At 39.0% G+C, this 241,590-nt stretch overlaps 2 protein-coding genes across 3 annotated transcripts; one reads left to right on the top strand and one right to left on the bottom strand.

Annotated features, from left to right (window-relative positions):
- Positions 1-70,743: 70,743 nt before the first annotated feature.
- On the bottom strand, positions 70,744-153,907 carry HSPBAP1 (HSPB1 associated protein 1). Its single transcript, XM_070957089.1, has 8 exons — positions 153,798-153,907; positions 111,160-111,345; positions 100,115-100,305; positions 92,605-92,741; positions 87,634-87,805; positions 79,267-79,350; positions 74,638-74,748; positions 70,744-71,476 (listed from the first exon to the last, which is right to left on the bottom strand). Exons 1-8 carry the CDS (start codon positions 153,850-153,852, stop codon positions 70,919-70,921), a joined length of 1,494 nt encoding a protein of 497 aa, XP_070813190.1. The 5' UTR covers positions 153,853-153,907; the 3' UTR covers positions 70,744-70,918.
- A 732-nt stretch (positions 153,908-154,639) lies between these two features.
- Positions 154,640-240,103, top strand: SLC49A4 (solute carrier family 49 member 4). Of its 2 annotated transcripts, XM_070957088.1 has the most exons (10): positions 154,640-154,707; positions 154,822-155,030; positions 177,931-178,024; positions 189,733-190,001; positions 193,664-193,793; positions 209,905-210,013; positions 211,579-211,646; positions 221,045-221,172; positions 237,247-237,429; positions 239,936-240,103. In XM_070957088.1, exons 1-10 carry the CDS (start codon positions 154,640-154,642, stop codon positions 240,049-240,051), a joined length of 1,374 nt encoding a protein of 457 aa, XP_070813189.1. In that variant the 3' UTR covers positions 240,052-240,103. The 2 variants fall into 2 exon arrangements, with proteins under 2 accessions (XP_070813189.1, XP_070813188.1); XM_070957087.1 differs by having other exon boundaries at positions 154,640-155,030.
- Positions 240,104-241,590: the final 1,487 nt, after the last annotated feature.

Below are 241,590 nucleotides of genomic sequence, written 5' to 3'. Positions count from 1 at the left end.
TCTTTTCTTGAGATAATGAGAAGCCACTAATGATAAGTACACAATTCTAGTTGGACTAGCAATAGGACCTGCTATAAGATAATGTCCTATCAACTGCATTGTATTCCCCCCCCTCCCCTGGATACTACTACATTTTTCTCTAATTTACAAGAACCTTGCTGGAAAATTTCAAGTCACATCATGCAATTAAAGTTCTCTTTACCTCCCTTTTGATAGATAAGAAGGAAAGCCAGAGCATTTCTTGACCTCAAAGGGTCTCTTGGATCTTTTTAAGTTGTCTAGTACTGAAATATTTGACAGCTGTGATTTCCCCACCCCTCCAACCCAGATCTCCACTTGCAGGATAAATTTGCACTCTTTGTGTATCCTTATTATAGCAAGTCAAGGTACTGGTTTTAATTTCATCTGGTAGTTGGTTGTTTCCGGTTTCCAAAGATTTGGTGTTTATTCCCTCCGATTCATTCCCCTTTGCCATGTAGAATAGCAGCTTTCTCTCCATCTTAAGATGAATTTGGAAACTTTGCAGAACAAAGCATATCATGCATAGAATGCCTGGAGACCTCCAGAAGACCAACAGGGCTGAGTGTGACAGCAAGTCTCTCCTCCTCTTTTTATGGACTATGAGCACTATATTCAATACAGACACACACACAAATACCTGTGCACATCAGTGGTGGGTTGCCCCCAGTTTGGACCAGTTTGCAAGAACTGGTAGTAAAACCAGCAAGAGGCTCCGCCCACTGACCTGGATGTCATCAAAGGTAAACTGTGCATGCGCAGAAACTTCTGTGCATGTGCAGAAGAGCATGGCTGTGATGCAAACTGGTAGTAAAGGTAAGTAGAACCCACCCCTGGTGCACATACATGCTCACGTGCGCATGCGCACACACACACATACAGAGGCACACAGACCAACATAGAGGCTCATTATCTGTAGATCTATAAACTCCCCTTGGCTACTTTCATATAAAAATAATTTCTCTGGGGAAAAGAAAGGATTTGTCAGATATATGGATAGAGAAATAATTTATTTCCATATGGTATCTATTCAATGTAAGTTTTTCCATGCAGTTGCTCCATCTACATTTGAATCATTTTGTGATTTTTTTCAGAGTACATATTATTATCTTACTGTCCCAATGGCCCAAATAGACACACCAAAATATAATAATGTATAATGTGAAGTATATTTCTGAGCCAAGAGTTCCACTGCAAAAGCCTGAACAAATACAGAAACCGAAGGACAACTGCATTAGAGTCTAATTGTCCAGAAAGTGTGGATAATTTAATTCAGATAAAAATGCAAACTGCAGGAAATTATCAAACTGCCTTTGAGCACATTCGTATGATGATCTAATATTCTGTGTATGCCATCTCTAATCTCTCAACTTTTCCAAATTGTTCTTTCTTACTGTATGATGATTGTAGCCAGCACCAATCTTTCTAATGTGGTGCTGTTAAATGTACTATGTTGTCAGTTCTCTACACATTGGGTAGATCCTTATACTACCCAGATTATTTAAAGTCATGCTCTGGCTGGTTGATTATTCATGCAGAATGTAAGTTTGCATTCAAGATTTGTCTCGCTTGAGTGGTAGCATTTGCCCCAAATTTAGCTCATAATTTCTCTCTCGTCTATCGTTCTGTTTTCTTCTTGCACGGTCTCCTAGATAAAGCTGTCAACGGCTGTCATGTCCATCTTTTCCATCCTGGTTTCCCATTATGGCTCCCCTGAGTTCTGTCAGGCTATGTTCATGGTGCTTTAAGCAGAATAAACTGAGTAAATCTGTACAGCCACACTTCCTTGCGTAGACACCCTTTAAATCAAACAGACAGATTAAATTAGGCTCCCCTGATAGATTGATTCGATGAGCCAATTTGGACAAAGGTGGGGTGTTTAGACTATTATTCCAAAGAGATTAGGATATTTGTTTAGAATTAAGGTAATAGAAATTTTTCAAGATGCAATTCTTATTATCTTCTGCTTTTTATGATTTTTTTCTCTCTTCCCCCTCACTTGAAGAAGAGTTTCCCTTCAGCATATTGGAATTAAACTAAATGTTCATTACATGCATGATTACACTTTACATTTACGTTAATAATGGTGAATACCATCCAGGGAGAGAGGACTAGCCATTTCTCCTATGACAGTCTTGATTACCTTCAGGCAGGAGTTAATAATAGCATAATGGGAACTGACATCTTGACCGTGCTTGGGATTCCTTAGGGCACGAATGATGCCTGGTAGCAGATGGGATCAGGACACAGTGGCATTTCCCTGTCTGGGACCATCCGATTAAGGGGTTAAATGTGGTCAATTGCCCTGTGTCACTTATTTATGAAGACAATATTCCATCAGCACAGGATAAAGCAGCAATGAAGGTGTCACGGGCCATGCAAGGACTACGACAAGGCTCTGTTTTATCCCTTGCTTTTAGAGAACAACATCTCCCTTCCATTTTATTCCCAGCATTTGACACAGCATGGTGATCTGAACATGGATTTATTTTGTGTTCCATCCAAGATGTTCCTTTCCCTTCCCTTCCCCTCTTTATGAGAAAGAATGTGCCACTGACAATGTGCCAAGGAGTAATCGAATGGCATCTTTACCTTGTGTGCTGAGCATACTACTTCAGGTTTTCCTTCTTCGGTGCATTATTGATGTGACAGTTGGAAAACGTTTAAGAAAGCAAATGAACAGGTTCACCTTTTCTTCTTCCTGGGTTTGCAGTTTCAATCTTCTTGACAGCTCGAGCTGCAATTAGTAGTGATCTCGCTTAAAACGTTATTTGAACATGGGCAGTCATGTCTTATATATCCACAACTGCAGATGGAATAAGCCCTCTGGACAAACTAAATTAAATCCAAGGTCCCTGCTGATGATGAGGGTCTTAATTCATCCCTACTTAAAGTCTTCTTAGGTTCAATGTTTTTGCCACTCCAGGTACAAAGAAATAGTCTGGTCCCATAATGACTTGAGTAGAATTCTTTTATTTGACTATTACCAAACTGTCTTTTGACGGTTGTGTTTTGCATGTATGAAATGCATGACACTTCAGTATAGTGTAATGGTTAAGCTGTTGGATAATTCCACCCTGTCAAGGATACACACTGGATGACCCAAGTCAGTCAGCATCAACTTCACAAAACTTTTGATATACAAATAGATTGGTAGAGGATACAGTATACTGTATGTACAGCCTTAGACTCCTGCAGGAAAAACCAGAAATACTCCTATTTCTTTTTTAAGTAAAAAGGAAATTCCAAAAATGCCCATTTATAACAAAGAGATTGTTTGGGTATGATGGGATCTTGGGGCCAGGGGTGGCAATTTTAACCTAGGAGAGTCTCCTTCAACTTCAGCATCCAATTCTATAGACAGAGACCAACAAAAAAATTCACTATTTTTAGTTCAAATGAATGACACTCACTCTTCTCTACACAGTAAGCAAAAGTAGCATCACCTTCACAAGTGCAATTGTTCCTTTAGTTCACCCTTTATCAAGCATCTCACACTTTCTTCCAGAGCATAGTAAATATAATCCATGCATTTCTTTATTCTCAATTGATTCTCAATGGATTCTGAATGGGGGGGAAAAAAATAAGAAAACCAGAATGCATTAGTGTTTCTTACTTATTTGGTTGGAAAATACACTCTTGGTTTCCCCCACCCTCCATAACCCATTTGGCAGCCTCTCTGAAGCACAGCATCATCTTGCCACTTTGCATTTTTCCAGTAGCGCAAGGTGATTGTAACCACAGAGTACTAGGCAATATGGAAAGCAAAATCCATATTTCTTCTTACAAAAAGCACTCATTTGACAACACTGGTTGAGGACAGGATCAGCCCTTTCATCTACCATAAATAGAGGCTGCCCCCCTCTTCTTGTAATTGAAATACATGATGTCAGGAGATGGGGATGTCTTTGATCTGAGTGGGTTTGCACCCGGTCCTTTAATTGCTTGGTCAATCAGATTATCAAGGCTGGGGGTGGGAGATAGATTCAGCCCCTAAATCAGTTCAGGGTCCCTTGTTTAACCTCGACTGTAATTATACTATACTGAAAGGATAAAAAATAGTAACAAATTCATAATCTAACCCAAATGCAAAAAATAAAACAAAAACAAAAACCCCAAAACATATTACAGATAGTAAGAAAAACCCGCTTGGCTCAGATCTGTTTTCTATTCAATCAGATTATGTGTCCATTTGGATCCATTGTATCTTCTGACTGGCAGAGATCATTCTCATGAAGTGGTACTCGATCATTTTAAGTAGTGATATTGTCAACGTTCCGACTGATGAACCCAAACAAGCAGGCACTGTTGAGACGATCCAATCTCTTAATGCAAAGCTTTATTGAGTACATCATTTCGGTACAAACTAAAGCAAAACTAGCTCTGGGGAATTCCCAGGCAACTCAGTATAATTAAAGTATAGAATCCTCCCTCCCCACCATTTGTGTAGGTCACATTGTCCAATTAGGTGTCTTAGGCGTTGTTGTGGGAAGATCTGGGGAACACCAGCTGAAATGTCCTTGGTTCTCAAGAGATGGTTTCTTGTTATCGTCTGGAATGCACATTCCAATCTCTCCCTCCCTTCCCCCTGGTTTCTTGGCAAGCTGCGAAGCAGTGAAAAATGAAAGCAGTTTGAATACAGTTCGAAGCTTGGCAGATATCCTGGATTCAACCCAGTGGTGAAATCCATTTTTTTCTCAACCGGTTCTATGGGCGTGGCTTGGTGGGCATGGTGTGGCTTGGTGGGCGTGGCTTGGTGGGCATGGCATGGGAATCTCCATTCCCACCCCACTCTGGGGCCAGCCAGAGGTGGTATTTGCTGGTTCTCCGAACTACTCAAAATTTCCGCTACCGGTTCTCCAGACCCCTGTCAGAACCTGCTGGATTTCATCCCTGATTCAACCTCTTTGGGGTTGAACTAATTGAGCTAATCTTTCTTTGGACGTGAACTGGAAACAGCAGGTAGTCCTCAACATACAACCATTCATTTAGTGACCATTCAAAATTACAATGACACTGAAAAAAAGTGCCTTATGACCATTTTTCACACTTATATCCGCTGCAGGATCCCCATGGTCACATGATCAAAATATGGACACTTCGCAACTGGCCTGTATTTATAACAATTGCAGTGTCCTGGGGTCATGTGATCATCTTTTGCAACTTTTGACATTTGCAAAGTCAACCAGATTCACTTAACAGCTGTGTTACTAACTTAACAACTGCAGTGATTCACTTAAGAACTTTGGCAAGAAAGATCATAAAATGGGGCAAAAGTCATTTAAAAACTGTCTTGCTTAGCAATGGAAATTTTGAGCTCAGTTGTGATCGTAAGTCATGGTCACGAAGATTTCCTGTGTATGTCTGTGTGTATTTTCCATTCCCTTCCCCCTTTGAAGAAACCAAATTCAACTTTTCTAGGTGGCATTCAACATGCCAGCTTCTTATTTTTTCCAGTCCTGCTAAGGATAAAAATTTAGCCTATTGATTCAGTGGTGGGTTGCCCCCAGTTTGGACCGGTTCACAAGACCCTGTAGTAAAACCGGTGGGAGGCCCCGGCCACTGCTCCGGATGTCGTCATCGGTGATCTGCACATGCGTGGAAGCTTCTACGCATGCTCAGAAGCAAGGCGCGTGCACGATCCCATTGCGAACCGGTAGTAAAGGTAAGTAGAACCCACCCCTGTATTGATTGCATAGAAGGAATGATAGTTGTGAAAACGAATAGTGACCAAAAACACAGCAATAAATGTAGAACACAAACACCAGCACAGCATTGTGCCATAACTCATAGTGTTCAATAGTTTGACCTTTTTATTGTAACATAAAGGACATCCTGGTTATGACCATTATATACTGTACCAGTAATTATACAGTTTGTCTCCACCTTTTGCTTCTTCTGTTCTTTTTCAGCAGTCCTCCTATTCTGGGAGTGGGCAGTCTGGGGCTTTAGGGGTTTCTGGGCCCCACCCCAATACATTGGTATAATTTTCTGCCACTTTGAAGCAGGAAATATACAAAAAACTGCAGCATAGATCCTAACATTGGCTTAACAGAGGTTATATATTTAACTTCTCCCAGAATGGAGGACAATCCAAAAAATTTGAGCAAGTCCATATTTGTGATGAATCTCTTCCCATGTTGTACCACACCTCCCCTCCAGATTCACTTACCTTCCCTACTGGTTCGCAAATGGGAGTGTGCATGCGCACTCTCTCTTCGTTCACACGTGCCACCTCTGCGCATGTGCATGGCCTTCTGCACATGCCTAGTAGTCGTGCGTTACATCCGGCTGGGTGGACGGAGCCTCCCACAGTCGCTGCTACCGGTTCGCACGATCTGGACAGAACCGGCTGAATCCCACCACTGCTCCCCTCGCTGTGCTCTTGCTTCCCCTCTTCAAAATGTGTGCCTCCTGTTCTTACAAAATGCGCTTTTGAATGAAGGTACCATAAAGCTATGTTTGATTGCTTTCCATCGCTCTGCAAACTTTACTGCTAAGGCTGATTGTCAATTAGAGGTCAATCCAAAAATTGATTGTCAGTTAGAGGTCAATCCAAAAGTACCAGCATGCACTGAATTCCCCTGTTCACTGTCATTTTTGGTCTCCTTTGGCAGATGCATTTTGCCACCTGTGGCTAGAGAGGGATGTAAAGTAGGGCAAATAAATTTTGTCAGGAATTTTAAATGGCAATTTCCAGCCAGATGCAGGAAGAATTGTTACCCAGTTTTGTGTTTCTGATCAGCAACCAATGTAGATTAAGAATCAGACCAACCGCAAGACAGGAAACAACGAAAGCTGCTCGGTTATAATCATTAATTATGAAGATATCATCATTCATGTTTATAATCTATGAAATGTCCCAGTGTAATTGATTTTTTGAAGTCCAATGAATTTTAATGACTAGGCTACAAATGGTGCTTGTGCAAGATGTCATTTGAGAGCACAAGGGAGGGGAGCCACCTGCCCTCCCTTCGATCAGCCTCGGCTTGCCTCCTAGTTTGAGAAAAGGGGAATAGCTGCAGCCTACCACGTCTCTAGAGGTCAATCTTCAATTAGAAAATTGACAGCATGCTCCATTTGTTAAGAAGAACTGGTGTAAGGGCAGCCAATCTCTAGCTCCAGGTCAAAGGACACTGGCATATTTCATGGATGCTTGTAATTGTTGCAGCCTCACTGGTTTTATTGAGAAGAGCTGGATGCCACTGGAAGCACAGTTTTACACTTGCAAGAAGCCATGCATGGAGCATACAACCAGTGCAGATATTTCCTGGGCAAGAATGAAAATTTGACTGGGAACCTTTCTTGTAATTTCAAGATGGGAGCAGGATTATTGGCATAATTGCTAGGACGTTACGTCTGAAGTTGCCAACAAGGCATGGCCTCACCAAAAAGACTGCTTGTTTCACATCTGGCTTTTGAGCCAGTGGTCAGGAAGACAAGAAGTGTAACTCTTCTGTTGTCAGGCACAAAAACTGGGAACATTCATCAAGTTCAAAGCACAGAAAGAAGAATTTATTATTGCTACCTTAGTACAACATTCTAGCCAACAAATGGTCGAAGCTACTGTATTTTTCGGAGTATAAGACGCACCTTAATTTTTGGGGAGGAAAATAAGAAAAAAGCTGATTGGAGGGTGGATCGGCCTCCCAGAATACCCCCAATCAGCTGTTTCCAGAGGTGAATTTTAGCAACAGGTTTGTTGGTTGTGAGCTCTGTGCCTTGCTTTTTTTTCTGCCTCTGAAAGCCTCTGAAACAGAGCTTCAGAGCTTTTTTTCTGAAGCTCTGTTTGTAGGCTTTTTTTTTCTGAAGCTCTGTTTCGGAGGGTTTTTTTTCTGAAGGACTATCTGTACTCTGTTCAATCTCCTTTCTTTGGTATTGGTATATAGATTAACCTCTTCCGATCTGTTGGTTATTGTGTCATTCTCCAGATTTGTTAGCATAGTTTGGCTAGAACCTTTACTGATTCTTCCTTTGTTGCTTGCCATATTATTTTAGATAAAAGCCTTTCAGAGGCTTTTTTTCTGAAGCTTCATTTCTGTGGCTTCTTTTCTGAAGCTTCTTTCAGAGGCTTTTTTCAGCCTCTGAAAAGAAGGTAGCTTTCAAGGGAGAATAATCATTTCACATTTTTATTTATTTATTTATTTATTTATTTGTCAAGAACATATTAGGTAATAAGTATAAGCATGGATTGGATACATAAAATAGATACAAATAGAGGAAACATTAGGACAGGGACAGTAGGCACACTGGTGCTTGTGTATTGTTGAGGTTGAAGCTGAAGTAGTCATTGATAGGTAGGACATTGTAGAGGATAATTTTATGAGCTACGCTTAGGTCATACTGAAGTCATACTTCCATTTCTTCAAATGGAAGACTGTCTTCTATGAAGAAGGGAACAGCCACCCCAACCAGTCACAACTTGTTACTGACCATCCTCTCATTTGGAGAATCCCAAGTCAACTGTCCATACTTTCTCCCAGCAGAGCCCTCTCACCAGCCCCAGAGGCTCTGTTATAAAACCTATACATCTTACTCTCTCCATTTTAAACTGATTGATAGCCAGGCCTTTGAGCAAGATAATTATCTGAGTCCCCAATATGTTTTCCACTATAAGTCATGCATCTGCCTAAGAGCACTTGTATTTTAAGACAATGATGTTGTCATGTTTTCATTACTTGTGATTCACATGATAGCAATAGCAATAGCAATAGCACTTAGACTTATATACCGCTTCACAGTGCTTTCCAGTCCTCTCTAAGTGGTTTATGGAGTCAGCACATTACCCCCAACAATTTTGGGTCCACATTTTACCAACCTCGGAAGGATGGAAGGCTGAGTCAACCTTGAGCCTGGTGACATTTGATCTGCCAAATTGCAGGCAGCTGGCTGTCAGCAGAAGTACTGACTGCAATACTGCACTCTAACCACTGCGCCACCACGGCTCTACAGAACCCTATCCTGTCCTTCTGTCACTATTTTGCCTTATGCTGTCCCTCTAAAATGTTTTTTGAGCATTGCTTTTTAACTATTGCAAATCCTGAGGTCCATAAAATTATTTTTGTTCCATTCTTGAAGGAAACTTTCAGTTGGGAAGATATATTTGTTTAATAGGAGACAGGAGACATGAGCAGAGCAGAGGCATCTGCTCTGAAGGTATAGGTACTATAGGATCTCTCAAGACCCTGATGATACTTCCCTGATTGCCCTCTGTGAGCACCTCATTCCTGTTCCTTTGTTTAGGGAGAGAGGAAACTGTCATAGCTGCCTGGAGAATTCTGGGAGTTAAAGTCCACAGTCTTAAAGCTGCCAAGTTTGAAGACCTCTGGATTAAGGAATAGATAAACCTTACAGAATTAGGAGGTAAAATAAGCTTTAACTCAGACCAAGTGACATGGGGGAAAGTAAATGGACTAAAGAACACATGAAAAATAAATAGAATATTCTGATTTCCCTCACAAATGCAGATGAAACGATGATGTTATCCATTCAGTTGTGTCTGACTCTTGACAATTCTATGGGCCACATCTTCCAATCTTGAGTGTTTACAATGGATTTTTTAAAAAAGCAGCCATAAGTCTAAATCTAAAATATAACATTTGCATGATTTATAGTGGTCTTCTTCTCCCACCATAGAATCTATGTGGCCCATGCTATATTGTGAACCCAAAGGATGCCATGCTACAGGCAACAACTGCTGTAAAGAGTAACATGTTCCAAGTAGCAACAAAATCCCAGCCACTGTTCCAGAACATTGATCTCAACCTAGCACCTAGTGGCCAATGAAGTTGCATGCAAGATTGTAGAATATATCTAGCTGATCTGACAGCTTCACAAAGGGCAGGAGAAGAGAAGGATGATTTGCACTGGCAGCTGTGGAGATTGACCTCACAGTTGCACTTTAGCCCTTTTTCCTGACCCATTCAGCTTTTAGTCTTAGTCTCTTCCCTGCCCTATACCAGGAGTACTTTTGTTTTGCAACACAGTATGGAAGTACTTTTCATTTTATTAAAGCTCCACTAGCCTGATTCATCCCTTGTGTTTGTTTTCCTCACTGATGAATAGATGTGGCATTAGCAAGATGTTCTGTACATCTAAGTATAGAAAGAATAATCAAGGAACATTGAAAGATGTTGCATCTGTGTGAGAGAAATATTGATGAACGTTGGACCTTGTGGGGTGGAGTGCTAATTAAATAGAAGTTGTATCATCTGCTAGCTGTCAAGATCTAATTGAATTAGAATTGAGGAGGTGAAATTTAAAGGCAGATAATGCAAAGGCAACATGGCTCCACTTGAAACAAAGCTAGTTCCTTTTTTTCTTAACTTTCTTCTCAGAAATAAAAGAATGAATCTTCTCTGATTTAAGAAGGCAGTCTAAAAGCACTTTGAGCTGGCTAGGAAAGGCTCACCCACATTATTGTGCTTACTATATCATGGAGACATTTTACTTTCCATTTGCTGAGGACATGTCCTCACAACCAGAAATATATTCATATTCTCTCCCTCTCCCCACCTCTCTCTGAAAGAAGTCAAGTTATGACACTGTACAAAAAGGGCAGGGTCTGATTAGGTGACTGAGGCTACCATTTTGACTGTTTGACCTCCCCACCCACCCCCAGAGATGAACCTTCCATGTCATTGCTGAAGCAGGCTGAAATCAGCACAAGTGTTCTGGCATAAAAGTAGTGTTTGGGGGTTGGGGGGAGGAAAGTGGAAGAAATAATCATGATACATGGAAGAGGAAGCTTGACATGGTGGTATGTGCTCAGCTACAAGAGCTCTGATGGGTCTACTCAGAGACTGCACCCATTCTTCAAGATCCCAGGCTCAGCACCAGCTTTGCAGTCCTATTCAGACTGTGGGATAAACCAGAATCCCAGATACTGCAGACATGTACATTCCCCCCCCCCACTTTTAAATAGGTAAGTTGACTGGTCAATTGTAAATCCATTAAGCCCTGAAATTGATGGGCATAATGGAAAAGGTAATTGAAAGGAACCCGTTCTTGTGTTTCTGCAACCTGCGCCCCAAGGAATTTCCCACCTTGAAGCTGCTTTTCTCAAAGAAGCCCCATCTTCCTTGTTTCTCTTCTTATGGAATGTTTATTCCCCTGCAGGTGTGGCTTCAAAATTCAGTTATGGGTTTGTTTTTTTTACCTCTCCTACTCTTTTTGATCCTGAACCCAAATCTTGCTATGTTACCTCACTGTGGGTGTAGGTGCTGTGTTTTCTTGTGTTGGATATGTGAGTATATAATCTCAGGTATAAAAGTTGAAGCAAGCAGGCACCCATATTTAACAGCAAGATTATTGGGAGATTCTGGATGTAGTTTATTATTTTAGTAACAACAGCAAAGGCATTCTCTGATACTGTGTGGGAGAGATCATCACTCCAGTAGTATACCATGAAAAACAACATGGATAGAAAAGATAAAGTGATTAAGGATATAGTACTAGATGATGGACCCCTCAGGTTGGATGCCACTTCATATGCTATAAATCAAGAGTGTTAAACTCGCGGCCCATGGGCCGGATGCGTCACATGCTGGCCATGCCCACCCCATTTTAGTGAAGGGAGGAAGTCATGATACATCACGTGATGACAACGTGACACCACAAGTTTGACACCCCTACTATAAAGGAAGAGCTGAAGGTCTTTTGAAATACTAAAGATACTTGTGATATGGCTAAATTAAAATCTCTGAAGCATTCAGTCGATGATATTGCCATGCAGGAAAAAGACAATCCAAACCTGTAAATGCTATGTTCCAGTGAGGATGTGGGAACATAAGAAGCCTGAATATGGAAAAGCACAACACAGTAAAAGATGAATCAATGCAGATTGACATCTTAGGCATCCGGTCATTGAGATGGACTGGAACTGGATACTTTTAGTCAGAAGTTCACATTGTTTATTACTCAGAACACAAAAAACAAAGAAGGAATGGTGTTGCTTTCATAGTTAGGAAGGATAAAGCAAGAATGATATTTGCCTGCAATGCAATCAATGACCACATAGTGTTTATTAGATTTTTTGGGGATAACCTTTTAATATGACTATTAGCCAAGCCTTTCACAGATTTGGAAGAAGAGTAAGCTAATCAATTTTATGATCAAATTTGAAATTGACAGTACCTGTCAATCAGAACACTAGAACTCTACTTCCTCTCCTCATTGTTCAGTAAATGTGGGAAGTGTTAACTGCTTCTGAATGTTATCTGGATGTTTTGGATTTTTAAAATGCTTTAGCTTTTTTTGCCTAGGCAACAACATCTGCATATCCCCATCAAAGTCACCTTCCTTACTCTCTACACAAGGACAGCTGAAAGACGTCAATCTCTATACCAATACAAAATAAAGGAAACTTAACAGCATGTACAAAGTATCAGACAATTTCCAGACAAAATAATGCATAGTATCATATAACTCAGAAAATGAGATGCCAGATGTTCAAGCTATTTTTTGAAAAAGCTGAAAAACAAAACACATTATTATTGATATATACTGGAATAATTGAGAAAGACAAAGAAAACCCACAATATCTCAGCATCTTCTTCACTGATTACACAAAGGCCTTCAGTTGAGTTGATCATTGGTATACATTCAGAAAAATGGGAATCCCAGAACAACTTACTGTTCTGACATGAAACCTACCATATTTTTCAGAGTATAAAACGTACCTTCCCCCCACCAAAAGAGGGTGAAAATCTGGGTGCGTCTTATACTCTGAATGTAGCCCCGGCCAGCTTTTCAAACGGAAGTTTTAGAGGCTGAAAAAAGCATCAGAAACAAAGCTCCAAAAAAGAAACCCCCAAACAGAGCTTCAGAAAAAAAGTCCCCAAACAGAGCTTCAGAAAATAAGCCCCCAAACAGAGCTTCAGAGGCTTTTTTCTGAAGCTCTGTTTTGGAGGCTTTCAGAGACAGAAAAAAAAGCAAAAAAAAAAAAAAAAAAAAGCAAGGCAGAGAGCTCACAACCAAGGAACCTGTTGCTAAAATTCACCTCTGGAAACAGCTGATTGGGGGTATTCCGGGAGGCCGATCCACCTGCCAATCAGCTTTTTTCTTATTTTCCTCTCCAAAAACTAAGGTGCCTCTTATACTCCGGTGCTTCTTATACTCTGCAAAATACGGTATATTGAGGTGGAGAGCCACAATATGAACATAACATGGTGAAACAGTCTGACTCCAGGTTAGCAAATGTATGAGACAAGGCAGCATGCTGTTCCTTTATTTATTCAGCCAATATGTGGAATATACTGTATATTGAGGGAAGCATGACTGAAAGAAAATAGTTGTGGTTTTAAAGTTGGAGAAAGAAACATCAATAACCAGTGCTATATTGATGACCTTATTCTGATAGCTGAAAATGCAAATCATGTACAAGCCCTGGTAATGAAAGTCAAGGAGCTCGGTGAAAAAATGGGACTAAAATTCAATATTAAAAAGGCCAACAGGTAGAGCATCCAGCCTTAGAATTGAAAAATGAAGATATTGAAGTGATGGATTGCTTCTATTTTCCAGAATCAACTATCAACAGTAAAGAAACCTGATGTCAAGACATACACCATGAATTAGCAATTGATAGAGTAGAATGAAGACCTTGAAAAAGATATTCAGATGCCATCATATGTTTGTACCTACAAATCATGCAGAATCACACGTCCAGTTGGTTTCCTTACAACACTCTAGGGAAACAAGAACTTCCATTCAAAAGTAGGATAGAAAGAAAATTTATGCTTTTGAACTTTGGTGAAAGCATGGCAACGTAGCTCTGTGTATGAGACCAAAGATGGGAGGAGGATATTTGCTACACCAAACATGGCCAAATCATGCAAGCAAAATCACAAAATGTGTACATCTATCATTAATATCACTATTCTGAGTTTGAAAAGGGGCAGATGTGCTTCTATTAAGAAACATGGAAGGCAGGGTGGTCCAAGAAGACGTGGCTATGAGAGATGATTTATCTGGATTTCCTCCTTTAGGAAAGGGGAAATAATATCTAAATGTGAAAAAAAAGAGAAAAGACTACAGTTTTGATTAGAAACAAAATAACAACAAGAAGAACTAAGGCTTTGGATTCTATCAATTAACATTGATTTGGGATACTTGATATTTTGGTAGACATTTGAATGCCTGTCTAGTTGGTATGATCACATCAAAGAGTTCAAACAAATGTAAATATCACAAAATGCCAATGAGAACAAATCTGATTAAATGTTATTGTTCTGACTTTTTATTGTTTGCAGAAGTGCAATGCGTGTAATGTACAACGCTTCTTACATATGAGGCTGGAACAAGAAAGTGCCAATAAATTGATGTGTCATATGCTTAGGAAGGATGTGCCATAGCAAATCTATAAAGGTTTCACAGGCTGGCATTTTAGAGGTGCCAGCAGTATGTCCTTTTCCCCAAATCTCTCTTAACCTCTGTTGTGGAAAGAGATGGAGGAAGATCTTGAATTAGCAATTTGCATATGCACTGTATTCAGGTACAGCTGTTGTTTTAAGAAGACTTATGTTCAAGATAATACTAAAACTAAATTCTAAATAACAGAGAATGGCTAGTCTTGTCCAGTTATATGTTACCAAGGGTATGTAGTCATATTGATCAAATGCAAGAGGGTGTAATATAACTGGAAATGCTCCATTTGAAATGAACATGAAAGCAATGTGTGACCACTATCATGGTTTGCACAGCTTCTGTTCATTACAATGGGGTTACAACAAGGTTCTAGATGTATTGTACCAGTGTTAGTATCACCATGTCGATATTTGTGGCTAACCGTCCACATAATTTTCTTTTTGCAAAACAGATAGGACATAAATAGGCAGGACAGTTCTTAATGGCAACATGCCCAGCTGATGTGGTCCTAATTCTTTGTGTGTAGAAATACACATAGACAAAATGAAAGGCTTTCCCTTTGGCACATATTCATAAAGGTTTGTTTTGTTTTATAATTAACTGAATTGATAAATGAGCTTTACTTTCAATACATTTATTTCCAGTTTGACCTGATTTATTCTGTGCCTACCAAGTGCAGGTGAAAACTTTAATTAAGCATTGGTTGACTGTGATTTAGCACATGAAGTGAAACTGAAATAAGGATAAATTTGATTCGAAAGGCGATGCATCATTTTGAGCATAAAATATATTAAAAGTATTGGGCAACATATTTCCTACCCTATATATTACTTATACCAATGTGCCATCCTACTGTTTCTATAGATTTCTTAAATGTTTTTTAAATCATTTATTGACTGAAACTATTGAAATAATGTGTATAATATGTATATGGGATAAAGTATTGTTAACAATGCCTTTAAAGCTCTGTAAATCTGAAAACGACATGCAGAAGCTGGAACTGTGACAAACATAAAATATTCCTAGAATTAATATAGCAACTAATTAGGGCTATCAAGCAGAACTTGACTGTTTATGGTAACACACACAAAATGTTGACTATTTTGACCTGAGTATTTCAAGAAATAGCCCACAACTCATCTACAAGACAGTTCTGTATTTCTTTGATCCAGTCCAACCACTTTATTCATTGTCTTTGGCTTCTATTTCTCTCAATCTTGTAAAGCATAGTTGTTTTTCTCTAGTGACTCACACTCTTGCGTCAATATGTCCCAAGTATGGGAGTTCCTGTTTGCTGATCATAGCCTCAAAGGAACAGTAAGTTTTTATTTGGTTCAAGATCAATTTATTGGTTTTTGTTCCAGTCTGTGCATTCTTATTACTGTTAGTAATTCACTGTTACAGTAATACACTGTTAGTACAAACAGTGGATTTTTTTTTTAAAAAAATCATTTTTAATATAAGAATTCCATCTTCAATTAAATAGTGTGTCATCCGGGTGCAGATATCTTTGTAATAATCAAGATTTACAACAATATTCATTGCATTAACAGTGGAATTTTGTGTAAGATTTCAGTGAAACAGAAGGAGGAGAAAAGGAAGAAGAGAGTGGAATGGAACAACGAGATGGATCAGAATTATTCTTAGCTAGTCATGACCATGGCAAAATGACAAAACATTTATTGTGACTTTATGATACAGTGACTTAGAAGAAGGGGTTAAGAGAAGAAATTAAATTTACAGATGACTCAAAACTAAGAGCTGTGGTAAGAAGGGAAGAGTCATAAAGATTTGGATAGGCTTGGATGGTAATGACATGGAATTCAACAGAAAGAATTATAAAATCCTGCATCTAGGGAGAAAAAGAAAAAAAGACATAAGTATTGGGGGGGGACCTATCTTGGCAGGAATACATGTAAAAACAGTGTGGGTATTCTAATGGAGCACAAAGTGAGTATGAACCAGCAGTGTGGTGCAGTTGCCAAAAAAGTAAATGCTATTTTGGGATTTACTAGTATGGCCATTAAAAAAATAAATGTTTCACTCTGGTTTGTCTTGGTCAGGTCCTATTCAGAGGAGAGCTATCAAAAGTTACAGGAAACCAAGTCCTAGAAGGAATAGTTAAAAGACTGGGTATGTTTATCTACAATAGAAAAGACTCAAGAGAATAGGAATAGGAATAGGAATAGGAATAGGAATAGGAATAGGAATAGGAATAGGAATAGGAATAGGAATAGGAATAGGAATAGGAATAGAACAGCTTTATTGGCCTAGTGCGATTGGACACACAAGGAATTTGTCTGCGGTGCATAAGCTCAGTGTACATGTAAAACAATGAGTATAATCATAAAATACCAATAGGAGAAGGTAGTAGAAAAGATGAGAAAGGTAATATTAATGCAGCCATTCCACACAGATATAAGATAGTATTGTGGTAATTAGATGTTCAGTAGAGTGATGGCATGGTGGGTGGGGGAGGAAACTATCTTTGTGTCTTGTTGTTTTGGCATGCAATGCCTTATAGCAGCATTCTGAGGGGAGACGTTGAAACAGTTTATGTCCAGGATGTGAGGGGTCTGTAAGTATTTTCTCAGCCCTCTTTCTGACCTGTGCAGTACATAGATCCTCAATGGAAGGCAGGCTGGTTGCAATTGTTTTTTCTGCAGTGCTACTTATCCGTTGAAATCTGTACCTGTCCTATTAGTTTCTGTACTAAACAGAAGTACAGACAGTTATGTACAGTACAGTACTATACTGTACTGTATAACTGTACAGACAGTTATAGAAGTACAAATGACAGATTCAATAATGAGGGGCCCTTGGTGTTCTCTGAGCTTGCTTGTTTTCTTAAAGACTTTTCATTACCCAAACTAGGTAACATCATCAGTGCTAGTTTGGGTAATGAAACGTCTGCAAGAAAACAAGCAAGCTCCAAGAGCACCAAAATCCCCTGATGTCAACCCTGAGCTACAAATATTCTCCTTTATTAGACTCAATAATTCCTCTGTAGAAGTGTATCAACAGTTCCTGGGGCAATCTGAACTTTCTGAGTTGATGCAGGAAGATTCTTTGTTGTACTTTTTAAATGATGGTTCTAATGTTATGCGTCCATTTCAAGTCCCAAGGAGTTAATAGAACCCAGAAACTTGAAGGTATCTACTATTAATACTGTGTTGTCTAGTATTGTGGGAGGTGGTAGAATAGGAGGGTTTCTCCTAAAATCCACTTTCATCTCTATAGTTTTAAGTATGTTCAGCTCTAGATTGTTCTGGCTGCATCACAGGGCCAGTTGTTCAACTTCCCATCTGTATGTGGACTCATCACCATCTTGAATGAGACCGGTGACTGTCATATCATCTGCAAACTTTAGTACTTTAACTGAGGGATCCTTTGAGATGCAGTCATTGGTGTAGAGAGAAAAGAGTAATGGGGAGAGTATGCAGCCCTGAGGGGAGGGGCTGTGCTAAGTGAACAGGTATTCAATGTGATTTTACCTATTTTCACCTGCTGCTTTCTGTCAGAAAACCCATAATGCACCTACAAGTGTGGGCAGCACAGCTACCTGAATCAGTTTAAAGTGAAGAATTTCTGGGATGATGGTATTGAATGCTGAGCTGCAGCAAAAAGGACCTTTGCATAGGCCATATCATAAATATGGCAGCAGTATTCACATTTCTACAGGATTATTACACAGAGAACAATCCAGAAAGAATGGGTTGAAAGCTTAGAAAAGTAAATTCAGGTTGCTATTAGATAAAATGTCATAATGGGAAGCAGGAAAACCAGGAAATAGGTTACCTTTTCAAGTATTCTCTTTCACTAGAGGCCTTTAAATAGAATTTTGATAGTCATCTGCCTCAAATACTCTAGTGACTATTTGTTTTTTCTGCTTTTCTGTTTTTAAAAAGTCTCTTGCTTCTTCCCATACCTCCTCAAGTTCTCTTTCACATCATTTAATGTATTAAATCTCCTTCCCTCCTTCCTGAAGAAAGTTTCTTACACCTTCTTACCTTTTGATCAGATGCCTTCCAGGTCAAATCCTATTGACATAGAGCTCTCTTTAATTTTCTAAATTTAATCCATATATTGGAGATGAATGATTCATGGGCTGTTCCACAAGGTACAGCTGGAATTATCTTGCCTGACTGAATTTTAGTCCTTCATCTTCTGTTTCCTATTAAGCAGTCAAATTGATTCTAATGTTGTGCATCTGGTGATGTCCCTATGTAGAATGGCTGCTTGAAACAGGTGTTGGCAATAAACAAATCTCTTCACAAAAATGTATTAACCTATCTCCTGTATTATTGCATTTGCCCAGGCCAAATATTCTTCTAATCCAAGATGCCTTAATTTCTTCAATGTTTTTCTTCCCTCTATTCTTTCATTAGTACCACTATATCCTTTCTTGATATTGCATTTAAGACCTCTTGAAGTTTGCTGTAGAATCCCTTAGCATTTTCCACCACTCTGTAATAAAGTACATGTTGGGTATGTAATATTTAATAATTCTAATAGATGTAATTTATTCAGTTGTATTTGAGTGCTGCTTAAATACTGCTCTTTTTGTCACTTCATTCCCCCATAAGGTTGACTGAGCCTTCCATCCTTCCGAGGTAGGTAAAATGAGGACCCGGTTTGTGGGGGCAATAAGCTGACTTCGTATAAAATAGAACACCGCTGGGGGGGGGCAAAAAACCCTACTAAGCAGGTATATACAAAAGTATGAAGGCTATTGCTTAAAAGCATTGTAAGCCGCCCTGAGTCTTCGGAGAAGGTCGACATATAAATCGAACTAATTAATAAATAAATAAATAAATAAATAAATAAATAAATAAATAAATAAATAAATAAAGTCTAATACTCTAAATAATTTACCATGTAATCATGTTTAAAGTGGCCTATTCTCATTCATCTAAGTTCATTTACTCCTAAAACCTCCAGTTTAGTGTTCTTCATATTTGTATTGAAGTTTTCTTTGCTTCATGTTTCTCACATTCCATATTCTAATTCTATGACTCTTTGTGAAATGAAGAGTTTCTCTTTCAGTATGAGCACCATCAGTGTACAAACTAACTTTCAGGATGCCATCATATCCAAATCTAGATGTGAGTCATCTGGCATTGAAACTGATCTAACAACAACTTTTGTTGTTGTTAGTCGCGAAGTCATGTCTGACCCATCATGACCCCATGGACAATGTTCCTCCAGGCCTTCCTATCCTCTACCATCCCCCTGAGTCCATTTAAGCTCACGCCTACTGCTTCAATGACTTCAACCAGCCACCTCATTCTCTGCCGTCCCCTTCTTCTTTTGCCCTCAATCGTTCCCAGCATTAGGTTCTTCTCCAGTGAATCCTTCCTCCTCATATGGTGGTCAAAGTATTTGAGTTTTATCTTCAGGATCTGGCCTTCTAAAGTGCAATCAGAGTTGATCTCCTCTAGGACTGACTGGTTTGATCGCCTTGCAGTCTAAGGGACTTGCAGGAGTCTTCTCCAGCACCATAGTTCAAAGACCTCAATTCTTTGGCGCTTAGCCTCCCTTATGGTCCAACTTTCACAGCCATACATTGCAACTGGGAAAACCATAGCCTTGACTATATGCACTTTTGTTGGCAGGGTGATGTCTCTGCTTTTTAGTATGCTGTCTAGATTTGCCATAGCTTTCCTTCCTAGGAGTAAGCATCTTTTAATTTCTTGGCTGTAGTCCACATCTGTGGTGATCTTGGAGCCCAGGAAAATGTCACTATCTCCACGACGATAATATACAGCCTTGCTGAACTCCTTTCTTAATTTTGCACCAATCAGTGGTTCTGTGTGCAGTTCACACTGTTGCTTCTTGACCCACATATAGGTTTCTCAAGAGACAAATAAGATGGTCTGGTACTTCCATCTCTTTAAGAACTTGACACAATTTGTTGTTATTCACACAATCAAAAGCCTTAGCATAGTCAATGAAGCAGAAGTAGATGTTCTTCTGGAACTCCCTAGCTTTCTCCATGATCCAGTGTATGTTGGCAATTTGATCTCTTGTTTCTCTGCCTCTTCGAAATTCTGCTTGTACTTCTGGTAGTTCTCGGTCCACATACTGCTGGAGCCTAGCTTGTAGGATTTTGAGCATAACTTTGCTAGCATGTGAAATGAGTGCATTTGTGCATAATGGCCACCTCTCCTCTTCGTTGTTGGATGCAAGGGTAAGCCTCGGATCAAGTAGGAGAGCTGCTGCCCTCCGTGACCTGCAAGGCACCCCTCCTTTCTTCGTCACCCTTTCAGAGTGACTTTAGCCCAGGGCCGGATTTTCCTATAGGCTAACTAGGCTTCAGCCTAGGGCCTCAAGATCAAGAGGGGCCTACACAGTGGTGGGATTCTGGGGGTTCTAGGGGGTTTGGCCGAACCCTTTGTTAAATTGCTGGCTCGCCCGCCCCTCGCCTCCCACCCACGCGGCGCCAGCCTACCGTAGCCAGGGGTAGGCAATTGTGGCTCTTTTACAACCTGTGGACTTCAACTTCCAGAATTCCTGAGACAGCTTGGCTGTCTCAGGAATTCTGGGAGTTGAAGGCCACAGGTTGTAAAAGAGCCACAATTGCCCACCCCTTCCCTAGCCTGAGTTCCGCTGCCTGGGATCCACGTGGGCTGCCACGTGGTTCCCCACCGGCTCCAGACGCAAGAGAGCAGGATGGAGAAAGCAGCTTCCACGCCTTCACTCACCCTCCCTCTCTGCTCTGTTGGATCGCCGACCGTTCGCTTACCCCGCCCACTCCCCATCTATTGCTGCCTCCGATGGCTAGAGGAAAAAAAAACTTCAAATTCTTGCCGGGGTCTTCAAAGGGCCGCCCTAGAGCCAGTGGTGCAGCCGAACCCTTTGTTAAATTGCTGGCTTGCCCCGCCCCTCCGCACCACTATTTATTGCCAATAAATAGGGGTGGGTGAGGGGTGGGGGAGCCAGCAATTTAACAAAGGGTTCGGTGTTTTTTTTGTAATTTTATTGGCCCCCAGAGCTTCAGCATAGGCTAATTAGCCCTTGCTTAGATCGGCTCCCGACCCCCAGCTGATTTGCTCTCAGCTGTTTTGCTCACAGCTCTTCTGCTTCCTTGCAAAGAGTGCTGATTTTTTTCCCCCTAGCTATACTGAAAAACGAAAGAGAAAGTAAAGCAGGCTGTTGGCTTTGCATATTGGAAAATTAGGCAGGCAGATTTCTTTTCTTTTTCCTCACCAAAAAAGGTAGGTGCAAACAACGGGAAATTTAGGGAAAAAGAGATTTTAAAACACAAAAGAAAAAAAGTTCTATTTAACTAGGGAATTGTAATAATTGAGATACTATTAATTGTATATTGTGTTGAAAGCAGAAATGGTTAAGTTGTGGTTTGGAGGAATATATGGGGGAAATTATTTGGTTTATTATTATTGGTAAATATAATTAATTGATTTGTAAGAAATTGGATTGCATGGAAATAATTGGAATATTCATGTTCATATTGATTAATATACAAAAAAGGTAGTTATATAACTAATTGATTTATATTAAAATGTTGAATTTATATTAAACAACTAATATTATATAATTAACCAATGTGAGGATGGATATAAAAATAGATGACAATGGGAAGGGGTATAATATAGAATAGAAGGGAAAAATTGAATTTGATTAAGATTAGAGATGAGGATGAAGGGTAATATTGGTTTTTTACAAAAATAGGTGAGGAATAAATATGGCAAAAAGGAAATATAGAAATTGTAAATTTAATTGAAATGACTAAACACTGTTTAAATTTGTGAACCGGCCAAATACTCTGTTCAAAGAAAATACAATGTATGTTTGTATGTGTGTTTCTAATTATTGTTATTTATTCATATTTGTTCTCTTTTATTCTTTAAAGTTTAACAATTCATTTTATCTTAATATCTTTATATTTGTTTGGGGTTGGCTTTCTTCCCTTTCATCTTTTTTATTGTACAGCAATCTTTCTCCTCAAACCTACCACCTCTCTCTTTTCTTTTCTTTCCTTCTTACTTTCTCTTCCTCCCCCTCTTCTTCTCCTCCCTACTTCCTCTTCCTTTCTCCTTCTCCTCCTCTCTTCCTCCCTCTCTTACCCTCCCTCCTACTCTAATTTCCCTTCCCTTCCTTCATCCCTCTCTATTGCTGTATCCTTTTATGCATATGAACTACTCAGAGGGCTGAAAAAGTTATTTCTGACTGGTCCTCGCACTTTTGACCAGTCCTTGAACTTACGACTGTCCTCACATTTTACGTTTTTGCCCTATCTTGTCACCATGGTGAAGAGAAGCAGTTGTGAAATGAGTGACATGGTTGTTAAGAATGCTACAATGGGCATAAATGATGACCAGTCATAAGTGTGAAGACCGGTCAAAAGTGCGAGGACCTGTCAGAAATCACTTTTTTCAGCCCTCTGAGTAGTCCTTTTGTGCATATGGACTACTCAGAGGGCTGAAAAAGTTATTTTTGACTGGTCCTCGCACTTTTGACCAGTCCTCGAACTTACGACTGTCCTCACATTTTACGTTTTTGCCCTATCTTGTCACCATGGTGAAGAGAAGCAGTTGTGAAATGAGTGACATGGTTGTTAAGAAAGCTGCACGGGCATAAATGTGAGGATGGTCATAAGTGTGAGGACCGGTCAAAAGTGCGAGGCCCAGTCAGAAATGACTTTTTTCAGCCCTCTGAAAAAAGTCTATGCACATAGCCACGCCCACCCGGTCACATGACGAGCTACCCACGCCTACACAGTCACGTGACCAGCTAGCCACGCCCACCCAGTCACATGATTGCCAAGCCACACCCCCAACTAAGCCACGCCCACAGAACCTGTTGTTAAAAAAATTGAATCCCACCACTGGGCCTACATTCCCTACATTCAAATTGTTAGCAAAATTAAAATTACACTTTCACTATAGGTGAAAGGGCCTCATAAGTGGAATAGCCTAGGGCCTCTATTCATCTAAATCCGGCCCTGCTTTAGCCCCTTAAGGGCCCTCCAATGAGGAGGGTTCAGCCTAGGTTCATGGAGCCCTGCTCCCTACAACTGGCCCTCAGTGATACCAAACTGGAAGTCCAATGCTTCAAAATTCTTGAAGACAATACATGACATTTGTGAGGGACATGGGCTGTTCATATAAAAACTCAATTTTTATGACTCTGTAAAAAATCACTTAATTTGGGCTAGAGTCGGGGTGACTGGATGGAGCGGAGCATTTACTGACTGGATGCTCTTCCTGATGCCATGTAGAGTTTACAGCAGATTTTTTTTTTGTTGTGATCTAGGAGAGAAAAACATCTATAGCTGTTTTTTTAACATTCTGCTTGAGTGGACATAAGTAGGTATGTTCACTGAAAAACTACACATTTGTTTTATTGCAGAAGAATGTAATGTGATATTAATGGCCTGAATATATCCCAGGTATATTAATATATTACTTTAAACAAAAAATCGGAATGCCATGGTATGAAAGAAGGCTTTGCCTCTAGTGTCACATTTACAAGAATAAGCTTTATCTCTATAGAAATCTTGGCAACATGAAAGGTAAATTGAGCTTTTGCTAAATGGGTGTTCTATGACTGTCAACTTGTGAGTAAACCCATCACATGTTCAATCTTCCAAACAGATCCTGTTCCAAGAGGCACCATCTGAACTAAGATGTTCAACAGAGGAGATGACCTCTCCCGGCTTAATGGTAGGTCTACAGAAAGAAGAATTTGGTCATATCTTTTGAAATGCTGCTTATTTTTCCCAAAAAACCTAATATGTGTTTAAAATACAAATAAGGAAAAAATAGCAGACATGATACTTAATTGAGCAAATTGTCTATTCTGATCCCAGTTCTTTAAAAACAGATCTATAGAAAAACACACAAGGATTCAGCCTTCTAAGGGAAATTGAAAACTAAAACATATGACCCCAAATTAATAAGTTGCTATTCCATCACCTCAGAATCAATGGAACAGAATAATATCGGGCCTCTAATAACAGCTTAGTAAAATGAATGGCTTCAGCCTCGCCATGAATTACTTTAAAGCAGGGGATTGAAGAATGGCAATAAAAACAATCATTGATTTCCATCACTGGCCCCTTCAAGAAAGTACAGTATCAAAAGTAAAATATGATTCCATTCTGTTTATAATTGATGCCAGGCACAGCTGTACATCGCTGACAAGATGGGTCTGAAGAGAAAGCAAAAATAGAACATTTGTGATCCTGGAGTAGAGATGAGATAAGTGGAAAAGCTATTGAGCAAAAAAGAGAAAAACTCTCATTTGATGGCTATGATCTTCCAAGTCCCTAGTGTAGTCTCATTAATAACTCATTAACCCAGACTAGCTAGTTCAGCTCCATTAATCAAAATGATATGATTAATAGCTCTAAGGAACCTGGGTAGACTTCAAAAAAACAAACATCAGTGGTACTTCTCTTTGTTGCTAAGGATGAAATTCTTAAAACAGATGTTTAGCTACTCCTGGCTGCTTGCTCTAATGCAGGATGGTCCAGAAATAAGTCTCACTGGGTTTAACAGGACTTTCTGACCATAGAAAGTGGAGTTTGTACACTTTCACTGGGACAGTGCTTTAGGGAACTCTGCCTGAATCACAACTTCAAATGGTTGCATTTCAATGCAGAATTAGATGTGGTTCATTTATGGTGCTGCTTTGGGTAGAAGGCTAATAGGTCTAAACAAGACCAGTCCAACCCAACAGGTAGAGTGAGGCAATGGATGCAGAAGGAAGATCCATATGGGGGGGGGAGATGGGAAAGAAGTGGGGAATCACAGCAGCTTTCTTGATGTTCTCCCTGAACATCTTGATTGTTCCTCCCTCCTGTCCAGCACAACTATGTATTCCAGATGGCCTGTTTGGGTGTCTACAGTAATTCTGTGCAGAGTGTTGAATGAGAAAATCAGAGCGGGGAGGATGTAGGCTGTGATGTGAAAAAAACAGGTGACAATCACTATGGTATGACTGAAACTTTGCCTGTTATTTGCAGTATATGCACTGCATGCATCACAGACATAAAACACAGGTGGAACTTTAATTGCATTTTTAGTTGTTAGTTAGTTTTTAATTGTGAAGCATATAAAAACAGGTCAGGCTTTACATGCACTGTTGGTGTGCAATTCATATTGAAAACAGGTGGAGCTACGATGTGGCCACCATCTTGACTTTTTTGGCCATACTGTGCAGACACCATTGGAAAAAGAATGCATTTATTATTTATTTTTGTCTTAGGTAGTCAAATGTATTACACTAATTTCAGGGATTTTAAAAAAATCTCTCTCTCTCTCATCTATCTATCTATCTATCTATCTACCTATCTATCATCTATCATCTATCTATCTATATCATCTATCCATCCATCCATCCATCCATCCATCCATCCATCCATCCATCCATCTCTCTATCTCTATCTCTATCTCTATCTCTATCTCTATCTCTATCTCTATCTCTATCTCTATCTCTATCTCTATCTCTATCTCTATCATCTATCTCCCATCCGTCCATCCATCAATCTCTCTATCTATCTCTATCTCTATCTCTATCTCTATCTCTATCTCTATCTCTATCTCTATCTCTATCTCTATCTCCCATCCATCCATCCATCCATCCATCCATCCATCCATCCATCCATTATCTCTATCATCATCCAACCATCCATCCATAGATCTATATCATCTATCTATCCATCCATCCATCCATCCATTCATCCATCTATCTATCCATCTATTCATCTATCTCTATCATCATCCATCCATCCATCTATAGATCTATATCATCTATCTATCTATCTATCTATCTATCTATCTATCTATCTATCTATCTATCTATTTATCTATCTATCTATCACAAAAAAACAAAACAAAATACCAGAATATAAAATATAACAATAGAAAAGAACCACGAAAGACTAGAAACAATGAAGAACAGCAACTAATTTAATTTAATTTCACCAATTTAGATGCTGCCCTGACTCCAGCAGACTCTGGCTGGCTCACAATATAATAGCAATAAATACAAAATTAGTAATCAGAAACAAGATTAAAAAAGGACAAAACAATAACAACATCCAGAACACATTCCACAAAGCTGTGTTCCATCCATCCTAGGGTGGGAGCTCACAGATTTCAGGGGAATCTTTGACATTAAAACTAAACCAAAACAAACCAATAACACAAGGGGAAAAAAAACATATTTAAAGACCCTAACAGAACTTAAATTATTACAGAATCTTGTTGCATCATATTTGTTGTTTTTGATGTCTTACATTTAACTGGTTATGTTTTATAGTTTTTAAATGATTTTATATATCTTTTAATTGATTGGGTGTTGCCCAGTGTTGGTTGAAAAATGGACGGCTATATAAATGATTTAAAGAAATAAATCTTACATATGTTAAATATATCAACAATTTACAAAAGCTATCTTATAGTACTAGATACTGTAACTATCAAATGCAAAAGGGTTAAAATAAATGATCTAATAATATCAAAGAATTATTCATTGATTGGTAGAAAACAATTCCTTTTCCAAAATGAATAAACTACACATTTCCCCAAAACAATGGTGAACCTTTGTATTATTAACACTTTTCCATTTTTTTCAATATAACTTTTTGCGATCCTCTTCCTCAAAGACAGTCAGATTCAGGAATTTGGGGATAAAATTCAGTATCATGTTAACTGGTGGCTGGATACCATCAAAGGTGACACCAGCCAGAACATAGAACATAGAACAACTCAAAAAGCAGTGCAAGTTTGGAAGACGTGGACAGACCTGGCCCATAGAATCACCAAGAGTTGGACACAACTGAATGGATATCTTCTTCTTCTTCTTCTTCTTCTTTTTTTTAATTTGATTTATATGCCGCCCTTCTCCGGAGACTCAGGGCGACTTACAGGAAGGCTAGTGCTAACCAATAGCCTTCATCCTTTTGTATATTTATACAAAGTCAGCTTATTGCCCCCACAACTGGGTCCTCAATTTACCTACCTTAGAAAGGATGGAAGGCTGAGTCAACCTTGAGCCTGGTGAGATTCGAACTTGCAGTAATTGCAGGCAGCTGGTCTTAATAACAGGGTGCTTTAGACCACTGTACTACCAAGACTCCTCCTCCTCCTCCTCCTCCTCCTCCTCCTCCTCCTTCTTCACCACATCTTTAATGTTTAGGAACTTCCCCATGTATCTACTTCTGCACATGAAAGTACAACTCCAAAAGAATAACACAAATACACAAATTCATTGATCCTAGGGGTCAATTAAGTCTCCAGCCCTTTATATCTGTAGCAAAGAAAATCTGATGTCTATGCTTTCAAATACACTCTTGTGGAGTGCAATGAATTTGAAACACAATTTTTGGATGAATCAACGTTAGCCTAAAATATTATTTTGAGATTCATAAGGATTTGCAGCCCAACTGAATGTATTTATTTTCAGAATTATCTAGCTTTTCACAAAAATGCCATGCATTTTACCATGCATGGTAAAATGACCCTCATTTTTCATATTTGGTTTGAAGTTATACATCTTTGACGGTTTCTCCAGTGTTATATACCAACGGTACCTTATTTTATGCTCTCTTAAATTATAACACAATGTGAATTTCATCACATTTACCCACATTCTCTTCCATTTGTCTATTTATAATAATAATTAAAATTCATAGCCCATTTGTTATCATGCAGTCCTTAACTTGTTCTTCTCCAGTTTCAAACCTTAGTAAAAGCGTATCCATTTTTGCAATTACATGTTCATCATTTGTGCATAATTCATTATCAAATTCGATGCTATGTTGTTCAATTCCAATTGCCCATTTAACAATATTAAATCTTTCTTTTAATTCTGCTTATGAAAATCATTGAAAACTATATCCCTCTGTAATCAATTGTTCCCCTCACATCTTCTTGAGTTCTTATTCTTCCTGTATTAATAAATCTTGGGTAAAATGTTACCCATTTTTCTGTATCTCTTATTTCTTTTCTATAAAATGCTTCCTGTGCTGAGACCCTTAAAGGTATATTTGGGCAGAGTCTGAGTTTGTATTTATTCCATATTCTTATATGACATTTCTCTCAGTGATTTTTAAAATTTACATTAAATTCATTGCAGAGATATCCATTCTAAAATATCCAGAAACTTCGGTTCTTTTATTGATGTTTGATACCTCACAATAATATCCACACTAAAAATGTACTTGGGATTTTGGTAAAGATATGTGGTAGGTTTATTATGTCAGGGATAGTATTTTATGAAATTTGAGATAGATGAATGAATGACCTTGTTGGTAGCACAACATCTGCAGAATGGAATTCTGCCAGCTCCTGCTAGGAGATAGAGGTCTCATTCTGATGATTCCACTGTCTTTCTGCAACCATGTACATCTCTTAAAAATTACTCTAGCTCAGGGGTGTCAAACTCAAGGCCCGGGGCCCAGATCTGGCCTGTGGTGCCGCCCTAGAAAGAGCAAAGGACTGGCCTGCGGTGCCTCTGCCAGCCAAAATGGAGCCTGGGAGGGCCACATGCAGCCTTCCCAGCAGGGGTGAAATGCTCCCGGTTCGGACCGGCTCGGACGAGTAGGTAGCGGACAGTTACCTACTGTCGGTTGTAACAGTTGTAACAGTTACCTACTGACAGTTCGGAGAACCGGTAGCAAAAATCCCTTGCCCCGCTCCCCATGCCCAGCTGAGCTGCGCAATCATCAGAGCCTTTTTTTTCTTTTAAATGGCTCTTGACGATCCAAGCTCTGACGATCCCAGCTGAGTTGCCTGCTAATTAGGCAACTCAGCTTGGATCGCCAGAACCATGTAAAAGAAAAATTTTTTTTTCCTTTTAAATGGCTCTGACCATCCAAGCTCTGATAACCCCAGCTGAGTTGCCTGCTAATCGGTAGCAAAAATCCCTCCCCCTCTCTCCCTCAGTTTGCTTGCCTTAGCTGCTGGTCGCAACGCCTTGCTGTAATCCTTGCAATCCATTGAATCTGAATCTCCCTGCCTGCAATCAAGCAGGCAGGGAGTTGTGGACTTCAACTCCCAGAATTCCTCAGCCAGCAAAGCAAAGCTGTCTGAGGAATTCTGGGAGTTGAAGTCTACAAGTCTTAAAGTTGCCAAGGTTGGAGACCCCTGTTCTATTGGGTAAGTTTTTTCCCCTTTGGAAGCTTTAAAAAAATAGTTAATTGTGTTTTTTTTTAGTTGTTCTTTTTTTTTTAGCCATTTAAAGTTTAGAAAGTTTTAAATGTACCTGCTTTTATATAAAAATAAAAATAAATAAAAATAAAATAATATTTGTGCAGCTTTCTGAGATTTAGTGTGTTTCTGTAGTGTTTCACTCTAACTACACAAACACACAAAATCTCACAAAGCTGTATGTGGAATTTTGTGTGTGTAAAGTATGAAAGTTGGTTTTTTGGGCTTTTTGTGGCCGAGTGAGGTTCCTGCTTGTTGCAGGGGCCATTTTGGGTCTAGCACAGCTGCTTTTATATTGTGGGTGAGCCAGTTGTGTTGTGTTGTGTTTTGTAGGTTAAAAAAGGGCAAAGAAGTGACATTGACTTGGCCACACCCACCTGACCAACAAGCCATGCCTTCCCAGTCACCTTACCACCAAGCCCTGCCCACTAATTAAGCCATGCCCACAGAACTGGTAGCAAAAAAATTTAGATTTCACCCCTGATTCCCAGGCTCCGTTATCAGCTGTGATGACCTCCTGCCACCCTCTGCCTCCCTCGGGGAGGGAGCAAGCTCCATTTTCAATGGCAGAAGGCTGATAACAGAGCTCAGGAGCCTGTTTTTGCTGGCAGAGTGCTTGGGCTACCACAGATGCCCCCGACACGAGTGATGTTAAGCTAGCCACGCCCATCCTGGCCACGGCCCCCTCCCTCCCCAAGGTCAAACACAACCCTGATGTGGTCCTCAATGAAATAGAGTTTGACACCCCTGCTCTAGATGGTTGGAGAATCCCTGCAAAATGTTTTTTGGACAATTAAGCAAATGAAAGGGAAGGACAAAATAGTAAACGCCCTCTTCCTTTTTTACTAGTGGGATCTATCTGCCGGATACCTTCTTGAGAAAGAAGAAACATTCAATTGGTATGACTTGAAGTCAAAATGTGGGGTAATAATAATAGTAATAGTAATAACAAATGTTCTTCACATTAGTTTCCATTCTGATTCCTTTTACTTGGGCTCAGAAATTAAAAGTCAGAACAACTTTATCACTAGTTCAAGTAAGCATGCATATTTCTCTCTAACTTTCCTTCCTGTCTCTTTTATCCAAAAGAGAATCATTTAAGTTTGTTCAAACCACCCAGATCCCAACTATCTGTACTTCTATTTACAGCAGATGCAACTACTGTGTGGAGGGAAAGTCACTAATGAAGGCATGAACAGTATGTTTTCCCAGGAGACGGGACAAAATTCTAAACCATATGCTCTGCAACAAGAGAAGTCAGGTTCAGTGGACTGTTTGGTTCCTATTTCTTTGGCTGGCTCTCCCACTTTTTGTTGTTTTCAATCAGGACACAAATTCTGGTGAAGCAGTTTATGAGTTAACGTGCTGCAGATTTCCGCCACAGGCCAAAAGGCAAACATATCTTATTTGTCTTCATTTCCCCCTTCACTTTGGAAATTAATTGCTTTTTCTATAAATATTTTTTCATCTCTTCCATTGATGCTGATCCATTGATTTGATAGTTATCTGTTGGTCTCGAGATGTCTATTTCCTGGTGCATTAAGATAATTACTCTCTTTACTGAGATTAACATCAACAAAGGATGGATGACTCAGTCTACTTTTGACCTGGGTAAGACGTTCAATCTTGAGTCACGTCTATTGTATCTGATTTCCTCAACAGCCTGTAAATTTAAAATAGGGTTCAAACTCTGTCATTAGTATTTATTTTTCCTTAACATTTTTCAGTGCAATTTTTGCAATGTACAGTATTGATATATTGATAATGTGACTCTTTGCCCAAGCCTTTGACAAGGATAATTGTCATTCCTTAGCTTTTTTGTTCTTTGTTCCTATCCAAGTTTGTTTTCTCTGCCATCTCTGTTCCTTTCTTTTGTGATGCTTTTGTAGTTTTATGTTGTTACTTGTTTTCAAATGCTTTTAACAATTTGTAAACTATCGAGAGTCACTGAGAGTCAGGCAGCACATACATTCAATGAATTATTGTTATTATTATTATTATTATTATTATTATTATTATTATTATTTATAGTCTTGAACATAAATTTCCCCAATTTATGTATTTTGTGTATTTTTCCCCTAATTTTTATATTGAACCTTTTCTAATATGCACATTTTCTAATATTTTTTCATATTGAACACTATATTCAAAGAAATGTACAATGCGTATGCTCTGTTTTAATTGACACATTAATTTGCAGTACAATTTTATTTCATTTTGTGTATATTACTTTTTAGTAATTTTTTTTAAAGTCATGATTTAACTGAGAGATACTGAGGTTTAAGTTTTGTGATCATATGTTTCAAATTTCCTGTCTAGATTTAGGTTGAGGTCCTGCTCAATAAAGTATTTTGGCCTAAGTACAAATAGACATATAGGATTCTTGGCGATAGTTCTTCCACTGAGTTTGGACTGTAAGGACTTCTTCATTCTGCTGATGTATTTGTTGCTAGTTTAATTATTCTGGTCAGGCCCAATATAAAAGACTGGAGGCTTTCTTATGTCAAAGGTATTTATTTCTTGTCTTCCTCAGGAATACATTTGGACAGCCAGCGTTCTGACAGGAGCAAAGGCTTATATACAGAGGAGGCAGAGCAAAATGTAAGTAGGGACCAATGGCAAGGGACATAATGACATCACATAATATCATATATACAAATGCACATATTTACAGAGAACAAGTTAGGTATTTTCCACTGTAACAGTATTTACTACTAATCTTCTTGACTTCGGTGTGTTTGATGTTGTCTGCCCGAAGGATGCCCAGGTATCTGCAGTGATTGTCTTCATCCAGACTCTTGATGTTATTTCCATAGGGCATCTTGATTTCTTTAGTTTTCACTATTTTTGTCCTGTTGATGGTGAGGATGGCACATTTGTCCAATCCAAGCTCCTTTGGCTATATATATACAAACAGTGTTGAGCAGTGATTCTAGTTCAGGTGATGTTTTTCCATATAGCTTCAGATTGTTCCTGTGAAGGAGATGGGATAATCTGGCAGATGTTTTTGATGTTTGATAGCCATGGCCTGACTTGTTCAGTATTGTTGACAGAGGAATCAGTACAACAACAAATAGTAGTGGTGATAAGGAGTCTCCTTGAAATATTCCTTTTTTGATGTTAATCTCTCCCAGTTTATCATCATTGATCAGCAACTGTGTCTTCCATTATGCCATTAATCTTTGCACAAAGCTTCTGATGTCATTATTATGGTTGGTCATACTGTCAGCCAGAGGTTTAGTTTAGATTTGGCATTTCTGCCCACTTATCAAGTCCCTCCCAAAGACTTGAGATAGGCAGATGTACCCCACACAATAACCAAGCCAATCACACTATTAGAGAAATGTCATGCTGGAGCAGACAGGTTGGAATTTTTCTTCTTCCAGATTTGAAGGTTTCAAGTTCCATCAGCCCTGAATATCATGTCCAGTCACAAAGAACTGTGAGAGTAAACATAATGGCAATGATAGACAAGAGCATGCAAACAGCTTTCAAACTGGAAAAACAAATTAGACTAAAAGGACAAATAGCCTTAAGAGGATAAGGGAGCTTCCTCAATTAATTTTTCAACCTAATTGCATTTTTATAGGATGTCAACATATCTGGCTATAAAATTAGTATTAGAAATATGAGAAGGTAACAGTTCTATTAACCCAGATAATTCAACCAATCTAAATAGCTAAATAATCTAAATAAAAATAGCTATGTCTATTCACATCAAGCTAAAATCCAATGCAAAACTTTTGTACAGAAGATTCTGGAAGTCATGTCCCCAAAGCCAAGAAAGCTGTAGCTTGACCTAAGTGTAAAGGAACTTCCTATACCTTAGGGTCTCTTCGAAAAGTGTGCTATGTGTGCTAAGTCCAAGTTCAGCACATACAGTATAAGTCAATAAAAATCATTATATTCAGACCTGCAGCTATTGTGTATATCATCCAATCACTATAAACAACATTAATCCTTCCTAGTGCAAGAGGCTGGATGCAAAAGAGATTGTGGATTTATTTCTGCTTCAGAGCATAAAAAACATTCCATCATTCTGGAATATTTCTCATTCACAGTTCCATCTTTGGTTTCTCTCCCATATCTCAGTGTTTCAGCACACCATATCAAGTATCAGATTTATTGAGCAGTCTGTGATGCAAGCGGCCCATAAATAATCTCACACAAAATGAAGATGAACTTTAAACTGCCACACCCATAGCTGTGGAGAGAAGAAGACAGCACGTGCAAGAAATCTGTAAATATTTGTAACAGGGTGATATAATGGGGAAAAAATTAATTATATGAAAAGATGAAGATTTTTTGAGCATTCCATTATTCTGCTCACACTAAGAAAATATTTTTAAATCATCAAGACAATCATACACTTTATTTTAAAAAAATTATTTGAAAAGGAAATATAAAGAATCACAAAGGAAAAAAAAGAAAAAAATGATATTGATAGACAAGGCAAAGAAAAAAAGTCAGCGAAGCATTATTAAAAAAATACTAGCTTACAAATTATACTCTTCCCTCCCATTGAGTCCCAATTGTTAATTGCGGTCAATGTATTTATAAGTGTGAAGAATTATTTCCAATTTCTATTTAAGTCCTTTCATTTATTTATTTTTCCTTAGAAAAGAGAAAACATTTTAAAAGCATAAGGAAAAGTAGAAACCTCAGGAAAAGAAAAAGTTCTTTTAAAAATTCTACCAAGTTTTGAACCAACCTTCTATTTACAAGAAATATAGCCTTTGTGCTATTAAAGCATTCATGGAAAAGACAGCTTTAAAAAAACCTAAGAATCAAGGCAGTACAACTTTTTAAAGCTGATAACTGTGCCTACATATATATATTCTGTCGAAATTCGGGATTCTGTCGAAACGTCGCTTCTACCCTTTTAGGGATATATCCACAATTACACGGGAAGAAACCCGAAATATTAACTATACACACACACACACACATATATATCATATATATATATATATATATATATATGCATTCTGGTGCTTTTATCTCCCTCACCCCCCCTCCCATCCCTCTCTCCCTCCCACCCCCATATTTAAAACTAGAATACAGAATAACAGTTGGAAGAGACTTGGACAATTCCCTACTCAAGCATGAGATCCTATACCATTCCGGCCAAATGGCTGCAAACCCCTTCTTAAAAGCCTCCAGTGATGAAGCACCAGTGCTTCAAATTTTTTTACTACTGGTTCTGTGGGCGTGGCTTGGTGGGCATGATATGGCTTGGTGGGCGTAGTAGGAGAAGGATATTGCAAAATCTCTATTCCCACCCCACTCTGGGGCCAGCCAGAGGTGGTATTTGCTGGTTCTCCCAACTACTCAAAATTTTTGCTACCGGTTCTCCAGAACCTGTCAGAACCTGCTGAATAGCATCCCTGTGGAGCACCCACAACTTCCAGAGGTAAGTTGTTCCACTGATTAATTGTTCACACTGACAAGAATCTTTTCCTTCATTCTAGATAGGCTCTAGGTAGCTTCCATCCATTACTTCTTGTCTTGCTGCTTGTCTTACCCACAGGTGCTTTGGAGAATAGATTGACCCCCTCCTCCCTCAAATTTTGAAAGACTACTATTATGTCACCCCTAGACCTTCTCTTTTTTAGACTAGACATTCCTGTTCCCCTAACTCTTCATTGTATGGTTTAGCCTCCAGCCCCCTGATCATTTTTATTCCTATATATACCCATAAGAATAGGAGAATTGTTCATCAAGAGGACTTGGTAGTCTGTTCTCTAAACTGAATGCCTTGCAAAATTAAGATCTAAACTGGCTTAGATTCAAGCCAACAGGCATTTTAAATGTTAGCATTTCCTCTGTTTGACATTGTTAGGAAACAGCCAGATTCATTGGCTTTTTAAAATGCTAATGGGAGTGAACAGATAAAGGATTTAGCAAATCCCATGGACAGCAGCAACTTAAACAATAACAGCAGATATGCCTTTAAATGCCACGGGCATACTGTAGAATAGGGTCAGCTTTAAAGGGCATAGGAAGGAACTTCCTAGGCCAATCTTTATGCAAAGTGGTATACCATTCCATTCCAAGGGTTGAACAACCATTTCCTTTTGGTTTGTCTCTAAGTTGCAATTGCCTAGTTCAGAAGAGAACTTCCCACTTGCAAACTCTGACTTCAGAAACATGCATTCAGTCACAAGGATTTGAATGCCCTTTTAAAAAGACATTTGGCCTTTCATTGTGATAACTGCAACTTTTATATTTGTATTTATATTCTTAGCTAAATTACACTATAATTGAAGATGATGACCTAGAATCAAAAATTGAAATTGAGAGAGAGAGAGAGAGAGAGAGGGAGGGAGGGAGGGAGGGAGGGAGGGAGGAGTGAAAATACAGATATAGCCCCACAGAATACAGTAGCTGCATCCTTCATTCAGATATACCAGAACTGAGCACTGTGCAATGAAAAGTCCTTCCCTTTTCATTGTGAATAATGTCCTAATGATTTTCTTTTATCATCAAAAAGGGAGAGGGAAATTTGATGGAGTCCGGTCAATGCTCTATTGAATAGCCAATGGGATTCCAATACAATGTCATTTGGTCAGATTTGTACATTTAAATATTCCCGTTGGAAAGAATAAATTACCAGCTTAAATTAGCCAGCTTCTTTCTGGCTGCTTGTATAATTTCACTCCAAGTTCTCTGATGGCCTTAGTGCTCAGAAATGATATACAGTAAACTCTGCTGGGATTTGCAAATCTTGTGTTTGTTCGTTTCTATTAACATTTTAAAGCCAATGAATGTGGCTGTTTCATACCAATGTCAAATAGAGGAAACGCTAACGTTTTAAATGGGCATGGATAGACTCTTACAGTGTTACCGGTCCATAATATTTTGCAAGAACATTGCAAGGCAAGGATATGCAGTTCTGGATATTCTTCGACTGTGATTCCATTAATCACTATTATTGGTCATTTGAATTTGGACTGACAGGATGGGTTTAATGACACCTGGAGCACCAGTCATGGTCCATTCCTGTAGTAGAGGCATCCATCTACATTCATGTTATTTTATATCTAAAACTTGCTTACCCTGCTTCTGGGAATTCTATGAATATTGGAAAATGTTTTTTTGAGTGGTGATGGCTTTGCATTCTTTGAGACTGGTGATGACAACTTGTGAGTTTTGAAAGAACAGTAATGATGTTGTACCTAGAATGCATTTGGCACTCCTGGCCAGTACGCAAAGCTGATGACATCAGCATTGTGAGGTTCCAGATAAGGTTCTGATTGACTTATTTGATTCCTATTTTGGACCTGTTCTAGATAACTCTGATATGGATTTTCTTTTCATCCTATTATATTCTTACTTGAGTATGTTTAGGGAGAGCTATTTGCATGATTGAAACATGTATACTGACAAATGAGAAAGGAAAAAAGATTAACTTAACAGTTGTTTGCAGTGTGTCCTCATATGATTAGGCTCACCAATTTGCTTAAACAAAGTCAGGAACAAAGATAGTGTAAAGGAAAATGTGTTTGCAATATCCTGAAAAGAGGGGAAAAATCAAACTAACTTCCAATTATGTTAATTGTTGGGGCAATTTAATTTTTCATGTGTGATTTTGTGTGTGTCCCTGCGTGGATATTTTTGTTTGCTGAATGCATTAAAAACTAAACCACTTTAGAAGATCCCCCCCCCCTTACCACCACACACAAATTCTTTAGGAGTAGAAATACATGACTGTCTCTTTCAAATGTTCACATAAGTATATAAATATACAATACAGATAGTCTTTGACTTATGACCACAATTGCAACCAAAATGTCTGTCGCTAAACAACGTGGTCATGAAGTGAGCCACATCCAACTTTAAGACCTTTTTTTGGTGGTTTTGTTGATAAGTGAATCTTGTCAATTCCCTCATTGACTTTACTTGTCAGAAGCCCCCTGTGAGGGTAGCAGATGGTAATCATGTGACCCTGCAGGACTCTGCAACCATCATAAATACATGCCAATTGCCAAGTCCCTGAATTTTGACCATGTAACTGTGGAGACACTGTGATGGTCATAAGGGCAAGGACAATCATAAGTCATTTTTTTCAGCACCATCATAACTTCACCTGATCGTGAAATGTAACTCAAGGACTACCTGTAACATCCTCCTCTCCTCTCCTCTACTCTGATTTGTTTCTTGTGACTGACTGCTCCGTTTTGAGGAAATGTCAAAACTATCCAAAGATGGCAGGATTATAGATGATTTTAGAGTGGTTATTGAGGAATATGTGTCTTTAAAATACAATTTTAAACTAGCGGGTAAAAGCAAGCTCCTATTTCATATCAAAGACAATAATGGTGCGTGTTATCATTTAATTACTGAGACTGTAATTGTAAATAAATTCGCATGTTTAGTTCTAGACTATTTAAATTGTAGCTTAGACTGCTATAAACCCTGCTTTATGAAGATATTGTATCAGTCTAAAGCATATTTATAGGATATAAAAACAATTAGCACTTTGGTCATATTTTATTTTATCACAATGATTTAATATCGTGCAGTATTGGGAAACAATTTTAGTGGCGGAGAGTAATGTGTCCTTGACTCTTATTTTTCATTCGGGTATTCTAGCAGAACGTCACAAAAATAACAGATGTCACTATTGCACATAGCGATATGTCTCCTCAACTCAAACCATTGAACTAATGACATTGGTTGAAAAACAACTACTCATTAAGAAATATCTTCCAACAGACATGGATTTAGGCAATTTTGGCCTAAAATGGTTGTCTCTCTTCCCTCAGAATTTCTTTTATCTCCCACACAGCAAAGTGATTTATATAAATTGAAAATTTGCTATATGAATATAATTGGTTGAGTCAAGTGCTTCATGCAGGCCAAAGAGAAGAAAATTTTACTCACTTGCTTCCTCAGAGAATAGATCTCTTACTGAGTTTCAAGCAGAATAATTTGAGGGTTCAGACAAGATTCTGGACCTAAGGGAAGTGTTCATATGCAGCTGGTAATTACTGCCATTTATTACAATGAATCTTGCTTTGCTGCCGAATTTATTTTATTTATTATTTATTTATATCCTTTCTTTATTATACTTTATTTTAAAAAACCTCAAGGCAGTGAATATATATATATATATATATATATATATATATATATATATATATATATATATATATATATATTCCTTCCTTGTTCTGTTTTCCCCGCACAAAAACCTTGTGAGGTGAGTTGGGTTGAGCAAGAGTGACTGGCTCAAAGTCACTCAACTAGGTTTTCATGGCTAAGGTGGGACTAGAACTCACAGTCTCCCAGTTTCTAGCATGGTTCCTTACCCACTAGACCAGTGTTTCCCAAACTTGGCTATTTTAAGATGCATGGACTTCAATTCCCAGAATTCCCCAACCAGTATGCCTGGTTGAGGAATTCTGGGAGTTGAAGTCCATACATCTTCAAAGGGTCAAGTTTGGGAAACACTGCACTAGACCAAAGTGAATTTTCTATCTCTTCTGTATCAGCTTAAAGATCAAACTGTATTTTCTGTCAGGGCTCCAAGTAACACCCTCAACCAAGTAAGACTCCGAGGCAGGCATTTTCCTCAAAGTTCCATTTTATTAGAGATGTCATATTGGCACATCTGGGAAAACCAGAATCTGAAGTTTTCCATGTTTTCCTTACCCAAAGGAAAGTCAAAGTCCCTTCTCCTGCATCCACATGTCCATCACATGGTCCAATCAGGTCACCATCCTAACTGGAGTTGCTTCCCAGTCATGCCTCTCCAGGTGCAGGCTGAACATCCTTGACTCCCAGTGAAAGAATGTTGTTATGGCTATACATCTCACCCGCCTCCCAGTTCCCACAGCATGCCCATCCACCAAGTGTGGCAGCCCTGAAGATCCAAAGAAAAAGATGGCCTCCAGGGCTGACATTTTCTACCTATTCTATATCAACATAAAGTTTGCTGTGCCCTTTTTTTGATCCCCTATGCTACCTCTGTGGCCTCTGGTTCAAGTCACTGCAATCATTTGTTTCCCTCAGAAGCCTATTATATTTTATACACCTTAAGACTCCCTTTGGATGTTATAATTGGGATAAAAATTCTTTAATGCCAGTAGAGATCCCCAAACAACTTAAGCCTGTCTCATTCACAGAATTGGCATGAGATGAAGGTAACAACCAGGAGATAAACAGAAAAAAAGATGCTGCCAAAGTATGCTTCTGCCATGATCAGAGGAAAGTGGGGAAAGACCCAAAATCCTGCTGCGGCCATAAACACAAATGTCTACTGATACATATTGTCAGTGTTCCAAGTAATACAGCCAATACAGTTCAGCTTCAGGCCTGATTCATATAAAGTTCAAGGATGACTGGAAAATCTCTTCTGAATACTGAGCTAAAAATTCCCATAGCTATTAATGGATAATTCTTCTTTGGCAAATGGTGGTTCCCTGAAATGGTTTCCCCGACACTATATTTTTATTCACTTTTCGTCTTCCCTTAAACAAATAGCCATGGAGCGTTAATGCCAATTGTCCCAGTAATAAGTCAGGAGGACATTGAATTATGGTCTTTCAGATCAAAGAGATCAGCAGATAAATGGACCCAGTGATATACCTATCTGATCTGTCTGTTGATTAATTTGTTCTTAATGTTACTAATTTTCTCCATGCTTAACCAAGCTTCCTGACTGTTAATATTTCCACTGAGATTATCAATAGGCATAATTCTTTGCTCTGATTAGAAATTGTTATAGGGATCGCATAAGGAAAGGAAGTGCATTTTGCCAGAATCGAACATGAAGTCAGTACCAGAATGCCAGTAGAGGCTCTCTCAGCCTCTTAGCTTGCAGAAAAAATGTATTTGAGAGCCAAGAAGTAGGAAGAAGAATGCAATAGGGATGGTGCCTATGGAGGGGAAGTTAGTGTGATGGACTTCAGCAAAGCCACAGTTTCCCAGGAAGGAGGGAGCATATTCCAAGGAGGGGGCAAGACAAGAGGGTAGGAGACAGTGAAAGAGACTCTCATCTGTTAGAATGAAAGTAGTAAAATTTTAGTCTGGCAAGATTCTGTTTATTGGGTGTAAGCAAATAAAGAACTGGCTGGACTCTCTATGTCATTCTTGGGCTGGATCCAATATGTTCTTCTGGACAGTGGTGGGATTCAATTTTTTTAACAACCGGTTCTGTGGGCGTGGCTTAGTTGAGGGGTGTGGCTTGTTGGTCATGTGACTGGGTGGGTGTGGCTAGCTGATCATGTGACCGGTTGGGCGTGCCTATGTGCATAGGGACTACTCAGAGAGCTGAAAAAAGTCATTTCTGACTGATCCTCGCACTTTTGACCGGTCCTCGCACTTATGACCATCCTCACATTTATACTCATTGCGGCATTCTTAACAACCGTGTCAATCATTTCACCACTACTTCTCTTCACCACGGTGACAAGATAGGGCGCAAAACGTAAAATGTGAGGACAGTCGTAAGTTCAAGGACTGGTCAAAAGTGCAAGGACCGGTCAAAAATAACTTTTTCAGCCCTCTGAGTAGTCCATATGCACATAGGGACTACTCAGAAGGCTGAAAAAAGTGATTTCTGACAGGTCCTCGCACTTTTGACCGGTCATCATTTATCTTCTAGTCCAGAGATTTCCAACCTTGGCAACTTTAAGCCTGGCAGACTTCAACTCCCAGAATTCCTCAGCCAGCTATGCTGGCTAGAGAATTCTGGGAGTTGAAGTCCACAAGTCTTAAAGCTGCCAAGTTTGAAGACCTCTGAGCTAGGGTTTTGGGGCCAGCCTTTTGGGGAGGGGGTCCCATTCGGAGAGACCCCCTGCCTCTCAGGAAGCATCAGGCCCAGGCAGAGAAAATTGCCAAGGTTGGAGATCTCTGGACTAGAAGACCTCCAAAGGTCCCTTCCAACTCTGTAATTCTGGTATTGGCAAGCAAGCACAATTAAGCTACTTAAATCCTCCAGAGCAGGGGTCCCCAACGTTTTGGACCTCAGGGACCACCAAGTTCATAATTTTAAATTTCGTGGACCACTAATAGGAATCCAGCGTGTCGCTTGCTGAAGCACCTGGACTCCCAGTGACAGGATAGGGTCCTTCAGGCACTCTCCCCCCCTCTTTCTCTCTCTCTCCCCCCTCTCATTCTCTCTTTCTCTCCCCCCTCTTTCTCTCTCTCCCCCCTTTCTCTCTCTCCCCCTTTCTCTCCCACTCTTTCCCTCTCATTCTCTTTCTCTCTCCCCCTCTTTCTCTCTCTCTCCCCCTCTCTCTCCCACTCTTTCCCTCTCATTCTCTTTCTCTCCCCCTTTCTCTCCCTCTCTCCCCCACTCTCTCTCTCATTCTCTCTCCCCCTCTCTCCCCCCCACTCTCTCTCATTCTCTTTCTCTTCCCCTTCTCTGTCTCCCCCACTCTTTCTCTCTCCCCCTTTCTCTTTCTCTCCCCCTTTCTCTCATTCTCTACTCTCTCCCGCCTCTTTCTCTTTCTCTCTCTCTCCCCCACTCTCTCTCTCTCATTCTCTTGCAGGGGGCTGATCTGGTGTCTGCAACGGAGAGCAAAAAAACCACCTCGGTATATTTGCGGCGCAAGGCAGCCCTCGTTTCCTGCCGACTCGGAGCGGTAAACAGCGTCTGGTTTGGGGAGCAGCCGGATTTTGCTCTCCATTCCTCTCTCGGCCCCCTGCAAGCTCTCATCTCTCGAGAAGCCCAACCAAAGTTTCCCGCGCCACTTCAGAGAGCGCTCCTCGAGAGACGAGAGCTTGCAGGGGGCCGAGAGAGCAATGGAGAGCAAAATCCAGCTGCTCCCCGAACCAGACGCTGTTTACCGCTCTGAGTCCCAAGCGACAGGAGATGAGGGCTGCCTTGTCCCACAAATATGCCGGATTTTGCTCTCCATTGCAGACACCAGATTGTAATGCACCACCTGCAAAAATGCGAAAATTTCCAAATGTAGCCCTGCCCTCTTACAGCTCTCCTGATGTTCAACTGTTGTCTTTCAAGGAGGATACTTGGCCAGCTTCATGCTTGATGTCTCCCACCTTGGCAGCTTTAAGACTTGTGGACTTCAACTCCCAGAATTCTCCACAATTCCCCAGAATGGGCTAGGTGGGAGTTGAAGTCCAAACGTTGTAAAAGAGCCACAATTGCCCAGCCCTGGGTTAGGGTAGGCTGACGCCGCACGGATGGGAGGCGGGGCAGGGTAAGGGGCGGGCAAGCCAGCAATTTAACAAACGGTTCGGTGTGCTGCGGGGCCAATAAATTACAAAAAAACACCGAACCGTTTGTTAAATTGCTGGCTCGCCCGCCCCATTTATTGGCAATAAATAGTAGTGCGGAGGGGCGGGGCAAGGGGCGGGGCAAGCCAGCAATTTAACAAAAGGTTCGGCCGAACCCCCTAGAACCCCCAGAATCCCACCACTGCTTCTGGACCACTCAAAGGAACATTAAATAATTTAGAAGCAAGAGGACATAAAAGTTCTAGCTTTTGGGTCACTTTTAGATTCTGGATCAGACATGACTGGAGGTGAAGAGCAACCACCAAAATCCAGACATTTCTCTTGTAAGAATGGGCATTCTTTTTCCCTTGAGACTATATTAGTACACAAATTTGAGAGCCTTGGTAGTACAGGGGTTTAAGGCACCCTGTTATTAAGCTTATTAAGACTAGCTGCCTGCAATTACTGCAGGGTTCGAATCTCGCCAAGGCTCAAGGTTGACTCAGCCTTCCATCCTTTCTAAGGTAGGTGAAATGAGGACCCAGTTTGTGGGGGCAATAAGCTGACTTTGTATAAATATACAAAAGGATGAAGGCTATTGCTGAGCACATTGTAAGCCGCCCTGAGTCTTCGGAGAAGGGCGGCATATAAATCAAATTAAAAAAAAATAAATAATAAGTGCCATCCAGATACAAATACTTTTCTCTCATGCATATGCATATAAAACCCACCCCTTCTGAATTCATACTCTTCTAATACAGAATGGTGCAACAACTGATTCTAATCTGACGATCATAAGCAGATCCTGAAAACCAAATAGATTGATCATTTGTTAATTACACGACTGATTTCCAGAAGTTATTGGTAGTGGGAAGTCACTACCTCTATCTGTCATTACAGTTCCCACTACACCTAACTGTCAGTTAATTAAATTATCCCCTGCCTGACAAAGGGCAGTGTTTGTTGCTTCCTATCATTAATAGTTATCTATTTTCTGGTTGTCTCCTAATTATGCTGATCAAAGACCAGTGGGAAAAGTGGACAAGGCATTTCATGGCTTTATAGATCACATACTTGAGTTGTCATCTGAGTTTGCTCCCTGTTTACATAAGGAAAAAAAACCAAAATATATCACCTCCAACAGCCAACACCTGGATAAGCAGGGATTAGTACCAAATAACAATTGAGCAGAAAACAATACCCTAATGTGTATATAAATCAGCAAGATCCAGGAAAGCACTGGTTTTTTTTAATAAAAAGTTTTTTATTTATAATACAAATTAAAAACAATGGACATAGCATGACATCTCCAGTTTAAACATTTTCATCAAATTTTGTCATATAATTAATACACTTCTTTATCTCTATACATATTTACACTAATTATCACATTTCAAGTACTTATATTTTTTCATCCATATAGATTATTTCGATATCTAATTCAATTGTATCTATCATAACAAATTAGTATAAAAACTTCAAGCATTTTACTCGTCAATGGTCCTATATTATTGGCTGGAAAGGAGGGGAAATGCTGTGATATAGGACAGGAAAGCACTGTTTTGTAAGGCATGTCAAAACACTTGTTGAGAATTCTAGAGACAAATTAGCTGACCATTTCCAGTATAGCTGAACTGTAGGAAAATGCTTTTCTATCTGCAAACATGGCAGTTATGCAGTACTGGAATTGAATGAAAGTAACTACCTGTTCAGCTTGCATCCCTCTTCTCCTACCTAAGAGAAGCATTGAGTTAATCAACAATTGATCACTATTTGGTTTTGGGATCTGCTTATTATCACCAGATAAGAAATAGCAGTTGCATCATTCTTGTGTACGTTGGTATCTTCAGAGATAGTTATATGTTGTGAGAAAGCTTTTTTCAATGATGGTATTCACTATATGTTGGTAATGTGATGATTATTAAGTGTTAGGTCATCAAATCTAGTAATCTTTTATGTAAAACAATGGTTAGGTCCTACTGTTCCTTCATCTGGTTGATAGTTTTGAGATGAGCCCTATGTGCTCATCTCAATTTGTCTTGGTGAAAATGTGTTTCAGTAATTGTGTATTGATTTTATGTTTTAATATTGTCTTAGCTGCTTTGAGTGAAAGATAATAAGAGAAGCAAACATGGCATTATCACCTTTAATATTAACCTTCATGTCTCACAGGCATAAGTAATCCTTGTCCAAGGAATCAAGAGAAAGGTTTGTCATTGTCACAGTGACTTCCTTTAAGTATTTTCAGTACTTTTCAATACCTGCTTTGCAGTACTTTCCTCCCATAATTAAAAACAGCAGCAGCAGCAACAACAACAACAAAAGAACCAGATTTGCAAATGCAGTCACAACAGAAAAAGATGCACAACAGTGAAAACTCTGGACAACCAAAAAGGATAAAGTAGAACCTGGACTTCCCAAACATGATTCTCTATATAGTTAGGACAATTCATATTTGGAATTTAATCCTGTCGTGACTTTGTGATATTAGATACCAAGTCCATAGAGATGTTGATCTGTTGAACCATTAGCATTCTTGCATGGCTGCTCAAGATCAGCTTTGAGTATTAATCATCAGCCTGATTTTTAACAAGGTAGGCTGCAGTGAAGATCTATTACTATGTATTATATAAGTTTATGTATATGGGTTCAAAAATCAATGCTGCTGCATGCCCTAAAGTAAATGTATGGAGTCTTAATTCAGGAACCTTCTACTTGCATATGAAAGCAAAATAAATTTATTTGTCAGTCTGAGAAGACTTTTCCTGAATGTCACAAAGATGCCAAGTGTGACTGTAAATTGGAGGCTTTTAATGTGCTAGTCCGCACTTACAGAGGTCTGGGAACTGAGGCAAAGTAAATTTATGGGAGATATAAGTTACAATTACTCATGTCATTTGGAATGCCCTATTTCCTGGGGTGGGGCAGTAAAGGACAATTACCGTATTTTTCAGAGTATAAGACACACCGGAGTATAAGACGCAGCTTATTTTTTGGGGAGGAAAATAGGGAAAAAAAAAATCTACCTACCAGGTATTCATCTGGCTAGCATCCTTAGTCTAGTCAGCTTCAGCACATTAGTTTGCTGGTTTTTTAACCCCTGCTTTGAGATAAAAAACAGCTTCTAAGGCACAGCTGGGAGGAAGCAGCAATGAGAAAAGCAGGCAAAGCACCGGGGAGGAGGGGGAGATGACTTCACTCGGCTAGCATCTAGTTAGGGCTGAAAAAAAGCTTCTAAAGAACAGCTGAGAGTTGGAGCAAAGCCTGTGTCAGACTGCGGTGCTATCTCAAAATTAAATGAATTTCCAAACTGCCAATCTTTAAGGAAATCTTTCTTTAATTGAACTCAGCCACCGGATCATGACTCCGCACGGACAAGACTGACCTTTTGCCTCCCAATCCCTCCCTTTCCGATCCCCAAATTTTGTTTCTCATTGGCTGTCTTCCAAGTCATTCTTCAGACTTCTTTTCCTCGTCATTTCCCAGGAATGTGGCCCCTCCCTTCATTTCCACGACAACTGGGCTTCAAAGGGATTTAGCAGGCAAAAGTTTCAGAGCTTATCTCTTGCTCTCCTCTATGCCAGCGTTGAAACACTGACATCCTGGAGATCGCTTCACTCGCTAGTGCCTCGTTAAAGCACAGCGGAGAGAGTCGAGGGAGCGGGCAAAGCTGGGAAGATTGCTCGCTAGTGCCTGGTTAGCACCTCGTTAGGGCTTCAAAAAAGCTACATTTGGATTATAAAATGCACCCAAATTTTCAGCCTCTTTTAGTGGGGGGAAAGGTGTGTTTTATACTCCGAAAAATACGGTATACTGGCTAAAAACTTAATTTGTTTATACTGCCACCTTTCTACCACACGGAGAATTCCCTCTGCTACTGCTTCCTTTTTTCCATTCCTATCATAGCAACTCCTGGATTCATTATTTTCAGTCTTACTTAATGCTTGCAAGCAAGCATGGTTGTATTGTATTGAGTTAGCACCCGGAAGCCTGAAAAATATAATTAGTATGCTTCCCAATAGTAAGGGATTGTCATGTCTGGAGTCGGGGGGGGGGGGGGGTTGAGAAGCCTTGCATTTCTCATGATCCCAAAGCTTAAGCTGCTGTTCTTTGCAAGCTGACAGTAAGAACCAGGCCTTGTCTGAAGTCCACAGTATCCCATTCTTCCTTCTCCTTGTTCTCCTTCAATAAGGTGAATTTCCAAATCATCAAGGAATGGTTCTATATGACCCGAGTCCAGTTCTCAGTGATTTTGAAGTGCTCTTTTGAGCTCCCCTTTTAATTCAGGAGTTGGCACCCATAATCAGTTGCGATCCACATTTGACCCACACCATAATCTGTTTGTCCGTCTATCCATCCATCCCTCCACCCTCTATCTATCTATCTATCTATCTATCTATCTATCTATCTATCTATCTATCTATCATTAATAATGTAAGATTTTCTGTACATACTGAATTCACCAGAGATTCATTTAATAAGTACAATAAGTTTGCCTCAAAACTACCCTCGTCTTAATGCTGTTTTATTTTGAAAAAGAAATTATATAAATGAAGAACTTGGCTGCAAAGTCTTATTTGCAGCATAAAGAATTTTTTTTTACGAGAAGGTAATAAAATGTTGGAAAGCCAGATTTGCAGTTGGATTGCTGACATCACAGAAATATCGTGCAAAAATGTTACTTCCCAACCACCATCACTGCAAATATATAATGTGGCATTTTGAAACCACTATAAATCAGTTACTCCTTTTGCTCAATCAGAGGGAGGCTGAAAGTGATTGGATGGTCAGATTTAATGGCTATGTTCTTTCACTTGCTAGATTATGAGTGAGCATTTCTCGGTGACCTTTTACTAGCATTCAAATGGGAATCGTGACAATATGCTGAACAGAGAAGACATCCATCTAAAACACCGAAAATTGAGGGAGGAAAAGTACACAAATGTCCACTAGGTAGTGAAATGTGGTCCTAATCAATGAACTGGAGAGGGGAAAAAAAAGTGAACATCATACATGATGGGGAAGAACTCAGAAAGGACAAAACAAGATTTGCTATGGAGTACAACTTCTGGCAGGTGGGGGGAAGCTAAGACTAAAAGCTAAAAGCAGTTCCTACATTTTAGTTATTGTAAATATGTTAGGCAGACAAGCTGGACGCTGGATGGGCTTGATTACAACGATTAATGCACCTCAAAGAGACCTCAACAGCCAAAGATGAATGATCTTGGAGGGAATCTATCCCTCTGGTTGCTGAGACAATGATTTAATGGCATTGAATTTATCCATCCATCCATCAAGTTCTGCTAAGGTAGTTCAGCAAAAACTCTTGGACCACTTAAACAGAGAGACACTTGGGACTCAGATTTCAGAAGAAAAGGAATATACATTCCTGGGATTGATGCACTTTGCAAGAATTCAAGCTGAGCATTTTCAGACCGCCATCTATTGCATAAGAGATAGGCCTTCTTAAAATGTGTTCTTATAGCCTCTTCACTGCTTTTCCTCCTTTTGGAACTGATACCCTGCCTTTCTGCTCAAAAAGATATCCAAAGTCTCCAGCAATAATAAAGAGAAAGAGAAATACAGAACCATAATTAAAGCATCATTGAAACGACAATCATAATGCGTCAATTTGAAATTACAATCAGCCCTCAATCTGGAGTGTTGCTAGAGGAGAGGGACATGTTTCCTCAATGCTCTTGTGTGTACAGATGATATCTTTGCCAACTACATACTGAACTGGCAGATGGTTGAACATATAGATTTATTATACTGGTGAAAATTGTAGCAATGTTGAGTCAGATTCCTAGACAACATTACTTCGTGGGAATTCTAATTGTCTGGGTTGAATTTCACAGCAGCCCCTCAAGCAGAAGGTTGGGTGGATAAATTATGTGACTGGGAAATAGTAAAGAGGGCTGACTCTTGTTTAAAGCCATTTGGGATTCCATTTAGCTTTTTTTTTAAAAAATCATGAATTGTTAAGAAAACATAGGGTTGTGGAGTTTCATCCTACATCTGCAGCTTGACTGGTGGAATACATTTTAAGATGAACTGCTGCTTGGTGGAATTGAAGAGAAGATGAAGGACCAAGCCCTGAAATAGGAAAAAAAAAAGAAAAAAGAAATACATATCATTATGGATACTATCCAGTCAGCCCTAGAGGAGATCAACCCTGACTGCTCTTTAGAAGGCCAGATCCTGAAGATGAAACTGAAATACTTTGGTCACCTAATGAGAAAGAAGGACTCACTGGAGAAGAGCCTAATGCTGGGAAAGATTGAGGGCAAAAGAAGAAGGGAACAGCAGAGAATGAGGTGGCTGGATGGAGTCACTGAAGCAGTTGGCGTGAGCTTAAATGGACTCCGAGGGATGGTAGAGGACAGGAAGGCCTGGAGGAAAGTTGTCCATGGGGTCGCGATGGGTCGAACACGACTTCGCAACTAACAACAAGAAGAATGGATGCTATAGTAATCTACAACGTAAGTAGTAATTTTTATTTATTTATTTGTTTGTTTCCATTTCTATACCGCCCTTCTCCAAATAGGACTCAGGGCGGTGAACAGCCAAAGTAAAAAACAGAACATACAAAATTTAAAAACAGTTTAAAATAATTAAATATTTTGGCCGTAAATTAAAACAACCCAATTTAAAATCAATTTAAAATTTAACTCAAGCCAGCTCAGCTAGTTGAAATAATAGCGTATACATTTATGCAAAGGCAGTAAACAATCATTTTGAGTAATGGCATCACAAAATAAGCACATCCCATAAGATGCTGATGTTATCAAGTCATGAACCTTATCAAAATAACATGATCAGCCATCTTCTTCTCAGGAAGCCTGAAATTAATTATTAAGAGCTCTAATCTCATCTGTGTTGACTGTGGGTACCCCATAATCTTTGGTAATCCTGTTACATATTTTTTGAGGTTTTTAAATTCAGTCTCATAAATTAACAAGTCCTGATTTGGAGTGTTTTTGAAGCAAATAAATCAACCATTCACATTTTCAGGGGAATCCTTTTTTTCTTTTCATCCCAATACCATTTACCAGATTGAAATGGAACCTAATTTGTTTAGCTTTTCAAGCAGACTTTAGAGCAGAATTTCTACAATATGTTGAGGTTGTTTCAGCTCAGTCCTGTAGCATGGTTATCCAACAAACAATATTATCAAGAGTTGCTGATAGTGAGATGAGTGGCATATAAATTTAATAAATAATAACTAAGTTTATATTTCTCTGCTGTAAAGAAAATTTGGATCATTGACCAGGTAGGAATATATGTAACACAGAGAGGAAATTGTGTCAGCTGGTGTGCAAATTCTCTCTAAGGATCTCAGGTTGTTTATTTATTGTTAGATTGTTTTTTCTTCCCTTTATTACTTTAGAAGTAACTCAATGTTACATAATACATAATACTCCTTCCTCCTTTTATGAATCAAGGCCTTCAATAACACCAGCATTCTGGGACTGTCTCAAGGCACATGTACTGTGTTCTTCTTGATGTACCACAGAACCAATGTTCAACTTGATTGTTGGGGTAAATAGGAAATGTGGATTGTACGATTTTTGCTAGAATAAACTTTTCATTCAGAAGAGTTAGAAATATGACAGTCTAAAATGACCATATTGGAAATATTAGAAATATTACTATATTGGAATTCTGGGAAATGTAGTCCTTCAACATCTTGGTTGGAGATACTTACACTAGAATAACTACAGATCTTGAGCAGCAAATCCTAATGTTTTACAGTTCAGGACAACGGTGAAATCCACTTACCTTTGCTACCTGTTCAGGAATGGGAGCGTGCACAGAGCCTTCTACACATGTGCAGAGACTTCTGCGCATGTGCAGAGGGTCAAAAATGGGAAGTAATGACGTCCTGGTGGGTGGGCGGAGCCTCCTGCCACCAGCGCTACTGGTTTGTTTGAGCCAGATAGATCCGGCTGGATTTCACCACTAGTTCAGGATCCATCAATCTGCATCTGAAAGCCATTTTTAGCAATTTTCATATTCAGTCTCTGTCCTACGAGTTCCCAGCACATTTAAGGTAATGCCATTTAAAAAACGGTACTCAAACAGAACTGCTTTTCCAATCAACTTGAAGGACTGCCATTCATGAACAGGTGATAAATCTAACCAGAATCATAAAGAAAAAGACTTCCAAATTACTCACCTAGTTTTTACAATAACTTGTAATTAATTTGGAAACAGAGTTGATTTTTCACAGAACAAATGAGTTTTTGCTAGAGAATGATTGCACCAATCACCATTATTGATTATAGTTTATTCTATACAAATGCTTAATAGCTATTGATATTAGGCTCTGATATCCTTCCAGGATATGCAAAGAATGTGACTTTAAAAGTTTTTTTTTCTAACAGTTCCCCCAATTATTAATAAACATGTTAATAAAACTTATATTCCTAGGAATTAGGGGATACTCATTTGATATTTTTAATTTTAAAAACAGTCTTGCATTTACTTGTCACTTTAAAATAATTTTCAAAGACTACCTTAGTACTTATTTACACAGTGATGTAAATGATCAGTTTCCTCTCACCCTTTCTTTGAAGTCTACAATATGTTGTTTCAACCAGTAAGGATGAGAATCAGATGGGATTTGGTGCTTTTAAATTCCATTCCTCCATCCAGATGATAAATTTACTACAAGAATAGACAGAATAAAAACAACAACATGATCCAAAAACATAATGATAGTTACTTAGATTACAATTAGATTAGTTTTTAATAGTCTCCATCTCAAATCCTCCTCTTCCCTATTCAAACTGACTCAAAAAAATTTTTTTTCATTTTCCTGTACTATATTTACTTTACAAACTGTAATTTATCACAGCTAGGTAGTCCCTAGCTTACCTTGCCTGATCTTAGAAAAGCTAACCAGAGCTTTGCTAGATTTGCGATTTGAATTTGGATGGAAGACAAGGCAGAAATCTCAGGATACTGGGCTAGAATAGAACTGAGGAAATATCCTGAATACAGCATATTTCTGTATGAGATATGAGGCAAAGAAAATTACATATAACCACATCGTCAAGAGGTAAGCACAGCTTGAAGGAGACTTGAACAGACTTTCACTATAACAGAACTTTACGTTTGTCTTTTTAGATCAGGGGTGTCAAACTCAAGGCCCGGGGGCCGGATCCAGTTCAGAGGGTGCTTAAGTCTGGCCCCTGGGGCCACCCTGGAAACAGCGAAGGACCTACATACGGCCCTCCCAAGCTCCATTTTCACTGGCAGAGAGTTGCAGGAGACTGTCACAGCTGAAAATGGAGCTCAGGAGCCCATTTTCACTGGCAGAGCGCTCAGGCCACCACAGGTGCCCTTGACACAAGTGATGTGAACACACACCCTGGCCATGTCCACCCCGGCCACCCAAGGTCAAACACAATGCTGATGTGGCCCTCAATGAAATTGAGTTTGTCACCCCTGCTTTAGATCATACATAGTAATATTTGAGTAAGACAATGGTTCTAGTAACTCCTGTCATCATGCTTTTTAATACAGAGTACAGGTAATCCTTGATTTATTATTTATTTATTTAATTATTATTAATTCAATTTGTATGCCACCCCTCTCTGAAGACTCAGGGCAGCTCACAATGCATTTAAAATCATTATAAAAAACATTTAAAAATTAAAAACATTAAAACATTAAAACTCATTTTTTAATACATTAAGGAACTTGCTTTGCACAGATCCTGAAACATACAGAAATATTTTACAGCAAAAATGTCTCTAGTATTTCAAGTTTATATTTTTACACAAATCTACACTTGAGTCAGATTTGTTTAATTACAATAGTTTAATTACAATAGTCACAACTATTTGAAGTTACAATGACACTGAAAAAAGTGATTTATGACTATTTTTCACATGTAGTGTCCCCGGGTCATAAGATCTCCTTTTGCAACCGTCTGACAAGCAAAGTCAATGGGGAAGTCAGATTCACTTAACAACTGTGTAACTAACTTAACAACTGCAGTGTTCCTCTTAACAACTGTCTCACTTAGCAACAAATTTTGGGCTCAGTTGTGGTTGTCAGTCGAGGACTATCGGTATGTAACTGTTAGTATTTCAGATAAGAAACTTTAAAAAAACTTTAAGAGATTTTTCATAAGAAGTGTAAGTGTACATACAAATTGTGGGGATATTCCACACCAGAATGCCAAACTTAAGACCTCATAGTCTCATGCAGTCACCCTGAAGACCGGAATAGACCCTTGAGAATTAGTCACAAAGTTGCTCCCATATTACATTAATTCATTTATATTTTAATTTCATCAAAACTATATAAACGTAATTTGAGTTTTCTTTTACTTCCTTGACCTGGTTCTGCCTAGTTTTTGAAATGCAGTCTCTGGTGAGCTGTTAATGGCCAATTTCAGCCTTCAACTCAAAACATATTAAATATTAAAAAGTATAGAGCAGGGAGGAATGGAGTAGAGCTTATAAAGACTCAACTTTTATAATGTGTGACAATATTTGTAAGATAATATATGAAGGGATATCAATCTCCAGACCTAGATGGACTCTATCTTGGAATTCTGAGAAAACATGATGATGGTCTTTCTGAATCTTTATATTTGAGAAATGTTGACAAGCTGGGGAAACTGCAAAGGTCTGGAAGAAAACAAGTATTGACCTTATTCAACAATGGGGAAAAGGCGACTCCATGGAACTTGAGCAGACCACAAAGAGATCTACTAGTTTCAAAACAATTTAATTGTTTGATATATTTCAAAGCAATTTAATTACCAAATTGTGGATGGATTTGTCGAAAATAAAGTCTTTCCACACTAAAATTTAATTTTTGATTGGGCAACTTCCTTAATTTGTTTGAGGATTCTGCAGATAAATATATATTTTGATCAACAAAGCATTTGACAAAGCATCTCATGACATTCTGGTTAGCAGGATCTGGAAGATAGTGCTGAAGGACTGACAGAATAATCTGCTTCTTCCGCATCTCATTTTATTTTATTTTATTTTATTTATTTTATTTTATTTTATTTTATTTTATTTTATTTTATTTTATTATCACTATTTCATTTTTTTGCTAATCGGATTGAACTATCTTCACTGTTCTGTAAAAGTAATTAAGTAGTCATATAACATCCTAAACATCTTGGAATTTTATCCAACCCCTCAAGAAAAAACAAAAACAAATGGAGAACAGAAAAAAAATAACAGAACAACTCCAGAATCTCAGAGTTTATCTAAAACTTCAAAGCAGTTAAGAATTTACAGTTATGTGGCAGACAAGAAATCTCTAAGTAAAACTAACGATAAAAAATACCATCTACACCCCAAATAGACATGAACGAACCCTGAACTGGGATTTGGAAACTGAACTGGAATAAAATAGTAACTTTTAAATTTCTCTTTGTCTCTTTATTAGAAATTAAGTGATCTGAAGAAAAAAAAACATCTATGTCTTTATTAGCTTCCCTGTCTCAAATAGCTGTTGTTTCCCCAATAAATTTATCCCCAGGGCAAAATGAACAAGTCATACAACCTTCAAAGCAATTTACAATGGACATTATTGTCAGAGAGTGTTTACTGACTTCACAAATAATCATTTCTCTCCCTGAATATTTAACATCTATTCTGATTAGCAGAGTAGTTAACTGTCATAGGTAATGGCATGACAATTAGTGGCTATGTAGCTGGCTTGAAAATTGTATTCAAAGATGTTTATTCACTGTTCCTCATCATACTGGATAAAGAAACAAGCACAATGCCACAACAGGAGATCCTAGGCCCTCATAACAAGAAACGAATATTTATAAATCGACAGCTGATACAAAAGTGAGTAGGATAGCTAATGGTGTAGAAGATGGAAGAAAAACTGAAAATGGTCTCAATAAGTTTGAGGAATAGGCTGAAAAAAGTAAAATGAAGTTTATCAGAGACAAATGGAACTCAGAAATAGATCTGAAATGCAGAGGCATTGGGGGCGGTGGGGAAATACCTGGCTAGGCAATAAAACGTGTGAAAAAAGTACTTGGGATAGTAATTGAGAACAAAGTAGGAACCACAATGGAACATGACTGCAGAGGTGCACAGAAATATATATGTAGTTTCCAAATCATAGGAAGAAGTAGTTTCATCTTATTCTGCATTAGTTAGATCCCAATGCAAGCCCATTCTTCCTGTGAATGAGTTCCAAAGCACAAAATGCCTGCCATATGGGTCACTTCCCAAATACATGTGGTGGGGCGGGTGTGTTTTATTACATTGAAGTTTGGACTTCTTCAAACTTAATTGAAAAAATATTCATGGCAAAGAGCTGAGACAAGGTGGGCAGTCTTCTTTTGTGGAAACCCAGTGCTTCTCGATTGGACAAACTGTACCTCTTTCTTACACTGTAGAGATTATTCCAGATAATTTCCCAGAAGAATTATATTATGAGAAACGGCATCCTCAAGTCTAATGTTACAACCGCATTAGTTTCTACAGGGAGAAAATAAAAACTGGCTAGAAAACTGGCATGCCATGCAGAGGCACTAAAGCACCAGAAAGCATTCCATTGATGGAAAGAGCTTGAGATAAGACAAAGGTTAAAAGCCACCACAGATGACCAGCTTCAAGAGAAGATTGTACGATTTCTCTAATATACTGGAATGCACACCTAAATCAGCCACATGGAACAAATGGCTTTAATGGTGCATTTTGTAACAACAGCACAACCTAGAGAAAATGTGACTGTCAGAGAACGGGCTATGGGATCTGCTATGACAAATGGGCCTCTTAAAAAGCCCATGAAGAGGTCAGGACTATAATAATGGTGCCAACGCAAAAAGAAAGCACGTAAGAGCACAGATGCACTTCCAAGAGTTAGATCCTTGATGATTTTTGTCCCATGCTTTTCTCATTTATTGAATTTGGTGCTCAGGGATGCTACTGCATCAGTTTCTAGCGTTGAATTTTTAAATGTAAGTCAAAACACCCACATGTTTCTTTTTCTGTGTTGACTCATCAGTGGCAAATAGTGAAGCGTGACAATAAAACCACTGAGGGCCACACAATGAAAGGTCAAGTGGAATATAAAGCCTACCAATTGAGAAGATAGAGGATGCCATAGTTGCCAATAGGGAGAATAAATCTTTGAAAGTGTTTGTTTTTGTAAATGTATACATTGGTACTTAAATGGTTGTGAACCAGTTTGAATTTTCAATATGTCTGCATAAATATGACCTAAAACATGATCTGTTCACCACACATTCTAAAACTAGATAATGAATGAGTCATGAACAAACGAGTCAAAAAATTATATTTGTTCATTTGTTTATTGAGGAAAATGATCCAAAGCTATATTGTTGACAAACTGAAAGACCTTTCAAGATACATTCAAGAAGATCAGTTCCAAACGTGGTTCTGGAATGCATGTCCACAAATATGATGACCATCTTCTTTCTAAATGCTTTTGTTGGTCTGGGCACACTTGTTAATGCTTCCAATAATAGTTGCCAATAGAGAGCACCACTTTTTCAGATGGAAGTTCTAACCATCTCAAAAGAATATGAGCTGGCCTAAAAATGTGGTCTTTTGGGAAGCAATTCAAATCTTTGCAACCAGTACCCTTTGCTAATCCAAAAGATTAACATGCCACATTTTACTATGTAATCAGGAAAATTTTGATCCCGTGTTTCCAAATTCTCCATGCACTGATTTTGGTTATATGATCAGTGTTACTGGTTGTGTGATCAATGCTACCAGTTTGTGATCAGTGCTATGAGTCTCAAAGTTTTTATTTTATGAATTATAATTATGAATGAGATTTTATGAAGGCCTAAATCCCCAAGAATTTAGAAACATTTTGAAGTGATTATGATGATAGATATAAATGAGAAAGGTCACTTGTATGTATTTTTTCCATATTCTATAACTCATTTCTTCCAGGTTATCTAATGCTCCTAACATCCCTTGCATTGTTTTTTCTTGGTCAAACTATACAGCTCTATAACTTGATGGATTGAATCCATATTAGATTTAAAAAAAACATGTGAATTTACTGGGTGTCCAGCAATAGTGCCACCAAAATAAATGCAGTTATTCTGGTGTAAGTACTTCAGGCCTAGTGATTTTTAAATGATGGAGTAGACTTTTGAATAAACATGAACAACTCCAATGCCTGACAATAAACTGGAGAAAGAAAATCAGAGTTTGGCACATAGAAGAGAAACTGAAGATGCAAAACTGAACAGACTAACAAATATGTTAAGGGGTTGCCCGGCCCAAGGGCACTCTTAATGATGATCAATTTCAGCAGCTGTTGGAACAAACATTTAATATATTGACATCATTTATGTTCATTTGTAGCAAATAATTACATTACAGTTGCTAATTTTCACTCAAGTTGCTTAATTCCTGTAATAATTATAGATAAAATTGTTTATAAGATTGTGTTGTGGAATTCAGCTGACAACAATAGTTCTTTAATTGCTAAAGATGATCCATGCAGATGGCAAAGAACTGCACAATGAAGAACAGAGTGGACCAGTTAAGCTTTCTTCACTTTCCAGGAAAACATAACTATCAAGAGCCTTGATAGTACAGGGGTTTAGTGCACCCTGTTATTAACACAGCTGCCTGCAATTTCTGCTGGTTCGAATCTCTCCAAGGCTCAAGGTTGACTCAGCCTTCCATCCTTTCTAAGGTAGGTGAAATGAGGACCCAGTTTGTGGGGGCAATAAGCTGACTTTGTATAAAATATACAAAAGAATGAAGGCTATTGCTTAACATATTGTAAGCCGCCCTGAGTCTCCGGAGAAGGGCGGCATATTATAAATCAAATTAAATATATATATATATATTTTGGGACTGCATCTCCTAGAATTCTGCCTGGGAATTTCAGTCCCAGCACAGCTGGAGATCTCACTATGGGGAAAGTATTCTATTTGAACCCTAAATTGCAGCCCATGAATGAAGCTGAATTAAACTGAAGGCAGAATGTAGCTGACCTTGGCTGATGTCAAAAATTAAACATATAAAGCCTAGTTAGCATGTAAATGGGAGATTTCCAAGGTGTTCCAGAGCTGGAGGTTAAGTTAGGAAGTTGGGGGGGGGAGGGGGGATCAGAAAAAATCAATGGCTGACCACTTCTGCATTGTTGTCAAGAAAACTACGTATGTACTCGGTCATCATCAAACTTGATATAAAGAATAACAGAGTTGGAAGGGACATTGGAAGTCTTCTAATCTAATGGTTATCCAATCTCTCCTTAAAACCTCCAGTGATGGAACACCCATAACTTCTAAAGGCAGTTCTAAAATCACTTCTAAAGAGATTGTACTATCCATTCCCAACAACATGCAGCCCTGCTTAACATTTCTACTGCTTGAGGAAATATGGGAGCTGCCATTTCTGAGGAAGCAGGTAGGCTTAATCTGAACAGTGCATATAAATCACTCTAATCATCTCTAGCCAGGCAAGCCAGCCACTTCTGATTTTCCCTTTAATTCCATGTTCCCAGTTCCATTTCCTCTGACATCATCAATTAGCAGTGGGTTTTACCAGGGGTGGGTTCTAAAATTTTTTACTACTGGTTCTGTGGGCGTGGCTTATTTTGTGGGTGTGGTTTGATGGTCATGTGACAATTCTTTAGGATTTAGCAGAGGTACTGGTCTACCAGATTTTTAACTGCTTGCAGAGCTGTACTGGTCTACTCATTTGTGGTCTACTCATTTATTTTTGCAGGCACTGGTGTACCCATTTATTTTTGCAGGCACTGGTCTACCCATTTATTTTTTGCAGGCACTGGTCTACCCATTTATTTTTTGCAGGCACCGGTCTACCAGCACACTGCCTTTTAATACTGATCAGCTGTAGGGCGGCCCTTTGAAGCCCCGCGGCAAGAGTTTAAACAGCTTTTTCTTTCTAGCCGATCAGCTGGGACTCGGGAGGCAGCAATAGATTGGGGGTGGGGGCAAATAAAAGGTAAGAATAACGCAGGTGGGGCAGGGGGTGGGGGGCAGGGGGCAGAACTTGTTTGGTGACATCATATCATCACTGCTACCGGCTCGGCGGAACTGGGCAGAACCGGGCGGAACCCAGCACTGGGTTTTAGGCACAAAGCTGGTATCTTTGCTTCAGAAGGATCAACCTACAGCAGGATCATGGGCAGATATCAGGCTTCCATCCAGACCAATGCAATAAAGTTTCTTTGAATTCTGCTGGAGATTTCACAGGAATCCAGGACAAGGATAGAATGGTAAAATGTATAACACAAGCAATTAGCCTTAGTCGTGACAAGTGACAAGTTCACCTTGTACAAAGTCTAAGGACCTCACCAGAGTAAGTGGCCTCATGTGCATCATGGCACCATTACACAGATGATGCAAATGATATATGTTTTTGTACTTTGATGTCATCATACTCATATTCAGGAAAGGAATCCAAAAAAGTGTCCTCTATCTAGATACTCAGCATTACATCAGTTTCAGGGTTATCTGATCCAAGTGTTCCTCATACAGGCAATGAATGTGAAATCTCTTGACCTATGGCTGACTTTTTCAGTTTTTATATTGCCAGATTCACATGCTGAAAATAGAACAGGGTTTCCCAGAATCCTGATGTCTCTGAATGCAGCATTGGGGCTTATCGAGTGCCTGGCCAATCTCCATGTGTTGGTAATCCAGACAGGGAGAACAGCTGATAAATTTCAGAGGAGCTTCCATAATGCTAGAAGAGTGCATTCGCAGTTCACAGATTGCATAACGTAAGAAGCAAGCAGCCCAGAAGCCTTGGGAGATGGGAGCATATTTTAATGTTAATATTAATCATCTCGCTGTCCCAAGCTCTGGCATTATTTTACTCAAAAAGCTTTTAACTGCCTATTTCAATTCTCTGGATCTATTGACCACCTTGCAGGAGAAAACTGGAAGAAAATGAAGAATATGCAGGAATCTTGAGGATTTCAGTGTTTTGCCTATGTGAGGGCTAAAAACTGGGGTATTTCACCCCCAGGAATTGAAAAAAAATCTTTATGAAACATCCCTGAAATATGTGCCTACATGTTCTTGCTCCTCTTTTATGACTGCATTAACAGTCTTTAATGCTTGTTTATTAACACTATAAGAAGGAATAAACATTTTCATGGCTTCATGGCTTCAGTTTTTCAGAGGAATATGCTGTTTTAGGAATTATGCAGCTGGCAAAGGATTTTTGCTTATCTTTAAACATGAGGGGTGATATAAGAGACTACAAAGGGCAAACCGGCTATTTTAACTGAAAAGTAATATATTTGCTTTGGGGCGGGGTGGGGGAAAGACTTGCTATGGTTCATAGGAAGTATAGAAGTATTTTATGTGTTAGCCCAACTTTTTTTCAAACTTGGAATGTACCATAAATTCAACATTATAAATCAGAAGATATGTTGTAGGTATTGCTTTTTAGTCAATCATTACCTTGCTTCAATAGCTCAAAATTCACACTGTACTTCAGATGTTATGTAAAGAAGCAAATTCAAAGATAATCTAGAAGAAAAAATGATAAAATGGGTTCATCCTATCCAAACTCAGCGAGTCCAAAATCATTCACTGCAAACATAACTCCTATTATTCATAAAAATGGACCCTTCTTAATCATTAAATGTGTTAAGCTTATTTTGCTCAAGTGTTCCTCAAACTCTATTTCCTCCAATAAATTTTGGCTTCTCTGTACCCCACCCTAGTGTTCCATATTGGTAAAAACGGTACACAGTGGCTTACAACAGTTCAATTCCACATTAAGTAGAAAAAGATGTATATTTGTAATTGTATTTATAATATGCACAAGTTGGGTGCATGCCTGATCGTGATTCAAAACATAAAGGAAACACCTGTTTCTGTTGCTGAAAATAGCAAAAGAAAAACTGCCATGATCAGTAATTATCAGGATTGCAGGAGTTTAACTTGATGTTCCTATTTAGCCACGAGGCTGGCTAAGTCACCTCAGCCCAGCTGATCTCTTGCCAAGTCTCATATATCTTACAGACTTATCGCATGGAAAAACCTGGCAGAAAAATTGTGTGTGGGCCTGAACTCCACAGAGATTGGATAAGTTGTAGAAGAAGAATGTATATTCTCTGACAAAAAGTTGAGGTGAAAAAAGAGGCAATAAGCACAGAGTCAACACATAAATAAAGGTGGAGTCTGAGAGGACCCTCTATGCAAGGAATGGATGCGTTAAAATCAATCATTTCCCTATCTCTCAAGACCGTTATGACATTCTGTCAAGTGATAAAAAAAACCCAGTCTGAAAAAATCATCAATGTTCCTGTAAAGGTATAAATACTGTGTGTCTTTTTGTTCTTGCTATCGATTTAAGCTCCCTCCATGCCCATTCAATCTTGTCCAATTCTCATAGACTGTCTGACCAGTCCCCACATGTTTTTTTTTAATGGCAAGATTTTGCAGCAGTGGCTTGCCATTGCCTCCTTCCTCAGGCTGAGAGAAAGTGACTGGCCCAAGGTTCCCCAGCTGGCTTTGTGCCTCAGGAGTAGAACTTCCAGTTTCTAGCCTGGTGCATTAAGCAATACACCAAACTGACTCAAGATTTAAGCTACGTATCCTTAAATTCCTTTAAGTGGAAAGGACCCTTAAAAAGGAGACTGCAGCACATGTTTTAGGAACCTGGTTCATAGACAAGCTTATTGTCTATGGTTCCTATGTAATGCTTATCACAGAGAGAAATTTGAGCAACAGCAATTGATGTCAAATCAATCCAGCTTTTTCCATGGTTCCTTTGTTGCTTCCATATTCAGCTGTGTTGTTCCTTTCATGGCTATGTTATTAATCTAGCTGTGAAAATCAAGTTATTTTCTGGTTCACTAAACTAATGCTGGAAAAACAGGCATATGTTTCTCTTCCTTGCTAGCTGCTTGCTAGCACAAGTTTTTTTAAAAAAAGATTTTTAAGCATTTAGTGGTAACAACATAGTTAACATCCCAAACTGTTGTAAAAAACAAACAAGATTTTTAAGTCCCTTAGTTGATGATTTGTCAATTTTATTTATTTTTGATTACATTGTTTGAGGAGTGTAACACAGATTACAGATCTGTTCTATCTTGAAGATAAAGAGAAAGCCAGACAAGCTTCTTGTTGCATATAACAGTGTGAAGACATTCCACTAGACATTTCCAAAAGACATGTCTGCTTGCTACTGCCTGTACACCATGCCACTGTCTAATCCAGTATTTTCCACACTTAGCTACTTGAAGATGTGTAGACTTCAACTTCCAAAATTCTCCCTACCAACATGCTGGTGGGGGGATTCTGGGAGCTGAAGTCTGCACATCTTAAAGTGGCCAAGATTGGGAAACTGGACTACTCCAAGGGTGCTCCACTCTGGAAATAATGTTTTCTCCTTTATCCCAATTCAACCACTGTGTGCAGAAAACATAGAGCACATTGAAATCAGTGAATGATAACTTGAAATAATGTGATTCATGCCAGCAAACTGGTGGCTCCAGTTGGTTTTTCTGGTTTCCTGTTGGACCACCCCTTTCTGTACTTCTGGGTTGCTTTTCTTACAGCTGCTATAGAAATTCAGTTGTAGAGAAGTTGTAATGTCCTTCAGTACAGCCAAGATCCTTGCAGAAATGTTCAAAGTTCACAGCATGAAGAGGTGAAGTAAGTAGGACATGAATAAAATGTGCAAGTGAGAATCAAATGCATACACAGGCACCAAGAATCACCATGAAAGGAAATGGGTGGGAAGAAAGACTGCTCGGTTAAAGAAAAAACTGGAAGAAAAAGTTAAATCTTTGGGGGCAAAAATGGGATGAGAAGGCAAAAAGACTGAGCTATTTATTTATTTATTTATTTATTTTATTTGTCAAGAATGTATTTGGTAATAAGTATGGATTGGATATATAAAATAGGTACAAATAGAAAAAACATTAGGACAGGAATAGCCTTGGTAGTACAGTGGTCTAAAGCATCCTGTTATTAAGACCAGCTGCCTGTAATTACTGCAGGTTCGAATCTCGCCAAGGCTCAAGGTTGACTCAGCCTTCCATCCTTTCTAAGGTAGTTAAATTGAGGACCCAGTTGTGGGGGCAATAAGCTGACTTTGTATAAATATACAAAAGAATGAAGGCTATTGCTTAGCACATTGTAAGCCGCCCTGAGTCTCCGGAGAAGGGTGGCATATAAATCAAATTTTAAAAAAAAAGGGATGGTAGGCACGCTGGTGCTCTAATGCATCTCCTACTTTCTTCCTGAGTTGATTCCCATTTGCACTCCAAAAATCTAATGTATTTATTTGTTTGCTTATTTATTTATGGGATTTATAGGTCACCCAAATCTGTTACAACCATTGGGGGCTTACAGAACACAACAATAAAAAAGCAAGCATTAATTTCAAAGAAAAGATTGTACCTTGATGAACATAACCTGAGATACTTTGTCCATTCCAAGGATAAAACACCCAGAAACAAACTGAGCAATGTGATATATGCAGTACAATGCAGTGAGCCATGTGCAGATCTGTACATTGGGGAAACAAAACAACCACTTCATAAACGCAAGGCACAACGTAGAACAAACCCATCAGGACTAGATTCAGCAGTCCATCTGCATTTAAAAGACAAAGGCCACTCTTTTGGAGACAGCAAAGTCCACATTTTGGACAGAGAGGACCACTGGTTTGAAAGACAGATCAAAGAGGCCATCTATGTCAAAATTGAATAGTCCTCTCTCAACAGAGGGGTAAGGGATACGACGTCATCTATCTCCAGTCTACAACACAGTTCTTTCAGCAGTTCCAAGAAGGCTCTATAGCAGGAGTGTCAAACTCGTGTCATCACGTCATCACATGACGTATCATAACTTTCCCCCCCTTCGCTAAACCAGCACGTGACCCATCTGGCCCATGAGCTGAGAGTTTGACACCCCTGCTCTACAGCCATTTGCACTACTCAGGTGACCTGATGACAGAGATACACATTCAGGTGGCCTCAACGACTTCTAAAAGAATGCAAATGATCAGCTGTCTTGAAGGAGTATAAATCCTTCCATTCCCCACCATCCAGTCAGAGCTGAAGAACCTTCTTGGATGAGAAAAGTCTTCAAAGAAAAAACAAAGTCCAGTTCCCTCTTGAAAAAGCACCTTTGGGGCAACTGTGACCTAGATGACTGAGAATCTCCATAGACAAAGCACAATATAGAAAATTGGAAAAAAAAATACTAATGCAAATACACATTTATCTACTTTTACAGAAATAGAACGTTTCCTGAAATGAATGGTCCTATGGATCAATTTCCTGAAGATTTCCAATGTCAGCCAGAGTTTGCTGGGAATGATGGAAGCCCCATCTTTACCCAGACTTTTCCTATGAATTTCTCTCTCTTTGAGAGGATGGGGGTAGGCCTAATATGGCTCAAAATTGGTGTATGGGCCAAAGAGCCATCTCTCACCTCTGGGTATGTGGACTGTGAATGCTGTTTCTCATGCAGTTTTACGCAGGCTACAATAGGTTTATGCACCGTTTGTAGTTCTAGAAGTCCTCAATGACATCCATGGTAATTATCCCATTTTATTCATTGAACAATCTTGTGATTTCAGGCTATGAAAGACTGATTGGCCAGTATCAAATAGCAGAACAAATATTTGAGCTCAGGCTTCTTTGGACTAAATCTAATTCTTTAACCATGAAACCGCACTCGCTGGCTGCTAATGGTTGCAAATCAAGCAGTGATCAAAGATACAGAAACAAGGATTGGTTAATGAAAAAAAGAGAGAGAGAGAGAGAGAAAGAGAGAGAGATTGGCAATCCAAACCATGGGAAAATAAAAGTTGCCAAATCTAAGCATGAGAAAGAAAAGGAATTACATGAGTGACCTTTTCTACTGAGGCAAGTGATAGAAAATATTGTAAGGAAAAAGGAAAGTATGACCAATAGTTCCTTATTTGAAGCAACCTGGGAGCTGACAAGAAAAATTCCTTGGTCTTCAACCATGGCAAAGCAATTATGAGTTCAAGGAACTATAAGAAGGTGGTGGAAAACTCCAATTTTAAGTCAAGTTAAGAATCCAATACCTTCCGTCAAAAGCAAAGGCTAGTGACATGAAATGTAACTTGGGGAAAAACATAATATAATTTCCACAGCAAATAACCTAAACTTGAGTTTGAGGTGGTTTTTCTCAGAAAACTGTGCTTGTGCTTACATATTTCAAGGTTGTAGTTAGATGAGCTCCATTTTTCTACCCATAGCCCAGTCTTTCCAGGTGGCTCAAAAAAGGCTTTGTTATTAATTGGAGCGAATCCTATTGCTAAGAGGCAAAATAAATTGTGTTATTGGTAGAGGAGAGAAGCATTTTTCAGTGTCAGGTAAAACTTGGAATATTTCAAGGGGTTGTCAAGAGTAAGAGGAACCAAAAGAACACTCTGTAGAGGATTAGGGGGAAATGATTGCACAATTTTTATTAGAAGGAAATCCATCTGGATTCAAGTATCCTCGGGGGGGATGTGCAAACAGCTGTTTCGATTGTTCTGAGCAAAAAGAAAACAAGCACGTTTTTTAAATGTTGATGTTTTGCCTTCAGAACAAAATCTAGCCATTCTGAGAGGTATGGCTTTGAACGTTTTTGCCTCTGTTGAGTCCTATGATTGTGCTGTTATTTTGTAGCTTGTGATTGGGCTGTGTATATGTGTATACACACATAAATCGACACACAAACAAATGTATCCAGCATTGTAGTTGACGTGTGTTGAGTGGTGCAGTGGCCTAGAGGTGGAGCTCTCGCCTCACAATCAAGAGGCTGTGAGTTCAATCCTAGGTAGAGGCAGATATTTCTGTCTCTGGGCACACTGAGATTGTATCTGCTGAAATTAACTCCCCATTGGCGACAGTAAGGGCATCCGGCGAGTAAACACTCAGCTCCATTCAGTGGCCCAGACTCCACCCTGCAAAGGATTATGGGGTCATTAAAAGAGGATGATTGTAGTAGATGTGTGTCTACTGTTCTTGGGTGGGAAGTAATGGAAAGATGTGCAGAAGTTGAGCACATGGCTACAACTTCGTATGCTTGGATTGGAACACATTGTTCCAAAGGTGCTTTTTTTTTTCCAAGCAGCAACTGGACTTTCTGGTTTTTCTCTGAAGACGTTTCGCTTCTCATCCAAGAAGCTTCTTCAGTTGAAGGAAAACCAGAAAGTCCAGTTGCCTCTTGAAGAAAAAAGCACCTTTAGGACAACCATGACCTGGATGACGGAGAATCTCCATAGACATTTGTTAGGTTGATGGATCTTGCCCAGATAACTCCAGACACAGTGCAGTGTTTCTAATAACTTATTTATTAAATATTCAAATATTAAATTAGCTTACTTTTCCATCTGTATCTGACCTATGTCCTTCCCTCACAGATGTGGAACAGGAACTGCTGGATGACCACGTGGGAGCGGCCTTTTGTACTCGGAGGGAGGAACTTTGAGGTAAGGTGGGGCTATGGGGATAATGGGTTGTGTGGTTGGGTTAACCCTTGCAGGGTAGTGTGGGACAGATATACAAGCAAGTTAGACATTTCACCTGACAACATTGGAACTCATCATTCTTATGCTATGCCAAGAATTCTTATGTATTTAGATATAAAATATATAAACAACACTGTTCTTGTGGAGATATCTCTCTCTCTCTTTTCACTTACTCTTCTAAATAAGCAATCAGCTTAAACTTTTCCTTTTGCCACTGCTAATAGCCATTACATTGCATGCATTTGAAATATTTCAGTTAATCTTTTTTTCTGGTTGAAAATTCATACCAATCCACAGAGATACGAAGCCATGTCATTATCAAAATGGAAGATAGTTTACTATTAAAGGACAACCTTTTGGAATTCATTTCAATTCAGTCTATACAAAATCCATTAGACTCAAAATATACATCCAGATAGCCATTTGGAAGCTAAATAGCACGCTGAGAGAATTCGTCAAACTACTCGAAGCAAAAAGCAAACAATTTTCTGAGAGTTCATGTGAACGTGTTTCAGCTCCCAGGAGAAAAGGTTTGAAGGATATGAATCCATTTATCCAGGAAAGAATTAAGATGTCATAAGACAGCCCCCTTTAAAAACATGGAAAGTGGTCACAAATAGACCAGATTCGTGCCTCTGCTGCTTCAGCGCTTAGGATTCAAATGGATGAATTCAGATGCAAGTTCAGGTGCTCTTTGCATTAGGCAGTGACCTTTTTGGATCAATCCTGCATTTGTTGGATGACGTGTAGATGCTGGACAAATGATTAAATAACAATTTAAACAGAATTAAACTTAATTTAGCCTATGATAACTGGGATGGTTTCTCTAAAAAGGTCAAAAGGATGTTTTGTGGAAGGGTATTGTGAAATCCTTCATCAGAAATGATTCCAGGTTGAACAATAGGAGCATAATGACTTATTTTGAGTATTAGGAAGAAGCATTTTTTAAAAATGGAAGGCGAGGCATATTAGGATTAATATTGCTTAAATCACCATAATTGTGGTGGTAGTTGTGCAAGTATGAAACTAATTTATTGTAAAAGAATGCCAAAAAAATCAAGTAATATTAGGTAAGGCTGAAGTACTTGTGGCCTTCCAGATGTTGTAAACAACTGCTGCCAGGAGACTTCACCATTGGCTGTGCAGACTGGAGTTGGTGAGAATAAAAGTACAGAACATCTGGAAGGCCACAGGGTTTTGGGTACGGGCAGATAACTTGTAAATAAATCAAATAAACACATTAAGCTGAATGCCATATGGCAATATAGCGGGAACAAAAGTTAAACTACAGCAACTTTGAGTATTCAATAATTAATAAAGAAAAAAGAAGAAGTGAGGCAGAAGTAGCAGCAATAGATACTGTTGAGATTTGTGGGGAAAAATCCATAATATATTTTTCTCTTAAGAAAATATATATGTAAAAGATGTATTGGAATACTCAATCAATAAGTCTATAAAATATTTGTGTGTACTGGGTACTAATGAAAGTAGTAGTAGTTTATTGAACAATTAGTGTTGCGAACTTATCAATAAATTAAAAAAAATACAGTGCATAGTTTAATTCTGAAATAAAATAGATAGGAGGAACTAGTGATCAATTACATACTGTATGTGGCAATACAAAGAGTTAACCATCAGATAAATGAATCTCCCTCACAGGGTACCCCAATTTGTTCAATGTATCAGATTCTTAGTGATAAACTTAGCAGTTCTATGTCCAATATGTGCATTTGAGCCAGGAGGAAATAGGGAAATCTGTAGTTCAAAATGCCAGTGGGCTATTCTTTCCAATAGGGATGATAAGCATTGAAGCCTAGTGGGGGCATATAATTGACTGTTAAAACAAAATATGAGAAGTATTTTCAATGGCTGGGGTACCACATATGCAGGTTCTCTCCTAATATGGCAAGTGGTGAAAGCATATTTGACCATGGACAATTCAAATCTTGCTCTAGAATAGGCCTTTCTTAAAATATGTGTCAGACTCAATGACAGGTATTTTTCAAGCTGAAAAAATAGTTTTATTCTTAGCCAACCAACCAACTTAGCCAATAATTCTATGTCAGTTTGAGCACTAATATTTAGGACACTTCGTTTTAAACATTTCCCATGCCTGGGAGGCCCTTGAGAGTAGATGCTGGGTAGAAAATCCATGTTGTGAAATTACTTTAGAAAGTTAGCTGACCCAGGAGTTGGGTCATACTTATCTGTTAAGCATATTTTGGGAGGTCTGTTAGGTCTATTGAACAGATCCTCTGGCAGTATGTACAAAATTGAATTATTAAATGACTAGGTAAGGAATGGATACCTGTTTCTGCTCTGATCGCAGTGGCAAATATGTCTTGTCAGTCCCCAGTATGCATCTTTAAAAAATGGTCTGAACTTGTTGGGATAGCTTTATTAAGGCCTCACAATTCTGAACCATACAGTAGGTCAGCATTGGGATTAATTTTATCCTAAATACTTTCATTATAGTGGTTATAAGGTAGCTGGGTAACTGTAGTTAAATAATTTGTATAATATTTAGAACTTACCTCAGGCCCTTGCTGGCTTTCTTTTCAAAGAATTTAACCATGACCCAATGCTGGTAAAAAACACTCCTGCATAGGCAAAAGAACTCACTTGTTCAATAGGCTCACCATTTATTTCATATATTTGGCATTTTAGATTTGGTTTTATTGATGTTTAAAAAATTAAGAGCACAGTAGGCATTTAGCTTTTGCAGCAAACTTCTGAGGCCATTAATAATCCATGGTTTGAAAAAAAAAATGCTGGGTTAGCCTTAGAAGACAACTTCACGATCCATTGGTGAAATCTGGCTTGTTAAGATTGTCAGAGTTTATTTTAAGTTGGGAACTTAGTTCAAATTTAGCACCAAGCAAAGCATCATTTCTTTAAAAGTGGAACAAAGTGGAGCTAAAATCTTTGTTGACTACATGAATGGGATTCTTTCTTGGGATATGTTTCCAGGTATTCCAATAAATTCAAACCATGATAAATTGATTTGGAAGTCTAATTATATATTGGATAATATAAGCGGCTGCTCTGAATGACTTTTCTGAACAATTAACAGGATCAGTGCCGAAGCCTTAAGCACTGCAAAGAAAGGACTACATCCAGCTCGTAACAACTCAGTGGGCATCAATATTCATATTTGAGGACGATCAAAGTGGTTTGGGAACAAATCTTTGCTGTAGGCAACAGGCAATGAAAATACGTCTTGATTCTTCCGCCTATTGATTTTCACTTCCCTTCTCCAGCAATGTATGGTAGTCACAAATCAATGGGTTTAATCCACAGATTTGAAAAGAATTTTCAGATTTTCAGTGCTCCAGACAGTAACCCAAAGGGGAAGTCTTGGAGTATATAGATGAGAAACCTAAGCTTGTGTTTGTATCTTAGGTGCTTTGTGCATTTACTAATTGGAAGTTGTTTTACAAAGATACCAGCCAAGCAGATTCTAGTAGTGAAGCAAAATATTAGACAAGATAATAGATTTTGTGCGTATGTGCCTCCTATTAAAGCGTTGCTGAGTTTAGGGGTAGATTTTAGGGATTAGGTTGATGTTTTACTTGCCTTTTTTTGCTTTGCATTTTATTGGTCCTTTATTTCATGTCTTAAATTACTATTATTTTATTATATTATTTTATGATTATTATTAGTTGTTGTTTTAAAAGGCAAGATAGAAATCTGTTATGTTTTCTACAGCTTGTGTGAAGCTGTAGTCCAACAACAAGAGTTTCAGCAGAAAGAAAATAATCAGTAAATTATCCAATGGTATGATGAAGTTATTTATATGGGTACAGAAGATGTAGCACACAGCATATTACTGCAGCCTTTCTTACAAAAGGGGATGCTGGATTTTGTAGTACAACATATCTGGATGGCACTGAATTGAAAAAGGTTGGGGTATCTATCTTTAAGAAAGGACAGCTTTGTATAGGGAATTTAATCCCTATACAGTCATCCCCCATGGGGAAGTCATCCCCATGGGGGATGATTTCCATGGAAAACCATAACACAGTAATCAAGAACCTTGCTCTAACAACACATCCTTGCATTTGCTACTTTGTAACTAATGTTTGCCCATCCAGGTTCATTCCTTCTTCATGGACTAGATGGAAAATAATGGATGATATACTGTATATGGCAAAGATTAAATGTATTTATGATAGCACAGATCTGGGGAGACTAGAGTCCATTTGCCATGTAGGAATTAGATGGCTGGGGGAAAAATACTTACTCCCTGAAAAATAGATGTAATTGTCCCCAACTTCTTTTGAGTTAATTCTGTAAGAACATGAACTTCTGATTGTAAATACTTTTTCAATATCACCTTTGGATTAGATGAACTAATCTCTCTCTGATTCAGGAGCCATGTCTAACATGTCGGAATAATAATGCCATTAACCTGACAGATCTATTCAAAAGTTCCTAAGATGATACAGTATTATGAAAGCCTATAAACCTTTAGGTGAAGTATTTATTATGATTACTGCTACTGTGTACAATACCATTATGCTCCTACTGTATTATCTGCCCCATATTACCTTTCACAGGTTTAACCATTATATTATTTGGAAGTCTACATTTGTACTTTTTAAAATGCCTTTCAATTCTTATTTGCTAGTTCTCCTTAGTTCAGGACCTTCCAGAGTACATTTTGTCATTGCTTTTTTTAAAAAATTATTTCAATAGATTCGAAACATTCACTTTCTCCAATAAAAGACGAGCTATTAAACGCACGACTTGTGGGTCCAGTGCACAATCTAGCAAATCATTAGTAGAAATAAGAGTTTGTGGGAAGGTGGACATGCATTCTAGATCCTCCACGAGGGTTCCAGAATCAGTTGTCATCCCAGATTTCTTCCCAGCAGGATGTAATTTTCCAAAATGTCTCTCACTTTCACTGACAAGGTCTTTATTGTCACATTCAGCTACTCCAGTTGGATAAGTTTCCTGGGACTGTGGTAAAACCTGAAAAAGGCTCTGTCCAAAGGGAATTGTTGTCAGCTTTTCTGTTCCAATTACTGTTCTGCTAGAGTCACGGGGTTTAGATTTTATGCACTCAGATTCTGTATTGATCTGTACTTTCCTCCTCTTGCATGACTCTTGAAGAATTCCATCAGTACTGTGCATTTGAGGAAACTGGTGCTTAATTGCACTTGTCTTTTGATGTTCTAAATAGGAAGACACGGCTTTGTTTAAATACTCAAGGTTGGTGTTATGAGAGGTTACCTCAACCTGGCAAAAAAGAGACAGAAAATAGAATTCAAGCTAATATCTACATGACGGTTAAGAATTTCTAGAAGCAGTTTATTTATTTATTTATTGGTTCGATTTATATGCCGCCCTTCTCCGGAGACTCAGGGCGGCTTACAATGCGTTAAGCAATAGCCTTCATACTTTTTGTATATACCTGCTTAGTAGGGCTTTCGCCCCCCCCCCCAAGCAGTGTTCTTTTTTATACAAAGTCAGCTTATTGCCCCCACAAACCGGGTCCTCAGTTTACCTACCTCGAAAGAATGGAAGGCTGAGTCAATCTTGAGCCTGGTGAGATTTGAACTTGCAGTAATTGCAGGCAGCTGGTGCTACTTAATAGCACTTTAATCTGCTGCGCCACCAAGGCTCTTATTCCCCGTCAGAATTCCCAGTTCCCCGTCAGAAGCTATTCTCATTATTTTAATTTGCTTTGTTCTTTGTCTTATGAGGATTTAAATATATGCACATGGAAATACAAATACACATGGATATATACATATATTTTATTTATCTCTGCTTTTTTCTTAGCTTTAACTCTTTTACCTCACCATCCTTGAATTTGAAAAGCTGTAGTGGCTTAAGAGCCTTTCTATTATTTCTTTTAGGTGAAAAAAGCATACTTGCATTTTTGTAAACTTCACAGTTAAGCAGTGTTTCTATCGGGATCATTCAAAATATTAGAAAATACAGTATCAGCTTTTGAGTTGCTCTAAACTCTTCATCGAAGTGGGATGGAGAAAAAAATATGAGGGATTGGAAAAAAAAATCTTTAATTAAAACCAATGGGCTAGATCAGTGGTGGCTAACCTTTTTGCTGTAGCGTGCCAAAAGTGGGGGTCGCGCGAGAGGGTTGTGCGCGCACATGCCCACACCCATAATTCAATGTGCCCTGCCCCTCATGCATGTGGGCACGACTCCCCTGCGTTCTCCCACTTTTGGCACATGATGGCATGGTGGGCCCGGTAGGCTTCCTTGGAGCCTGGGGAGAGCAAAAATGGCCTTCCCCAGCCCCTGAAGGCCCTTCAGAAGAGAGAAACGCCCCATTTCCCGACTTCCAGTGGGACCAAAAGGCCCGTTTTTCACCCTCCCCAGGCTCCAGAAGCTTTCTGGGAGCCTGGGGAGGGTGAAAACAGCCTTCCCCACTCCCCTGGAGGCCGGAAACAGCCCGTTTGCCAATTTCCGGTGGGCCCAGAAGGCCCGAAAATCAGCTGGCCAGCACACACATGTGTGCTGGAGCTGAGCTAGGGCAACGCTCATGTGCCCACAGATATGGCTCCGCGTGCCACCTGTGGCACGTGTGCCATAGGTTCGCCATCACGGGGCTAGATGTTAAGACCATAAGGTCTTAAAAGTTAATTTTAAAGTTTTTTCATTAAAATTTTAAAGATAGCTTTTAGAGCAAGTCTCAAGCAGCCTGAAACAAATTATCAGGGCTAGACTCAAAAACATTGGAACAAAAAAAAAAAAAAAAAATGGTTGACCTCTAATTCTGAAAATATATGACTGGATGCTCTCTAAATCTGTCTCTTGTCCTACAGAAGTACTATATTTAAATTCACACAGTATTACTTTCATTTAAAATATTTTGTGCTACATCTCATGTCATGAGGTGAACTTTTTTCCATCAAGCATATCTGGAGTCATGAGAATCCAATCTGCCAGCTGCGTTCAGCGGAACATAAACCTTTATTTTGAAGAATAGAATAGAATAGAATAGAATAGAATAGAATAGAATAGAATAGAATAGAATAGAATAGAATAGAATAGAATAGAATAGAATACAACAGCACAGCACAGAATACAATAGAATTCTTTATTGGCCAAGTGTGATTGGGCACATGAGGAATTATATCTTATATAACACTTATATCTCCACTTTTTTAAAATTATGAACTCAAAGTGGTTCAGAAAACAAAGCAGTTTAAAAAATTGATCTTCATAGACTCCCAAATTAAACAACACAGAAAATAACCAGCATGCAAAAGCACTTGGAACCAACTGAAATGTAGTAGTCAAAGACTTCCAGAAATTCCTATGCTTTTAGGCAGACACCTGAAGGCACTACATAACTCTGGAGCCCCTTTCCCATTTAAAACTCAGGAAGTGAAAGTGAGTTATTGTACATTATTCTTCCCCCTAAAAGGAAGAGCTAAAAGCTATGGTTGAGGCATAAATCCTTTTACTCAACTATTACAGGCAGCTGGGGGAACACTAAAGAATATGTTGGGCACTTCCCAAAAGTATTTCCATCCCCATTAACTGAGATGTGATGACAGCAGCACCCAAGGAAATACATACCCACAGCAAACCACACCAATGAAGGAAAAGAGGGAGATAGCTAAACACCAACTCCATGTTCATGTTTGATTTTCTTATGGAGTTGTCCATAAGAAGGGAATGGTGTGTGGTTCGAAGCTCTCCCTGGCCAAGTGCTCCTTTCCCACAAAATCCTGCACCATCATAATAATATATGAACTTATTAAAGTGTATCTCCAAACATAAAAACTACATTTTCCATTGGAAGAGGAGCTAATGGTTGAATCTTATTATCAAATAACTAATATTTTCTTGTGAATTGCAGTGGTTCTTCTATATAATTTTGGATGAAATGTTACATAATAACAGTTTAAAAGTTAAACATAACAGAGTTATGTTTGTAACTGTGACATCCTAAATGGCAATTAATATTGATATATGTTTACTGTTTTTATTTTCAATACTTTAAGCTTTCTAAAAAGCAGAATGTTAATAATTTTTAAATTGGGTTATAGAAACATTGCTGAACTAAAATCATGCAATGTATCAATATTTATTACATTACCCCCCAAAAAATCTAATAACTCCAGAACATTTACTGTTGCCCAGATTACTAAATCCACTGGTTGAGTATCATGTACAAAAAGAGATAATAGCAAATCCATATCTCAGAGAAGGATATGGTTCTCAGTCTGCACCAATATCACATTTCTGGCTTAGTACCAAATCTAAGATCAAATGGAACAGCCATAGATATTCATGCTTAGTCACTCTGGATTGTAATAATCATTGTTGCATACAACTGAGGCAGGGATCGCCAACCTTACAATGATATCATTCAGGCAAAAATCACAAAAACTTTAGAGGATAAAATTAAAGAGGAAAACCTCTGTGGGGTTGAGCCAAGAATCTGTGTCACTGGGGTTTTCTGCAGATTTGATTGCACATATCATTGTTCGAGTTATTGCCTCTTCTATACGGGCTTCATGATCTGTATCCTATGAAAAAAAGAAAGGAAAATATTTTGAATATATGGAAAGGACTTTGGTTAGCAAGAGAAGGAACATTTAGATATGGCGGCCCCCAGGGGGAGAGCCTTCTCTGTGGGGGCACCTACTATCTGGAACGAGCTTCCCCCAGAGATACGGAGGATCCCGGATCTGTGCACCTTCCGCCGTGCTCTAAAGACCTTATTATTTCACCAGGCGGGCCTGACTTAATTTTCTCCCTCTTTATAAAAGATTTTTAATTTTTAATATCTTTTAGTATTTTATATATTCAAATTTTAAAATTGGTTTTAAATTGATTGGGGTTTTAATTTGTCTGGGCCAAAACTATTTAATTTGATTTTAATTCTACTTTTAAATTTTGTATGTATGTATTTTATTGTTTGGCTGTGCACCGCCCTGAGTCCTTCGGGAGTAGGGCGGTATAGAAATCAAATAAAATGAAAATGAAATGAAAATGAAATATGCTGAGTCCAATGTATTTTGAAGCTGTGACTATTCCTTTGGCATTGGTCCAAACCAGTGTTTCTCAACCTTGGCCCCTTTAAGATGTGTAGACTTCAACACTCAGAATTCCCCAGTCTTGTTGGTTGAAGAATTCTGGGAGCTACAGTCTACACATCTAAAGGGGGCCAAGGTTGGTAGGGTATGGAGGTGGAGAGGAGATATGCTTCATTTTATAATCATATTATGAAGGATCTCTAATATTCTGAAGAATGAAAATTTATCTAGGAGTTCTAGAAGCTCCAGAATATTTTCTTATATTATAGAAATCACAGCACTCATGTTAAAAGGACCTGTGATTTCCCAAATAGGCAGACAAGGTAATTAACATCCCTTGTTATTTTATCTGGGATTTCATAATTTCATAAAATGCCCATAAAAGCTGCCAGATCAAACAATTAATTGGCAGTTGTTCTATTGCATTAGTGTCTTGTTAAATTGAGACTTATGAACCTTAATTTATACCAGAGGGATATCATCTAATATATAGAATCTTAATTTAGGAAGATCAAAAAGGCATGTCCCAAACTCTATCTCTCAAGGATTTAAGCTCTTAAACACATACATACTCTCCGCTTCACACACAAATTACTAGGAGAACACAAATGTCTTGCAAGCTATTACTAAATTATTTTAAATTCCAGAGAGCCTGCTGTCATCTGACAGTATCACCAGCCCACTAATATATTATTTCAGTCTTACACAGCAACAGAAGGGTGAAAAAAACAGCATTGGCTTTAATGAAGGATACCAGCACGCAATGTTTTAAAGATGAAACAAGAATTCCGTAATTGATTCTTACATGCTACAAGGTGTCATGTCTTTTTGGGTGGCTTTAGGCGGTGAAATACAAAGACTAATTTAGGATTTCATCAAGATGAGCTGCCTTGGAAAGCAAAGCCTTCATGTTTAGTGGAATTGCTTGGAGCTAGGGACAGTTCCCGGGGCAACAAGGAACAAAATCACTGCATAAAATGGTACTGGTGGCCCACGATCCTGGAGGCAGAATGAAGAAGTAGGGCTTGTTTGTTTGAATTTACATATGAAAACGGGGATGTATAAAGAGATAGCAAGATGCAACCTTTGCTCTTGATCAGTAGTTTGCAACTTTCCCACAGAAACTCTTCAAAAAAAAAAATAACAATAATAAAAATCCTCCTTTCTCTCTTCCTATTTTCTCTGCCTTTCTTCATATCATTTATTGCCATCATTGTGCAGACTTAATAGGCCATTTGCGTTTCTGATAATGCCGTGTCACATTTATATCAGATAACTCATATTTGCCTGAAAGAATGCAAAGTTATAATTTGCAAATTAACAGAGCTTTCTGGTAAGCCAAATTCTGGTTAAGTTCCAACCAGACCTTAGCATCCGACATCTGAGGTTGTGCTTTATATCATGGGATAAGATTGCTTGAAACATTCAAGAGAAGTACTTGTACCTTGTTTCCTACTACAAACACATTGTAAACACAGAAGTGATCTGTATGGGCAATGTAGTCTATGCAGATCATATATCAATCCCTCTCACCCCTGGATAGTAGCTCAAGTTAAAGCAGTACAAACCTCTCTTATATTAGTGCAATATAATGCACTACAAAAAGCCAGTTTGTTGTAATGGTTAAGGCTAGAAACCAGGAGACCAAGTCTTTCTTTCTTTCTTTCTTTCTTTCTTTCTTTCTTTCTTTCTTTCTTTCTTTCTTTCTTTCTTTCTCTCTCTCTCTCTCTCTCTCTCTCTCTCTCTTTCTTCTTTCTTTCTCTCTCTACCCCTTCTCTCTCTCTCTCTCCAAATTTCCTTTGAAATCTTGCCAGGAAAACTATAAGCATTTGACCAGCCAGTCAATAAGAGTCAACAATGACTCATAGGCACAAAAAAAAGTGAACTATAGTGCAATATTAGAGGTTGGATGCAATGCTTTTCTTTTAAGTCTTTTCATTAATAAATTGGATAATCCTAGCTCTGGAGATTCAGAAGAAACCCTTGTAGAATTTAGAATTGCATTATATATTAACAATTTTATTTCAAATGTTATTGCTGCTGAATAAATAGTTACTTCTTACTGCTCGTTTTTCTCATGACCACAAGGTAAGTCATACAGTCAGGAATATATAGAATTATGGTATAGAGCTGTAAATTCAGAGTAAATGGACATTCCACACAAATTGGTACCATTCAGGGATAACTTTCTCTTGCAGGCGTTTAATATAGTCTCTTTATCACAACACAGCTTCCTAAGCCTGAAACATTTAGCCTCACCTTTTAGCATCTGAAATAATGCATATTTAGAGCAGCTTATCTTAGCCATATGAAAATTGTCAGGCTTTCAGGGTACTGCAACTCTGAAAAGTTCATTCTGCCTGATGAAGCCCATGAATAATATTCATCACTTATCTTAGAATGCAAACTTTGGCGTGGTCTCAATGTGTCAGAAGCAAACTAAACCCTGCTCCTCTTATTGTAAACCATGAGCAGAATAATTAATTGTATCAGTAGAGCGGTTGAAACTGGCATGGCACTCACTTATCATATCAATATGATAGCAGCTGCTTATTGCCGTAAGCCAGAGTACTGCTTGAGTGAATAATGGAAATGTTCTTGATATTACTTTTTAACATCTATGTCATGCGTTGTTTTTCCAAGATGGATAACCCTACATCTAGAAAGGAATGTTGCCATCATGCTATTATCTCTGGCGATAATAGGATATAATCAGCTGTCACCATAAAGGGTAGTCCTAGCATTCCTCAAGTTAAGCAATCTCCATGCTCAACTTATATTGTTTGTGAGGTTTTTAATTTGGAAAGAGCGGTTATGGCAAGCAAAATTGGAATGTATTGAACCTGCTTACATTTTTACTCTTAAATATATGGGCTATATTGAGAGGTGTGGGGAGATAATGCATTAGGCATCCTGTACGGGTGGGTGGGTGGGAGTTCTGGCCATCTAGTTATTGGTATACCACAATTCCTAACATCCCTCCCTACTCCTCAGGCAGGCTGAAACTGCTAGGAGATCATTAGTCACCACTGGAGAACCATCACCTTCCCACCCTATTATACCCAGTATTTCTTAGCATATCAACTCAGCCCCAATCTACAACTAGGAGATCATTCTCAACAAAATATAAAGGCACCCTCTTTATCTAATACCGGTGTTTCAAATTTCCTCCTCCATATCCTCTGCAAAGGATCTGTCTCCTGATCAAAGGATGTAGATTTATTGGCTCTGTGCTAAAAAAAGAACTGCTTTGAGATCTGTCAAACTTGTTGAAATACATTTGTATAGATTTTTAACTACACAAGAAAACAGAGCCTGGAATGGATTTCTAATCCCATCAAGCTTCAATGATGCCTCTTTCCACTCTCCTCTCCACATATTTGATGTCAGTTGGATGAAGAGACCGTATCTACGTCTGCTACAAATCATCCTTTCAGATCTCATTTCTACCTACATCACTTTGATTTAAAATTTATGCAATCAAGATGTTGAATTATGTCGCATAATTTATGTATGTGGTATGTTACAGATTATAAACGGATGGGCCTCTTGTGGGCCTCAATGATTCAATGCTAGGGAAAACAAAAGGAATGGGAGGGAGATGGAAGAAAGTTATTCTAATAACTGCTCTGCAATTATTGTACCTACATATGCATAATACTAATTGACAATAAGGTAGACAGATGTCATGGCCGAGAGTGTAGCTTGATAGTAGCACACATGCTTTCCATATTAAGAGCTCCTTATTTAATTGCCAAGATCATTATGGAGAAAATCTCTAGCATGAAATTGTGGGAAAGTTGCCAATAAAACATCTTTTTTATTATCAATCTTTGTTATAAATTAACCCAATAAAATGTATGCTATCAGTGGATTGTTTGTGAATATGCAGGTTGTTATATTCCATATGGTTTGCAGCTGGCAATTTTAACAGATAAAATGATTAAAATCATTAAAATGATTCAAATGTTACAATAATTTTGAGAAACGGAGAGAAAAAAAATGTACCAGTTCAATCCAAGAATTAATGCTAACGGTGATGGGGTCAATGGACTCAACATAATGCCACCAGTGTTTAGGAACCAACAAGACCTGAAACAAAAAGAAATGAGAATTGAAAAGTTGTAAATTCTTTTCTTACAAACATGTATGTTGCACAAGAGCATTACACTGGGGATGCAGAAATGGTTGAAAATAATACTTTTAATACTAGTATAAATCACCTCTCGTCTGGACTATTGTAACGCTCTCTACATGGGGCTCCCCTTGGGGTACATCCGGAGGCAAAAACTAGTGCAGAATGCGGCCGCGCGGGGGATTATGGGAGCGACGGGGCGCTCCCATGTGACTCCTCTCCTGTGCGAGCTGCATTGGCTTCCAGTGGACTTCCGGGTGCGCTTCAAGGTGTTGGTGACCACCTTTAAAGCGTTCCATGGCTTAGGGCCGGGGTACTTACGGGACCGCCTTCTGCCACCAATAGCCTCCCACCGGCTGGTTCGCTCCCACAGAGAGGGCCTCCTCAGGGTGCCGTTGGCCAGACAATGCCGGCTGGTGACCCCCAGGAGGAGAGCCTTCTCTGTGGTGGCACCTACCCTTTGGAATAATCTACCCCCAGAGATACGAGTGATCTCCGACCTCCGGACTTTTCGTCGGGCCCTAAAAACTTACTTTTTTCAGTTAGCCGGTCTGTCTTGATTTTAGGGTTGGTTTTAAAATTTTGATACTGATTTTAAATTGACAAGTTTTAAATTATGGGCCAAATTTATTAATTATTTTAAATCTATTTTTAATTGCAATATGTATAAATGTTTTTATTTGGGCTGTTCACCGCCCTGAGTCCGAAAGGAGAAGGGCGGTATAGAAGTTTGAATAATAAATAAATAAATAAATAAATAAATAAATAAATAAATAAATAAATAAATAAATCTTTTATCATTGATCTCCCTTTGCACTTGATACATCTAAGGCATTATGACTTTTATGGATATTATATTCTGCAGTACCTCTAACCCACTCTTCCAGTCAAATGAATAATCTGGGACCTTATAAAAAGTAAAAGAAATAAAATATGCCCTATTAAAATCACAGAGTTTAGTCAGCAATCATGAAATCAAACAACTATGTGAAACAATTAAAGAAATGAAATTGTAGAACAATCTGTCAAAATTACAATGAACAAATCAATAGGACTGGGAAGTATAAGCTGAGAGTTCAGAGACTATCACTATAAATGACAGGAAGTCCTCCACTTACGACCGGTTGCTTAGAGACCATTCAAGGTTATGACTACCTGAAAAGGGGGATTTATGATCCAGATCCAAAGTCGTAACAGTTGGGTTCCCTCCATATTCATCTGGCTGAACTTTGGGTACTTGATAATGTGGCCAGTTTATGCCATTTGCAGTATCCCACGATCACATGACTTTTACAATGGTTTTGCCAAAAACTGGCACTTCCAGTTTTTGGCAAAACCAATAGCAAACACTTGGTCACTTAACAACCACTGTATTCATTCAATAAGTGCTACAATACAATAATAATAAAATTGGGTCAGATGGGCTCTATTACGTTCGCATGTTTTGATGACTGCTTATAGTTGCTGGCTTAATAGAAGACCATTGTTAAAAGCCATCGGTTTTCGTAAAAAATAGACAGATTTAAACACATCCTAGAAATAAGTTGGGCATAAGAAATTTGATATCAGTCTTCAATGGGAAGCAGGGACACTTTTCTTCTACACTGACCATCTAGCCCCCAATGGGAAGTCTGTAAAGAAGGCATAAGGTCGGTAAACCCTCTTCCAAACTTTTCTTCTAGCAAACTGTGCTCAGAATTGTGGAACTTCAGGCTCTGAAAGCAACTTGGTAATTCTGAATTTTGGAAGTTTTTGAAATTGAAGCAAGAAGCACCCTATCATCAGCCTTACTGCTGAATAGGGTATCAGGCAAAGAAAGGTATTTCAAGGTCTGTGTATTTCACTTGCTCTTGCTATTTTTAAAACCGCCCTATCTCCAGCCAAAATAAAAACCTTTATTTGTCTTGTTCAAGAAGTATTTACTATTGGGGCAGCATTGATAAGAACATTTGGGATGGGAGGTTATCTCCAACAGAGATTTAAGCCTGAACTTTTTCATATATAAGCAGGAGAATTTTCTTTTAATTCACTGGATTTTGAAAGGTAGAGACAAAATTTAGCCAAATAATCTTTCAAGAATTTTTCTAATGGAGCTGTCACTTCAAGCTGCAAAGAGTGCATGGATCCCAACACTACATTTTCTTTCTCCTCTACAAATACTTCTGAAGAAGACACATACAAGACAGTTAGACATTCACCCAAATAGTTAGACATGAAAATCCACAAAGATTTTGCAGAAAATGTCATCAATGATATGCCAGGCGTCTGCCACATCCAGCCAATGTAACTATTGAAATGTATATTTACTTAGAAATCTGGCATGCACTATTATGCACTTTCCACTATGAAAAGAGGATATTACATTGGGGAAAGCTTATTTATCTAGAGTCCGTTTCAATGCAATTATCCTATATTTTATGATGAATTCTGTCTAAACATTCACCCACACATCACCCATAATGTATAGGGTGGTCACATGAAAATGACATAAATATACTCTTAGTTTATGATAAAGATGCCATCAATTATTTAGAAACAGATGTTTATCTTCCAAGATAAGTAAAAAACATTCCTGTAAATAATTTGTTTTAAAACAGTAGGAGAAACATTAGAAAAGACATCTGGGAACTTCAACAAAATGCTGCAGACTAGGGTGTAATTGCTCGGGAATTCAACTACCAATGCCAATTGAATCTTCTAATTTCTTATTTCATAATTTAAGTAGTTTGTACACTGCATACTTTGGGATTATTTGGGAAATAATCAAATGAGATATACTGAATATCTTCCAAAAACATCTGCTAATCAGCTGGAAGACTGGCTGAGCAAGAACTGTTTGCAAAAGTCAATAAATAGTAAAAATAATACATTTTTGAATCTAGCAAAATGCCAAGTAACGGCTGTTCCTACAGTTAACCCTTGATTTATGACCACAGTGCAACCTAGAATTTCAGTCATTAAGTCACTGCAATCGTAAGTTGAGGCACCAAGTGACTGGATTTGAGTTTATGACCATTTTTATGACAATTGTAAAATGAATTACCATAGGTTAAGCAAATCACATGGTTGTTAAGTGAATCACAAATCCATTTTCCAAATGGGTGCTTTTTGCTAGAAACTGGCAAAAAAAGTTAGCAAATCATAATCATTTAACTATGAGACACTGCAACCAGTCATAAGTGCAAGCTGATTGCCAAGTGCTTAAAATGTGATCATGTGACCAGGGGGAATGGCAGTTGTAAATTCAAGGATGGGTTGTAAGCTTTTTTTGGGGGGGGGGGGGTTCTGCCATAACTTCGGTTAAGTGATGGGTTGTAAGTCAAGGACTACCTTTATACAGTTTCATGCTGAACTGTTTAAGAATTGTGAAAGCAAGTGAAGTATCATAAATTAAAAACTAAGAGACCATAAAATGTACCATGCACTCAAAAGCCCAATTGGGCTTATTATCAGGGGATGTCTTATTTTGGGGAAAACAGGGTACATAGAAGTATAATATCAGAACTTACGTTGGGAAGGAATATAAAGTCATCAAAGGTGACATAGAGAACATCGCTGGAGGAATGGAATGCAAATTTGGTAGCTAATAATCACCAGGGCACCTAAATGTATTTTGATTCATTTAGATATTCAGACAAGAAGTAGACTGAAACCTCAGCAGAAACGCAGAGTCCACTTGGCCTGCCAAATTCCAATCTATACTCTGGTCTAGGGAGCACAGATCAGATCAGTTCAAAACATCAGAAGAGTCACACTGTATCAGAACAATAGTCTATTTATTCTGCCATCCTGTCTCACACTATGGTCATAAGCTAGGAATGAAAATACGATCTCTTGTCTGTTTATCTTTCCCAGAAAATGGTATTTGAAGGGACGAACTGGCCTTTCTCACAGATCACATTAAGCTTCTGTTATTAAGTAAGACATATTTTAAAGATTGATTATGTGCATTCCAATGCTACTTCATCTATAATTCCAGATGGTTTACAGGAATAAACAGAGTAAAATAATGCGTTTAAAATAATATCTAAACTAAGACTAGAAAAAGCCAAACTAATCGTGTGTTTTTTTAAAAAAAGCAGATGCTAAAAGATAGTAGTTCTCAATTATGTTGCCCTTTCTGCTTCAAAAACTACAGAAAAGAAAGTCTTCGCTTCATTAAATTTCCCATTAGAGTTGGGCAGATAAAATAAACATACAAACATAGTTAGAAGAGAGAGTTATCCTAACCTGGCGGTTGGGAAGTTGCCATAGACATAGAGTAAGGGAATTGTGGCTAAGAAGAACTTCTGGGTTCCCACCTCATTAAGGTGTTTCTGGAGGAATCAAGGATCCAATTCACAATTGACTGGATTCACACATCTTACTAAGCCATAAGCCATGGTGTACAAACCACAAAGCTTTGGTTCAAACAACACAGTAAGTCAGATTCAACCAACCATACTCTGGTTTAGGAAAATCTACATACCCACATTTCCCTAATTGGGGAAAGAAATGTATTCTTATGTAGCCTTTTTATTCTTTCTCTCCTCCATGTATTTATTTATGATATAGATCTACGATTTGACATGGGACAAGAGTTTGGGTATATGCATGCATGTGTGTATGACTGCAAAGGCTCTTTTTAGGATTATGATATTACTACCTGAATTAGCTTCTCTTAGTTTGGCTATTGTGATCAAACCTGTAAGTAGAAAATAGGAAAGGAGAAGAACAGAATAGTGTATTGGATATTACAATGTACCCCCTGAAGCTTAAAAAAGACAGTATAGTCGCTGAATAAATATTATAGCCACTGAACTGACAATTATGCAATTGCACATAACAAAAACTGTTTAAGTCAACCAAGTTCAAGTCCCTTCAAGTCCTGAATTCAGCTCCCACAATCCCCCATAAACCGATTGCTCAAACTCGTATCTCTTCTCATGCTTTCTCACTGGAGAAGTAAGTTGTTACACCATAAAAAATCTGTCCACAGCTTTTCCATGTTTATTCAGAGGGTGGGTGTGATTTTTTTTTTTTTGAGGTGAAAAAGTCACCTCCGAGCTGCGAATGTAATCTTAGCATGAACAAGATGGAGATTACAGTCCCCTTTAATGCCCTATCAAATCACTTCTCCATATCCGATGACAGCTTTTGATCTACACATTACATTTGTGCTCCACAAATGGAAAAAGAAGAGTTCTGCATGTGTGAAAATGAGGCCACTCTACTGGTAGCTGTCTATATCTCTTGCTGCTGCTTCTGGGGGCCTGCGTTTTTCCTCAATACTCTTTTTGGAGTCACTCAGGTAGCTAGCTGAGGCTAATTTACTAAACACACACACACACACACACACACACACACACACACACCCCTCTCAGAGGCTCACAAAGGCAGCTTTCAAATTGCTCTCCTGTCATTTTGAGAAAGCAATTATAAATCTACAGGCTCAAATTATCATCTGCAGGTGCAAGAGTGATGTAGAAAGAAGCCTACTAGAACTTGGCTGTCACACAGATGCTTTAAAGATCATGTCAAAGATTGAAATACGGGGTAGGATTTAAGAAGCCACCTCATAGTTTTACCCCGTTTAGCTTTCATAACTGACTAGATGAATCTTCTAAAATGGATGGAACTGTTTTATACTGCCTTCTGATCATCCAAAAATAAGGCTAAGGTTGCATTAAAATATATATACAGAAACCAAGATTCCTCAGTGCTGCCAAGATCAGGATAAGTAGTGAAATGAGACACAGTGGCCAGAAGATGGCATTAGGCACATTAAGTTTCTTTTAATAATCACATCTAGTGCCCAACTATTGCTATGCTGAATCTCAAAACACACCTTTATTTCAGTTTTCCCGCATTGTTGTGATATTTTAGTCCATCTCATTACAGTTCATAGCCAAACAAGAATAGAGAATAGTGTAAGATTACCAAATAATGTAATGTTGATAGGAAACTTTTAAGTAACTGTATTTGCAGACATAATATTTTAGATTTCTTTTCAATAGTACTACTAAAAGAATGACTTCCTTTACTACTAGAAGATTTTATCATCTTGGTCTCTTTCAACACTAGACAGTCTTGACCTAATCTTTTTGCATGTTGAATTGTATTTGATTGTGTATTTCTGAAATGACAATCCTTAGAGAATTTTAGCATTCTTTGGTCTTCAGCTTTTCCTCTGTGTCATAGAATTTTGGGAGCCCTGCTACAAGTCTTCTTTTCTGAACAACATTTGACTTTTAATTAAAGTTTAATTAAAAATTGAGATACTCCAGCTTCAATTACCATTTGCAATCATTGAAATAGACAGTCTGCATTGAATTTTCAATCATAATGCAAGTCAATATCTTGCTATCATTAAGAAAGAACAGAAACATAAGAAAAAGCAACAAAATAAAATGTGAAGAACAAAAGAGAACAATCAGAAGTCAGTTTATTCTGGTAATGGCATCAGTAAGATATTTATTGGCGTATGCAAAACATTTCAAATCTATACTGCTTCAAATTCTAAAAACTCTGTTTTGAGTGTGAAGAAATATTTGTGAGTTTAAGACAGGCCATTAGAAGCGTTTTGGAAGTATTCTGAATTTGGAACAACTGTGCTTCAAAAGCTGTTTCAAGTTTAACACACTAGAAGAATATACAAAACAACCTGTTTTGCAATTGACATAGCTGTTTCACATTCAAAAGAAAGGATTTCAAGCTGAAAAATGGGGTGCTTGCAAATTTGAAATGGTTTAATGTGGAATGTTTTGCATATCATAGCCATTTTTCATGCCATACAGAATGTAATATAATGCAATGACAAGTGTTTGGAAGGACATCAATGCAATTCTATACATGACTACGCTGGAGTACATCCAAGAAAATACCAAAAGTGAATAGGGGTGGGTACATATAGCAGGGATAAGAAATTTCTTTGGTGTGAAGGTCATATTGCCCTAAAGGACACGTTCCAGGGACTGAGTGACATCAGAGACTAAAGGGCTACAACTGAAATCTAAGAAAAGTAGCTCATTATGTAATGAAAGCTATTCTTAGAACAATGGAGTGAGTAATTAATTTGGAAGGCATCATGCTGATGGGGCTGAGACCCTCAAATTCTGGCAAATAGAAAAATCCTTCACAGGGCCGCTGCTCATTTATTGTAGTCCTCTCGTCCGGTAAAGTATGATTAATCAACTTTCACATGACTTTGTTAAAACTACTTTGAAAGCTTCCATTCGAATGCTAATGCATGCTGTAAATAGAAGTGAGATAGCTGCTGGGCAAGTGTTTCCATTATGGAATTATCCATCATGATGAAAATGTAAAAGTTTTTGGCTGGTTCCGCATAACCATTTCTGAAGTCCAAACTGAGCAAATTACTACTCTCAAAACAGTGGTAGCTTCTACTCCATCCTCAGAAACCTAAGAACTTTCAAAGTTGCTTGCATACCAAGAAATATACCCCAGATCTTCATTCATTTCTTTCATGAAGTACAATTTTCACTTGGAAGAGATGAAATGATATAAACTGGTCATATTTTTTCCCCGAACGCCATCACTCTGCTAAACAAATAATTCCCTCAACACTGTCAAACTAGTTACTAAATCTGCATTATTATTAATCTTCTCATCGTTCATATTACCCATCTCCTTCCACTTATGACTGTATGACTGTAACCTTGTTGCTGGTATCCTTAAGGTTTATATTGACTGTTTCCCTGTGACTATCATTAAGTGTTGTACCTTATGATTCTTGACGAATGTATCTTTTCTTTTATGTACACCGAGAGGGTATCCACCAAGACAAATTTCTTGTGTGTCCAATCACACTTGGCCAATAAAGAATTCTATTCTATTCTATTCTATTCTATTTGATTAGCCCCCACTTCACCCCATCACTATAACAACTGTAACTGTAACCCACACATACACACACTTTTTTAAATAAATAAATAACTGACAATAGCAAACACAACTAATACTGCTTCCTCCTCCTATTTTCCCTGTAACAATAACTCTGTGAGGAAAATTGGGCTGAGAGTGAGAAAGTGGCCCAAAGTCACTTAGCTACTTTCATGCCTAAGGCAGGACTAAAACTTGCTGTCTCCTGGTGTCTAGCCTGGTGCTATACCAAACTGAGTCTCGATGTATAAAAATGTAACAAACAAATAAATTAAATTAGATGTTCCAGCTCATTAACATTCAGTTCATTCATTCAATTTCATATTTAATGAAAGAAGCAGCAACGGCAGAGAAAATACCTGGCCAGGATTAAGTGTAACCACGTGGGCTCGTGCTTTTTTGAACAGCGGATATTGCCTCAGATTTGGATTAAGCACATTGACTTTGCTGAATACACTAGATTCTTCATAGGGAATTCTGGTAGGATACAGTAGTCTGGAGTCTTCAGGTGGGTACAGATGCCACCTTTTCCTGGAAAAAGATAATGGAAACTTGCATCTTGAAGTTCTATACGGTACAAGTGCAAATAGGTAATTTCTGCCTAAATTTACACATCATAAGCCAGATTGCTTATCTGTTAACCCTCCCAGGAAAATCAGACAGGAAACACATTTCGATGAGCTAATTCTACTGTATTGTAAAGCTACATTGACAGAATCTTGCAAGTACCAACCTCCAAACATCACTTTTAATTGATCCATTGGATCGGATCCTTCCTAAGTTTCTTTCTCTGACCCTTAATAGCAGTAGCAATACCACTTATATACTGCTTCACAGTGCTTTACAGCCCTCTCTAAACAGTATACAGAGTCAGCATCTTGCCCCCAACAATCTGGGTCCTCATTTTACCAACCTCGGAAGGATGGAAGGCTGAGTCAACCTTGAGTCTGGTGAGATTCGACCTCCCAAACTGCTGGCAGCCGGTGATCAGCAGAAGTAGCCTGTAGTACTGCACTCTAACCACTGCACCACCGCAGCTAATCAATAGCAAAGGCATTTAGGCTTATATACTGCCCCATAGAGCTTTAACAGCACTCTCTGGTTGGTTTACAATGTAGAATTATTTGCATATTGCCCCCAACAATCCTCATTTGATTGACCTCAGAAGGATGGAAAGCTGAGTCAACTTTGAGCCCCATCAGAATCAAACCCTAGGCTGTGGGCAGAGTTTGCCTGCTATACTGCACTTTAATCACTGTGCCTCGGGGGCAATTCCCTCTCTTGTCTGATTGTTTTCTAGAGAGCATCTCTTCCTCTCTTTCTCCAAGGTCATCCACACGTTCCATTACAATATTCATGCTTTATGACAAAAATCACAATAGGTGTGTTCATATAGCATGCTACAAGAAGCTAAACACACTATCACTTAGCATAAAGTGAACTACCTTTTTGGTTAAAATTTGAGCCCAAATCCAGAAAAAGTGCATATAGCTATAAGTACTGTAAATCATTTTTTTCTAACCTGTCCTCTCTAGATGGGTTGTCTAGACACTCCCCATAGCATGACAAATGATCGTGGTGACTTAAATCCAACATTTCTAGAGGACTCTAAAGTGAGGAAGTCTGCAACAGTTATGACATATTGTAGAGACTAAAGTGTTTCAGTTAGGTTATAAATTTGGACTGGATGTGCTTGGATAATATTACAAAGAAAAACAATACAACAAATTTCAGTCAGTTGTTATTGAGTTTTTATTCTGATAAATCAGCTTTGCATAGAATAGAATACTAGTCTTCAAACTGGTAGCATTCTCTGCGTATTGTTACTTATTCTGCAATTTATGCCACATAAATAGTTAAATCTTATTATTTTTCTATTATGTATCAATCCCAGCTTGAATATCTTTAACACATTACAAAGTATTTTGTATAATCGTTTGCATTTCCTGTAATTTGAAATGGGACAAAAGATCTATCCATTTTTCTCCGAGGATTCTGCTACAGGAAACAGCCACCATATTTCAGCTAAAAGAGACAAGGTGTCCAAAATTGTAATTGTCAGATCAGGTATTTCCTGTAAATGACTAAGACGCCTAGCTCCATTCCTCGAATATTATGGGCTATTTGAAAAGAAGAGAAGCTTTGCTTCTATTCTGATGATCAAGCACGTGCTGTTTCTCTTTGGTCTGAAAGATATCGACATGCTGGGATACAGAAGTGGGTTGCAAAACCCATTGCTACCAGTTTGCTTGTGCGCTTGCACACACACGCGATGCTTCTGCTCATGCACAGAAGCATCTGGCGTGAGTGGGCGGAGCTTCCCACCGCCGCCGCTACCGGTTCGCTGATCCAGGTAGAATTGGTAGCAACCCACCACTGCTGGGATAGCAGGATCCTATAGACTGCAGAGTCCACATGTTTTTGCATTTACTATCCTCTACCTTTAGTTAAAAGCTTCAGATTGCAAAACTGTAAAATGGTTCTGTCTGACAGACCTTGAAGAATATCACTTATCAGAACTAGGCTCAAGAGACCATCTAACCTTGTAAAGATCAACTTCCTACATTCCGCTACATATTTAGCTGAAAACAAGTTTCTTTACATCCAGTGAGGCTTCAGTCGAGGAGGTATGCCTATTTAAGTAAAACATCCTAATGGTTTTTGGAGACCTTGGGGTACTGGTTACAATCCTATCTTCAAGCTGAAGGGCTATAGCAGAAAAGGATTATATAGACAAGGAAGTTTGCGATGTAGTCCTTCTCTGTACTTTCCAGTATAAAAACACTTTGCTTTGGTATTTTGGTATTCTATATGCATAGAATAGCTTAGGTTTCTCAAAACAAGCCTTTGCATCAGGGGTGGTATTCACTTTACCTTCGCTATCAGTTCACAAATGTGAGAGAGAGCGCTTGCTCGCGCCACCTCCGCGCATACATAGGACCTTCTGCGCATGCACAGAGCAACACAAATAGGACATGATGACATCCGGGCGGATGGGCGGAGCCTCCCGCAGCCGCAGCTACTGGTTCACCCGAACTGGATATAACTGGATGAATCCCACCACTGCTTCGCACCCCTCCAGTTACTCCCCGTGATTAACTGTTCTCTTATGTAGTCTAGGTCAAAAGTACCCACTTTCTTTCAACTCCAAAGCCAACTATCTGCAGACAACCTAAGCACACAAGTGCTTTCACACAAGTGTTCAATAACTGCTACCCAAGAAGAAGAAACAATACATGTGCTAAATTAAAGTATGAACAAGTAGAGTCTCATACTGTGTAAACTGAAAAACCCACCCATAGGTTAGCTTAAGCACGGGCCTGAGTCTCAGAGTGTTGCTATGTGTTAGTTATGGAATGTCCTCTGACAAGGATGAAGCGTGGAAGTAAAAGGGCTGTAAGAATCTCTCCTATATTTATAGTCCTCTATTCAACATTGCCTTGTCTGTAAATATTTCCTCTCTATATTATATTTCGCAATTAAAGTTACTCTTTTGGTTTACTTTGCTCAATAAATCCTTTCAGCTTTCTCCTCATTGTGTATTCACTGCATTCAAACTCACAAACCTTCTGCCCACATTTTAATGTGGCAAAACACAAGCTTTCTAAATGGTTTGTGGGTATGTATGCCATAATGCTGCATTTTCAGCTTGCGAGCCAGAGCAAAACAAGCACATAAACGAGTTGTATAAATCATAACACAGAGAGCAAATTTATAAGAGAAGACACAAGGGAGGGATGTTCCCAAATATTTATTAAAGCCAAAAGGTTTTGTGGAATGGGCAGTTAAAAGGCAAACAACATTCAACACATTAAAAGTAAAGTTGTGCACTTTGAAAGAAATCTCAACTTCACAGATCGCTGGCAGAGTCTCAATTGGCAATGAACTAAGAAAAAAATCTTAGTAGAAATTTCAGTTGAAAGAAAATCTGTGTGCACCTCAATAAAGAAAAAGGCAATTTCCAAACTATTTGAAATGTAATTTCTAATATTACTATGGAATGCTGCATTACATTTCTGGTCACCCCTTTAAAAAAAAATCAAAGTGGAAAATGCTCAGAAGAAGGGAAATCTGAATAACCTAAAATTAGAATATCTGCCCTAAAAATAAAATAATACAAGGATACAAGCTTCCATGTTCCTGTTGGTCAACGGAAATTATCCGAATTATTCAGCGCTACATATTGCCAATATCCATATCAATCTTCACAATTCTGCTGGGGGTGTCCCCCCCCCCCCCCCAAAAAAGTGGCATGATTGGGACTAAAACTGAATATAATTTAAAATAAATGCTTAAATAGGATTGCTATCCATGTGTTTAATATGTTTCTCTTTCTCGGTTTATAAATGACAAGCCAGCAGCAACATTTGGTGGGCTTCTGGGGCGAACTGGAGCCTGAGGCTGTGTAACCCCTGAGAAAAAGGGAAGCCAAGGAAAAGGAACGATCACAATGAAAAAAGAAAGTTTGTTAGATTGTATAATGAGAACTCAAATTGTTTGGGGGCAATCTGCAAATAATGCTTCTACATTGTAGAAGCATTACAATGTGGCGCAGCAGACTAAAGCACTGTTATTAACATTCAGCTGCCTGCAATTACTGCAAGTTCAAATCTCCCCAGGCTCAAGGTTGACTCAGCCTTCCATCCTTTCTAAGGTAGGTAAAATGAGGACCCAGATTGTGGGGGCAATAAGCTGACTTTGTCATACAAAAGTATGAAGGCTATTGCTTAACGCATTGTAAGCTGCCCTGAGTCTCCGGAGAAGGGCGGCATATAAATCAAATAAAAAAAAAAATTGTAAACCACCCAGAGAGTGCCGTAAAGTGCTATGGGTGGTACTGTATACACAGCTAAATGCTATTCCTATTGTGCCCCACTTTTAAATGCTCAACTCTGCTTGTCATTGGCTGGTAGCCTATCTGCATAGCCTATGTTAACTTTTAATGCATAAAACCCCTGTGAATGGATTCAGTGTGACCTAATCAGACGGGAACAATAGAAAAATGCAGTAGCATTATTCCCAGCATCAGTACATTTTTAAAGAATAAGTTGTTTTTCAGAAAAGGAATACATACTATATATTTGTGTGTGTGGATGAGAGAGAGAAAGAGAGAGAAAACAAGGAATTGCACCTACAAATAAGCATACTGTAACTACTTGTCTCAGAAATAGTAAGATTTTTATACGGACATTAATGTAATAATTTAATTAACACTGATATCAATTTTCTCATTTAAAAATATTTCTCTTTCTTAATAATGAGCCTAGGCACTTTGCACCATGAAAAAGCTCTCAGAGGGGTAAAGAGAGTAATTGTCTATACTTTCTTACCTGCCTTGCACCTGCAACACCAAGTTACAACCATAGGAATCCAAATGACAAGGTGTGTTTGCTCCGGTGGAGCCAATCCACAGAGTGCTCTCCTTTCCATTTATTCCAGGAAATCCAAAGTCAGACCATCGAATATCCTGTCGCAAAGGTAATACAATAAAACTTTGATTTTACCAAATCACATTTAGCAGACTTCAGCTACAATGGACAAAATTTTGGCTTGGACATCATTCAATGCATACCCTAAGGCAATTCAGACAATGGATATAATTAACATCATTAGAGCCGTGGTGGCATAGTGGTTAGAATGCAGTACTGCAGGCTACTTCTGCTGACTGCTGACTGCTGGCTGCGAGCATATTGGCAATTCGATTCTCACCAGCTCAAGGTTGACTCAGCCTTCCATCCTTCTGAGGTTGATAAAATGAGGACCCAGACTGTTGGGGGCAATATGCTGACTCTGTAATCTACTTAGAGAAGGCTGTAAAGCACTGTAAAGCGGTATATAAGTCTAAGTGTTATTGTGGTACTTGCGTTGTAACATTACAATGCACATTTGACTGTTCTAATATTGTTGTTTTTGGGCACTTGTGTATGTGGGGGTGTCAAGGACAATAGATGGTGGCACAATTTAAGTCTCATCTCTTTTGTATATATGTGATGTCAACATATATAAAAGGAGTGGGGTTTGGATAATGATGTTACATATGCTATCTTCCTGTTTTTATCCCCCCCTCCCCTTAGATACTGTTGATTGGGAGTGCCTGAAGATACCTATGGTCATTGTTCATTCAGAAAAGTTCTTTGAAAGATAAAACCCTCTGGGTACATAGCATGTGAAACAAAGAATCAACCTTTCTAGTCTGTTTGTAATCCAATGTAATTATTTTGCTTGGATAATCTTGGAAGAAAAGTTCTACCATTGTTTTTTTTTTCAAATTATCCATTCTTTCACTTTGTAACATGTCAGTATACATTTTTTGCTACATGTACAGCAAATCTAAGAAATATTATTCTATAATGTTGTTTGTTTGGGGGAATTAATAGTGACATAGGTCCAGAAGCTTCTGAAATTAATTTTGAAAAATGAAAGGAATCCAATAAGCAAAAGGTCATTCCAATTTGCTAAGTGTATCAACACCAATTTCTTCAACGATGAGGACATCATTAATGCCATCTATTCTTGGTTAGCTCTGTAGTTGTGATTAATTATTAGCTGTATACAAATCAACAGCAACTTGGTAACTTTTCTCTTAATTTCTTTTTGGAATGTTGTCAAACATGATGGCTTATGCATGGCATAAACATGAGGAGACGCAGAAATGCAAAGAAGCAGGTGAACCAAAGCCACCTGAGGATCTTGGAGAGAGAGAGAAAGAGAGGAGACAGATAACAGGAACCAGGCTGCTGTCTTTCCTTTGATGTGAAGGGAGGCAGTGTATGGGTGCTATAAATAGTATTATTGATGGTGTTAATATCTGCAGTCAGGTCAGTTAGAATCCCATTAGTAGAAGTGCTGGGATAGTCATAGTAAGGTCAGCAGAACTTGCAGAATGTCAGCTTCAGGAGATACTAAACCAAGAATCATTTGAGGCTGATACAATATAGGCATTACCTGAATAGATGGTCAGATGATGACGATGATGATGATGTAAGGCCTCCCAGCCCCCACACACAGTGAGAGTAAAGAGTAGAGCAAAGATGTTCTATGAGATTCCTTACCAAGCAAGGGAGTAATTATCTTGATTAAAAGCAGCTGGTACAGCCTGATTTAAGAGGCATCCCTGACCTATAGTCCCTCGTTGGAATCAACTATCCAACTTCCGGCTCTTGAGTGTTGTTTGGATGGACTCATGAAATTCTGACCTCTGGCTTGACTGTCAATCATGACCAGGGCCTCAGAATTCTGGACTGGATTTGACTATTCTTCTGCGCATTCCTGTTAAAGGAAAATCACTCAAGTAAGCTTCTTTCAGAGGCCCTGTTTTGTTATGCTGTTATCTCAACCTTGAGTAAATTGTTAATTTTCATAGCACCTGTATGTGAGAGACAGTAAGTGAGTATATAATTGAAAAAAGAAGCATGGTAAATTCTTTTGAGCAGGACTCAATGATGTACATCTTTATTCTTGGATCAGAATATTTCTATTTGATGCTGCCAATAGAGAAAGAAATGTACATATACTTTCCTATACATGGCATTGCTTCCTGTAATTTTTCATACAACAGCAACTCTGTGAGTTGGGTTGTCCTGACAGAAAGCAAGTGGCAAAGATGCTCAATAAAGTTCATGACTAAGATGAATTTGAACTGGATGTCCCTATTCATAGTTCTGCATCTTAACCACTAGACCACATTGGCTTTTTCAATACATCACAACTGCATACCACACAAGGAAGTATGCAGAAAATATAACAGTAGATAATACTGAGTTTTTGGTATATTTTGCTTTTTGCAGTTTCTACAGCATTTTGATTTGTTCAAACAGTGGTGGGCTGCAACCAGTTTAATAACTGGTTCTGTGAGCGCACACTTTGCGCGCACATGCACTTTGCGCGCGCGCCTAACGCACTTGGGCGCAGCATTCAAAATACAACAATTTGAAGCTCAGCTGCTTACCTTCTAAGGCAGCCCCAGTCAGTAGAACAGCAGAGGCATGGAAATCGGTTGTGTCGCACAAATCAGCTAAGACAGAAAGAAGGAAATATAGGACAGGATAGGGCAGGCGTGGGTGGGTGGGGCCAGCTGATGGTTGGAACTACCGGTTCGCTAGAACCGGTCCAGACTGGCAGCAGCCCACCACTGTGTTCAAGACATTTACTTCTCTTCCAAAAAAGAATGAAGAAGGTGGAAGAAGGAAGAGAGAAGTTAAGATTGTTCTTTCAGGAAATGATAATTCTTGTGGCCTTTGGTTTTCTGTCTAGAAAACAAAATGGCCTCTGAAAACAAGACCTGTTTTTTCAGAGAATGGCCCAGAATCCAGAAATACTTTTTCTTCCACAGCTTGACCTTTTAATACTGCCTCACATTCAATACTATATAAATTTTATGGTATTAGCACAAGACCAGCATGAAGCATTATATCCATATATGCATGGCATATGACATATAAAAACCCCACTATTCCTCCTAAATTCTTTCTCTTAGCTTTCTTGCTCCAGCTTCAGAGATAAACCTTTGCAACATTTAATATATCCTGATTTTCTATAAAGCAGTTTTAACTCCTTGTAAGATTATATCTATTTTTCTAAGACTCCACACTGGAGAATCACGCAGGTAAATGCTAAGCTGCCCACTAATGAAGTAACAGCAGGATATTACTTGATCTACAAGAAAGAAATACAAAAGACTAATGCAAACATTTGTCAGAAGCTTCAAGAAACCTCAAAGGAAAAATTGCTCTTCCAGCTTTCCACAGCCATAAAATTTTAAATCCAATACAAGTATTTCGGTGATAAAGTTAACAGTAATAACCATCTCCACACTTTAATCTCACACCTAACTGATTTCTGCATTCTGTTGAAACTTGAGGACAAAGAGAAAGAACATAATATTAGATTTAAAAAGACCCCCCCTTCCTAAAAAAAAAAAACTATACAGCTTCAATAAATATCTGACGGATTATGGGCAAAATAGTTTTTATCCCATGAACTGAAAAGGAATTGGCAAGTACTGAAATTCTGGCACAATGGGTTGCATTCTCTTTTCTTACAAGAAAAAAGATCAGCAGCTGAAACAAATGCAGTTTGTAAGTATCCCAACCATAACAGATGGCACATTACTTCTGAATTACATTTATTTTGCTTACTACTTACAACAGAGCTAATATACCCATATGTCACTTTAAGAGCTCTCATTTCTATTTAAGCTCTACACATTTATCTTGTCTTTGATTTATCGGTCAGAAGTTTGTAATGTGATATCAAGTTAACAACAAAAACAACAACAAAAATTCTGGATGACATGAGGTATTGTTTGCCTGTTAAAATAATAGAATCATTACCTTAAGCCACATAACTGTAAATGATAAACAATGCAATCTAAATTTCAAACAACTTCTAAATGGCTCAATTAATCACGATGAACAAAAAAAATAGGTAAACTGGCCTTCTTGTACCCTTCAAGTCACCTTAGAAAAAAAACATAAATAAAAACTAGATGCAAAGTAGCAAATCACTATGAAAATTTAGAAAAGACAAGTTACAATGGAAGCAAATTTCTCGGCTAGTTTAACGGCATTAATAATACTCAGCATCTTAAACAGATTTTTTTAAAAAAGCCTCTTCATGTTGTAACCAAATCAGATTACAGTATACAGGCATTTTTAAAGCACGTCTTTGCTACTTGGGAGAAAAGAGGAACAGGAAATTTCACTCCTGTTGCTCTCTTATTGTTCAGTCATTCAGTTGCTTTGACTCTTCATGGCATTATCTTGCCAGTACTGGCTATCAACAACAGTCTCTTTTCTGAATGCTTGAGAACTCATATTTGTATCATTTGTATCATGAGGACCCAGATAGTTGGGGGCAATGTGTTGACTCTGTAAACCGTTTAAAGAGGGCTGTAAAGCACTGTGAAGTGGTATATAAGCCCAAGTGCTGTTGCTATTAGTTATCTAGTTTCCTTATCTTCCATTGCCATTTTTGTAGCCTTTGAATTTCTCAAGCATCAGTGTCTCTCTCCAGTGACTCGTTACTTCTCATTGTAAGTCCCAAATAAACTTCAGTTTCATTATTAGTGCTTCCAGTGAGAAGTCTGGGTTTACTTCATCTATTTTTTCTTGTAGTCCAAGAAATTCTCAACCAATTTTCTCCAGCCATCCAACTCAAAGGCTCATAATATTTCTTCATCTTTTTTGATGGTTCCGCTTTCATAGGCCTATGTTATGAGTGGGAAAACTAGTCTCGTTTACTCTCAGTGTGAAATTTCTTCTCTTTTATTATTTTGTCTAGATCTGTCAAAGTCTTTCACCCAAGCAGCAGAGGTTCTCTTTATTTCATGGCTATAGACAACATTCTTGTGCATTTTTGAGCTTAGAAGATAATGTCTGTTACTATTCCAACTTCTTTTCTGCATATCTGCATTGGGATATATTCCAGTGATGGTTAACCTTTTGGTGCCAAGTGCCCAAAGTGTGTGAGTGCGCGCGCAAATGCACATGCCCGAACCCCCAAAATGCAATGCGAGCGCACCCTGCACATGCGCCCCTCCCCGGCGCATGCACATGTGTCCCCCCGTGCCGTTTTGGCTTCCAGGTTGGTGCAGGTCTTCCAGACGTTCCTCGCATGCGCCCTGTCCCCATGTGCGCAGTAGACCTGAAGACGTTGGCCGGCGGGAGGCACGCGTGAATGTGCAGTGGAACTGGGTTGGGGCAACGGATGCCATAGGTTCGCCATCACGGGTATAGTCTATTCACTTTGTCATTTTTTTTTAAAAAAAAAAGAATAGCGTAGGAAGCTCATCTTTCAGAACCGCGTTGACATGAAACTGTTGGTTATTGTCCATTTGGTTTCCTGGGTGGACTACTGAAGTGGGTTGCCATTCTCCAATAAATTATATTTATAGTGTGTCCCTTCTTCTATGAATGACTACTCATCTTGGGTGGCTTTGGGGGAATGTACACTCCTGATGCAGTGGTGGGTTTCAAAATTTTTTTACTACCGGTTCTGTGGGCGTGGTTTGGTGGGCGTGGTGTGGCTTGGTTGGCGTGGCAGGGGAAGGATACGGTAAAATCTCCATTCCCTCCTGATCAGCTGGGACTTGGGAGGCAGAGAATAGATGGGGGTGGGGTCAGTCAGAATTTTTACTACTGGTTCTCTGAACTACTCAAAATTTCTGCTACCGGTTCTCTAGAACTGGTCAGAACCTGCTGAAACCCACCTCTGTCTTGATGGTATGTATCATTGGCATGCATAAACTACTTCACCAGGAACAGATAATGAGATTTCTCTCTCTCTCTCTCTTCCTCTGGTTGAATAACTGTTGAGCAAAGTCTGATGTTCCAGTTTCTTAAATGTATTTATTGAAAGCCCTTCTATCTCACCTCTCTATAAAGCTATAATGATTCCTATCATTTACCTCAAGGACAGGCAACATATAATCCAGCAACTGCTCTTGGATTACAGATCCCATTACAGCTCCCTACATTCTACAGACTATGGCCCAAAAAGAGTTCATAGGTTATGTGTTGTGTTTTTAATCACACGGTGTTTTCATTGAACATATAGTGTTCAACATAGTTTTATTTATACATGTAATGTTTAATTGAATAGCTTATCTGCTTTGCATTGAATGTATCAGAATTCTTTCTAACAGCCCAATAAGATAAGCCAGTGTTGTTATCCTACAGTTTGGGAGAGGGAGAATCAAGTAGGTAAACATATTTAAAGGGTACTATAAGGCAACGGTGAAATCCACTTACCTTTGCTACCGATTCGGGAACGGGAATGCGTGGGAATGTGTGCATGCTATGCGTGCACATGCCTCTTCTAGCATGTGCAGAGCCTTCTGTGCATGCGCAGAAGGTCAAAAATGGGACATAATGATGTCCCAGGGGGTTGGCGGAGTCTCCCGCCACCGGCGCTACCGGTTCACACGAGCCAGATAGATCCGGCCAGATTTCACTGCTGCTATAAAGGTACATAGCATATGTTTATGAAATTTAAATATATAGTGATTAATTCATACTCAGTATGGAAGAGCTGGTTAAAATCAGGTAAAGAAGGACATTCACTGAGTGACCTTGTCTTAATTATTGCCTTTCTGCCTAATAATCTTCACAAGACTATTTTGACGCTGCATTCAATTCTGGAAGCAATACTGTAAGAAGAGACCATTATAGCTAACTGAATTGAACTCAGAAGAAAGGAATGATTATTACTGATTAGGGAAACACGTGCTACTAGGAATGTATAAAGGAAGTGAGTGTGTCTGGCATGAGGACACTGGTTGGATGTGCTAGTCCTCTTCAAGCATCCTTGAAGGGCTTTCTGCAGAAGGTGACAGAAGGTAGGCTAGATCTAATGAGATTGAGTTACAGAAGGATACATCTCGAATTTCAGAAATCTGGATACCAGAAGGAATTCTTGATAGTAAGAATAGTTTGACAATACAATACATTCTTCAGAAAGATGGGGCCTCTTTCAAATGAAGATGTCCAAGCCAAGAGTAGATAGCCATTTACTGGGGAAGCTTTGTCTTCAGTTTTTATATTCAAAATTGGACTGCGGCCTATATGAATTTTATTAACTCTGTGATTCTATGATAATAGAACTGGTAAAGCTCATATGTACTGTACAGTGCTTGGATCTTTGGGAAGAAAACTAGGAATGCAAGTAAATATTCATTGAAATAAATTAAATATTTAAAAATGAAATAAAATGTTTTTAAAAACCCTCCACAGCACACTGATTTTTCAGTACACCAGAAAAAGGTTCTTTAATAATCAGGATTTCCTGAATCACCCCATCATTTTGATGAGATAAATAAAGGACAAAGGAAAGTAAATGTACCTGAAAATGTTCTGGCTTGTCTTCAAATAGCATATTGATGTACTTATAGTCAGCATACATCCAGTATTTACACAAATCATAACTACTGAATGGTCCAGAAGGACAAGGTTGCTGTCTTCCACTCCAGGCCAGAAAATCATCAAGCGTAGCCTCTGCATACGCACACTCCGTTTCGAAGAGAGGAGCCGTAGCTGTATCAAAAGAGACAACATTACATGCACATTAAACACAACACCAATAATAAAAGACAGATATGAAGCAAAGCACTTTAGGAGAGAAAGCAATAACTTTCTCTCTCTGCCTCAGACTGCTGGTTAAATGCAATATAAAAACCACAAATGAAATTACAGCAGTTTATAGATGTTTCAGCCGAAGATGCAGCATATATGACAACGCTCATACGTAACTCTTTTATTGCTGGGAGCCTTTGTTGTGCCTAAGTCTGTAGACGAGGTTTTGTGTTTGCCTTTAAACTATATCTAGTTCTTTCAATAAATGTTTGTCCCTTTTGGAGTTTCTGAATTTTTCATAACATTGCCACCAAATCTCATCAGGGCTTCGTGTGGACCCTACTGATATAAAAATGGAATCGAGAGGAGCAAATAACCAAAAACCTGCTGCTTGCTTTATGTATTTCATAAATAGTCACTGAAAACGCAGAGTGCCAGTAGGAAAAGAGAACTAACTGCCTTCTTAGATTCAGTAACTGGTTACCCTGTCTGTAGCTGTGAGAACAGCAATCCAATCTTCCAATAATTGTACATTTGTTTCAGGATCCAAGCTAATTTGGGTTTAGATTTTGGTGCATGATCAATGAATGTGCCCAAGTCCACCATTATTTAAGTCAGGTCTCTCCAAACTTGGGAACTTTAAAACCTGTGGAGTTCAACTCCCAGAATTGTCTGGCTGGGGAATTCTGGGAGTTGAAGTCCACAAGTCTTAAAGTTGTCAAGTTTTGAGACCGCTCATTTAAGTGATGGGGAGCTTCCGCAGTGCTACTAATGTATAGACTAGTGGCACTGCAGACACTCAGTGCTTTTTAAACTCTCTTAAAAATCTCTGTCAAGATTTAAAGAATTACTAAGGCATCCTCAGTGAGAACTTTGTTTTAGCCCTAGAGCCTTGATGGTGAACCTATGGCATGCGTGCCACAGGTGGCATGCGTAGCCATATTAGTGGGCATGCAAGCTCAGCTCCGGCACATGCCAGCTGATTTTCAGGCCTTCTGGGCCCACCAGAAGTAGGGAAATAGGCTGCTTCCTGTCTCCAGAGGGCCTTGGGGTGGTGGTGGTGGTGGGAAAGACCCATTTCTCTCCTCAGGCTCCAGAGCCTTTCTAGGAATCTGGGGAGGGTGAAAACGGCTTTTCCCATTCCCCCGGAAGCCCTCTAGAGGCTGAAAACATCCCGTTTGCCAACTTCCAGTGGGACCGTTGGCAAAGGGTGAAAAAGGCCGTTTTCGCCCTCTCCAGACTCCTAGAAAAGCTCTGGAGCCTGGGGAGAAAGAAAAACGGGCCTACCCGAGCTATCATGTGCCAGGAGGGTGGGAAGCGTGGAGGAATCGTGTGCACAGACACGGGGCACATAGAATTATGGGTGTGGGCACGTGCACATGCGACCCTCCCCGCGCTCCGCCCACTCCTGGCACGCAATGGTAAAAAGGTTAGCTATCACTGCCCTAGGGTCTACGCCTTGTTTTCAATTGCTTTCGAAATTCTCTTCATTTGCCATTCAAAGATGCTGATTTCCTAGTTGTGAGGATATGGGCCTCTGTTAAAATCCCTGAAATATTTCCTTTCCAGCCAAGAAGCTTAGGTTTTAGTCCATAGAAACACAAAGGTTGTTGCCTTCTACTAAGTCAATCTCTGATCCATCTTGGCTGGTTGTGTTGGCATGGAATAACAGCTGTCTTCTAGGATTACAAGCCAGAACTTTTTGAGCCTTGCTGCATATCAAAGGGACTGAATTACGTTTTTATTTCTTGCATTTATATAATGCCAGAATTAGATATCTTTTGCACTCAGACTGCCTGTTGTATTTTTCCGAGAAAGGGAAATGAAATAAAAAGCTGGAGGATCAGCGGAACCATCGTGATTTAACCTCATACGAATGAATTATGCATCTGTTTTATGCAATGACATTTTTTAAACCAAGGGTCTAGAGTTCACTTTGGATTACAAGCAGCAGGTTCCTCAAATATTCCCCAGAAACATTTCTCTTTCCTGTATTCATCAGCAAAAATTGTATTGTTCAGCTCACAAGTGGAGATATTTAGTATGTCTGGATTTTAACTGAATCTGTATGCTGTCAAACCAGTGAGTTTTGGGAACTGAAATACACACTGAAAATAAATAGCCAGATATTCTTCTATCTTTTCTCCTAGACAGAATTCATAAGAGAGAAGAAAATGTTGTACATATATAGTCTGGGAGTCAGCCTATGATGTTCCAAATAAACATTTTAAATGCCTTTTTCCTAGACTGTTTAGATGAAAATTCAGTAGGCTATTGCCACAACTAAACAAGTAATCATTCCCCCATAAATGTATTAAGTACCACTGCAATTTTTTTGCCATTTTTCCACACAAAGTAGATTTCATTGTTCATTTGAGAAAGAGCTTTACTCTCAATAATATATTTTTAAAGAAAAGTAAGGCTATAGATATAGATGATACTACAGTGTATTTAATTCTCTGGGACACTGAGGCATTAACAAACTTTATTTGTTAATGCAGTGATTTTCAAGTTTTTCTTCACCACAGACCCCCTTTAAATACCTTTTTGGCCATGGCCATGGACCCACCCAAGACTTAAATCAAGATTTAAATCATAACATTTCTTCAAGCCTTCAAGACCTCCTGTGATAACATTGCGCCCCCTCCCCCCACCAGTGTCCACGGACCACAGATTGAGAATCACCATGATAATGTATAGGATGTTTATCCCACCCAAGTCCTGCTGTGCTCTGGTGTTGTTGTTGGATGTTCCTGGGAGGAATCAAAAAGAATGCTGGATTGTGCGCTAGAAGTATTTATTCCCAGCAGTGTCACCCAAGGTGAGAAGGTCACCCTTCAAACAAGCAGGCACCTATATTGAACAGCCGTAATATAGGAAGATGCCAGAAGCAGATGATCACTTTAGTGTCAATAGCAAAGATATCAACTTGTTGCGTGGGAGAAGGAAATCCACCTCTATGTTTTTACTAAGAAAACCGCATGGATAGAAAAGGTAAAATGAATGACAATATAGTGCTGGATGATGGACCTCTCAGGTCCATGTGCTACTGAGGATGAGTTGAGGATCTTTTGGAGTATGCCTATGGAGATTCTCAGTCATCCAGGTCATAGTTGCCCCAAAGGTGCTTTTTCAAGAGGCAACTGAACTTTCTGGGTTTTTTTAAAAAAAGATGTTTCATTTCTCATCCAAGAAGCTTCTTCAGCTCTGACTAGATGATGGGGAATGGAAGGAATTATATTCTTTGCAGACAGCTGGTCATTTGCATTCTTTTAGAGAGTCATTGAGGCCACCTGGAGGTTTATCTGTGTCATCAGGGTCACCTGAGTAGAGCAAATGGGTGTGGGGCCTTATTGGAATTGTTGAAAGGACTTGTTGTAGACTGGACATAGATGATGTCATATCCCTCTCCCTCTGTTGAGAGAGGGCTGTTCATTTTTGACATAGATGGTCTCTTTGACTCCTCTTTCAAACCAGCGGTCCTCTCTGTCCAAAATGTGGACTTTGCTGTCTCCAAAAGAGTGGCCTTTGTCTTTTAAATGCAGATGGACTGCTGAATCTTGTCCTGATGGGTTTGTTCTCCTCTGTTGTGTCATGTATTTATGAAGTGATTGTTTTGTTTCCCCAATGTACAGATCTGCACATGGCTCATTGCATTGTACTGCATACATAGGAGAACAACATTAATATGCCAAAGGATGCTGGGAGACAGATGGTAACCAATTAAAAAGAGAAGATGGAAGATGTATACTGAAACACTATATAGTAGAGATGTCAACATCCAAGGTACCTTAGAAAATATTCCTTATTTACAAGAACCTCTTGTACTGAAAGATGATGTTAGATCAGCACTCTGTCATTACCAAGTTGGAAGCCTACAAGAACTAATGTAACACCCACTGAAATATGGCAAGCACCAGCAGAAGAACTAGTCAAAATATTAACCAGGCTATGTTTGCAAATCTGGAGAATGATACCATGGCCAACTGATTAGACAACATAAATCTACATTCCAATACCAAAAAAGACTTATTGTGCAAATTATTGTACAATATTCTTATTGTCACATGCTAGCAAAAGAATGCTTAGGGTTATCGAGAACCGATTAGAGCCCTACATGGAAGAAAAGATGCCAGATGTTCAAGCTGGCTTTGGAAAAGACAGAGGAACATGAGACACTATTACTAATCCAAACTGGGTAATTGCAAAAGCTAAAGAAAGCCAAAAAGATGTCAATAAGTGCTTCATTCATTATAGAAAAGCCATTGGTTGTGTTATTCACATGAAGCTATAGAAAGTGTTCAGAGAAATGGGAATCACAGAATAACTTGTTCTCATGAGCACTTATATACAGGTCAGGAAGCCACAGTATGGTCAGAATGTGGCAAAACAGACTAACAGACCAACTCCAGGTTGGCAAAAGAGTACAACAAGGCTGCATATGATCCTATTATCTATTCAACCTACATAGGGAATATATATTAAAAGAAGCTGAATTGGAAAAAAGATGAATGTGGTTTTAACGCTGGAAGAGAAGAAAATATTACCTGCACTATGTTGATGACCCTTCCCGGACAGCCATAAATGCCAAGATCTGCAAGCTAAACTAAAACTCAAAGAGCACAGTGAAAAAAACTAAATATAAAATCTAAATTGCTATAATGACAAAAGATACTAACAGCCAGTCTTAGAACTGACAATGAATATATCAAAGTAATGAATAGGTTCTGCCTTTTAAGATCAACCATCAACAGTAAAAGAACCAGCAGTCATGAAATACATCAAGGCTAGTACTTGATAGATCAACCATGAAGGCCTCGGAAAAAATACAAATGCTGTGATGTGCTTATATCTATAAAGATCAGAATCATACAAGTCATGGTATTGTACAGTATTCCCTGTGATTTTAAAGAAGCAGGATAGGAGGACTATTGACTCCTTTGAAACTTGGTATTGGACAAGTTTCCTGAGAATAATTGGGACAGCCAAGAAAACAAACCAATGAATCATTGAACAATCAACTCAGAGTCTCACTTGAGGCACAAATAATGAAGCTCAAATAAACCTAGTTTGGACACATTTTGTGAACCCCCAGATCTCTGGAAAAGACTCTAATACTGAAAAAGGTGGAAGAATCAGCAGTAAGGTGGATGGATTCAGTTACAGTGGCAATGAAAGCACCATTGGGAGACTTGAAAGAACAGGTTAGGAATTGATCTTCGTGGAGAAAATCTCTCTATATGGTTGCTAGGAGTCAAAAACAATTTGATAGCATACAATCAATAGTATGTCTGTGCTTATCTATATTTTGAAGACATAAATCATTGTAAAAACTAATTATCGATTTCTGAGGGATAGATTTCCTAGATCAGCCAAATATACATATTCCACCAGGGCATGAAAAGCATATTTGAATCCACTAGCATTCATCTTTTTGTGAACAAAAATCTGTACAAAACTAGATGGGCTTTTGGTCTCCTCCAGCAAGATTCCCTTTCTGTTCTTATTCTCTTTAAAGCTTAAAAGTAAAAACAGATTTTAAAAGCTGGCAAGATATTTTTCAACATTACTACATATAACAAAGGTGCGTATTAACATCTGTTTGCTATTTTTCAAAATTCCTTTTTTTTTACAATTGCTCTCAACCTATTGGCATTCTTTTATCTTGTATGATTACGTTTAATTCATACCATAAAAATCCCAGTATCAAGATGACAAAGACCTTTCTATACAAAATATCATCAATGGCAAGGGCAATTTCAATGGTGATGCATGAAACTCTTTCAAAAATATTATTCAGAGAGCCGATGGATATGTCGCTTCTTGGAATAATAAAGGATACTGAGAGCCTCTGAACCCTGCCAATTGATGGAAAAGGAGGTGAGCGATTTTAGTCAATTCCCTTTATTTCCTATTGCCCCCGATTCAATAGGCCATATTGCTCTGGAGTCTCCCTCAACCCTGAGCTGACTTTAAGGAAATGCAGTGAGTGAGAGTGATCTGGAAAAATGGGCAAGAAATGAGAATGTCTCGTGAGTAAAAATATATTCATATGGACAATATTCTGAATTTCTAATGTCTTATTAGAGAGAAAGCAGATGGCTTGACTGTTATTGACTTCCCATTAATCTCAAAAAGCTAAGCAGGGTCAGACCTGATTAGGATTTGGAGGGAAACCATTAAGAAAACTACTAAGAAAAAAAAAAAAAAAACTAGGATTGGTGCCTAGTCTGGAAAGTAAGCAAATAAATAAATAAATGGAAGGCTCAGAAGAAGGCAATGCCTAATCAGTTTATTTATTTATTTATTTATTTATTATTATTTATCATTTATCTTGTTTGTTTGTTTGTTTGTTTGATTTATATGCCGCCCTTCTCCAGAGACTCAGGGCGGCTTACAATGCTTTTAAGCAATAGCCTTCATACTTTTGTATATACCTGCTTAGTAGGGCTTTCGCCCCCCCCCCCCCCAAGCGGTGTTCTATTTTATACAAAGTCAGCTTATTGCCCCCACAAACTGGGTCCTCAGTGTTCAATCAGTTCAGTGTTCAAGCAAGACAATGCAGTGATGTGTCTGTAAAGTCACCAGATATTAAGCTCGACTCAAAGGAAACTCTACTGTGTTTATTATATAACAAAGCTTATAACAGAACTTTTCCTATATGCAATAGAATGTATGACAAACCCTGGGAACTCAGAGGATGAAACGGGACCATTATAGGAGGGAAGACCATTACAGAAATGATTCCTTAGTCCAGGGGAGTGGGAAAGCGTGAGAAAAAGACTCAGTAACTCCACCTTAATTTTGCCAAGTTGATCTGAAGACTTGCTTTGGCAGGCTTTCAAGATTCTGTTAACTTATCCTACTTGCAATAAACGGTATTCCAGAAATCTGGGTGCTTCTTGTTTCCTGAGTGCACCAACCTCAACAGAATTGACAATATTGTAAGTGGAATGCAAATCTATCACTATACATAGAGTTAAGACTCTAGATAAAACTGCTTAATTTTATGCAAAGTAGATACCAAAGGGCTTGGAGGAACTAATCTTACTTTTGGCTTTGTGTAATCATACAGTTTTGCATTATCTGAAATGCAGAAATGTAAAGAGAGCTAGAAAGTGTACTCGCAAACTCAATATTTGTGAATAAGGTGAAATTCTTCCTCACCCCGAAATTTTCTCATATAAGGAAAAAGAAGTGCTTTATTTTTGTTTCCACAATATTGCAATGCAATTCCACAATTATTGGCTTATCAGACTTTCATTTCTCATTACAAAAACTAGTCCTTCATCCCAAAAACATAATGCACAGTATTACACATTGGCCAAAATTACTGTTGCTGGGGAAACCAAATTGCAGCAGAATGCATGAATGGCAGAATAATTGTTAACTCTTCATTTGACTCATCAGGTACAGTTATTTAAATACAGTATGGATGCTTTTCATTTTTACCAGCAAGGCAATGCTCAGAGACTACCATATTTTTCGCACTATAAGACGCACCTGACCATAAGATGCACCTAGGTTTAGAGAAGGAAAACAAGAAAAAAAAATCAGGTGGAGCCTGAGAAGACCACAGATAGGCGTCCTCTCATGTGCCAGCTCTATTGACTCCTGCACTGTGGAAAAGAGACAGAAGAGGCAGGCAATGACAAAAAAAGAAGAGGCAGGGTTCAGCACTGTAAAAGGACCCCACCACCACAGCCTGGCTGCTATTGACCAAAGGACCAGGTCCGTCCACTTTTTTTTGGGGGGGGGGGAAGTGTGTCTTATAGAGTGAAAAATACGGTACTTATCTTTTATTATTCTGACTGCATTGGAAAGGCAGCTAGGAGATTCTCAAACATTCTGATTTATTTCAAACGAAAGCAAAAATAAAACCCTAAATCAGTTTTCTTTTAAAAGTATGCGCTTAGCGTTTCCCCTTAAGTTTCAGCTCTTGTCCAAATGCAAAATTAAATGGATATTTCTTCTTTTAAAAATGCAGGTAATCTGCAGGTTTTAATAGTGTACAGAAACAAGATCAACTGTGTTCTGCCTCTGATATGAAAGTAGACTATATGAGAAATAATAAACAAAATTAAATGAAGTACCATGTGCCTGATCCATCTGCTCTAAAAGAGAAGAGGCAAAAGCTGAGGGAAGCAAGAGTCAATGTTCATTTCAGTGCTTCTCAAAGACAGACAATTTGGTACTGTCCAGATGTTTTGGGATTCAAATGTTATCCCTTTTAGCCAGCAAAGAAATATTGGTGTAGATTCAAAACATTTCCAGTACATTGGGTTGGCTGAATTTAGTATACAATCCGCGCATCTGGGCTAACCTCAATTTCTTGCAAATTCTTGCAAGAACTATTAAATTTATTTACTTGGATATTTTATGTGCAAAATTCTGGTTATCGCTGACATAGCCAAAAGATTATATAGCTTGTTCAGTGACCCTCTGAACAGAGATTTTGAGTAATTTACCTCTGATTCAGCAAGAAATAAAAAATTATTCATTATGTTGTGAATTATTCATACTTCCATGGTAAATAATTAAAAATTATCAATTAAGTACAGTTGTCCAGTGATAATGGAATAAGTTTTTTTAAAAAATGAAGTTAGCTTGAAAAACCTCTACTCATTAAGATATCTGAATAATAGAAAGCAGTAGGATAAATCATAACTTTTATTCTTTGCATCAGGTCATGAATTTTAGGCTAACTCTCTGAGTTTCTTATTCCTTTTTAAATACCAAATATGGGGAGTAGTCTACAAAAAGACCTTAATGTATTTTACCATAAAATAATATCTTATATCTAGAACTGAGTACTCTATATGCTGCCTTTCAATTAATGTTGCTACCAAATTTACTTTATATAGGTAAAGGTAAAGGTTCCCCTTGCACATATGTGCTAGTGCTTTCAAACTGCTAGGTTGGCAGAAGCTGGGACAAGTAACGGGAGCTCACTCTGTTATGTGGCACTAGGGATTCGAACCGCCGAACTGCTGACCTTTCGATCGACAAGCTCAGCATCTTAGCCACTGATCCACTGCATCCCTATTTACTATATATAGACTACTATTTATTTATTTATTTATTTATTTATTTATTTATTTATTTATTTATTTATTTATTTATTTTTATATGCCGCCCTTCTCGGGAGACTCAGGGCGGCTTACAATGCGTTAAGCAATAGCCTTCATACTTTTGTATATTTTATACAAAGTCAGCTTATTGCCCCCACAAACCGGGTCCTCATTTTACCCACCTTAGAAAGGATGGAAGGCTGAGTCGACCTTGAGCCTGGTGAGAATTGAACTCACAGTAATTGCAGGCAGCTGGATGTTAAATGCTGCCTTAGTAGGAGGCATTAGCCTCCTACGCCACTCAGGCTTCTATATATTTACTATATATAGACTACTATAAAGCTGAAAGTGTAGTATTTTTTTGGGGGGAGAAGCAAATAAAAGAAGAAGAAAAATTGGTCATCTATATTTCAGAGTTAACCTACAGTAAAAGTGATCACTTTTAGTACAAGCATGTTTCTTGGTAGAACATTTTACACAGCATCTTTCATCAAAGGATTCTGGAGACCTTTACATGAATAAAATCAGATAAGTTCCATATAAATAATAGAAGACAGCATTTTCATTTCAATATGAAAATCAATATTGGTGCCTAATCACAACTCCTCAGATCCCAGACATTTCCGAAGCTCAAAATAAAATTGCCTAAACAGAATTGGCCATTGTGTGTTCTTCCAATCCCAATTGTACTTGTATATCAACACAGCTCACAACAATAAACACAGCACAGCTGTTTTGTGAAGAAGTGAATAAAATCCCTTCTTAATATGTATTCTATTTACTATGGACAGGTTCTAAACAATAATTTACAACTAGAGTTCTAACAGGATTTTTGAACAGCAAACAATATACTCTGTACTCAGAAGTACTTCCTATCACTCCTTTATGTTCAATGTATTTATACATATTTATTTTACAGTATGTTTTACTGCATCTGTAATATTTTGTGGATGGTATACGGTTCATTGTAAATAAATTTGCTGAACTGTCAATTGTAGTATCGGTAGTCCTCGAATTACAACCACCATTGAGCCCAAAACTTCTGTTGCTAAATGAGATATTTGTTAAGTGAATTTTGCCACCATTTTATGACATTTCTTGCACAATTCGTAAGTCAATAACTGCAGTTGTTAAGTTAATAACATAGTTGTTAAGTGAAACTGGCTTGTCCATTGATCACATGACCCCAGGATAATGCAACTAGGATAAATATGAGTCAGTTGCCAAGAATCTGATTTTTGATCACATGACCATGGGGATGCTGCAAAAGTTGTTACTGTGAAAAATGATCATAAGTCACTTTTTTCAGTGGCACTGTAACTTTGAACGGTGACTAAATGAACTGTTGTAAGTCGAGGACTACCTGAAGAGTGAAAGCAATGTCAAACTTTATGTCAATGCTCTTCCATTCATGCAGGTAAACTTCTTCCCATCCCTCCAGACATTTAGAATAGATGCAGAGGATGCCTTAAGGGAAAAGAAAGAATTTGTTTCTTTCAGGAATACTAGTTAGTAGATGGATGTCAGTGGATGTTTCATTTCATTTCATTGTATACTTGGAGGGCACCTTGTTGCTAATCCATCTCACAATGGACATGCATTATTATTGTTCTTTATTATTTTAAAATGGCTGATATTACTGTGAACCATTCTATAGCATTTCCCATTTATTTTAAGGAGAAAATACACCTGAAGTACTGTATCTGTATAGGGAGAAATGAGAAAGAAGGTTATATTGCTCTACCTGTGTCCTTCCTTCCTATTCTAAAAAGTATTTTCTTTCCAGCCAATAGACTAGCCAGATGTGTAACATTCCAATGAAGTACCGGCCAATCGAAAGTCATGTTGTTGAAGACCACTGGTTTTTGAAGAGTCATCACAATTTCTTTAGCTTCTTCTGGTGTAAATGGTTTTGGTGTAACTTGCTCACCTACAAATGAAACAAAGGGATTCATATCAAGCTAAGCTATCATATGAGAACAGTTGCAGCATTAAAATATAAAGATAACTATTCCATATCCCATGTACTTCAAATGTTTTGTTTCATCAAATCTTGATGAAATAATGATTTTCTAATGTGCAGCATAGCAATGTGATTTAGAATTAATCTGAAATTAATCACAGGTCTCTAACTGACAAATGTTTAAAGGAAATATAGTGAAGAAAAAACAGCTTTTCCAAATGCTGACACCTCTTTATATAGCAATCTTCCCCAATCTGATTATGGTGGACAACAATGTCCATCATCCCTAGTTATTGAGCATTGAGGACAGTGGGATTTTAGTCCAATACATGGGGAAGCCAACTTGGAAAAAGCTGATATAAAGCATTGTCATGAGATGGATGAAAGTGCTGATGCAATCTGTTTTGTGTAATTAAATATTTTCTGCAGTGTCAAACTTTTTTAAAAAACTCTTCAACTTAAAAAAAGGAAAAAAGACTAAACAAGAAGTGTGCCTCCTCAAGGACTATGCTAATCCTAGATTTCAGTTTTTGCCTTAGATTTATATGCCCATTGAAACTGTCATCGTGAAATGTTAGCAGCCTTGAATAAACTTGGTACTTTTATAAAAATTGCCCTAAAGGGACATGTTAAATGAAAGGACCTTTTTTCATGCAAATATAACCATCCTATAGAATTTTTTAAAAAGCAGGTTATAGCCAGAAATTATAAAAATATTTTCCAGTATTGAATAACAATCTAAAGAAGCTATTTAATTAAAGTGTTTTTGAAAAGATGAAGAATATTTTGTGGTTTGTATGAAGTTATTGAAAATCACAAAACTTTCTGAAAGTTGGATCAAGGAACACAGTCTCCTCTTTCATCCTGCTTTCAGAATGCTAAAACCTGTAAAAGGTTCACTGAAGATACTCTGATGATTATTAAATACTGGAATTGGAAAAATTAAAAACTAATTCACCAAAGACACTTCTACTCCACTTTTCAGTTTTAAAAAGTTGAGTGGTTTTCAGATTTTTGAAAATTGGTAGCAATTATAGCAGGGGTAAAATGCACTTACCTTCACTACCAGATCAGAAATGTGAGCGCGCGCACACACGAGCATGCACAGAGGGTCAAAACCAGGACGTGATGATGTCCCGGTGGCTGGGCAGACCCTCCCGCCACCAGCCCTACCGGCTCGTGCGAGCCGGATAGATCCAGCTGGATTTCACCACTGAATTATAGATAACAAACATTAGGGAACAGCTGAACAGTTTAAAATAATCAGAACATTGATAATTGTTTAAAAACATTTTTATGTTATGCAAATGAAACCAACTTTTTTGTTACTTCATTAACTGGCAATTCAAACAGGAAGCTATTTATTTATATGGATTATTTATATGTTTACTCCTAATAAGCAATATTCCCCTAGCAATTTAGAGAAGCAATTTAAAACCATAGAAAGAAGTAAAGCCACAGAACAATAACTTTAAATAGAATAAAACCATCTCCAACATAAAAACAAAGCTGGCAAGAACAATACTGAGATTGAGGAAAGATAACTATAAAATCTTATAAAATGTTGGTGCTATGCCATCTATTATTTTATCAAAATTTTGTTAAGCACGATATTGTATAAAGTAGCTTCCTTTAAACTGATTTCCTTCAGGTGTGTTAGACATTATCTTCTCTAATTTCATACCGTCTGCGAATTATGGTAATTGGTGCAACCCAGTTTGGAAAGCCTGGGATAGTTTACTGGGCAATGTGTGTTAAGTATTCATGAAATCGCTCGAGGTTTTGTACCTGTCCATTCAAATTAGAATTCAGGACTCCTGCTTTAGAATTTCATAAAGCCTCAGTATTCTTTGGAAGATTTTTTTTTTTTTAAAAGTTGGTACTACTGTCTTTACCAGAGCAAGGAGGAAGAAATAATCAGAACCAGGGATCTGCATTCTTAAAAAGAGCAGATAATTTAACCTACGGAATTTGTTGCCAAACTATTGTTGTAGCCCGCCACTGGCCAGCAGAGCTGGCAGCAGAGTTGGAAAGTGAGGAAGTTGGGGAGGAATTTGGGCCAGTCCTGGGGGCTGAGGAAAGCTCAGACGAGGGCTCTGCATCGGAGGCAGAGAGGGAGCTAGACAGCAGCAAGGCAGAGGAACAGCTGAAGCCTGTTCCCAGTGTGTGCATGCGCAGAGCTGCCAGAAGATAAGAACAACTCAGGAAGCAGGATCGATTTGGGAGTAAAGCCACACCTTGGAGGTGATTGGCCCCTCCCATAGGAAATAAAAGAGAAGCAAACAGGGAGTGGGCTTTTGCAGGAAACAATTTGTTCATTCTGTGACTCTGAGTGTTGTGGCCCCGCCCTCTGAGCCTGTCCCATCGGAGGAAGAAAGCTCCGAGCATGAGGAAGAGGAGTCAGCCAGGCCTCCCTCTCCAGGCCCCTCCCCTCTGGCACTGTCTCAGGTGCCGGCCGAGGGAGAGGAGATTAGCAAGGAGACAGGTGGCTCGGATGAGAGCGAGGGAGAGACATCATTCCTGGACGCACGCCTCCGAAGGCGTGATAAACGATTGCAGCAGCTCAGGAGGCGTGCTAGGGATTAGAACTGAGTCACTGGACCACACCCCAGAGACTATATAATAGAGGGTGGTAGCCAGTGATCCTTGTGACGAACAAAACTAACCTTGGATAGTCACTAAAGCCTCGTTCGGAACTGCTGGGAGGAATATTTATTGTTGTTGGACGTTTGGAAGCTGAGTATTTATCTTTCTGTTTTCTGTGGAAATAAAAGCATTTGGCAGACGGCGTGTACATCGCTGCCAAGTTGGAGATAAAGAGCTGGGTGTGTTCCAAGTGCTTCCTTAACCCTCGGCTGGCTGTGTTTGTGTGTGTGTGTGGACGGGGACAGATCACTGAGAGACTCTGTGCCATGTTTTGCCTTGTACTGCATTTGGAAACAAGTTACGTGGCAGCTTGCCAAGCGAGATAAAGTGTGTGGAAAAATATTCCTCTGAAAGACTGTTTGGACAGGCCTTGCTGACTGTGAATGAAAGTAATTCACAGTTGTACATAAAAGAGGTTTTGCCGGGACCATGACTCTGCTTCCTGCTTTTTAAGGGAGCCTAGGTCAGAACAACTATGTTGCAATGGTGAGTCCAATGGATGGCTTGAGATCGAGATTGAATGCATTCATGGGATACATTGATATCAAGGGCTATTAGTCCTGAAGACTCCATGCTCAGGGAGCAATATGCCTCCACATATCACTTGAAGGTGAATGGATGGCAGTGGGCTATGTCTCTGTCCCTTGCTTACAAGTACTTCAAAGAATCTGGTTGATCACATTAAGAAACAGGGCGTTGTCTTACCTGAACGCCCGTTCTGGGGACCGATGTGACAGCGGTCAGGAGAGGGTTAACTACCCTGATCTGGCAGAGATCGAGTCAGGAAGTTAAGCTCCTCCTCCTGCTGCTCCCTCCAGCTTTCGGACGAGGAATGTGAAGTGATGTCCTGACGACGCACTAGCCACCTGAAAGACAAACAAACAAACAACAGGAGTGCTCCTAGCCGAGACGGACCGGCGGAAGAAAAAAGAGGGCGGGGCTGACCGCTGTCACATCGGTCCCCAGAACGGGCGTTCAGGTAAGACAACGCCCTTTCTAGGGAAGCGATTGTGACAGCGGTCAGGAGAGGGACGTGCGAAAGCCCGTGACCTAATGGGAGGGACCCGCCCGGGACGTGGAGGCCTGGTCCGCACAGACCTGTTGAAGAACCCGGCGACCAAAAGCCGCCTCCGCCGACGCAAAACTATCTATTCGGTAATGGCGGATGAAGGGCGTGGGGGACGCCCACGTCGCGGCCCGGCATATCTCAAGGAGAGGGGCCTGGGTGGCCCACGCTGCCGAGGTAGCCGCACTGCGTGTGGAATGAGCAGTGATGCGGCGAGGAGTAGGAAGAGACAGTGCCTCATAGGAAGAGGCAATAGTGGCGCGAAGCCAACGACCCACTGTGTGAGAGGAAACCTTTAGACCCAAGGTGGAAGGCTGAAAGGAGACAAAAAGGGCCTCCGACCTACGGAAGGAGGACGTTCGGTGAATATAAATGCGTAGGGCCCGTCGAACATCCAGAGAATGCCAAACCCGTTCCCGTGGGTGGGACGGGTGCGGGCAAAAATCCGGGAGAACGAGTTCCTGGGATCGATGGAACAGGGAATTAACCTTAGGGAGAAACGTGGGGTCTAAACGAAGGACCACCCTGTCGGAGTGAAAGGTGCAAAGGTCAGCTCTCGTGGAGAGGGCTGCTAGTTCCGAAATCCGCCTAGCGGAAGTAATGGCAACCAAGAAAGACACCTTATAGGATAGGAACCGCAGGCCTACGGTATGAAGAGGTTCAAAGGGTGGCCGTGTGAGGGCGTCTAGCACCTTTGGGAGATCCCAGGTGGGGTAACGATGTACGGGCGGAGGACGGAAGTTGGAAGCACCTCTGAGGAACAGCTTTATTAGAGGGCGATGGGCCAGGGAGTGACGGGAACCAAACAGAGAATAGAGGATAAAGCGGCTACTTGCCTGCGTAAGGTGTTGGGGGAGAGCCCCGCGTCCAACCCTCGTTGAAGAAAAACGAGTACCTGTTCCGTAGAAGCCAGTTTCGGATCCAGCCCTTTTGAGTCACACCACCCCGCGAAGGATCGCCATGTAGCGCCGTAGATACGTATTGTGGCCGGGCGACGAGCCCCCAGGATGGTGTCGACCACGTCGGTGGGAAGATGAAATTCCGTCAGGAGCTGGCGCTCAACCGCCAGGCGGTTAGCTGGAGCCAGGCAGCGTCCGGGTGGAGGAGTGCGCCCTGCCGGAGGATGACGTCGGCGAGAGGTAGACGCCAAGGAGGATGGACCGAGAGAGCCTGGAGGTCGGCAAACCACGGCCGACGTGGCCAATAGGGAGCGACGAGGATCAGGTCCGCCTGCTCCTCCAGGAGTTTCCGGACGACCCTGGACAGGAGGGGAAGGGGAGGAAAGGCATAGAGGAGGCCCTTGGGCCACCTGCTCAGGAGAGCATCCGTGGATTCCGCCATCGGGTCCGGAAACCTGGAGAAGAAGCGATCCGTCTGCCGGTTGTTCTTCGTCGCAAACAAGTCTACCACGGGAACCCCGAACCGTTGCGTGATCCTCCGGAACAGGGCCGGGTCGAGCTGCCATTCGCCGTGGTCCACCATCGACCGGCTCAGCCAATCTGCCTGGGTGTTGCTCAGGCCCGAAATGTGGGAGGCCCGGAGGGACCTCAGGTTGGCCTCCGCCCAGGCTCCCAGGCGTTCCGCCTCCTCCATCAGGGGGCGAGACCGTGTTCCCCCCAGGCGGTTGACATGGGCCTTGGCGGCCACGTTGTCCGTCCGGACAATGACATGCTTGTCCCTTACCACCTCCCTGAACACCCGGAGGGCCAGGTGGATGGCTCGGAGCTCTAGCCAGTTTATGTTGTGGCCTTTGTCCTCTGGAGACCAAAGCCCTTGGGCTAGGCGGGACTGGATGTGGGCCCCCCAGCCAGAAAGGCTGGCATCTGTAGTTAGAATGACTGGGTCGGGCTCCCTGAACTCCCTCCCCTTGGATAGGGCCCCGGAAGACCACCAGTGGAGGGACTGAATGACAGAAGAGTTAAGGTGAACAATCATGTTGGAGGCCGAATTCCGGGACTTCTGATACGGGAGAAGAAACCACTGCAGGGCCCTGCAGTGGAGACGGGCCCACGGCACGATGCCAATGCATGAAACCATCTTTCCCAGGAGTTGGGAGAGGATTGCCAGGGAAACCAGGGTTCCCTGAGCAACGGAGCTGACCAGAGACCGCAGGCTGGACAGCCGCTCCTCGGAAAGGTAGACCCTACACTCGACCGTATCAATGATAGCCCCGAGGTGTTGGATGCGGGTCGTAGGTACCAGGTGGCTCTTGGTCCGATTGATGGAGAAACCGTGAGCCTCCAGGACCTGGAGGGTGGTGTCCAGATCCTGACGTGCCCGCGCCTCCGAACTCGAAAGTATGAGAAGATCGTCTAGGTAACATTGGATCCGAATTGGTCGAGTTCGAAGGTGCGCCGCAAGTGCGGCCATTAATTTGGTAAAGACCCGGGGGGCTGAGGAGAGGCCGAATGGGAGGGCACGGTACTGGTAATGACGGCCCACATGACAAAACCGGAGAAATTTGACGTACGCCGGATGAATGGGAACATGTAGATAGGCCTCCGTCAGGTCAACTGACGTGAGGAAGTCCCTAACCCTAATGCCTTCCAGAATGGAAGAGAGGGACTGCATCTTGAACCGCCGGTAGGGGACCCAGCGGTTCAAGGACTTGAGGTCCAGAATGGCTCTCCAGCCCCCCGAGGATTTCTGAACGACGAACAGGCGGGAGTAAAAACCCTGTCCGTGCTGCTCCTGTGGCACCGGCTCGATGGCCCGGATATCAAGGAGGTGTTTGACGGCCGAGGCCAGAAGGAGCCGTTTCCGCCGATCCCGGGAAAGGGGGCATCGGAGAAACCTGTCGGGGGGAGTGGAGAGAAATTCTAGGGAGAGGCCCCACCTAACCGTCTCCCAGACCCAAGCGTCCGAAGATGAAACCTCCCATTGGCTGGCAAAGAGCCAGGCGGCCCCCAATGGGAGGGTTGGACGTGCAGTTAACGGGACCTGCGGAAGGGCCGCCCGCGGCCCCCGCGGGGCTGGCGTCTGGAGAATCCCCTCTGATACTGGAATCCCTGGCGGTCAGGAGGCCGTGATCGTGGAGGGAATGCCCTGGGAGACCGCCCCCCTGGGGAGGGACTGTCAAAGGGGCGAAAGGAACGCCGGTACTCGGATCTTCTAGAGACACTGGGAAGGATACGTTTCTTGTCCCTTGTTTCTATCAAGAGAGGTTCCAACGGGGCCCCGAAGAGGGAGGGACCCTCAAAAGGGGACGAGGCGAGGCGCCATTTTGATCTGGCATCTGCTTGCCAATTGCGGAGCCAGAAAAGGCGCCGGGCAGTAACAGAGGCACCAATTGCTTTCGCCGTAAAGCGAGACGCATTGAGCGTCGCGTCCGCAGAGAACTCCAAAGCGGCCAAGATCTTGTTGAGATCTTGATGGGTCCTGGAATCCGACACTGGGAGCCTATCCTGCAGTTGTCGGATCCATAGAATAGATGCCCTACTAAAGAAGGATGAAGCCATGGCAGATTTAGCTGCCCAGGCCGAGGCCAGATGGGATTTCACCAGAGACTGCTCAAGCCGTTTATCCTCCGGACGGAGGTTGTCCTCAGGGGGACCCGTAACATTAGCCTGGGCCGTAAGGGCCGCTACTGGAGGATCAACTGTGGGAATTTGCAGAAGTGATGACAATTCCGGGGCCAGATTATAGAAGCGCCGGTCAAGCTGATTGGGATTAGGTCCCGATGAAGGAGCCGACCATTGCTTCTTTAGTACGTCTTTAAATAGTCTGGGCCCTGGTATCTCTTCAGTCTCGATTTCTGGAACCTCAAAGAGGGGCAAAGGAGTCCCTGAGTCGCCCCCTGAAGTGGAAGGGGCAGGAGGATTCCCCAGGCGGGTGGTCAGTTTGGCTTTGTGCAATAATGACCTGAAAAGCTGTGGCTTAAATAGTCCAATGAAGGACGGCTGATCAGGTGCTAAGTCCTCATCCTCGGACAGATCCCTGTCCCTACCATCATCCGCAGTGACGGATGGGTGCACCGAAGGAGCCCCAGACTGGGTATAGGCCCCCGCTGAAGGATGGGCCTCCTCTAAGAGGGAACCCTCTAAGTCAGCCCGAGAGCAGTCAGAACCTGCCACCCAGGAGGAGGTTCTGCGCTGAAGTTCGGCTTGTACCCCTTTTTGTATGGCAGCTTGAAAGAAATTAAGGAATTCTGGAGTTAAATTTAAGCCAGCAGGAAAATTACTTTCCACGGGATTAGGGGCATCCCTGGGGGTGGAAGAGGCCGCTGCCTGTCCCTGGGTTGGAGGCGATTCCGACTGGGGTCCAAAAAGGGCCTCACAAACGTCCTCTTGTAGAGGAGGGGGAGAGTGGTCCCCATCAGGAGATAGGGGCTGCAAGGCCTGAGATTGCTCCCCAGATGCCTCGGGTGGAGGAGCAGAGGAAAAATGGGAAGCCAGAGGAGGTTGAGGGGGGGCAGACCCAGGGAGAGCCGGAGCGTCTCTAATTGAGGCCTCCCTCATGGCCTTCTGGATAGACCGCTCAATTGCCTGATGAAGGCGTAGTTCCTCTTTGGCCTTGTCAGCTGCCTTTTTATCCTCCTTGGAGGAATGAGTCTTTTTTGCCCTCTTGGAAGGTGCGGCCGAAGAAGGCCCAGCTTCAGGGTCCTCAGAGGCCTAGCGTTTGGATGATTTGGAAGTACGAGACGCCATTTTGGAAGGGAAGGCCTCAATTGGCCACGAGGCAGCAGCAAAATGGCGGCGGGAGGGGCGCTTTAATGGCGGCTAATACAAGCCTCGCCAGCTACTGTCCCAGTTAATAGAAGGGGAAACCTCCCACGTTAAGCCCCAATCCAGTCTGAGCCAGGTACTATACCGCCGTCTTCACTCCAGGAAACAGTCCGATCAGGAGCTGTCAATCACCCTCGCGCCGAGCGCAGACGGGTCTCCCAGGCGGCAAGTTTGAACGTGGGAGTGAGGCTGCAACTGAAGAGGCGGCTGAAACAGCGGCAGAGGGATTACTCAGCCGCGAGGTGCCTTCAGAAGCGGAGAAAGCCCCGCTCGCCGGAATTCAAACCGCCAATAGATCTTTCAGCCGCCAAGCAGCCGGGGAACTGCAACTCTAGAAGGAGTTCCCCTCGGCGGGTTTGGGCGTGAGCCGTACGCGCCGGTAAAGGGAGAGGCGCGATAACAGCCTCAATCCCAGAGGACCGCAAGCGGCCCCAGCAGGAAGAGACAAAAAGCCTCTCCTGCTGACTGCACCTCAAATAAATTATTCCTCTAGGAATAAAGACACTCGATCAGGAGAATTGGCTAAGTGCGTCCGATCCGCACAGATCGAGTCAGAAAGCTGGAGGGAGCAGCAGGAGGAGGAGCTTAACTTCCTGACTCGATCTCTGCCAGATCAGGGTAGTTAACCCTCTCCTGACCGCTGTCACAATCGCTTCCCTAGAATAAATGCTAGATCATGATGGGCTTCAATCTCATCCAAGAGAAAGGTTCATGTACTGTAACAAATCTAGTACAAACTTTTCTCACTCTAGCACTGATGATGTTGTCTAGGTTGGGTAATGAAATGTCTGCAAGAAAACAACCAAGCTCAGAGAGCACCAAGGATCCCCCATTTCAACCCTGAGCTATACATGCTCTCCTTTATTGCTACTCTTCTAACTATTATCGAGCCGAGGTGGCACAGTGGTTAGAGTGCAGTACTGCAGGTACTTCAACTGACTGCTAGTTCAGCAGATCAGCGGATCAAATCTCACCGGCTCAAGGTTGACTCAGCCTTCCATCCTTCCGAGGTGGGTAAAATGAGGACCCAGATTGTTGGGGGCAATATGCTATTTAGTATACTGTCTTTGGTGTAAGCCGCCCAGAGTCCTCGGGGAGTGGGCGGCATAGAAATATGAATAATAAAATAAATAAAAATAAATTATACATTTTGCTTTGGAGCGATTGGCAGCCAGTTTGGTGTAAGGAGTTGGCCTAGAAATCAGTAGACTCTCAGTTCTAGGCCTTTCGTAGGCATGAAATTCAGCTGGGTGACTTTGGTACAGTCACTCTCTCTCAGCCCAAGCTGCTTCATAGGGTGGTTGTTGTGGGGAAAATAGAAAGCAAGAATATTAGGTATGTTCCCTGCCTTCAGATGAATAAAAAACCAATAACAACAACAATAACAACAACAACCCACAAGAATTTAATTGTCATCTTTTACTTTTTTGGTTTTGCATATTAAGTTTCATTTTTGTGATGTTTCACAAGCAGCGATTTGGATCACATGATATTCCTAAAACCGAAAAGGCAGAAGTGAGACTTAACTCTTAGCATCACCCTCTGCTCCGTATCTAAAGGAGTGAGGGTTTCACAGGAGCTGTATACTCTGACAAATGTTTCTGTTTCAGCCTGGCAAAGGGGAAGTTTGTCAGTAACCAAGCAATAAGTTCAATGCACAGAAAGCAAAATTAGACAGAGGACACAGCCAGTGGTGAACAACAATTCACCAGACACAGCTACAACTCCTGGCAGGCTGCCTTTGTGAATGGATTAACTAGCTATTGGACATACTATTGTGGTGACCTTGACCTGAGATTAAAGAAAAGATGTGTGTGTGTGTGTGTGTGTGTGTGTGTGTGTGTGTGTGTGTGTGTGTGTTTAAATCTTTCATGATAATAAAACAGAACAAGTTTCCAGGACATTTTGATGGATTAAAAATTACACTGTTTGGCATTTCATTTCTGACGTATTAGATTCTAAGTTCTATTTTACTTATTAGAATTCTGACATGCTTCCTGACACCCATTCATTTCATGGTAATAAAATACAGAGGTAGCCTTCCATGATCCAGCAGCTGTTCTAGCACTGTCTCCCAGTGAAATGCAATAATTCCTAGTTAAACTGTCCTTAACCGCTGCACAGCTGTCCTTTTGCTCCTTTTGCTTTTGTTAGACTTTTCTACAAAGGTTCATCATGTGCAATACATCTCGAGTGAAATTCTAGGTCTTTGGAAAGGGGTTCTAGGGACCATAAAATAGCACGGATCTTTTGCCACAGAAAGAGATGTCCATGAGCAGAAATCTTCTTTCTTACTGATGCAAAAAAAAAATAAAAAATAAAAAAAAAATCCCTCTGCTTGTTGCTCCCAGCACTAATGGCAGAAAAGAGATTCCAGGTCTTCTTTTTGGGCAGATGCCAAGCCCTCCCCACACCCACTTCCAGAATGAGTGATAAAAGTGGGAATACCGATTATCAAGCAAGAATAGATATTCCAATCAGAATGAGACCAGTTTTATTCTCTGATGCAATCAAAACTGCATCACCCACTACAAATGATGTCGGTTGCAGAAGATACAACAAACCACAGTGCATTTTCCTACTGTACTACCCCTTCAGGAAATGAAGATCAATTGTCTTCTGAGTTTCAGGTTGGAACACAGCCCAGTTAGCTTTGAGTAGAGATGGGAAACCAACAACCACTTGTGGCAACTGTTGTGGTAGATCTTTACTAAAATCTGGGCTATTATATTACTCTGAACAAGTAAGCCTGTTATATCGGATTATTCTCTTTCCTTTTTACAGCTTTGAGTATCCTTTTTTCTCCCAAATTAATAATTAAAATGCTAAATGCTAACTTTCTATTATTTTGAGAGATTTGTGGGAATCGGTCCAGGCAACATGTCATCTCAGTGGTGGCTTCTATTTTATGGTACACATTTTTCCTCCTTTTTGTTCCCTAGAAATATGGCTTGTCCCTACTTTACAAGTATTTAAAAATACTTGCATTTTTCAAAATATTTGCATTGTAGGGCCAAAACAACACTGCTACATAGTCAGTTGGCTTTTCGGTTAAACAAATGACATCTTTGATGTCCTTGTTTTTTAATTATTGATTTCCATTGTTTATGTAGGCCCTTTGTTAGGTTCAGCTTGCAGCGTACTCCTAACTTGTTGGTCAGGCAATATATCTGTTTCTTTAAGAAACAACTGAGCCACGTAATCAGGGTTTGCTGAACCCTGTAATTAGGCTACAGTGCATAAATAAGCAGCACAGAGAAGCGTTCGTTCTTCCTGGTTCTTCCTGCTTCTTCCGGATTGATACCTGATTGTATCCTGTTGCTTATTGCGTCTGTTATATGGTACTGTATACCAAGAGTTACTAAAGTCTGTTTGCTTTGGTAAGGGAAAATACTTACTGGACTGATATTACTGTTTATGACCTTGGACTGTTTTATTTACACTGAGACTGCTTGTTATCTATAAAGTATTATTCTCACACGAGCTGGACGTTTATCTCCTTCCCTGTGTGTTTCTGCTCTGCTCGTTGCACAAGCAACAAATACTTTTTACACACACCCTAACATTGGTTATGGGCCCAGAACGTTCCAGGGCTCTTTAATTTGTTTTTGTGGAAGTGAGAAGTGCAGGCAGTGGGTGTATTAGTCAAGATGATGGTTTTTGAGCAAGGTACAAGTTATTCTACTATAACCCGGTTGGATGGTACAAACTATGTTACCTGGTCCACAAAATGCTGTCTACTTTTGCGAAAAGAAGGACTGTGGGACATGGTTAATAATCCACCGGACATAACTGCATTGAATGCTGCTGACGAAGAAGATGCCAAAAAGATAGCGAAGTTTCACAGGGACAACGAGCGTGCTTTATGCATCATTGGCCTGACACTGGGAGACCAGCAACTTGTCCATTTCCGGGGCGAAGAGTCTGCTGCGAGGTGTTGGACAAAGCTAAAGAAGCTCTACGTTCGTGACTCTGTGGGTGTCCATATCTACTTGACACGGAAATTATTTCGCTTACATCTTCAGAAAGGAGGAGACATGATGGCTCACCTGGACTCCATGACAGGGCTTTTCCAGGAGCTACATGAGAAAGACCTTGTGTTTACTGAACTGCAGCAAGTTTATATTATTCTTTCATCGTTGGATGACAGTTATGACTCTTTTGTTTCATCATTAGAAGTATTGTCTAGAGATGAACTGACATTGGCCAGTATAACTGGTAGGTTACTGGATGAGGCCAAACGTAGGCAAGAACGAGACCAGTTAAGGATGCAACAGCAACCAAAAGTGGAAGCTGTATATGAGAATGACAATATTGTTAAACGCTGTTATGCTTGTGGGGCTAAGGGGCACATTGCAAAATATTGTAAAAATAAGAAAGTGTTTGCTAGAAACTCTGCTAAACCCAGGAAAGGGTGTAATTTAGCAACCAGTTCATCTAATAATATAAGAGATGATTGGTGGGTGATTGATAGCGGTGCCTCTCAATCAATAACAAAAAACAGAAAACTGTTTCTAAATATGAAACAGTTAAATAAAAGTACTAAAAAGGTCAAATTAGCTAATGGCTGGAATGTGACTGTAGCTGGGGAGGGACTTGTTCAATGTTCTATTAGTAAGCACCCTTTACCCATGCTTTATATCCCTAGTTTGAAATATAACCTTTTATCTGTAAAGTCATTACTACATTCTGGGTTTACAGTAACTTTTAAAAACAACAAATGTTTGCTGGAATGTGAAGGCACTGTAGTTACTGCAGAATTAGAAAACGACTTATTTGTCATTAGGGATAAGTCATTACTGTTAGTTCAGTCAAAAGCTAAATTTGGAAATGTAAAGCTTCATGATGAATGCGTACATTTACTACATAGAAGGCTTGGTCATCTGAATTTCAGGTTGTTGAATTCGACTGTTAAGCAGTCTAAAGGCATCAAGTTAAGGGCTTGCAGCAAATACCTGAATTGTAATATTTGTAACCAGCATAAAAGTAAAGTTACACCTGCAAACCGCTGCAATGGGTTTAAAACAACTAAACCTTTGGAGGTAGTCTTTTTAGACTTAATAGGGCCAAAGAAACCCAGTTTAGGGGGAGCATGCTATATTTTAAGTATAGTTGATCACTTTACCAGATATGGTTTTTGCTACCTTATGAAGTCCAAAAGTGATACGTTTCAATGTATCACAAACTGGCTTCGTTTTGTTGAAAGGAAGCAGAGGTTTAAGGTGAAATGCATTGTTACTGACAATGGAACTGAGTTTACTAACCATCAGTTGGCTAAGTTTTTGAACGATGCTGGGATACAGCATAAACGTTCTGCCCCTTTTCGGCCAGAACATAATGCATATATTGAACGAAGAGGCCAGACCCTACAAGCTATGACTAGGACTATGCTGGCTGATGCTTGTTTACCTGATAAATTGTGGGGAGAAGCAATACTATGTGCCAATCATATTTTAAATAATGTGGTGCACTCCTCTACAGGAAAAATACCTTTTACTTTATGGCACGGGAGGAAGCCTGATTTAAGTTATATACATACTTTTGGTGCACCAGCCTGGGTGCATATACCAGTTAGTCAGAGAAGGAAGGACCAACAGAGAGCAAAGAAAATGATTTTTGTTGGCTATGAGGCTAACCATAGGTCCTATACGTTCTGGGAAAAAGGAACAACAAAAGTTTTGTGTAGCGCTAATGCTAAATTCCTAGAACATGAAGGCTGGGACAGGTTAGAAAATGCAGACTATGGTTTTACAGATGTAGATGTTAAGATAGACCATATTCCTGATGATAGTTCATCTGAGATGGATGATAAACCATCTATTAAGGTTGAAGAACAGGAACAGGAATCAGGGTTAGGGGAGGATGAACCCAATATACCTGATGTTAGTCCTGTTATGCCTAGACGATCTTCCAGGGACCGGCATCCACCAGATCGCTATAAAGCCACAGTGGTTTGCCAAGTAGATATCGAACCATCCAGTTATCATGATATAAGATTATATCCAGAAAAGGAGCAAAAAGCCTGGCAAGAGGCAATGGATAGAGAAATTGATTCTTTGAAGAGGCTTAGTGTCTATGAAGTTGTAAGAATACCACCAAATGAGAAACTTATAGGCTGTAGGTGGGTCTATAAGGTATAGAAAAGTGTAGATGGGGTAGTAACCCATAAAGCTCGGCTTGTTGCACAAGGGTTCTCACAGACAGATAGAGACTATGATGAGGTTTTTGCTCCAAGTCTACGAGCGAGCACTTTGAGAACGATGCTTGTTTGGGCAGCTAGAAATAAATGCTCTATTACTCATTTAGATGTCGAGACAGCTTACTTGAACGCTCCGTTGAGGCATACAATATATATGAAGAAACCTCCTGGTTATGATACACAGGATAGAACTGAGTGTTGGAGGCTACAGAAAAGCCTATATGGTTTAAGGCAATCAGGTTACGAGTGGAACCAATGTATAGTGCAGGAATTACATAACATTGGGTTCTATGAGGGCGTAGCAGATAAATGTCTGTTTAAAAAAGAACAGGATGGATGTGTTTCATTCTTGTTACTCTTTACAGACGACATTGCCATAATTACCAGAACTGACGCTGAGGCCAGAGAGATTATCAGTCAGTTGCAAACAAAATTTAAACTTAGAAATCTAGGACATATACGGCATTATCTAGGGCTTGATATCCTGAAAACATCTAGAGGATTTAAAATTTCACAGTCCAATAAGATCTGCAAATTGTTGAAAAAATATGGGATGGAATTATGTAAACCTGCCAAGACTCCTATGGCACAGGAATTCCAGCAGGATAGTTTGCAGAGTCCACAGTTCAGTAAAGAACTGTATCAATCATTAATAGGCAGTTTGTCGTATTTGAGCAACTGGACACGGCCTGATATAGCTTTTAGTGTTAATCAACTAGCACAATATAGTTCAGAGCCTACTGATAGGCATTGGCAGGCTGCTAAACGTGTTCTTAGGTATCTTAAAAGAACATTGCATTTTGCTATGTATTTAGAACCAAATGCCAATATGATATTAAAGGCATATGCTGATGCCAGTTTTGCCAGAAAATCTACGTCTGGAATAGCAATCATGTTGGATAACTGCCTGATTGGATGGAAATCAATTCGCCAGAAACACATCAGTTTGTCTACCATGGAAGCGGAGTTTTCTTGTCTATCACTTACATGTACTGAACTGATTTATTATAAACAGTTGATGGAAGATATTGGATTCAAAATGGATTATCCTATTACGGTTTATGAGGATAACCAGGCAGCCATTAAAATGGCAACGAATCTTGCTGTAAAGACAAGGACTAAATACACTGATATACGTTATCTGAATGTTCGGCAATGTGTTAAGGATAACATGATTACATTGGAATATTGCGCATCAGAGGACAATATTGCCGATAACTTTACTAAAGCGCAAGGTGCCATTAAACACACCAATTGTTGTGAAAGATTTGGATTAAGAATCTGAAATGTAACTGATACCACTGTACAATGTATGATTTGGATGTGTATTTTTGTTTCTGTATCTATTGTGTATATTGTCCTGCCCAATGGGGAGAATGTTAGGTTCAGCTTGCAGCGTATTCCTAACTTGTTGGTCAGGCAATATATCTGTTTCTTTAAGAAACAACTGAGCCACGTAATCAGGGTTTGCTGAACCCTGTAATTAGGCTACAGTGCATAAATAAGCAGCACAGAGAAGCGTTCGTTCTTCCTGGTTCTTCCTGCTTCTTCCGGATTGATACCTGATTGTATCCTGTTGCTTATTGCGTCTGTTATATGGTACTGTATACCAAGAGTTACTAAAGTCTGTTTGCTTTGGTAAGGGAAGATACTTACTGGACTGATATTACTGTTTATGACCTTGGACTGTTTTATTTACACTGAGACTGCTTGTTATCTATAAAGTATTATTCTCACACAAGCTGGACGTTTATCTCCTTCCCTGTGTGTTTCTGCTCTGCTCGTTGCACAAGCAACAAATACTTTTTACACACACCCTAACACCCTTAATCCTCTTTTTAAAACTTTATTTGCAAAATTATTCATTAGGATTGGGGCAAGCTATAGATAGTCCTTGTTTAACAATCACAATTGGGATCTGCAACTCAGTTGTTAAGTGAAAAGGTTGCTAAGTGAAAACAAGATTGTGCTTATCTTATTTCGGTTTTCCTTTGCTTTATAAACCTGCAGAGGTCATAAATTGTAAGGATTGGTTGCAAAGTTACTTTTTCATCACTTTCGTAAATGTGAATGGTCGCTAAATGAGACAGAGGCTAAACTCTATTGTGTAAATAAAGAAATAATAAGTCAAATGCTTCTTTTATGACATGGTATCCAGGAAGAACAATTGCAATCTAACTGTTGATGTCAGCCTCTGCAGGAAAAAAAACAGAATTCTTCTGATTGACCAAATCGTTGCAACTCCTCACTGAGTGGGATCCCATCCCATCTGGGATTTAAGCTTCTCTTTTCACCTTCATCCCTTTAGATCGCTCTGAAGCTTAGCCTGGCAACCCAACACAGTGCTATAAGCACAAGCTAATTTCATCCTGTCAGCATGATCAGGGAAGCATTTTCAAGGGTAGGTCATTTAACTATAGTACATCACTCATTCTTTCCAGGGAGCTGCAAATATAAGCAAAGCATTTCATGCACATTCATCAGACCAGGAGCTTTTGTCTTTCTGAGCTATTGCTTTATTTGTCCAGGAAGTTTTCACAACTTCACCAGGCTGGCAGCTGGAATATTTTTCTCTGTGTCCAGGTGCCTTCTTATATTTGTCCTGCCTAGAATCAATGAATCCTGCAGAGTTTAGAATCTGCTGGATAGATTACTACAAATCTTGCTTCTTTGTATTATTCTGTTCCCATATTGGTAAGTAAATTTAAACCTATCTAAACCAAATAGGACAAAGGGGATGTGGTGGCTCAGTGGCTAAGACGCTGAGCTTGTCGATCAGAAAGTTCGGCAGTTTGGCGGTTCAAATCCCTAGTGCCACGTAAGGGAGTGAGCTCCCATTACTTGCCCCAGCTTCTGTCAACCTAGCAGTTCGAAAGCATCTAAAAATGCAAGTAGAAAAATAGGAACCACCTTGGCGGGAAGGTAACAGCATTCCGTACACTTTTGGCATTTAGTCATGCCGGCCACATGACCACGGAATTGTCATCAGATAACACTGGCTCTTTGGCTTAGAAACGGAGATGAGCACTGCCCCCTAGAGTTGGGAATGACTAGCATGTATGCGCGAGGGGAACCTTTACCTTTACCTTTTAAGCCAAATTTGTAAAACGAACGGGTACAAGGTTACTGAATCAGTTGCCTCAGTAAGTCGCCTACTTTCCCTCAGGAAGGAATCAAGTGTCACAATCTGAAGTCAGTATGATCATTAGCCAACATGAACCATCCCCAGTTATTAAAATGGGACCTACATATGCATAGATGCAGATGTCTTTCAAGAAATAGTCTGGGAAGGTAGAAAATTTCACAACATTGATAGATGATCAAAAGGGGGAAAAAAGCTTTGCCACCTGCAAACTTTTTTACTTTGCTTATATGAAGTTAAATAATTTTAGCTTGAAATATTGGCCAAGATGCTTGTGATAAAGTGTATATCAAAGTCAGTGAGGAAATTAATTTATCTCTTCTTCTCCAAATATTAGGCAGCTTATTGTCCCCTTACTCTTAAATATTTCTCAGTTACATGCATTTATTTAGCCAACTGTATTATTTGATGACAAAATAATGGTAGGTTCCACAATAGAAGCAGCTAGGGTGTTCATGGTGGAACAGGGACGGGTGGTCAGGGAGGAGTATCAGACTGAGGAAAGTAGCAAGATTGTGTGGACAACTCTCAAATAAAGATATAAGAAACTCTGAAATAAGTGAAATATATTCCATTTTTCTATTGTCCTTCATCCATGGAATGGAAAAAAAAATAGACATAACTTTTTTCTTGGATGTGGTATCCATATTTTCAAAACAGAGGCTATATTTGCTGGTTCATGTGAAGAAAAATAATGACCATGAGCTTCATTGACAACTGCTAAGACAATAGAGAGCATATTATTTATTTTATTTATTTTGTCGCATTTCTATGCTGCCTAACACCCAAGGGACTCTGGGCGGTTTACAACAAAGACTAAAACAATGCGAACAATCCCATAAAAAATGTTAAAAGAAAAACATTAAAACATTAAAAATTTTAAAAACATTAAAACACATGCGCTCCAATTCGTGGCCAGGTCTCGCAAGATCATTATAACGAGATCAACGGCCCCAGACCTGCCGGAAGAGCCAGGTCTTCACCACTTTGCAGAAGGCCAATAGGGTGGGGGCGGTCTGGACCTCAGGAGGTAATTGGTTCCAGAGAGCCAGGGCAGCCACAGAGAAGGCCCTCCCCCACAGGCCCGCCAACCAACATTGCTTAGCTGACGGGACCCGGAGGAGACCGACTCTGTGGGATCTTACCGGTTGCTGGGAGCTATGTGGTAGAAGGCGGTCTCGAAGATAGCCTGGCCCTGAGCCATATAGGGCTTTAAAGGTAATGACCAACACCTTGAATTGCACCCGGAGACCAATAGGGAGCCAGTGCAGCTCGCAGAGAATTGGTCTAATGGGGGTGTATCTAGGCGCACCCACTATAACTCGTGCGACTGCATTCTGGACCAACTGTAGTCTCCGAACACTTTTCAAGGGTAGCCCCATCTGTAAGGTATCTCTGTTCCTTACAAAATAAATTGTCTAGAACAGGCCTATCAAATTGGTGACTCATGGGCTGGATGCATCATGTACAGGCCATGCCCATCCCAGATCCGCAAAGGCAAAAAACAGCGCAATATGCCACGATACATCACATGATGTGATTGAGTTTGACACCGGTGGTTTAGAAGGGGAAAAAAAGGATTATATCTCAACTGTAGAAGTGACAACATCTTGTTTGCACAATCAGGAAATAGGCCAATTGCCAAGGTAGTTATTTTGGAGTTACTCTTAGCCATTCTATCTCCATCTTCAATACGGGGTGGAAACAGAAACAGAGAAGAAAGAAAGATGGGGTGGAAAAAATTAAATGAAGAAAGTATAGGATTAGCCAGCAGAATATCAACTGGTGTTTTAAGAGACAGATATACCAAAAAGGGAGGCAGAAAACAAGGAAGCTGAGCATGGCTGAGTCATTGGCCAAACAGGTTCTTTTGTTTGTTTTATTTAATTTGGAGAGCACACTTGGTCCAGACTCTTCTCGCCATACCTCTTCTCTTTAGCCCTGCCTTTAAAAAGTAAAAAAAAATTTAAAAGGTATACTTAATCACTCCATTTCTTCTTATCTTTCATTCACTCCTATCACTTCTCCCTCCCTTCTTTTCTCTATCAAAAGTGGTGGAAATGTTAGAAGAGTTGTGGAATTTGCCATCTGCTTCTTTTTTTTTCTCCGCTACAGGACAAGAGAAATGCTGAATAAAAGCAGCTACTTGAACTGATTTGATTGGGATAACACTCAGGTTCCTTGGCTATGCACCGAACCAAATTCCTAACACAGTCACTACATTGAGAAGCAGATAGGCACCTCTGCTCATCTCAAAGAATAGAGTAGAGTAGAGTAGAGTAGAGTAGAGTAGAGTAGAGTAGAGTAGAGTAGAGTAGAGTAGAGTAGAACAGAACAGAACAGAACAGAACAGAACAGAATAGAATTTTTGATTAACCAAGTATGATTGGACACACAAGGAATTTGTCTTGGTGCATATGCTCTCAGTGTACATAAAAGAAAAGATGACACAGCATAAACACACACGCACACACACAAGGTGCACAGGTTTGTATTCTAAGTATAACTTCCAGGAAATAAAGATAGCCAAGGAGCAAAGTACAGATAGTCCTCACTTATCAGTTCCAATTAGAACCAGCAACACCTTCACTAAGTGATGCAACAGTACTTGTAGAGTAATCACAGCCTCACAATGGGTAATCACAGCCTCAAGAACAAATCTTGCCTCCTTTCTTTGGATGGTAGTTTGATTGTGATGCTGTGGCCACCATCTGGTCTTTTTTTAATCTTCTCAGGCAGAAGAGAAACCTCCAGCAATTATTATAACATCATGGCATTTGGCTTGCCGTGACAACATTGCAGACCCTGTTTTCAACTCTGACGTTTTCCAGTTAAGAAAACTGAATCCCCTTGCTTTCTCCTGATCCCTGATCAATATTGAGAATTTGACAAACAACGCTCCCCATTCTAACAGCCATGCACCCGTCTATGCAAAACAGATGCACCCAGATGATAGCATTCAATTTGGAACCTGGTTTGGCATTGCAGAAAACAAGCTGATTTAGCTTGACCAGACTGGAAAGCCGCCAAATCAGCTAGGGTCTGAATCTGAATCTTTTCTTTCATTTAATGTTACAAAAAATGAACAAGAAATAGAGCTTTCCAAAACTGCTTTTTCAGGAGGCAACTGGACTTTCTTGTTTTTGTCTTTGAAGATGTTGTCGAAGCACTTGGAGCATCAACGGTCCTCTAAAGGACCCTCTAAAAGGATGCAAATGACCAGCTGTGTGCAATCCTTCCATTCCCCACTATCTAGTCAGAGCTGAAGAAGCTTTTTGGATGAGAAGCGAAACGTCTTCAAAGAAAAAAGAAAAGAAAAAGAAAATCCAGTTGCCTCCTGAAAACGCACCTTTGGGACAACTGTCAGGAAATGATGATTACCTAACTTGTTGGGTTGGCAATATATAAACCATAAATATAGCTTTAAGACTGCTGTATTGCTGTATTTTTTATTTATTTTGATTTATTAATACAGTATTGCATCATACTGTGTCCTGATTGGTTAGCTCTGTAGCCAATGTCCTTAAAAGGGAGCTAGAAACCTGGTTTGTTTCTCTTTGCTCCTTTTACTGACTCTTTACTGAACGTTACTGCTTTTTGCTGTGTTTTGCTACTGTTTGCAAATACAGAACTGATTATTGTATATGACTACAACGACTGGTAAGAAGACTTTGTTATTGGATAATCCCTGGACTATTGTTTAACCATCTACTGCTTTATCCGTGTATGACCTGGACTGTTTATTGGACTGTGCCTTATTACTATTTCCTGAAAGTAAACACAACTCAATGTATCTCTGTGTTGGCTGTGTTATTCCTAACTACTCTCAATCACTTTTCATGTGCACACCCTTGCTACTCAAGGGTTGCTCTGTGAATTCCTCAACAACAACCATGATCTGGATGACTGAGAATTTCTAGTATAGACTTTTAAGAAATAGAGAGCCAACTTGATGCAGTGATTAAGGCACTGGACTAAAAACTGGAAGAGTGTAAGTTCTAGTCCTCTCGCAGGCATAAAAACCAGCTGGATAGTTTTGGCTGGGTGATTTTCCCTCTCAACCAACCCACCTCACAAGGTTATTGTTGTTGGGAAAACGAGCATTACAAATGCTGCCTGAAGCTGTACAAAATAACGGCAAGATATAAAGCTATTTAATACTAATGGCTTCATGCACAAAAATTAAAGAGAGCTGTAGATAACATTTATAAAAAATTAATTAACAGTCAGTGAAATTTTTGCTTATATAGAGCAGTATTTCCCAGTATTGAATGAAGTGGGGTTTATGTTTTGGAGTTCGTTGAAAAGGTTATGCTTACAGTATTTCTCTTATTTTTAAAAAATATGTTCTGAGACATTTTCCCAAGGTTTGGAAAAGCAGGAGTTCTTTATTTTTCTTTCCTTCCCTACATAGACTGGATGGGAGCAATGTGGGATATATCATACCTATTTCTCTAGGCAAGCATCTTGCAAAATGAGGCTTAGGGCTGGAGCAAGGAAATTACGATGAATGAAAAATAGCAAAGGTGATTTTGTTTTCCACATAATTGGCACCAACGGCACAAAATGAGATAGGATGGGGAGAGGGGGAGATGATGGATGTGGAACAAACAATGGCAGGAGGCCATGAACTCTCAGTATTTTCGAGGTTCACACCTTCACAATTTCGCAGCCTTTCAGAAGACTGCTTTAATATTCTTGCTCCTGGGTATGAAGACTAACAAAGAACATTGAGCTCCAGGCTAGTCCTATGATCTATCATTTTAGCTTCCTTCCCCGAAGAACTATGATTGGAAAGCCTCACTACTGTAAAATAATTCATTGTTACTTGAAGGTAGGACCCCACTGCCTCCTTTCCCCTTTCCTCACTCTATGAGGATCTTAGGGGGATACACATATTGTGTAGAAACTCAAAGAGATGCCAACTGTTACAAAACCAGAGCCTGACACAAAGGTAGTTCTAAAGTTGGCCTTTTTGTAGGAGGAGCTGGCTTGAATTTAAGGTTTCCTCATGCACATTGTAGGGCTTATCACATTTTTCAGCTTTCAATTTCCAAACATTAGGCGTGCTCAAAAGTTGTGACATGCTTTGGGGATTGTAAAGATATTTTGATTACTTTAATACAGTTTAGATGTGCTTGGTAAGTAACAACATAATATCATAACTTTTAAACATTTTGTTTGTTTCATTTTGCTGCAGGGAATCCAAAATCAGTTGAGTGATGTTGGTAGGGGACAGAGGAAGTGCTTTGGGTTAGATAAAATGTCTCTTTTTTCTCTCTCTCTCACAACCCTTTCTCACTTTTAAAAATTATGGAGGACCCAAAAAGAGCTTTTGTTTAAAATTAAAATTGGCACAGCTACTGCTTCTCAAGATTATTTGATGGAAGTTTAATATTATTTAATATTATTTTTCAACTGGCAAAACTTTTGATCTTGTGGACCTGAGAAAGTCTTGGATGGCCTCAAGGTATCTAGGACCACACTTTAAGAAACAGTGGCTTGGGCAATGATTGACAGAGTGACTGTCCCTGCACTCTCTGAAGCATTTGTCTTGCTTAGACCTCTGTCACATCCAGCCATCATATCAAGTGACCCAAATCCTAAGCACATACTTCATCTCTACAAATAGGGAGGCTTTTAAACAATTTCTGCAGTTTTTGCTTAAGTCTTCAAGAAACAATTGTATTTGACATTTACTGCAAGGCTTCCAAAAAATGTGGCTGATTGCATTTGCAAGACTATTTCATTACACAGAGAAACCAATCTATTTTTTGAAAAACCAAACTAGTTTTGTATGTAGAATTGCTTCTGATCAACTGATTTAAAAAAAACAAAACCCTCAGCATCTTTATAGGGGTGTTGGAAGAAATGTCCTTCTGGGTTCATTTCTAAGTGGGGAGAAAGACACTGGAAACATGGTGGCTGCTTGGAAAGATGGTTTTAATGGTGGACAGGATCACATGCCTTGAAGATCTTGGGTGAAGAAAAAAAAAGGGAAGAGTTGCTGAGAGTGCCTCAGTTTTATACCCTCTCTGGGCTTTTGAATTTGAGCTTGTATTCTGATTGGCTGTTCGACTCCCAGGGGGCGGGGGTCTTAGCTAACTTTGTAGGCTGTCTGTGTCTCAGGCTTGGTTGCACCTTGCTGGGTTATTGTTAGAAAAGTTTTTACTTTAGGTTGTAGAGGTCAATAAGATCTTGGAATGTCCCAGCAGCTACAATTAAGCCAGATTATTTTATCAAGAAAAACTTTGTTTATTTAAAATCAATAAACTATTTACATTTTAAATCACAGAACATTGTATCTTGGTCTTTATTTATTTCTAAGGTAAATGTGCCTAGAGAACCATCCCTTCTCCTGTGTGTCTCCTATGTGCCTTCCATGTGTCTCCCAATGTGTGTGTGGCTAAAGGGGGTTATATTTATAGGGTGGCTAAGCCACTCCCCCTTCAGTCTCTTAGACAGAATGGAGGGAAAGTATAAACACAAAACCATCCTTCCAGTATAGACAGTGTGGTTCAGTGGCACTGTTTCAGATAATTATCTGACAGTTATGTAATCTTCCCAGGTGCCATGTGGTGAGATGGGTAGAAGGCTAATCCTATCATGTCTTGAGGGCCATGTCTTAATCCCATCACCCTGGAGCTGAAGGGAGGGCAGGGAGTTGCAGGAAGCTGCTTTGTCTTTAAAAACATGTTTCTCTCTTTCTCATCCAGGGAAACACAATATTCTGTCTTTTTAATATTTCCCAGAATACTTCATTCTTCTAGGGGGGGGGTGCTAACTTCCTACAGAGGCAAGTTCAAATTGTTGGACTGCAAGTCTCCTAACTGTGACATTTCATCCTATTTGATATTCATAAACAGCCTTACTTCTCCTGTTGAGTTTTAAAACTTTAAGGGGAAAGGCAACATCATTCTTTCTGCTGGTCCTCCTCTTAACTTTTAGTGAAAGGACTAGCCTGCCAGGGAAGAATAGTTGCAAGCATCAACTATGTCACTTACCAGCTTGCACAGGGTAAATGTCTCTTGCTCCTGATGTGAAAACTGCTCAAACACAGTCATTTAGATAAGAACAGAAACAGCAGGAGCTTCTCCTAGCTGTTTCTACTCTTACCAAAGCTTTTGAAAAAGCAAAGCAAGGCCACATTTCTTTTTCCAGCTTCCTGTGCTTAACAGGGAGATGAGAGAAGGAACTTGGCAGAAAGGACAGAAACAGCAGGCATGGCTTTATTCATTTCCCCCCCTGTCCTTCTGCATAGTTTCTTGCAAATCATAAAAGAACTTGCTTTTTCTCATGTTCTCCAGCAATCATAGAACACTTGGGATTTTCCAGGGTTTTTTTTAACTGCAGTGCTTTTATTTTAAGAGTTTTGTGATAGTTTTCATCTGTGTCCTACCCTAAGATGGCTTTCCATTTTCAGCAATCAAAGGAGACTCAAGGGTTCCCCCCTGGGCTTTGACAGGGCAGGAGCATGTTTAGAAATATCTATCTAATCACCTTCAAATGCAATGGAAAATTGCCACAGATTATTTTGTATGCAGGAAATCTTTACTAGTGAAGTCAGTGCAATATACAAATTGTTTAACATGTAGGATTTGAAGAAAATGGCTTTCTTTTTTTTTTAATTGAAAAAGTTTTTCAAATACAAATTTTTCCCCCTTCCCCCCCTCCCTAATCCCCCCTCCCCCTCCCCTCCCCCCATGGCTTCTGCAAGATGAAATCCAAATTAATATCACATTATATAATACTTTACCACCCTTTTACACCACCCCCTATGTGCTAAACATTTCTTTCTAACATTATTATTATGTCCCCGGTATACTATACATTTCAAAAGAGCAATCGGCTATAAAACTATATAATAGATCCTAATTTGGCATTTATTCTACTCATAATCTACCCATTTCCTCCACCCCCATACATATATCTCTTAATTCAAATCTTTTAAGTATATTAATATCTAAACATAACATCCCTTTTCCTAAACTAAGCAATCAGTAACGTTACCTATCACCTTGTACCATATCAATTTTATTTCACCCACTTTCCTACAGGTCTACCATACATAATATGTTTAATATCTTTATTCTTCTGCCCGTATCACTAAAAGATATTTCCATATATAAATAAAACCCTCAAATGACTTTAAATTTGTATTCCATATAGTATCTTCTGTAATGTCTTTCAACTAGATTGTTAATTCCATCGATCATGTTAGGGTAACATCAAGTCCTGCTTCCAACAGCATATTCAGTATCTTCAATTACCATCTACTCCCATCATTAATAAGTATTTCTGTATATAAACCCCCCGCCCCCGAGTGACTTTATATTTATATTCCATATGGTATTTTCTGTAATGTCTTTTGTCTAGATTATTAATTCCAACAACCACGTTAGGGTAATAGCCAGATCATCTGCATGCCCCAGTTCCATAGTTCTCTTGCCTTATAGTTCAACATATACGTAATCCATTTTTCAGAGAGTCCAAAATAGGAAGTTCCAATCCGTTCAATCACAGGCCATCTTCCACATCCCAAAAACACCAGCACTGCAGAGATCTGTTATTCTTCTCAAAATAGTATAAGTCTGTAATTTGCCTCAGCTATATTTTCATGTATCAGCCTTCTATAAATCCCGCTTATTATATTTAATCGTCTCTTAAATAACTGGCATTAATCTGTTGGTGTAGTTTAAAATTTTTTAGTTTTGTAGAACCTGCTTCTTCTTTTCTTAACTTGTTGTGGTTTAGATCTCCACCCTGGTTGCCTTTCTAGGACTTGTATATCAGCTGATTGAATTACATGCTGGTCTTTAACTTGATAAGACATCAAATCGAAATCCAAAGCCGCCTCTCTTGTATTTATAGGTGATCCAGCTATAGCCTCTAAAGGAGAATCCAAAAGCAGCTCATCCAAAAAGCCCTCTATAACTTGTCGTTTTTCCATTACCTCCATCTCCATCTGCTTGGCCTGAGTTTCAATCTCTTGTTCATTTTGCTTTTCTTTATCCCCCTCCTGTATTCCTGACACTGATGACATACGTGGAGATGTTGGGCCCATTTTAAAAACCTTGTAGTAAAATTCTTCCGCTTTTTCAACAGTGTTTAATTGATATCTTTCTCCTTGATATCTCAATATTATACCAACTGGAGCATCCCACCTAAATGGGATGTTTTGTTTCTTTAGCTCAGTCACCAAAAATCCAAAGTCCTTTCTATCTTTTAACATCTTGGACGGCAGCTCTTTATATATCCAGATCTTCATTCCATTCATTTCTAGAGTGGAGTTAAAAGACTTTTGCACAATATCATTTCTTATTCCTTTATCAGTAAAATAAATCACCACATCTCTAGGCAATTGTCTTTGCTTTGCCACCCAAGAATTTACTTTGTAGACCTTATCAATCTTACAGAATATTTCTTCAGAGCTGACCTTTAAAATCACAGCCAGAACTTCAGCAGACATCTTTCTCAAGTCCTCTCTGTTATTTTCCTGTATTCCCCTCATTCTGATCGCAAATTCCATGGATCTGAATTGCATCATTGTAACTTCATTTTCAATCCTTTGCTTTATATTATCTACATTGTAAATCTTGTGATCAGCTTCCTTCATTTTAGACTCTACTTCTGAGCTATTTTCTTGAATCATTGTCAAATCATTTTCAATTCTTTGTATTTTATTGTCCAGATTATGAATTTTATAATCAGCTTCCTTAATTTTAGACTCTATTTCTAAATTGATATCTTTATCCATCTTTATAATTACTTCTGAAAAACTTTTCAAAGCTGTTACAATATAGCGCTTCAGGTTATCATACTTTTGTTGAACCAACTCTTTAATTTCCTGTCTAAATTTTTCAAGATTCTGGTTCATAATCTCATCATGTCTTGCCAACTCCTCCACAACAAATTCCTTTAAATCTTTAAAACCATTCTTCTGCATCTGCAAGCTCAAAAATTGCTCTTGTGATTTATAAATGGGGGAGCCCCCCCCCAGCTTGGTTGTCTGGCTTTGTCAGTTTTAACGCCATCCTGCCATGCAAACAAACTCTTTTTAAAGAAAAAGTCTTCTCTCCACACAATATCAATATCAAGTCTCTAAGAAGGAAGAAGCATGAAACAGAAATTTTTCTCTTCTCTTGTAGCCAGCACTATTGCTTCAAATACTTTGTAACATATTAAGCCATTCAAACGGAAAGACTTTCGCTTTCAGCTTTCTTCTCAAGCCTCAGCCAGCCGCCATTTTAAACCTTTTTTTTCCCCTTTTCACTCTCTCTTCATTCTTAAAATCAATCATAGGGTTGTTACAAATACTTGCGATTTAAAGTCCCAAATCCGGATTTCATCCTGCTTATTCAAGCAATCTGTTAGTTTTCGCTGATTAGGTTGGTCACATCGTCTAGCTCTGCAAAGCGCAGAGTTCTCCCGAAGCCTGGAGCAGCGGCGAGCTGGATAGGGAGCCTCATCCTGCTTCCTCCCCAAGAGTAAAAAAAAAACTCTGGGGACTTCGCAGAGGGCTCTACCTGCTCTCGCCGGCTCTCTTCACATTTCCTTAAGGAAACGGAGTTTTTCGAGCCGCCTCCCAGCTGTAAAGGCGGCTCTTTACGGGCGGCGGGGGTGGCAGTCCCAAAAGACCGTCTAGCGACGATGGAAACCAAACCGGAAGCCAAGAAAATGGCTTTCTTTCTTCATGAAATCTCACCTGAAACATTAGGGCTAATAAACCTGTGGAGCTCCACATACTGTTGAACTACTGTCTCAGAAGTCTCAGTAGACATGACTAATTGGGATGCATGGGTTGTGGAAAGTTATAATTTTAGCAACATCAGGTGGGTCACACATTCTCCTTTCACTGCATCTAAAACTAGCCACCATAGACCTCTTTTATGGAATATAAAAACCACAAATTCCTAAGTAGTTCTTAGGCAAACTGGCTAACTATTAATTTACAATTAAGCAGATATTTTGGAAGAAATGTGTCTCTTGAACAAGCCTGCCTCTACTTAGAAAAGCCTCTTTCTTCCTTTCAGCTTTTGAAGCATCTCCAGTGAAAATTTAGGAGATGATCTTGACAGCTTTCCTCCGGCTCAGGAACTCTCCCAGGTCCAATCTGATGTCTACCAACAAGTGAAAATGTTATTGTTCAGCCAAACCCTTGACCTCAGAAGGAGCTTTGTCCAACACTTGAATATTATTTTGTATTTTATTGCTGCTGGCAGTCTTGTACTTCATTATGTGGAAAACAACAGCTTTAAAAAACAAAATGCTGTATTGTTATTTTTTTATTTGTATACATTTTATGGTCCTAATTGTAAAATATTCCTCTTCAGAAGTTCTGCTTGAGGCATCTTGCAGATACCCTGCTTACAATGGTTAGAATGGATTTCTGATCCCTAGCAAAGTCTTCATCTCTACAATGCTCAATAGTATAGCTCCCCACCCCCAACTTGTTTCCTTTCTTCCTTGATTATCTGGATGTATTATTCATTTCATGGGTTCTTGGTATGATCAGAGCTTGGTTATTTTCTTACTGGTATTTCGTTACCATAACTTATGATGTCATCTAGCTTGGTAATGAAATGTCCAAAAGAAAACAGCCAAGCTCAGAGAACATGAAGAATCCAACAGTTCGTCCCTGAGTTACATACATTTTCTTTTATTGGATTAATTCATGGAATTATATTCTGATAATCAGTCTACAATATCAACAAAATGTCACCTATGTCATCAGACCATAAAAGGCATGCATATTTGGAGCAAGAGCGACTTCTGAATCCATTCCTTTCTCTCCCGGAGTCTTGCCCACAGGGTAGATGATGCTGGACAATTCCTTGTGTTAAGGGGATTATTCCTTATCTACTCTTCTTATTATACTCTGATTTCCCTGGAAGCTAAATGAATGTAACAAGACAAATCAAAGTATCATCAAGGAGCAAAGTGAAAAAATGGGGCAATCTGCTGTGCCACACGATTTAGATTAGTTAGAAAGCAGGAAATCCAACGATTCTAACTAATATAAAGCGTGTGTCACAGCTGACCGTTGGAAATACCGGTTTGCCTGAAACAATAGCATTTTTTACTACCAGTTTGGGAGAACTGGTCCGAACCAGTAGCATTTCACCCCTGGATGGCATGTAATCAATCAATTAATCAATCAGCTTCCACATTGACTTTGCTAGCAAGTCATTCTCAAACAAAGTTTATTCTTCCTAGATATTTTCTGTGCTCTTAAGTCCTGATGTGGCCTATGATGCAGTAAATATTCAATAACCTTTACTTTCAGTGGTTGGATTCTATTCATTTAGCATTTTCATACAATGCTATACAAAGTTGTAAACTTTTGGTTCATATTGTGTGAACTCAGCTGTTGTAGCTCATAAACCATGGCTAATTTTGTGGTGTAAGCCTATCCAACTGTGATATATTTATGGCAACCTATGGCTTAGTAATATATTAGCCTAGTCAATCAATTTCTTTCTTTTCTCTTCCACATAGTATGCCTCTCAATATAAAGCAATTATTTAATTCAACCCACTATTTGACCTTAATGAATATTCAGCATACTACTCTAGTGAAACTCTTTTCCCGCCTTCATTATTAGTATTATCTGTGAACAATGTTAAATCAAGAGAGTAGGAAGAGACACATCATTTTGATCTCTGTGTTTTCACCTTTTCATTGCATTATACTTTCTTTGGGAAATTAATTTTGATTCAGAAATGGGTGGGGAGGGACACAAAGCATCCTGAAAATACAAGATAAAACTATTAATAATTCTCAATTAATGGTTGAGAAATGTGCAGAACATGGAAAATTAAAGAATTTAGCACAGCAGGATTTTTGCAGGAAACTGGTCTCAAAGTTGTTAAGAAGTTAAATGTACTGTCAATTATTTTGAATAATTTAGCAAATTAGAAGAATTCATTTCGTGCCAGGAGTTGTCTTCTTCCAGCATACCATGCTGATTAAATATAGGGTTTAACTGAGAGGTTTTAGAATCATTTTCCAAAGAAAGAATCTGTCTTATTAAAATAACAACCTATTTTTAGAGTAAGTGATATCCAGCTGTTTTTCTAACAAGCATATAATAATTTATCAAGATAACATCTTGGAGACTGGGGAATCAACTGTGAGATTAAAAAAGGAATCCACGCATTACTGTAAATTGTAAAAAGAAAGAATGAAATCTTGCATATGTCTGCTTTGTTAAACCCCACTGAGCTAAAATGAAAAGTGTATTTCCTGTTGTAGGATTACCTAAGACTGTCATTGCTCACTTTCCTAGAAATAGGTTGCATTCACTTCAGTGGGATTACTTTTTAAAAAGACCTGTAACAGAGCTGCACTACAACAGAATTACTGATAATATGGTTAGGTAAAAGGCAAGTGCAGTCAGATGGTTAAGAAACTTATTTGCTGAAAGGATCATATCATACTAAGCAGCTCTTACTCCTGTAAATTCTATTCAATTGAGCTCTTCCCTTCTTTTCATTTTTGCCTACTGAGAGAGATGTACAATGTATAATACATTTGATGACTTTACGTAGCATTTCATCATTTGGCTTGCCACATGAGCAACCTGATTTTATGACCTTTTTTGCAAGGCTCATTAAGCAAATGCTGTGGTCATTAAACAAACCAATGGTTCGTTATGGATATAGTTTGGCCGAAAACTGGAAGGAAATGCCAGGTTTTGGTAAAACTATTGTAAGATGTAATCGCATGACTCTGCCTTGCTGCTACAAACGGTTGTAAACGTGGCCCAGTTGCCAAGCATCCAAAGTGACTGCAAAGGGGGGGGGGTTCGTCAGGACTTTGAATCCTGGTCGTAAGTAAACCCCAGGTAAATCTCTTGGAACTTTGAATGGTCACTAAGCAACCACTCGTAACTTGAGGACTACCTGTACAGAGAAAAAAAATATATAACCATGAAGTATGTGATTTTGAAAGGAGTCTGTGGTCATTTAAATTTGGTTCAGTATTTATTATTATAATTTTATCCTGCCTTTTTAAATATACTTTTTGTCAACCCAATTTAATTTAATTTAATTTCCAATTTATATACCGCCCTTCTCCCTGAGGACTCAGGGTGGTGTACAGCCAAGATAAAAAACATAGAATACAAATATTAAAAAACATTTAAAAATATATATAAATTTTGGCCCAAAAGTTAAGAAATCACAGACTGATTAAAAGAATTTAAAAATTTCTTCTTAAGCCAACCCGGCTTGCTGGAAAAGATGGGTTTTAAGGGAACGACGGAAGGCATTGAGGTGGTGAACATACCTAATATTCCTGCCTTTTGTTTTCCCCACAACAACAGTCTTATGTGGTGGGTTGGTCTGAGAGAGAGAGACTGGCCCAAAATTACCTCATTGGCTCTCATGTCTAAGAGGCCTGGAACTCACAATGTCTTGGTTTTTACGCTATCGCCTGAACCTCTACACCAAACTGATTCTCAAATGTTTGATTAGTGTCAAACAGAAAACCAACTACTTGGTTCTCAACCACTTAAATATGCAATATTCTGCACATTATCATTAAAGTACATTCAATTGAATGAAATTTTCTTCTAAAAAAATATGTTTAAAATTAGACCTCATGTTGGTAGGTCTAATGAAGTAGCCATATTCCCTGTAATTTAAATCATACACACTTATCCATTTATTGTCCTCAGGAATATGATTAATCTAATTTTTACCATTATTTTCAAATGGAAAGTACAGCTGTTTAAGATGTACATTTCTTATAACTGTCAAATCATTTCTCTCCCACTGACTTTATTTATGCTTATAAAATTCATTAGAGTAGAGTAGAGTAGAGTAGAGTAGAGTAGAGTAGAGTAGAGTAGAATAGAATAGAATAGAATAGAATAGAATAGAATAGAATAGAATAGAATAGAATAGAATAGAATAGAATAGAAATTTTTTATTGGCCAAGTGTGATTGGACACACAAGGAATTTATCTTTTTATTAATGGATACACAAGAGTCTTATTTATCTAAATCTTCTTAATACTGAGTTAAATTCCTTTTGTCTTCCTAGGTATGTACACATAGTTTTTTCATCAATAACATGAGAGCTATTTGCTTCTGCATTCTTTTTTTTTTTTTAACTTTCCAATCTAGTCTATACAGTAGACTAGCTCTGTAACTCTGATGGCCTGCCATCCGAATACAAATCAAGCACACCCCCATCCCTCTTACTTTATTTTTTATTTATTTATTTACAGGCTTATATGGTGCTCTAATCCATGGGTGTCACACTCAAGGCCTGTGGGCTGAATCTAGCCTGTGGGGTGCTTAGATCTGGTCCACAGGGCTGCCCTGGAAACACCAAAGGACCAGCCTGCGGTACCTCTGCCAGCGAAAACAGAGCTGGGGAGGCCCGTGTGGCCCTCCTGAGCTCCGTTTTCGACTGCAGCGGCTCCTCCAACCCTCTGCCAGCGAAAATGGAGTGGCCCTCCCAAGCTCCATTTTCATTGGCAGAGTGCTTGGGCTACCACAGGCGCCCCCAACACGAGTGATGTCAAGCTGGCCACGCCCACCTTGGCCTCATCCACCTGGCCCGCCAAGGCTAAACACAACCCTGATGCGGCCCTCAGTGAAGTCGAGTTTCACACCCCTGCTCTAATCAACACTAACTTGAGAGGCTTATGGAAGCCATGCTATGTATATTGGCCAAAACACAAATCACATTATAATATAAAGCACAGCACCAAAGATAAATGAAACTCTATATCTACTAAACTCCAGATTAAAGGAGGAAGCAGCCCATAACATTCTCCCACAACTCCAAGCTCTGTTGCAAAGCCAAATTCTGATGGCGCTCCTGAAAGCCACGAGAGTTAGGGTCATCTGGATCACAATGGGAATGCTATTCCAAAAATGATGATATTAATTGAAAACTCACCTCTTTTACCTTGCTCCTGAAGATAGCAATCTCTGAAGGGAAATGAAATGAGCCCTTCCATACAACAAGAATAACTAATTAAGAGAAGGCAGTCAGCCAAATATCCAGGTCTTTTACCATGAAGGGCTTTAAAAGAGGTGGCCAACATCTCGAATTGCATTTGGAAGCCAAACAGTGACCAAAACAACTCTCAAGTACTAGTGTCAAATTAGCAGATTGTGAAGTGACCCCCTACTACATTTTAGACCAGCTGTAGTTTTAAGTTGTCTTCATGGTAATGTAAAATACTTTGTAATAGTCCAAACATTAGTGACTAAGGAATGAGTGACTGAGAACAATGTCTCCTACTTCAGGAAAAGTTATACATTTCACACATAGCAAATGAAATTGTGAAAAGGCCCTCCTTGCCAATGCTCTTGTCATGGCTCCATGAGCAGGGCCTGAGAGCCAGGAAGGACCCCCAGATCACAAATCAGTTTGACGCAAGAAAGTACAACCCCATACAATACTAAAAATGGAAATCTCAGGAATAGCATAGCTTTAACACACCAAAGAACTCTGTAGAAATAGAGCCTAAGCTTTTTCTTCACCATCTGAAACCTAACAGGTCCCAGATACTGAAACAGCATCTTGACTGCATTACCAATTAGACTGGAGTTTAAATATAAAGTTGGATGTCCTCAGCACACTGAAGACTATTATGTTAGCCCCGTCAGATAGAACAGATTAAGTTACAAAATCTTGCAAGTATGAATGTGCTTCCTTTCCTCCCTTTTTAATTCCATTAAAAGGAGTGAGTGGGTGGGTATCCGAGACCTTTACACAAACTACTTTCTTGGCTTGGGCTCAAGTTTCCTTTATCTAATCACTGTCTTGGTAATGGAACTTCTCTCTGTCCTTGAAGGCCATCCCCTTCATTCACTACATATAATTCTGTATTAGCAGGTGATCTCCCCAAGCGGTATTATGTAGATGTTGAAGAAGAATGAAGAGAATGCTGATCCCAGTAGCACCCCATATTCCAGAGGTTATGGACCCATCTTTTGCTTCCTGACCATCACTGACAAGAACCCTTCAGGAAGGAGGAGAACCACTCTAGTAAGATGATTCCAGTCCCACCCCTTGTCTTTTATGATCAGCAAACTTTGACTAGGTACTAGCACCTAGTTGGACAACAGAAGACACAACAGCACAGCAGCTCAAATCCAAGACAAAAAAGGCCAAAGCTCTGGTGTCAACCACGAATAGTCAACTTTCCGAGAATGTTCTCTCTTTAATTGCTATAAAGTACAATTTTTAATCAAATGCAGCATTATCAAGAGGGCATTCCAACTCAATCTTAATGACCAAGCTGAGGCCTAAAAGAAAAAAACTAATCAGGTAATCTATCCAACTCCAACTGTGAAGGAACAAAAGTTGGTTCATTTAGGATAATAGCAGTCACTGCAGTTTATTTAGAAGAGATGTGATACAGAGTTACACTTTTAACAACCCTGTCATGGCATTCCATATCACCTTCAGCTTCTGGTCAGACTTAGAGGCAATCCATATAAAGCATATTTACAAATACTACCAACTTGAGGTCATCATTTCTGTGGATCAATATGTATACCCTTATGCAAAGTTACCGTATTTTTCAGAGTATAAGATGTACCAGAGTATAAGACACATCTTAGTTTTTGGGGAGGAAAATAAGAAAAAAGCTGATTGGCGGGTGGATCGGCCTCCCGGAATACCCCCAATCAGCTATTCCTGGAGGTGAATTTTAGCAACAGGTTCCTTGGTTATGAGCAATGTGCCTTGCTTTTTTTTTTTTTGGCTTTTTTTTTCTGCCTCTGAAACTTCTGAAACAGAGCTTCAAAAAAAAAAAAGCCTCTGAAGCTCTGTTTGGGGGCTTCTTTTCTGAAGCTTCTTTTCAGCCTCTGAAACCTTCATTTGAGAAGCTGGGCGAGGCTACATTTGGAGTATAAGATGCACCCAGATTTTCACCCTCTTTTTTGGGGGGAAAAAGGTGTGTCTTATACTTCAAAAAATACAGTACCTGAGCCAGCCAGAAAGGGACAAACATACCTCATCAAAAACACCTGGGTTTTCATTGAAAGCAACAGATCAGGAAGATCTCCAAATGGCATTTGTAGTCCATAGTAGACAATGTTCCTAACTCCCAAGAAAGAGGAAGTCGTATTCATAGTTTCATAATCAGAATAATCCACCATTGCATCTATTTATTTTCCATGATCCTACACAACTTCTCTCAATTCTGAAAATCTGGTTATTGTGAGCATAGTAATATCATTGTACTCCAAGCCCTCTCCATTCATTCCTGCCCTTTATATAGATTTTATATAGACTAGAATCCTTCAATATCCCACAGTTTAAATGCCATAATCAGTATAATATAATCAGCCAATGTTATTATTTTAACATGCTGCTGCACCTGTATCATATTTTACCTCCCTATTTATAGGAAGGCCTAAATAGCAATAGCACTTAGACTTATATACCACTTCATAGTGCTTTTACAGCCCCCTCTAAGCAATTTACATATTGCCCCCAACAATCTGGGTCCTGAAAGATATTGCAAGCAGACTAAAGAAATTAATTTACTTCCGTGAACACAATGGAGTGAAAAATTGGAAGGGTAACAATGCCACAACTAAGAACAAATGAAATTAGCATGTTTACAAATGAATTTGTCCTGAGAGTGAAAGAAAGCTATCAACTGGCGGCAAGAAGAAATTAATTTGGCTTCTATCAATTTATCAACAGTGCCATTCTTTCCCTTTAACTAATTTTGATGACAATATAGCCTAGAAAAATCCCATTGAGTGCTACACTCTGTTAAATTAATTGGGGAGGAAAAGTCAGACCACTGCAGAAATATCCAAATACCGGCCATGGCACTACAAAGCAAAGCAATTTAAAATGTTCTAATTACACTTTATTATTTCAGTTATAATTACAGGTAAACACAAATAACATTAAATATCTATGCTGAAATATAAATTCTATTTTAAGACATTTAAACTAGTTATTTGTCTTATTTATATTCTTAATATTTCTGCACTCCTATTTGTAGGCATGAAAGATGCATGGAATTGATCACTGTCCTTCCTTCCATTTATTTCTTACCTTTTATTCCCTATTTTTCCCTACAGCAACACATTGGAGTAGATTAGGCAACATCATGCTTTTCTCTTCATCCTTTCAATCATGTCTGATTCTCAGAGACTGCTAGGTCCTTGCAGTTTTCTTGACAATATTTTTCAGAATTGATTTGCCATTGCCTCCTTCCTAGAGCTGAGAGAAGGTGACTGGCCCAAAGGCACCCAGTTGGCTTTATGTCTAAGCTGAGACTCCAGGTTTCTAGCTTGATGCCTTGATGCCTTAACCACTACACCAGAGTTCCCCAACCTTTCTGGCTTTGCGGACTGGCGGGGTGGGGTGGAGAGGACATGGTTCCGTGCGAGTGGCTGGCAAGTGGTGCACACTTGTCCACTGCTCACACAAGTGGGGATGCATGCATGTGCATGCTTGCCCACTTCTGTAGCCCGGTTCTGAATGGCTCACGGCCCAATAGTGGGCCAGATTTGGAGGTTGGGGACCCCGTCCTACACCAGAATGCCTCTGTAACATCATGTTAAGAGGAATTAAACCATGATGCTGTATGTGTATGCCAAAGACCAGAGAAGATCAAAATATGTTTGATAGATAAAATACCAAGTCAAGATACAAACTTCCAGGAACAAAAAGTGTCCAAAAACTATAACCATCTCTAAATTCTAAACTGCAACAACATTCCATGACAAAATTGTTGAAAACCAATTGGTACATTTAGGTTACAGATCAGCAGAGGAAAAGAAGCTCTGAAAAAGTGTGTAAAGTGCAGGAAATCCTATTTTCCATACTAATTCATTTGCTGTTTTTTGCCTGCTTCTTCTCTAATTGTCATTTCCACATTGGGAAATCTTTCTGGAATTAAGAAGTTACAAGGCAACTTTTCATAATTGTCTGATTACTGTACTAACTTCTCTGTTAATGTTCCCTGGTTGGGGAAATCATTTGATGAGCAATGCAAACTATACCTCTGATTTATACTGAGTTATACTAGAACTGAGAAATGCATGTAAGTGATGACCAGAGCATGCAAGCTTTGATTCAACTAATCTAGTGATTGTTGTATTTCATTCTTCTCTGATGATTATGCCCACCAGAGAAAAGAGATGAAGAAATACGTTTTCTATGTTTTTCCCTTTGAAGGAGTCTCCTGGGAAAAAAAAAAAAGCTTAAAATACTAGTCCATCTTAATTTTTTAAAAAAGTAATTTCACAGCTGAATCCTATCCATGTTTACTTAAGAGCAGGTCTCATGGTTGTCAGTGACATTTACTCTATAGCACAACTTTCCCCACCATGTGGTTTTGTAGATGTGTTGAAATTCTTCCTCAAGACCAGATCTTTAAATAATTGTCTCCAGTTTTGTCTTTTAATCAGGATGATCAGGATGAAATTGTTTTGGGATGTATAATGCTAATACAAGCCTAGCAGTGAAGTAACAATGAACCTTTTTCTTTCATAAATGCTTAATTAATGGCCATTTGTGACTAAATCTGCAGAGAAAAATCTAGCATTCATTAATTAGCAAACAGATAACAAAGAAGAAACAGAAATATAAATAAAAAGGAAACTACATAACTTGAGCCAGAAGCACTACAAATAAATTCTATGCTTTCCCTTCCACACACACTCTATTATTTCCCGTTTTTTCACAACTTTTTGACAGAGGACCTAAACCTCTTTATCAGGAAATTTCCACCTATAGTCCTTCTCAGGACTGTCTACAGAAAAACAAAATTCTAGCCCAAACTAAACCCGACCATCCTTCCTCTCATTGGAAGAGGACCAGAGCTTCTTAAAGTTACTCATTACTTAATGAAAACATTTACTCTACAATTCCATTACATCCTGGGAAAATAAAGAAAAGGTACTATAAATTCATCAAAAGAAATTTGAAAAGTCAACAGTTACTTATACAGGTGAAACTCGAAAAATTAGAATATCGTGCAAAAGTTCATTTATTTCAGTAATGCAACTTAAAAAGTGAAACTAATATATCAGATAGACTCATTACATGCAAAGCGAGATCGTTCAAGCCTTGATTTGTCATAATTTTGATGATTATGGTTTACAGCTCATGAAAACCCCAAATTCACAATCTCAGAAAATTAGAATATTGTGAAAAGGTTCAATATTCTAGGCTCAAAGCGTCCCACTCTAATCAGCTAATTAAGCCATAATACCTGCAAAAGGTTCCTGAGCCTTTAAATGACCTCTCAGTCTGGTTCAGTAGGAATCACAATCATGGGAAAGTCTGCTGACCTGACAGTTGTGCAGAAAACCATCATTGACACCCTCCATAAGGAGGGAAAGCCTCAAAAGCTAATTGCAAAAGAAGTTGGATATTCCCAAAGTACTGTATCAAAGCACATTAATAGAAAATTATGTGGAAGGGAAAAGTGTGGAAGAAAAAAGTGCACAAGCAGCAGGGATGACCACAGCCTGGACAGGATTGTCAGGAAAAGGTCATTCAAAAGTGTTGGGGACTTTCACAAGGAGTGGACTGAGGCTGGAGTCAGTGCATCAAGAGCCACCACACACAGACGGATCCTGGACATGGGCTTCAAATGTCGTATTCCTCTTGTCAACCCGCTCCTGAACAACAAACAACGTCAGAAGCGTCTTACCTGGGCTAAAGAAAAAAAGAACTGATCTGTTGCTCAGTGGTCCAAAGTCCTCTTTTCTGATGAGAGCAACTTTTGCATCTCCTTTGGAAACCAAGGACCCAGAGTCTGGAGGAAGAATGGAGAGGCACACACTGCAAGATGCTTGAAGTCCAGTGTGAAGTTTCCAGAGTCTGTGTTGATTTGGGGAGCCATGTCATCTGCTGCTGTTGGTCCACTGTGCTTCATTAAGTCCAGGGTCAACGCAGCCGCCTACCAGGAGATTTTGGAGCACTTCATGCTTCCTTCCGCAGACGAGCTTTATGGGATGACGACTTCATTTTCCAGCAGGACTTGGCACCTGCCCACACTGCCAAAAGTACCAAAACCTGGTTCAATGACCATGGGATTACTGTGCTTGACTGGCCAGCAAACTCGCCTGACCTGAACCCCATAGAGAATCTATGGGGCATTGCCAAGAGAAAGATGAGAGACATGAGACCGAACAATGCAGAAGAGCTGAAGGCCACTATTGAAGCATCCTGGTCTTCCATAACACCTCAGCAGTACCACAGGCTGATAGCATCCATGCCACGCCACATTGAGGCAAAATTGGCCCAAACCAAGTACTGAGTACATATGCATGTTTATACTTTTCAGAGGTCTGATATTGTTCTATGTACAATCCTTGTTTTATTGATGTCATGTAATATTCTAATTTTCTGAGATTGTGAATTTGGGGTTTTCATGAGCTGTAAGCCATAATCATCAAAATTATGACAAATCAAGGCTTGAACTATCTCGCTTTGCATGTAATGCGTCTATCTCATATATTAGTTTCACCTTTTAAGTTGCATTACTGACATAAATGAACTTTTGCATGATATTCTAATTTTTCGAGTTTCACCTGTATATTCTTGGTTTAGTAAACTATATGCTTTACATTCAAAATAACTTAAGATGCAATACCTGACATCCGACATACTGTACAATGTTTCAGGATTCTTAATCCTGCTATGAGATGGATTAAAAAATATTGTGCTAGATGGACTAAAAATCTGATGTATCCACAATAGCTTAATTCTTGATTTAACATTTATATCTGAGATCACCTGCTTCAGGTGTAATCTGTGAGAGAAGGTATTTTAGCAATCCCTTTTCCACAAGTATGTTTTCATCAGGGACCCTGAGGATAAAGCTTTTTGACGTACCCTCTTCTGGAACAATCTCAGCAGGGACGTAACCTCTTTCCTATTCTATTTTTCTGAGCAGTGAAGACTTTGCTTTTCTGTATCACTTACGGGATTTAATGGAAGGATTACTCTATTCCCCAGGATGTAAGCATTAGAAAGAGAGATAAGGTTGTGTTAGTTATGTTTTTAAATTATTATTGGTTGCATTATAATAGTTTAGCCTTAAATAACTCTATTCAGGAATTGTATACTGCTCAGAGTCTTCCGACTGAAGTAGTATGGAAGCCTGGGTAAATATTATTTCAGCATTGTCAGTTCACTAAACTGCCATCAGTATTCGTGATACAAAATACCCAAACAATTTTGAAGGTAAAGAATGTCTGAGTTAAAAACAGAGTAGCTATATAGAGAGTATATTCAAGTTTCCATTCTGCTTGAGTGAAACCTCAACACACCTCTTCTGAAGAACAGAAAATACAAAAAACAATACCCAAAAAAAACAAAACCCCAAACCCAAACCATCAAGTGTAATTTGTGAAAGTGAAAAGTGCATGTTTTTAGCACTGTGTTTGAAAAATAAAAATAGCTTGACAGCTACATCAACTTTTAGGTGAAAGGAAACAATACAGAAGAACCTGATATCCAAAGCAAGGCCTAATAGTTTTCTTTATTCCTAATTGATCACTGGGTTGGCAATGGATGAATTACGGTAATGCAATTGACAAACATGAATTGATTGGAGAATGTGCATGCAATCAATTACTGTCTTGGTTCAAGCTATCATGTTCATAATACTTTATTAAACTTGTATGCTGCCTGATTCCAATGGCTATGCATGGCTCACAACAATCAAATAAAATACAATAAAACCAATAAAAGATAGCAAGTGCAATAGACCAGATGGAAGGAAGTGAGGAGTCTCACTCTCCCTTACAGCCTGGGTGAAGATGAACAAAAATGGGTTGGTTTAAATTGGTGAGTGAATCCAGCTAATTGCATATTCAAACAAGTTACATATCTGAGTCTAGCCTTATATACGTTTACCAGATTTCATAGGGAATATATCCAATGAAAAGCATCTATAGTTGGACTTTAACATTTTAGTCTCCAAACATTTGGTAACATCTAATAACAGAAATCATATTTAAGGGACTGACCATTTTTCACTTGGAGATATTTTATATTAAGTGACTGTGAATATCCTCATTGTGCAGTATGGTATGATGTACATGTACATCGAGCAGAACTGGAATCAGTTCTCTTGAAACTCAATGTATTGGTTATACAATGTATTTGTTATACAATGTTATTGTATTTGTTATATATTGAAACAGATCTTTTATTTGTTCCGGCTAAGCAGGACGTTTTGTAAGTTTTAAGATGTGAGAATTTTCTAGAGGTTTATGATTGTTTAAAAGCTGTCACATTTTCACTTTGGGATTATTTTAGCAATAAATAGCACCTTGGGTGGGTGGGTGGGTGGGTGGATGGATGGATACACGGATGGGTGGATAAATCCTGAGCATATTTTCTAGAGCTGAGACTACTTCCGCTTCAATGTAAAAAGGAGCGCGGGAGAACGCAGCGATTGGCAGCAATTCCTTAAAGCAGCTCAGTCGTTCTCCATTTCATTCACGAGTCAGAAAGAAGTGACTGAAGTAACGAGCCCTGTAAATTTGACAGGACGGGAAAAGCCGGTTCGTCAAAACGGGTCCTGTATCATCATTTAGTCACTCCTCCTTACTTTTACGTGTCTCGGCGAAGTTCTACAAACAGGACTTAACACGGCAAGGCAGGCAGGGCAGATGTACCTACCAGCATGCAATGGCTCCAAAGCGGCCACCTTCGTGGCCACCGCTTCGCTCTCCATCCCTAGTCCGAGAGAGAGAGAGAGAAAGAGGCTGCTCCCAGTTCCTCCTCCTCCTCCTCGGCTCACCCTTTCACCGTCACCGGCCAGCCCTTCCTCTATCCGCGATCATGTGAGGGATCATTTGAGCCGAATCACGTGGCTTTGTTTTCAAGTTCGCATCCCGGAGGCTGCACAGACTTGGCTCTTCTTGGGAACCGGCGCGGGCTTATTGCTCCGTTGCCTTTGGTCCTCTTGGACCATGAAAAGCACTCCCGAGCAAATTTTCCTCTTTTCACCTTCCTTATTGTCGCCGAAGAGTATTAATATAACTGGCTTTCCCCCAGTCCCAGCCAAGATTAAAACTCCCGCGCTGGCAACTGATATTTCTCTACAACTAAGCGAATATCCAGCTTTTTCTTTGTAATTAGCCGGTTTTCGTGGACTGGCTCCCACTTCTCCCGTGGAAAGGCTAAAGTACTCTCTGCTCCGACTTGGGGGGGGGGGGGTTGTCTCCCGTTCTGTGGGACGACATTGCCCTCTGTCCCTAAGCACCCCGGTTGGGGAGAGGGACAGCCGTTTATCTGGAAAGCCCCAAACAACCAGGCATCCCCTTCTTTGCTCTTGCCATCCCGGCTTCAGCGGGGAAGCGCCTTGGCGAGGCCCGCCTGCCTCGCGCATGCGGCTGGCCAGGTTGCCTCCTAGCCCGGGCGGGGTTTGCTTACATCGCTGCCGCCGCCGCGGTTGGGTAACACTTGGATAGCAAGCAGCCGGTCACAGGCAGGTGGGGACTGCCTCCGCCTCACCGGCGATGGGCGCAGCCTGGAGCAGCCCCGAGGAGCGGGAGCCCCTCTTGCCCCCTGCGCCGCCCGCCGGACCGCCGCCGTTTGCTCAGCATGGCCAGTCCTATCGGGTGGCCGCGGCGGCGGCGGAGTCGCGGGGCAGAGGGACGCCTCCGACGGGACCCCTGCCTCGCCTGGCGCCGGTGCCGGGCCGCGTGTACGGGCGGCGCTGGCTGGTGCTGCTGCTCTTCTCGCTGCTGGGCTTCTTGCAGGGCCTGGTGTGGAATACGTGGGGCCCTATTCAGAACTCGGCCCGCCAGGCCTTCGGCTTCTCCAGCTTGGATATCGCCTTGCTGGTCTTCTGGGGGCCCATCGGCTTCGTGCCCTGCTTCGCCTTCATGTGGCTGATGGACAAGAAGGGTGAGGAAGGGGAGGGAAGGGCAAGGGAGGCTGTGCCAGGAGCCACCGTCCCCAGAGACGGGAAAGGCTCCTTCCATGAAAACAGACCGGCCCAACCGGGTGCCTTTCGGATGTGTTGAGTGGCAACGCCTGGCATCCTCAGCCAGCCTCTTGGGGCGGTGGGAGATTTATTTTATTTTATTTGCTTTTTTGACAGCTGCAGCACATTCCTGGCTCATATTTAAGGAATTGTCCACTAGGACTCCCAAGATCCCTCTCATAGTTATTACTCTTGAGCCAGGTATCACATATGCTATACCTGTGCATTTGGCTTTCTTGCCTAAATGTAGAACCTTACTTTTTTCACCGTTGAATTTCATTTTGTTAGATAGGGCCCAATGTTCAAGATCGGTCAAGATCTTTTTGTATCGTAAGCCTATTTTCTGGAATGTTGGCTATTCCTGCCAGTTTGGTGTCGCTGCAGATTTGATGAGTTCCCCATCTATCCCCTCATCTAAATCATTGATGAAGATATAGAAGACTTCTGGACCTAAAACAAAGCCTTGGGGTACCCCACTGCATTCTTCCCTCTGTATAGATGCAGTTCCATTGAGGACTACACGTTGAGTGTGGTTGGTCAGCCAGTTACAAATTCATCTGGTGGTGATGCTGTCTAACCCACGTTTTTCTATTTTATCAAGTAGTAGGTTGTGGTCTACTTTATCAAATGCCTTACTGAAGTCCAAGTAAATTATATCCACAGCATTTCTCTGGTCCGCTAATTTTGTCACTTTTATCAAAGAATATAATAAGATTTGCCTGGCATGATCTGTTTTTGACAAACCCATGTTGATTTTTGGTTATGATTGTGGTCTGAAACATCGGGAAAGTTGGGCTGCTTTCCTGGAAGAAAGCATTTCCTCCCTGGAGCTTTGACCATCCAATTCAAAAGATCTGGAGAAAAGAATGTTTGATAGCCTTAATTACCTGACTTCCATTCCTTGGGGTGGGTAGATATTTATGAATCTAGAACCTGTGTATTGTTTCCCTGGCATTCCTTCAATTTCTCTTGTGAGGTGTTACATCTGAAAAAAGAACTTTCACATAAATAAATGTCTAGCGTTTGAAACATTTATTAAATTTGGCCCTTTCTCTATGGACTACTGTATACCCAGGGCAGCTTGCAGCATCCAAAAATGCAAATTATATCATCTAAAAATAAAAACACTACAATTAAGATCAGAACTGAAATTATAATTCATATAATCAAAATCAGTCCAGGTCAAATTAAAGACCAGAGACTGGGTTTTGTCTGTCACTGTATCTTACTGGGAGAGTAGGGGCCAAAGACACTACTCCAATCCAAAGTCTGGGAACCACATTGGAGAAAACTTTCTCTGCTGGGCTAGATAGCTAAGCTACCCCCTTACTTTTGGGAACATCTTCAGAAGGACCTTTCCAACTGATCTGAGTTACCATACAGGTTCATAGTAAAAGAAATCATATAGGCCAGTGTTGGAGAACCAAGTGCCAAAATGGGAGTGTGCATGTGTGCCAGAAACTGGAAGGCTAGCTGACCGGAGCGCATGTGCATGCTGGGAAGATGATCTTCCGGTTTCCGGCACACGCAGGCACACTGGTCAGCTTGTCTTCGCGCGCATGCACTCCAGAAACCGGAAAACCTGGTGGCCGGTGCGCATGCTGGAAACCAGAAGATCATCTTCCCTGAGTGTGCATGCATACTGGGTGACTACTCTTCCGGTTTCCGGCACTCCTGCACACGTGAACACCAGCTGCCTGGCACGCCGGAACCCAGAAGAGCAACGGGCGACAGCTCATGTGCCTGGAAAGATGGCTCTGCGTGCCACTTCTGGCACGCATGCCATAGGTTCGCCATCATGGATATAGGCCATAGATAGGCTCTAGATAGACCATATACTTTTTAGGGCTTTACTTTGTTCCTAAGCATTCAAAAATCAGTCCATATCTTTTGGGACATGCATCAAATAATCCATTATTTTCTTGCTGAATTTTTTTAAAGTGGGAAAAAAAGAGCCATATTAATGTTTCACCCACCTACCCACCATGCTGCAAAAGAAAAGGACAAATGGACTGAAACAAATGCTACTTTTTACAGCTGCCTGTCTGCTACTTGCTTCTCTTAAGTGGAGAATGGGATAACAATGGAGTTCGAAAAGGCTACTGCTACTGTCTCTGCTGGCTGAATAAAAATTGTTAAAGTTATCATATGAACGTGGTGCTATGGGCCCGGTGTCGTCTGTTGCCTTCCTGTTGTCTTAGCAAACCCAGATCCTGTGTATGCATTTTAAGAAGGCAATGAGGGAAAGAAAGAAGTCATACTAATATTGTCATTTATGTATCTGAAAAGCATGATCTCCAGTTTTCTGCCCTCTTGTAGCCTATGCTGAACCTAGTTTGATTATCCCTCTGGTAGGAGAAAGAACGGCAAGTGAATGGAAGTAGTCACTCTTGGTTATTAGATATTGAAATGTTGATCTTTCTGACCAAGCCAAGCTATGCAGCCCCTTCCTCTTCAGGCAGCCTTCCCTTAACCTGTTAGCTTAGACCAGGGGTCAGCAACCTGCAGCTCCAGAGGCGCATGCGGCTCTTTGGGCCTTCTGCTATGGCTTCCTGTCAGGTGATCCCACCACTGGCTGGCCCAACCCATCACCCTCCCCTCCCAGTCACTCCTTGCCTGGCCTGAGAAGGTAAGGGTGATGGTGGGGGATGGAGAAACGGCCAGGGCAGAGACAGAGAGATACAGGGAGAGGGGGAGAGAGGGAGACATAGAGAGATACAGGGAGGGAGGGAGGAGAGAGAGATATGTCAAAAGATTTTGTGGTTCCCGGTGTTTTTTAACAACTGGTTCTCTGCCCTAATGACGGCTGGGTAGGCGTGGCTAGGGGGGGTTAATGTGACTGGTGGAAGTGAGTGACATCGAGTTGGCCATGCCGACCAGGTTTTGTGGCTCCCGGTGTTTTCTCTGGGAAAAGGGGCCAAATGGCTCTTTGAGTATTTAAGGTTGCAGACCCCTGGCTTAGACAATAGTGTGATTGCCTTCCAGTTGCTAGGTAAGCATCACTGAAAGGAAGTAAGGGAATGAACTGGATTGATTGCTAACCTTTATGGTCAAATATTGTTGTTAAGACTGATTATACAGAGGAATATTTATTAACTAAAATAATGTCCTGTCCACCAGTGACAAATACTTTGTCTGCAGAGGTGTTTAAAAATATATATGGGCATCTCTTTAACAACTAAATTTTAAAACTAAAAATGAAACAAAACTACATTTAAAACAATTTAGCTATTCAGATTATTGTTTTTTTAACTGTTATACAGTATCTGAATGCTATATCTAAGTAAAATGTAAAAACTGGGTTGTGTGAGCTATTTTCTTGTAGCTAAATGGCATAAAAGGATGCAATGTGTTGACCTCCTCCTGTGGTTGCCTCTTGTTCTGTATAACATTTTGTGTATATGTTATGATGCTCACATATTTTATAGGTGAACAGTATTTGGGGTTGTTAGCTCTCTCTAAAATCAGATATGGAGAATGTGGCGGTAGCTATATGATGAAATGTCAAAATTATGAGTCCACCTGTGTTCAGTGTCAGCATAAATCACCAGTAACTTTTCAGAAAGAATCCAGACTTCATTAAAGATTGAACCCCAGAGCTTATATTGATTGGTCTTAATGTGTATTCTTGCAGCAGCAATTGCTCTGTTTAGGAGTTTTGAATATATTTTAACCAATGTGTAGTGAAAATACTCTTTTTTTGGGAAATACATCAACTCTCCAAAATGCCTGTATCCTGATTTTCTGAATTATCATTCAGTGCAGATAATTTAATTAGGCAAAACAAACATTCACACACAGGCTTTTCTGTGGGCTTTTTCCCTAGAAAATAACAGTAAAGATTGAAGATTCTTTATAATTTATCTAATTATTAGATGTATTCTCATCTTTCCTTCAGAAATTCAAAAGTAGTATAAAACTCATATTTCTCAATTTTATCCCCATAACAACACTTTTGAGACATGCAGACTGGCCAAAATCTTCCAATGAATTTCCTTGAAACTGGACTGCATGTTATTTTTTCCTACTCTTCCTCAATATCTTAGGCATAAATTTGTTTTCAAATTACTGATTTTGCTTTTAAATATGGAAGTAAATTCTAAGTTTAGTATAGAAGTATATGCAAAACAGCCAATCTTAAAAGAAACAGTGAATGTTAAGCATTTTGATAACCATAATAAACATTGCTTTTTGGAACAATTTTAGTATTCTGTTTCTCAGTAGTAGTCAGATGTAAACTATCAAGTGTTTACAGGGAGGGTATGATGCAATAATGATATCCTGTTAGTTTCCTGGTACTCAGGAGTGGTATTGCTTACAGTCATTACTTTGTCAGTTCTGTCATGGATATAGCTCATGTTTTTGGCTTTTTTTAAATAGCCTTGAAAGTTGAAAATGCATTACCACATGTTGTAGTCATGAAGTTCAATTTGATTTTTTTGTGTTTGATGAAAGGTATTTGACTGTTCTGAATCATTCTATCCCCATTGAGTGGCCTAATCCTCAGAAGTTCTAGGGTTTATTCACCTAATGTGAATACAGTTGTTTACACAGTTCATACCATTTAATGATCTTGTAAACATTTCAATAATCTTAGTCTATTATTTTTGGTTATAAGAAAGAAGAATAACTGACTTGGGAAGAGCCTGTATCTTTGTGGAATCAAATTGAATATACATTTTAATACCATTATAGCTACAACATTCTTAGGGTATAGAATGCAGTAAAAATGCCTTTTTATTGTTACATGTGAATATTTTGTTGAAAGATTAATGTAAATTGGAAATTAAGCTTCCATTCATAGCCTAGAGGACATAGAGAATGTTTATGTCACTATATGATGGCAAGAAGAATTTGAACAATTTACTTATTTACTTAGTTACTGTGTTTAAAGTCCATCCAACTCAGAATGATCTGCATTTTAAAAAGTAAAAAAATTAAAAGAGCAGAACAGAAACCATACACTATATATAACAAGCAAGAAGTTGTTTGAGGTCAACAACCACCTTACCCAAAGGCCTAGGAAAATAGCCAAGAACTTTCTGAATGTCATTTGGAGGACGGGGGGAGAGAGAAGAACATGCTGTTCCAGAGGGCAGGGGCTACAACAGAGAAGGTATGCTTCTGAAGCCCAAATAGAGGGTAGTTTTGATCAAAGGGACCTGAAATGTACATAACTTGGTAAAAATTTAGTAAACATGCAGTAGCTATTGGAGATAGAATGTCCCTCAAGTAAACAGGCTTAATAGGTGATAACCTGCATCTTAAATTTTGCCAGAAGCCTCTTGGAACAGGAACAGTTGTGGACAGGTGAGCCTTTGCATAGTTTCAGCTGAGGCACCAATTGTACCTGTTGCTGGACCAGGAGGTTCTGCTCACAGTCACTTATACCTTAGTTATCACCTGATTGGATTAATGCAGTCTTTATGGGACTATCCCTTACTAGAGCTTAATGGATGGAACAAAAACTATGGGGAAAAGTTGGTCCTATAGATACTCAGCTCCTGAACCATGCAAGCTTTGGTTACAAACGAGAAATGACAGGATGAGTACAGAGAACATTGAAAAATAACTAGAGAACATCAGATCTTGACAATAAAATAAAATGAAGACTTCTTACTAAGATAAAATTAGGAGCAACATGATTCATATTTTTTTTCAGAAAGCCAGAGGTAAAATGATACTAGGATTTCACTGAAGGTTGGAGATAAAAGTTGGTGTTAAAATACAGATATTTGTTCCTTTTCTAACTTGTTAATGTTTGTTTTTTGTTTTGCAGAACAAACTTGTTTAAAAGAAAAACAACCCAAAACAAAAGCAAAAACAAATAAATAATAAGGGAATGCTAATTGAAAGCATACATGAATATATCTTAAACCTGTGCAAATGATTCAGTAAATGCAGTTCCTCCCTGGATCCCTTCACAGAGCAGGTGTACCCTTGCTTTGCTTTACTAGCTGAAATGGCAGAAGTGGGAGGGTGTCAGAGTCACCATCTGAACCTTCAGGTTGTTCATAGTTTTGAAGAGGGAATACAGATTGGGAAGTAAAACACCTCAAACTATTGGCATTTGCTTTGTTATATAAACCTATATGTAAGCTTTAAAAATATTTTTTTAACTTAAGGAAAAAAAGCTGTATTGAGCTTCAACTCCCATAATTCTCTAGCCAGATATGCCTTTGGCACCCAAAACTAAATGTTCTTAGTTCAGCTGAAAGTGCAAGGACAGCAAATAAGCTTTTAAGTGTAACTTTTTAAACAAGAAATTCTTGCTTATTCCCATAGAAATAGTCATCCACATGTGTGCCTTTTCGTTTATGTTTACATTATTTCAGTGGTTTATCTTTTCATGTCCCCAAGGCTCTGAATTAATTGTAGTATTTTAAAATTAACAGTTTACAAAGCAATTCCAGATATGCCTAATCAAAAGAAGTCCACTGAGTTCAGTGGGAGTTACTACCAGAGGATTACAGTCTTGATAAGTAAGTGAAATAGATATACAGATTTGAAGAGGGTCCAGAATGGATTACAAGATTGTGAAAGATGTTAAATTTGTTTAATTTAGCAAATCTTGAAAACGGTAAATTGAAAGAGCCTTTTTAGTAATTAAAGCAGTTAAAAGATATATATATCAGAGTTTCTTCCATGCTGAAGAGTGAACAACGCTGAAGTGTAACAATTTCGTTTTGTAGTTTTACTATATTAGAAAGGAGTTTCTCCATAGTGTAGAAATGGGAGGTGCCAGGCTGGGTTATTCTAGGCTCTAGCTCTATGGACTCTGAGTTGAAACTTCTGAAGGTCCGCCTCCCTGGTGATGTTCCTTCAGTTTTTTTCAACTCAGCCTCGCTCATGGACGCAACTTTTACAGTTCCAGAGCTTTGAGTTGAGCTTAGTATAATTCCCTGGTTAATTCCCCTTATTTTATTTTTTTGAATTCTTGGTTCTATTTACAGCGAGCTCTCCGGGATCGGATTGAGCTGGGTGTGTGTGTGTGGCCTTTCTGGCACCCTCTTCTCTTCCCTATTTCCCCTCGCTTTGCTGCCTTTGAGGGGGCTAGCCGGTTGGCTTTCGCCCCTGTATTTTGCTTTGAAGGCGGAGAGGTACACAGGAGCCTCATTTGCAGCCGCTGAAGCCGCGCCAGCCATTGCAAGCCTTGGTGCGGCTTTTTCTTTGATCCCGCTCATCAGCTGAGCAGCGGGAGGTTTTTTCGGTGCCGTTTGCACCGCTATGGCCATGCCAGCCTCAAGCAGCCTGGGAGCGGGCCATTTGGACTTCAGGAGGCAGCAGCGGTCAGTGCCAGCCACCAGACAGCGCCAGGGGGTCTTTTTGCCCGGCGCGGTCCCATTTGCAGCCTGGTAAGTCGCAGCAGCCTTGCTCCTGTGCAATTTGGTGGCAGCTTTAAGTCCGGGCGGCTTTGCTCCCCGGCATTTTTTTGGGCATAGTGCTGGTGGGCTCTCCGCGGCTGCGGATGTGAACCAGGATCTTATCTGAACCAGCCTTGAATACCACCTGTGGGCATTGCTGAGCAGCCTGACCTGGTGGAGCCTGTGGGTCTGAGTCTGCACATATTCCTGTTGGTGGTGGCCATTTTGGAGTCCTGGTGGCCATTTTGTCCAAGTGGATCAGGCCTGTATTTTGCTTCATTTTATTTTTCTGCAATCCTTTGAGATTGATCTTCCCTTTGGGGCATTGTTATTTGTGACAGTTGCTTTGAGAGACTTGCCTGACTTGAGACCTTTTAGAAGGACTTCAAACATGGAGGATTCAGGCAGACAGCCCCACTTCTTTGCTGAGGGTTCCTGGTCGCCTCAGTCTGACAAGGGCAGAGCTCCGGTCAGGCCTAGGATTGCAAGCATCGCTGCAGCAGCTAAGATTAAGGCCAGAGCCAGAGCACACGCAGGTGTCACTAAGGCAGAGGAGAAGACTGCCCAGATTAGACAGAGGGCACTGGACAGAGAAATTGCTAAGGCCTCTGCTGAGGTTTTGCCCCAGGTTCCTCCTCCTGTTGCTATGACTGAACACCCCACTTCTGCTTCAAGTACTGAGGTTGCAGTTCAGCAGGGTCAGGCGACAACTTCCATGGCGGGATCCTCACGGGCATGGGCTCCTGAGAACCATGATGTTCTTCAATCACAGCCTGGGCTGTTGGGGCCGCCTCCTCAGGCCTCAGAGGTCACCTTCACCCCCACTGCGGCGGGGCTCCGCCAGGGGGAGCTGGGAGAAAAGGATGTTCCACTTTTTCTGAAAGGCTGGATTGATCATGCTATCAGGTGGGGCATTGCAAAGGGTATGCAGCAGCAGTCCCAAGCGGACACACAGAGGTTGGTGCCAGCTCCAGTTGAGTACCAGGATCCTGACTCACCCACTCCCTCAGAGCTCAGTTGGTATGCAGAGGACTATCGAGGGGAGGGGGAGTTTTCAGATTTGGAGCAGGAATCGCACCTGAGACAGCCCTTCAGGGGATTGTTTAATCCTGCCCTTCTTAAACCGTTGTTGGCCAAGGCCAGGGTTACTGCCCGTTTGGAGCAGTTTGGAGGCGGATACCATTCCCATTCCGGCGATGTTTCTGGATATATGTAGGCAGTGGGCTTCCCCTGCAGGAACTTCTAGGGCCACTGGTTTGGATAATCAACTGCTTACAGTTGATGCTGCCATGCTTATTTTACTGGAGATGCCCAAGGTGGACGTCCCGGTGGCGGCGCTCATTTCTTCTTCCATTTTACCACCTGATGCGGAAGATGCCTTGAAGGCGGAGGACAGGAGGGAGGAGACAGCACTCCGGCGAGCTCACCTGGCGGATTCCTGGGCTGTGAAGGCATCTTGAGGGGCGTCCTTCCTCACCAGAGCGTCGGTTCGATGGCTGCGCCAACTCCAGTCCCACTTAGCTGGCATCCGCCCCCCGAACCTTTACCAAAATTTTTTCAGTCCTGGCGGCATATCTCAGGTCGATCCCTATCAGGATCCAGTGCTACTTGGACGATCTGCTCATACAGGCATCATCACAGCGGCTAGTGGAACAGGACTTGGCTACGACAATAGGTGCGCTGAGGGACCATGGATTCTCCATAAACTTGGAGAAATGCCAGCTTCTTCCATCAACAAGGCTGGTCCACCTAGGGGTCCTGATAGATACGAGAGCGGGTCAGGTTTTCTTGTCCAGCGAAAGGCAGGAGAGCATAAGGGCGTTAATACACCTAATTCAGCAGGACCAGAGGGTACAGGTGGCCCAGTTGTCCCAACTGTTAGGGAAAATGATTTCCTGCCTGGCCATTGTCCCGTGGGCGAGGTACCATGCAAGGCCACTACAGTGGTTCTTGCTTCCATTTCAAAGGGCGGGCACTAGCTCTTCCAAGGCACGAGTACGGGTGCCGCCATGGGTACTTTGCTCCCTGGGTTGGTGGACTTCAAGGGCCCTCCAGAAGGGATGCCATTTCAGGGAGCCTCGCAGGGTGGTGGTGACATCAGGTGCCCCCTCACCTTTTTGGCTGGGGCGGCCACTGCGGGTCCCAAGTGGCTCAGGGATGTTGGTCTCACCAGGAACTATCACAGCAGATCAATTGGCTGGAACTGTGAGTGGCCCAGCTGACCCTTCAGACCTTTCTACCGCAGGTAAGGGGGCAGCATGTGCTCCTCCTCACAGACAACACAACTACGAAGGCCCATATCAACAGGCAAGGGGGGACTCATTCACGGTCTCTGATGTTGGAGGCGGAGACCCTTTGCCATTGGGCGGAGATTCACCTCCTGTCCCTGACAGCGGAACACATTGCCAGGATGTCCAATGTCCACGCCGACTGGCTGAGTCGGGCCACTGTGGACCCTTCGGAGTGGAGGCTTCATCCCAGCCTGTTTGCAGACATAGTCAACCGGTTCAGTCGTCCGGTGATGGATCTATTTGCCTCTCCAATGAACACCCACCTTCCCCGCTTCCTGTCCTGTTTCCCTGCCCCGGGAGCAGAGGCGGTGGATGCTCTGAGGACCCCGTGGCCCAGGGGCCTTTTATATGCCTTCCTTCCCCTACCCCTTATCCCGGCCCTCATCAGGAAGGTGGTGTTAGAGAAGTCAGAGGTTGTATTGGTGGCCCCACACTGGCCCACGAGGCCGTGGTTCGCCGACCTGGTCGGCCTGTCTGTCACCAGGCCCTGGAGGATTCCCCCGGACAGAGTCTCCCTCAGCCAGAGGCCCATGCAACATCCAGACTTGCAAAGACTGCAATTAGCCGTTTGGCAGTTGATTGGGGGCTCTTGAGACGGGAGAACTTCTCTGCCAGGGCCATCCGGACGATGCAGGCGGCCAGGCGGCCTTCAACCATGCACATCTATGAGGCCACATGGAACAAGTTTGCCGATTGGTGTGCCACGAGACACTTGGCCCTTATTTCAGCATCTGTGGTGGAGGTGGTGGAGTTTTTACAAGAGGGCCTAGAACTGGGACTTTCCCCTAATACTTTAAGATGGCAGGTGGCTGCACTGGGATCAGTATTGACCTTTGGGGACTGTGGCTCCCTCGCTAACCATCCGAGAGTGAGGACATTTCTGTGTGGAGCGCCTAATTTAAATCCCCCTATGCTTCATCGTTATCCCACGTGGGATAACGTTCTAAGGTTTTACAGGCATTGACCAAGGCACCTTTCGAACCATTGAGGGAGGCTAGTCTTCGTCTTCTGTCGTGTAAGGTTGCTTTCCTTGTGGCCATCACGTCTGCCTGACGGATTTCAGAGTTGACGGCATTATCGGTGAGGAAAGACTTGTGTATATTTCATACCAACAGGGTGTTCCTGCGGTTGGACCCTACCTTTCTTCCAAAGGTCAACTCCGTGTTTCACGGAGCATAGGAGTTGGTCCTGCCAGACTTCTGCCCAAGGCTTCGGCACCCCTTGGAGCAGACCTGGCATACACTGGATGTTAGGAGGGCCCTCCGTATTTATATATCTCGGACCTCTTCATTCCGGAAATCGGAGTCCCTCTTTGTCTCCTTTCAGCCGTCGACTCTTGGCCACAGGGTGACCCCTTCCACGGTGGGGCGTTGGCACCACACTTGTATAGCTTGTGTGTACGAGCTTCAAGCTCTTCCTGTGCCTCCAGGGATAACTGCCCACTCTACCAGTAAACTTGACTCCTACACTTCGGCGGAGGCGGTGTTTGGGAGGAGGGTGTTGCAGAAGGTCCACAAGGTTCCAGTGTCATCGGCCCAGGACAGATCCCGCCCGTAATGCTGACCAGTCTTTGGTATATCCCAGCCTGGCACCTCCCATTTCTACACTATGGAGAAGGGACGTTGGCTTACCGTGATACGTTCCTTCTCGTAGTGTAAAATGGGAGGTGCCAGCCCCACCCTGTCTTTGTCTGTCTGGCCTGATTCTTGTTGGGTGGGAAGATGTCTTTTTTCTCTTTCAGTTGGTATTCCTTTCGCTTCGACTTCGTTGTCAAAACTGAAGGAACATCACCAGGGAGGCGGACCTTCAGAAGTTTCAACTCAGAGCCCATAGAGCTAGAGTCTAGAATAACCCAGCCTGGCACCTTCCATTTTACACTACGAGAAGGAACGTATCTTCCCTCCAAACATGGAAGAACTGGAAGGGCATTTTATATTTATGGAATAAAATCTCAGAACTAGGAATCTAGAAGGATATGTGAAATCATTAATGAAGTTCCTTCCCTATCCAGGGATTTTTTTTTCCTATCAGCCAGGCAGGAAAGATGTAGCAACTTTTTCTACTTTTTTTTTTTTTTTAAAAAAACCTCATGTTTTTTTTTAAATTTGATTTATATGCCACCCTTCTCCGGAGACTCAGGGCGGCTTACAATGTGCTCAGCAATAGCCAACTGGGTCCTCAATTTACCTACCTTAGAAAGGATGGAAGGCTGAGTCAACCTTGAGCCTTGGCGAGATTCGAACCTACAGTAATTGCAGGCAGCTGGTCTTAATAACCAGCTTAATAACAGGGTGCCTTAGACCACTGTACTACCAAGGCTCTATGTTCTACCAAGGCTCTATGAATATGTTCATTCTCTTGAACATATGATGGGTACTGAGAGAGTGGGACAAGGCTAGTATGTTCATATCCTGCTCCTCCTTGAAAAGGAGCAAACTGTTGTAGGACTTGAAGATTTCATAAAAATTGAACAGGACTTGGGGTAGAAATGATTGAAGTGGCAACTGCAAAAGGATTCAGTTCAGTTTTGTTCAAGTGTCTTTCCCTTGCAGAAGATTGATGATCATGAATCTTCATTGAGTCCATCTTTTGCTACCCTTGGACATTCTTCATCATTTAGATGAGTTCACTTTTGTATATTACTGCTCAAGTTTTTCTGTGTGGTTCCTGCTTTTTTTCCTCTTCCACTTTTTTTTCTAGCACAATTCTTTGTATTGTATAGAGTTGCATTTAGGTATCTGATTCAGATATCTCGTGAGTTTTTGAGTTTTGATGAGGTTCTTTTTCTCTTGTGCCACCTCTAGAACTTCAAGATTTGAACTTTTGTCACTAAGGGATTCTGAACATTATCCTTAAAAGCCACATTATAAAGATTGTCAGCCTGCTCTCAGCCTATTTTGTAGTTGTAAATGAGACTTGATGAAAATCAGTCGTTGCTTGGTTCTGTTAGATTTCTTTTTATTATTCCCCCCCCCAAGATTTAGATATTAGCTTGCTTGTTGTTTTTACTATTTTTCTCCCTTGTATCATTGATAAATAGTTTTAAAATAGTTTTATATTTATCCTTGAGAATAGTCTTATCTGAGGTTTTCTGGGAATTTCTATTTGCCATCTTCTGTTATTGTATAAAATGAACAACGTTCTTGTCTTGCTAAACAGGGGCACCACTGTCCATTGTTTTTATTTGCAAAGGAGCTTTATTCCTGGAAATTACCATTCCTCCCCTTTTTTAATATTAAAAAAACTAATGGTATTTGTTTTTTTCCTCTCTTAGAAGCTTCAGATCCTCTTTTCCTTCCAAGAACACTGTACTATCTTCATATTTTAAATTGTTTATTTTAGACCACTTATTGAGAGTCCCAGTGAAGTGCTTAGTTCATCAAACATTTCTTCTGCACGTGTGCTTCTCCATAAAGACTCCTATGTGTGGAGCAAACTTCCCCAAGAAGCTAGATTATACTGTGCTTTTGGAAGTAAGTTAAAAAAGAATTTTCCCAGCGGGCCTTTTTAATTAGTTAAGATAACAACATAGACAGGTTTATATTGCTCTGATTAGGTTATTGGTTTAATTTTGTATAGTTTGTAATTACTATATATATTACTGTACGCCAAGGATATTTGATGACTAATTATTCTTGTATGCCACTAAGAGCCCATCATTGTGACAGTTTAAGAAATTAAATAAATAAATGCACCGAGATGCACAATGAAGAGTTCTTCCATACAAAGGAGGATCCTAATTGGCTGCAGAATTCCACTGGCATGAAGGATCAATTTGGACCTATACGTGATGGAATGTGCACCTGGAAGAACAGTGGGGGAGAGTTTTGGCAACAGAGAGATTTTCCATAGAGAGGCTCACATGATGAGAGCGCACAGTCCAGGGCTTCAGGAGGGAGGAGGGAAGAGGTTCAGGGTATCCACATCCTAGAATATTTTAAGATATATCTAGTAGGTTAATAGGTCTTTAGTTTGGCAAGATTCTGTCCATTATGTGTAAGCAAATGAAGGATTAGACTCTATTGAATTTCACTGTGTTGTTTTTGGGTGGGGCCTGACACTGTGTCAATGCATAGTTAGAGCTAGTATAATGCAGGATATGTTACGGTGTTTCCTGAGGACAAAAAGTCACAGAATGACTGGGTCAGGTATGTGTGTCAGCTAAGCCTGACGAGTTCTGAGAGGGAAAAAAATGATAAAAGTGCCATGTAGACATCCTTTAGTTTTAGAATGGAGGTTGGCTATAAATCTTATGAGCAATAATGAGTAGGGCTCCTTAATTAAAGTCTTGAGCATGCAGTATTCTCATACAACCTGTAAAATTAAGTATATTCTGTAATGTTTCTGAGACCTAACAGGTTTCATCTCCAAAACTCTTCTTCAGTGTTCTTCCTGTCTGTTCTGAATACATAGACAGAAGGGATCATCTAAATATATGCTAAGAAGTTACATAAATATTTTTTAGAAACAAAAGCAAAAAAAGAAAGAAAGAAAGAAAGAAAGAAAGAAAGAAAGAAAGAAAGAAAGAAAGAAAGAAAGAAAGAAAGGTAATTGGAGCTGTTTCACCAAACTTTGGATATTCATTTCTCAAGTTGCCTGCCACACTCCTTACCTTATTCAGGAATATGTCTTAATTATTGGAGGAAAGCTTTGGGACTCTATAAGGCAGGAAGAACATTGCCTTGCCAATCTTATGGGCAAGTACTTTGTAGAGCCTGTCCTTCTTTCAACAGAAAGAAAAGAAATGGCATAAAATTAGATGATATTTTCAACGTTACTTCTTATTCTATTTATACAAGCCCTTGTATACCATGGGCTAAAAACATAACCCAGGGGATAAACAAGAGAGAGCATCTTGTTTTTGTTACTTAAAATAACTTATGAGTAATACGGGATGTGATTATAAATTACAGTCTGTTGCTGTATGGGAATCACATGTATTGTATCTTTTAATTTTGTAAAAATAACAAGGAAGTAGGAAGCATAAAAAAATTAAAGCCAGTCATATCTTTGTTAGCTGGTGTGACATAATTCAGTATTTGTTCATGCATGGTCCTTGCATGTAGAATTCCTTCAGTAATAACGATGCTGGATTGATTTTATTCAAGTTTTTCTCCCTTTCTCAGAACCCTAGTACCTAATACCTTTTTTAAGATATAAAAGAGACAAGGGAAGCACTAATTCACCCAGAAAGTAATTAATTTATGAAATACCATTACTATAAGATGTGGCTATGGCACTAACTTTTGGATAGTTTTAAAAAGTGATTGGTTTTAAAATTCATGGAGAATATGTCTGTGAAGAACTGATGCTTTTGAAGACTCAATGTTATCTTTGGATTGGGGATTGTGTGCATTCAAATACCAGTTGCTGTGTGTCAATGGAGGGAGCGGGCTATGTTCTTTCTGTGCTTACAAAGCACCCAAGGTAGTTGATTGGCTTGAGACACAGAATATTTGACTCAATGTCAAATATTCTAATGTTCTGATGTTCTAATACATTTTTTCTTTCAGTAAAAATGCTAAATTGTTTTGTTTAATACTCAAAAATGAACACATCCCTTTTTGACTAAAACTTTTCTTTTCTGAAAAACAGTGTTCTTCTGTTCTTAATACTATTCCACTTAACTATAATGCTTTGTAATGTCTTAATGATTCTTAGAAGTTCAGGAACACTCTGAGTTTTTAATAGTCTCCATCTGTGTCCTCTTTGCACATGAACTGCTATCACATTCGTTTGTAAAACATGCTTTTAAAAATAATTGGAAATTGTGATGTCACATTAACTTTGATTATTACATGGATTTACTGTGTCATCGTAAGAAGTACTAAAGTAATAAGCCCAAACTCAGCATTTGTGAATAAACTACCAAAACATTAAGAAGTGTTACATTACACTTTAAACATATACAATCACATTAACTTTTATTATAATGTACTTTATCAGACATGGAATAAAATTGTGTGTTTGTGTGTACACAGATACACACACACACACACAATGCTATTGAGAAGGGATAGAATGGCAAATTGAAAAATGAGAAGCAGAATTATCCATAGACGGTAACAATAAAAAAGTATGTTACACAGATAAGCTTCTATAAATAAGTTTGTTAACTCACACTATGTGGTAACAAACCATGGTTTCAAAACTAAGAAACATTCCAAAGTTCTCTAGCTTATTTATTTTATAATGACATTGATCTGTGCAATTCCTTTTCTCAAGGATCATCATCTTGAGTTCAAAGACAGTACAATATTTTGGGGGATTGATTTGGGTCTATTTTATTATATGTAGAATTTGGATAAATTGTGCAGTGAGCGCTTTCTGGCATAGAGAATGATGTATATATTCCACAATTGTTATAAGTGATATCTTTGTTGCTTGTCTTATAATGTGGTTTGTTCTTGCTGGTAAATAGTTTTAAGTTAAATGGTTATCTGTAAGTGGGTATAAAACTATCAACCATTGCCCGTGAATTAGCAGCGCCTTTTCCAGGATAGGGCTGTAGATTGCTGAGTGATTTTATCTGCAATATATATATATATTACTTTTTCTTCTAGTATTTTGTACAGTAGATTATTTAAGAAAATTAAACATCATGAGTGGACACAACAATTTAAAAAATGTTGATAATTTAAGTGCTATGATAAAGGATATCTCTGAATCTCCTATCTGGGATTTATAGATTATGAGGATTACCTTAGAAACCAACTAAAATGTTGCTGAATATTGGGTCAGCCAATTTATAGTCAAAGCCATGAACTTGGTCTCCAATGACTATTCCAATTTCAAAGGTCAACAGCATACGGTTGGAAGCTATTACATAGTTCTAATGATTCCCGATTACAGTATACTTTATGTATCATATTTATACCTGGTACAAACAAAAGAAGCTCAGTGATTTAGACTAGCTAAATGGAACAAAAAAACCACCATCTCTGGTGAAAACAATAAGAACCCAAGACCTGGCCTTAATAACTTCTACTACTGTACATAACATTAGACAAGATTGGGCTTCCTATTATTCACCATATGCCCCCCAGAATACAGTAATTCAGTTTTCAAAAGTTTCCAAAAGACAAAAACTGCGGGGCCAACCTGATTTCTAACGGAAGGCCATTTCATAATGTATATGTTATCATCTAAAAGCAGCAGTTATGAGCATCCACTCCATATATGTTGCAGAAATGGGGGATTATTAGCAATTTCTCTTGACTACACAAGTCAAGCAGGTAGATTCTGGATTGAGAAGATGGTCCTACAAGTACCTCAGTGCCAAGCAATGCAGAATTTATTGATAATGACCAGCACAGAAGCTAATAGAAAACGTTTGCAGAGACAAGAGCTAAGCTGTAATGGGCTTCTAGGAGCAAGTGGGCTGCTGATTCTGGAAACTTCTGAGTGGTCTTTAAAAGCAGTCCATATAAACTGCATTGCAGTAGGCCACCGGCATAATAATGATATTATGAGTTATTGTTGCAAAGTCTCCTCATTTCCAGGTGGGGAGGGGGCTGCAGCTAGCACGCCAACTGAAATTAGGCAAAGTGTCCCCCCACACACACACACCTGCCCTCTATCTGCTCACAGAGTAGTCATTTGTCTAAGAGGAGTCCCATGATACAAACCTGCTTCTTCAGGGACAATACAGCCCTCTTCCCCAGAGCAGAATATCATACTGAACAAATAGCAACTCCATCTTGCTGAGATGGAGTCTCAGCCTTTTTCATCCCATCCAAACACTGGGACAAGACATTATAGTACATACTGTAACATACTGATGACACTGTATTCCAAATGCACATATAATCTCTCTCACTGATTTCATATAGATGTTAAAAACATGAGAGGATGGAACTCCATAGGAAAATGGCTGTCTGGATAATCTCTTTACGCTCACCCACACCCACACCCATTTAGGAAGGAACAGAACTTTGTAGAAAAGTATCCTAAATCCCTTGTACATAAATGCAGTCCAGAAGGATACCATGATTATTGTTCCCTTTCAAACAGTCCTCAATTCCCACACAAATGACTTGATGTCAAGAGCTTATTAACACTGCTTCCTTACCAGGTAACCAGGCAGCTCTCTGATTCCTAATTACAACTACCAAAAGAAGGATTTGCTCCTTTTAATGAGATCGAATTAGATTAGTGTGGCTTAATATTGGAGAAGAAGGAATACAAGACAGCAGCTCCAAGCAATAAATAGATCAGTGTTATCTGACAAATTTCCAATTCACTTAAGTCGGAGAGCAGAGAGCACTTTTAATGCTGTGGTTACTATGTGGGCATCAAACCTCTGTTCTCATTTATTCTGTGCAACATATTGTTCTTCCCCATGGTGCTTGGGGAAATAGCCAGCACTAATATTTGAACAGAATGCAATTGGTCTTTCTGTATGAAGTATACCTTACCCAACTAGACTCAGCTTGTGGTACTCAATCTTTTTTTTTTTTTTTTTTTTGAATCCTGATGTTCAGAGTTTATTTACCTTTATGAAGATTAGGATTAATTCTCCACTCTAATTTTCACTGATAGAATTTTCACATAGAATTCTTCTTCATTTAGACAATAACAAGGCTACCTATGCATGGTAAAAATATTAAAAGTTCTTTAAATCTAATATACTTGGTGATGGTCTGTTTATAAATTGTAAGATGATGTAAAATCACACTTACAGCACTGGATTGCCTAGAATGTAGAAATGGAAGAGTACACACTAAGTAACAAGCAAACTATAAAATATTTACTCCTAGGTGCAGAAAAGAAAGTTTAAGAAAAGCTGATGTCCAGTCAGGCTTCTTATCCATTGATATGAGAGTTGGTTGGAAGATAGTAGAAACCAGATTGCATTGTTGGAGAGCATAGAAAGGAAGCTGAACTCTGATAAGAGAGTGAATTGTTATCAGGACTCTGCTTCCTGGCAAATATATCACAGATCTTATTACTTTTGTTGAAATCTTTGGAAATGCTTTTGCAAAGATCCCTATTTCCCAGGCTGTGACTGGTTCTTTTTTTGGTTACTGTGATCAGAGATATATTTTCTGGCTATCAGAATAGGTTTTCATAAAGACGTATTTGTTGTCAATACTGTTTGCCAGAGCAATAGTTACAGAGTAACAGTTCATGCCATTCCTTGGTTTTAAATTGTGACTTGTTCATATTCCCTAAATCTCTAGCATTATTTTTTTCTTTCCTTGAACAGCATTTGTCAACATTTATGGTACAGAGAAAATATGCAGAACATTCTAATGTTCTAGAAGATGTAATGCTTTAACTGTAGCATGACTTCTATGATATAGCATGCAATACTAAAAAGATTTTAGCATTAAAACTGTTAAAGAACTGATTGACTATGTATCTTAAAATCAGAGTTAGCTTCTTGTGACACACAGATTAATGTAAATATGGATAAACAAATATAGATGTCTGTTGTTCAGTTAAATACCTTAAGGGTTTTCATACAGATATCTTCCCAATAAGTACCGTACATCTGGAACAACACAGCTAAACCTTTAAAAGACTTAGAAAGGTATTTTATGCATTTTGAAACTCAGTGTGTCTCTAATTAGCTTTCTCTTAGCCTGAAGAAGTGTAAGAAAATAGAAAAAAAAAATACTGATTTCTGCTCCATTCATATCCATTCATATTTTGAGTTGTTGGAAATCCTTAAACTATCCTCCCCAGGTGGGAAAAGAATGTGTGAGAGAGAGAAATAGGAAGCTGATAATAGTCTTTGTGGATATTTTCTAACATACTTCACAAGTTAAGTCAATATTACATATCGTGAACCCAGTTGTCTACTAAAAATGCCTGTAGAATTAGTTTTTAATATTCTAGTGCATTACAGTGTGTCCAGGAGACACAACTCATGGTAAAACTAAAGACACAAAAGCATTGATTTTCCAAGATGGGAAAACACAAGGATAAGGAGCAGATTAAGCCTCTACCTATTTCCGTTTGATCCATATCTCTCATAAAAATGTACAGCAAAGTGCTGTGTTTGAAAGTCTGTAGCAGTAAAAAAAAACCCCAATTTTCCTTCTTTCCCTTATAGAAGAACTAGGACTTTTGTAATGGTGCTGGAAGCATAGTTGATATTACTGAAGTAATACTATTAGGTTAAACATGCATGCAAATAGGAAACTCCTGCAGGGTGCAGCACAGTCACATTTGACTACAAACATGGAAACTCTAAAGTGAATAGAGCTCAACGAAGATATTAACTCAGCAGGGATTATTAAGAAAAGGATTGAAAGGATAACCACAAAGTTTTTATTGTACAGTAATACATCTATATAAATCTATAGAACATCAGCATTTGGAATACTGGTACAGTTCTGGTCACTGAATTTGAAAAACGATACATCTGGAAAACCACAGAAGAATGCAAGTAAAATTATCAAAATATAAAAATGTCTTGATGACTTTCGTCTTTGATAAGTGGAGAAAAGCACAAAAAAATCAGCAGTCCTTGACTTTGATACTAACCAATAAGAAAGGCTTAATTGAGGAAATAGAAGTAACAAAAACCTAGTATAAGAGATAAATTCAAAGCATGATAAATAGGATTTCACAGCATAGAAGCTATTGAAAAACGGAGGTCAAGGTGGATGGGAATGCCTAAATATGAAATTCTTAAAGAGCAAATGCAAACAACTACAGTAAGTTTAAAAATAGGGGATAGTAGAGAAAGCCAACTGTCTCACAAAAGGTCAGTTAGTACTACTGGAGATAGAGTTGGTACTGCTAGACCGAATACCATTAGGTTTACCATACATGAAAATTGCCTGCAGGTCCAGCACAGCCAAATCTGATTACAAAAATAGAAAATATCATGCATTGTTAACCCAATTTGCTTTAGCTGCTTTATTTCTCACCCTCATCCCCACCCTCAAAAATCAAACCCAGCTTGGGTTACCCATTTTATGTCTTCTGTAGTAATGAAAGATGCCAAAAAAAAAAAAAAAATCATTCAGTTTCCCTGCAATTTCAGTATTTTTGTTAATTCAATATTTTTACTATTTTGTTATCTAATGGCATTCACTTTGCTAGCTGGTGTTCCTTTCAGTCTTTTTTATTAACTCCATCATTTTTCGGGATTCTAGGAGATAGCGATATATCACTAAGTCCTGATGCCAGCCACTCTATAATTCTTACATGTCAAATGGCATTTAAGGCAAAACAAAATAATGACCTTCCAATCAGAATCGGTGTCAGAGGACTGGAAAGCAGACAATATGATGCTAATTTTAGAAAGGGGTTTGGGGAGATGCATAAGAATCCCAGACTGATCAGCTTCAGAGTAATTAACTGTGATGGGAAGTCATAGAAATTGGATGATGGATGGATGGATGGATGAAGTTTGTTTCAGGCAAATTGGTAGACATGGTAAGCACAAGGAGGAACATGAGTGTCAAGAGTCATGTGCATAGAAGTGACAGTCATCACTATATACTGGGATTTTCTAAAAGCCTTTGATATAATTCCTCATCAAAATCTCTTTAGTGGTTGTGTGATAAGTTTTTTTTTAATGGACTATTGAAAAAATAAAGTAGAAATAAACAGGAATTTTCCTGAATGGAGGAAAGTAAGAAATTTAGTGCTTCAAGGATTTGAGTTGGGACCAGTACTTTTCAATTTTTATATATGATCTTGACTTACTAAGGGATAAGCAATGAGTTGGCCAGGTTTGCATTTATTTCCAATTTATTCCAAGCCATAAATGATTGGAAAGAGCTCGTTAAAGTTGATGAATAAAACTGATTAGGTAAATAATGAATGTGGTTAGCTGAACTAAGTGTAAACAGATGCACATTAAGTCAACATCCGCCTCCACCCTACAAGTTCACATGTATAATTGTTGGCATTTGAACCAAGAATTTAGTGAGACAAATACCTTGGTTAGTTCAGTGACGATATGATCTCAGTATGCAGGATTTGGGAAAACACAAATTCCACACTAAAGATCATTAAAACAAGAATGGAAAATAAACATAATCAGATTCTCCAAATTCAGGATGTGTCCACATCTGTAATAGTCTTGTGTAATTGTGGTTGCTAATTATAAAAAAAAAGTAGCTGGGGCTGGGAAAAATGCAGATAAGGACAAGACAATTATTTGAACACCTTGCCTGTGAGAAAATGATAGAGCTTTGAGGACCATTTAGCATAGAAAAAAGGTGGAAAAGTCATAAATGAGTATAAAATCATAGTTTGGAGAAAACAGAAACAAAGTCCTTTTCAGAACATAATGACTAGGGATCATCCAATAAAACTTATTGGGAGGACATATAGAACAGATAAAAAGCAATACGTCTTGATATAAGCACATCATTAATTAGTAAAATTCATTACCACAGCATGCAATGATAATCATTGACTTGAATGCGTTTCAAAAAGCATTTATCTAACCCACAAGAATATAGAAAGAGTGTTTATTAAGGGTTGTTATTGGACTTAATACCACAAAGTAAGGGGCAGCATTCCTTCAGCTACCAATATCAGGAAAACAATGGCTGGTGGTTGAAGAGGGGTTTGCTTTCATGTTTGGCTTGTGTGCTTTCCAGAGGCATATGGCTGGCCATTGTGGGAAACCAAGTGCTAATTGGAAATGGATGTTGACCTGATTCAAAAGGGCTATCCTTACGTTCTTAAGGAATGCAATGTGGGTTTACACTCCAATAGTTCCTCTGTGTATCTTCTATTGGAAAGATATTATCTTCTTTATTTCCAACATTATTTGTGCAGAATGTAATTCTGCTGTAGAATTCAGTAATACAAGCTTGTATCATGATCAGCAGTCTTCACTGCTTTAAAAGGAAAATAGACAAAATATATATAGGATGAAGCTCAATATGGCTACAAACCATGTCGATAATACTTTCAGAACTGAAGACAATATGCCTCTAACCATTGGTTGTTGGAGATAACAAAAGTATAAGACTATTTCCCTCATGCCTTCTTGCTTGGCAACAGTGTGTAATAAGGTCAAGCACTATTTTGTTCTTAATTATGATGAAACACTGTTTTTATGATCTTAGTCATTGAGATTTTATTAACAGTGTTGTACTTGATTAATTTGAACTTTCCAGTTCCTGAATTGATATTTGCCAAGGTTGCCATGTTTTGCTAAAGCAGTGTCTACTTTTTTCCCTTTGCAGGCCTCCGGAAAACTGTGCTGCTAACATCCTTTCTCATGGTAGTAGGTGCTGGCCTGAGATGCATACCTGTATCCAACCAAGAAACAAGGAAATGGTAAGAAAACTAATAATTTATCTTATCACTAGGAAACTACAGTAAGGAATATATGAGAAAGATCCCAAATTATTAAGCGGCAGAATGATTGTTTTTAAATAGAGAAAAAGTTAATAAAAAGTGTTAGTCATTGTATATAGTCATACCAACAATTCAGTTTCTATCTCTTAATATATTGAAAGGATGTAAATTTTTCCCAATCAATCTAATCCAAATAACTATATAGAAGGAAATCTGAGACAATACATGTATATTTGCAAATTGTAATTGATACAGCAGTGATGTCCTGTGTGTTGGTTTCATCTCTGGCAGTTCAGAGGTTCACACTGAAAAGAGGATCTCCTTAATATATAGGAGACCCATGGTGGTGCAGTGCTTAGAATGCAGTATTGCCAGAGGTGGTATTCAGCAGGTTCTGACCAGTTCTGTAGAATCGGTAGCAGAAATTTTGAGTAATTCGGAGAATCAGTAAATATCACCTCTGACTGGCCCCGCCCCCATCTATTCTCTGACTCCTGAGTCCCAGCTGATCAGGAAGAAATGGGGATTTAGCAGTATCCTTCCCCTGGAGTGGGGAGGGAATGGAGATTTAACAGTATCCTTCCCCTGCCACACCCACCAAGCCACGCCCACAGAACTGGTAGTAAAATTTTTTGAATCCTACCGCTGAGTATTGTAGGCTAACTCACTGCTCACTGCCAGTAGCAGTGCACAAAATCTGGTTCTCCAAATGTGGTTTACCTATGAGAACATTAAAAAATTGTCTGAAGCGTGAAATTTATCACTCCCTTTAATAAAACGAATATCTATATCAGAGGTCTTCAAACTTGGCAGCTTTAAGACTTGTGGACTTCAACTCCAGAATTCTCCAGCCAGTTATGCTACCGTATAATACTGTATCTTTGTGACCTAGTTATTAATTTTAAGTTTCTTTAGCTATAGCAATAGCAATAGCACTTATATACCGCTTTACAGTGCTTCACAGTCCTCTATAAGCGGTTTACAGAGTCAGCATATTTTCCCCAACAATCTGGGTTCTCATTTTACCAACCTCGGAAGGATGGAAGGCTGAGTCAACTTTGAGCCTGGTGAGATTCGATCTGCCAAACTGCTGCACTGGTGATCAGCAGAAGTAACCTGCATTACTGCACTCTAACCACTGCGGCTCTGAGTTTAATTCATTAGTTTTTTAAAGAGCTTAGATTTTTGAAACTCCAGTGAACTTCAGAATATTAGTAAATTTATTCATTTAAAAGGTAGCACAGTATTCAGGGCACTGGTTTACTTTTCTTCATAAAAAAAACAATAAGGTATTTGGTATAAAAACTATAGACATATCTCATTCCTGTACAAAATAGGAGGATCAGGGATGCTGATTGGTTGCATGCACATGAACACATATACATTGACACACTTTGATTAATAAATACCTCATTGAAAAGAGCTATTTTGTAATAGAATTTGTTTAATGAATCCATTAAACAAAGATGCTTCATAGATTAGTCAAAAATTAAACTGACTGGTTCATCTTTTGAAGGTCTTATAAATTGCTGACTCTTAAGAGGACAGAGTTAAACACTGCATCTTTAATGCATGATTTACAAAATACAACAGTAAAAACAATGAAGATGCAGGACGAATATAGAATCCAAAAGAAACTGTGGAGAACACCAACAATCAATCAAATAACCAAAATGCCCCATCAAGGATCTGCCAACAATTCTAGCTTATAGCCAGGGGATACCGCCAAATATTAAGGACTCATTTAATGGGGCCAAGATAGAGGCTATGTGAATCTCAGGTAGAATGGTGTTCCAGCAATGTCATGAGAAAGAAAGCCCACTTCTTTGGGTCCCACCATTGTGTAATTGATGAGACCTGAAGGATATCAACGTTTTCAGACATTATGGTTGGACAGGAACTATGGGAGATAGGTGCTCCCTCAAATAACAAAGCCCTATGCTTGGTAAAGAGCAACATAACCAGCAACTTGAATTTTACTGGAAGTCTACCAATAAACAGTGCAGTTCATGAAGCAGAGGTAATTCATGGGCATGCTGTGACCTGCCCATAAATATGAAATGTGTAAAAGAGACATAGATAAGAGAAGAGAAAATAGTGAGGAGCCATAACTATTGAGACATAACATTAGTGAAGTAGAAATCTGCATGAACAAGCAGTCATATTTGTCTACTACAAGCATTAAACTTTAGGAACATTTGTTAGCTTCAAAAAGTCATGCCATTAGCATACTGGGAGTATTGATTTTAAAATGCCTTATGTTTCATCTTAACAAGAAGGAAAACTTTATAATTAGACCTCTGAAAATCTATAAATGTATGTGGCATGGAGTACAGATGCTGAAAAATAGATTATAGCATTGGTTAGCACATTGAACTAGCTGAGAGAGAAATACCCTTCTAAAGATTTAATAATCATTTTAAGCATTTTGCTGTCGATTGCAGCTGTAGCTGCCAAATTAGAAGAGTCCTACCATAACCTTTTAAGTAATCTTCATCTATTAGCAGACTGGTTCAAAAAAAAAAAAAAGCACCCTGTTTCACTAATCTAGTAGCCCAGGATAAAATGGCAGCAGAGGGAAGCAACCAGTGACTAGAAGGAAGAGTTGGCAAAGCACCTATTAGCCAATTGGAGTGGAGGCATTGCCATCCACTTCCATTCCATGGAAGAAATGAAACCCAGTAGCCATATGGCCCAGTTCCATTTTTGGGTGGAGAGATTAGAAAACACTACTTTTCATTATGCAACAAAAAAAGATCAGCAGAGGCTGCCTTCACAATAGGCCAGAGGCCGGCTGAGAACCACAGCGTACATTCACACATTCACAAATTGATAAGTTCACATAGTGAGATCAGGAGGATATGCGGATGAGCCCTATGACCTATGTGATGCATTTAGATTGGATTCCAAAATGTATTTTGGTGCACACAGGACCTAAATGTAACATCTGTTTTTAAAATAGCAAAACCTTCTCCCAGGATCCTTGCTAGAAAGAGGCAGTCATGTAAAATCTTGGGAAAATCTGGGAAGTGCTTCAGAGTGTTTTGGACTGTTGCTGTGTGTCATGTTCCTGCACGCTCTGAAGCACATTTTGGAACCAAATGGGAAAGATTGCACATCCCTTGCAGAGATTACTAGTGCAAAGAGCGGACACCCTGGAGGATATGCCTGAAGATTAGCTACTGCAACAAACAAGCTGTGTTGCCTGTTAATTTCTTCCTATTGTAACATCTACATGAGGCTTTTTTTTTTTCCTACCTCTATATAGTTACCTTTTCCCCACCTCACATTGATCATTCCTTCCTCCCCCTCCCCCCCGTTTCCTGTAGAAGGAGGTAGGGGTATCGATATATATTTGAATGTTGTTAAATATAAGAATGAATACTTGGCATATGGTGGTCAGTTGGGTCTGTGTGTTGGGTCTCTTACTTGTCAAGCAATTAATATGAATTAGTAGTTAATTCATGGGCTTTGGTGGTTCAGGCATCAGAAACTGATGGGAAACTGAGTTCTAGTCCTGTCTTAAGCACAAATCTAGTTGCATGAACTTGAGCCAGACCTTTTCTCTCAACCCTAGGAAGAACCACTTCTGAAATTTGACAAGAAAACTTGGCCAGGAGTCTGACACAAATGACACACACAGATTCACACACGTTAATTCAGTTATAGTGGTATCTTAATATTTGTCGTTAATTGGTTCCCGGGAAGTGCAACAAGTACTAAAAATAATGAGTGCCAAACAAATCATGTGACTCACCATGTGACCTTTTGTTTCAGCTGGGGAGAACTTTGTCTGTCCCTTTTCCTATTCTAGCATGGGTGACTTCCTGTCTGCCCTCTGGAACTATCCACTGTTTCCTTTTGCAGCGACATTCTCAGCATGACCAACTTCCTGTCTGTTCTCCACAGCCATCCCCCTCTTCCTATTGCAGCACACCGAGTACCAAACAAACACCTTTTCTTTTTTCTCCCCTTCTTTTCTACACTCTTCCATTCCCTTTTCTCTCCCCTATTTTTCCTATTATTTGTTTTTGTATTTTTGTATTTTATATTATAAACTAATAAAAAGAACAATTAAAAAAAGAGTACCAAACAAATGACAAGTACTGGGACATTGGTTGTCAAACTAAGTCAAGTACCAAATTCGACGAGTTTTGAAGCTGTCAAATACCGAGTTATCAGTGTAATAAAATTTTCCTTTGGGGAAATATGTGTTTGGCAGATACATATATTAATTTATTTGCACACAAGGACACAAATATTCCATGAATACATTTATTGCATAGGAACAGAGAAACTCTAAGGTTGTTATTTTGCTGGAGCTGGCTTTACACAGTATTTTTGTCAGGTTTATTTTATTATTCTTCTTTTTGGGGAAATCCTCTTAAATTCAGAGTTGTTTTTCTTTGAAGTAAATTCAGCCGATATTAGCAATTTAAGAAAGAGCTCCCTGTGTTCCAACATCTAGTAACTTTTTGCTTAATTATCTGATGACCAGACAAGTGGCTGTTTACCAAACACTTCTTGATATTTATATGTATTATATTCATATTAAAGAAAAGTTACCTACTAAGTCATTTAAAAGCTTCTTTGTGTATCTTTAAAATAATTGTTTACTTCATTTTGGAAAATGTTTGGATGGCCTTTCCCCCTCCTCTTATCTCAATTGAGGCTCTGATTCCCTATGCCAATGTTTTTTGAACTTAGATGCAACTTTGACCAAAGAAACATTTTCAAGAGGTTGACAGACCTCTATAACACAATATTATGATGTGAAAGTCTGAAAAAATTTGTCATTGTGTTGCCAGAGGTCTTGCTGTATCATTATGCTATTGCCTTTTCACTGTCAGAATGTTGACAGAAATGCCATGGAATTGGCCTGTTATGGCAGAATTTGCTTTATTGCAAATCTTTGGCTCTTGCTTGACAAGTTGTCAGTCAAAAAGATTCTAAATAACAAGATTTTCAGAATTGAAAGCCCACTGCATTTTGGATTCCTTAAAGTTTTCAGTAAAATAACAACATTAACGATGGCCAAATGCATTTGAGCCAAGTTATTCATGCTCAGCATGAAAACCTTTCTGAATTGAAATAGTCTGTGTCTCCTTCTCTGTCTGTCCCTCTCTCTCCAATTTAACAGTAGTTTCTCATTCAAGTCATAGTGCCTCTGTGTAAAAGTCTTTTCACTTTGCAAAAAGGAGTAAATATTCTTGTTTTATTCATGTAGTACTGTATTATCAATAAGCACAATTGTTTGTGGACCACCCATGATATATTGTGGTCTAGTTATGTTGAAAATCAATCCCAAGACATTGTATATATATATGTGTGTGTGTGTTCATAAATATTTAGGTTTTTTTTTAATATTTGTAAAATTCCCCCAAAGCTATTTATATGGAAATTGACATTTATTCTAAATCTATTTTGGAAGGGCAAGATGTTCCATTTGCAAAAAAATAACCCACCTTATTCTTTTAAGGAGAATGAAGATTGGTCTTATTTGACTATAAATAAATCATGATTGCTGTCTGTACTAAATTAATATTGGATACTATATTGCAGTGATGAAATATAGCCATCGCATGCCAAAAGTGGAGGGAACACGGGGGAGGGGGGATCGCGTGTGTGCATACCCACACCCGTAATTCTATGCGTGCATGCCTCCGCTTATGGCACGGTTGGCCCAGTAGGCCCGTTTTTGCTCTCTCCAGGCTCCAGAGCCTTTCTAGGATTCTAGGGAGGACGAAAACGGCCTTCCCCACCCCCCCGAAGGCCCTCCAGAGGTCCATTCCTGGCCTCCGGGGGTTGGGGAAGCCCGTTTTCGCCCTCCCCAGACTCCTAGAAAGGGTCTGCAGCCTGGGGAGAGTGAAAAACAGGCCTTCCGGTCCCACCGGAAGTCGGCAAATGGGCAGTTTCCGGCCTCTGGAGGGTCTTGGGGGGAGGAGCCCTTTTTTGCCCTCCCCAGACTCCTAGAAAGGCTCTGGAGCCTGGGGAGAGAAAAAACGGGCCTTCCCCACCCCCTGGAGGCCCTCTGGAGGCAGAAACAGCTTGCTTCCCGACTTCCGGTGGGCCCAGAAGACTCAAAAATCAGCTGGCCGGCGTGTGCATCCTAACCGGAGCTGAGCTCGCATGCCCACCGATAGGGCTCCGCGTGCCACCTGTAGCATGCGTGCGATAGGTTCGCCATCATGGCCATATTGTATATATGGTTCTATACCTATAATGCTCATTAGATTAAAGTAAAAGGTTTAGTAAAGTAAACATATATTTCTTTCCTAAGGATATAATGGCAGAATTGTCTGATCTTTTAGAAAAATGTGAAACTAAACATGATGTGAAGTTTTGTTTAAAAATTTTTTTTTTCAAATTTAGTTCTAGTTTTTCTTCTTCCCTGGGCTTTAATCCAGTCTAGTATGGTGATTAAAGGGTTGGATTGACAATGGAGACAGCCAGGATCAAGTCCACCCTGAGACATAGAAATACACTGAGTGACATTGGGCCAGTTAATCCAATTTACCTTACAGGGTTGTTGCTTTGGGGAGAAATGGGAGGAGGATTATTTTGAATTCGCCTTGAGACAGAAAATAAACCTAACTAATAGCAAAATAAAACACTAAGTTCACAAAGTAAAAAAAAAAAAAGGATTTTTGATTGGTATGAATTATATTCCTGGACTCTTTTTTGTTCATACAGAAGTGAAAATAGCTAAATGAACTCTCACTTCAAGTCAGGTCCCTTCAATTAAACAGTGTCATCTTTTGGGATTCAGAAAGCCAGCCTTCTCTTTCGTGGTGCCTGACCTCTGGGAGGAAGTTCTCCCTGAGATGCAGGGGAACTCCCACCCAGATGGCATATCAGAAGGTGGTTAAAAGATCTGATTCTTCTCCCCAGCTAGGGTGGTTAGAGCCCCTTGCTGACTGTGTGATATATTTTGATGTGGTTGACTGGATATGCCATCTTGTTTAATATTTTCTATATGATTGTATATTCATTTTTCTCTTTTTCTATTATATCCTGAGCCACCCAGAGTCAAAGTGGAGACAGGTGGTGCCTAAATCTAATAAATAAAAACAGCAGCTAAATTTAATGTACTGCCAAGCCAGCATTTTTAAACCAAAGTTTGTTCATTATGCAATGGAAAACATTTTCTCTGTAGGGCAAATTTGAATCTTCTACAAGGCAAATTTGGGGAATTTGTCCCCAAGCTACAATGAAACAGAAGCTGGTTTATCATTGTCAAGGGGGAGGGTAAGGGAGGATAGAGAATGGAGAGTGATGTTAGTTTCATTTATTTTCGGAAATGCACAAAGGAGTTCAGCTCAAAGAACTCTTCTACATTCCTTCATTTCTGAACAACTCAAAGGTTCTACAATAATTAATAATAATTATTAATTATTAACAATCTAATATTTTGGAATTACCATATGGCTACTATGAATGAGCAAGCTATGTGTCTGAGTGTTTGTGCTTGTGCATGTGTTAACAGTTTTTTTAAAAAAACACCGATTTTTCAACAACATGTATTTGTTGTATTTTAGAAAGCAAATATAATCTACTCATCCTAGCCAATCTGGTATACTATTTTTATTAGATTTTTAAATTAAAAAAATGTGATTCAGCCATTTTTCATCTCTTTCTGTTCCAAAGACAAATAAGTAGATGTTTCATCTTGCCTTTAAGAGGCCAGCACATAAAAACTCTGCATTGCTAACAGGTAAATATTAGCACAAACAGTGTGTAATTACTACCTAGCCTGCCCCCCATGCCTCTTGACAAATTGACTTTGGACTTGATGAAATATAATGATGATTTATGTAACTCAAAGGATGTGATGTATTCATACACAGTTCACTTCAGCTCTTTGAAGCTAATCTTGCTTTCCCAGTTTAATATTAAAAGTAAAGTTAATGCAAAATGGATGCTAAATAAAGGTCTTTGGTATGAATACTAAACTTACTAAAATAAAATAAGAGCCTCTGTCTCAAGGGAAAGGTTAAATAATTGATTATTTCATAACTTTGTTGAAACAGCCTCATATTTTCTTCCATGATTATGCCCTCAAGCATATTATGAAAACCCTAGTCTTGAACTCTCACTACTCCCCACATTGCTCGAGATCTAAAAATAATTAAATGAAAATTGGAAAAATCACATACAAACCTAAGAGCAGAGCCTAGGAGACAGGAATTGATCAAAATGCTACACTTAGTTTGACCATATTTAAAAATGCTGTTTTTTTCTTCCTTTTGGGGCAGATAGAGAACAAAATTGTCTTTCAATCTTCATCTTTCATATAAAAGATCTTTCATTTAACATTACCGACTCAAACTTAAATTGCAGTGTGAGATGTGAAGAAAAAAGTCGTTTTTTGCTCCTTCTGGACAACATAAACAAGGGGAGGAGAAACAACCGTAATAAATATTTTTAATCATAAAGCCGTTTTTGGAGTGGGTAATGGACTATATGAAAAACTTATGATAGCCTTTTCAGGGTGAAATCAGCTATAGTGAACATAAGGCGCAGATGGCAAAATGTGTACAGGTCCTGTTGGATTCATATTTCTGTCAGTTATATTAGCCACGGCAAATTTGGCTCTCCCATTAGTAATAGATTGCTATGTGTGTAAAACTATATTTTGAATATCTTCTTTCATTTTGTCTCTAAGAAGATAAGGTAATCTTACCCTCAAGCAGAAAGCAGTTTAATTCAGAGTTCACAAATCAGTGGAAATTGATTCAAATGCATGGTAGAGAGATTTTATCTAAACAGTATTTCACAGTGTCTATCCTACAAATATGAAACATTTGGAATGCATAAAAGGCAGTAAAAAAATAGGAAATGGAGAAGTCTAATGAGAGATATAATGCAAAATTCTCTGTTTATGAAAAGAACCTGGAAAAGAAATAGCTGTAAATTGAATCTCTTCTACTCTGTGCTAAGCTTATCCAATCCCCAGAATTATTTCTTCCTCGCTTGAGGCTACTGGTATAAATGGACTCCCATCTTCAATTGATAAATGAATAAAGGGCTATAACAGATAAGAGTTCAATGAGATACTGCAGACTGAAGTTACCAAGAGTACCTAGTTCTGTAAACATAACTCAGAAAAGGAACAATAGAAAACCAAGGTTTAAAGTGCTGCAGAATAGATAAATGTAAAATTTAGTATCAATAGTGCCAGATAAATAAACTGTAAATTTCATGCAACAGGATTGTCAAGAACTGGCACTAAAAATTAACACTGACATGCAGTGACGGTAAGAGCCTATTAATACTATATCCAGTCTCTCAAAGAAAACAGGCAAATCAGTCATTCAGTTCCCATGTAAAAAGCACATGTGTTGCCATCTTGAATATCTGATACCATCACATGCAGCAATAATTTATGTATTTATTTATTATTTTCTTTTAAGGCCACCTGACCTGGGGTCTCTTACGATGCAACGTCTAGGCATCAACTGAAAAGCCAAAGCCAAGAGATTTTTCTCTGTTGTATTCAGCAATCCCAAAACAGTCCAAGGTTTTACTAGAGAGTAACTGATCATCACATTATTCAAAAGCCATAGTTAGTTATTTGAAAGAGTTTGATTGGAAGTCATGCTTCTATGTCCTTGGTCTGATCCTGCAACCAGAGCTTAGTTTTCCCACATGTCAGAATGGGCAGCTGATGTTGTAAGCTTTCTTGCATTGAACTGCTACATTTTAGAACCAACTCCTACTCAAATTACTTTGGAGTCTCCTCACATAAACTTTTTTTAAAAAAATTCAGGACCTTTATGACCTTGGAAGAGCCAGTGTTTGCAGTATTGCTGTATGCAATAAAGGTAGTCCTCAACGTACAACCATTTGTTTACTGACTGAAGTTACAACAGCACTAAAAAAAGTGACTTATGACCATTTTTCACACTTATGACTGTTTGCAGCATCCCCATGATCACATGATCAAACTTTGGCCGCTTGGCAACTGGTTCATATCTATCAAGGTTGCATTATCCCAGGGCCATATGATCAACTTTTGTGACCTCCTGCCAAGCAAAGTCTATGGGGAAGCCAGATCCACTTAAGAGCCATGTTGATAACTTAACAACTGCAGTGATTCACTTAACAACTATGGCAAGAAAGGTCATAACATGGGACAAAACTCACTTAACCACTATCTCACTTAATAGCATAAATTTTGGACTTAATCGTCATAAATCGAGGACTTTTTGTACTGGTTTAAATTACAATAGTGCTGGGATTGGTTGTATGTCTGTGTGCACATGGACAGCAAGAATACTTGGAGATATGAAGAGAGCTATATGTCAAAAGCAACAGAACCTCCACTTTAGATGCTTCAGTTGTTGTTTTTCCTGTCCCCTTAGTCTTCTGCTTCAGGCAATGGAGTATCTTCAACCAGGAGAGAAAGAGAGAGAGAGAGAGAAGGAGTATATTACTGCATTCAGACCCCAACATGATGATTATGAGACTAAGCAGTTACATAGTTTAGTCCATTTCCTTGGTTCGAGTTTTCTTGGTCTGGAAGATTTGCAAATTTCTTTAATTCTTTAATTGATTGCTTCTCTTTTTTACTTTTGAAAACAAGAGTGTGATGTAATTTTCCCTCCCCCCCCACTTTTGTGTATCTTGCAAAAATGTGTTATGTAACATTATTACTAATATTGCAAAATATTGCAAAAATAATGAAAACTGATGCTTTTCAGTGTTCTGCAGTAGCAATTGCTGTTGAGTTTGTTTTCATCAGTCTTGAATTTTATATACACTGTTTTAGCTTTATGCAATTCTCATTTGCTTAACGCACGATGTAAGTGAAAATCAAAGTTAACACATGCATAAAAAATGAATATGCCTCACATGCTCATCGGATGTAGATAGTCTTATTCAAATATACAATATAGCTCCAGACTTTTTTCTATTACCTCAGTGTGAATGGTAGTTTTTGAGACTATTCCTTAATTAATAGGTTTCTCTAATATATAATTACTGAATACTAGTCTGTACTTGGGCAGGGGGGGGGCAGGTAACATGATTCACTTGACAGCAAATATTGAAAATTCTGGGTCCTCACATGAAATCCTAACAAGATTAATAATACAAAGGAGGAAGAGCAGGAAGCTTTGCTTTATTTTATTTTATTTTATTTTATTTTATTTTATTTTATTTTATTTTATTTTATTTTATTTTATTTTATTTTATTTTATTTTATTATTTTATTTTATTTTATTTTATTTTATTTTATTTTATTTTATTTTTTATAAATTTTATTTATTTAAAAATACAAACAAAACAAGTAACAACAAAACGTACAGAACAAGTAAACAAAAATTCAATATACATCTTATCAAAGTTGTCGCAACTGTAATCTATGTTCTTATTTGTGCTTTTGACTCCTCCTTGTTTTGGTCTATTCTCTTATATCTATCTTTGTGGCTTTATTTTAATGGTTAGTACCTACAACATCAGCAAAATGACGTCATATACTTCCTGAAAAGGCTGCTGACTTTAATCCTTGTCTTCATGCCAATTTTTGAAAAAACCCTTTGAAGCTCATGTGTCGAATCTTCATTTAAGCCCAGCATAAAGATGTCAATTGAACTGTTTTCCTATAGATTTTTATAGCACTGTTAGGAGTTTGTATGTGGCAATTTAGTCTGTATGTCCCTCTCTCTCTTTTGCTTTGTCTCCAGGCTAATACACGGAGGACAGCTGTTAAATGGATTGGCAGGCCCAACTGTAACAAGTGCTTCTCCGCTTCTTTCTACTACATGGTTTTCACCAGATGAACGTGCCACTGCCACAGCTATTGCATCATTGATCAGTTACCTCGGTGGAGCATGTGCGTTTTTAGTAGGACCTTTGGTAGTTCCAGGGCCAAATAGCACATCAGCAGTTCCACCTATGTTTGGAAATAGTCCTGAGTACATAAAGGACCGCATTGAGGCTGTATTGTTTGCAGGTAACTAATAAATAATTTTATACTTTAGATTATCTATATCTGTTACGGGTTTGCTACTGCCCTCTAGTGATTTATCTGGCAAAAAACTGTCTCTTGCTACAAGAATAGAGATAATAGAATTACTTGCTTTTTATATTAAAATACCAAACTCTAGTTTTGTGTATTAGCTATAAATGTTATCTTCTTGAATGTGACCAACCCTACCTATTCAGTTCATTTGTCAAACATTTTTCCACTAGTATGTGGTTGTGTTAAAATAGAACTGACGCTCCTATTCTTTTTTTTGGTATTTCACTGCCAGTTCTGCTTTTCAGACAACAATAAAATACAGCCCTTATATAAAATTCTGTGGGTGTCTTTATATTGTAAATCAGTGTAAGGTTCTTACTAAAGTTATTTCAACTTTGTGTGTATTTTGTCTCATCTGATTCTGTCGATCCATAGTAACTAATTACTGTAAAACAAAAGCTAATAGGATATGAAAGTACTTTAAAATTTGGTACCCTAATATTACCTGGTATTGCTTTAACCAGACACATTGATTGTCTAAAACAAAATTCATTAAACTGGTTTAATCAAATTTGAAATATCAATTCAGAATAATTGTTGCTTATTTTAGAAGGGATTTGAGGCTATAATACACATCTAACAAGTGAATGTATTCAGTGTGCCAGCCAATTTACCATATTCTTCTCCAGGATATTCCATTGTGTTTACCTCTCAGCCTTCCTTAGTCTTCCCCACCATCACGTTCTGTACCATTTAGTGTCATCTAATATCACTGAGCTAGTTGTTTTTATATTAGAGAAAACTTAATGTATTGAAGAAAGTGCTGATACCAGTATCTGATCTCTCAATAGCCCTGTTTCGGCCACCATCCTTTTGGCATTTACTAACTGAATTTGCTCTGAGTGTAAATTATACTACTAGCAGTTAAGTTGCTTTGAAGGGGAGAAGTATGCATAGCACAAAAGCAGCAAGGCTACAAAACATGGAATGGCATACAGGGATTTCTTTGCAGATTATTTAGTCAATGAATACACACCATACAGGCTTACGTTTATAGTCTTAACAATTTCTTAATTGAGTTTAGCTTGGTACCAGCATATTTGTCACATTTTTATTCTTTACTTAACATGCATTAATGTTTTATTTGAATACAAAAGAAATTAAGGCAAAGGTTGGCATGGTGAAAAGTTAAATGTTTTGATAAGAGGCTGATTGAGATAAAGTTATGATTATAATTATAATACAGATAGACAGTTAAAGCAACTTGAAATAATGGGTTTTCCAAGGCTGTTTGTTGTTTTATGGTTATTTCTTGAAAACATTCTTAATGGAATAATATTTCTCTTGAACCTGGATTCATGTATGTATTACTTATTTCCAATAACTTTGAACAAAGAAAGCATCAAATAGTTGGAATTCAAACCCAGAAAGAAAGTAGGTCCCAAAAATATGAAGTCACAGCTGTCAATTTACCACAACCAAGGTTTGTACAAACATGAATTGTAACTAGTTAATATGTGTAGGACAAGTTCATGAAATCATTTATAGGCTACACAATATTTACATCTAATTTAAAATGTCTATCAACTGAAAAGCTAGATTTCTAATTCGTTTTTTCATGTATCGCACAATAAGCTTAAATATGAAATTTAAGTTGATAATAACTAGATAGACTAACTCCACAGTTTAAAATGGCAGTGAAAAGGAGTTTAGGCTATGGACCATATCCTTCCCTGTTTTTCTCTGTATGAACCAATTAAGCCATTTGGTAATTAAAGCGAGAATATATATCCTGTAGTCATTGATGGACAGCATAATAGCTTGGCATAATAGTTAAGTCACGAGGACAGAAATCAGGAGTTTGTGACTTCTAGTCCAAATTAGACACAAAGCCAGCAGTGTCCTTGAACGAATCATTCTTTAAGCCCTAGGAAGTCAGTGGCAAATCACTTCCAAAAATCTTGCCAAGAAAACTATAGGCACTAGTCCATGCAGTTGCCAGGAGTCAACATTGACTCAAAGATACACTCACGCCTACACAATCCATCGATGTCAATTGGTTCCAGTAGCAATGTCATATGCTCAGGTATGTGAGATAGAGCACTTGTTAGAGATGTATTTCTTGTCTCATTGTCCCACATTTTCCTGCTTAAGGAAGTTTCAAAGCAGTAGAGACTGCCCCTATTGTAGGTATTCCACTTAAATGTTCTTCAAGTGTAAAGGTCCAGTTATTAATTTGCAATGTAAATGCTTCTGATGGGTGTAAAGATAGATAAAAACAGGAGTTGAAGTTTGGGTTAGAGTTTTGGGTTACAGAAGCTTCATTGGAGATCTCATGGAAGATGAGTGAAGGGTTCAACTCTTCTCTAAAATAAACAGGTCGATATAGCTTCCATTCCTGGCTACATTAAAGAAAAGATAAGTATTTCTGTAGTCGGTTTTCTGTTACATAGATTTCATTTGAAGTAAAAGTGAAGTAGCCTTTCAGATATTGCTGAACTACAGTTCCCAGCACAGCATGGTCAATGGAAGTTGAATTCAAGAACATCTGGAGGCTTTAACATTTCTCTGAAGCATCCAGATGGTTTGTATCTTTATATTTAGAAAATCAAATTATATGCACAGTGATGTAGACTTACTATCTGTTTGAATTCTATGTGGTTTCTTTTATTATTTATTCATGTTCAAAAGTTCATTTTCTTTGCGTAATCCACTAGATTAAACGCCTAATAATGAGGGAAGGGATTCTGTTAAGGCAGCATGTCTGTTAAATCCAAATGGGTTTTTGTGCATTTTACATATTCTACGCATTCATAAAATGGGAATAGGATTTTAAGAATTTTATATTTTATTTTTATACAACATATATAGCAGATTTTGTCTTTGCATTTTGAGTCTGCTAAACCAAGTATTTGACCAATCAAAAGATTTACTGTAGTGTTTATTTCTGCTGGCCGGTATATGTTGCTCATCCCTTTCATTTGAAATTAGAGTATGACAGTCTTGTTGCAGCTTAACTTTCCTTACATTCAATAGCATGACGAAAATATATCTCAGTGTTGATTTGCATAGCATAACTGCAGTTTTCTTTTAGGAAAAACTCATGGAAGTTATATTTCCTTTCCCCTAAAGTGTTTTTATTTCTTCATTCATTTTAGTCCCTTAACAAAAGCCTGTTGCTTTCTTCAGTTATGCCATTAACTTATTATTAATTTTTTGTTATTTAAATTTGTAGCTTTAATTTGTTGTTTTTTATATATGTATGTATGTATGTATGTATATATATCAGGTGTCTCGATAGAAAACACAGACACACACATATATACTTTTAAACTAAAATTTATGTATTTTACTTCAGTGTATACCTTTGTCATTTTATTCCATTTCTGTGATTAATGCCAGTTACTGCTATTGTTTATTGAAAGGATAGGTAATGATTGTTCAGTGAATGGGTATTGTAATTAGACAATATTTGTATGATCATTCCATGGATCCATGGATCATTCCATGGATCTAGTAAGCTGCTTTCCAGATTATATTCTCTGTTGTTCCCATAGCATTTTAAAACAGGTTGGTAACATTTTTGGGCAATGTATGTATATTTTACTATAATCCATTTTTTTCCTCTGATTTCTTTAATTGTGTCCCCATAGAATTTGGCATTGTGGCTGTGATATTCTCTGCAGCGCTAGCTTACTTTCCATCACGTCCTCCATTCCCACCCAGCGTGGCTGCAGCTAGTCAAAGGCTCAGCTATGGAAGAAGTTTCTGTAGGCTGCTCAGGTATGTATACGATAGCTAAATTAGATAGAAAGTCAATACAGTTTCTGCCTCTTTTTATTTATTTATTTACGTCTTAATGTTATACATGTTATGCTGAAGTTTCTTACATTTTGAAATTGTGGAATCTCATTTAATTAAGTATGGTACAACATGTAATATAGTATTTCTTATGTTAAGCGTTAACTTGAAGTGGTTATGGACAAGGTATCTAATAAATGTTGAAGACCAAAAAAGGGAAATTCACATCAATAGCCAACTGTGACTAGAAAATAGGCACTACATTTATTATGTTTCCAAACACTTGGTAATGCATCTGTCTATTGAGAATAGCAGACCCACAATGAAATTATTTTCTGTAAAACAAATTCTCAGGGAGATTAATTTATTAACGAACAGTAATAAATAGTGGTGGTTTCTTTGTTGTTGCTGTTCTTTGTATTCTTACAGTAAATGAGTCCCCTTCTTTTTTCAGTGATGCCATTAACTGTTAATTAATTTTCTGCTATTTGAAAATGTCACTTTAGTTTGCTATTTACATGCATTTCTCTCAGTTCTGCTCTTTCCATCATCTACTTGCATACTTGATGACTTCTAAATACATTTATTGCAAAGAACTTCTGCAGTACAGAGGTACAGAGACTGCACAAACTGAATATTTTGGTTGTTTAAGAAACAATCTGTTTGCCACTTGTTTTTTGGCGATCGGAAACAGAATGAGATGATTGATATAAATTGTGTCCTAGCCAAGATGCTGAAAAAGAAAGTGGCAATTCTATTTAGGACATTTGGCAATCTTACCCATATTGTCATCTGAGAGCCTGCATCCTGTCTGTCACCAAACTGTGTTGTAAAAATGTTACTGTCAAATAAAAACCAGAATAACAACTAGACCAGGAGGTAGAATATAAAATGTGTGCTGGCATGACTCTACTTGAGAACTATGAAAGTAAAAAGGACTTCTGATTCGTGACACAGAATCTCAATTTCCTGTAAAGTTAAAGAGTGAATCATAAAAACAATTTTTACTAACCTTTTAATAATAATTAAATAATTGAGAATTAAATAGTACACATTTCTGGTTCTTGAGGTTTTGATTAATGAAAAAGAGTCTCATTCATTGTTAACTACTTGAGTTTTATAGTCGCGCACTAATCTACTTTATTTCCATTTCTTTATTCACCTTATCTTTCAGATACCTTTCATTAATATTTTTCTCCCAAGCAGTACTTTAGAAGTAATCCATTCATAGGGGAATTGCTTTTACCTGACCAGATAACGCATCATATGTATTCAATGCAATATAATATACTGCAGATTTCATTATTTTGAGGGCGGACATATTTTACCTAGAACCTTTAGGGGTAATTATTTTCATGAATATATTCACATGCAGTATTATTTGTTGGAAACTTCCTGATCGCTTAAAACTTAATGAAGACCTAGGCATTATTGATCAGATGAGTGAGGTTTATAAAGGAGCTCATTTTTAATTAATCATACTATGTAAACTCATTTTAGCCAGAAAACATAGCTATCCGAATAAACAGTATATCTGTTTCACACTTAAAAAGTTAAATTGCTTTGAATTCTGGCTTATTACTTACAAGTAGCACTCATTGCCTCCATTGACTTTTTATGGCCCTGGGAGCAATTAAAATACCCTAGGATCTCTGCAACTTTTTTTTGTTTACAGTTGTATCTGAACTGAGATTCCCAACTAATAAATCAGAATACAATGCCAAATTTATTTTTGGCTTCTTGTTCTTTGCTTGTTTTGGAGCACATAGCCAGAAATTCTAGTTTGGACATAATGATAAATAAATCTAGTATTTATATTTAGCCACAGATTTCCCACATAATTTCAGTTTATGCGTGCACCAGTGTTAGATTCCAGGGTGCTGGTAAAAATTTTGCACCAATTCAAGCTAGGAGGCGCTATTGCTGTGGTGAAGATCATGTGTATCTGTTTTGAATGCAGCTCGCTCTGTGTCCTGTTCTTCCTACTGTTCAGTATATTTCCTCCAGGAGATCAAGCTGATATGCATTCTTCTATTCCTTTTTTAAAAACTTCACAATAACTCTGAAGTAAGAATTCCCCCCTAGACTGGCGGTTGTGACTGATCCAGTATAAATTATATATATCTAAGTGGGATTTAAACCTGGATCTCCCCATTTTAATTCAGTAACACTTCATAGAAGAATATGAATCAGTATCAGCATTGATGGCAACTTTGCAACATCAATATGAGAAACGGTATTTTTATTGCTATGTCAGCCCACAACAAATTACCGTAGGCTATGCATACTGTACTTTTGATGAATCTCATAAAGCAATTTACACAAAAGTATTGCATTATTAAGCATTAATAAAATATTTAATAAAACATTAAAGATGGGGGGGGAGGAATGCCAAAATTTCCCTGGAGCAAAATTAAAAAAAATAAATTATGGGCTGTTTTTTTAAAAATTGTAAGTCAGTAGAAGGTTTTATACTTGTTGGTGTGCATTATAGCTGTTACATGCACATCATGTATTATAGAATCATACTATTTGACTGCACTAATTCTCCTTGTCTCATAAAGATTTTATTGAAGATAATCAATAATATTGAACCATCAGTGCACCACGTATTGTACATAATGGATGTAGACAGATATAATCAACACAGTGCAATGAGAATGTGTTTTTATTAGAAAGAAGAGCAAAATTTACCCAGTTATGCTTCAGAAAATTCAATTGTCATAAACCTATTACACATAATATCTGTAGCCTGAAGATCTTGAAATGAAGCATATTCAAAAGGGCCATCACCATCTCAAATAGTGCCCCAGAAGGAGGCCTCTTGTTTAGACTCAGGTTGACATGAATATCTCCCTTTAATGTCAGTAAATCAGAAAACCAACATAATCTGAATCAACCACAATATTTCCCTTCACTTTTACATGGGGACAAAAAAAGGCAGCCACTGTTTGCTTCGTCTTCTTTCATGTTGCAATCAGAGCAAGAAAGTTAGATGACAGGAAGTAGTACTTTCTAACCTAACACATCCATTATTTTAATGCCAGGAGTTAATTCTGAATGAGAAAGTTACTGCCACTTACTCCATCTTTTTCAACTCTTCTGCTAGGACCGTGCAGAGATTCTGTTCCATCCCTCTGCTTAACAGTATTTTTTTTCCCGAGTTAGCTTGACTTGTCTTAGGGACAGTATTCAGCTGGCCTAGACTTCTCAACAGACAGGTTTACTATATGGATATTTTGAGTGAGTGGAATTGATGATCTGAGAGCAGAGGAACTTTATGTAATCCTGTTATTTTGATTGTGACAGGCCAGGTGTTCCCATGAATCTCCTAAAATGTCTGTTCTAGTGGATTCAGATTCTTTTATTTTTCATGATTTATTGGCTTCAATGGGAGGTACTCATTTTAATAAGGATTTATGGATTTGAATAATTTTCTAAATAAACTTGGTGATTTTTCTGTCTCCTTAAGTCATTTTGTTTGTTAAAGTCCTGACTAATTTGTGGACTATTGAAATAGCTTACATGAAAACATCCTGAAGCATTTTTTTCTCTTTTGCATATTAAGTCAACCTCCTGTTTAATGAGTAGCTGAGGGTGATATTGAAGTGATATGTTTAGATTTGTGTGGTCTGACCACAAAGCATATTTCTTTCTTTTGCTTGGAACATCACTTACAAAAAGAGAGGATTAGTTTACTGAAAACAGTTTTACCACTTACAGAATAGCCATATTGGAGTAGCCAAGCTAGGAACAGAATGATTTCAGAAAATCAGCCTAGTTACATGCAGATATATGTGGGCTTTTTTTTTTTTTGGTTGATGATAACACATATTTACTTTTCAGAGAAATTATTTCAGTGGTTCTCTTCTTTCTTCCTCCTCCTCCCCTCCTCCTTTTTCTTTACTAGAAAATTATTTTATAATATGCCAGTGGTGAAATCTAAAATTTGTTACTACCGGTTCTGTGGGCATAGCTTAGTGGGGGGTAATGTGACTGGGTGGGCGTGGCCAATTTTTTTTTACTTTTAAAACCATTTTTACATGTAAAACCATGTAAACAAATGCTTTCAAAAGACTCTGACGATCCCAGCTGAGTTGCCTGATCGTCAGAGGGTTTTTAAAAAACCCTCTGCCGATCAGGCAACTCAGCTGGGATCGTCAGAGCCATTTAAAAGAAAAAACTTCTTTTCTTTTAAATGGCTCTAACAATCCAAGCTGAGTTGCCTGATCGGCAGGCAACTCAGCTGGGATCGTCAGAGCTTGGATCATCAGAGCTTGGTGCGTCAGAGGCATTTAAAAGAAAAAAAGCCTCTGATGATCGCCTGGCTCAGCTGGGCATAGGAGGCGGGGGCAGGGATTTTTGCTACCAGTTCTCCGAACTGCCTGCCCCCATCGCTACCTACTCGCCCGAGCCAGTCCGAACCGGGAGCATTTCACCCCTGTAATATGCTATATTTATACCACATGAAACACCCCAGAATATTTTTTTTAATGAGGTGCCACTAAAATGCTGACCAGCCTCAGCAATATTGTTTTGTCAAATAACTCCAGGAATAATGGGTAATTAAAGATGAATAAACTGAGATTAAATTCAGGTAAAATTGAGGTAAACAGAAAATGTATCTCAGGAATCCAGATTCAACCTACCTTGAAAAGGCTTTTTCTATTTGAAAGATCAAGTTCATAGGTTGAAAGTCCTTTTTATTTTTCTGATTTATTTTATTGCCTGTATAATTAGTAAAAGTAGAATGTTTGCATAATTTTGTTTAGTGCCAGCTATATATTTTGTTTAATTTGAACACAGTTATCCACATTATTGTTACATCTTGTTCAAACTACTACAGTACACTCTAAAGAAGCGTCTCCGGAAGCTTCATTTGATGAAATGTAATTGAATTATGTGGCTGACTTGAGCATACACCACTGTGATCTTATCACCGTAATACTGCAAGTTCTATATAGATTACCAATTACTTTTCAGACTCAACTCAAAATGTTGATTGTTAGCCTTTAATGTTCTTAACAATTTAGAGCTTGGATATCTTTTGTGATTCTTTTTTGTTCTGACTCTCTATGAACATCCATGAGTTATATATTTAACATACAGTAGTTACAATTATCTATATATGGTACTAGGCACTCCTGAAGATAGCCTGGAGCACATTAAAGTTACACAATACATCTTCCTGATTGTTGGATGGCTAAATGATACAATACCTGTCTTAATACCTGCTGAACATGCTGTCTAGGCTACCTCTGAGCTGCTGGGCTCAATTTAAGAGATTAACTGTAGTCTCTAAACAGGTTGTTCGGAAGTCAAGAATGAAATATTACCAGTACTGTTCAATATGTCCACAAGGATTAGTTTGGGGATATTCTGCTTGCGGTCTCAAAGGTAGTTTGGCTTCCAATATGAGTATTGCTTTCTCCGTGGCAGTGCACCAATTGTAGAATTTCTCTTGAAAGAAGTATGCTTCATTCACTTCATCAGAAAATATGAAGGTATAGTCTTGGGTAAATCATAATGTTCCCACATTAAAGTTATATACATATAAATATTGAATGATGAATGCTTTTAAACTCTTTCGCCTAGCTTTATTCATTCCTGGATTTGAACCAACTTAGAATCTGTATTTTTTAAAAATATACTTTGGTTTATATGTCTATTTTTGTTAACTTTCCCTGAAAAAAAGAAGGATATTGAAAGGTGGATATCCTGGAATCTGGATAGTAAATACATAGCATATTGATCTTTATAGACATTATTGCTATGAGGAATTGTGAACTGTACAGCAGAAGAAGCACACAAATTAAAACTGCCTGATTACTCTAGGAGGAAGGAGAGAGATAACACAAACCAGGTTTGTGAAAAGAGCATGGGCACAATAAAGGACATTGCTTATGTTAGAGCAGGGGTGTCAAACTTGATTTCGTTGAGGGCTGCATCAAGGTTGTGTTTGACCTCGGAGAGCTGGGAGGGGGTGGGGCATGGGGCATTGCCAGAAGAGGATGGCCATGGTGAGCATGGCCAGGGGTGTGGCCATGGTGGGCGTGACATGGGACTCATGTTGGGGGCACCTGTGGTGGCCAAGTGCTAAGGTAGGACTTCCCTGAGACCCTTCCTCTCATTATAATCTTCCTTCCTTCCTTCCTTCCTTCCTTCCTTCCTTCCTTCCTTCCTTCCTTCCTTCCTTCCTTCCTCCCTCCCTCCCTCCCTCCCTCCCTCCCTCCCTTTTCTTCTTTTTCCTTCCCTCTTCATTCTCCTTTCTTCTTCCTTCCCCTCTTTCCTTATTTATCCTTCCTTGCTCTCTTCCCATCTTTCCTTCTTTGACTTTCCTCTTTCCCTTTCTCCTTTCCTGTCCATTCTTGCATGCTCAAATGCAAAGGGGGAAACATTTCACCTTTTGTTTTGTTTTTAGTTTGTTTTGATAGCCCTCTGCCAACAAAAACGGAGCTCGGGGCTTTTTGGCATGGACAGCTCCTGCAGCCCTGCCAGCGAAAATGGATCCCGCCCCTACAAGCTCCATTTTCGCTAGCAGAGGTACCCTGGGCTGGTCCTTTGCTGTTTCCAGTCTGGCCCTGTGGGTCTTCCAGATCTTTCAGTCTTCCCGATCTGGCCCGCGGGCCTTGAGTTTGTCAACCCTGTGTTAGAGGGTGCTAGTTCCAGCAGAAAGGGCAAGATTGAGGTCTCTAGAAAAGTAGAATTCAGTATTAAAGTTCCTGCATGTTTTTATCTGGTTCCGCATTCCAGCTGTAAAGTTCATGTTATAATTTATATTACTTTTTTATTCCTTGTGTATCATTTTTAAAGGTATATGGCCTATAACTTTTGGGGCTTTGGGACTCTTTTGCATTCCTTTAGCAAGGAGGCCAGTGATCACTGTAGTTGTGCATGCCAATAATATATTTATAGCATCTAGCTCCAAACTCTTTGGTTTCTTATTTAGTGGGCAAGTTTACCACAACATCTATAGAACATCTATAGAATTCTTCCAAAGGTTATTCAGAAATCTTTCCAGGAAATAACTGAGGTAGGAACTGCATAGTTCCTTTATCTATAGGAAGGAAGTGTCATCTATAGGAAGGAAGAGCCATGGTGGCCCAGTGGTTAGAGTGCAGTACTGAAGGATAACTCACTGCTCACTCTAGGAGTTCAAGTGTCACTGGCTCAAGGTTGACTCAGTCTTCCATCCTTCTGAGGTCGGTAAAATGAGGACCCATATTGTTAGGGACAATATGCTGACTCTGTAAACTGCTTAGAGAGGGCTGTAAAGCACTATGAAGTGGTACATAAGTCTAAGTGCTATTGCTGTTTACAGATCATGGCTCTAATAAATAAGATTATATGTAGCTCAAAGTTGAACTGTGGAATTCTTGGTGGTCTCTGAGCTCAGTTATTTGTTTGCGGATGTTTTGTTATCAGACTACATAATATCTTCAGTGCTAGAAGGGAATGGGGTTTGCTCTCTTTATATGCAGTAGCTTGCTGCAGTGGCGCAGTGCTTAGAATGCAGTATTGAAGACTAACTGTACCCACTGCCAGGATTGTAATCCTGACTAGCTCAAGATTGACTCAGCCTTCCATCCTTCCAAGATTAAATGCAGTGGTGAAATGTAAAATTTGTTACTACCGGTTCTGTGGGCATGGCTTGGTGGGGGGGGGGGGTAATGTGACTGGGTGGGCGTGGCAATTTTTTTCTTTACTTTTAAAAGCATTTTTTCTACAACCTCTTTGGCCGAAGAAGTTGCAGAAAAAAGTGCTTTTAAAAGCCTCTGATGATCAGGCAACTCAGTTGGGATCATCAGAGGCTTTTAAAAGCATTTTTTCTACAACCTCTTCGGCTGAAGAGGTTGTAGAAAAAATGCTTTTAAAAGTAAAGAAAAAGCCTCTGATGATCGCGCGGCTGAGCTGGGCATGGGGGGTGGGCAGGGATTTTTGCTACCGGTTCTCCGAACCACCCACCGCCATCGCTACCGGATTGGGCGATCCGGTCTGAACCGGGAGCATTTCACTACTGGTAAAATGAGAATAGCAGCCCATTATTGGGCTTTGGCCTGTTGGCCACTGGGCTGCGTGTGTGATACCCCCACACACACACTCATGTTAGCATCAGGCACTTTTTGATAAACTTGCATGGTTGCTGAAATTTTGTTGAAAAAGGTATAGGTAGTTTGTTTTCTTTTTTCTGGTTTTCTGAGTTGCTGCAGTGTGTTTGTGCTAATCTAAATAATGTTTCTACATAGCTTCTCTTGTGTTGAGTTGTTACTTTAGTAGTGGAGCACTTGGTTAGTCTGGTGGTTTTTAGGTAGACCTGCGTTTCTAATTTGCTGATAATTTCCTCTGCTGATGAGAATATGCGTGAAAGGTAGTCTGTTGTTTAGTGAATTTTATTTCTTTGAAGATGTTGTGGGTAGTTTCATGTGTCTTCTCTAGTTGTTCCTTTTTTATTAGGACAAAAGTGTCATATACATACCAGATCCATATTTTTGATTGAAAACTTTTGTTTCTAGATATTGCATTAGTCTCTGCTCAGAAACCTGGATCTTTTATTATTCTTCTATTATAAGAAAAAAAAAATCACATTCATCATTCACACATGTAGTTTTGAATTTAACAAAAATATTTCCTTTGCCAACATATAAACTGCAAAACAACTGGTTAGGAAACATGAACTTGCCATAATATGAAAACTTCCTTATGCATTCAGTGTTGATACCCACTGAATGATGTTATTGTATCCACAATAAAGAGCAAACTCCTAAACACTGAATGAATATATAGGCTAAAGCTTTATCTTGTCCTGCAGTTCTCAAATGTAAGCAGTTAAGCAATATTTATACCGTTCTAAGCAGATAGCAGCTTTTTGCTTATATATATAAGTTATAGCAGCTTTTTGCTTCTTTCATTTACACAAAAGCTGGTTCTTTGGGGTTTTTCTGTCAGCCAATGTTCATTTGATGGAATGAGGTTGATGAAAGAATTTTCCCAGCTTCCCTTTAGTGAGCATTGAAGTTGAATTGTTATTGGAAGAAAATTTTGCATCCCTCTGAGTGATTTTTTTGGAGCTTGTTTGCTATTTCAGCACTTTACGTTGGTTAGCATTTTTTATAGATATGAATAGTACTATCTTGCATCAGATCATCTGTTTTGAGCATGCTATAAATATAACAGTGTTCCTTTAAAAAGTTTGTATGAAAATGCCTCACTTAAATGAAGCAATGTTTCTTTCTCGTGTGTGTTTTGTAGGTCAGAGACATTATTCATTTCAATAGGTTAAAGAAATTTTAGTAAAGGGCATTTTTACAGATAATTTGCTACCTAGGACACATCTAAATTATTGGTACCTAATTCAGTGTATTTTTTTTTCTTGGAAGTTATTTTGTTGAATGTTTAAGAAACAGTCATATCTTTGTTGACGGATGAATAATGGAAGTTGCCCACCAAAAATGTACTTTTTCTGTTTCTTCTTCCATAGAAGAAAATAATGTAAATAAAATTGTTCAACCAACCTAAAAATAAGGGGAAATTTCCTGACAGTTAGAACAATTAATCAGTGTCTCCAGAGATTGTGGGTGCTCCATCACTGGAGGTTTTCAAGAAAAGATTAGGCCATTTGCCTGAAATGGTGTAGGATCTCCTGCTTGAGCAGAGGATTGGACTAGAAGATCTCAAACTCCCTTTCAACATTGTTATTATGTTCATTTGTATTGTATCTACTACTGTGCCTAGTGATTGGATGATAAAAACTCTGGTTTCTCTTGTTCACTCCTATATTCTGTTTTTTAAATTCATTTTATCATTTTGTAGTTTATCCCATATATACAAAGCAATTTGGACAATTAGCAGATCTCAGTGTATATATACTAGAATTTAGGTATCCTACCTTTTCAGGATTTGGTAGTATATCTAATTCATCCAGTGAGTGATAAACACTGGTTGGAGATTGATCTAGTTTTGACTGAGCTATGTTGTGTGAAGTATTTAGATATAGTTTTGTAGAACTGGCACACAATCTCTACATTCCCTCCTCAAGTTTTTCTGCACTTTCTCATATGTTATAATGGGGAGTTCCTTGGAGGGATGAACAAAGAACACTGGATTCTACACCAGGGATATGTTTTCCCAACAGGGTCACCCAAGAGATGAAGATCATCCCAGTTGTCTAGCTAAAGCAAACAAGTACCTTTGTTGGGCAACAACCATATAAGAACATGTCAGTGAAGGATGATCACTATAATAACAATGGCCAATATAATCTTTTCATACTGCATAGAAGAATGGTAAACCACTCCTATATTTGACCAAGAAAACCACAAGGACAGATAGGATAAAGTGATTGATGATAAAATGCTGGGTGATATGGCATCAATAAATAGCTAAGGCTTATTTGGAGTATTAAGTGTTTATAATGTGGCATGTTAAAGACTTTGGGATAACTAGTTGCTGATTTTATTGGACAGGAAGAGAAAATCTGAGCTTGCAATAACTGAATTATAGTAGGAACATGGAATATAAGAACATGGAAAACCTCAACACAGTGAAAGATAAAAATGAAACAACTACATATTAACATATTGGACAAGAGTGAATTGAAATGGTCTGGCAATGGACATTTTTGGTCAGAACATTATATTGTTTGCTATTCGGGGACACGAAAAACAAAGGTGTGGTATTTCTTTCGTAAGAAGGATATAACAAATACAACCGCTACACCCCGCCGCAGGGAGGTGGACCCAATTAGATGGATCCGCCCCAGGCGCCTGATGGATCCTGATAGGTTCCAGACGGAGCTTGGGCCAATTCCTGAAGATCTGGCACACGACTCGGCCGAGGACCTGGTAGCTGCCTGGGATCGGGCGGCTGGTGGGGCCTTGGATCGAGTCGTGCCTTTGCGGCCTCTGACCCGGTGTCGATCCCTCACGGCTCCTTGGTTCACCGAGGAGCTGAGGGAGATGAAACGCCGGAAAAGACGCCTAGAGAGCGGTTGGAGGGCCAGTCTCGCTGAATCTGACCGAACACTGGTAAGGTCGCATATTAAGACCTACCTAGTGGCGATAAAGACGGCAAAGTTTAACTACTTTTCCGCCTCTATTGCGTCATCAGGGAATCGTCCGGCCGCCCTGTTCAGGGTAACCCGCTCCCTGCTCCATCCGGGAGCGCGGGAGGATCCCTTGGAAGGCAGGGCGGAGGATTTCGGACAATACCTGTATGACAAAATCGCTCAGATCCGGGGGGATTTGGACTCTGACTGGGTAGATCAGGGCAGGGTGACGAGGAATAGTCTTGAGAATGTTACCTGGGAGGAGTTTGATGCTGTGACTCCGGATGATGTGGACAGGATTTTGGGGAGACTTAGTGCGGCCACATGTTTACTGGACCCGTGTCCCTCCTGGTTGGTACTGGCCTCCCGGGAGGTTACACGAGGCTGGCTCCAGGGTGTTATCAACGCTTCATTGAGTGAGGGTCACTTCCCCGCCGCCTTGAAAGAAGCGGTGGTGAGGCCTCTCCTCAAGAAGCCGTCCCTGGATCCGGCAATATTGGCCAACTATCGTCCTGTCTCCAACCTTCGCTTCCTGGCGAAGGTTGTTGAGAGTGTGGTCGCGCGACAGTTTCCACAATTCTTGGAGGAAACATCCTATCTAGATCCGTTCCAGTCGGGTTTCAGGCCTGGACACAGCACGGAAACGGCATTGGTCGCGTTGGTTGATGATCTCTGGAGGGCTCGGGATAGGGGTTGTTCCTCTGTTCTGGTCCTGTTAGACCTCTCAGCGGCTTTTGATACCATCGACCATGGTATCATGCTGCACCGGCTGGAAGAGTTGGGGATGGGGGGCACCGTATTACGGTGGTTCTCCTCCTTTCTCTCCGACCGGTCGCAGTTCGTGTTGGCAGGTGGGCAGAGGTCGACCTCAAGGCCTCTTATATGTGGAGTGCCTCAGGGGCCGGTCCTCTCGCCCCTCCTGTTCAACATTTATGTGAAGCCGCTGGGCGAGATCATCCGTGGCTTTGGGGTGAGATACCACCAGTACGCTGATGACACCCAGCTGTACATCTCCACCCCAGGCCACCCCAACGATGCCCTTGAAGTGATGTCCCAGTGCCTGGAGGCTGTGCGGATCTGGATGGGGAGGAACAGGCTCAGGCTCAACCCTTCCAAGACTGAGTGGCTGTGGCTCCCGGCATCCCGATATAGTCAGTTGACTCCATCACTGACTATTGGGGGCGAGTCGTTGGCCCCCACAGAGAGGGCTCGCAATCTGGGAGTCCTCCTGGATAGGCAGCTGTCCTTGGAGGAACATCTGACGGCTGTAACCAGGGGGACCTTTTGTCAGGTTCGCCTGATCCGCCAGTTGCGGCCCTTTCTTGATCGGGATTCCCTGTGCACAGTCACTCATGCCCTCGTCACCTCTCGCCTTGACTACTGTAACGCTCTCTACATGGGGCTCCCCTTGAGGAGCACCCGGAGGCTCCAACTGGTCCAGAATGCAGCAGCGCGGGTAGTGATGGGAGCAGCCTGGCGCTCCCATGTAACACCGCTCCTGCGCGAGCTGCACTGGCTCCCAGTGGTCTTCCGGGTGCGCTTCAAGGTGTTGGTTATCACCTTTAAAGCGCTCCATGGCATAGGGCCTAGCTATCTTCGAGACCGCCTGCTGCCACCGACAATCTCCCATCGACCCGTGCGCTCCCACAGAGAGGGCCTCCTCGGGGTGCCATCAGCCAAACAGTGCAGGCTGGTGACCCCCAGGGGGAGGGCCTTCTCTGTGGGGGCACCTACCCTCTGGAATCAATTGCCTCCAGAGATAAGGAGAATCCAAGACCTCGGTGCCTTCCGCCGTGCCCTTAAAACCTTCCTTTTCCAGCAAGCCGGGCTGGCCTAATTTTTTAAGTGTTTTTAAGTGTTTTGTTTATTGTTTTTAATTAATGGGGCCAAATTTATATATGTATATTTTAACTCTATTTTAATATTTGTACTTGATGTTTTTATTTGGCTGTTCACCGCCCTGAGTCCTCAGGGAGAAGGGCGGTATACAAATTCAAAATAAAATAAATAAAATAAAATAAAAATAAACATTTGGGTAAAGTGCAATCAATGATCGGATAATTTCAAATACACTTCATTATGCTCCAACCACTGTTGTAGAAGAAAATAAATTTGACAAGTTTTATATGATCAAGTTTAATTTGAAATATACAGAATATGGAAGACAAAAAGCATATTTGGACTGTTTGGCCTAGGAAACCAAAATGAGGCAGAAAAATAATTTATCAATTTCTGCCAATCCAATTATCATTTCATTGCTAACATATTCTTCCAACAACCAAAACAGCGTCTGTATACATAAATATTGCCAGATGGAGTAGATGGAAATCAAATTTACTATATCATTAGATAAGGAGGTAGACGAGCTGAACTGGAACAGTAAAGACAAGGCCAGGGTCTGACTCTGCAATAAACTGCTCATGTGCAAGTGTCAAGTAAAGCTAAAGGCAAAGAAGAAAAAAACCTGGCTTGTTTCCACAATATGATCTTGACCACATATACACCATTTTCTAGCAGAACATCGGGAACTGTTTTGAAACCACTTGTTGAGATGAGCAGCTATAGAAATCAAATTATCTACATATTTTTCCTTCATTTCCTTGTAGCATGATGAATGTTGGCTCACTTTATATATCAAATGGATGAAATATTTGTGGCTTATGAGTGTCTCATATAAAATGCTGATTGTCAAATTTGGCACCATATCCAAATAGAGGGAACAATAGGGTGTGGGGTTATTTTGTGCAACCATTAAAATCACATGTTGAAATCAGATTACAGAGGGGAAGCTTAGTTTATCTCTGTGCAGTCTCTTTATACATTTGTTCTCTCTATGTTACCCAGGTTATTAATAAGTTGTGATATAGTATATCTTAGTATAAGAGCCTTGGGTGGCACAGCTGACTAAGTGCTGTTAAAGTAGCACCAGCTGCCTGCAATTACTGCAAGTTCAAATCTCACCAGGCTCAAGGTTGACTCCGCCTTCCATCCTTTTGAGGTAGGTTAAATGAGGACCCGGATTGTGGGGCAATAAGCTGACTTTGTATAAAAAAGAATACCGCTTAGGGGGGCCCGACAGTCCTACTAAGCAGGTATATACAAAAGTATGAAGGCTGTTGCTTAACGCATTGTAAGCCGCCCTGAGTCTCCGGAGAAGGGCAGCATATAAATCGAACCAATAAATAAAATCTTTGCTCTGCCTGGAAGGCCACAGATATACATATGGATAATTACTTGGAACTTCAGCTCGGATCCTCAACCAGTTTGTCCTTTAGGACAAGCCCCCTCCCAACAGTGTGCTTATAAGCTATGAATTTATAGGAGGGGTGCTTGTGCTTCTGGATTGTCCATGAGGTCCTCCAGTGTACACTAGAGGGCCTCATGGCAGTGAGACAGAACACAATTCATGTTGCTAGTTTCTGGGCAAAATCTATTTAACCTTAAAATTAATATTTTAATTTTGCATTTTATATTTTATGTCGTGTAGTATGCCTTATTTTAATTGTGATGCTTCTGACACAAATAAACAAACAATATAGGAGGGTGAAGTCAGTGGTGAAATCCAAATTTTTTTACTACCGATTCTGTGGGCGTGGTTTGGTGGGCATGGTGTGGCTTGGTGGACATGGCAAGGGAAGGATACTGCAAATCCCCATTCCTTCCTCACTCCAGGGGAAGGATACTTCAAAATCCACATTCCCTCCCCACTCTGGGGCCAGCCAGAGGTGGTATTTTCCAATTCTCCTAACTACTCAAAATTTCCACTACCGGTTCTCCGAACTGCTCAAAATTTCCACTACCAGTTCTCTAGAACCTGTCAGAACCTGCTAGATTTCACCCCTGGGTGAAGTGAAGAAGAAGAAGAGCAATATGCTACCTGATACTATCGCCCGACTATATCGCAGTCCATACAGATAGTTCATGACTTAACAACAGTTTGTTTAATAACCATTCACAGTTACTGAAAAAGTAATATATGACCATTTTTCACACTTATAATCATTGCAGCAATTCCATGGTCACATTATCAATATTCAAATACTTGGCAACTGGTTCATATTTATGACAGTTGCAATGCCCTGGAGTCATGTGATCACCTTTTATAGCCTTCTAACAAGCAAAGTCAATGGGGAAGCCAGATTCACTTAACAATTGCTAACTTAACAACTACAGTGATTTACTTAACAACTGTGGCAAGAAAGGTGGTAAAATGAGACAAAATTCACTTAACAAAAGTCTCACTTAGCAATATAAGTTTTGGGCTCAATTATGGTCGTAAGTTGAAGACTTTCATGAGTGATTGTAAGGCAGAACCTCTGAGAGGGAATACAAATGGAGCAGCAGGCAGGAGTATATTCTTCATTTGTTGTTCAGACCGATGCATACTTAAAAAACTGGGATATATATGTCATATAAGCAGTAAATGAAACTGAAAAATGTTTGAATGCAAAGCTTTTATTAGTTACTGGACTGGTTCTCGTTTCTACATGTGGTAGTATTCAGATAGTTCAGTAAAAAGCCAATGTAAATTCTCTCGACCATGAAACAGAACAGAAGCTGAACTCAAAGTATGAAGGAGAAACATATTTTACAAATCATATCTCTGAAATGTGGTTAATCCTTTTCAAACACAATAACTGAAAACAAGAGCCTGACAACAGCAAAATTAAGTAAAACATCAAAATATTGTATTAATTGGTTTTGCCTCAGCAGATATGCTTTAATTGTACACAGTCATGTTCCTGAAGTGAGCCAAAGATAATTTAGACTAAATTGCCTGTTACAATGCTGTACCATCCGCATGTAGCCTCCAGGAAAATCTATATATATCACTCAGTGATGCTAGAAAAAGAACATTATTTAAATATGATTGTTGCATCATAACTCCAAATAAATTAAGCAAAATTTCACCAACTGTAACTTTTTGCTGCCCAATTTAGTACCTGTTGGGTCCTTGAGGATTCATAGGAGGAGGAAAGTATTTGCAATGAAATTTGATCTGTTATACTGTTGACAAACCTGTTTGTATTTTTTTCTTTTACTTTCTAGCAATCCCCGGTTTTTGATGATTGCTCTCGCCTATGCAATACCACTGGGGGTTTTCTCAGGATGGTCTGGTGTTCTTGATTTGATATTAACTCCAGCTCACATAAGCCAAGTAGGTGCACATGTGTGTGTCTGTGTGTGTATATTTCTTTATGGTTTGCTGACAAAAGTTTGGTTTTGTGATTTAAAATTAAAATAACAAGCAGAATGACTGATATTCTATGAGATTGAAAGTGGCATTGTAGAACCTGAACTTAATTGAGCTGCTTCATATCTGAAAATTCAACTTTGGGAAAAGCCTGAACCTTAATTTGTTGGCCTTGAGGAGAGAGGTAGTAATTTCAAATTTTATTGCTAGTTCACAAGTATAAATTTGAAAAACCAAAAGTTTTCCCATTAGCATGAAGGGAAAGAAAAAAAATAATTAGAGTAGCTTTATAGTTTGTTTCATTAGAGGAATACCACATAAAGTTTACCCAAGACTTTTTCATAAGCTACCTTCACATACAACTAAACCAGGCCTATTTATTTCAAGTTTCTCGAGAGATGTGGATAGAAAAAGATTATATACTTCTCCAAAGTCTCTACTGAATGTTCTCCTATCTCCTTTCAATTACTAGAACCTCATTGCTTTTCAAACTTTACCTAAGGCCTAGTCCAGGGTTCTGCAACCTTAAATACTCAGAGCCATTTGGCCCTTTTTCCCAGAGAAAAGAAAACACCAGGAATCACAAAACCTGGGTGGGCATGGCCAACTCAATGTCACTCACTTCCATCAGTCATATGACCCCCCACTAGCCACGCCTACCCAGCCGGTCATTAGGGCAGAGAACCAGTTGTTAAAAAACACTGGGAACCACAAAATCCTTTTGACATATCTCTCTCTCCCTTCCCTCCCTCCCTCCGCCCCCTTTTTATCTCTCTATGTCTCCCTCTCTCCCCCTCTCTCTGTATCTCTCTGTCTCTGCCCTGGCCACTTCTCCATCCCCGCCATCGCCCTTACCTTCTCAGGCCAGGCGAGGAGTAACTGGGAGGGGAGGGTGAGGGGCAGGGCCAACCAGTGGTGGGATCACCTGACAGGGAGCCACAGCAGAGGGCCCAAAGAGCCGCATGCGGCTCCAGAGCTGCAGATTGCTGACCCCTGACCTAGTCTAACTCTGTCATGGTTGATCATCTTCTTTTCATTCTCAATTTTTGTTTCGGACCTTAGGAGTCACTTGATCAGACCAGTGACAATGTTCCAAAAGCTCCCAGAAGTCTTCTGTGACAGTGTCACATCCTTCAAATGTAAGTTCTGCCCCTTTGTATGTGCATGCAATGTCACAATGCACATATGAAATGGACAGATTCCTCCTTTCCCTTGTGGATGCCTCTGGTCCAACTGAAATCAACCTATAAAAAATACATCTCATACACCGAGTGTGCTGATTTGTATTTGCTTTCTCAAGAGGATTTTGAGAAAACAGTCCTGAGGGTCTCGAGAAGGAATATCTGCTTCCTTAGATGGTTTAAAAAGAGATTAGGCAAATTAAATGATAATGTCAATCAATAGCCAAATAGAAATTTACTTTCAGAGCTATACTCCAAAATAGTTATATATATATAGCAAATATCAACCAATTACCTTCTGTGTTGCTAGAAACAACATTGCATTTCTTTATCTTCTTTTTTTCCCAGGTGGATGCAGGTTGGATTGGATTTTGGTCCATTGTAGGTGGCTGTGTTGTTGGCATAGCACTAGCAAGGTAAGCTTTTTTTCTCTCTCTTATTTTTCTTTAGTGAAATTGTGTTTTAGTTATACTAAAATAATACCTCCTGAAATCATTTCCTCTCTTCCATGACAATTGTAAAAAGAACAAATCATTTTCTATAGATTAGAAATATGTTCATCTTCTATCTAGAGTAGTAATTTGCCTGGTTTATTTTATTTTTTTAAAGTCCATGAATGCTGAAAATCCCATTCGTTCAGTCATCAAACTACGCAGGGTGTATTATTGTATTTGACAACTAATCTCTATCCACTCCATCCAAAGGTGAAAAAAATACTTAGATGAAGTAAGGAAGGAACTGTGGGTATTTTGCTCATGTTTGCTTTCATCTTCAGTTGTGATTGATTCTTTCAGAAAATTGGATATTATGGGGCTGGTTTGAATGTTATAGTGAATTATTTCAACATCTTGTGAAAGTCTTGTTGTATTTCCATTAATATAAGCCACTGGCTGTGTGTGAGTTGTGAACTTCTGAATACCGCAACATGAAAGCGCTTAATACAAAAGATGTTTAGAAGTAGAGGATGTTATATTGACTTGTTACAACTATCATAGTATTCCCAAATTATATTAGTCATATAAATTGTTCAGTTTAATGAACTTTCATGCAAAAAGGAATTAATATACTTAATATTCTAAATAATATATAATTATAATCAAATGATGAAATCCATGGCTGAATAAACCACATAAGTTGTATATGCCCACATGGAACTTTTTCCTGCATTCCTCCCGTCTGGACTATTGTAACACTCTCTACATGGGGCTCCCCTTGAGGAGCACTCGGAGGCTCCAACTGGCGCAGAGTGCGGCCGCACGGGTGGTGACGGGAACGACGTGACGCTCCCATGTAACACCTCTCCTGCACGAGCTGCACTGGCTCCCGGTGGTCTTCCGAGTGTGCTTCAAGGTTTTGGTTATCACCTTTAGAGCATTCCATGGCTTAGGACCTGGTTATTTACGGGACCGCCTGCTATCACCAATAGCCTCCCACCGACCAGTACGCTCCCATAGAGAGGGGCTCCTCCGGGTGCTGTCGGCCAAACAATGTCAACTGGCGGCCCCCAGGGGGAGAGCCTTCTCTGGGGGGGTACCTACTATCTGGAACGAGCTCCCCCCGGAGATACGGAGGATCCCGGATCTGCGTACCTTCCATCACGCGCTCAAGACTTTCTTATTTCATCAAGCTGGCCTGACCTAAGTCTTTCCCCTTTTTAAATGGAAATTTTAAATTTGGTTTTAAATTATTGGGGTTTTAAATTTGTTCAGCCAAATTATTTAATTCGTTTTATTTTATTTTAAATTTTGTATTTATATGTTTTATTCTATGGCTGTTCACCGCCCTGAGTCCTTCGGGAGTAGGGCGGTATACAAATTCAATAAAATAAAAAATAAAAAAAATAAAATTTCACAAGAGTAAGCCAGTTAGAAATGTTCATTTAACCATACCTTCTCTTTCCTTCCAAATCAGAAACTATGAGTAATTATTCCAAGATGGCTATGATAATAATGCAGCTTTAAACTATGATTTAAATTTAGCTTGTGGATCTTATTTTATTTGGAAACTATTAATTGTAGTTACTGATCTGGATATAATGGGAAGGAGTAATTAAATGTGGGCTTGCTGGCTCTTTTTCTTACCCCAAAAGAGGAGTGAAATGGCAAAAAAAATGCTTATATATGATTCAGTGTCACTCACATAAATGTATAGCTTAGCTTATGGGTAGCCAACTGCAGCCTGCTTTTTGCTACATGGTGTTGTCCTCAAACATAAAAGCTGAAAGCTGCTACCATGGTTTTCCATCACAACTTTAAAGCGATGGAATAAGTTTGAAAATGGGTATATCACAAATAATTTTTTTAAAAAAACCTCTCCAAAGTCACATGAAAAAAACAAGCCCTGCCTATACTAGTTAATGTGGTCCTTCCCATTTTATGACTTCAGCTTCCCCTTTCCTTTTAAGTTCATCGTCACAAAAAAAAAATCATCGCTAGTTTGCATTCATTGTGTTAGAACTGAATATGATGAAACCTACTGAGCTGTGAAATTTCATAAATCAGCATTTTGTAGCATTATATATTTGTTGCATATCTGATAACACAGAAATAATTTTAAGCTCTTGGTAGTTTTTTGTACGTGCCTTTCTTTTGAGATTATTTTCAGAAGTCTACCCAGGAACTATCTTTAGAAAGGCCTACTGTTTAAGCATCAAAACTAAACTAAATTAAAATAAAAATAAGTGATAGCATTGGGTATGGTAGGTATATGATGACTTGAGTTGACAAAAATAAATAAATAAAGGCAGCATAAATTAAATAAATACATATTTTTTTAAGCATTTCATTTTCCTGTGCTTTTAATAGCTAGTCAGTACCTTTCATCTTTGTTTCTTTCTGATTCTTGCTTCTTCATCCTTTTTCATCAAACTTTGATCAGATTTTTTCTCCAGATTGATAAACTTTCAAAGTAATGATTCAGTATTTATTTTGTTATTGTTTTAGTTTATGGTTTTAAGCCACTTGCACATTCTTTTGTATTGGGAACATGAAACAGGAACGCTGTAAATAAATTAAGTGTAAACATGTGGTTCCAATGAATTGATTTGATTCAAATGAATTGATTTGATTTGATGGCTGTGATATTGTTTACAGGGACATAATTTTAAAGTGCCTCATTATATCATATGATTAACATAATCTTTTCTAGGCTATAATTCTTGTTATACTGCATAACAAGTATATCAAGGAGGGTTTTTTTTCCTCTCTCTTTGTCAACAAAACTCCTTTAAGATCTATGGTATGAAAAACTCACACAACCCTCTAATTTCATATGACCTTGAGCCTAATTTCCAAAGCCGCCTGAAAATTCACATCAGTTTCAAGAGCTATTTGTCCATTCTTTGGTGTCGTCTGTATGTGAGAAAGCTTGTTGCAAGAGAAAGAACTTTAAAAGTAAAAATAAGGAGTAAAAGAAAGATTTATATACCTCTCTGCCATGTTAGCTCCTCTGTGTTAAAGAAAACAAGTTATGGAAATTATGCAGATCAGAGTTTCTAGAATGTTTTCCAGGCCTCTTATCAGCACTGGCCATAAGAAGCACTTTTGTTTTCTTTTATGTAGCAAACTAAAAAGTTTGTTTATGTGAAAGAGAGAGGGAAGAGAAATTCCACTTTCCCTTGTAGAGCACATCTCTGTGTTTCTGTATATGTGTGCCTTTCGATGCACAGGGTGAGTTCTTATGGACTGCTCTGTGTCAGAAACTAGGAGGAGGAATCAGCAATAATCAGGGATTATCTCAAACAACTATCCCACCAAAATGTCTGGGAAGAATTTTATTCTGGATTGTTTTTCTCCTCAATCCTAAACGGAATATGACTGATTTTCAGATTCAGTCTCTCCCTCTCTCTCTCTCTCTCTCTCTCTCTCTCTCTCTCTCTCTCTCTCTCTCTTTACTTGGTTAGTTTTTTCCAGCCTAACCAAGTTGGGTACCATTGAGTTGTTTTTTTTCGAAGAGTTGTCCTGCTGATGGATGGCTAGACTGAATTCTGAATTTCCTTTATATAATTTCCTTTCATCTTTCCATTGGGCTTGAAGGAATGACAGTGGCATTTTCAAAGAAAAGGCACTGCTTCTTTCAGTCGCGGCCTCTGTTGGCCTGAAGCCTTGAATAAATTAGCCATGAGGAACTGCACACTTTGCTTGAAAAACGATCGCTTTCGACATGTCTTTAAAATCCATTTAAATGCATTTGCCTATTTTAAAATTAAAAGTATTATCGCGTGCATTCCTGGTGCTTATATAGCAATAATTGCAACATGGGATTTTTTAAAAGCTTTATGTTTAAGGTTGGTTGGGAGTAGCCAGTCTTAGTTTATGGATTAGAATTCTTACTAAAGTAATCAAAATACATTATAGCTAAATAGATGTGTTTTTCTGCACATCTGTGGAGCATATACTTTACCACCAAATCTGACATCATGTTTATGTCAGATTTGGTGATAAAGTGTAAGCCCTACAGATATGCAGAAAAACTGTACTGTTGGGGGTTTTTTCCATGGGGCCTTACTCCAACAATGCTCGTCTGGGGGTTTTCAAGATGTAACCCCTGTGGATAACAAGGATTGAGTGTACAGTACAGTGAGACTCAATCCCTCATGCTTTTGCTCCTCCACATACAATGACAACTGGAATTTTAAAGCTTCTGATTATGGTTTTAACAACTTGCAGATATCTTTAAAACGTCGGGTCAAGATAATCCATATTATTGGAAGCATTGGATAGTTCTCCTATCAAAATACAACTAATATAGTTGGCTGTTGGATATGACTAATAGACTTGGATGCTATACTTTTTCAAAAAAAAAATCAATTACCTTATTTTAGAAAATTACTTCTTTCATTGTTAAGATTGCAGTGCTATACTTGAACATATAAATATCTAAAAAATATCTAAAAGTGCTTATTTAGATTTGCTAAATGAGATATCTGGTTGTTAGAGAGCAAATCTCTTTGATAAAACACTCTCAAGGAAATGGAAACAAGGGCATAGAATTACAACTATAAATATGGGGAGCCTCTTATCTGTTTAAGTCAGCAAAGTCTTGTATCACATTGATTTTTCTTCTACCGCGTTATGGGATCTTTTATACAAAGGATAGTTTTTTCTCTTGCTGGTATATTGTAATGGGTGGCCATTCTTTTTTAGCTTTATGATGACTCCTCTGCAGGTTTGCCAACGGAGTTTTATGTAAATTTTGACCTTTTGAGAGAAATTAATTACTCAAACATGTAGCTCAGTTTTAGTAGCAGAATATCTGTTAAAGTCTTTTTTATCTGCTAACAAATGGTTTCCAATTCCATAGCAATGCGTACATTTTTGTTGACTCCAGCACTTCAAACTTTTTCTGCTTTTAATATAAAGCTAACAGCCTCTTGCCAAATATCTCTTTCTGACTGAAAAATTACAAAACCTTCAAGCACAGAATTTTGAATGCAACAAGAGTAGCAATTTATCTCTGTTGATGAATGACTCCCTTTCCTTAGACCTATTCAGCAATTTATCTGTATAAAATTAAATCAGTGTCTTTGCTGACTATCATCTGCTGAAAGTTGTAATTAGGAAAATTAGGTAATGATTTTTGTCAGGTCAAACAGGCTCATGGATTTCTGTGATGGTCCTGTGACTTGAAGGCAGCTTGATATATTTTCTAAAGATTTAAGTCTGGAGCCTTTGTTTTGTTTTATTCCACTAGTTCAGGGGTGTCAAACTCACAGCGTCATGGCATCGCATGACGTAGCCCGACTTTTCTCCCCTTTGCTAAACCAGGGGTGGGCATGGGCAGCGTGTGACGCATCCACCATGTGGGCCACAAGTTTTATACCCCTGCACTAGTTGCTAATTTGCTTAGTAGCTCTGGAATTTCCTTTTACAACTTCTAGTGGAGATTTATTCCATCCTACACTGTAACTCAGTCCCAGTCCTTCGGCCACCCATTGCAATAAATTGCAATATAATTTCACTCACCTGGTGAGCATTATTTACTGGCTAAATGCAATCTATAAAGGACACTACATTTAAACCTCTTTCCACTTGGGTGGCGCTGAAGCTATCATTTGGATGTCAAGCAATCTCTGCATCTAATAGAAACGTTTGTGCCTGTGGTACAAAATTATGCCTGTCAAAGGAAAGCGGAGTTGGAAAATGAGCTTTCAAATTTCATTATTTTGTTACCAGTGGTATATGGTGCCTTCCTCCACATGAGATTTATGCCACTCTCCTAACTCCAGACCAGAAATTTGAGATAATTTATATGGGATGTTTATGGTTGAAAAGCCTTAGATATTTTAGGTGGCTGATGGATATTGTATGCTTTTCTTATTCAGTATGAAACAAAGCTAATTTGGGTTGGGGAAGGAAAGAAAAAAAACTTTGGAAAGTGACACCTTTTTTTTTTAACTTAAATTGCACAGCATTGCAAAATCAACCTGATTCTTTTCCCCTCATGGCATTTTTCTTGTCATATTTCATAATGGCCAGAGTTATTTTTCAAGTTTCATCCTTCATAGCTCAACATTTCCTTCAGCATTAAACTACAGCAAAGTCAAAATGCAGCAACTTTGCAACATAGGGTGATATCTATAGCAATAAGGAGAGGAGTTTAAAGATTTAATTAAATTGTGAACTAAAGGATGCATACAAAGTGACGTTTTTAGTTCATGAAATACTGGTCCAAATTAAAGGGGTGACAGCAATATGCTCCTTGGTGTCCTGTAGTAGGAATTGAACTGCCTTCTCAGTGGAAGCTCAAGGTCAAGGGCTATATTGCAATTTGTTGGAAAGAAAAAAGGAGGGGAAGAAACGAATAGCAGACGTGATAAAGTGTGTGAGTGGAGAATAAATTAGAATTGGACCAATTTTTCTGAATGTTAGTTGCTAGATAGAAAAAAAGAGCAGAATGCTGTTTCTTGGGGCTTATTATTAGCCTCAGTTGGAATGCAAGACTTGGTCTGAAATGGCAATTATTAGTGCCAATGTTGTCTGATAATTAAGGAAGTATTTCTCTGTGCATAATGTTAACAAAAAGACATTGACTTTACACATAAAAGCTGTGCTTAAAAGCTGGGATCTTAATTCCCAGAATTCTCAACCAGAATGGCTAGCTAGGTCAGCTAGCTAGGTCAGTTTTGGGTTCATATAGTCTTTATTTATTCCCAGGTAGTTTATTTAATTTGTATCCTACTTTTCATTCAGAAACCTTAAATGTGGTACTCTCCTCTCCCCCTTCGCCTACAACAGCATATAGGTCTGAGAGAGATTCACTGGGCTTAGATATCACCCAGTGTGTACGACTTACTCATATGACACTAAGAGGCTTACAATATGTAAAATTAAAGTATCTATAAAAATCAATACAAACAATTCATTAAAATGCAAGCTGGTAAATTAATGCAAGCTGATAAATTGTCTTATGTCCTTTAGCTCCCAAACTCAAAGATCCTATGCCCTCCAAGTGGCACAAAGTCAGAACGCTGTCCCTTTTCAGCTCAGGAAATGTTAACTTTGTGCGTCTAGCCATTTTCTGCAGCTATATGAACAAGGGGCTTAATAAATGTTGGACAAATAAAACCTGAGTCACTTTTATGCTTTAAGAGTGTGATGGAGAGTTCAGATCTATTTGGAAGACAGAATCTGAGCCCAATGATGATTGAGCTGGGCTACCTTTGCACTAGAAAGGATTGCTGCGGGACATGGCTTGAACTAACATGTCTTTAAAGGATTCAGACCATCTTGGTTAAGGACCCAGCCAGAACCTGAACTAGCTTTCAAAAATATTTATTGGGCTTCTCTCTACTCAGCCACAATATGAAGTTGCAATGTGCTTTAATTCATGGAAAGATCTGATGAACAATAAATCACAAGTATATGACACTTTAGGAGAAATAATTTAAAATCTTGAGCAGATAGTGCTTCTGCACTTTTTTCATGATTAAAGGGAAATTAAAACCATTCCATTTATATTTTCATATATCAATAAGATTATCGACTGTGAAGTCCAGAGGCTTCACAGTAAGAAAGAAAGAAGCAAGGAGTTAGTTAATGCTTTCATCTAACTATCTATGAATTTAATATCAATTTTGAAAGGTCAGCACATAAACAACAACCAAATATATATCCTAGGGAAAAATAATAACTGATATTCAGGACTGACATCAGAAACTTAATAGCCAGCTTAGTCATGAGATGCCTCTTTCATTAAAAGATACAATTGTCTATAAAAATGCTAATGTTAAAGAGGAGGCAACTACTATATTTCTTTCTGATGCCACTAAATATGATCCTGAATTCTTTTTAACCCTAGCCTTTATTATATCTCAATAAGATTGAAAGGCAAAACATTCTGATTAAAAATTGAAGTTAGCAAAAGTTTAATTTTAATATGCCTTTTTCTTGATTTATATTAGTATTCATTATTCCTTCAATAGTTCCCGATTCACCATTTATTATTTCCTAACTAGTTGTGGAAATTTTGTTTCAATTGTTTTATTTGATTAATAATTTTATTCTGTTGTGATTCATTAAGCATTTCATTATAATGTGATTCATTCATTTAAATAATTTTATATTATGTTCTCACTGTTCTTCTCTGACATATCACCAGTTTGCATGTTATTCCAATAAATTTAAATTGGTTATCCCTTTTTGGGGCAGTGGTCTTAAATCAGTAGTCATTTTTAATCAGCCCATTAGAGTAATCCAGAATAAATGGCTGAAATAACTCAAAAGTTTCTATAAAAGTGTGTGAAAATGTGGAAATGGGTATGCCAATACTTTTGAGATCAAACTTTATATCCAGCCCAGCCCATTGAACTTGGCAGAAATACTCAGCTCAAGATGATGTTGAATTGCAGAAAAAACAATTACTACCAACCTGCCTTCCATTGAGGACCTATATACTGCATGAGTCAAAAAGAGGGCTGTGAAAATATTTACAGACCCCTCACATCCTGGACATAAACTGTTTCAACTCCTACCCTCAAAACGACACTATAGAGCACTGCACACCAGAACAACTAGACACAAGAACAGTTTTTTCTCGAACGCCATCACTCTGCTAAACAAATAATTCCCTCAACACTGTCAAACTAGTTACTAAGTCTGTATTACTATTACTATTAGTTTTCTCATCATTCCTATCACCCATCTCCTCCCACTTATGACTGTATGACTGTAACCTTATTGCTGGTATCCTTAAGATTTATATTGATTGTTTTCTAATAGATTTGATTGCTTATTTGTTCCCTATGACTATCTTTAAGTGTTGTACCTTATGATTCTTGACGAATGTACCTTTTCTTTTATGTACACCGAGAGCATATGCACTGACAAATTCCTTGTGTGTCTAATCACACTTGGCCAATAAAGAATTCTATTCTGTTCTGTTCTGTTCTGTTCTGTTCTGTTCTGTTCTATTCTATTCTATTCTATTCTATTCTATTCTATTCTATTCTATTCTATTCTATTCTATTCTATTCTATTCTATTCATTTATAATGCCTCATTAATTGGAGGGGAAAGGGTTAATTTCCATTATTCTGCAAATTGTTTCACATCCTAAAATATTTTTCTCAGGCAAGAATAAAATAAACATAAAACAAAGCATAGACCTGTATACCTAAGACTCAGTAGTTCAAAATTATGATATATATTGTAATACATCTTTGTGTCTGTTGATACCTTTCTAGAACAAACTACTACATCAGAAATCACTGTTTTAATAATTCTATCTAGCACTTTAGCTAATGTATATTTAGCTAATGTATACTTTTTTAATCACAGATTGTATGAATGATTTTAAAATTATGGTTTATGTTATAGGTTTGCCGATTTTATCAGAGGAATGCTGAAACTTATCCTACTTCTGTTACTGTCAGGAGCAACTTTGTCATCCTTTTGGTATACTTTGACATGTTTAAAAACTGTCATTCACCTTCCTTTAACTACAGGTATGTTAATCCCAGTTTCCAGATTTCACAAATATTTGTTTCAGTAATGGCTTTCCACCATGTAGAATGCTAGGAAAATGTGGTGATGTAGTTCACTATAAAACTTTAAAATATAAATTAAACTCAGACTCATAATTCTATTCCAAGCGGAAATTGGGAAATTACTTTGTTTCCTGTCTCAAATCACTAATATATTTCAAGATGTATTATAAAACTCTTACATTTATTAAGCCAATTGCAGAATAACAAAGATGATTACTATCAGAAATGAACTTAAGCTGTATATGTAAAATCTAATTGTGGGAACTTCTTGAATTTCTTACAATAAATAGGTTGTGTAGCCTGTAATTTTACTTAGTAGGTCTAAAGCAAGAGGGGGGAAATTTTTATATTCATTAAACAAGTGTCTTTGACAAGGCTTTTAAGACCTGTTAGTTAATTGCAAACATTGGTTAAAGAAAATGATTAATGATAATCCTTAAACCCAGCTGACTTGGAACTCGGTAGATAATTGTGTACTATGTTGTGTTTTGTGATTGTATAATATATGATGCTTATGTAGAAACATAAGTATGTGCAGAAATAACAAGCTGTTATGAGTTATTTGTAGTATGTAAATGAATAAACCTTAACAATTTTTCTTTGCTCGTTCAATTATAACTTTATATTTAACACAAGCCTTATATCTAGAGTAGAGCTCTTCTATATATTTTATACAAATCACACATGCTTGGTTGATTAAAAGTTCAATTTATCAACACTTCTGAATTTTCTTTGCTTCTTACCAAGCCTTCCTTCCTGCTCCTCTTCCAGTTAGATGTGTTGATTGTACAACTTGCTTAAATTTGATGAATGGGCCTCTTTTCTCTATGACTATTTGTTCAGGTAGTTCTCACTGAAGGACAGTAATTGGGACTGGCAACTCTGTTGCTAAGCATCACAGTCATAAAGCACAATGTTACATGATTGCAACCATCATACAAGAGCAGTTGTAGCAGTTTTGGTGGCCATCATTAAGTGAATCCTGCACAATTGTTAAGGGCAACGTCACATACCATTTACAACTTCCTGCTGGCTTTCCCATTAACTTTGCTAATTAGAAACCATCCGTGAAAGTTATTAATGGCGATCACATGACAACAAGTTTCTGCGACTGGTATAATTATGGTCTAAGTTCCAGCTACAACTACAAAGAACAGTTGTAAGTCCCCTTGATAACTTCAATTGGTCACTGAATGGGTGGCTGTTTAACAAGAAACTATTTCTGTTCTTGAGTGTTTTGCTGCACTTCAGACTTAATTTCCAAAAGATGGTTTGGAATTTGTGAGAGTGTGTATATTGTCTCTTTAGACTGCAAAATGTATTGTTGTTTTTTTCCTAGACTGTGGTAGCTATGAGGGATAACTCCATAGTCTTAAGAGGAAAGGTTATTTTCCCTATAGACAATAAATTTCTGGGTCTCTAACTGATACAAGAGTTTATGTGCTTGTAGAAAACTTCAATTCTAGGTCCTTTTAGTTCAATCATGACTAAACTCCCATAGTTCCAGCAAGATTCTTCTTATTTCTTGTACATTTCATGTACATTCATTGAATTGTTGACCATAAACCTGAAGGATAGCAATAGCAATAGCACCAGAAGTGGTATTCAGCAGGTTCTGACCAGTTCTATAGCGGAAATTTTGAGTAGTTCTGAGAACCGGTAAATACCACCTCTGAGTGGCCCCGACCCCATGTATTGTCTGCCTCCCGAGTCCCAGCTGATTGAGAGGAAATGGGAATTTTGCAGTAACCTTCCTCTGGAGTGGGGAGGGAATGGAGACTTTACAGTATCCTTCCCCTGTCATGCTCATCAAGTCACGCCCACCAATCCATGCCACACCCACAGAACAGGTAGTAAAAAAATTTGAATCTTACAACTGAATAGCACTTATATACCACTCCATAATGGTATATATACCCCTCTCTAAGCAGTTTACAGAGTCAGCAAATTGCCCCCAACAATCTGGGTCCTCATTTTACCAACTTCGGAAGGCTGAAAGTCTGAATCAACCTTAAGCCGGTCAGAATTGAACCCCTGGCAGTGAGCAGAGTTTTGCCTGCAATATTGCATTCTAACCATTGTACAAGAAACCTTCCAAATTTGATATAGCAAGTAGCACTTGTTTCTTAACTGTTCTAGCTCTATTTTGATATATTGGAAGGATTCATTAGAATTCAGTTGCATTCATCTTTTGAAAATCAGTGAAATTCACCTTCTTAATTTTTTACTTAATGCTGTTCTTATCTTTTGAGGAAATAGTTTTTTTAAAAAATATATATAGATACATGCTCATCATGATTTCTAGTATGTTGCAAATCATATAGGGTGAAATACCAGTCAAAAGAAATTAAAGGGAGGAAATCAGAGAAAAGAAAAGGAAATTAACTAAATCTTGTTTAAATCTGCACCACTTGCTACATTATCTCTCCATATCATTCTTTCCTTACAAATATATAGTACCACTTGTGTTTCAGGCTTCTCTTTCTTTCTTTCTCTCTCTCTCCTCCCCCTCCCCCCTTCTTATAATTATGTCTTTCTTGGTCTTTCCCTTCCATTTAGCCATCCATTCTTGCTTCACATATTTGCTTTGCAATTGTAGCCTCATTGATCAAACTATTTCAGTATACTTCTTTTACATTGGTCACTCATTTTTGTTTGCAGTCCACATTCATTTATCACCCATAGACTCAATCTCCACTTCTCTCATCACACACTTCTTAAACAAACCACTTACCCTTCATTCAGCTCCCTTTTATGTTTCTCCTGGAATACTTAACATTCACTTCTATGTTATTAAGGCAGCAGAAGTACATTCTTATACTAAGCAATATTTGCTTTTTGACAAACTTTTATTCCTCACAATAGATTGCAGGCTATATACATTCTTACCAGTATTTGACCTCTTAAATTTTCTTCATTCATGTTCACATCTTTAGTTAACATTCTACCAAGGTACACAAATTTATATGTTCTGTTTTTTTTTTTTTTACCAGTTATATATAGCTCCTAATCATTGTTTCTCTGGTCAAATATAGCCTCCTTGAACTTCTGTATTTTATTTGGGATTCTTCTCTGTTCCAAGGTAGTAGGCAAGGAAGTTTCCTTTAGTCAGCTTCCTGGGCATTGGGAGATCAACTGACAGTTTGGGGTGCAGTATCAAAGATTTGCTAATGATATCCAATTATACCTCGCTGCTCATGGATATAAGGGAGATGCTGTCCAAGATCTATCCCAGGGTCTGGTGGTTCTAAAGATCGGAATTAGACAGAACAGGCTGAAGTTTATTTTAAACAAGATGGAATTGCTGTTTATACATCAGAGTTCTTCATTGGCAACAGTGTTATCTCTGGCAGGCAAGCACTAGATGTGAAAGCAGATTTGTGACTGGGGGTTTGGGAGGAAGGGCTTTGACTCAAGCCTCCTGCTTGAACAGCAGGTAGAAGCCCTGGCTGGAGGAGCCTTTATCCAAATTCAGCTGGTATTCCAATTGCAGCCTTACTTGATGCAGGAGGACCTGGCTACAGAACTCATGTCCTTGTTATTGTGCAAATAGACTACTACCATAATGTGTTTTACACAGGGCTACCTTTGAGGATTATTTACAAATTATATCTGGTCCAGAACACAGTATTCTGTGGATCAACTGATACTCAAAGCTGGGTGCTTCTAACATCCATGCTGTAGACTCTGCATTAGATGCTGACTCAGTTCTGGTTACAATTTAAAGTGTTGCTTTTAGTCTACAAAACCTTTTTGTTGTTTGGTACCTGCAACTTACTAGATCACAGAGGGGGAAACTCCTCATGGTCTCACACTTTCAGGAGGAGGCCAAAGTGAGTAGGTACTGAAGTTCTATGGCTGCTTTGGTGTTCCAAAATGGACTTCTTATGGCTGGCCTTCCTCGTGGCTTTCTGTTAAGCTTTTCCAGAGAAATGTCTATGGAGATTCTCAGTCGTCCAGTCATGGTTGTCCCACAGGTGCTTTTTTCAAAAGACAACTTGAAGACTTCTCATCCCAAAAAGCTTCTTCATTTCTGTTCAGTTCAGTTCAGAACTGAAGAAGCTTCTTGGATGAGAAACGAAATGTCTTCAAGGAAAAACAAAGTTCCAGTTGCCTTTTGAAAAAAGCACATTTTTGGGTTTTCCAGAGAAAAGTGTTCCGATGATGCTTAGCCTATTTTTCCTTTTCCGCTTTTCTATTTTTGTTATTTTTAACAAAAGGGTCATTAATTTGGTTGCCAATTTCTTGAAGCAGTTTATTTTCATTGCTTTAATTATATCGTGGGTATTTTAATTTTTTGGATATATGTGATATGTCCAAGGAGCTTCCCAGAGTTAGTTATAAGATGGGGCTGCAATGATGATGATGATAATAATGATGTTATCCATTCAGTTGTACCTGACTCTTGATGATTCCATGGGCCAGGTCTCTCCACATCTTCTGATCTTGCATTGATTTTTCTATGATCTGGCTGGTGTCAGTTTTGATGGTGTCCACCCACCATATGGGATGCTATAGATTTTATTAATAAAATAAAATAAATATCAGCTGCTGAGAGCTGCAAGGTTGAGATGGGATGTAAATGAAATAAATAAATGTTCAGATCCATATTGTTTCAGAATGCAGTTGAACATTCATTGTAAATGATTTGTGTCTTAGGCATCAACTTAACAAAAATTGCAAAAAAATATATTATTCATGTCCTAACCGAAAAGTCTCTACCATTACCACAGGCATTCCTTGTGTAGTTAACAGCTAAGGGGACAAAACAGATCTTTGCTTTGCCTCCTTGCCATTGTTGAACCATTTGCTAAGCATACCATTGATTCTCATGCTTTATTTTTTGTACACCACACTTATTACACTGAATAACCCAACTTTCAACTCCATATTGGTGCAAAGGTTTTGTACATCAAGCATCCAATTTATTCTGCATCTGCTCTAAATTAGCAAACATGCTGTAAGCTAACTTTATCACTTTCATATAATTTTCCATTATTTCCTGAAGAGTAAAATCTGGTCTGCACACCTCCTTCCCAGTATAGATTTGCAGCACTTCACAAATTTTATTCACTGCCACCTCTGTGACCTTACAGTCAAAAATCTGCCAAAAGCTTTCCCAAGTACATTTCACACACTAACCCACTACTCCCTCATTTTTTTGTACATATTTTAAGGGAACAGTAGCGGCATTCCTTCCATCATCAGGCATGAATATAGTCTTCCTAACCATTAAATAAGTCACACAATCATTTCATAAACAAATCAAATCTATAATCATACCTTTATATAAATATTTTTATAATTACATCATCAACACTGGCCAGCCTTAGTATTTTCCAACATTCTTAACAGTGTTTGATTTTTCATTCTTTTTTCTAAAACAGAAGTATTTACAGTATTTATTTCAATTTCACTCTTCAAACTGTTCCTGTCATTCCCATAATATCTGTAAAGTATAGTACTCAGTCCTGCATTTCTTCACTTAGATTTCATCTCAAATCATTTTATCACTTTTATTCTTAACCTCAATTTGGAAATTCTTTAGCCCTTCTTGCCCACTTCCAAAACAATCCTTTATTTCCATAAAAGTGGCTCTGCATTCTTCCTATCTCTTAATTTTAATCATTCTTTGCTTTTCTTAACCTCATTATTGTATGCAGATTATGTTCTCAATCTCTTCCCAGCAATCACTCTGTTATATACCTTTTTTTCATCTATTGTCTCTTTTAAATCATTTCAGCCAACATCTTTTTCATATTAGCATAAAATTGTACATACTTTTGTGGCCCTTTGCAAGATAAACTTTTTGCCCTGTCCCATTTCAACATCGTTTTTCCTTTTGTACGCATTGTATTCTTTCATTTGGGAAAGTTAATCTGTCTCTTAATATGTTTTTAAACAAGATTCATATTTACTTTGCCTGATCATCTTCAAATGGGCCTATTGACACTGATCTCTGCTGCAGCTTTGATAAGGGAAGAAAAGAACAAAATAAGTCACCAGCTTTAATTGTCCATTTGTAATATTCCTTGCTAGCAATATCGACAACACCTGTCAGTTTCACAGATTTTACAGCGTGCCCAAATGCAGCCAAGTGGTTAGAATTAGGGTTAGAGTTAGAGTTAGAGTTAGAGTTAGAGTTAGAGTTAGAGTTAGAAAGCTAAATGCTTTCTCCAAAATTTATTTGTGCTATTCTGAGACACATTGGAATTGATATGGTAGAACTTTTTTTTAACGATAATTAAGTTTTAGGATATCATTTTTCTCCCAATTAAAGTAGGGGAAGTTTGAAATAAGGCAGCACACAATGCCTGGGGCACAAGAATGTAAGATTCTTTTTTAAGAAATCAAAGCTGAGGTAACATTAAAATAAAAGCATTCTGGGTTCATGTTAGAAGGGGAGCCATTTTTTTTTATTTGTTCAGATGGAAACACTGTGACCATTTATGTGTCTCTTTACAATTGCAGAAGAATATTTTGTATTTTCAGTCAATGGATATGGATTAATCATGTTGCTATTTGCCAAATTGTGTGAAGTTAGGTCAAATCAGTAATAACTAAGTTGGCTTTTAGCTGGCATTTAGGGCTGACTATGCAAAGTAATTAAGGATAAATACACCACTGAGATGAACTTTGTTACTGGTAACTGCATCCCTTGTAGGTTTTTCAGGCAGAGTTCCAAGTATTGTCATTCTCTTCATCCACATTTTTCAAAAAAATTAGTCTATTGAGTCCATAATTTGGAGTCCATCCAAATATTAACTAGGGTCTACCCTGCTTACTCAAAGTTAGCTAAGTGCTAGTACCTGCTGAGGCATCCCACAATGTTTAAATAAAGCAAACTGCCTAGTGTAGATAAAATATACTTTTACAATGTTGATCTTCCTACTCCAATATTCCTGTGAAATTCCTTGTTTTTGTGGCATATTTTACTTTTGCAATATTGCATGGAACTATTTTAGATATTGTTACTATGTTAATGATACATCACTATGTTAATGATACATATTCCATAGGGTCATATTTCTCAAATTAAATATTCTGCTTTCTTCTAAGAAACATGAGGAATTTTCTAAAAGATGTTGATAATGAAACTGAAAATCACAGTTCTAGTCAAGTCTGCCACTTAGCCATGATTGATCAAACTAAGAGCATTTCTACGATCACAATCCATCTTTTAAAATTCCTGCTGTTCTTCCTATAATTATGAAAATGTTTGCCCAATTTGATCCTGCTTCTGCTGTGATTTTTCTCTCCTCCTTTTCTTCTGCTAAGTTCTCACTAAAGTATGAAGACCTTTTTATCAAGACAATACTAGGAATGAACCACTCCACACCCATCTGAACCACCTATCTGGCCTCTCTACTTCTACATGCATCCTTGTCTACTACCACCTCTTCTGAGAGCCCCACTCTGTCTTTCTTCTGCTGTATGCTCAATATTAGTCTTTCAATACAGTCCAATTGGTGTGCCTTCCTAATCATATAGTGAACTGGAGACAGTCATTTAAGAGATATGCTTCTTTATTTACTCAGGTAATTCTAGTCAGGTGGAGCATCAAAATGACACAACAACTTTATGTAGCTAATTTTATATCACATCAGCAAACCATGCCCTATTCGGTCATTCTTTCAGAGATATTTCCTTATCCTAACAGAGAAACAGAATGACCATAGGCAGATTGGTATAAAGGCCTCTTGCCTTTAGTTTTAGCACCCATATCAACCACATATTGCTGGAATAGACATCCCACTCTTAGAAGGTTATTAAACTCATTCTCATGGTTCATTATTCGATAGACACACTAATGCATTGCCATTACTTTCTTGTTGTTCATTATTTGGAGCTGATGATGCCAGTCCGAAGAAAGAAAAGTATGTATTGAAAAGTATGTTGTAGGAGCGATGGACTTTGAAATTATTTGCAAACCGTCTCCTCATTCTTTCCACATAATGTGCTATGATGTTGGTTCAGTTTCAGGGTTATATAATGACGGCAACTTACTTCATTTGTGCATTAAATTTTCTCTCATGTTCAAATGTTGGTCTTCAATCAGGATTAATGACAATGGAAGTTTCTGGGATGTCTTCAATTTGTTCTTTTGCAGGTTGAAGGGACGTAATGTACAAGTTTCATTGTAGTTTCTCCAATAATTCAGCAATATCCTGTTGAATCCCTTCATTGTGATGTATGCCCATTGCCAATTCTATGCTGTTTTGAGAATCCATGAAGTAAATTTGAATATATTTGATTTGCTGGTTGGAGTCTGGCATTAAATATCTGACGTGATGATGGATTGGTTTTTGAATAATCATAGAAGGATTCCATCTGTTCCTTGTTGGAAGGATTTCTTTAGCATCAAAGGATTTCATTTGAAAGTGACAGTTGTACATGTAGTCCTCAACTTATGACCACAGTAGAGCCCAACATTTCTATTGCTAAGTGAGACAGTTGTTAAGTGAGTTATATCCCATTTTATGACTTTTTTTGCCACAGTTGTTAAGTGAATCACTGCTGTTTTAAGTTACTAAATCAATTGCTAAGTAAAGTCTGGCTTCCCTATTGACTTTGCTTGTCAGAAAGTCACAAAAGATGATCACATGATCTGGATTCATTATGCAACCACCATAAATATGAATCAGTTGCCAAGCATTTGAATTTTGATCATGTGGCCATGGGGATGCTGCAATAGTCATAAGTCTGAAAAATGATTGTAAGTCGAGGACCACCTGTTGTTCTTTCTGAATTGATTTGCAATAGGTTCATCATTGCTATATAAATTGAGGAGTTCATTAGGTAGCGGTTGCAATTTGCCTACCCTGACTTTTCCCTTCATACAGCAGAATTTGGTCGTTTTTCCAGGGAATAGGGATGGAAACAGTGAAGGCAGATTTTGACCAACACCACCAGAAATATTACATCTTACAAATCATGCATTTTGCCTTGATCTTTCTCTGTTGAGGTCTTGCTGTTGAAAATGGGTATGGTTATGTTGAGGAACAGTAATTAGTGTTCTTCCCTTTTCTCCTTCATCTCTTCATCTCTCCTCTTCTTTACCACATCCCAATATTGTTTGATGTCATCACATGATCACGATAAGTCCTCTCTCTTTCCACACGGCATGATTATGCTGGCAATATTTTGTCTTATTTTTACTTATTTGTTTATTTTACCACAATGTTGTGTTATGCTCTTCTCACCTCAGAATACCTGCTGGCTTCTCCATTGAGTTATAGGAAGCTGTCAAATGATGTCAATTCCCTGCTCCTGGGTGGGGGAGGGAACAGAGAATTGTGAGATTGGCTGGGAATCTGTCACGGAATGTTCAAAATAAAGACCATGTGACTGCAGAGGCGGCCCATCTAGCCTGGAGCAGCCATAACTTTTCCAAATTTCATTTCCACTGGAATGTGGGTCCCAGACTCATAGTACATTAGGCAATTTGAGGTGCCTTAGAATAACAGAGTTGTAAGGGATCTTGTAGGTCCTCTAGTCCAACCCGCTGCTTAAGTAGGAGATTCTATACCATTTCTGACAAACGGCTGTCCAGTCTCTTCTTGAAAGCCTTCAGTGATGAAGCACCCACACCTTCTGTAGGCAAGCTTGTTCCATTGGTTGATTGTTCTTACTGTCAGAAAATGTCTCCTTATTTCTAGGTTGAATCTCTCCTTGATCAGTTTCCATCCATTATTCCTTGTCTGGCTTTCGGGTGCTTTGGAATATAGGTTGTCCCCCTCTTCTCGGTGACAGCTCCTCCGATATTGGAACACTGCTATCATGTCACCTCTGCTCCTTCTCTTCACTAGACTAGCCATGCCCAGTTCTTGTAACCGTTTTTCATAGGTTTTAGCCTTGATTCAAAAATTGGTGCCCAAGGATGCACCGTTTCACCCAATTAAAAGTCACTGCAATGAGAATTTTAGTAGTATATTTTAGAACAAATAAACCTCATTTAGAGTCAGGATAGTTCTTGATCAGGGGGTTGGACTAGAAGACCTACAAGGTCCCTTCCAACTCTATTATTCTGTATTTTGTAGTGCTGCCTGAACGAGTGTCCTTTCTTTTAAAGCAGTCGCTGGGATTTATCAAAAGAAGAAGGCTTTTCTTGCTAATAAATATTGACAGAAATTGTGCTTAGTTTTGCTCAGTATTATTGCATAAATATTCATCCATGCACATAAAAATGAGAAAATAATAGAATTACTAAATAAAAGCAGATGCTATGGGTATTTTACATTTCATTTGTTTTATCTGGATATATTTAAGTACTTGCTGTCCTTATTTAGATATATTAGGGGGGAAACTTCTTTGAATCCCAAGATATATTTATAACTACTGATAGCTAGAAAAACTTCTGAATGGATTGTGCCTTGTTATGAGTTCCTAATGCCTGTCATTTCAATTTACAATGACTATAGAATCATTTTCGTTTTCTCAGTTCTGCTGAGAATTATGAAGGATATCCTGCTTCCCTTAAGCTCATGGATTCAATTGTTATGGAGGCAAATCCTTTTCTTCAGTTCAGCCTCCTCCGCCTTTCCCTCATCCCATTATAAAAAGCAGTAATAAATTCTGCACCAGGTGGCAGCCAGCTGGCCATAGGCAGAAGGCTAATACACACAGCAATTTCAAGCAGCAATCAGACTTCAGAAGAGTAACTCGTGAATCATCTCTTGGCTCTTACTGGTATAGCAAAGCTAAAATAGTACTGAGTTCTAAGAAGGCAAAATTTTATAACTTGAACTTTCCTATTGGCCTGCTTGCTCCAGAATAACTTTTCTCAAGAGCTGGTTGAATAAGGAACAACAAGTCAAGTTCCAAATGTAACCGCCAACTTCACCACATAGCATAGCAGTTGCTATTAGTTCTGGGAGCTGAAGTTCCCATTTCTGCAAGTTGCTGTGGGTGACGAAGGCTGTGACATCCTGTCCTCACTCTGGCACACCTGGCCTTTTTGGATGTTGTGAGAAGGATGTACATTTAGATCTGTTTGCACCCCCAAGTAATTTACCATTACTTGAACGGAGTAAACTCCCATTTTTCCCCAAATAGGGGAAATAACTTATGTAAATAACTACTTTCCAGGGAAGTCCCTCAAGGCCTGGCTATGTCATCATGGGACATGATGGCACCAGTGGACAGAGGAAACCAGAGACATTGTAAGATGGCTCCAGCATTGTGGTTAATATTCAGGCTCTCCTATGCCTCCCGGTTGTTATAATTTAATAATGATTTTTATATTTTTAATAATGACTATTTTTAAAAAAATATATTTATTGTTGTATGTCCCCTGGAGTCACTTTTTGTGAGATGGGCAGCTATATAAGAATAAGAAGAATAAGAAGAATTTTATTTCTATACCGCCCTTCTCCCGAAGGACTCAGGGCGGTGTACAGCCTATTAAGAGCACAAGACAAACATCAATTAAAATAATTTAAAATTATTAAATAATTCGGCTCAATTTAAAACCCAGAAATTTAAAACACCCAATTTAAAATTATTATGTTGATAGCCCAGCCTGGTGGAACAACAGGGTCTTGAGTGCACAGTGAAATACCCGGCGAAATACCACAGTGAAATATGAACTTAATAAACAAACAAACAAACAAACTACACTTTTGTTAAATTGAAGGTTTCTGAATCTTTAGCCCTGGTAGAGCAGGAATACACAACCTTATAGCTTTCCCCAATCTGGTACCATTGCTTATGTTGCATGGGGAAGATGGCAGTTGCAGTACAATGTATTTGGAGGAGGGTGCAATACAATATAGAACACAGAAGGCCCTGCGGCAGGCGTTAATGAAATAAAGGTTAAAGGTGAGAAATTGTGGCTTTCTTAAATCACGTCCGTATTATACCTATGTCAGTGTATTCAATTCTTTTTCCCTACAATACCCAGATACTTCAAGGAACAGTATTGAAATAAATGTTAGAACTAATCGGTTGCTATCATTGCTCTTAATAGACTGCTTCCATAAATTGATTACTGAAAAACCTATTAGCTCTGCTAATGATTTCTCAGTAAAAAAAATATTGGACTTGGTTACAGAAGACAAAAGGATAACATAAAGCCACAATGCATATAAAAGCTAGCTTATTTTCTTCTATTATTCGTCCATGCGATTTGTTTTCCAGATTGTTTTTCTCGGCATGTCATGGTGGGTTTTTTTTAATGTTTTCTTCCTGGAAAAAAAAAAATCAAGCACATGTTAAAAAGAAAAATTGCTGTGCCTTATCTCCTATGCTTCTAATCTCTGTTTTTCATAAATCATAACATATTAGTGAATAGGGATCTGTGTGCCACTCTCGAAGAGACAATATTATTCAATATTATTCAGCTTTTGCTTAAGATTTCATGAGGGTAAAGATATTACCAGGATAGGTGTCGGGATTTTGTCTGTGTGTTTGTCTGTGTTTCTTATTTCTGTGTGTGCATATGGTGGTAGTCAGGATTAACTACATAAATGGACAGGAAAAAGGGGATTGGACCAGATTGTTGAAATCCTTTTAGTTGACATCTTTTTTCCCTAGCTCATTTAACAATGCCATTTTAATCAGTAGGTTAGTACAATGGCAAAATATTCCACTAGCACTAATTTGGCATACCATTCAAGACTTCTTGTTTATTAGGACTGTGATAGCGAACCAATGGCACGCATGCCACAGATGGCACGCAGCTCCCTCTCTGTGGGCACACGAGCCGTTGCCCCAGTTCAGCTCCGTTACGCATGCACAGATGCTTCCCGCCAGCCAGCTGGCTGTCAGGTCTCTGCCGCGCATGCGCAGGGTACGGGGCATGTGCGGGGGGGGCATGCATGCGTGCACTGGCCGTATGCACAGGGCCAGCATGCACATTGCATTATGGGGGTTCGGGCACACACGCATTCGCACACATGCTTGCGCGCTTTGGGTGCTTGGTCCAGAAAAGGTTAGCCATCACTGTATTAGAATTTGAAACTGAGGAGACTTGAGACTAGCCTTCAATTATAAAAAGCCCTCTGCCTTAACTGTCTAATTACATTAGGACATGCTAGACACAAAGTTTCCACAGCAAAAATGAAATGTTAAACATTTGTTTTCTGGTTTATATTTGCCATGATAGAAACATCATTGTAACTTTGCAGCCTAGCCTTTCCCTATCCCGAAAAAGCTTTTGGATTTAAATCTGTTGGTTTTTTTCCACTGGAACATGTATATTGTCTTCGAAGGCCAGATTTATTAGAAAGCAAATATTTTCTTTTTCCTCTTCGACTCTTCAAGCAAATGTGTCATCTAGCAACACAAGAAATTTTATTTCTAGCTACTGTATGAAAGAACACAACTTAAAAAAAAAAGCGGCAGAGGAATTAAACTTTGTTGTTAATGGCCAAGTTCACTCCCAGTCTAGACACTGTATTCTATGTAACCTAATGGTCATTTTATATGTGGCAATATTTATGGGAAGGAAACTACTATAAGCATAGCATAACTTACAGTTGACTTGAACACTTTCAAATAACATTCTGCATCCTTGATCACTTTTTTTTTAGTTTGTTTGGAATTGTATGATAGAAAAATCTGAAGAATCCACCATCGCTTCTATCAAACCAGAAACATATTCTGGGAATATCTACACAAATTTTAAGTATTCTTGTTAGTGCAAATAAGGAACTAGGAACTAGGAACAAAATTAAAATTTTGTTTGACCGTAATGCCCAAACTAGAACCAATCTTTGGTGTTTAAAGCGTGAAAGAGTAATAAACGATTGGTTGTAGAATGGTAGCTTCTGTTTGTTTGTTTATCTGCAGTTAAATAAACAGAGATGTTTACATTTAAGAAATAAGCTACACTTTGTTATAATAATAGCTTCAGTTTAAGGATTTACAGTCCAGACTCTTGGACCTAATTCTTTAAACAGTAAAATCTTTCTGTATGCAAATGAGCCTGCACATTAGCTAAGTGTAAAGCAGGCCCATGGTGTTTGGGATAGGATACCATTATTGTTTATATCCATCCAATAACATTAGTAGGACGAGGAAAAGGATAACTATTCTTCTTAATAACTTATAAAGCCCAGGAGGTAAGATTTTTGTTTTGGACCATCAAGAAATTTATTTTGCTCCATATGAGACCACATTAAGAGCCTTGATAGTACAGGGGTTTAGTGCACCCTGTTATTAACACAGCTGCCTGCAATTTCTGCTGGTTCGAATCTCTCCAAGGCTCAAGGTTGACTCAGCCTTCCATCCTTTCTAAGGTAGGTGAAATGAGGACCCAGTTTATGGGGGCAATAAGCTGACTTTGTATAAAATATACAAAAGAATGAAGGCTATTGCTTAACGCATTGTAAGCCGCCCTGAGTCTCCGGAGAAGGGCGGCATATAAATCAAATAAAAAAAACAAAAACAAAACATTTGTTGAATTCCTTGGCTTTGTTTTGCTTTAGATGATCTAGCTTTATCTCACCAGAGCCATTGCTGCAATTTATATATTATTCTGGTACAAGAAGAGTCTGTAGAAAAATATTACATTGGGCTCTTTCAATTAAACACTACTAGAATGTTCACTCGTGGGAAAATGAGGCCTCTTGAGATTTAGAAACCTGAGAATGAATTATATTACTAAATTGGGAAATTATTATTATTAGATGATATTCATGTAGTTTTGTACTGTTCTGAACAAGAAGCTTAAGCTAGCCAATGCCTATCAGAGGCATATTTACTCAAGAGAGCAAAAACATTTGCAGGTCTGTCCATGTAACAGCTCATTTATTGTTGTTATGTATTTGCAATAATTGAGTTCTAAATGATGTCAGAGTAATTCTGAGAATATGTACACAACTATATGCATAGATGATTTATACAAGAGCCTACAGATATTTTCAATTGGGTCTTATTAGTCCCACTAATTAGTCGACCAGTAAGTTCTCTGCTCATTAAGTAAGCATATACAAACGACAGGATGACATCTGCCCATTACAAGGAGAAATAAAAATGATGTCTTAATTCTTCTGCTCAATTACAAACAATAGATTCAGAAATTCCAGGTTTTTTTTCCCTTTACAGCTGGATTACTCGGTTATATGTTATGTGAACATAGTAACATGCCTTCTGTCCTTCAGGTAGCTATGATTGTACAATATAACATTGCACATCTTTGGATCAAATGCATTTGGATCAAATTTATACACACTCAAGTAATATAGCTAAGACACACACACCAAAATCACACACGCATTTACTGTATGACTCAAGCTATTTTCTTTTTTTCATAAACCACACTGTGCATAGCATGGGTGCACTAATAAGTTGCGAGAAAACAAAATTAATGATACCCTATAAGAACCACACAGAAAATACAGCTAAATCTGGTTTGCATCCTACAATACACCTCTCTGTAACTTTTTATCCTTCTAAATCACCTTTGCTTCTACCACATTGATGTATTGCCTCATGTATTGACCTTTAAGGTATTGTTTCTCTTTTTGACAGGTTTGTAACTTCATCCAGCCATGACTTCCTTGGTCTTACCCTTCCTCTAAATTTGTATGACCAAACCGCTTCTATTTATTTCATGCACTGGTCACACATATTCATTGTCAATCTGTATTCATGTAGCACCTATTCTCGATTCTAAACCCTTTTTTCACAATGTCAATAAGTAGCTTAAGCATGGTGGGATATGGACAGTTGTATGTTGGCTAGCGAAATAATCTCAAGAGTAGAGATCCTGGCTTGCCTAGAATACACACATGTGCATGGTATAAAACTAGACTTAGATTGCACTTGTGGCATACTGGCTCAAATGTACTAATTATTGTATTTCTATTGCTAGCAGGAAATCTGCATATATCTACAATTATGGTTGGCAAATTGGTCTTCTCTTTTCCTAGCCTACTAAAAAACCATTATGTGAAAGCCCCATGTATGTCTCATATTTAAAGTTATAAAAATCTGATCAAAAAGGTTCATATCAGTCTATTATTATTACAAAACTACAATAGCACAGTCGTGCTGCAGAATCACTGAACTTGTGTACTTTCATTGCAGCCACACTTTATACTTCCTGCATTTTGCTGGGTGTCTTCTTGAACAGCAGCGTCCCCATCTTCTTTGAACTTTTTGTCGAAACCGTCTATCCTGTTCCTGAAGGGATTACCTGTGGCGTGGTTACCTTCCTAAATAACATGTTCATGGGAGTTCTTTTGTTTTTCTTTAGTTTCTACCATAGAGGTAAGAAGTGTTTTGAATGCTTGCTCATATAAATTTACCAGTGTGATATATTTCATTCGGAGTGTCATTCACCAAGATAGACTGCATATATCTCTTCTACTAATGCTAATGATGTTGAAGCTGGGCCATCTAAGTGTTTCTCTAACTGGTTGTCAATCAGAGAATGACATCTTTGTGGAAGCATTCCTTTGAAATTGGAATAGTGGTGTGACTTTAAAATAAACACTGGAGATTATTATTAAATGTACATATTTTTAACAAAGATCAGTGCAATATTATTGCTACAAATCACATTTGTAGCTGGCAATCTAAACCTGTGATAAAACTAATCCAGTCTCATGCTTCAATAATTTAATTCCCTGTGGAGGGAAGAAACAATGTAATTATTTCCTTCCTATAAATTGTCTCTTTCGTCAATTTCCCAATGTAGCAAAAAGTGTTTCAAAGCTCTATTTGTGTGTGTGTGTGTGTGTGTGTGTTATATTATTACATATATGTGTGTGCATGTGTGTGCACATACACACATATATGCAAAACAGTTTGTAAAGACCAAAGTATGTTCATGTTTTGTGTATATTCTTATCAAATTACTTCATTTAAATTCCAAATACCAAATTTTCCCTTAGCAAGTTCTTAATAATAAGTGCTAAAAAGATTTTATGAATCCAAAGAGGATTGGAGCTATTAATTCTCGTTAGTTTGTCATTGGAATGAGAATAAAGATGGCTGTCTTGCATTCAAATCATTTGTTGGCTCAACCAAGAGCAGGAAAGTCAATCACTCTTTTGTAGCTTTAAAAGTGTAAAGAGAGTTTAGAAAATATCCTCATTAACTTCCACGGTACTGTCTTGGCTGTGGCAATTATTATTTGATGTATTTTGGAGATGTGTGTACTTAATTGTATCTTGTGGTAATGTGATGCGAAAAAAATTCAGATAATTTATTTGGGTATATGTTTGAGAGCATAGCAGATGCTCAGCTAATACAACTATTTTCAACCATGATACTTCCCTGTGAGCATCTGCTGGGATGGCTGTTGGAGGCCAATTTCTGCAGTGGTTTGGGAACTTCCAGTCAGATATTCTCTCTTGTTGTCAGGGTTGTTAAACCAGGAGTGAAATCCAGCAGGTTCTGACAGGTTCTGAAGAACCGGTAGCAGAAATTTTGAGCAGTTTGGAGAACCAGCAAATGCCACCTCTGGCTGACCCCAGGGTGGAGTGGGAATGGAGACTTTTCAATATCCTTCCCTTCCATGCTCACCAAGCCATGCCCACCAAGCCACACCACGCCCACAGAACCGGTAGTAGAAAAATTTGGATTTCACCACTGTGTTAAACTCTGTGAAAAACTGCTTGGAGATGCCAATGGGAGCTTTTCATCAGCTCCATAGTTCTCAGCTACTGCATTCCAAACTTAATGATCCTGATATAAAGTTTGATTTTGACTTTAATTGTATTAAAGTTTATGGCTATGCTTTCTTTTTTATCTTTAGTTTTATTGCTATAATGCTCCCTGAGTGGGTTTTTTTTTAATAAAAGCAATAATACAGTTATTAGCCATTCATTAAGATATATAATTGTCTCTGGTAGGAATGGTTTATTACATATTTCCTCTTTAACATGGAGATTTTAAAGAAAATACATTGTGTTTTATACTTAGCCTGTAGATATGGGATTGACCTAAACCATAATACTTGAAGGGTTTTTAGATCTGTAGATGTGTAGAGAGAATTAGAGAAATAGAGAACCAAGTGGGTGTTTCTTCACTTTTCATTGTTGCATTGCCCTTAGCTCAGTTATAGAATTGTTGTTTTAAAATTTGGGTTCTGATTTGCAATTTTGTTTTTTTCCAGAAACATATGGTGTTTCCCCAAAAATAAGACATGTCCAGATAATAAGCCCAATTGGGCTTTTTAACGCATGCAATGATATAAGCCCCCCCCCAATAAGCCCCCCCAACTTCTTACACACATGCTCAGCCAGTCCCACCATTTCTTCTGGTTGCTTGCCGCGCAACCAAAATGAGTTGAGGAGGCGAGGCCGGAGGGGGGCAAGGGGGGAACATGCCCTCCCCTCCCTGTTCTTCGCACCAGTCGAGCGGCCCAACACATCCCACCCCACCCCAATGGCAACTGCAGCCTAGCTGCTTCCCTTCCCCGCCGTCTCTTTATCGAGAGGGGTGGCAGGTGGGGCAGGACGTTGTGTCCAGGGAAACACGCTGTAAAAGAAAACCTTCTCGCGAGCTCAATCAAACTTCATGAACTTGCTTTCAGAAGTCACTAACGTCATGATTTCTCCCAATATCTGTTGTTGATGAGACCAGTTCCTACTCATTTTGAGACGGTTGATTTTCACTTGAAGATAGCTTTGAGGCTAAAAGCATTCCCCCATCCCCTCCAAAAGTATTGTGGAGTCTAGATTGTGAGCCTGTTTTTAGAATTACTGCTTTATTAAAGTGAAGTACAGCGTTACAGAAATAAGTAAACTATTTCTTTTTCCTTCTATAGAATTTTCTTGGTTTAACTGGTGCCTCCCAGGTTCCTGCTTACTAAGCCTTCTACTCATCTTATGCTTCAGGGAATCCTATGACAGACTTTATCTGGATGTAATTGTCTCCGTTTGAAAACCTAAAGCAAGGAAGTTGAAGAGGATGGAAAATAGTACTGGGTTTAATCTTTTTTCTTGGAAAACACATAGACTAAATGTTACAGTATACATTCAAAAATTCACCGGGATTTTTTGATTGAATTTACAAACAAAAAGGGTTATTTTTAATTCCTAATACGGTATTTTATCATTTAGATTATTATGACGAGTCTTGTATTTGAATGGAATTAGAATATTTTTTAAAAGAAATATCTATCCAGAAGAATGTGTGCTAGAAGAAATATGAACTGTGATATTTTATTTAATAAGCTGTTTGACTGCAAAGATGTGTGCCAACTGAAACTACTTATAACAAAAGTATAATAGCAATATCATCACAGTTAGGAACTAATGATGGAATTTTTATGGATAAAAGCTTCTTTTTAACTCTTTTTCTTTTTTAACTGTTTGGTGTTTTAATGAGAATTCTGATAATCCCACATTTGTCTTGCTTTGTAATAACATGTTATTTCTTCATTGTGGCATGTTCATAACTAGTGCTTCCGTGATGACAGATTTTCAACTTAGTTGCTAGGACTGAACAAATTGTTGCTCTCTCACTGTGAATCATCTTGTTTAAGAGGGAAATTACACTAGGATTTTGGTTAAATACAGCATAAAAGCTTTAACATCTCCCTAGTTTTTCTATTTGAAGCTATTTTTGCTTATTTAATCTAGAGATACCATTCTTTTATTTTCCTCTCCAAAAGACAGACAGACAGGAACATGCATACCCATTGGGGCGGGGGGGAGAGAGAGACTTCTTATTAAATGGTTCTTGGCAATTGGTGCTATAAATTATGTGAAATGAAATTGCCTTATAGCCTTATAGCCTAATACAGACATTAAGGTGAGTGGATAGAGAATTGCAGTCATGGTATATGAAATTGTTTCTGTTCTTAAGGACTGATAATGTCTTATAAATATGGCTTGGTATTGAAGACTTTCACATGGTTTCCTGAGAATTTTTTTTGGCTTCCTTCCATCAGGAAGGAAGGCCCTCTTCCCAAAATCTTTTAAAGCCAATTACATTACAGTTTGTCTATTATAGGTTAATCTTCTCCTCAAACTTGTTTACAATGTAAAGGCTCTGCTTTTGTTTTTTAATAACTGTTTAGTAAAGAGACCTATTGGTAGTCTCAGTGGCCATAAGAATTGCAAGATCAAAATATCAGAATACGCAGTTTCTGAAATTTAACATAAACTGGAAAATACAATGCTTTTATTGCTCCTGCACCCTGTATTAAGAGGGACAAATTTTTTATTTCAGTTGTTTCCAATGTTCTTTCATCGTCAATTGATTTTCCAAATTCTCCGGTACACCAAATCTAAAACAAGTCACACATTGCGGAAGGTAGCTTATTTTTCTCAGTGTGATTTCTCATTGTTACGTTCATTGTGACACACATAAAAGGATGTGTTGTGCTGTAATGGCCATCTTGATTTTTTTCATCCCCCAAACCCCAGATGGCCATCGTGGTCATTATGATTCAGAAATAGCATTTTTTTGTTTGTC

This window comes from Pituophis catenifer, unplaced genomic scaffold, assembly GCF_029215685.1.
Source record: "Pituophis catenifer annectens isolate HBS135680 unplaced genomic scaffold, rPitCat1.0.hap2 SCAF_1, whole genome shotgun sequence".
Classification (NCBI taxonomy): Eukaryota; Metazoa; Chordata; class Lepidosauria; order Squamata; family Colubridae; genus Pituophis; species Pituophis catenifer.
Note: the sequence above shows the minus strand (reverse complement) of the source record. Positions and strands in the feature narration are given on the sequence as shown.

What these genes read in the sequence shown, in the direction of transcription:
- SLC49A4 (XM_070957087.1), top strand. Translation starts at nt 154,640, where the DNA reads ATGGGCGCAGCCTGGAGCAGCCCCGAGGAGCGGGAGCCCCTCTTGCCC. An exon ending in GTGGCTGATGGACAAGAAGG is followed by an intron (nt 155,031 to 177,930) that starts GTGAGGAAGGGG and finishes TTCCCTTTGCAG; the next exon opens with GCCTCCGGAAAACTGTGCTG. An exon ending in AGTTTCTGTAGGCTGCTCAG is followed by an intron (nt 193,794 to 209,904) that starts GTATGTATACGA and finishes TTTACTTTCTAG; the next exon opens with CAATCCCCGGTTTTTGATGA.
- HSPBAP1 (XM_070957089.1), bottom strand. Translation starts at nt 153,852, where the DNA reads ATGGAGAGCGAAGCGGTGGCCACGAAGGTGGCCGCTTTGGAGCCATTG. An exon ending in TTACACTTAATCCTGGCCAG is followed by an intron (nt 79,351 to 87,633) that starts GTATTTTCTCTG and finishes TTTTTGTTTCAG; the next exon opens with GTCTTGTTGGTTCCTAAACA. An exon ending in CTTGGCTCAACCCCACAGAG is followed by an intron (nt 71,477 to 74,637) that starts GTTTTCCTCTTT and finishes CTTTTTTGCCAG; the next exon opens with GTTGAGGTAACCTCTCATAA.